The 288,358-nt window shown below is 40.6% G+C and overlaps 16 protein-coding genes across 23 annotated transcripts; 6 read left to right on the top strand and 10 right to left on the bottom strand.

Moving 5' to 3' along the window:
• Positions 1-32,605: 32,605 nt before the first annotated feature.
• On the bottom strand, positions 32,606-94,323 carry rhbdf1b (rhomboid 5 homolog 1b (Drosophila)). 3 transcript variants are annotated; one of them, XM_072666849.1, is made up of 20 exons: positions 92,432-93,438; positions 86,622-86,734; positions 61,196-61,344; positions 59,966-60,108; positions 57,875-57,988; positions 46,609-46,822; positions 46,134-46,340; positions 43,858-43,980; positions 42,845-43,008; positions 41,402-41,653; positions 41,209-41,320; positions 40,256-40,330; positions 39,861-40,022; positions 39,233-39,333; positions 39,073-39,136; positions 38,698-38,792; positions 37,956-38,031; positions 36,993-37,093; positions 36,693-36,846; positions 32,606-34,628 (listed from the first exon to the last, which is right to left on the bottom strand). In XM_072666849.1, exons 3-20 carry the CDS (start codon positions 61,313-61,315, stop codon positions 34,209-34,211), a joined length of 2,697 nt encoding a protein of 898 aa, XP_072522950.1. In that variant the 5' UTR covers positions 61,316-61,344; positions 86,622-86,734; positions 92,432-93,438; the 3' UTR covers positions 32,606-34,208. The 3 variants fall into 3 exon arrangements, with proteins under 3 accessions (XP_072522950.1, XP_072522949.1, XP_072522951.1); XM_072666848.1 differs by lacking the exons at positions 86,622-86,734; positions 92,432-93,438 and adding an exon at positions 94,087-94,323; XM_072666850.1 differs by lacking the exons at positions 57,875-57,988; positions 86,622-86,734; positions 92,432-93,438 and adding an exon at positions 94,087-94,323 and having other exon boundaries at positions 32,607-34,628.
• Positions 94,324-126,921: 32,598 nt separating this feature from the next.
• Positions 126,922-128,768, top strand: hbae4 (hemoglobin alpha embryonic-4). The gene is made up of 3 exons (XM_072667443.1): positions 126,922-127,363; positions 128,193-128,403; positions 128,490-128,768. The coding sequence occupies exons 1-3, from the start codon at positions 127,272-127,274 to the stop codon at positions 128,616-128,618; spliced, it is 432 nt and encodes a 143-aa protein (XP_072523544.1). The 5' UTR covers positions 126,922-127,271; the 3' UTR covers positions 128,619-128,768.
• A 927-nt stretch (positions 128,769-129,695) lies between these two features.
• Positions 129,696-131,169, bottom strand: LOC140544493 (hemoglobin subunit beta-2-like). Its single transcript, XM_072668069.1, has 3 exons — positions 130,967-131,169; positions 130,247-130,469; positions 129,696-130,040 (listed from the first exon to the last, which is right to left on the bottom strand). Exons 1-3 carry the CDS (start codon positions 131,056-131,058, stop codon positions 129,912-129,914), a joined length of 444 nt encoding a protein of 147 aa, XP_072524170.1. The 5' UTR covers positions 131,059-131,169; the 3' UTR covers positions 129,696-129,911.
• A 1,355-nt stretch (positions 131,170-132,524) lies between these two features.
• Positions 132,525-133,201, top strand: hbae5 (hemoglobin, alpha embryonic 5). The gene is made up of 3 exons (XM_072666637.1): positions 132,525-132,619; positions 132,716-132,923; positions 133,073-133,201. Exons 1-3 carry the CDS (start codon positions 132,525-132,527, stop codon positions 133,199-133,201), a joined length of 432 nt encoding a protein of 143 aa, XP_072522738.1.
• A 3,913-nt stretch (positions 133,202-137,114) lies between these two features.
• aqp8a.2 (aquaporin 8a, tandem duplicate 2) lies at positions 137,115-139,446 on the bottom strand. The gene is made up of 5 exons (XM_072667269.1): positions 139,193-139,446; positions 138,341-138,467; positions 137,965-138,179; positions 137,256-137,390; positions 137,115-137,157 (listed from the first exon to the last, which is right to left on the bottom strand). The coding sequence occupies exons 1-5, from the start codon at positions 139,444-139,446 to the stop codon at positions 137,115-137,117; spliced, it is 774 nt and encodes a 257-aa protein (XP_072523370.1).
• Positions 139,447-142,741: 3,295 nt separating this feature from the next.
• Positions 142,742-149,882, bottom strand: aqp8a.1 (aquaporin 8a, tandem duplicate 1). The gene is made up of 5 exons (XM_072666666.1): positions 147,495-149,882; positions 146,173-146,299; positions 145,043-145,257; positions 144,275-144,409; positions 142,742-144,033 (listed from the first exon to the last, which is right to left on the bottom strand). Exons 1-5 carry the CDS (start codon positions 147,755-147,757, stop codon positions 143,991-143,993), a joined length of 783 nt encoding a protein of 260 aa, XP_072522767.1. The 5' UTR covers positions 147,758-149,882; the 3' UTR covers positions 142,742-143,990.
• A 104-nt stretch (positions 149,883-149,986) lies between these two features.
• On the bottom strand, positions 149,987-164,843 carry lcmt1 (leucine carboxyl methyltransferase 1). Of its 2 annotated transcripts, XM_072666664.1 has the most exons (11): positions 164,446-164,843; positions 162,508-162,599; positions 162,231-162,352; positions 161,426-161,502; positions 159,679-159,740; positions 159,437-159,539; positions 156,227-156,347; positions 154,516-154,617; positions 153,943-154,034; positions 150,847-150,944; positions 149,987-150,147 (listed from the first exon to the last, which is right to left on the bottom strand). In XM_072666664.1, the coding sequence occupies exons 1-11, from the start codon at positions 164,529-164,531 to the stop codon at positions 150,125-150,127; spliced, it is 978 nt and encodes a 325-aa protein (XP_072522765.1). In that variant the 5' UTR covers positions 164,532-164,843; the 3' UTR covers positions 149,987-150,124. The 2 variants fall into 2 exon arrangements, with proteins under 2 accessions (XP_072522765.1, XP_072522766.1); XM_072666665.1 differs by lacking the exons at positions 149,987-150,147; positions 150,847-150,944 and adding an exon at positions 150,963-152,122.
• Positions 164,844-169,265: 4,422 nt separating this feature from the next.
• Positions 169,266-192,365, top strand: arhgap17a (Rho GTPase activating protein 17a). Of its 2 annotated transcripts, XM_072668183.1 has the most exons (20): positions 169,266-169,812; positions 176,629-176,668; positions 181,438-181,542; positions 181,674-181,750; positions 183,568-183,679; positions 183,817-183,893; positions 184,028-184,145; positions 185,519-185,587; positions 185,709-185,790; positions 186,442-186,569; positions 187,088-187,199; positions 187,295-187,376; positions 187,478-187,558; positions 187,635-187,748; positions 187,831-187,922; positions 188,041-188,197; positions 188,492-188,755; positions 189,300-189,427; positions 189,913-190,446; positions 191,125-192,365. In XM_072668183.1, the coding sequence occupies exons 1-20, from the start codon at positions 169,760-169,762 to the stop codon at positions 191,229-191,231; spliced, it is 2,532 nt and encodes an 843-aa protein (XP_072524284.1). In that variant the 5' UTR covers positions 169,266-169,759; the 3' UTR covers positions 191,232-192,365. The 2 variants fall into 2 exon arrangements, with proteins under 2 accessions (XP_072524284.1, XP_072524285.1); XM_072668184.1 differs by lacking the exon at positions 188,492-188,755.
• A 5,735-nt stretch (positions 192,366-198,100) lies between these two features.
• On the bottom strand, positions 198,101-239,530 carry grid2ipb (glutamate receptor, ionotropic, delta 2 (Grid2) interacting protein, b). The gene is given in 23 exon segments (XM_072668185.1): positions 198,101-199,451; positions 201,321-201,485; positions 202,520-202,638; positions 203,811-203,940; positions 204,077-204,163; positions 204,300-204,455; positions 204,565-204,761; positions 206,151-206,228; positions 206,595-206,682; positions 208,018-208,521; positions 208,523-208,786; positions 208,973-209,283; positions 210,185-210,323; positions 210,431-210,513; positions 211,001-211,126; positions 212,480-212,631; positions 214,543-214,836; positions 217,885-217,954; positions 219,680-219,765; positions 224,201-224,464; positions 234,711-234,865; positions 236,285-236,617; positions 239,285-239,530. Coding segments are annotated over 23 exon segments (4,119 nt in total). The 3' UTR covers positions 198,101-199,379.
• A 4,439-nt stretch (positions 239,531-243,969) lies between these two features.
• On the top strand, positions 243,970-249,891 carry zdhhc4 (zDHHC palmitoyltransferase 4). Of its 3 annotated transcripts, none has more exons than XM_072667378.1 (7): positions 243,970-244,009; positions 244,403-244,540; positions 245,821-245,894; positions 246,301-246,479; positions 247,328-247,453; positions 248,207-248,451; positions 249,452-249,891. In XM_072667378.1, the coding sequence occupies exons 2-7, from the start codon at positions 244,418-244,420 to the stop codon at positions 249,740-249,742; spliced, it is 1,038 nt and encodes a 345-aa protein (XP_072523479.1). In that variant the 5' UTR covers positions 243,970-244,009; positions 244,403-244,417; the 3' UTR covers positions 249,743-249,891. The 3 variants fall into 3 exon arrangements, with proteins under 3 accessions (XP_072523479.1, XP_072523477.1, XP_072523478.1); XM_072667376.1 differs by having other exon boundaries at positions 243,971-244,060; XM_072667377.1 differs by having other exon boundaries at positions 243,971-244,540.
• Positions 249,892-251,259: 1,368 nt separating this feature from the next.
• On the top strand, positions 251,260-254,471 carry pgp (phosphoglycolate phosphatase). The gene is made up of 2 exons (XM_072667379.1): positions 251,260-252,236; positions 253,058-254,471. The coding sequence occupies exons 1-2, from the start codon at positions 251,642-251,644 to the stop codon at positions 253,381-253,383; spliced, it is 921 nt and encodes a 306-aa protein (XP_072523480.1). The 5' UTR covers positions 251,260-251,641; the 3' UTR covers positions 253,384-254,471.
• A 449-nt stretch (positions 254,472-254,920) lies between these two features.
• bricd5 (BRICHOS domain containing 5) lies at positions 254,921-259,414 on the top strand. The gene is made up of 6 exons (XM_072667977.1): positions 254,921-254,974; positions 255,383-255,511; positions 255,652-255,804; positions 255,898-256,005; positions 257,179-257,326; positions 259,323-259,414. Exons 1-6 carry the CDS (start codon positions 254,921-254,923, stop codon positions 259,412-259,414), a joined length of 684 nt encoding a protein of 227 aa, XP_072524078.1.
• Positions 259,415-262,613: 3,199 nt separating this feature from the next.
• On the bottom strand, positions 262,614-267,481 carry mlst8 (MTOR associated protein, LST8 homolog (S. cerevisiae)). 2 transcript variants are annotated; one of them, XM_072667773.1, is made up of 9 exons: positions 267,345-267,481; positions 266,887-267,067; positions 266,066-266,117; positions 265,827-265,989; positions 265,653-265,728; positions 265,283-265,435; positions 265,037-265,161; positions 264,783-264,946; positions 262,614-263,309 (listed from the first exon to the last, which is right to left on the bottom strand). In XM_072667773.1, exons 2-9 carry the CDS (start codon positions 267,013-267,015, stop codon positions 263,191-263,193), a joined length of 981 nt encoding a protein of 326 aa, XP_072523874.1. In that variant the 5' UTR covers positions 267,016-267,067; positions 267,345-267,481; the 3' UTR covers positions 262,614-263,190. The 2 variants fall into 2 exon arrangements, with proteins under 2 accessions (XP_072523874.1, XP_072523875.1); XM_072667774.1 differs by having other exon boundaries at positions 266,887-267,057.
• Positions 267,482-267,533: 52 nt separating this feature from the next.
• meiob (meiosis specific with OB-fold) lies at positions 267,534-277,718 on the bottom strand. Its single transcript, XM_072667772.1, has 13 exons — positions 277,653-277,718; positions 272,012-272,069; positions 271,676-271,807; positions 271,500-271,572; positions 270,246-270,441; positions 270,058-270,158; positions 269,943-269,995; positions 269,758-269,853; positions 269,552-269,641; positions 269,139-269,283; positions 268,789-268,975; positions 268,410-268,496; positions 267,534-267,831 (listed from the first exon to the last, which is right to left on the bottom strand). The coding sequence occupies exons 1-13, from the start codon at positions 277,716-277,718 to the stop codon at positions 267,730-267,732; spliced, it is 1,386 nt and encodes a 461-aa protein (XP_072523873.1). The 3' UTR covers positions 267,534-267,729.
• A 1,448-nt stretch (positions 277,719-279,166) lies between these two features.
• msrb1b (methionine sulfoxide reductase B1b) lies at positions 279,167-282,341 on the bottom strand. Its single transcript, XM_072667306.1, has 4 exons — positions 282,221-282,341; positions 280,333-280,475; positions 280,061-280,175; positions 279,167-279,943 (listed from the first exon to the last, which is right to left on the bottom strand). The coding sequence occupies exons 1-4, from the start codon at positions 282,273-282,275 to the stop codon at positions 279,924-279,926; spliced, it is 333 nt and encodes a 110-aa protein (XP_072523407.1). The 5' UTR covers positions 282,276-282,341; the 3' UTR covers positions 279,167-279,923.
• Positions 282,342-283,942: 1,601 nt separating this feature from the next.
• On the bottom strand, positions 283,943-285,712 carry neurl2 (neuralized E3 ubiquitin protein ligase 2). The gene is made up of 2 exons (XM_072667305.1): positions 284,995-285,712; positions 283,943-284,058 (listed from the first exon to the last, which is right to left on the bottom strand). Exons 1-2 carry the CDS (start codon positions 285,710-285,712, stop codon positions 283,943-283,945), a joined length of 834 nt encoding a protein of 277 aa, XP_072523406.1.
• Positions 285,713-288,358: the final 2,646 nt, after the last annotated feature.

Here is a 288,358-nt window from a genome sequence, read left to right as displayed (position 1 = left end):
CAGATCTGGCAGCCACTAGCAGTAGCCAGTAGCTAGATCACACGACGATAAAGAGCTAATGTTAGCTAGGCATTTGAATGTGACTGTCATGTCTTGTTGGGTGGGAGGTTAGGTAGGTGGTAGGTGGTTTAGTGTAGATTGGCTTACGCTAGCTAGCCAGTTAGATACCTGCTCCTCTACCTGTTATACATACAATATTTTTATACGTTAAGCTAAAACGCTCTCGTTTTGAGGCAGACAAACAACAAACAGTTGAGGCTGGCTAACCAAAGTCACCCACTTGCTGCCATATCTATCCTGGCTAAACATGCTAACTTGGCACTAGCATTAGCCTGCTAAAAGAAAAGTAGGGAGGTCAAGGGCAGCAACACCACCACCGTCCCTTGGCCAATTTGCGCTAAAACATATTTAACAGAAAATGACAGATGCATCAACTATATGGACAAAAATATTGGGACACCTACACATTACACCTACCGGAGCTTTTATGACATCCCACTCTAAATCCATAGTCATTACTATGCTCTAACAGCAGGTTTGGAACCAGTTATTGAGTCAGCAGACACTTTTACTCACTATGCATTTCAGCACTCTGTTACCCCGGCTCTGTAACGTTACGTGGTCAGCCACTTTGTGGCACCAACTGACTCAGTGCAACGATGGCATCAGAACAGTGGGCTGACCACCCTGAGTCCAGACCTCAACATCATTGAATGTGTTTGGGATGGTGAAAAGCAGAAAACGCTTCTGAACTTTTGGTGGTTTGGAAAACTCTCTAAAAAGGAAATACTGAGGGAGTAAAGGGTGGATTCTCTTCACATATTATATGATATTATATACTATATGGACAAAAGTATTGGGACACATGTCTTAATCATTGAATCATTGTAATAACAGTATCAGGCTGCAATTCAGTGACCTCTTTGGAATGACCCATTCTTTCACTAATGTCTGTAAAGGCAGACTGCATTCACTTCTATTTTCTACACATATTTTCTTCTGTGCTTTTCTACACATGTAGCAACGGGACTGGATGAAACACAGAATTCAATGATTAATATGTGTGTCCCAATACTTTTGTCCATATAGTATATAATATCATATAATATGTGGAGAGAATCCACCCTTTACCCCCTCAGTATTTCCTTTTCAGAGAGTTTTCAAAACCACCAAAAGTTCAGAAGCATTTTCTACTTCTCACCATCCCAAACACATTCAGTGATGTTGAGGTGTGGACTCAGGGTGGTCAGCCCACTGTTCTGAGAAGACTGGCAGCTTCAGCAGTTTGATTTGATTAGATGTTCTTCTGGTTTTAAGCTGTCTATTGTTGAACAGCTCTCCGTCTCTGAGGATGGACAAAACACATGTGGATTTTTTAGATCTGAGCATGAGCTTGTATTTCATGGCCACTTTGACTGGAAATGAAACTATGCATGGCCTCTCGACCTTTTTTTATCTTGCGAAAATGAATTAAGATGGATCTGAAAAGTGGAAAGAAATAAAGAAGATTTTCATATTGAAAAGATCTGTATTTTTGTACATATTTGTGTGTGAGAACAGTTCATTCGTCTGTGTATCTATCTACACACCACAGCCTCTTCAGCTTGCTCCCCCCCACCACCTCCTTTCCCCTTTCTTCCCTCTTATTTGATTAGCCATGCTTTAGCTTCGTGTGGCCGCGCATTTAGTGCTTTGTGAAGGGCAATTCAACACCTCTCTTGAAGCCGGGCTCCATCTTCCCTCATTGGCTCTCTCTTTAATCAGCCAGAGCACGGTGCTCATCCCCCTGTCGAGTCTGCCCGTGCTCTGGTTGCCTTCGCCCACACCGTCTAGGCGAGAGAAACCTCATTAGCTTTAGCGCTCACGCTAAATCAGCAGGAGAATTAGCAGCATTGCATAAGCATGACTCCACTCGGGGGAAATGTGAGCCTAGCTTCTCCATTATTGATGACTGACCTGTGTAACACGTGGACGGCTGCTGTGGGAAGGATGAGGTGTTCCAAGGCTTGGGTGAACGTGGATGTGACACATTTACTTAGAAAAGTGCTTTATTTTCTCTCTGTTAATCTCAACACCAAGCGTGGCCTGTTTTGCTGCCATGCTGATATTTAGGCTAGCACATGCTGTACCGCTCAGCAGGCTGTGTGCTGTCTGAGGTTGCCAACTCCATCTGACAGCAATCCGCACTTGCCACTACATTCATCTGCTAGTTTTCAATGTATCTACAGAAATATCCAGAGCTGTTTTGGAACATTTGGGAGGCCTAAGCATTATTTTACTTGAGGTACACCTACAATACACTTATTTTAAATAGGGAAGAATAAAAAATTACTAGAGACGTTTAATAAATGCTAAGCTAAACACAATAAAACAATCCAGCTAAAGATCAGCTTTTGCTGGTGGCTGGATTTAGATGCTCTAAGCTGGTCTTTGATGGTCAAGGTGGTTGAAAAGCTGGACATCCAGGTGAAAGCATACCTGCATACCAAGGACCTGCATAGTGTATGTTTAAATTTGATGGGCTAGCTGGTCTACTAGCATGACCAACTTCACCAAGCCTTGGTCATGATGGTCATGTTGGTCATGATGGTTAACCTCCTTGGTCGTGCTGGTCAACCACCTTGGTCAGTGTTTTTTTCCAGCAGAGTATATACAGAGCTCTCTTATAGCAAGAAACAGCCCTGTAAATATCTCTTCTTGGGGGGCTTCTCTTAGCTTGTCCATTACTGTTTTCCTTTGTGACTCATCGAATTAGCTAACCTATGCAATTTGTCCAGCTCTTCTAGCAAGGCTTTTGACATCAGATACACTGGAACATTGCTGTGACGATTTGATTGGATTCAGTCGTTAAATTATTAGGGTCACTAATAATTTTATTCTATAAACCACTTGAGTATGAGTGGCAGCCTTATGCTGCGTTCAATTTATTTTGGAATCCAGATGTGGGAACTGGGAATGACATCATATGTCCCACTTTTTGGGGATTCCAGTTTCAAATTTCCTACTTGGACATCCAAGTTCTTCTGCTCCAGAGCATCCCACTCTATGTCAATGCTTATTATATGCTTTTATTATTGCTAACAGCAACACTGGGGCCCGGAGTCCCAGCCGAAATAGTCTCTCCTCACCACTTCACCAATCCGGCTTTAGTGTCATGATGTGATGGAGTGGATATGACTGAAGATATAGTGTAGTTTAGATAGCTAGCACTGGCCCACAATACATGAAATAACTAATCTTTGCTTAGGCCTAATTTTATTTTATATTTAACATAATATCTATAAGTTAATTGTTCCTAAGTTGCAAAGCCTGAAAGACAGTCACACAGACTGCTATATCAGTTGAATGGAATCCATAAAAATTCTAATATTGAATAATTATAATTTCAGGAGGCCTCAGCGAATTCTCCTGTCTCTGTAGGCCAATCCTCAATGTCTGCCAATCCTAGCAAAACTGTCAAACAGTACGCTGGCTTTGGGAGTCTCATGTGTTTCGGCGGCAGGGCAACTTGTTTTGACAGTTCTGTGCAAATGTACAGCAGTTCTACATGTTCTTTGAGGAGGTCTGTGAATTCCTCATTTCCATTCCTCTCCGGGGAGTGGGATTTGTTTTTTCTCTGTGCTGAATGGAAAGATGTCGTTCCTTTCAGAGCTGCGGCACACCAAGCACTCTCTGGAGGTCTCCCATTTTCGTGAGCATGGCAAAGCCCCAGGACTCGGAGGGAATTCTGAGGGGGCTCTGGGAAGCTTCGATTTGGGAGAAGAGTCATGCAATTTCAGCTCGCATTAGGAGGCCCACTGACATTCACATTCGACTCACAAAAAAACTGAGGCATGAACCTAATAAGATTCAGGGCTTGTAGAAATTGCAATGTCAGCTTGCTTCCTACTCTAAGCTAATTCTGCTCTATAAAGGCGAAGAGAAGGGACAAGGCTAACCGTGGAGAGAAATACTGGGAGAAATAGCTGTCCAGTCAAATATGTTAAAGGTCTAATATGATTATAATGTACATATCTACAACATATCAACACTTTGCTTTTAAGCTGTTTCTGAGTTTTACTGTTAGCATTGTTACTCCTCCTCATTGCCTTTGTAGTGCAAAAGGCTCTTAGCAAAATTAGACTGAAATAATGGCAGGGCTTTGTGAAGGGCTGAATCTTTGAGAGGTTGGAGGTTGGAGGTGGAGATATACCTGCTGATACCTGTGAGAGGGGAGGGGGAGCAACCATCACCACCAGGGCTTCATTAAAACTGATTGGGCCCGCGGGGACCACACCTGCTCTTGGCAGGTTGGGGAGTCAGCAGTGTGCACATGCGCAGTGCCTCCGTCTAAGTTAATGTCCTACAAATACTGAATCAGGAGGACACAAGTGCCATGGATTCTAAGAACAAACAGGTCTCTCTGGAGTTTGCACTAGTGTGTGACATGCAGTGATATTTCCCTAGCTGAGCGTGCTTCCTGTCCATAATCCACATGGTTATGCATGGGGAACAGGTTTTCCCCCAATGCTTCACTCAGCATCTGTGTATGTGTGTTGAGCGAGTCAGAAGCAAATCAAAACCCATGACTGCGCTGCAGCTTTCCAAGATACATTTGTCTCTGAAGACACACATTAGGCTGCGTGTGTTTGTGTGTTTCTGTGTGTGAGAGTGTAAGAGTGTGCACACTGCATGCAATTTTGTCACAACAGACCTCCACAAGAGCTGCTCTTGGGTGCAAACACATACACACCCATACATCTGTCAGAATGTGGGGGTCTTTGTTTGTTCTACGTGGTTCTTGGATTAATCCTCAGGTTCACACAACTCATTTACAACAGGGGTTCTCTAATGAACCATTGAAAGAATCTTTTTTTCCCTCCCCAGTTTAAGATAACCCATTACCCAACCCACTCGTTAGTACTCACCCCCTTCACTTGTAATGTTCCCAACACTGGGAGGATAAGGACTAACACATGCCTCCTCCACACGCTTCCGCCGATGCAACATCACTGGGCAATCAGTGCGTTCAGAGGAAAACCAGCTCTGATGCACTGACTAGCAGACGTCTGTGCCGGCCAGCATCACCCCGAAGTGATGTGGGGAGAAAGACAGCCAGCTACCCACCCGACGAGAGCAAGGCCAATTGCGCTCTATAGGGCTCCGGCTGCTGATGGCGGGCAGAATGACCTGGGATGTGACTCTTAATGAAATATCAGCTTGCACCTCCCTCATAACCCAAATTCTCGTGGATTCTGAGTGAATTCAACACTGGTGGTCTTGCACAGTCACAGTACCATGGTTACATACGTAACCAGCATTCTGCTTCTTTGTTCCTGATCACCAGGAATGGTGCAAACAGTGTTGAAAAGCCTTGTACAAAAGGTTAAACTGAGGGCAACTCTGGACATTTACCCAAAGTTGGAGACGATCCAGACAGGCATGCAGCACCTTACAGTCCATCTGTGCAAGAAAGTCTTCTTTTCTCAAACGGGGGAGATGCACCTCAACATTAACAGGGGAAACCATGGTCTCACTAGCCAATGGGGGCACCAAAAGCACCTGATGCTGTCGTTAAACTGTGAGTAGAGATGCCCAGGATAGTGGGAGGGCATACAAGAGGTGATTAGGCCAAATAGATCTTGATCTGTAGGCCAAAGAGATCTTGCCGTTTGTGTGGGTGAGCTGTTGTGTCTTCCAAATGCTTCCCATCTGCATCATCTGCATTACTTCTGGGTGTAGTCTTCTGCAATAATCTGACGATAGAAGAGTGTAATCCAACCCTGGAATGGCCGTAACCTTAGCAGTGGAATTGGGTTGCAGTGAATTGGGCCAGGAAAACCATAACTTTATGCAGCAGCAGTTGGTAAAACAATATGGGACTCACCAGCACACCTATGCAGTAGTAGCAGTTGGCATGTAAACAAGCTTTAGCCTTAACAGCTATCTAGAGTTAGTAGTGTCTGTTACGCAGCAGTCGGGGTGAAATAACTGCAGTGCATGGTTATGGAGGGCTGGTAGCGGCCATGTCGCCATAAAAAGAATGACCTGTAGCCTAATAGCTATTGAGTTTAAGTAGCATCTATGCCCCAACAGTTGGCATAAAATAACCATAGCACAGACGATTGTAGGGGAGCTAGTAGCACATATGTAGTTGCAGTAGCTGTGCAAATAAGCTGTAGTCTAATTACCATAAAGGGTTGGTAGCGCAGAGGGCTATGGAGGGATAGTAGCATCAGGGCAGTAGCAGTCAGTCAGTCAGCATGAGCTGGCTGACCAACTTAGCTCTTGACTAGCATAGGGTCAAGATGTTTTGTTTGAGTTTGTTTGTTTGATCAACCTCACAAAGCAAGACAACCAGCATGACCAAGATTGACCAAGCTAGTCGACCAGCTTGACCAGCAAGACAACTCTAGTCAACCGGCATGACCGGCATTACCAAGCATCACAGAGCATGACCAATGTCAAATACAACAGCATGGTCAAGAGCTTGTTAACCAGCTTGCTTACCAGTATTAGGTATATTTTCACATGAATGACCTGCTTTGTAACTGATTTTTCAGCCGGGCAGTTAGAACTGGTACCTATTATATAATGTACCTAGTGTAGAGTCGCGTGTACCTATGCCATACATACATATATTTATGTATAAATGTACACAACAATATGCAATAATAGCACCTCCCTTATGTATCATACATATGTAAATATCTGTATGTTTTGACCATTTTTATTATTTCATTTGTCATAAAATCTTGATTTGAAAGGTTTTTCTATATCAGCAGAGATATATTATATATATATCTATGTTTAGTAACACTGTATCCCATGTGTATCCCATATCCCATGTTATGTATATGAACCTATCTGTAAGTGTCTGCATGTACTAATAAAATGTCCAGTGTGTGTTTATTATATAATTTATGCAAATAATTTTATTTAATAATAAATAATATAATAATAATATACCATAATTTATACATATACAGTATATAAGAATTTTCGTAACCAAACAAAATACAAAGCACTTTCAACGTTCATTTATCTGTTTTTCCTACAAAGTGGGGACATTTTTAACCCTGAAAATGTAGGAAAACAAACACGCATCCACGAGCGAACAGTACAGTCAGTACAGTTGTAATGCAGGGCAGCACCTCTGACGAGCTGAAGCCTGCTAATTGGACACAGGAGGCCTGAGGTGGGTAATAGCTCTCTACTGAGAACAACACCGCACACACGGAGTCAGAGGTGTTGTATGAAGAAAAGTCTTTGTGTGTAGCCATGTGTTAAACATTTTACTGTTTATAATTAAATAGACAGTGTTTGACAACACGGTGCGCGCCGCAAGTGTACTCGAGGATATATAATGGCAGAATGAGGCTTCATCTGCAGCTTCATCTTTTCACTTTAGAATTGTAGGACATAAAGACACGACACAACCTGCTGCCTCTCTTTGCCCCATGTCCAGAAACTGACTTGCAAAGTAGACGTGTTGTTGGCTGTATTTTGTGGCTAATAGAATATAATAAATCTTTGTTGTAACGCTCCTCCAATCCACTAATAGAGTTTAACACGATTACCCAAATGAACTGTCGTCATTTTTATTCATCTAAGTATCCTCTTAATTAACACCGCCGAAGCCATGGTGGGGCGACGGAATGATCTGCCATTTCTCCAGGGCTCAGGCAGAACAGAATTCAGTGCCCCACTTTCTGTTTGTCTGGAGATGCTGCAGTGTCCCTCTGGGGCCGGAGGTTCTTTGGACAGGTGCTTAATGACCGGAGGAGAGGGAGAGGGATGGGGTGGGGGTGGGAGAAAGGGGGTTGGGGTGGTTGAGAGGAGCTGAGATACGGTGACTGGCTGTAATGATACTGGAGGTGTTGACAGTGAGGGAGGACAGGCCCTGTTGCTTCCTCCTACAGCTCTCTCCCTCACTGCACAGCTGAGCGGAAAACTCATTATGCCGCCCGTCTTGGTTGTCCCGCTCAGGCCAAGGAAGAATAATTAACTGCTTCGGCACTTAGTCCATTATATGGAATTTCAGGGCCGACAACAGGAACTGATAATTAACACTGCGACTAAAACCAGCACCCTAATGTTTTTCTTATTAGATGGATTGTGATAGAATGTGTTGGACAAAAGTATTGGGACAAAGGGTTTATCCTACTTTTGTTGGAGTAACTGTCGCTACTGTCCTCCTAGAAGACTTCCTACTAGATTGTGGAGGATCTGATTGCATTCAGCAAAAAGAACAGAGTGAGGTCAGGATGTTCACCACACCACCTCGTACCCCAACTCCCCACCATCATTCCAGAGAGCACAGTATCATGCTATGCTCCACAGCTCAGTCCTGGTGTTAGGCAGGGGGCCAGAAGGTTCATGTTCATCTGCTCCATTGAATCCTATTGGCAGGGACTAGATAAGCTGTGCACATCTGTGTCAGCAATGGGTGTCAGCAACTTACAGTAGATGAAGGCATTCATGTGTCATATGTTGGGTGTCCAGAAACATTTGGACATATACTGTATGTGCTGCATTTACCATACATGGTGGTGGATGTAGCTATGATACATGTACATGACTACCTTCCCCTTGTGTCCACATGCGTAACTCTTTGGCCTTTTTGTTGGCTGTTCCAGATTTTCACACCCTGAATTAATATTGAAATGACACTGAAATTTTAACTAACACTACTTCAGTCCTCTTTAAACCTTTTAGAAACCCTGTTACTGCAGTAAAATCTGGCGAGTGAGTCTTATGGTACACAAGGAAGACGTGAAGTTGTGAAGATTCACAAGAAGATGACCAAAAACATATTCTACTTGAACCTGCTGAATTTAATTTTAATATTCATGTTACATTTTCCTCATCCCTGATTAGGTTGTGCCCCACTCTTGGCTGCTCTCCCTCTGCGCACCATCAGACCCCTGCAACTTATCCAGAATGCAGCGGCACGGGTCGTCTTCAATGCTCCTAAATTCAGCCATGTCACTTCTCCGCTGCGTTCTCTCCACTGGCTTCCTGTAGCTGCTGCCCACATCAGATTCAAAACCCTGATGCTGGCCTACAAAGTCAAGAACAGACCAGCCCCTCCGTACTTGATGGCAATGGTCAAAAGCTGATCTGCACCAAGAGCCCTTCCAGCTTCAAGCTTCAAGTGTGGCTCGGCTCGACCCGCCATCCCTCAAAATCCGCGGAAGACAAGCATCCAGGCTCTTTTCTGTCCTGGCACCGAAGTGGTGGACCGAGCTTCCCCTGGGTGTCCGAACGGCCGAGTCGCTTGCTGTCTTTAAACGCAGACTGAAGACCCTCCTCTTCAGAGAGTACTTGGGCGAATAGCAGAGTACTATGGTCTCCTTATTGACTTGTGTTTAGTAGTGTCTAAACTTAGAGGTATCTTTGAATTTTAGCCTATTCAAACTAGCTGAGGTTATGAGAGTGTCTGCTAAATGATTTAAATGTAAATGTAAGACTTTTCCCATCTGTAGGTGGTGTATAGCTCGCCAGTATATTCTACACTCCAACACAAAGGCCAGAAATCCATAAACCCATTCCAGAAAATGCTGAGTGAAAAATGAGCAGAGAGGACAGCATTACAATCCCTTTAAGAGCTTTTGATTAGAGGCTGTCCAAATAGCTGTCTTTAGAACGGCACCACAGCGGTTGTTCCCCACTTTCACGCTGAAAAGGTGCATTAAAAATGTTTGTGACATTTGGAAGTATTTGAATGTCTGGGTGGAATAAAGCGAGATACGCAGAACAGCCATTGGCCGAGGGGCTCTTTTGTTGCTCTGTCATGAGGGTTTGTCCCTCTTGTTCCAGTGAAGCAGCTGGTGTAGAAAAAAAAGCCCTCCCGTTTCACCCTCTGATCATTCCAAGACTTTTGTAACTCCCATTTGAATTCACACACTTGCCAGTTCGGACCCAGCCGAGGAGAAAGTCCTGTTCTTCGTAATGAGCCGGGCTGACTCTGTGCCAAATAACAGCTACTCTCTTTCCCTTTAGTGCCAATTATGCAGAGGCTCAAAAGCACTAGGCCTTTTGGGAAGGAACAAATGATACAATGTATAGTTCACATGCCAACTATATCACATACGTAGGATCTAGTTTGGCCGTAGGTTAATGTGATCTGTGATGGTTGGCAAATGTACAAGCGTTTTGTCAATGGGGCAGAGTTAAAAAGAAAACCTCAGAGTGATCTGACGCTAAGCCTTTATGAAGTCCGACCTGCGCTAGAAGAGTAATTGCTCATTGAGTTTGCTGAAGTTGATGGATGAGTGGACTCCCGTGTGTCTGCGGTCAATGCCTCGTCTCTTGTCTACATGCACTCACATCATTGTCTTTGTGCGTTTGGACTGAGGTGGACAGTGGAATAGATGTGTGGGGAATTTTAACTCTGTCTGTTGTTTAGGAAGGCCGCCCCATTGGGATCTGTGACAGGCCTGGCCAGACTGCACTCTTTATTCCCACCAAAAAGGAGACTGCAGTCGCAGGACAGGCGTATGTTGGTCGCAGTGGCGTAGGTTCCATTTGAGGAGGAGGATCCATTGCTCACACCACTGGACCTGTCATTGTACTGATGTTTTATACTAAATATTACACAGTGAAACAACTTAAGTCCGGCCAACTTAAAAGGATAAATCAAACGATTTCAGAGAGTTTTTGGTTGAGTTAACTCAACTTAGTAGAGTTAGTCACAAGTGCTATTAACTCAAACACCCACCCGTGCCAATTGTTTACTGTTTATTTCCATCTGCAGGTTAGGATGTCCCCTATCAGATTCAGGGAGGCCTTCCTCCTCCTGGCCATGGAGGTCTGTGGTGTTGACAGGATTTGAACTGATGACCTCCTGTCTCTTGACAAGCAGACAGTTAGACAGCAGCGCCACTCCAGCGCTGTGAAACGATGTACATTTCTGTGTCCAAAAAAGAACAGAAAGATAAATTTACTGAGCACTGTGTTTTATGTAGTGTGCCCTCACAGCTACAGAGTGGCACAACAGTCTAACTGTTTGTTTATCAAGTGTGTGGAGATCGTAAGTTCAAATCCCAGCAAGGGCTCAGTGCTCCATTGTAAAAAGCCACCCAGTGTGGGGATATCATACGATGGGGGAGTTCTACCCTGTGGAAAGGAATAAACAGGAATAAACAGGAAGCAAACTGAGGGGGAGGGGCACAGACTACACATCTTATTCAAGCAATTTCAGCTGCAGCTGAGCACACAACTCAAAATGCATTGTTGACCAAACGTTCCAAAACGTGACCAAAAGGTCAGTTAGAAGAACCTTTGCTGGAACTATGTGCAGTTAAATAAAATTCTTACGGGGTACTGTGAGGGATGTGCTACATGAGGAATAAACGATCCTTCTGTATGCGGATGTTGCCGTCACAGCTTTCTAATCCTGTAATTGGTCATGTGATGTACAGAGTAATATTTAAGCTGGTAGGAAAACACAGAGTAATGCTGTGTAATCCGACTCATATTTGTGTAACATCCACAGTTTTTCAAGGATGGTTCTGTATCTCTCAGCTTGTCCAGAAATGCATGTAAGAGTGTTTTTCTTGAAAGATGTCTCAAATCTCGCGCTATGCCCAGGAGCAAGGAATAGCAATTCTCCCATAATTCTGCTTTAATACAGTTTGAGACAAGTGTGTGATGAGGTTTGCAGTTATAAACTTCCCTTAGCTTGTCAGCTTCAAAGCAAAGCTAAAAAAAAACCCCAATGAATTTCAGGCACCAGACATGTCTTCTTGGCTGATTGACTTCTTCTTGGCTGATTGACTGAATATGTAAATTTGGTTTCTTGCATGTCCTTATTTTAATTCATTTGAGATTCAGCTGGATTAACAAATAGAAGGTAGTTTTAGAATAGAGTATGATGCAGTGTTTGGTGGTTTGAGTGCTGCATTATTGATCACAGAGTTGTATGTTTAATACCAGCAGCCACTAAAGCTGCCACTGCTGGGCCCTTAAGCAAGGCCTTTAACCCTCACTGCCTCAGGGGTGCCATACCATAGCTAACCCTGCGCTCTGACCACAGCTTTTTAAGTCACGGTATGTCAAGAGACCAGTTCTACTGTTCTGTACAATACTGTATCTATGTATAGTGTCAACAAAGTGTTGAGATACAGAACACTTATAGTTGAAACAGCAGAAGAATCTATTGCACATTTTGGAATAACGATTGACCTCTTATTGACCTTACTGGAATAATATTTGTTGAGATCAATTTTGAAATATCTTACCTCATTACTTGGAGGGGAACGACACACTTAGCCCATAAATCACAATACCAGTTTCACAATGTGAAATTCTCATAATAATAATAATAATAATAATAATAATAATAACAGAATAATAATTGAGGAGAAAAGAGAAGTGATGACTGTGTGTAGTTGTTGCATAATAAGACCAGTGCTGGGAGTCAGGAGTGTGGAGCATGACATGGCCGTGCTGAAGTGGAGTGCTAATTGGTGATAGTTGTTTGCAATCTTTAGGGTTTAAACAGTGCAAATACAATGGATATGAAAATTAATAGAGAGCTTGTTGTCCTGAATGCACAAAGTTACTGGTTTAGCATTGCAGCACATTTCCAGAAAAAAACATAGATTTTCATTTAGATGAGGGCTGTCCAAAGTGTGGCCCACCTGTGAGGCACACCAGAATCTGACTTTACCCTGAACACATTTCTATACGTTTTATATGTGTCATATAAAAATATTCTTTTTGAATTTAAATTAAATCATTTGTAGTTTAGAATCAAAATATAGTGCAATGTTAGAAAAATACATTTTTATAAAACTTCCAAGTAAAAAAAGAGTTGTCCAAGGCTTCGTTTATTAATGCAATGGTTCTGTATGAAGAATGACAATGCAAAGAATCAACTGAAGGCTGAAATGGCACTGGGTTCTTCAGATTAGTTGATGTTTCTATATAAAGCCGAGATTCCACGATTGGTATGAGTCTAATAATGCTTTTTCAGTCCTATATAAAACCCTTTTTCTTAAAAATGTGCCTTTAAAGTATATTGTTTTGTCATCTCGGCCCACCATAGCACTTTGAAAAAAATGTATGCACCCCTAATCAATCCAATCAATCAAAAAACATTCAATCAAATTCAAAACTAAACTGCCCATGACTATATTCATTTGTTCAATGACCTTTAGTACCCATTAGTGTTCAAATGTAGATATTTTTTGACACTGGCTCAAGTACAGTGTACCCCTGGCTCTATACCTCCACTTTTAATTGAGCGAGACACAGTCACAGTACCCATACGTCCACTGAAGTAAAGCTACGACATACTTTTTTACACCCCTGGAAAACACTATAATGCCATGGCACAAGACTTTGTAACTATTTGTCTCTTGTCTTGTAGTGTTGGGCCGCCCAGTCCCTAATCCTTTTTTATGTGTATCCTGGCTCCTAGGACCTCCTTTAGCATCTCTTAGCATGACAAAGACAGCCTGCTGAGCTACCTCCCAAGGCTGAGCGAGGTCCACCGGCGGCCTCATTCACTGGCCCAGCTCCTGCTGCATTGTAAAGCTGTAGTTAAGAGTCTGGGCAGGCTGGAAAGAGTCTCGTCTTAAAGCGCAGACAATGCATGCCTGATTTACCATACAGTGGTGCGACGGATGGCACGCCTGTTACTTTTATGTGACAATTTACGTGACTTGTGGCGGCCTTTCAAAGCAGGACACTTATTGATGCATTACCTTTGAAAAAGATGCACAAGGACTCTCATCTAGGCACTGATGTGGCCAATGGCATATGACTTTGAGACCCTCAAAATCTTTCCAATGATTTTGGCCACTAGAAAGACGAAGCCTGTGTACCGGATGGCCACTTGCTTTGGAGCTATTTTTTAAACATAGAAAGACATTTTTTTTTATCATATTTTTATTTGCAATATTTATGAATAATTCTCTAATAATGCGGTTCAATTAAATATGCTATTAGATTAGCTATGGTTACATCAAGAGTCTATGACTGCAGTACCTAAACTGTATAATGGCAGCATGGGCTAGCTCTGGATGGACACCATCATAATTTCTACAATTCTCAATTTTCTACACAATATCTTAATTTTGGGCACCAATTTTCTAAGAAAATAGATTTCTAAAGCCACAGATGTTCATAAATGAAGTTATGTGTAATAATAAGAAATGACACAGGAACAAAGTCTTGAACACATGAAGAAAGAGCCATGGAAAGTCACAAAACCAGCTGAAATCTATCAATAATTAGAAAGCAGCTTTATAATTATCAACTGGTTGAGGTTGAGGTGTCTCATTACCAAGGTGCCACACAAGAACCATGATCTCATATCACATGATGGGTAAAACCAGTGAGCTCTCTCAAGACCCTCCTGTTGCAAGATACTTGTTGCATACTGATGGCATTGGTTTCAGAAGAATTTCTAAACTACTGAACATTCCAGTGAGCACTGTTGAGGCCTTAATCTGGAAGTGGAAAGAACATCTTTTCACCATAAACCAGCCACAACCAGATGCTCCAAGCAAGATTTCAGACAGAGGAGTGAAAAGAATTATCAGAAGAGTTGCCCAAGAGCCAAGGGCCACCTGTGGAGAGCTACAGAAAGACCTGGAATCAGCAGGTATAACTGTTTTAAAGAAAACATAAAAAAAAATAATATAGTATATTATATTATAATATATAGTAATGCACTTAACCACCATGACCTGCACGCCTGTTGAAGTGCGTTAAAAAAACAACACTTAGACAAGCCTGTGAAATACTGGGAGAATATAGTCTTGTCAGATAAGACCAAAATGTAACTTTTTGGATGTCATAATATTCACCGTGTTTGGAGGTCAAAAGACAAAAACATATTAAACGTATGATGCAATACACCAATGTTTAATAAAAACATTTTATTATCATAATAATAATATACAATATAATATAATATAGCTATAATAAACAGTTCTCACTCCAAGAATCTTCAAAGCAATTATTCATTCAATAAGTTTAATAACATGCAAAAATGGAATCTAGCTCATGCTGTGTATGTTAATGTTTGTATTTTAAATATTATACAGTGGCTTTTGCTTAGCAAACAAGAAACCTTTACCAACCATCAAGATTTTACAGTTGGAAGATTTTCCACATTCTGATTTCATACACTTTTTAATCATAATAAATTCATCTCCTAGGTGTAACATATTCTATTAAAATACATAAACTAGTAACTTGCCAATACATATTGCAATGACCAAATGAACCTTTTTTTTCATTTTGTTAATTTTACACTGACTACAGTTCAGATATTCAAAAGTAGACTGACTTTTGCTATTTCAAATGGAATAGGTGTGTAAACATTTCAGATTTAAATATCTGAAATAATGCTAAATAGTTATCTAATAGCTGAATATGCTAAAAAGATACAGCAACCAGAAAAGGTGTTGAGACTAATTATTTAATAGCAATAAAAACAGGCAACATGAACCTTTTACTTTGTTTCCAGCCCAGAAAACAATTCAGCTGAAAGTGAAGTATGTGCAAATATTACAACTTTCCCCATAAAAGTCAACTGTAATAGGCAGAGGGGCTAGTTGCTATGTTAAAAAGTCTGGTAAATTGATGCGAAACATAAGTAATTAAATACAGTTCTATAATGTTTGAACCACAGGAGCTTTCAGACATAAATTACAATATAACATAACATAAATACATAAAATATCTGCATTCTGCATTCACATGAATATGATTAAGCAAAATAGGATGTGTGGTAAATTAATTTTCCATCACTAAGTAGAACAGCAAACAGCAGCACCATAAACAGCACAGTATTTGTATGAAATCTATAGCACATTTCTGATGAATCTGTGGATTTAAAAAACTTTCACTCAGTTAGCTTTTCTGGAGTTGGGGAATATGGAACCTTCTCATTGTTTCCCTAGGAAGGTTTATTGGCTTCACTGTGTTAAAACTAACCCCACAGTGTGGAGGCTGTACTTTTTAATGGTGTTATATTACAGGTGCTAAGAGGCAGGTGAATATAATATCAGAGCAATTCTAATCCATAATACGATGCAATGCAATGTAATAATGTGTGCTTTGTACACTCTTGTATACTCAGTGGTAACGTTTATGGTACAAAAAAACATTCAGGGCGTATCTGGAGAAATATCTGTTGATGTTCCTACATGAACCCTACTTCTTTTACTAATGCTCAGTGTGTGAGTGTTTATTTACTGTAATCAGACGATAAAATGATCGAGGGTACGTTCTTCACAGCCCGCCGCTGCTGACAGGAATGCAGAAACCCCTGTAGGTCAAACTCCATGAGCTCAGTTCCATGCTGATGGGGCACCCATTGCAGACAAACACATGATTGCCCTGTGTAGAGAGGCACTCTCAACTGAAATCAGCAAAGCTGTAATTTCACTGGCAGGTCATTGAAAGTGCTCAGTCATGATTGGGTGAGAGCTGCTATAAGAGAAACACTCGGTTGGCCCGGGCCCTGGGAGGGCGCAGAAGGCATGTCCGAACTTGCCCTGATGAGATCATGCCAACGTCAAGCCTCCGACCTGAGGCGAGACTTTTCTAGATAGTCAAGGAAGACGATCAGGCTTAGGGCCTGCAGTGTACATAACGATGACTGACTAATGGCTTCTGCTAAAAATTCTACCAGTTTCTACAGAAATGCACCAAGAAGTGCAGTTCAGCCTTATTATCCATCTGTCCTCAATATCCATCTTCATTGACCACACTAGTTCTAATTTCATACTGACATACTGGTCATAGATTTCTCTCATACTGCCATTATCCTTCTGTGACAGCCTGCACTAGGCTACGCTGTGGTTACAATTTGCATATCATTTGCATAGTTCATTTATTCAGGTTTCTATAGATCATTTGATGGCTTTCTGTAGCTGCAGCCCGCATCAGATTCAAAATCTTGACGCTGGCCTACAAAGCCAAGAACGGACCAGCCCCTCCATACTTGATGGCAATGGTCAAAAGCCGATCTACACCAAGTAGCACCGAATCTGGCACCGAAGTAGTGGAACGAACTTCCCCTGTGTGTCCGAACAGCAGAGTCACTCGCTGTCTTCAAATACAGACTGAAGACCCACCTCTTCCGAGAATACTTGAGTGAAGTAATGTCTAAACTTAGAGGTATCTTTGAATTTTTTGCCTATTCAAACTAGCTGAGGTTTTTCTTGGGTAAATAGAAAAGCACTTTTTAAGTTGCTCTGGATAAGAGCGTCTGCTAAATGCCTTAAATGTAAATGTAAATGTAAATGATGCAACATCTAGCTCAGTCCAAATGTGTATACTAATCAGAGACCACCCTCCATTTATGTAGTGTTTCAGTATTCAGTTGGCCCACCCTTTTCCTTCATTACAGCTTCTATTCTGCAGAAATCTACAAGGGTATTTTAACCCCAATGTTCACCTACAGCACTTTGATTTGAGCAAATGTTCGTCTTTCATCTGTTTTCTTTTTGCAGTAAGAACTTCTTGATCAGCTCCCTATCATTTCAGACCCACAGAGTTGAGTCGTCTTCTCACAGTGAAAGGATAGACAGAGACATTTTTTCAGATCTGAAGGGAGCAAGAAACAAAAAAAACAATAATACTTGTTTACCAAATCAAGCTCTGAATGGGGTTGAGCACTCACTGGAAAAAACACAGCGCATCCAACAAGAACAAGAATCTTTTATACAGGAATAACAGGAATAATATCAATAGCACATAGAAAGCTCTACACACATTCTACACACTGATCTGCTTTACTACATGCAGCGTGAACATACACTTATTTAAACCAGCAAAAAAAATGAATGAGTTGATTTTCATTCCAGTGGAGGGCCATGTGGAAAGAGGCCATGTTCATACAAAGCAAATATTCAATCTTCAATCCTACTGGAAAAAATCTTTTTGTGAGCCACCATAGAGTTCAGACAGCAGAAATCTAACCTGAATCTAACCTGCCTAAATGTTACTTGCCATACAATCAGATTCCTATGAAGCCTAATACTGTGTTAACATGCTATTGTTGAAAAATAAAAAAAAACTTGTTTTCAGCGCTGAAATTGATGCAGTGACAATAATTTATGTGTTTGATGATAGATATTTTCCTTAATGATAAAACTGGTGTTTCTGGCATTCCAGCCATTCAACAGGTACACATGGACTTCAGCTGTGACCATTCAATGGCAATGGCTATGTTCACGCAGCAGGTAAAAGTGGCCCAAATCCAATCTTTTTAGTCAGATGTGACACAGATATATATGTGTGGTAGTGTGAACAGCAAAAAGCACACTGAATCTGGCATTTTCTGAGTTGGGCCATTTTTTATATATGGTATTGAAATTCATTATCCATATTTAATATGCAGCAAAGCCACTCTGCCCTGCTCTTTTGTGCATGTGCATCAGTTTGTGAGCATGAACTGTCCAGGAGAATGTCGGATATAGGTCAAAATAAGAGACGGAAGCTTGGGCTTCCTATCCCTGCAGTCATGGCAAAAGATGAGAATACTAAACTCTTGATGGAACATTTGGCTGATCACTTCATGATGTGTTTCCATTGAAAACACCAAGTCTACCTTCCTTATGCACTGTTAATGCAGCAGAGGTCTTGGGCACTGCGTGGTTCTTTAAAGGCAGGCCTTGTATGCCGTGAATGTAGTGGTGTGACCCTGGAGGAACGCTATTTGATTCTACTGTATCAAAAACGATAAAGACGACAGTAACATACTTCTTGATCTTGAGGCCCTCAGCTTTCAGGAAACAGAACAAAAGGTGCACAGTGAAGTGAACTGAAAAAGTGAAAATACAAAAAAGGATCTACAGAAGTGTTCTATACACTTGGCTCTAGCGCTACAAATGTCATCACACCTTCTTACTAAGTCCACCGTAGCTTTTCATTCTTAAGAAAACTCATACTCATACTCATAAATGACTCTATCAAGGTTGAAGGTTGTCTCCAAGAGATGATCGTCACTAAATCCTATTATGCCAAATTCATTTTTGCAGGTGTGTGGTGTACTGGGCCTTGGTGGATGCATCTGAGGACCCTGTGATTGAGTCCATTATGCTGTTGATGAGGCAGGAGTTGATAATGGCCTTTAATGAAATGTCTTACTGGAGAATCTGTCAAGACTGATCTGCTGCCAGACGCAGGGCTATACTAGGACAGGTTCATAGAGGGAAAATTTACTAGCACTCACATCACAAATAAAAGGCACACCCAATAAAAGAAATTAATGGTTGGCTAAATTGCAATTGGTTCAGTGTCTATATGGTAATTCTCAGCAGTAGCTGAGCCCCACTGATCCGCGTTTATTATCATTGGTGATTAGCTGTGATGAAGCTTTTCAGCATGTTACTTAATGAATATTCTTAATCTAAATGTAAATCAAAGACCACAATAAAGTGGTCTGTCACATGTATGGTAGATCTTGCCATTGTTATTGTGTAACATCACTACAAATATAGGCTACTATAATGCTTTAATCTAATCATCTTTACTTAGAACGCTGCATGGACAGAGATTAGCTCGGGACCAGTGCTGTCCTACTGTGAGGTACTGTCATTAACCTATTTGTTCTAATGAGGGCAAAATACATTTTCCATGCTTACCAATACAGGAAATCAATATCTATATATTATAGGTACCTGGTTTTATTCTTTTCTGTTGTTTACTGAGTAATAGTTGTAGGTTGTTATGTATTAGAAACTAATATTAAAAACTTAATTGTAACATTATTGTATATTTATATTATTAAGTCAAATAATATTGATTTATTGTTTATTTAACTTTGACTAAAATAGCTATGGTGTGAAGGAAGTAGCTGAACTGTCAGGTGTATGGAAGCATACGGTCATGCAGGTCTACCAGCAGTGACCACAAACTTGCTGTACACCTGAATGTGAGAGTGTGAGAGAGGAACAGTGTCCATCTGAGGTATGATCATGTGCCTCAAACCAATTTTATACACTTGTTACAGTTTCACCCATTAATTTCTAATGACTGGATGTTTTTGTCCGGGAACACAGAGGGTACACAAAAGGGTGTAAAGAAAACCTGAAAATTACCTCAATTAATTTGGTGTGTTTAGATGTCTGCTGTGGAAATACAACAATATAGTCTAGCAGTAGAATAAATACACCAGTAATTCATTGTGGTTTTGATTTTATTTGGTAGTGGTGTGTGTGTGTGTGTGTGTGGTGGTTGCTGATCAGTACATCCGTACAGTACAACGTGCTCACATTGTGTGTGTTTACATAAGCAATACTCAAGTACTGGAAGTCTTGTGATTATCATCCAGCTTGACCCTTTGGAACACAGTGAGCGCGATATCTCTGACAGCTTCACGTACCAATCCGCTCTATCATGACACTGAGCGGCACACGCTAACCTGAGATGCAGGCCGCACCTTGGTCCAGGGCAAGTCTACACTCGCCCTGTTTACTGATTAGACATGTTAATCGTGTGGGGGAACAATGGTCCATTCCTCAACACAATACCCTGCACGCTGTGAGACCACATCGGGGAGGTCTGCTCCTTAATAGCTACCTGGCTTTTCCTGTTGTTAAATTCAGCTCGTTTTTCATATCTATACCCACAATGCTGCGGAAGGATGAATGATGGAAGAAGCTGCCATTTGCTTTCAGTAGCAGTGCAGCAGAAAAAAAGGAGCAAAGAAAAATACAAGATAGCAAACTTTTGCTGGACCAGATCTAACCCACATCCACCACTTTATTCTGGCCCAGTGGCAGAATGGAATGATGGGCCAATTCTGGCCCAACGGACATCTGCCATTCTCTAGCCAAAGGTTTTCAAGAAAATAGCCAAAATAAGCCCAAGCTTCAGCCACCATTACCAGAACTAAGCCGGATCAGAACCGCTTGCCCATAAATGGCTCGGATAAAAAACAAACCTGTCATAAGGTACCTAAAGCTAGTCTATAGCATGTTTTAATTGAATAATTAATAATTTAGGCAAGAAATCTACATTATACTCTTAAAAATAAAAGGTTACAGACAAATGCCATAGAAGAACCACTCTTAGTTCTATAAAGAACACTGGGCCTCATTCATCAATATCTTTCCTGAGAAAAGTCCTATTGAAAGGTCTACATCAGATCCACGATTGTTCACAGCTGTGCTTTTATAATGATGGATAATTTTGGTCTCGTAAATTGGATAAATTCCAAACAAGAAATCATTGGTGAATGTCAGAATGAGTGAAAACTACATAATTGAGATTTCGTCTTAAGAACAATTGGTATATGAGACCCAATTTTTGTAATGGAGATGTGTGAGTGTAAATAACTTATTATGGGTCTAAAGAACCATCATCAACCTTAAGTAAGTTTCTACACCAATTAAAAGTCTTTACACTCATTTTTTATTCCTTATGGAACCATATATGCATGGTATCAATCCAAGAACACCTTGTAGCACCTTCATTTTATTGAATGTAGATCTGTCCAAAAGAGCTGCACATTCAAGAGAGAATGAACAGAACATACACATTTAGAGCAAATCACCAATGACTGATTGGTTTAGGGAATCTGATTCACCTTCCCACCACATGCAGCACATTGTTAAAATGCAAGTAATTAAAAGTATGGAAAACATGGAAACCCTCTGCTATTAAACTTACACTATGTAATTTACTAAATCATGTTGATGCTTCACTGACTTATAATAGAGAGAATAGATTCACTGTCATTGCTACTCTGGGCTCGGCCCACTGCTAACTGCACTATGTACCTCTGGTAAGGCAGGCATTTGCGAGCATTTGCGAGAACTGTGCAACATTTTGTAACCTGAGCCATATCTGTGTAAAATCCTGTAATATTACTTGTAATGCTTTGGAGTTAGTCCAACTTTAAACTTTCACTCCAACCCAGATAGTAGTAAGCTTTGGGACAATAACAGGCAGGAGAAAAACACAGCATTCCACTAGGCTTTTACTTGTAAGCTAATCTAGCCTCATTGCTCAAGTGTAGAACTAGAAAAAAAAATGTCAAACACAGATTTTTGAGCACAAGGACGTCTTACTCTGTACTGTTTACACCTGGTCACTTCATGTGACTAGTATCTGGATTGTATCCTGATTAGATTTTAGCCAAGTGTTTACAAATGCGTCTCCGGTTGTTCACACTGAAAGCTGATTGCTGTGTGGGATGGAATATACAAATTAACTGCTCTACAGTTTTTACTAATGTTTCGGCTGTACTGGTGTACTGGTGTTTCAGGGAGGTTGGCGTCTTGGAGAGAAGAATGTGTTTACGCTGCTATAACGTGGCTCAAATGTGTCTAAGACCGCCTCCTGAAGTGGTTTGAGTGACCACTTTGTACCTTTGTTTAAATGAGTCTTGGGTGCCTCTACACATTTAGTTTTATCTTTATCTTTTTATTTGGGCTTATCCAGATATAATACTGATACTCAAGATGCATGCAAGTGATCATGTGTAAATGGGATCTACGTACTGGAAATAGTCAGTGCATATGGGGTTATGGCCTGCTGGCGGGTCAAAAGTGTTATTACAACATTCTATTACCAAGGAATAACCCCACCAGTTTCTACAGAAGTCCCTGTAGTTACTGAAGAATACACATTAGTGTGTAATAAGTCTTTCTGCATTAAGGGGTTAAACATGCATTGCTAATATAATAATATATGCCATGTTGGGAGGAGGCTGTCCTTCATTAAGGGAGTGAATAATTAGATCCACACAACTAGAAACAGCTCTGTAGTATATATAAGCCATGCTAACCTCCCGTTCTGTGTTGAGGTCACTCTGGTCTCTGAAACCAGGCATTGTGTGGGCTTTTAAGGACCTCATTAAGCTCATGTCTAACAAGCAGGCGTGTGCAGAGCTGTAATTAGCGGATGGACGGCCGAAGCTGAGGGGGCTCCAGGGGCTGAGGAGCAGCACTGCTGGGCCAGACAGGGCAAAAGCAGCCTGAGGCCTGGAGCTGACAGCTGAGGAGTGCAGTGACAGAGCCGTGGGGGCAGAAAGTGGCCGTTAAACTCTCCAAAAAACAACCCAAGGAGAGGAATGACAGGGCTTTTAAAAACAATGGGTTAAAATTGTAGGCTTGGGAACTGGTTCGGGGAGTTTCTTACTTATCAGGACATCCGAGAGATCTGTTGTTGTTGAAAGAGGACTTAAAATTCATTCGAGTGCTGTATACACCAGCCATAATATTAGTACCACTGCCAGGTGAGGTGAAAAACACTGATTGTCTTCATCTATTGTGGCATCTGTCAAGATGGAAGTGGAGATCCCACTTGCAACTTACAGGACTTAAGGGATCTGCTGCTAAAGTATTGGTCCCAGAAACCACAGGACGCCTCTGGAACTTTGTCCAAAGGGTCAAAAATTACCTAAAGACATTCTACAACACAATGGTTAAAGAAATATTGCAACACTTTTTAACCTCATCTCTATCTGCTACATCTGTCATGGACGATCAGTTACCAAAAACAATGATGTTAATGTTTTTCTTTACTAAGAAAACTGTTTTAAACTTACAATAGAAGCCAGTGGATAGGTGCTAGCTGTTTTTTTCCAGACTTTCAAGAACCATATGGTGATCAACCATATGCTGCAGATATTAGCTTCAAAAAGACCTGTTTGTTAAAAGACTACATGCATTTTCTGAAGATGCAAACTTGTGAAACATCATCAGTTGCAGCCCAAGTCCCGTTCCACTCAAAAGCTCACATCTAGGCAAGTACAGTCCGAATTGGCATAGCCAAATATCCCAGAATGCATTACGCACCACCTTGAGTTTGTACTCGTGAGTCAAACTTGACAAGTCAGTACTACCAATTACATCAGTCCGAACTTGCCATACTTTGTATTGAGAAATCCCCACTGTTCTTAGGTCTATTTTGGCCATTATGCTGCTTCTTGATGAATTTAACTTCAAACTTTTTGAGGCATTAGCACCTCCTGCTGCATTAGCATGCTCACATGAGCATTTTAGGGTCATTTTAGAAATGCTGCTGGGGAGAAAACATAAAAATACCCAAAAATATCCCAAATAGGTGTAGACGGTAGCCTCAGAGATATGCTGTGCTCTTTATACTGCACAAACATATGTAAAAGGGGGCCATATAATTTATAATTTTTCCAAATATGAAAAAAGCAAGCTGCACATTTTGTAATTAAGTTTATATACAGAAGCCAACACATCGCAGTCTATTTTGGGCCAGCGCAGTTTAGGCACATCTATTAACACTGAAGTTATAAGGTGCATTTTAGCCCAAACTGCTTTTTTATTAAGGCACAATACAAGAAACCCAATCACAGCTCCTTTGCATATATAGTCTTAAAGGCACAGTATCAGGATTAGCCTGATGTATTTTAAGAGACCAAGTATGGATTGAAAATTGTCATGCAGAAATGAATAAAACTATTCAATTCAAAGGGAGAAACTTATGAGATTTGGTTGGTGTGATTTAGATTTCATAGTTGGTGTGGCGCAACAGATGATACCACTATCTGCTAGTGAGCTACCTCACCGCGTGGGAGACTTGGGTTTGATTCCCGGTCTGGGTGACTATGCTGCGCTACACCAATAAGAGTCCTTGGGCAAGACTCCTAACACTACATTGGCCCACCTCTGTAATACAAGTAACCTTGTAAGTCGCTCTGGATAAGAGCATCAGCTAAATGCCGTAAATGTAATGTAAATTAGATACAGTCCCTTTAAAGACAGTGAATACACAAGTAATGTGTTGTTGATTGTTAATTAACAATTCTTTTTTAAGAGTGTATCTGCCACAACCCATGTCACGAGTTGCAGTGATAAACAAGGCCTTTGAGGCCCTTTATCACGACACTGTCAAAAAGCAAAGAAAGATCATGAGTCCTAGTTAACCTGCTTGAAGTAACGGAGATTAATCCCGCTAATAGCCTGCATAATGCACTCATATTGGGGTCAGTGCACCACATTCATTGCGCTTTGACTAATGCCTATTGAAAAGTCGTCTATCAGATGCACTCTCCCCTTCAGTATGACAGGAAGGCAGTGCACAGGTGGCTGATAAGTCACATGTTGGGACTGGGGCTGCTCTCTCTCCACTCAGGCATGACTGTGGTGGCTGGAGCAGGTGCGCTGTGACACACACACACACACACACATACATGCGTACACCCCCACTCATTTACCTGGAAGGCCCGCGCCTGGTGCGGCTCTGGGGGAGCCTGCCGCCCCCGTCTGCGGGACAATGAGGAGAGACGGCCTGCCACTGACCACCTGCTGCGCAGCTGCCTGGGTCCAGTTTCAGGGTCAGCTTTCAGCAGCCACCCCCATCAGTACTGTCCCTCAGCATCAGTCTCTGTTCCACGGATGGGATGCAGAATGTGTAGTTTATCTTACTTATTCAGTTTTCGGAGTTCTGCAGTGGACAACTAGCACCCAGACTGAAGTGTAGATGGACTAACAGTAGTGGACGTCTTTAACTGTACATATTATATAAGCTTACATTACTGTATGTACAAACACTGTATGTACTGTAACTGCACACAGCTTCAGTATGTATATTTATGTATTTGTAATTTGTGCTATGTGTGTATGACTTGAGTACACTGAATTTTATTTGATTGCTGTGATATGAAATGATTGTGTGTGTGTGAACATCTCATGATGAATGGACCAATAGAAGTGTGGTAAATACATAAGCTGTAAAACTGCCAATTCCAAAACCCCCAAGCTGTTACATAACAGTCTTGAGGTTAAATGAAGGAGCTAATTTAAGAGAATATGGAAGCAAGGCGAGCAGCACCTGGTGAAGCAAGCATGTATCTTTCCTAGGCTAAAAGCTACAAGTTTGTTTAGCTAGCTAACTGCACACAGTGCCGTAACGACTATTGTCAAGACACTATCTGGAATAATTACAAAAAATAATTATAATGTTTTTATTAACAGTCTTAATAATAAAGCAAGTTATGCTGTGCTGTGCTATACCATACTGGTCCCTGTGAGCCATTGTGGTGATGTTAACCAGCTAAGAAAATAAGGATTCATCATTTTCTTCATAAGCTCACCATAAAAGGACAAACAGCTTGTTTCAAAATGAGGCAAAATAACCAACATGTCCATGTGAGGCCTGTATGGATTGCCCAGCTGACAACCTGAAAGTTGTGTCCTCGGGTTCCACTTTGGCCCCACATATGGATACCCACCAGGATCAGTGATGAGACCAGGAGGAGTAAAGCATGAACCCCATCTGGGTTGTACATTCCGAGCCGAGATCGGCCCCATGTGAGATTAACGATGGGGCAGATTTGGGAAGCTCAACTGGGTCCCAGTAATAAGGTTTCTACAAATCCACTCAGAACCCATGCCCACCTGGAACCCACCTAGCCCACATTCCACCCATGTTGGCTGGGAGGGTCGTAAGTGGGTGTGTAAAACTGCATCTGAGCATCTGCATCTGGTTGCTTACCCCAACTAAAGTCACATACTTATTATTTCTACTGCAAACATCAATTATAATACTTAATAAGTGCAATCTATGGCACCTTTAAGACACATTAAATTGAATTAAAACGTCTCTTATAAAGTTATCATTTCTCAGATATGATGACATGTACTTTATACACTATGATATTCATGTTTTAATGGTACACAACACATTGTAATGCCTTCATGTTTTTTGTGTATTGCATATTTGTACTGGAAGTGACTGACTCTGGTTCTTCAGAATGGCCCAAATCTTAGAGCTCCTATGAAGAGTTTAGGTTCTAGCTATAGCGAGCGTCTGAGAACAGTGATAAAAAATAATGGGGATTTACAGGTAGAAGGTAGAAGGTTGGGCTGCAATACTTTGGAGCATTGAGTTAGTGTGTTAACACATGTTGAGCTGCAATTATTATCTTAATAGCTTCAAGTAGTACAACAATAAGACATTATTTTGGCCAAAATAATGCAGGACAATCTTTTGTGATACCGCCATATCGCATATTGCAATTTCACAGCCCCATTCACAAAGACTTATCCAGAAGAAGGCTACAGCTTTCCAGCCTTAGCAGCAGGTCTGCATGGGTGTTTTAATTGAGTGCCCCACACACAGGAGAGCTCTGGTTAATCTTCATGCTTGGAAAGACAAAAATGTCCCCCCAGTGACCAAAGAGGTCAACTGTTAAACTCCTAACCTGTTTATAAGCAACAGCCATTATTTTTTAACCAATGCAAAAATGCTGAAAAGGGCTCCTTAGTAGCTTGTTTGCCTAAAAAAGAAAGGAGACGAGGATGCAAATGACAGAATAACGGTGAAGATTTTACAGCCATATAAATATATACAGTATAGAAAGGGAAACAGAGACAGCTGAGACAGTAAAAAGAAGAAAACAACCACAATAAATAACCAAACAAACAAAACAGTTCAAACAGTTCCAGTAGTTTTGGTGCTTGGACCCCTAAAAAGTATGTGTTATTACAATATGCGGGAATATACAAACAAAAATAACACTAAAGCAACATGTTGAAGCCAGCTGAAGGACTAAACATCAAATAATGCGAAGGGAAGTAAGAAAGTGAGCTTGCAAAATGAACAAACAAACAAACAAACAAAATAACAGGGTTTCAGTACCTTTGGTGCTTGGACCCCTAATGAGAATATGCCTTACTGCAACATGTGGGAATATTCAATGGTCAGAATAACACTATAGCAACATGTTAAATCCAGTTAAAGAAATGAATGTGAAGAGAAAGAGAAATAGGAGTAGCCAAACAAACAAAAAGGGTTTCTGTACATTTAGTGCTTGGGCCCCTAAATGGAATATACATTAATATGCATGTTGAAATATCCAAATAATAGATTAACAATATAGCAATATCTTAAAGCTGCTTTAATGCAGAAATGTGAGTGGAATGAAGATTGTGGGTCACACAAAAATATCAGAAATAAAGAGATGGGAAGCACGGAGATGCAGGCCAGCACTGTGTCTTGAAAGATGTAAAGCTTGGCTAATCAGTGAATGGCTGTTGTAGCTGGCCTGAAGTGGAGGGATTAGAGGAGCTGATTTGATGCTGATCAATGATTTGTGATATGGCCCTCTTACCCTAAAATTACCATCTCTATAGGGCAGCGTGTGGAGTGTGTGGGGGTTGGGGAAGAGACTAGGCTAATTTCCTCTGTAGTGCCGGGGTGGGTTTGATGTATAGAGGTGCAAAAAAAAAAGCTACTATGATTGCCCTGGCTGCCTCTCTCAGCTGTTCCTTTGTCCTTAAGCAGGAGAGAGAGAGAGAGAGGGAAGGAGACGATGGAGCAGTAGAGGCACAGAGAAAAGAGAAATACGAAGGAGGTAAAACAGAGGATGGGAAACAAAACGTGAAAAATGTTGCAATTTGTTGATTATGAGGGTTGCCTTAGTGTTTTACATTGTGCCCTGTCTGAGTTAGTTACTGATATGCAAATTATCCTGTAACCAATCGTAGAATGTTTTATTGTGAGCGGTTAGCATCCTGACCAATCACAGATATCAGCTGTAAGTATTATAGTGTAATCACCAAATTTTACAGAATTTCACCAAAAGTAAAAAGCAACAGAGTGGTTGGGTGTGAAATGCTCAGTTGAAGTGAAGCGGTATGACATGGTTATGAAGATTTGCCATGTTTACATTTATTTTTGGTGGAGAGATGCATAAAGGGTGTCCCTAAGGCAAAATAGTCCCCATATTAAAAAGTATTTTTCTGTAATTTAACACTAATTTACCAATTTACCATGATCTACCTTACATCTAAAATTTGGAAGATACATTATATGTTCACTAGTGGCTTTGTTCTTTTTTTCTCTATATATTTAGGACTGCCAATTAACCCACCTGTCTGTAACTACCTGTAGCACTAGCAATGCTCCAGACACTCCAAATGTAGGGATTTAACACGCAAACCAGCCACCGCCTATTTTTTAACTGCTGCCGATTTGGCACTAACGGGCAGCCAACATGTTCTGAGGAAAGTGTCGGGTCCCTAACTCCACCACATTAGCTAACAGGTGCTTGTGCCGGCTGACATCGCTGAAGAGGGATGAGGGAAGAGAGCGCCACTTGCCTATTCAGAGAGAGAACGGCCAGTTGTGCTCTCCCAGACTCTGGTTGCTGATAGCAAAGTCATACAAGTTAATAAAATGGTGTTTAAAAAAAAATATATACACCACTTAAAAAAGGTCAGTGGGTTCTTATTATCCATTATTTTACAGCAAAACAATTTATTTTAATGATTGAAAATTTGGTGGAGCGGACATTTTTTGGATCATATGATCCAGGTTTGAAGCTGAAATCATTAGAATTGGGTTTTATTTGTTTTATGGCTGCTTGTTTGATGTCAGTAATATGAATCAGACATATCCAAACTGTGTGAGAACAGTGATCTTCTACAGTGCCATATAAAAGTGTCTGCCTTTGCCTTTCTGAACTCCTAAATTGAGATACAACCATTTTAATGTAGTTCATTAGCATCGGTAATCAGTAACCAGTGTCAGTGCCTCAGTTAATGACCAGCCTTGATTTGGGCCAGCCCTGTGCAATAGGAATTTAACTTTGGGCCTTTAAAACAAAGTGAACTTGGCAGCTGACAGGTTGTCCAGTCAGGCACACACTATGCCACAGAAAACAGAGACTCCTAAAGACAAAGGATAAAGATAAAGGCTGTGGATGCCTATCAGCCTGGAAAAGGTTCCAAAGCCATTTCTAAGGCTTTAGGACTTCACTGAACAACAATCATTACATTTACATTTACATTTACGGCATTTAGCAGACGCTCTTATCCAGAGCGACTTACAAAAGTGCTTTGCAATTTACCCAAGCTGTTACATCAAGTACAGAGGGGCTGGTCCTTTCTTGGCTTTGTAGGCCAGCTTCAAGTTCGAATCTGATGCGGGCAGCTACAGGAAGCCAGAGCCATACAGCCATCAGAGCCATACTGTCTAGGTGAGGTTAGTTTGGAATAGTAATCTACCCAGTAAGGGAAAAGCCTTCCCCAAATCTCTCCAGAGCAAGGTGTAACATCATCCAGGACATGATATAGGCCCCAACAACAACCTTTCCTGCAAGAATGGGATCCATGGCAGAATAGCACAGTGGAACCATTGCTCACTCTCACTCGTCTCAGGTTTACAAGATAATAACTAGATGATCCTCCTGAGCTCTGGAACAAAGTGTTATGGACAGATGAATTCTATTTATCTATAAAAAACTAAAGCTACTTTTTCAAAGTAAGAACCTTAGGCCAGCTGTGAAGCATGGTGGTGGTAGTGTGATGGTTTGGGAAATAAATAAATTTTTGTCCAAATTCTGTGGCAGACTGTGCTGCAGAATTCTCAGCGTTGGTCATGTTTGCTGGAAGTTGGGCTCGGCAGTTAAATGCGTTACAAATCCTGAGCCACAACACTTTGCCATCAGCAGCCGCAGATAGAGAGAGCACAATTGGTTGCTGTCCCTCCGGATGGGTAGATGGTCCTGTCTCACCGTCTTATCACTATTAAGCAATGTTGGCCTGGTGTGGTCGAGCTGGGGATCTAAAGCTTTCCTCTGTGTGTGTCGGCTGCCCAGCGAAGTTGCCTCAGTAACAGTGTGAAAAGTGTCAGTGGCTGGCTTTTCATGTACTGGAGGAGATATGTGTTAAGTCTATACCCTCCTAGTGTCGGGAGCATTGCTAGTCCTAGGGGGGAGCTACAAAGGGGTGGGTTCTATTTTGGTCAGCCAATACAGCCCCCTGTATTGCAATAATCCCTTTGTATAATATGAGGAATGTTATGCTGTAAACCCTTAAAAGCCTATGGACCGCAGTAAGGCCAAAAAGTTTATTACACTGTACCCACTGTACCAAAGAAGTCCCTGTAGCATCTGTAGTCTATTTGAATTTAACACACAGTTCTAGAAAACTCTGGAAGTAGCTGCACTTCATTACTGTACTTAGTTTTGTAAAATGTGTGCTTTATTTGTACTCCAGTATTACTCAAAGTAAATACTTGGACTTTAATCATTTATTTTTTAATTTTTTAACTGATTCGTAGTCTCCATTCCTGCATTTGAAAAGGGATGTTGTGGCCTGGATGTTTATTTGGGGAAAAATAAATCCTAATATGGATCATCCACATCTAATCAAGTCTAGATTCATTTAATCAGACTTGAACTTTATTGAACTGCCACATATATATATATATATATATATATATATATATATATATATATATATATCTTTAAGGGCCCCCCTTTGAGAACCATGGTCCATCTTATTATTACTTGAATGTAAACCCACCTTTAGTTTACCCACCAGCCTATGTGCTCCATTCCAGTGGTCACGCTTCAGGTCAAGCTTCAGGTCAGGCTTCAGGTAGAGGAGGAAAAAAGAATGTGTGTGTGTGTGTCTGTGCTGCCTGTTCCTTTAAACAACCAACAAAAAAAAAGTCTGTATCGTGCAGCCGCAGACTGCAGCATCACAGAGGCATTGTTGTGAGCAGTGTGTGATCAGGAGAAGAGCACTCGAGCGACTTCAGCAGCCTGGAGCCCAACACACATTCATTTGCCTGCTCTTAATTACCATCTCAGCTAAACTAACACAGGCTCTGTTGTGTTGTGTTTGCTACATTTGGGATTGAGGAGGGAGGGGGGTGTAATTAACATAGCTCACAATAGAGAGGAGCTTTTTTTGTTGTTTTTTTTTTGGAGGAGGAGGTAGGGGAGAGACGGTGAGCCGTGAAGATGAAGCTCCATTAATGCACTGCTGCACTGATGCTCGCCAGATTACAGCAACATCCTTCAGCCTGCAGCAGACAGCTCGGCACACCCAAAACACTAACTTCCTCTACACACTCACACTGAATAAAGAACAACGCTCTCATCAGAGGGCTACATCCACACCTTCTCCTCACCTGCCAGTTCCCCACCTCAGACAGCTGAGTGATAACGCTGTCTGTCTGTTAGGAGAATGTTTCTGAGGGCACAATCACATGTAGAGCTCAGGCTGGATGAACAGTTACATGACGTTCTGTAGTTTAGTGGTGTTTGGTGATTTAATTCTGTGCTTGTTTAATAGTTTTGGACACTGTCTTATCCAGGCATCCATCCATCTTATCCGCTTATCTTGGTTTTGGTGAGTCCAGACTCTACCCCTCCATCCAATCATCTATGTTTACATCCAGCCATAATTCACTCCATCCACTCACTGTCCCACACAACCATCCATTCATTCAACTATACAGCCATGCTAAACATATCCACCCATAAAAGAACCCCTTTTGGTTAATCAAGGAACCATAGAACAGTTACCAGTTAATTAAAGTAGTGGTTCTCAAGTCCCAAAGCATCTTCTGCCGAATTACATTTATGACATTTCTCTTATCCAGAGTGACTTACCTATGAATCATGTTACACAGGTAGGTGAATGTAGCGTTAGCGGTCTTAAATAAGGACTCTGTTCTTGCCCAGCCAATGAATAGAACCCTAGTCTGCCACGGGAAAGGAGAACCACAGTCAATCCACACTTTTGCTCTATTTCAGACCCCAACACCCCTGAGGCCATTAAGAACACTGAATACCTGGTTCAGGTGTGGACTGGCCATTTTAAATGGACAGCTGCTTCAAAATAACCACTGCTGTCAAAAACACCCTTTATTTTTGAGAATGAAACTATAAATCTATAAATTTGTCGTTTTTCCTTTTTTTGACTTTTATATTGTGTGTATTTCCTTCTTCTCAGTCTCAAACAGAAAATCAGAGTAGGACACACTGGGCGTTCAGTTTACTCTCATTGTATTCTGTAGTACAAGTGAGCAGGCAGCTAAAACGCTACCATAACATTCACCACTTCAGCAGCAGTAAACATGTTATTACAGGTTAATAAGAAAAGTGCTCAGAGTTAATGCGACACGTATACGGCAGCAGTTGGTATTGATCAACAAGGCACCGGAGGCATTAAGTCACCTCTCCCCTCTGGGGAGGGCGTTTCTCTGAGCCTGTCCAATAAAGACGATTAGAACCCTTGATCTTCAGCAAGTGCATAACAGCTACAGACTGCAGTGGAACCACTGCAGCATGTCAGAGCTACTGATCTACTGTCAGTTCATTGGAGGAGTCTGTGAGCTGTTCCATAAGTCTCTGATAAGTCCTCTTCTGGCTTTCTGCTCCTCCAGCCCCAAAGCACACTGACCCAGCAAACACCAGTCAGGATGTTCTAGCATGTTTTATCCCATTCTGTTCTTCTCCAGCACACTGTTCTAGTACACTATTCTAGCATGTTCTAACATGTTCTCTCCATCTAAACTATTCTGATGTTCTTCTCCTTTTGCACAGGCCTAAGATGTTTTCACGCATTTACATTATTCTAGAATGTTCTTCCTCATTCAGAGTTTCCGCATGTTCTCCTCAGTAAGACTGTTCTGCAGAATGTTTCCCCATTCAACGTGTTCTAGAATGTTCTTTTCCTTCACTGTGTTCTAGAATGTTCTCCCTTTTAACTCTGTTTTAGAACATACTCCCCATCCTCACTGTTCAGTCAAACTGTTTCACAATGTTCCCCCATGTTCCACTCACTGTGTTCTAGACTGTCCTCTTTTTAAACACTGTTTTAGAACGTTCTCCTCCATCACACTGTTCCTCTCTGTTTTAATCTGTTCTACAGTTTTCCACCATTTGAAGTTGTTCTAGACTGTACTTCTCCATCACTGTGTTCTAGAATGGCTTCCTTTTTAACGCTGTTTTAGAATGTTCCTCCTTTCAGACCATTCTTCTTCATCACACCTGTTCTGTACTGTTCTCCTCCATTACACTGTTCCTCTCAATCTGTTCTACAATGTTCTACAATGTTCACTTTTCAAATACTCACACTGGGTCATTTGATACTAGAACAGAGCTTGTCTGGAGGTCTGGAGGTCCTAGAGGTCCACAAGGCCAACCTTAAAATGAATGAATTTGTTTAAGTGAACCAAAAGCTTAATTGGGCTTGACTTAATTAAAGTCCTTATTGTTTACTAATGATCTGATGACAGCTGCCATAGTTACGGTAACATTCGTACTCAAAGTATCTCAGCAGGTGCTAATATGATTAAGAGCGTGGAATTCTATTCTGCCTGTGTTTTGTGGATGGGGTTTGTGTCAGGTTCTGACAGGCTGAGGTTGGAATTGTCCCCTTGGGGTTGTTGGTCAGATCCAATTAAAGTTCTATGCTAGAACAGTCAACAGTACAATGCGGGTCAGTGTGTTACGGGCTTTCCGTAAGGCCTCAGTGGAGGTGAGCATTTAGGTCGTATTTCTCACAGAATTTGTCAGTCAAAGGGATGCAGGTGAGCAACTCGCACCACTCGCACTTAAGGGGGTACACGTAGAAGAGCACCACAAAGCCGGAGAAGATGCCCAGGAAGAGGGTGAGCGAGAGTAGGATCTGGCAGCGCTTGCGGTACATGTCCATGCGACCGAAGCTGATGTAGGGCAGGAAGGCGAAGGAGAGGAAGAAGCCCGAGATGAAGCCGCAGATGTGGGCGAAGTTGTCGATCCATGGCAGCAGGCCGAAGGCGAAGAGGAAGAGCACCACGCACAGCAGCTTGAAGAAGGCCCGCCACGGACGGGCCAGGATCTGCCAGCTTTGAAAGAGCTCCACAAACAGACACGCCAGGATGCCGAACTGAGAACCTGCTGGGCCCACCTAAGGTGAAAAACGTATTGAGTTAAGCATCTTGGATTTTTCTGTATGCTGCCCTTGTCCTTAGGGTCCCTGGTGGTGAACAGTTTCAGCTTTCATCTTTTTACAGGCTGAAATCATTTAAGGGGTTGTCTCTGCTGTTAAACATGGTGGTGGGTCATTTGTGTTGACCCCTTAAGACAACACAAGGGTTAAAGTAAAAACAAAAAATGCTTTCCTGTGTAACTGCTTAACGTTTCAAAACATATAATTTAATGCTTTTTTGAAATGGTGTGACCTCACAACCTTGAACATATTGAACATATTACTGCCCATTTCAAGCCAGCAGCAGTTTAGCAGCTCATTAAATTATAGAAGATATAAGATATAAGGAAATTTGTTACTGCAGCCCAATTTTTTGCTGTCTTAAGAAGTACACACTGTGCTGTTCCTGGCTGTCTGAAATTAAAAGTTCCACTGTAGCTGTTCTAAAGGATGAAATTTACTGTATTTCTGAAGTTTGTGAGCAGTTTAACATCTTATTCTGTGTATTTTGGCCTGGGCTGCTTTTTGAATGACACAAAATACAGGACAGAGCAGAGGGCATTTACATACAATGCATTCTAAAAGTCTTCAGACCCTTCCATTTGTTCAGATATTGTTATGTTGAGACCTTGTTCTAGCATTATACACTCAATACCCCATAATGAGAAAGTGAAAACTTCAGATCTTCACTTATTGTAAATCTACTGAAAAGGAAAAACCCTTTGCTATGACACGTGAAATTTCGGTCTGGTGGCCTCCCATTTCTATTGATTATCTTTGCTTGGAGTCCATCTGTGGTAAATTCAGCTGATATGAACATGGACATGATTTGGAAAAACACACACCTGTCTATATAAGGTCTCACCGCTGACAGTGCATATCAGAGCAAATAGAAGGCCATGAGAGGCCAAGAACTGCCTATAGAGCTCAGAGACAGCATTGTGTGGAGGTGTTGCATGGATCTGTTGAAGGCTACAGAAGGAATTATCTTAGAAAATTCAGCTGCACTGAAAGTCCCCAAGAGCACAGTGGCCTTCATAACTTTTAAATGGAGAAGGTTTGAAACAACCAGGACTCTTCCTAGAGCCGGCCTCCCCATCCAAACCAAAGTAATGGGGGAGAAAGGCCTTGGTAAGAGAGGTGACCAAGAATTCAATGGTCATTCTGGTTGAGCTTCAAATGTCCTGTGTGTAGATGGGAAAAACTTCCAGAAGGTCAACGATCACTGCAGCACTCCATCAACCTGGGCTGTATGGCAGAGTGGCCATATAGTAAAACACACTTGAAAGCACCTCAGGCTGTGAGACTCAAGATTCTCTGCTCTCGTGAAACCAAGATTGAACTTTTTGGACTCAATTCTAAGCTGTATGTCTGAAGGAAACCAGGCACTGGTCATCACCTTCTCAATACCATCCCTACAGCGAAGCCTGGTGGTGGCAGCTGGTCAGGGAGACTGGTCAGGGTTAAGGGAAAGCTGAATGAAGCAAAGTACAGATATATTCTTAATGAAAATCTGATCCAGAATGCTCGGGACCTCGGACTGGGCTGAAGGGTCACCTTCCAACAATACAATGACCTTAAGCACACAGCCAAGACAGAGCAGGAGTGGCTTATCGACAACTCTGTAAATGACCTCCTCCGGCCCAGCCAGAGTGCTGACTTGAACCCAATCGAACATCTCTGGAGAGACCAGAAAACGGCTGTCCACCAACGGCCCTCATCCAGCCTGACAGAGCTTGAGAGAATCTGTAGAGAAGAATGGCTGGGGTCTGAAGACTTTTCCGGTGCATTATATAGATTTGTCTCTTTAATTCTATGGTGTAGAGAGAGAAATAATTAATAATAATAATAATAATAATAATAATAATAATAATAATAATAAATAATAATTCTCCAAAAAAGTTTTTTGGAGAAGTGCTAAGTAAATGTCAAATATAGGCTCTTTTAAACTTAACTCCACTTATTATCCACTACTATAGCCCTATACCCTTCTAGACTACTATTAAAGCACCATAAGTTATAGGTTTATGAGAAACGCTGCACCTCAGCTCTGTAAGGAAGGAAGATGGCACTGGCCAAGTTGCCTGTGATGCCACTGAGGATGTAGATGATGGATATTCGCAGCCAGCCAGCTAGCTTCTCCAAATCCCTCAGGATGGTCATCTGGAAGCACACAGACACCAGGCAGTGCAGGATCCTGAGCAGAAACACAAGACAGGTAAAGCCTTGAATACGATTCTCTAGTCTTTTCTAGACTTCAGCTAAAATACAGATGATCTGAATGACATGTGGAAAAGTGCAGAGTGCCAACAGTGCTGGATTACGATCAAACCTTGCGCTTACCCAGCATGCAGGAAGAGAGAGAGCCACAGCCGATAGAACTGGTCTGGCACCTCTGGATTAAGAAAAGGCAGCAGGCCACACACATCATCCATGCAGTGAACCTGGAGGAAGGCATGTTACAGGGAGCTCTATTTACACATGAGTTTTGAGCGCCACCTAGTGGTGGTCTTCTATGTACAGTTTATTCTGTGAGCTGTGTGAGAAACCAACTAACCATCTCTAATAACCAACTCTATACTCCCTCTACTGGTTACATTTAGCAAGAGCTATATGAGACCTATAAGTACTGCGTACCATGGTATAAGACCCTATTATATTCTGTAACTGTAATAATGAAAGTAAACGGCAACCATCTCCCTGCAAGGCACACTAATACACACAGGGGTTCTTCAAGGGTTTTCTTTTTACATTAAACATAAATGGTTCTTTGCCTGATTCTGTGGATTGTATAGAAAACTTTTTATAGATGGTTTCCTTATAAAACCTTCCCAAAATGGCTTTATTTAGCAGGTTTCACCACTGCTGTGAATTCCTTTTTTGCAGTACCATGTAGAGGCCTTGTAGTGCTTAGACAGAGTTTCCCAGTTGATTATAGAGGTTTCCCAAAAGCATCTAGGCACCAAAAAGATTCTTAAATGGTCGAGCAAGCCTCACACTGAACACTATCTCTACTAACACTGTGATTGTTTGGGGAAACTGCTAACTAGTACTGCTAATGCTCATTTTATATTCAGCATATTCAAATATTACAGATGATTAGTTGGTGTTAAAAATAAATTAACATATATTAAATAAATACATACATAAATAATCACTATAATGTAAACGAAAGCATAACTCTGGTAATCATGCCACCACCTCACTCCTACCAACAAACAAAAGCAAGTGGGATCCTCAACCCCACTCATGAAGCAACAATGATGCAATGATGTTCCAGTGGAATAGAGAGGTATGTACATTCACCTGGGAACACAGTGTGGCCTCTTCATGGAAATAGCCATTCATAAAGTCACAGTACTCTCTGGATGTGATCTCACACCTGCACAATGAAAAAGTTAATAAGGGGGGGTAAAGTACAACACTTCTGTAACATATCGAAATATTTAATTCAACGTATGAAAGCTTTCACATGAGTATCCATAATAAAAGTTATTTTGCTTTTTACAATATTTTGTAATATTGTATTAAAGCAACAGTATGTAAAGTTTCTACATTAAAATAGCAGCTTCAAAATCAAGTTGTTGCAAAAGTGAATTCCACTCCTCATCTGTAGAGAAGCCAGGGAGCAAAAAGGGTAAATTCTCCAGAATGCTGATTTAAGGTGGCCTGTAAGGCTTACTACAACTTGTTCATCAAAATACCATTTTAAAAGGCCTGGAATTGAATACTTAAATATTTTCATAAACACATACCTTTTAACTTTTACTCAACTAGAAGTCAAAATATCAATACTTTACTAAGTTTAACAAATCAACAGATGGCATTTGACTTCTGATTTAAGCTTGAATGCCAAACCCAGCCCCTTGAAAAACAGAGGAAGACTGAAGAGCAGAAATGTAAAGGAGGGTAGAGATAGATTTTATGGAAGGAGGAGGAGCGTCAACTTTTTAGCTTTATCATATCATATCATCAGTACTTCTAGATTTACTCAGATACAAATACTACACTTTGTCTGTGTCTATAGATCTCTATGGATTACTCTCACCTTCCTTTGGTTCCGATGCAGCACGGCCTGCCTGTAATGACACAGTCTATGTGAGGCAGGTTTGTATGGTTTCCACTGCTGTACCTGGTGCATATCTGAAAACACACAGTCAACATTAGTGACCCTCACTGTGACTAAAGCAATAAGCCAGATGCTGCCAGGCACTACTAGAAATAGAAGACAGCCCTTATTACTTTTTATTACTTAGAGAAACCAGTGATGAAATATGCACAAATCTCTAATTTCTATGGATGAAATAAAGAAATAATCAAAAAGACCATACATGACCTTCAGTGATGATATTGTATATATATATATATATATAGTATATAGTTATGCTAAAATGTTTTGGTACTGTCACAAAGATACACTCACCGGCCACTTGGTGATGTCATCAGGCCACTCATGAGGCGAGATGGAGGCCGGCTCCAGACACGTCCTAAAATCACAGCAACACACGGCGATCTGTCACACGTCTGCAGCACAGTGCTGCTCAGTTAATGCTCAGTGTACAGTAAAGAGGAGGGCACCTTACCTGGGGTCTTGGTGACAAACTGAGCCATAATTGCGTAATTTACCATCAAGATAGGGAACACTTGGGTGCTGAGGCCACTTTACCCACAGAGCCAATGTACTCTGAGAGAGAGAGAGAGAGAGAGAGAGAGAGATGTATGGATATCCCTAAGTTGCACCCATTCTGACATAAATGTGCAAATGCACACACAGCTTGGCACAATGCCTAATGCCAGGCATAGGCTAAAGGAGTGGAAGGTGCTCCATTTAATACTTTTTGGAATGAGTTGGGGTGGTGATCATCCAGCATCCTGACCTTATTAACGCTCTTTTCGCTAAATGCAATCAAATCCTCACAGCAATATTCTAACCTCTAGTGAAAAGCCTTTCCTAGACAGTAGACAGTCACTCCAACAAAAGCAGGATAAACTCTGTTTTAATAACCTTGAATTTGGAAAAAACAATGCATGAGCAGGTGTCCCAATACTTTTGTCCATATAGTATATTCACTAGCTCTACTGTCCAGGGAAGACCTTCTTTTGTATTGATTCTATACTGTACATAGAAACATCCTTTTTTAGGTGTTCTTTTAAGGAGTGGGTCTTTTAAGAAGAAGTGAGATGTGTAGTGATGAAGTGAATGGCACTGACTGAACACTCTTCCTGAGAGGTCTGTACACAGCCTGACTGGTCGTTTCGGACGCAGCAGGCCGAGTTACGCTCCCTCTGTTTCTTCTCCTGCATCAGATCATGCACCTGTTGGTCCTGGCGCATGCAGGGCGAGAACTTCGCCCCCAGATGTATCAGCGCTTCCTACAGTACAGGACATGATGTAGTATTTCACCAAGTGTTTATTTAACCCAGTGTTAATAAGCAGGGCTCGGTTCCCAGAAGCATCCTAGCACCTAAGACCGATCTTAAATGGCCGAGCATGCTTCACACTGAGCCCTCTCTCTACCAGTTAAGATGATCCTAACACTAAGATGCTTTTGGGAAACTGGGCCAGAAAATTGTTTTCAACAATCTAGTCACAGGCAGTAACTTACAGAGTTTGGTCCAACCCAGAAGTTCTCCTGCTGCACAAACTTGACATTCTCATAAACACCTTTATTTCTTAAAACCTAGAATAGAAAAGAATTTGTTAGAAAGTTTAAGTATTATTTATGATATTACTAGGTGGTTGCTATTGTGCTGCTAGATGGTTGCTATGGTGTTATTATGACTTTCCAGGTGATTGATATCTGTTTAATATGTGCGGATCTTGCTGAATGGTTGACAGATGGCTGCTATAATGTTGCTAGGTGGTTGCTATGGTTTTGATATGACTTTCCAGGTGATTGATATTTGTTTAATAGGTGCAGGTCTTGCTGAACAGTTAATAGGTGGTTGCTTTGATGTTGCTAGGTGGTTGCAAAGTGGTTGCTATTGTGCTGCTAGATGGTTGCTATGGTGTTATTATGACTTGATAGGTGATTGATATCTGTTTAATATGTGCAGATCTTGCTGAATGGTTGATAGATGTCTGCTATAATGTTGCTAGGTGGTTGCTATGATATCCTAGATGGTTGCTAAGTGGTTGCCATAGTTTCATAGGTGTTTGAATTGGCTGAAATTGGTTGCTAGGTGGTTGCTATGGTGTTGGTAGGTGGTTGTATGGTATCCTAGATGGCTGCTAAGTAGTTGCTTTGGTATCCCAGGAGGTTCCAATGGTGTTGCTGTATGGTTAATCAGTTGTTACTATGGTGTTGCACAGATGACTGCTGTGGTGTTGCAATGTGGATGTTGAGTGGTTGCTATTGTGTTGCTTGTTGGATGCTTTGGTGTCACAGATGGCTGCAATAGTGTTGCAAAGAAGTTGCTATTGTGTTGCTATGGTGTTGCTAAGTGGTTGCTATTGTATATCAGGTGTTTGCAATGTTGTTTATCTGTGGTTGCTATTATTTAAAACAGGTATGAGGTTTTAACGACTGCAGTGGTTTAATCTTCAGGGTGAACTCACAGAATCTACAGTTTCGTGTTGGGAGAAGCCAACAGGCGCAATTCCATAGATGGAAACTGAGAGGATTGTGATGAGCAGGTGGACAAACGTGATCCAGTAAGTGAAGAAAGGCCTGCAGGATGAAGAAACACCTGTCATTAAGAGCGCAATGGCAATTCTCTACTGTAATATTAAAGATGTTGACAGGTTATACCTGTGGTCATTCATGTCCTCTATCTGCCTCTTCACGTAGCTGTCGATGCGTTTGCGGTAAGAGCGGTTGGTCAGCCTGCCCACTATCCCCAGGCCATACGGACGTTTATCTCGAGCAAAGAGCTTCTTGACAGGAACAGCGATACGCTGACCGCGGCGCTGACCACTCACACTCACCACCTCCTGCCGTAAACGCACCCTCGGCTGAATCAACGTGCCATCCCTGGCTTTCCTCCAGCCCCTCTCCAGAGGCCTGCAGAGAGAGAAAGAGAGAGAGAGACACACACACAACAGCTGTGATTCACACTTGAAAGCGTTCAGCGCTCGCTCGTCTTCAGCTGTGTTGTTGAGTTCTGAACATTTCCGAGTTCTACAGTTTACTTCAGGCTGGATCTGTGAGTGTCTGGATTTGCCGTTTGTTTGGATCTTTGTTGAGGACTGTCTTTGAAGTCGTGGCAATGAATAAATTTCAGTGACTTACACGTATACAAATAGCCAGACATGTGTCATTACACGTGTGTGTGTGCAGATGTCTGGAATCAATGTGCTCAGTAATATTAAATCAACCTGGTTGCACATACAGTACCAGTCAAAAGTTTGGACACACCTGCTTGAATGTGTGCTGACCATCATCTTAAAAACATTTGCTCCAAGCAAGCATGACCATATAAGAGTTCACTGTGGACACATGGGTAAGACTGTGGACATGTGTTTGCTTGAGGGTGGACATATGTCTCAACCCATGCTTCTACAGTATGTTAATGCATTAACATTAACGCTTAATCTCCTCCTTTCAGTTCAACCTACAATTTAGACTTTAAACCCCCTACCCCCAGCTGACCAGCCATGACATCCTAACAACGGTGGCCAGCTGTGTGCACCCCAGTGTCCTCTATATGGTCACCCTAGCATTTAGATGACCAGCACACAGATGTTGACCAGCACACATTCAACCACATGTGTCCAAACTTTTGACTGGTGTATATATTGGGAGGTAGGTATTGGGACACTTGCTCATTCTTTGCTTCTTCCAAAATTAAGAGTGTTAAAAAAAACAGCTGATCCTGCTTTTGTTGTAGTAACCTTAACTTCTACTGTCCAGGGAAGGCCTTGTACTTTTGGAGTAGCATAGCTGTGAGGATTTGATTGCGTTTAGCAACAAGAGCTTTAATGAGGTCAGTGTTTTGGACCACTGTCTTGTTGCATAACCCAATTAAGTGTCAGCTACAGTTCATGGACAGAAGAACATAAGACAATCTGCAAGTCTTCTCTGGTACAGAACACAATTCATGATTCCTTCAATAATAGCAAACTATGGAGACTATGCAAAACATCCTCACACCATCGCACTACCACCACCATGTGTCTGACTGTAGGTATGATGTCAGTGACGCTTACAAGTGACTTTTAAAGAGTGAGAGGGAGTTAAGTTAGTGAAGCTTACAGCATTAAGTGACTCCTCTCTAAGTCGGTCTTGTCCAGGGCACTGCCAGTCAGGTCCAACTCATCGGCTACTTTGTTTGTGTCGTTGACGCGGATGGCGGCTTCAGAGGGCGACTCAAACACTTCGTCTGCGTATGTGGACAGTTCCTCTTGAACCAGCCCATCCTAATCACACACACACAGGGCTTCATTACACTCAACAAAGAGTGACCAGACCAGACAATTCAGTGTTATAAGTGCTAATGTACAGTTAAATGCTTATTACGTTTACTGTCTTATGGTGTAAGACAGGGGTTTCCAACTCTGGATTACCCTCACTTTTCATATTTTGGTGTTCTGTGAGCTATAACACACCTGATTCAACTAATCAGCTCATTCAACACCCCTCATTAGTAAATATGGCCGGGGTACTCCAGGACCAAGACTGGAAGGGCTCAAAGAATTGTTTGAGGCAAACTGGTAAAATCTCACATGATAGAGCATACCAGCCAGACCAGAGGTGCACAATCATGGTCCTGTAGACACTGCAGGGCCAGGACTGAGCACCCCTGGCCTAATCTCTACTTCTAAAGGATTTACATTATTTTTCACATCATTTATGGAGTCTGGCAGATGATCTGATTCAATTTCATCAGTTACAGAGACAAGTGTAGTGTTCTAGAGTCTCTGTCTGGGTGGGGAACTATACTCCAAACTGTTGCATGGAAGAAAACAATGATACCAACTATATTACACTATTCATACTATCTAAACAGAGGTGGGATTTCCAAAGCACAAAGATGATTTCTTGATGCCTGAGCACTCTACTAGTTAAGATGAGCTTAACCCCAAGATGCCTTTGGTACACTGAACTCAATTGCTATGGGAGTTGGAACCAGTGGCAGATAATCTGTAATCAGACATATGTGAGAGCAGAAAAGCAGATGTGATTTTCCATAAAACAGCCAATAGAGGGCAGTGTTGGAAGAGGGAATTAAGAGGGATCAGTTGGTTAAGTGCTGCTGGCAGCCTCACCCTTGTGAAGAAGGAGGTGTCCTGCTCATCTAGGAAATCCCCCGTGTCCTCCTCTATGAAGCTGGCTGCTGCAAAGCTGCGTCTGTGCACTCGCCGCAACGTACCTTCTTTTAGTGGACGACCCTGAAAGCAGAAACAGTATTGACCATCTTCATCATCATTATCATCACCACCACCTTTGTCAACATCAACAAGTACTGGCTGTTCTTTAAAAGCAGGGAAACATGTTTAAGGACGATGCTGCACTCCTGTTGTCGCGGAGGCTGGATTATCTCTGTTCTGGAATATTCCAGCTGACTAACAGCTGAGCATTCCAGAGGAATTACTATGGCCATCTGTTATCATTACTCCAGGCCTGCTCATCTGGGCAGATGCACTCGGGTGAACTGCACCAAATTCAGGTCCGACAAGATGGGCCTACAGATCAACTTTTACATAACAGATTATGAAAGGGACAAAAACAAGAATGCAAAAGTGAGCCACCACACAGAAATCTGTGATAATCGGCCCAGTGCAGGCTTTACTCAACACAGTCTTGTCCTAGCGTGATCTGCGCCACTTTAAAAAGGACACAAGTCTCTTCAACAGCTGGACTAATTGTTTAAAGAAGGAACTTTATTTTCCAACCTTCAGAAGTGGGACACGAATGGACTTTATCTGTCTCGTATTTGGTCTAGTTGCTAGTGTCCTGCAAATCATCATACTCAGGTCCCATGTTTTTGCATCTCCTGGCGTCTATCAAGTCTGGAATGATTATTTCAAACAACCATGACCATGTCTTCTTTATATATTTTGGTGTTCTGTGAGCTATAACACTACTAATCAGCTCATTCAACACCCCTCATTATTAAATATGGCCATGGGTACTCCAGGACCAGGACTGGAAGGGAGCTGGCATTGAGGCTCAAAGAACTTTTTTGTCGAGGTCTCTTTGGTCTCCAGCAGAAGACTCTCATTGTTCCAACAATAAGCTGCAAACTGGTAAAATCTCACATGATGGAGCACACCAGCCAGACCAGAGGTGCACAATCATGGTCCTGTAGACACTGCAGAGTTAAGCTCTAATCCTTGATCTGTAATCTAACATGCTGGCTCCATTTGAGCCAACTGTGGCATGATCATGGTTGTTTGAGAATAATCATTCCAGACTTGATAGACGCCAGGAGATGCAAAAACATGGGACCTGAGTTACGATGATTTGCAAGACACTAGCAACTAGACCAAATACAAGACGGATCAAGTCCATTCGTGTCCCACTTCTGAAGGCTGGAAAAGAAAACGCCTTCTTTAAACAATTAGTCCAGCTGTTGAAGAGACTTGTGTCCTTTTTAAAGTGGTGCAGATCTATCGTTTTTCTATAGTTTATCTTAATTGTTTATAGTTTAAAATATCAGGCCTTGTGTTTATAAATTACCCAATATTGATCCAATTTCTTCCACTAGCAAGGACTCCCCCAACCACACAGCGATATCTGTGTTTACAGGGTGAAGACTAGCGCATGCTATAAAGCACAACTGCATCTTTCCCATTTGCTGTTTATGCAATGGGATTGGACATCTAAACATGCTTGGATGAGAACGTTAGGTACCTCTTCTGTTCTCTTTGAAAGCTAAAGGTGAGAGCTAGCATCACAACAACGGATGGCTGTGGCCAGGCCTGTCATGATAATCACCCTATCAACTTATCGGACAATATATGGACATGACCTCGATTATTTGTCTGACTTCAATAATGGACACTGTGTTTGCTTGCTTGTATTTTACCCAGTCACGCAGTTCTGTTCTCTGTTGGTGGTGAGCTGGAGTCACAGACTGCAGTGCAGTGCGTGTCAATGCATCATGGCGCCTCCATAAACACAGAGCAGACTGAGACAAGTAGTGGTGTGACAGATCACCACTCTGGAACTGTCCATTTCCTAGGATATTCACTGGCCAGATATTATTTGGGTGGTGGCTCATCCTCACCACAGCAAGGACACTGACATGGTAGCATGTTAGTGTGTCTGGCACTGGTACAAGTCAATCAAACACAACAGTGTCGCTTGGATTTTCCCACATATCAACGTAAGTGCTAGGCTAAAAGTAGCTCCCCACCCAAAAATATCTGGCCATCAAGTGGATACTGACCGCTGAGAAATATTAGAGGACTTACAGAAATTATACACTACAGACAGATCCATAATATCTTAAAATCAGTGTATTGCACTGTAATTATTGAGTGCAATTAATGTGCATTCATACATAATAAACACAAGCAAACAAAAAATGTAGTCCAACCTTGACCAGTGCGGTGGCTGCTCTGAAGCTCATCTTGGCGACGGACTCTCTCTTGCGTCGGCGCGGATGCCGGTTGAAGCCTGACCGGGAACTGGTGAAGGAGCACAGGGAAACAGCACCGGGGGTGATGGGAGTTTGAGGCCCACTGAAACCGTCAATTTCCTCCACGTTACGGAAGGCTCGACCCCGGGCCAGCGGGTCCACGATCTGCAGAGGACAATGACCTCAGTGTCAATAAATAAAACACCATAACCCCTGCAAAACCTCAGGGAGGCCACAATTCTGGTACAATCAGTGATGGATGATGGATGATAATCAATATCACCCAGGATTGCTGCAGGTCATACTGCCTATACATCAATGTTCTGAATATCAGTTTCGAAACACAGTAGTGAAGCTTGGAAGTCTGGAAACTAAAATGTCAGACACCATGTCATGTGTCATGGAGTAGTTAACTAAGAAACCTCCTTCAAACCTTCTGTATGCCATGCTGTGATGGGGGCAAGTATAGAGGCGGCGGGGTCTCTGTGCTGGTGATGGAGATGTTGTCCTGGCTAGGCAGGTCCATCTCGCGGATAACTTGAGGCTTTAGCTTGCCGTAGCGCTGGTTGCAATGGTGCAGGCTCTTCCTCTGCCATTTCTGTGTGGTGTCCGCATCCTTGCTGACCCCAAACCAGTCCGCCGTGCCCCTGCAGACAGAGCAAGATGATCAGCACACAGCCCAAATAGAAAAATACAGTGCAACAATGCAGTAGTTAGTTCTGACATAATGTAATGTGAAATTCAATGCAGCAGGGACTTTAGGAACCCTCCTGTGTAGATAACATCTACAGTCATATAAAAATATAACATATTAAACATATTTAAACATATAAACATTTGATCTTTACTTGATCATTATTGGGAGATGGAGCTTATATAAGCAAACACACAACAGAAGAAATTCAATTTAAAATGTCTTTAAAATGTAAAATGTAATAAATGGAAATGCAAATTTCTAGTGAGGAAAAAGTTAGAACACCCTATGCCCTAATAGCTGGTATTTCCCCCCTTTGCTGAAATAACCTCAGTTAGACGTTTTCTATAAGGATCTACCAGTCTCTGACATCAACTGGGAGAAAGTGTTTCCCACTCCTCCATGCAAGATTCTTTCAGCTGTGAGACTGATACAATGCTGTATAAAGGCAGAGACACACCCCTTCTTATTTATTTATTTAAATTGCCAGTCATTTAGTACAAGTTATTCATTTTTCAGTATCAGGAAAAAACAGAAAGCCTCAACAACCAAATATAATTTCAGATGTTTCAACATTTCGTGAACCTCTTTACCTTTATTCCAGTTTCTTTTTCAGGACTGAAAAAGAGCCTTTACAGTTTAATCATTTCATCATTTATTTAGTCCCAAACATGTGCAACAATGCTGGGGTCTGGGCTGGGCTCTGGGGTGAACAGCAGCAGCTTCAGCAGTTGAATAATTTGTACTAAGGTTCTTGATCAGTTCTACATCTTTTTAGACCCACAGATCTGAGTCGTATTCTTACAGTGGAGGGGAGGACAGAAATACCTGTGGATGTTCAGATCTGAAGTCTCCTGTCTCTCAAAGATGAAAGCTTTTTATGTTTCTCCTGAATTATCTTTCATCCTCATAAATGCAGAACTTGCACTTAACGGCTGTTTTGACTGGAAATGAAATAAATGAAAGTTGCTCTCTTTTGCACCGTGCTATATATACGCAAATAACAGTCATTTTTATATTTCAGCACAGTTGGCTTAATACAAATACATACACGTAATACATATACGGTGCTGGGCAATTCCATACTGAAGCCATTCTCAGCACAGCCGTAATAGTAACATGGTAGAGGCTTGGCAGTGTGGGTAGTGTGTTATCCCTTGGCTCTTAGGGCTTTAGGCCTACAGCAAAGTCCACCCTGCCTGCCACGCTTTTTCTGTTGTTCAAGTAATGAAGAACATCTGGTGGCTTAAGAGCACAAGGATTAAGCTCGGCCTTACAGCAACCACGGGATCCTCACTCTTACAGTGGACTGATAATTCTTTATTACAGTGATGACTAACCTGCAATTCTTCGTATGCATGTGTTTAATGTGTGTGTAAGTTGAGGACAGCGGGAGGCTGTAGGGAGTGTTTAGAAAAGGACGACACTCAGTAATAACAGGCCTAGATTGTGTATCATTACAGAGAAGGCCAGCTGGGGCCTTATAGGCCTGTGTACAGGAGTGCGGGTCAGGTTTATTGTTGTCTGCCCTATTTATAATTTCAGTTCATATAAATGCATTTATTTAGAAAACGTATAGAAAAAAACATTTTATTATGTTTTTTTCATTCATTTTTTATATATTCATAAGCAGAAATACGCATACTGCTCAAATTTGTTGGGTAATTCTGTCTAGGTGCTAAATAATTTTGCAAACCAGTAGTAAACCAGAAATGTACACTGAATTCACAGTATTTACAGATGCAAATCAGCTGCATCTTTATGAAACTGACTGCATTACCACAGTTCTAACAGAAAGACAGCAATTACACTGACCTTGAACCGATATGCAGTCGACATTTGAATCATGTACATTCAAAGCACCTTTCTGCCAGGGTGGCATCAACACATATAAAGCATGGCCTCTAACAGCTTCCACACAGCCAGAGTCCACACTCTTCAGGTCCTCACTCTCATACCTACACAACGTACGTGTCATAGCAAATTGTACAGGTGAGCAATATGATGATATTGTTTCATTTTCATGATAAATTACATCGCAGTATACTTGCACACACAATATACGTCTAGCACACAGACCGACTACATGTTTCAGTAGAAAGAGAGCAGAATTAGCGCTGGTTAATTGCATTAACAATATCACAGTGTGTGAAATACTGAATAAACATCATTGTGATCATGGGTTTTGATGGTCTTTATATGTAAGAAACACTAAATTGACCTGGCTTGTTACTCATTCATTAACTCACTCTGGTTAACAGACTAAAAATGATCCACAAGGGGGCGCTGTTAGTACTTGGATAGCTTCTGGTGCTTTGCATCAATGACACTGTGGGCACTTGTTAAAAGTGGCGCTAGGAGCACTTTAGCTGTCTGGGGTTAAGGACCTAAATGTTGTGATATATATATTATGCATTTGTGTTTAAGTATTATGATATTATATTTTTTGGCCACCTCCACATGCCCCACATGCGTCACAAAAAGATGTACTATTATGCTTCCCACAGTTTATCGGTATCAGGTGATTTTTAGCCAAAATATGCTTTTATATTTCTCTAATTTGCTAAAACAGACCTCTGTGTGAGGGCACTGCTAGTGAATGGGGGAGTTCAAGCGTGGCCTCGTGGAGGAAGCAGAGTAAACACCACTGACCGCATACCACTTTCCAGAGTACATCGCTCAGCCCAGTACAGTATCAGAACACAGCAGAGCTAACAAACACCACTAACCACACAAAACAGCAAACAGTGCAGACCACATTTAACCACGGCCAAAAGTACAGCAGCAACAGCTGGTAAGCTAAAGTGATGGAGTTTTCAGAGCTAGATAAGCGGCATTTTTCCGGTTGTGTTTCTGCACTGTGTTTCCACACCTCTCTCAGCTGGTGTTTTTTAGCTGTGGTTGATTCCAAAAAAGTAAAGTACATTTGACCTTGGGAGACAATGCAGAACAATACAGAGGCCCTGCATGATAATGCATTCCCAAGTTTCTCTGAAAGGAGTAATGTAGCATTCAGCCCTGGCCTTAATCGGGATTGACGATCTTCCGGTCATAATGTACTGAAAACCTACCATTGCCAGTCCCAATGTGACCTTTTTTCTGAGAGCACATAATTCATAACTCATAACTCATAACTCATAATTCATTTTATTTTTTGTTTTTCAATAATCCTGAGATCCTTATGATAATAATGCTAAATTATCACCAAGTAAAAACAGCTTAAAGAAACTAGCCAAACAATAAAAATAAACTTAACAGGGGCTCTAAGTGGACCAATACACTAAGACCCTGTCACCATTACCCAAGGATTGCTGGTTCAAATCCCGGATCATGCCGCTTGCCATTAGGCACAATTGGCCTCGCTCTCTCAGGGGTTGGTTGATGGCATTTCCTCCCCACATTACTCCCAGTGTGATATTGCTCAGCACAGGCGTCTTAGCTGTTGTCTCAGAACTGGGGACCCAATACAATCTGATATATTAATAGTGTGATGCTGGTCGACACAGGTGTCTGTTAGCTGTTATATCAGAGCTGGGAATCCGATACAATCCGATACTCCTAGTGTGATGTTGGTTGACACAGGCATCTGTTGGCTGTCATATTGGAGCTGGGGATCAGATACAATCCGATACTCATAGTGTAATGTTGGTCAAAACAGGCCTCTGTTAGCTGTTCTATCGGAGCTGGGAATTCAATACTCCTAGTGTGATGCAGGTCGACACAGTCGTCTGTTAGCTGTTATATCAGAGCTGGGAATCCGGTACTTCTACTGTGATGTTGGTCAACACAGGCGTCTGTTAGCTGTTGTATCGGAGCTAGGGATCGGATACAATCCGTTACTTCTAGTGTAATGTTGGTCGACACAGGTGTCTGTTAGCTGTTGTATCGGAGCTGGGGAGCCACACTGTCCTCTGAGCGCTCTGGCTACCTATTGATGCTGCATCAGTTTGAAAAGAGGCGGTGGCTGAGGAGGAGACATGGCATTTTCACTCTTGTAATGTTGAGGGCGTTGCTAGTGATCGTATGAGTTCACATGAATGAGGATTGGGTAACTGGTTTTCCAAATTGGGTAGAAAATTTTTATATGAATTACATATTAAAAGAAAAACCTAAATAACGACGAATTGTGTGTAGCCATTGAGAGATCTAAAAAACACACCATCTGTATGTACCTAAGTACTTAAAATATGCATTGTCATCACGCAACCTGCCCATTAATCACTGCTAACTGATCAGGAACTCAATTAAGACCTAGTTAAGACTACATCTACAGCCTGTAGTTTACCCAAAAGAGGCTTGGACCCGGATCTCTGTAAACCTTCATTGTCAAAAGCGCCATATAAATAAATCTGAATTGAACTGAATTTAATCTAACCATAAATTTAATAATAAATCTTACAATAAATGACAGAATAATAGAACAATAATTTCAGAATCACTCAGAGACTCTTTCAAGTTCTATAGAAACATTGAGCAAACCCAGCAAACCCACATCCTTAAGCTGTAATCCCATTAAGGCAGGTTACGGTTAGTGTTTACAGTAATAATCCTGCCTTGTTGGACAAACTTCCTGTGTCAGTTTGGTGGAGGGGGCCGCAGTTTCTACGTACCGGCGAGATCAAGTGAAAAGCAGACAAAAGAAAGGTGATTGAGCAAAGAGCGCCTGCCTCATTCCACCCAAATGACACACAGGGGGAAAAGTACACACAGCGGCAAAACAGAGAGTGTGCAGAGAGTTTCTCCATCCACCTACCTGTCCTCATCCCACGCCGCCGCAAAGGTCATGAACGAAGCTCAGAAACAACACGAGGATTCAGCTTTCAACACATTGCAGGCCTCCGTTCAGCCAGAAACACCACTAACACCCAGCAGCTCTCACACATCCTCTCAGTTATTCCTTATAGGTGAGTGATTCTCTGTGACTGCTTGATCACCAGCTGCCTCCACTCCTAGCCCTGTCCGTGTGTCTGTGTGTGTGTGTGTGTGTGTATGTGTGTGTAAACAGAGAAAGAAAGAGGCAGAGGGAGAGAAACAGCAGAAGAGGAAATGAGAAAGAGCAAGAGGGAGAAAGAGGGAGAGAATGAAAAACTGTTTGAGAGAGAGAGAGAGAGAGAGAGAGAGAGAGAGAGAGAAAGAAATATATAAAGAGAAAGAGCAAAAAAAAAAAGATGGGAGAAGGAGCAAGAAAGAGAGGAAGCAACCGAGAGAAATCCAAGAGCAAGAAAAAGAACAGAGAGAGGAAGAGAGAGAGAGAGAGAGAGAGAGAGAGAGACAAAGGGCATGAGAGGAAATAAAGAAATGAGAGAGAACAAGTAAAATAGAGAAGGAGAGAAAGAGAGAGAGAGAGAGAGAGAGAGAGAGAAGGAGAGAAAGAAGGCATGCCTCTGCATGTAGCCAGAAAAGAACAAACTTAAAGACTAGGCACTGTTCGTTTAAACACACACACACTGTACACACTGTACACACAGTACCGAAAACGCAATCTTTTTTTTCTTTTCAGTACAATAAAGCAGATAACCATGGAAACTACCATGTAAATACAGTGATATAATTTCACCTCTTTTCAGCAGATATTCTACAATACAGTCAACAAGGCCATCACCAAAAAAAGGAGATTCATTACACAGTGCTATGCATCCTCCTAAAATGACCTTCACATGGAATTTCAAGCAATACTTCTGCAGAACATCTCATTTACAGACATTTCTCTCTTCCTCGTGGCTTCCAACATGGCTTGCAACTTCTCACAGCTCTTTATCGATCTCTTGTTCCCCTTAAATAAACCTCAAGATGAATTACTGGACTACTGAAAAGATTTCACTGATTCAACGCTATGGAGCAGCAACACTGGCTTTCTGAAGGAGTGAGGAGCGCTCCCCATCTCCACTCAGCCCTTCTGGAGCTACACGGACGCGCTTCGAGGCTAATGTAGATAACAAGTTGTAAGTTTGTGTAATATTGTGTACGTTTGATTTTTTACCACTACTCCTTCAATATGAATCATAACCTGATCACTTCTTCAAAAACAGCCCTGTTATACCAACTCAATTATTACCAAAACTCAGACAACTGAAAAAACTGAAGACAAAGTATGTAATTTTTGTTCATTCATTCAATATATGCCTTTTCAGTCTGTATGGCCGTAGGCTGTGATATGAAGGCGGTGTTAAATTCTACAGCAGAGGACAACCACAGCACTGGTACTGTGGACTTGCCCAAGCCTGGGGCCTTTAAAGACTATCCAAACATCCTCCTCCACGTGTGCCTTTTCACAAAGACAGCTGAGGAATTCACCTACAAATACACTCTGCTGACACATCCAAAATACTGGACTTGGTGGAGATCTTTGTGCAAATGTTCACCATATCCTTCAACTGACTAAACAGCCAAGTGGCGCTTACATCCACTGATAAATAAGTTGTAATTTAATATGAATAATAATAATAATAAGTTGTAATAGAGTGAAATACTCTATTATCTAATGCTGATTAATAAGTTATTATTGCATGCACAGTGTTGTGTGAGGCTAAAAAAAGCTCAAATTACATTATTATTATTCAAAGCGACTTACAAGGCCATGCTGGAAAGCCAGTCGGTGCTAGCAGGAGGCTAGGCTAAAAGAAACCCTACCAGACCCTAATGCGATCCCCTTAGTTAGCACACTGTGTCGACTGGACACAGAGAGGACAGCAACACTATCTGCTAAGACTCTTGAATATTATAGTTCTTATTACTGTCGAAAAGTAGCTAGGCTAGCCAATCCTGTGCTAGGTAATGTGATTGTGAGCTAGCCCAGTGACTTAAACCAGCCAATAAAGGCAAAGCTCATTATTTTCAGCATGACAATTACCCTGTTTCATTCTGACATCAAATAACAGGGTTGTAAATATACTTGAAAGAACGCATCACAAAGTCATCTACTTTTACACCATAGATCATCAAACGACTCAAAAACACAATAAATGAATTCTTAATTCATAATGCATCATAAATTCATGCCTTGACATCACCATCAGAGATTTAGAAGCGGCAGTGCTTTTAGCATGAAGCCAAAAGAGCCGAAAATACTTTATATACCATAGATCCGCTGCTTATATTTGGAACCAGTGACAAACATGCTTAAAACTGTAGTTAATTACCACATCAGTCATAAATGTTATTGTTTATACAGCCAGAACCGCAAAGCGTGACTGGACTCGCAGATGGTCAGAGCACTGTGGGGCAGTTTACATTAATAAGGTTTGACTAATGTCCCACATCAGGGTTCAAGCCGGAGAACTGATTAAGCTAACAACCGGGTGTGTATCCCAGACTGAGGCACACAGACAGTCATGATAAGATCCTCCATGTTCTCCTCCTTTATTCCCTCCTAAGACCACAGCCAGGCCTTTGAAGCGAGGCAGACTGCATGCTCTGGGACCATTAGATGATTAGCCTAAAACACAGTGTGCAGAGGCAGAGGCAGGCTTTGATGCATTGCTTTGCTTCTGGAGGAGTTTCTTTCATGCCTGTGCAGGAGTAATGTGTTCTGACACTGTTTGGAAGTCAACAGAGGCCTGCGGTAGGGATCCAGCGGTTCTCCCACATGGTGCTAGGAGGGGTGTGCTTTTATTGGAAATGAAAATGTCACACATTCCTCACAAAACTTTGCCATGATGCATTCCAGTTTAGGTATTGGTACAGACCCTGCACACACATGAGCATTTGGCCTAATGCTAACCACGAACTAGAAACTCTCACATCTAAAGACAATTAGTCCATCCTCACAGAGGTCTTAGTCCCAGACTATGATTTTGCAGGGGTCACTATTTGCAAGACTGCATGATTTCTACTTCTTTTATTATTTTTATTTGATTTATTTTTAATTTATTTTATTATTTTTTTTAATTATTAATTTTACAAGGGACTCCACAGAGTCTCCTCACCAGAGATGATCCTGATGTTCTGCTTTGTGTCAGCCCCTCTGTATCGTGCCCTCCCCCAGGGCGATTCCAACCCGCTGCCCACAGGCTCACAGGAGGACTTTTATCGTGTTTATGTTCATACTTGATTCAAGCTCATCATGTCAAGTTTAGTTAATGTGTTGCACCTGAGGCTGGGGGTACTTAAGGAGCTCGGCTACAGGGCTCCTTGCCGAGAATTGGATGTAGGTGTCGTGACTCAGATCACGGTTTGTTTAGGCCAGTTTGGTTCACAGTTCAGGTCCACTAGCGGACCTTGCTTCTAGCGTTGAGTTTTGCAAGGCACCCTGGATTTATCCACGACTCTCGCTCCAGCTAGACGACCCTCTTTGACTTTGCATTTCCAGGTTTGGTCGGCCTAGACGTTTAGGGTTCAATGGCTGGTTCCCTAGCTCCCTCTCACCAGCTCTCTTAACTCAGCTCCCAGAGCCCCCCCGGTCTCAGGTGTGCTTTTGTGTTTGCCTGTTTTGGTTGTCGAGTTTATGTTGTTTTACAATTTAGTCCCTTTAGTTGCTGCATTGTTTGCTTCGTTTACCCTGTGTTGTACCCCTTTTTTGTTAATAAAAGTACTTGCATTGGATCCATCTCTGCGAGTGTTCGTCCCTTGGTGTCTGGCCTAACTAGCCATGACACTTTGCTGCTTCCTGTTTGGTGCTAGAGAGAGCTCATCTATCGGTTATTCACAATGTTCATGTCACAGTTAGCATGAGCCAGGACTACAAACTTGTGATAATATTAAAAATGTTTAATCGGTTGATGGAAGACGAGTAATCGAGATGACGGGACCGTGCTGCAACTCTAGCAAGACTCAAATGGTTGTTTTCTTTTATATTGAACATCGCATGAAAAGGCCGGAATAACGCTCATCTATTACTTTATTTTGGCAGTAGGGAGGTTGGATTGCCAGTAGAACCCAAAAACATATCTCTGTTAACAAAGGGTATCTGCACCAAATTAGGGGAGGAGTTAAGAAATGTAATTTAAATGGAGGCGCTCAAGACAGTTGGAAGGAAAAGACCCTGGATGGAGAGCCAGCCAAAGAGCAGGCTGTACACTTCAGTTAAGTCTTTGAATTTCTCAAGTAAATTAAGATAATATTTGAAACTGGGTTCCCCTCAGCTTACTAGCCAATGCGCTGTCTCCTCCCAAGCCAACATCATGCTTAATTTGCCAACTCTTTCCTTTAGCAACAATATTTAGCAACAGTGGGGCAGTGGTGGCTAGTGAGGCAGTGGTGGCTCAGTGGTTAGAGCGCCGGGCTATTGATAACAGGGTTGTGGGTTCGATACCCGGGCTTGACAAACTGCCACTGTTAGGCCCTTGAGCAAGGCCCTTTACCCTCTCTGCTCCCCGGCACTGGAGTTAACTGCCCACCGCTCTGGGTGTGTGTGTACTCACTGCCCCTAGTTCATGTGTGTGTTCACTACCCCAGATGGGTTAAATTATGGCTTATGGCTTATATTATCATAGTAATTAATTAGTCAAATGCTCTGATCATAAAAAGAAAATGTATGAAGGCCACAAGTCTGTAAAATCCCCGTCCAACCCTGACATACACACAGCGGAACTACGCACAGTGGCAGAGAAAGTTTCACAGGTACCTGGAGCAGCTTGTAGACAGAAGTGGAAAAGGTGATGAACAAAAAGAGGTTGGATAAAGCAAGAGGTCAAACCAAGGTTACTGCTTTTCTGTGGAACAGGGAATTCTCTGCTGTGTTTTGATTATGAGGGAATTCGTTTATCTGAATTATGTAGCCACAGTAGCCAGGCTACTTACATAGCTACTTTAGGTACAAGTCCAATGGTAATTATACACACACTAGTGGTAAGCTCTATTACACAACACCAGGTCCATCAACTTTGTGCAATTTACAAGTCAGAAAGTTTGTTACTTCCACCAAAACCCTTTTTTGGCAATAAAAGTGATTACCTTCAAACGCAGAAAGGCTTATTACACACTATGCTGGATTATTCAGTAACTACAGGGATTTCTGTAGTTAGGCTTCTAAACTGGTGGGGCTATTCTCTGGTAATAGAAGTTTGTAATAACACTTTCGGCCCACTGGTCTGTTTAAGGAGTTAATATAATAATGTCACTTCCTTGGAAATGTGTAAAAATGTCACACAAGGTTCAGTTTAAGATGTTTAATGTGATTTCACGTTCTGTATGTTGTAAATTCCGTACCGCTGGCTTCCTGATGTTCCCGTAATCGATTAATTAGAACATTCAGTTAGTTTAAGTTTAATTTATTTTTATCTCGTCTGTTTGAGCTGTTTGAGAATTTTCCATTCTTTCAGAGCTGCTACAGCCTTTTCTTGAAGACTCTAACATTAATGCTGCGTTCGACTTAGGAAATACTATTAGTACCACTTGTAAACTTCACTCGACCTGCCAATGAAATGGTGTTTACAAGTGGTATTTAGGTTTTGCAGCTCTTAGTTGATTCATATTCATTTGGTTGGATATTTTGCAATGTTTCTGGACTAGCGGCATCCTTTGGGAAATCCTATGGGTCTTCATGCTTAGTAGGTGGAACTTCCCCTAAACAAACTCAGTGAAGTAGTATGTACTAGTTAATCATCTTATAAATACAACTTTCAAATGACAAACATTATTACAAACATCCACTACCAAAGAATAGCCCCACCGAAATGTACAGAACTCCCTACAGTTACTGAATAATAAGCCTTAGTGTGTAAAAAGCCTTGCTGCATTAAGGGGTTAATGGTGGTGCACCATTCAGTGTGCTTGTGTTTGATTTGGGGTGCAACCTTTGTTCGTTATGTGTAAGTGAGCAATCTGAGGAAATTGGTCCTAAAAATGAGAGTAAATACACTCTTTTTCCTGGAGAAAGGAACGTTTACAGTGCAGGTTTTTGGTGTAGACAAACCCATTCTTTAAAAAATAACCTACAAACATAGCTTAGCTAGAAACATAGTTACTGTAACATTTCACACTCATAAATTTGAACCTAATACAGTATCTTAATATAGATTTCCCAAGTGGAAACCGTTGGAGGCCGTCTCTCAATGCTTGACAGTACCTGAGGACGATTTGGGGCAGAGACTGGCGCCTGGGCCCCTCCAGGCGGGACGAGCACTGGCCTTTAACCAGCACGGTACTCATCTGCTCAAAACGCACCCTCTTCCCTGTGGGGCTGAAACACGGCCCGGCAAGGGGAGGCAGGAGGAAGAGGAGATCGGAAAAGAAAGGAAGAGAGAGACAGAGAGGAAGAAGGAGCTTGGTTAGAACAGACCTTTAGAGTGAAGTCTGTTTACAGAAGTTAAAAGTTTACAGTGGAAATATGTGAGAGAGATGAGACAGCATGAAGAGGAGAGTTTAGTCCCGCAGAGAGAACCAGTGCTACAGCAGATGGGGACACACATGCAACTCTAATGGAAACAAGTGTGTAATTTAGTGTAGCCATATTTGCCAAAAAAAAAAAAAACTGTAGTTAGGTCTTCCAATTGAGGACTGGGACGGATCAAAGATTTTCCTTTTTTCATTGTCATTGTGAAGATTAAACTAATATCTCATAAACTCATCAAAAATCATCAAAAATCAAGACAAAATGATATGTGGGCTGCTGTTTCAGCAGAATGTACATGGAAATGCACAGATGGGTCTTTTGAAATACAAACACATACAATCCCTGCACTCCTGTTTGCTGGTGATGTTGACCTGTATGGCTTCTTAATGGAATTTCATGGATTTTTTGGATATGTGTTTATTTTGTTTTCATACATTTCATACTAGATTAAATAGGATAAACAGAAGACACAGAAAGAACCGGCAATGTCAGGAGCAGCTAAGTGCTTTTTCCAAAAGAGTAAAAACTTTTTTTTTGGTTAACGAGGTTAGAAGAAAACTTTGAGGTTAGGGTTAGTAAATAATCATATTATATAAAACTCACACTCATGTACACTCATGTAACATACAGAACTGTGCAAAGGTCCACCCTTCATTTCATTTATGCTGCGTTCGACTTGGAAATACTATTAGTACCACATGTAAACTTCACTTAAACAGCCAATGAAATGGTGTGGGGAATTGTGGGAAATTTGGGATTCTAGATATATTTTTACCTGTTTTCAAATTCAGTTTTTAATCAGTTTTTGCGACTCAGTACTTAGTTAATTAATATTTATTCGGGTTGATATTTTGTATTTGTGTGATATTGAGTGTTTGTGGACAACTCCTATTGGTATCCTACGGGTTTTCATGCTTTCAGGGTTCATCTTCCCCCAAACAAGCAGCAAAACGTTGAAGTAGTATTTACTAGTTAACCATCTTATAAATACAACTTTCCATTGAGTAAATAACTACAAGTAAGTAAATGTTTGGTAGTCCACTGTTCTACTGTGCAGCAAAGCTGTGATTTTGACCCAAGGAGGTGTTACTTATGATTGTGTTTTATGTTAACTGACAACAGGGACAGTGTTTACTGTGCTCTCAATTAAACACAATTGTGGACACAAATGTGTAATTTAGGCAACGGTGCAGACCCAAACATCTCTTCAGAAAAATGAATAACTTTATGGCAGATTCAACTGGAAACAAAAAAGGGTGGTCTCAAATTCAAAACCCTGATGCTGGAGAAAGCCAAGAACAGACCAGCCCCTCCGTACTTGATGGCAATGGTCAAAAGCCGATCTGCACCAAGAGCCCTTCGAGCTTCAAGTACGGATTTGCTTGACCCGCCATCCCTCAAAATCCACGTAAGATGAGCGTCCAGGCTTTTTTCAGTCCTGGCACCAAAGTGGTGGAACGAGCTTCCCCTGGGTGTCTGAACAGCCGAGTCGCTCACTGTCTATGCATTTAAACACAGACTGAACATCTACCTCTTCCAAGAGTACTTGGGCAAAGTTTAGTGTATGTTGAGTGTTGTCCATACTGACTTTTGTGTTTAATAGTATCTAGGCGTAGAGGTATCTTTTAGATCCTAGTCTATGCAAAACTAATTGCTAAAATGCTTTAAATGTAAATGTGAAATAGTGTGTGTACATTTCTATCCATCCATTCATACATTCATCTTCTTATGAGCTTCTTATGTATGTATATATATATATATATATATATATATATACATAAAATATGCCAGATTCATTATGCCAGTTTTTTTGTGCCTCCCTACCTTTTAATGGTCTGAGAGATGGATGGTTTGCGCAGTACTGAGGGTCTGCGGCAGGCGTTGGGGTCCACTGGTGGGCATCTGAGTTGGATGTTCTCAGTTGGAACACTTGCACTGCGCAGGTACAGGCTGTTACGTGCCCATGGCTGAAGAAGAAGAGAACAGAAAACGTACCGAACTCTTCACAACACACTAGAAGCTGTAAAGTACTGAGTACTACAGAGTAATAAAGGTGCTGGGCATGTGACTGCGTCACAGCCAGATTAGCAAGCGTGAACCTTTTTAATATCAAAGCAGATCATTTTAAAGGACACTTCTTAAACAACATTAAGGCACTTAACCACATACCTAATGCATCACTGTTTAAGCCCACAGCTCTGTAAGTGGGCTATAAATCTGAACTGACTTTACTGTACTTACATCAGCAGAGTTATATCAATTTCCTTCTAAGTGGCTGTAATATAGCAGGAGTTTGAAGTATATAAATAACTCATAGTCAGAGTTAGCCAGGCTAAGGTACGGCCTCCACACTGCGGGGTTAGTTTTAACTAAGCCTCCCAAAGTAAACGAGAGAAGTCTCTTATATGCAAATATACTGCTATGGTAAACATGAGAGATATGTCGGGCTGGCCACAGAAGACTTAGGACATTATATAGGACATCCAGAACCTGTCCCAGCGTGTTCTGAATCCAATATGGTTGTGATGTCCCAACCACAAACACATGTACCTAACCGTCTATTCAGCCTACAGCACTTTAGTTGCCCACTCATGCTAAAGTGATGCGGACAGAGTAGACGTGGTGTAGGAAATGAGTAAAGTTTGTGCTGTTCCTGGCTGAAGCAAAGCCATAAAACACAGTAGCCAATTGCGAGAGAGATCATTTACATATATCAGGTTTGAAGGCAGACAATTTTATAAGGGGAAAATGATCATGTAAAAATAAACTATGGCTGGTTTTGGTACATAAACCCACAGAAATGCTGAAAATGGATTTCTAATAAAAATGAAATATCATCGCTATTCAATGAAAAACATGTATCTCCAAAAATGGGCACTTTACAGGAGACGTATGTAAAATAAGTGTTTATTCCAAGTCATTTAGAGCATTTCTATTGGTCCATTCATCCAGAATTATTTACACAGTGTTCAGGGCAGCTACAGGGTTCAACCCATGGTTTTCATTGGAGAGCAGTGTAGAAAATAGCCACAATCTGGACTTGGTTTTCAGTACCTGCAGGAAATTGTTGTGCTCCTCCATCAGGGGGCCGTGTGTGGTAGGGATGTCGAGTTGGAGCCAGGGTGGCTTCTTTCTCTGCTGACCGCTGTTGCTCTCCCCGTCAACCTCAGCCATGCTGGACCCCCCCTCCCCGCTCCTACAGGCTGGAGGGAGAGAAAGAGAGAAAGTGAGAGAGATAAAGAGTGAGTGAGGAAAACATTTAAACACTGAACACACACACACACACACACACACACACACACACACACAAATATGGGTGAACATTCCACACAGCAGAGCGTTGCTTTATGTAAGACGCTAATCCTCATTTCCAGCTGGTGCTGCAGCATGAGTGGCAAAGTGCTGTCAAGGCCCTGTTCTAACAGCACACACACACACAGTCCACCAGGGCTCGATACAACAGGATGCCACATCACTGGTAAGTCAGAAATGTAAGACTATAGACTAAACGCTTTAAACCCTAAAGCTCTGTATGTAGGCCCATATTTCAATTCCCCACCATCAAACAGCACAAGTTACATAGTAGTTTCATAGCCGTTTATAAATCATTTACAACAGATACTGAAATATTTATAGTAAATGTTAAATCATTTATAGTAGGTGCTGAATCATTTATTGTAGATGCTGAATCATTTATAGTAAATGTTGAATCATTTATTGTAGATGCTGAATCATTTATAGTAAATGTTGAATTATTTACAGTAGGTACTGAATCATTTATAGTAGGTACTGAATCATTTATTGTAGATGTTGAAGTGTTTACTGCAGGTACTAAATCATTTACAACGGGCACCGAATCATTTACAGCAGGTGCTAAATCATTTATGGTAGATGCTGAATCAATTATAGTAAATGCTGAATTATTTACAGCAGCTCTTAATAATTTATAGTAGATGCTGAATCAATTTAAGTAGATGCTGAATTCATTATAGTAAATGTTGAATTATTTACAGCAGGTACTGAATCATTTATAGTAGATACTGAATCATTTATAGTAGACACTGAAACAAAAGGTACTGAATCATTCATAGTAGATACTGAAACAATTATATTAAATGTTGAATTATTTACAGCAGGTACTGAATCATTTACAGCAGGTACTGAATCGTTTACAGCATGTACTGAATCATTTATAGTAGATGCTGAAACAATTATAGTAAATGTTGAATTTTTTACAAGAGGTGCTGAATCATTTATAGCAGTTGCTGAATCATTTATAATAACAAAATAAGGAGGGCAAGGCAGGATTTCTTTGGCTGTTCCATTGGCAGGGAAACAGAGGAGCTTCAGACATGGCCCTCCTTCCAAAATCCAGCTACTTTATAACTTCACTTGTTTCTTTCTTGTATTCAGAAAGAAAAGATAGTTTTGTTTTCCTTCGTCTGGAAAGGGCTCATCAGCAGAGAGCACAACAAGACCACAAAAAGCTGCTCATTTTCTTCTCTCTCGTACGAATCATCTATCATTCTATGAATTACTGCTGTTTTCATTTCCACTCTGCAGTAATGAAGCGCATCCATCAAACTGCCTGGGCCTTAGAAATAGGCTAAATATCTGAACCACATTGTGGCCACACTGACACAAATACAGTCATATATTAAGGTTTTGGAAATCCTTAAATGAGCACACTGATACACATAAAATAACTAGTTATTGTATTAATAATAATGGTGTCACTCTATTAAAAAGTTTAATCATGTTAATCATAATATTTAGTGATTAATTATGATTAATCAGAAGTTTAAATACTAGATAGCACATTCTTGAGGTTTTTTTTCTTATAATATCTCAGTAGTTATGAGAACCTTAGCCTCGGCCACAAAGAAACTCGGACACAGAAGCTTTAATGGAGAACTTTATAAAGAGATAAATGGATGAATTAAGCAAGCTAGAAGAGGAGCCGCTGTGTGTAAGAGAGAGAGACAAAGGAGGTGTAAGAAAGTAAGAGTTAGTTATGAGATTTAATGCATATAATAATAATAATAATATGCAATCTTCCGTCTGAGCTCAACAGTAGCTGCGTTTACATCTCTAAATAAAACCGCAAAAATCGGGCCTATAAAAAGCGTGGCCAATGGGAGGACGTCTGAGCAATTAGTAATTTTAGTTAAAAACTAAATGAATGTGTTAAAGTAATTATTATTTAGCACTAATTATTATTATTTGTATTTAATCTACTAGTAGTAAAATAAACACTTACTGCCCAGACTAACAGTTTTTTTTATTATTACAGGTGCCTCAGGCCTGGACCAAACGTTTGTGCACCCCTAGTCAAATGACATGGTTTGTTGATTTATGGAGTGACAATAAGTTTTGGAAAATAAGACTTTTGCACATCTTAAAGCATACACTTACTGTATATTTACTCCATTTAACATACAAAAGCGTGCATGACACATTTTATGTGTTGTTTTATATATTTCCAACTTGTTAAATTCAGCAAATAAAAAGAAATTGTACCCAAAAATATTAAAACTGTCCTCAGTTTTGTAAGATTTGTTAACTTAGTTTGACTTAGAAAACTAACAAAACATGTCATTTTCATTCATTTTCTCAACAATTGAGGAGTGTTTCAGGAAATAATGGATGTTAAAATATAAAAATAATAACATGCCTTTAATAATAAGCTTAGGAATAGAGATCCCTCAATGTAAAAATACAATGTGCAATAACCCCCCCCCCCCCCCACACACACACACACACACACACACACACACACATGTGGAACTGCTATGAGTAATTTGCAATTACCTGTAAATAATCTGTAAATAATATTGTTCTTGTTTTTTTACTTCTATTATTTATATTGTGTATATAGTGGTTATTTATCTACGTTTTGGCATCTGAGTGTCTTGCCTTCCCTTTTCTGTTGTGACACTGAGAATTTCAACACCGTGGGACTAATAAAGGATTATCTTATCTTATCTTAATACATGTCAGTGTATTTATGTTCTTACGTTACACCTTTATTAGCAGGGATCATCTTTTAGCAATGAAAACAAACGGTTTCATTAAAACAAATTGATTCTTAAAAGGAGTCGAGAATCAGAAGCATCAAAACTTATAATAAATAATTTCATAAATAAATATTTAAATAATAAATAATATAACTAATAAATTGAATCCCACACTACGCAATCTCTGTCCCTGTGTTCCTAGGAATACTGCACATCTCCACTCTTCCACTAGATGGTGCTGATTCCCCTGACATTTCATCATCCTGCCCACTGTCCCCAGATTGAGAGGAGGAAACCTTGAGAGGAACCCATCCTCCTCTATGTATTAGCTGGTGTGTGTAAAAAGTCTGACATACAGCAACAAGGGCAGTGTTGCACCCCATAATCTAAGGTGGGACAATATATGGTTATTGTGATAAAAGCTACTCTGATAATGATTTCATAGGGGGCTGAAATATGCCAATGAACCATATCATAGCTGTTTTGAAGAAGGGTTTCTGTGAGGGTTATGATGAAAGAAGATATTCATGGGATTCAACAAATAGAAATCAATCTACCAACCAATAAACCTAGCAAGATTTAACAACATTACAACAAGGCAGAAAGCATAGAGATGGCATGCCGGTATTGATGGGTACTGGTGTTTGATCAATATCAGCAGAAAATATCACAAATTCTATAAAATCTTACCTAAAATATCACACACCCACTTTGAATGAATTCACACTGCAATGTTAGCTAGCTACAAAAGATGTAGGTAATATTAGCTAGGTCAAGGTCTAGCAAACTGTTGCTACAATTGCTGCTGAAATGCTCACCGGTTGGGATTAGCAAGGGGCAGTGGTGGCTCAGTGGTTAGGGTTGATAACAGGTTTCTGGGCTCGGTAAGCTGCCTCTGTTAGGCCCTTGAGTAAGGCCCTTAACCCTCCCTGTTGCCCACGGCTTAGGGCATGTGTGCTCACTGTCGCTGGGTGGGTTTGACCACTAGTGTGTGTTATGTGTGTTCACTGCACGAATGGGTCAAAGGTGGAGGCCAAATCCCATCTGTGTCCACAACAAATGGTGAATATGGTAGTCTAGTCTTGTCTTGTCAATCAGGACAAAATAATAACCAACAACTGGTTTTGTGAAACGGCAAACTTGAATGTCTCTCCACCATTGAAACACCAACCAGTGCTCTTTATTCTTGCCTAAGAACGTCCAATTTTTTGTTCTTCAGCTATTTTCCTCTCCTTCCTGAGTGGAGTTCAGCATGTAGCATGTAGCAGATATACAGTCTACTTTAAGCACTCTACTAGCCCACAGAAAGAAACACATAACCTAACGCCATTGTGGCATTTGTCCATACAACCTTTACGAAGGGTTTTATGGCCACGACGACCCCAAATAAGTTTGCCAGCCCAATGTAGGTTTGCCTTTTAATGGGTATCAATAAATTTGGGGTGGAACTTTTAAAGGAATGCTGATTTTTGCTGTTGGGTTCAAACGTCAAGAATCTGACTCCTCCTTTAATCCTTTATGCTCTGTGAGGATTACAAATCAGTAACTACATGCAAAGCAGTGCAAGCTAGCTAAGTTCTTCCTAAGTTATAACAATGGGGAAAAAGGCCAGGAACCATCAATGGGACCAAGGAGTGTAAGAGGTTAACATACTGTTAAGTTATGGCGCTACTGCATTATCCATATTGTGCAGTCCTACTCTCAACCAGGGCACGGAATGAGCTTTTATGAGACATGAATACTTGTTGACCCTAAGCCTGTAATGACTGGAACCTTCAGCTCCAAATATAGAAGCAGTTGGCTGACAAAGTCGAGACACACTTTCCCAATGGCACAATCTGTCCACAAATTTGTCTACTCTACCTCAGATGTTCACAAAAAGCAGTCGTGCATCTCGAAATATGAAGGACAACAGACTCGAGACACATTCACTACCCATCTGTCGGCATCATATTGAACAATTGAGCATTTCTCTGAATACCAGACACATGTAGTAATGGTTCTTACTCTGCCCAGGACGCCAAAAAATCTCTTATTTACATCGATGAAAGAGCGCAGTCACAGAGCAGTCAGTGACATATGAAGCATTATGGCCAGATGATGAGGAGAGAGTGGGTATTGACTGAAGCGCCACACACAGAGCTCCAGAATGATATGGAAATCTGCTGGCCACTCCAGGGATGGAAGCCCTTTGTTTGAACTGTATCTAATAGAGCTCTGGAGGGAGGATTTTACTCTAATCAAGCGGATAGACGCTGTCCAAATCAACGGCTCATTCTGACTTTCAAACGAGCGGTCTGCCTCAGAGAATACAGAGAAAAATGGCGCAGCATGTATCATTACTGGAGCCGCCATTGTCTTGTTTTTGGAATCAGTGGGTTCAAGAACCAAAAGGTCCAAGTGATCTAGCCAAGGTCAACAAGCTCTGCGCCATTCTGCACCAACTGCTTCACCAGTCACCGGGCTTCCTGACTACACTGAGCTATTTCCAGCCTTTTGGAGAATGGAACATGGCACCAGACACACGAACGGGTTGGGACAGCACAGATTATTGTCCCCAGAGAAGCTTTGCTTTGATGTAGAAGCGTGTTGTCAAAGAAACCCAAGAAGAAACCAATTCATTTCTTTCAGGAAGTAAAAACACAATCCTTGAACATAGTGTCCCATGGCAACAGTCCCACCACATCCTACTGCAAACCACAGCTTCTTCCCTTCCCCACACAGAAGCATTCAAATCAGTGGTTAAGGAATCTCAGGTTTAGAGCACAGCAGCAGACCTCTTCCTTCATTACTCTCATAAAGAATATCTGAAGTCAGCCTGAGAGTAACATTGACCCTTTGCATCATTGTAATTCATGTCTTTGGTCAAATTAAGCCCAACTCATCAATATTCTGTCAATTAAAAGGACAAACTCGTGAACTTGTAAGGATACTGATATGGGAATTTTAGGATGTAAATTTCTGCCAATGCTGAAATATTAACATTTATAAAATGTACTAGCATTGCAGCAAATGTTACGCTGTTACTCACACAACATCCCAAACTGCACATAAGTACAATAAACACAGATACCGTGGCTTCAAAACAGAGCAGTACTCATCAGAAGTGTTGGTAGGTAGGTAAGTAAATAGGTAGTGTACACTGTGTGGTTCGACTAATAGAATGGGGGACTATTTTACCTGGCAGAATGTTGATAGACAAACTAGTCATTTTCTTTATATTAAAATCTTTAATAATAAATGGCTATAACAAAGCTGAGGTATAGTCGCAATATTACACTCTAGGTTTGTACTATAACTTTATATGTCAGTTTGTCCAATTACTTTTGAATTGAGGGACAGTGTTAAAATGTCTGTAACTCCTAAGCACTTACTGCAGTATTTTAATTGAACCCCACTGAAGGTGAGGGTGGTGTACAGCAAAACTACAAAACTACAAAGATTGTGTCACTGTCCAAACACTTATGCATCTGACCGTAAATTACGCCACGCTATACTTGTCTGAGAACACTGACCAACTACAGTGTTACTGGAGTGCTAATAATTGCAATATTAAAAATGATATTAATTTAACAGAAGGATCTTTGTTTGCCTATAATGGAGCTAAAGTTAACATGGGGCCATATTTGTTCTGCCAATCTGCCTAGTTTTGACTATAGGACAATATAGTCAATATATAACAATATAAATTCTGTAGGTTCTGTAAATCTTACAATGTAAACAGTATCTACTACACAACACACAGGTCAATGGGTCTGCCTGCTCAGAGAACGCCACAAAGCTTTACAGTAAGTAAGTGATTAATCAGAACCGTCTCCATGTCTGCACATAAAAATGTGTACTTTCACACAAAAATCAGCTGTGTGCACCCTGATCCTGACCAGAAATGGCAGGGTCTGCCTGAGCACACACCACACTCCAGCTCCGCAACCAGCGTCCAACCATAATTTGGGACTATGGGAACTATTACTGAAATACCATCGCTTTCAGAAGAGCATAACATTTCCGAGAAATACACTTGCAGCTGGTATCTGAAAAGCAAACACACAATTAGGCCTACACCACGTTAAAGGTCTGCGGCAATGACACAAACAGCAATAAACAGGATCTTAGTATATTGAACTTCCACCTACGTAGAGCGCCTAACCTACCAAGGAGACAACATACTACTCTGAATTATGCATACCATCGCTGTGGGATCAAAACCTTCTCCATTTTTGCAGATTTTGACTTTTTTTGACATAATATAAATCTAGCAGTTTCTTTACATTATATCAGAACTGTGTAATGCATGGACCAATAGAAATGCTTCAAAATTACTTCCATTGAGGGTATTCCTACTCCTCTAAAGGTTCCATTTTAGAGAAGGTTTTTGCATGACAGCATGACATTAATATTCACAATATACATAATTTAAATACAAATGTCATAAAAACAAACAACCAAAAGTTAAAAAAAGTATAACGCAACAATAAATAATACACACATATTATAATAATAATATATACACATACACATAATTTTACTAGTTCGGCACGAAACCTACTGGCTTATACTCCGCCAATTAACACTGTGGAAACTACATCATCATACACTCAAATCTGGATACGTGGTTATGTCATCTCAAATTTTAAATAGACTCGCTTACTCGCTTCGCTAAATGTGACCTTCATTTCCTGCATCATTACCACAAAATTTTGCATGAAATGATGTTCTTTTTGGCTGCAATGAGCAAAGTGCATCAGACTTCCACAATGCATCAGGCTTGTTCACATGTGTTTTACAAAACGTTTGATGCTAAATTTTGTGTTAAAGACGCAGGAAATGAAGGTCATGTTTGATCATGGTCTTTCAAATCTTAAAATATTTGGAAAAAGAAGTGTGTAGAATTTGATTAACAGAACACCTCTCCAACTGTTAAGCACGGAGGTGGGTTTGGGGTTGTGATGCATCCAGTGAGAGCATTTCACTTGTAGAGGGAAGAATGAATTCAATTAAATATCAACACATTCTGAAAGCTGCACAACTGTCTGTTATACATTTCTCATTCGGCACAACATTTCATCACCACTGTTTTTTAAGAACCTCAACTTTAAATTTCTAAAGTCCTAAAGATTCTGAGTTATAAGAAATGTTGACTCATTTAAAGGCTTATTTCAAACCTCAACTTTTTAGTTTGGTTAAATCAGACTTTGGGTCGTTTTAACCCTTTGGGCAGGTGTGAATACAGTAATCGGCTGCAGACCAAAACAACCACACTGAGGCCCTTAGGAGTAGTTGGTCTTGGCCCGGTCCTTAACAAACTCTGGAGCAGTTTGTGGATGAGAATTTTATCTGACCTTGATCAGACCCAACTATCAGGTGTACTCTGTAAGTTTGAGCTAAACGGCTCCAATAGCCAGGTGTTAACCATCAAACGGCATCTCTGCTGTTGCTCCACATTAAACTTTATGTTAAATATGCACTAGTCCAGAACACAGGGCCAGTTCACAAACTGGTCCGACCAATATGCATAAAATAATGTTCTCACGTTTTTTGGGGATGCATTTGGTGCACTGGGATTTTTCCCTGTGTGGAAACAAACCAACTCTCCAGGTTTACAAACTCGACGGATTTGGACCAGAAACCCACGGTACGTGTGAAACCGCCTTAGCTAAAGTGAGTACCTTGTATTCTTAAACTGAACTGACTTTTATACTGTCCAGATATTTACACCCCAGAAACTACTGCTGAGCGGAAAGATTTATATCCCAGCCATTCAGAACTTAACCATACTGTAGCTGTTTTATACTGGCCAGGATGTTTATACAGCACTAAAAAGATTAACAGCCCAGTCATGTTCACAACAAAAGCAATACTTCCTCTCATATCTTGGCCCTATTAGTCTACTCTTGGCTTTTAGGCCCCTTCTGGAATACTGTGCTGAGGATTTGTAGCAGTGTAGAGGAAAAACAGCATAAAGGCTAATCACTCATGGTCCCTCTGTGTCCTTTAAAACATCTGTGTGCTCTGGTTAAGAACCTGGCTATAATCCCTCATTAGTCATAATGCAGACTTGACTTCTGTCACAACTTGTTAGCCTCCTTCCTGATGGAAGAAGCCTGTGTCGTGTTGAAATGCAAACACGGCCAGTGTTTTCACTGAGGCCAGATGTTGCAGCGAGAATTCGGGCCTGTCTGTTTGAACAGAGATTTAGAAGGGGCAGATGTCCGCATGGTTCTGGACAGTGATGGACGACCTCATTTGGCAAAGGCTTCCTTCCTGTGAGTGTGAACCTCTTGCTGAGTTCTTCCTCCGAGTCAGGGTGCTTTAGTTCAAACTCTCACTTCTGACCTCCTGACCTCCTGACCTCCTCAAAGTCAACCATGTGAACCATGATCAAGAGCAAGACTGTTAAAGTAGCTTTGTATATTTAAAGAAAAAAATTTCATGACACTTAATATGATAAAGGTTACTTTGTTTAGTAAGTTGCTATTAAAACATATAATTCTGTCAGAAATAATTCATAACTGCAGGACTTATGAATAGCAACTGAAGCATAGCAATTGAAGAATAGCTTATCAATTATCATTAATAGTTATATATTTGTTAAAGATTGATAAACATTGCTGTTACACAAAAACATTTATTTCCAATTTTCATGTTTTTACATAATGTGAATCTGGCACTTATTATTGACATTGTATCAAAACTGCATGATGTATGAACCATTAGAAATGACTTGGAATAAAAACATTTTGCATTGACTGAGATATTATTTAAATATCATCAACATCACAGAATTATCAATAATATCTTATATATGATTTTTTTGCAATTTGATACTCAACATAAAATGTGAATGTCACACAATGTAAAATATTCAGTGTTTAAATAAGTACATTGACATTGTAGAATAATACATCAACTTACATTACGCTATGAGCCCAAATAGCTAAATAAGTATTCACAAACTATTATTAATACCCAAAGTCCAAATATTTTAAAAATATAGATTTTTATATTTTTATGAATTTACATTTTATAATGTAGCAATTATATAACTATTCACAGTGAGTAACAAACTAAAATGCTTAAGTTGCTATGTGTTAACTTTTTTCTCATACATTTCTCAACATTTATCATACTGCACATCAGTTGAACAATGCCAAAAGTACCTTTTTTTTCCTCAGCTAACTTAAGGTAACTCTCACTCTGGTGTCATCACAATTTATACCAATTAGTTCTATTAATTCTATACTTTTTCTTTAATCCAGTTTTTGTTTAAAATGGGTGAAATGGAGAAGAAAAAATGTATAATAATTAATTTTCTTATTTTTATTTAGATGCAAAGAACCTCACTGACCTGGTTAGTAACTCACTTACTTTTTTATAAAGAAGATTCTCCACAAGGGGGTGCTATAATAGTCGATCAGCTTTGGTGCTTCGCATTAGTGACAGCGCGTGTCCTTGTTAAAAATCAACAATTGAGTTTTTTAGTTAATTATAACAGAGTCTAGGCCTCAGGGGGAATACTTTTAAATATGTGTCGTACAGCATTTCAAACTGGAAACTCGACATTAGATAGAGAATGAAGAAACACTGGAGTGGTCTTATGGTCTTATTTTGCCAACACAATGCCTCTTTTGTTAATTAATCATTATCTACTCACAAAACCGCTTAGTGATGTAATTTCTCACAATAAGCATATTATATTGTGATCTTGCCCACCGCTAGCCATGTGCACATGTGTGGACTTGGACTTGGAATTCTCTTCTCCCATGGAGTTCACAAAATTGATCTGTTCAAGCTTTGAGGCTCATCTCATCATTCTTTCCGTGGACAATAACCCATGACTGTCCCATGGTGTGCGCACACTGTCTGGCACTTCTTATACACAATGAGTACACATAGTTCTACAAACACACGCCCACACACACAGAGGCTGAACTGAGTCAAATTCATTCCATGAGGTGCTTGAGATACAACTGTTCCGGTCAGGACAGAGGAAATAAATCACCCGTATTATGTCGAAACAAACCTTACGAGAATCAGAATCAACTGACTGATTGTTTTCAGTGCAGGCATGAACTGATAGGGAAGTTCGAAACCAATGCCGCTCATCAGTAAGATGCACAGAAGCCGATGTGTTCTCTAACATGTTTGGTCACGCAGGCAGGTTTTGGTGCAGACAAAAACAACCAGCTGATCAACTACAAGGTGGACTGGATTTAGGTCCGGTAACCTGATCGAATAACTTTGTTTGTCAGATCTAAAGCTGGCAGTTTTTCTGCCATCTCTCTTTGAGAAACTATACAGTTCCAACGTGTAGCTAGCAAGTGCCATACACAGTCTCCTCATTTAGGAGATGAAACTTTGAGTCCTTTTGCATATCACTCAGATGTTCGTACCACTGTCTGAACTGTTTTTGAAGGTGCAGGCACCACACCTGATGAAGCAGAAGATGAACTAATAATTCTCTGGAAGTTTGTCTAAATCTTTGGGACACAGGTGATCCATCATCTTAGTTGGTTCAAGGCCAACAGCAGAGAAAACCATGATTGATCAAGTAAGTTGAAGAAGTTACTGCCTGTGAAAATTCGAGTGAATACAACCATGAAGCTTGTTTTTTTTTGTGCTATTTATTTAAAAGTCAATCAATTGACTGGAACAGAAAAGAACATGTGTACCTTTTCTTTAACATAAGTTGCCCTCAACAAATTCAAAATAAAAAATAAATCAAAATATCAAAAATGCAGCATATTATATTACAACAGTATCAATACAGCATCAGTATTAGAGATGAAAGGACAGATCAGCCATTTTCAGCAACCGAACGATAGTTTAGCCAATCCTGAGAGCTGGTCCAGATATTGCAAGTTGGCACAGGTCACGGGGCGCTGCAGTTCCTAATTCAACTGTGAGATGGCACCACAGACCTCACTCACAGTTGCAGAACCCCTCAAAGCCACTGCTGAAATCCACTTCAAGCGCTAAATGCCGCCTATCTGACTCAAATTCACATAACTAACGTGCCTCGTGGGGGAAGCAGAGTAACAACTTTTAACACCAGTAACCCAAGACCCCTCTCAAAAGTACATCACTCAGCCCAGTACAGTGAGTATCCACAGAGCAGGCCACCACTAACACCACTTGAGCTCCATGGTGTGGTTCTGGATGTACGACAACATACAGGCTCTTGCAGCTAAAGAGTTTTAATAACATTTCATCACAGCATTTTTATAATGACAGTGTGGTTGATACCATTAGATCATTACCAATATTAAGGATAAAATAATCAAAAGAAAGAAAATCTATGAAAAAATCAAAATATGCAAATAATAAGAAAGTTAAGATTACTATGCAAACACGGACTGGGACACTATCAGTCAATGGTCCAACACTGCAGACCCTCTGTGACCCTGTTTGACACGTGTCTATGTATCCAATCAGTCTACCCAATGCTTCTGCCCAAAAGCTGGTTAAGCAGTTGACTTCAGACGGCGTCCACATACAAATGAGCACCAGACATAAGCTGTGAAAGACGGTAGGAACCAGCTACAGACAGCTTGAATGACACATTTGGCTGCCCTTCAAGCTACTCTGGCTGCTGATGAAAAACTGATGCATGTGCCTCCAGGAACCAAGTGAGTGGGCACTGAAATAGATTTTCATCAGACCTGCTTGCTAGTCTAGGCACACTAGCCTCGGAGAGCGCTCCGTCCGCATGCTAGGAAATGCCTTACATACCTCCACATGGCCAGAGCCGTTCCACATCATTTCATCCACTTTCTTCCAGCATGCTGATAGTGGCACTGGGCACTACTCATTCTCCCAGCTGGCATGAGTGTACAAGGTCAAGCTGCTCTTACCAAGTTGTTCTGTACAGATCCTCTGCTGATAGAACACATTCATCTCACCACTTGAGCTTGACTGATGGGACCCATTTAAAGGAAGGCTAAACATTCAGATTGTGCAGCAATTGAGGAGAATGCTAGTAATCTACATTTGATGTTACAACTGATAGGTGTTTGATGATGCATGTCCACACTGAAAAAAATGTACTTTGAATGTACTTTGAATATGAAGTGGCAAGTGGTTGCAAATGAATAACATGTCAGAAAGTTCTAGAAAGTGTTGTATTTATGTAAAATATTTTATTACCTCAAATTCTCTTAAGCTCTGTATTTATTAATAATTATGTTATGAATCCTAATGTAGTAACTATTGTGAATTATTTGGTTCTGTTTGGTTTCACATATCCTGTGGTGTACCACAGGGTTCTATTTTAAGGCCTATAAAACTGATGTATTTTATGACAGCAATGTGGTTATGAAAAGTTAAGAAGTGTGGGGGTTAAAGTAGCATAATGCAATCATTCATATTTCCTGATCCTTTGCTCCCCCTACAGTCAGGAAGTGGATTTTGCACTTTGAGCCACCCTCTAAAGTACATGCTCTTCACGTGCAGTTCTGTAGAAGTTAAAAAATACAGGACCGTCACTCAAAGTGAAAAAGGATTGCAGGACTTTACATGAATATAATTTGGGTTTCACAGCGTTACGCAATTCACATAAGAATTCCTGCCTGCATCATCTAATGTGGTTGGTGTGGCGCAACGGATACCGCTACTACCTGTCAATGAGACCTGGTTTAATTCCTGGTCTAAATGACTATGCAGCTATATCTAGCGAATTTTCAGACACCTCTAGACCCCCGACTAGTGACAAATCTAGCAACTTTTTCTGATGTTATCGGTAAACTTCTGGAGACTCTGAGGTGAACACATATGTTCTTCAGTTACTGTCCTTAGCAGCAGGGGCTGCCGTGAGCCCCGTCCCACAACACTCCCAGTGCTCAGTCTCACAGTCAGAGCAGACCCACGTCCACACTGCAAATGAACTAAGCATGCCCAAAGCTGCAGCTGACCCCACTCCCTGTTTACAGAGCAAGATGTAAATATAAATGCGTCTTCAGAGAGACACAAACATACATCACTGCATTTAACTTCCACAGTCTCACTCACTCACCCCAATACTACAATAATGTAACTCTGCCAAAGTGTCTCTTTTAAGCTCACTTTGCCAGTCCCAAGCCCGGAATGATTAAATTTGATATGCTAACATTTAACAACACAGGACAAAACTGATTTATGTCATTTATGTAAACATGATTTATGTAATGTGGGTCTAGACAAAGTATTAAAGTTATTTTTGAGTAGTTTGTCTATTTCAAAGGCAAAAAAAGGAAGCAACAGAAGAAGTTAATTTATTCAGAGTTCATTTGTAGTTTAGACAATTATGCAAATTTGGACAGTTATGCAAATTAGGAGATGACATCATTTTGCGACTTCTAGCAATTTTAGGGCCGCCAATAGCTACTTTCCTTACTGAGCAGTTGGCAGTAAGAGTCCTTGGGCAAGAGGCCAAACGCTACATTGACCCACGGCTGTAATATTAGTAACCATGTAAGTTGCTCTGGATAATAATGTCAGCTACATAGTGCGGTCAGCGATGTGCCGAACCCGGACTAGCATAGAGGCACTATTCTCTGTATTACAAGTCAGTGGAGCATTAACATGATTTTAAGCTGTTATTTTACAGTAAAATTAATACACAATGTTGCTTTAGGTACCTTTATTGTCATTATATTTAATTATTTGTACAGCACAACAATATCATTCTTTTCCCATAGCCCAGCTCAGAAAACAGGTCAGAGCGCAGGGTCGGCCATGATACCCCACAATCGAGTAGGGTTAAGTGCCTTGCTCAAGGGCCCAACCGTGGCAGCTTAGTGGATGCGAGCATTGAACTCACAACTCTGTGATCAATAACTCGGCACTCTAACCACCAAACCACCACTGCCCCTGAAAACCACTTTGACAGCCACTTTTATTCAGGATTTTATTCAGGATTTACAGTTTACTGCGTCCTCAACTACCACCATATTACACTTCAAAGAAAGACAATGTGTATGTAGCCTATGATAATGGGGAATTCCATGATTTTCACAAATTAGGTATAATTCAGTTATTCAGATGCAAGTAAAGTTATTTAGGGTGACTAACTATAGTGTCTACAAAAATAAATCTAAGCATTTTATTTACTATCCAAATCACAGAATGAACCAGTGATTTTATAGGTAATGTTGATTTTGGTGAAAGTGTAGTAAATCTGGAAACAAAAAGTTTGTAAAAAATTGTAACACAATGTTTCAACTAAATTTGCAGAGTTCAAATATGGCAAGTGGTTTACAGTGGATAAAATATGTTACAGGAACACAAATCCTGCCAACTCAAGTGACATTTTGAGTTTTCTCCATCATTAGAACCCTGTAGCTGCCTTTTACACTGTATAAATAACTCTGGATGAATAGACCAATATAAATGCTCTAAGTTACTTAGACTAACCTCTTATTTTAAATTGATTTTCATTCGAAGTAAAAAAAAGTTTTACCTTTTCCTGTCAAGTCACTGTTTTGGAGATACATGTTTTTCAGTGAACAGCAATTAAAAACATGTTCTATATAAAATAGTTCAAATAGTTCAGTACATTGCGTCACATTTCACACTGGTAAATGGTTTGTCAGCCACTTTCATTCAAAGTGTTTATCTAAGCTGAATACTCCCAGTTCAAGGGCTTGTTGCCACATGATCATAATTTTATGGTGTAATTACACTGTTCCTAGGACTAAAGGTGCCACAGAGTGTTCTTTGAATGAAGCCACAGAATAACTACTTTTCGATCCCTAAGGAACCATGGCTTAAAGGGAGGTTTGTGAGTGTGAAGAACTTAAAGTTTTAAAGATCCCATACCAGTTTACGAGTTCCTGCCAGAACCTTTACATTCTGTAGAAATCACTAAGCAGTCATTTACAAAAAGAGTTCTACGAAGAAGCATAATTTTAAATGTAGCTCTGTGAGCCAAAAGTTGTGATATTGTGCAAAGAACCCTTTTGGCAACTTTTGGCAAATTTTCACTCAAAGTGCAGTAGGTCTTGAAGTTGTAAGATCTTGGCCATGTGTATGTGTGATAGCGGAAATACCCCTCAAACCATGTACTGTACAACAGCAGTATGTTCATGAGCATTAATACATAAACATGTACTAATTTAGCAAGACCAATAGCCTTGATAGCCTAAAATGACCAAACAGTCTCCTTCCAGTTCAACCTACAGCCTAGGCCTACTTGACTAGGCCATGACACCCAAACTACAGTGGACACCCATGTGTGCCCAGTGTCCTCTTTTTTAAACAACTTCCTGGTGACGACAACTATTTTTAAAGCAATTATCTGTTGATATAGATATGATTCCCATATCTTTGCTCATCCATTGTCCAAAGTTCACTGAGTCAACAGGCTGTGAGCAACTTTGAAAAACCCAAAGTGTTTTGAAGAGAGGCAAGAAAGTCCAGCCACACTGCAACACACACAGTCACTGAAAGGCCTTGCTGAAAACCTGCAGATCCATCTCCTGGCTTTCTGACAAATGTCTCATTGTCTCAAAGAAATCAGCCACTTCCCAGTTGGCCAGGGCTGAGAGGAGCTGCTGAGTCGCATGCCTAAAAACATGTGATCTCCATTTAAATACTTTCCGATGCGATGGCTGCCTGGAGCGCTCTGCGTTAAATAGGACTCGATGTGTGGCCTATCTGTATTGACTGCAGGCTGTTAGTGGCCCGGCGCTGCTTAATGCTGGAAATGTGAGCAAACTGCATTGGTTAAGTTACTCAGTCAGCTGAAAGAGCAAGCAAAGCCCCAGACACCCACATACGTTCAGGGCAATGAGATCATTTAAAAAATAATACGTGATTACTGTTGGAGCACTCTTAATTTAATGCACAGACTTTCCAAAGACAGTCGTAGCCTTCGCTGCCAGAAAGCAAAGTGAGGAGAATATATTTTCCTGCCAGCGAACTTCAAAGAGCAGACAGACCATCAGGAGACAGGCAGAGAGATCTGGTGGCTGTCTGTCGGCCATATTGAAACCCATGAGCTGGTGACAGAACGCTAAGGGCACTGGCTCCGAAAGGGAGGGAACCATCAGGCAGAGTTCCCAAGCCAGTCAAAGGAGAGACTACAGTTCCTTTACCATCAAATACTAACCCAAGTCACTAGACCCAGTTTTAAATGTAGCCAAATTAGGAATGGACTGATATGGGAATTGTGAACTGATACCTGTCACACAATATGCGGTATCTGTCAAGTACATCTACAGCTGCAGTCAGACATTTACGCACACTTATCATAGACATGAATGTATTGGGTAATCAGATTACCTATTATTGGGTAATCAATTCTTTTTTTGAACTGTTGTTAGAATGAATGTACAGTTCTGTAATATCAGAAGGGTCAAAAATACAAAGTCTTCTACTGGACTACTGGTCCACTTTTTTAATATTGTCATGCCATCTTAAAATATTACCAAGGTATATTGTATTATGTGTTCCTCGGTAGTATAGTTGATAGTATCCCTGGAAGACTGGGGTTCATTTCCCCAACGGCTAGGGGGTGTTGCTTTTAGGGAAGTCGTGGCCTTATGGTTAGAGAAGTGGGCTTGAGACCGGAATGCCGCCGGTTCGGACGCTACCTAGCTCAGCTACGCTGGTACAAATGCACATGAACAAATAAACTACTTTGGCCGTGTACTAGATAGACAGAACAGAAATTTGACACAACAGACGCATAAAGCTTAACTTGCCATGTACTGAGAGGCTGCCTTCCAAGAAAGAAGCCCCTGCTCCAAAAACGCCACCCGTCTCTCTTGAGGAAATTTGTATGGTCATGTTTGGAGGAATAAAGCCAAATAACACTGTACCCACTCAAAAGCATGTTGGCAGAAACATGCTCTGGGGCTCTGGGGTACATTGCACAAGTGAATGGAATAATGAAGAAAGGGGACTACCTCAGTATTCAATAATTTAGCATAACCTCAAACCATCTGTCTTTTTTGACCAGTTTTTACCAGATCTGCCTCCAACTTAGCCAAAGCTTCTGTAAAATGTGTGAAAGTAACGAGCCTCTAGTATTGCTCCCCTCTCCATGCCAATCCCAAGGCTAACATGGCTCTGCCATCTATTATAGTCTGAGCAACCTGGAGAGCTAAAGCTAAAGCTAAACCTGGCGAGCTAAAGCTTGAGCCACGACTTGGGGAGCACGCGGCTGCAGAACCTCTGTCGGATTTTGCTGCACATCCTGATAGAAAATATGTCTGTTTTATTTATTTATGATATTTAAACATTCCAGTTCTATGTCTGAATATTCTTAATAATCACCAATTGCTCTTTAAAAGTGTGTAATTGCATTATTATGCCATTATATTATCATTGACTATATCAGTGGCATAAAATAAAATGCCTTGTGTAATACTGTCTTAAAATGACAATATTATTATTACTATTGACAATATTGCTGTTTATTGTACTTATTTCTGGGACAATATAACATTTTAAAAAACTGTATCGTGACAGGCCTAGTGGCATCAGGATAGGCCTCCTGTTGTACCATTACTTTACATATGTACAGTATGCCCGGAAAGCTTATTTCATCCAAATAGTACTTCATGTAGTGGGCAAACGATTGGAGGGTACTGCACTTAAGCCCTTTTTAATATCGGGATGAACCTAGAACTGGATTATTAGGCCATCTTAACATCGAGGGAATGTTCAGGAATTGAGCACAGTTGATGGACCATATAAGAATGTGGCAGCCTTAGACTAGTCTCTAATCCCTACATAAGCCACACGGATCCATGTTTGCGTCAGTCTTTTAAACGGAGCAGCGTACAGCAATGCTAAAATGCATATCTGATATCCATGTAGCCAAACCGAAGCGCAAAAAATGACCTCTTGCAGTTGTGTGTTAGGCAGCAATCAATTATTCAAACGAGTCGCTCTAGTTGTTAGCAGCGGCTCTTCTGACATCCATTACGGTCCACCGCTGACAGTTCGCTTGGGTGACTCTGCCAAGTGCTTGACATTGTGATACGAGTGAGTGAATGCTGTCTGTGTCAACAGATTTTGGTCGTGAGCTAATCCTCTCCAGTAAGTCCATCACATCCAATTACCAGACCCCTGCGACAGCGCTCTCTTTTTTGCTGCAAAATCCCTGCTTCCGTCAACATGTAGCTGCTGGCAACAAACAGGCTTTGGTTCGCCTGGATTTGGACGGCCACAGATGATTTGCGCTGATGGAAATAATGTCTGTCACAGTGAGTTCGCAGCACAGGAAACAGGTTCCCGTCAGAAAAGAGCTGGCCGAGCTGTAAATTCTGTATCTCTCGAGCGGCAGATGGGCCGGGCCTGTGTCTCCACGAGGCTCTGTGGGTTCTGCTCAGGGTGGTTTGCGCTTTTGTCCGAGGAGGAGTTGCTTCCACAATGGAGCGCATTGTGAGTGCATCCTCTGTTGGCTCGCACTGTATGGAAATAAAACGTTGACTGTGCGCAGATGCAGCTTAGATGAGAGAGGAAAATGCTCATTGAAAAGAATTCATCGGAATGTGCAAATGAAGGCCTCTGGTAGATGAGTCCCAGCGCCAGTTCAAATGGGATGATCTACAGCCCCAGTTTGTTTCTTATTTGTCAAATAAAGCCTCATGTTAAAATAGCCTTACAGCATCCTTAAGCCTTTCACTCCTTTTTAAAAAGAAACTGATAAAGCAAAACATTAATTAATGAGCACTCATGCCATAAGCCCTTGGAAAAGCTAATGAAGTTAATCTAGCTCCTCATGGCCACCAGTGTAAGTGTGCAGAGTATGTCTTATGAATCTTCCCGAAGTCTAATAAATGTTGCTGTCTAATAAATCAATACTGGTGTCTGTTCATTGGTTGGTGCTGCTGCTTGCCTACCCCCTGGTCCAGGCTCTCCTACTGTGTAAATTCGCCAATATGTGCCACAATCCACATATTCCCTATGTTTTACCTTCCTTTCTGTTTTCTTTCAATCTCATTCCCATGTATTGAGATGCCCTGTTGCTACCGCTGTTCCCGCGTTGCTGTCTACAACATTCTACATACCGCATTGCTGTGCATATGACTGTTTAACCTGCATAGACATTCGTTTAACACTAAGCAGGTGTACTACACTCCCTTCTCATAATTCATGGCTTGCTGTCACATTGGTCATAGCTCTTCATTAACTTATCTTATTCTTGTTCTGTTATTTGTTCTGCTATCCAGTGTCAACCAAAGAAGGATGGCTTCCCCTTTTGAGAGAGTATTTCCTTGCCACTGTCCCCACAGGCTTATTTAAAAGAGGCTCAGGCCCAGAGTTCTTTAAAGCTGCATTGTAACAACAGTGAAAAGCATTATAGAAAAATTTTTATTCAATTTGAATTCAATTGATTATACCAAATATTATATGATTATCCAAACAATAATAAGAGCCCACCAGATGGTGCTCTGAGCACCGGGGTCAAACAAAGAATCAGAACTGGATTGGGATTAAAATAACCTATAATTGAATCATTAAAATATGCACAGATCTGCCCAGATTGGGACAGCCCTAATACCAACAATACTACTACTACTACTACTAATGATAATAATAATATGCTAATAATAGGCTGTTAGTGTTTTTACCTTTAATTGCATACAACCCATCATCCTACAGTACTTCCACTATGTAAATCATAACTGCCGAATGGCAGAAGTGTTGCTACTTTAGTGAGTTTTTGCAGGAATCTCCCTGTAAAACATCAGCAGTAGAGCACTCCTAGAAGACCAGCAGCTGATTCAGCTCCTGCCTCAATGGCCTGCCAGACCTGTCACAGCTAATGTTTTACTACAAGCTTTTCAACTTCAAGCTGTCAAACACCATCATGCCGCTAAAGCAGCTTACACAAGTGATTTTCCCTTCAGGTAAAGCTGATTCAGTAATACACAGAATGGCAGAAAGACAGTAATGCTGCATCATCACAGAGAGCACAAGGGTCATCTGCTTTCTTCATTGATATATATCTAATCAGTTGAAGTTAAAAAAAGAGGCAAAAGAGGCTTCAAAAATATATCAGTTCTACAATATTTATGAAAGGAAAAAAACTAGACCAGCTCCCCACTGCACAGCATGCATGCATGTGGATTTTTTGCCAACCCCTCTTCTTTGCAGATGGCATCTAGCTCTGAGATATTTTTGGGTCGTTTTGCTGCTCAGCTTGTTTATGGTCTATCCACATATTTTCTGTAAAGGGTCATTTCAAAAGCTTCAGTTTTGATGCATTCAGCTACTTTTAGTTGCACTTACTGTGCACATGCACTCACACAGCTTGTCTAGTCCCTGTAGAGAAGGGACATTGCCAATAGGATAGGACTCTCTGGAGCAGATACCTATAACATAAACCTATTGGCACCATGATTAGCCGAGGGCTAGAGGGATATATAAAGCCCCCCAGCACTGAACTGTGGAACAGTGGAACTGTGTTCTGTAGAATGATGGTTGGTGGATGGAAATCCGATACAATTTGGACAAGCTGGGGAGTTGGGGATGAGGTGGGGTGGTGATCATCCAACATCCTGACCTCACTAACTGTCTTGTTGCTGAATGGAATCAAATCCTCACAGCAATGCTTCAAAATCTAGTAGAAAGCCTTCCCTGGACAGTAGAGACAGTTACTCCAAAAATGCCAAAGCATGATACCTCTGTGACCCACAGTTGAAAAGGTGTTCTTTTAATGAACTGCAGTACCTTTTATTTCTCAACACGTCCCTTTTCTGATTGTGGCCAAAGAGTTCTAGTTTGGCTACATAGCACTACCTTCTCTAGTTGTCCTGTAGCATACACCTTTTGTGAAAAGGCAACAGGTAAAGTTTTATTCTTATGACTCTTATATTAAGAGTGGAATGGTGTACCACCCTCTTGACTCATTTAGGTGATCCTTCTCTAAGTACACCCTCACTATGCAAGCACAGCACAACAGAGCCACTGCCCCCACCACATACCCCCTGCTCCACTGTGGGGTTGAAACATTCAGGCTCCTACCTCTACGTTCTCTTAGGTTACATACACACAGCAGGTAAAGTGGCCCAAATCCAATTCACTTGCTGAATCTGGTCTTTTTTTATTGTTCACTGTCATATATGAGCAGACCTATATATATAACAGTCATCTGAACAGTTCATGCTCCTAAACAGGCATGTTATCCGGCCACGGCCTCTTCTTTGGTTCGCGTCTTTGACTTCTTTGCTTTTAGGCATTTAATTTTTCTCTGAAGCTGCAGCCATGTCCTCCTGTAAGCGCATTCATCAGACATGTAGAAATGTCTTAAAACTTGGAGCCGTTGCGATACGTGCCTTCTGATATTGTTTGATCAGACACATCGCTGTTACCTCTGTTATTTTGCTATCCCACAACTGAAAACCTCCCTCAATGTCGTCATCCATTTTCCCTTCTCCTCAGTGAATGTCGGCTGGATTGGTTGCATGAATTCCGTGCCTGCATATCAGCACATGGCTCTGTTTATGTTTGTTTCTTGTCTCCGCCCTAGCCCCGCCTTATCATTAACTGTTCCCACCTGTGTCTTCTTTGTAGCCCTGCCTTCTTTTTATCTTTCCCAGGTGTTCATGTTTGCACTTGTTCTCTTAAACCCCTATTTTTGCTCTGTTTATTGTCTAGCATTATTGATATTGTTGATGTTGGTTTGCTTTGCTGTGATAACTCGCACTTGCATCCTGCCTTAAGCCCCCATTCACACTGCTACACAGATAACACATCTGTGTGACGTATGACTAAAAAGATCGGATTTGGGCCACTTGTACTTGCTGTGTGAACACAGCCTTAGACTCTGTTTACACCTGGTCACTTCAGGATTATATCTGGCTGAGTGGGAACATACCCAATCCCTCAAACCATTTCAGGAGGTGGTCTGAGACTCATCACAGCCGCATGTTATTGCAGTGTAAGCACATCTCTCTAAGTCACATTTAATAACCAAAGCCCCTCCCAATACAACTAAAACACCAGTACTATCTGCTGCGCAACAAGTGAATTTTCAATATTCTGTCTCAGGCAGCAATCACATTTCAGTCTGACTAACCAGAGACGCATTTGACTACTTAGTCTACTAAGTAGACTTGACTACTAGCATAAAATCTATGGAATCCAAATACTAGTCACATGAAGTGACCAGGTGAAGCTTAGTGTGTTCTATACACATTCACATTTGCACACTTGTAGAGACAAGGTCAGTGTTTGGGAGGTCTTTGTAAAGCAGTGTGTCTGAGAACACTCTCAGAAGTGTGTTTGAGGGGTTTAAATCCAAACGTGTGTGTGAGTGTACATAAATATCTCACAGAGCATTAAGGTAGAAGAGTGGCAGCTGGGAAAAGTTCCACAAAAAGTATACAAAGCTGGCGGGATGATTTACAGCACAGTAAGAAGCAAGTCAAGGCTTGATTCTCCTTATTCACCCTCAGCTTCAGCAGAGAGAGAGCATACAACAGTATACTCACCCAGTAAAGAGAGAGCGAGAGCTATAAACAAAGGAAGAAGCAGAGAGAGGGAGAGAGGAGAGCATAAGAAAGCCGCCCTCTGTGAAAGTAGGAAATGTAGACGTTCTTCCAAGCTGGAGCCACATTGATCATCACCTCTCATTTTTATATCACCACTCGTGCTTTTATTTCCAGACTGACGTTCCTTTATAGTCACCTCGTTTTCCACCAGTGTTAATGACTCTCCTCTCTTTGGACTTTCACTTCTTACCCCTTCTAAAGGACCTCCAATACCACAACACACATTAAAAAGACTTTGGTTGTTTGTGAGCAGCTTTCAAGACGATGAAGTCATCCCCTATTTCAGCGAGCCTTCAGAGAGAGGCTCGGCGTGCTGAAGTGAAGGACAATGAAAGAAAGGGAGTGTTAAAAAAGCTGCCTACTGTATGACTGCGTGGCCTAGCAGGAAAAGGAACCCAAACTACACCTACATGGAGGAGTGAGTAATCACACGCGTTTCGCTACAGAAGAATTCGGAAGCGCTTGGGAATTCTCCTCTTGATCATAGATGCTTTACTTTACAAGGCCTGCTGGTTTATACAGTGCACACAGGTGGGATAGGTCTGGACTAGTCTGAATACACCCGCATGCTGCGAAAAACCAGACCTGATGCTCTTTTACTGAGCGTCTGAGCAAAGCTGCAAGGCCTGACTGCTTCCTCCTCGCTCCTCGGCTGCAGCGATGCTGCTTTCAAGTGCAAGTCCAGCAGTAGCTTTGACATGTTCTTGTGGTTTACGTGGGAAGTAAACAAAACACGGAGGTCAAAGCAGATGTTGTTCCTTATTAGCGAACAGTCAGCCGGCATCTAGTGGTTGTGACCTACTTTATGAGTGAACATTAGCAGGAATTATATTCGTACACTGTTATCTGAGTTACTTTAAGTTGTTGGACTTTTCAGGTCTTTCCTCAGATGTGATTAAAATGGTGCTGATGTCGCTGAGGTCACTTCAAACCCACGTCAACGATCCTGACTTTATTATGTGTTGCAGGATGTTTATACTGTGGTGCTTAAAATTTGTTAACCATTTAGATGTTTCTATATTTCCGCATTTTACCTAAAACTTCATCAGATTTTCACCCAAGTCCTAAAAGTAGATACAGAAAACCATATCAAATAATAATAGTTATTTTTGTAGGAAAATGATTCAATATTACAGATCTGTGTGTGGCAAAAGTATGTAAACCTTTAGACTTAGCAAGTCATTTGAGGGTGAAATTATAGTCTGGTGTTTTTTGGTGTAATCAATGGGGCGACAATCAAGTGGGAATGGGCACCGTGTTTGTTTCTTATTTAAACAACAGGGATCTATTAAAGTTTGATCTTCACAACACATGTGCATGGAAGTGTATCATAGCCCCAACAAACTTGTCATTAAAACGCATCCCCAGTTTGATCAGATGAGATACGATTTTACTCTCCCGCATTAAAAAGCACACCGGTGTGTATGTCATTTCTCATCAAAATTCTCCTGGAATTCTCCTGCTCCTGGAGACTGTGAACAGTTTAGAGGAACGGTATGGGTTCTACAACGCCGTGGAAAAATACATGCTTCTCGCATTCTCGTAGTGGCTCTTTCAGAAAATGCAATGACTACTTGGACTCACCAACCTGGAAATAAGCACTAGCGCACATTCAAACACACACCGATCAAAGAATGCACATTCCATTCACTCTTGTATTAAATGTGGACTAAATCTGTTTCTGACCACCGAATGTGATTTGAGTATTCCAATCAATATCCAATCACCATGCATCCTGGGGAGAAAACATTGTAAGGGATAGAAGGAGAAAAGAAAGAAAGAACAGAAAGAGAGAGACAAAGAACAGAAACAGAAAGACAGACATAGAGAGAAAGCAGAGAGAGAGAGATCGACAGCCCCATTTTTTTAAACATTGGTTCCAGGAAGCTCTGTAGTTTTATATGGAACACATAGTTTTATCAGATTGAGAGACATCAGTCTACGTCAAAGGATACGGGTTAAAATAATGCGCAAGCTTACCATAAATCCACAGAATGGATCACAGAATACACGCACACAACAGCCCCGTCTACACTCAGGCACAGCCAGCGGAGTGACGCGAAGGTCTCCGGATGTGCTGAGTTAACGTCAGGCTGGATGTGAGGTACGGTTTTTCAAAGCATGAAAAAAAAAGAAAAGTAGCTCTAAGAGGGATTTTCCTTCAGCATCGGAAAGCACAATAATCTCAAAGGTCATGTGTTTCCAAAACCCAATCCACAAAGGCTTTAAAAGGTGAAGAAACCAATGTTCTGAATGAGGTCGCTGTTTATATATGAACACATCTGACATCACTAGCTCATCAGCTAACTGAAACCATGCTCGTCACTTTCTAAGAACTAGGAGTAGTGATATGACATTTTGTTATTCTGATGAATTACATCACAAACGCTTTTCTCAGCATGTCATGGGTTTCGTCAGGACTTCAGTAACGCTGAGCAACTGTGGGTTTCATGAAGACATGTTTAGGCCTGTCATGGAAACCCTGAAAACATCACAACATTGGTGTAAAAGAACTCGATGTGTAATGGATTACAAAATCCACAGTTTCGATCTTGGATCAGCAAAAAACACCAGAGTGATGTCACTTCAAATGCTTGATGTATTATTATATCCATGTTTATCATTATGTCCATTAGACCTGTATAACACTACTGTATGACAGTTAGGCTTATACGACACTGTAATATGACAGTTAGGTTAGTATGACATTGTAATATGAAAGTTAGGCCTATATGACCCTGTAATATGACTGTTGGGCTAGTATGACATTGTAGTATGACAATAAAGCTTTTATGAGACTATAACATGACAGTTGTTTTATATGAAACTACAGTTAGGCTTATATATATCAAATTTATTCGTATAGTGCTTTTTACAACTGGCATTATCACAAAGCAGCTTTACAGAATCACTAATCAGTGAGAGCACACAAGATCAACAAGACATGAAAACCTAAGACCCCCAGTGAGCAAGCCAAAGACGACAGGGGCAAGAGAAAACTCCCTCAGAGCTAGAGGAAGAAACTTTGGGAAAAATCACTATAAATCACTTTAAATAACTGCATAAACGTAACCAACAAATAGCAGCAGATTCTGAATACAAATCACTGCACTAAGTATGGCAGTTTTTGGATAGTAGTTTTTAAGGATCTGTCACTACTAATGCATTATGTCTGCGATCACGTATATATACATGATAAAGGAAGCCAATTATAATGCAGCTAGTTTCTAATCAGGCTTAAGTAGTAACTCAGTGCTGGATTGTGGTAATGAACCACACTGGGTTGTTTTTACCGTAGTATTATAAGTGAATAAAACAACAAAATGCCACTGAAATTCTAAAAGCTCCCCTCTGTGGAGAACCGTCATTATTATTAGTATTGCTTGTCTGGTCCCTGTAGAGAGGTACTGCCAATAGAATAGGACTCTCTCATGCGTAAACATGAACCTACTTGCACCATGGCTAATCCTGACCTCACTAACGTTCTTGTTGCTGAATGCCATTAAGTCCTCACAGCAAAGCTCCAACATCTAGTAGATTGCCCTCCCTGGACAGTAGAGACAGTTACTGCATCAAAAGCATAATACATTCTTATTATATTTGTGATTTCAGAAGAAAGAATAAGAGAGCAGGTGTCACAATATTTTTGTCCATATAGTGTAACTTCAAATCAGCAGATAGACAGATGAAACTTTGGACACAGTTGGTTGTTCAACAGGACAGTGACCCCAAACAAACATCCAAGGTGGTTGTGGAGTGGATGAAGCAGGCTAATATTAATATTACAGGCCATCCCACAGTCCTGATCTCAACCCTTTTGGGTCTGTGCAAGAAAAAGAACTAATTTAATTGAACTCTACCTGTTCTGTCAACAAAGATGGCCAAATATCCATCCAGAATTCTGCCAGAAGCTTCTTGATGGCTACACAAAGGGCCTGATCAAGGTGTAACTTTCGAATGGACAAAACATTAGAAGTGCTGTATATATGTATGCATAATTACGACCCTATGTTGATTTCAGAAAGCTCCAAAAAATAAAAAAAACCTGTGACCCATTTCTTGTTTTTTTCTATGGAAATGTATATTTTCACCCATTTAACCCTAACTCAAAGTCTAACATTTCCCAGACATTCACGTCCATTTTGAGTGTGTGTTGTAACTTCCTACCACAACTGTAAATACTATGACTGTGGTCAGCTTCATACACTCCCACACTCCAAATAGAAAGGAACATTACACCTGTACTTGCCTGTACGTAACTGCTCTCTGGAAACCACTTCATGTCACTGGGCCCCAGCCATCAGTTACAGATTCACAAAAGAGCATCTATGTTTCAGGACCCACAGTTTAGTCACGTTGCCCTTTATGAACTGTTGCTTGAATCTTGAACCTGATGTGACCTGCATCACACTCATACTGGCAATATAACATTGTAATATACTGTAAATTAGGCTGTATTATATGTACTGTATAATACAACACTACATGTATATCATTTTACATTCTTAGCACAATAATGTATTGTATCACACAGCTAGTGTATTAGCCCAGGCCAAACGTCAAGGCATTTACATTACATTTACATTTAAGGCATTTAGCAGACGCTCTTACAAAGTGCTTTGCTATTTACTTAAGAAAAACCTTAGCTGGTTTGAATAGACTAAAAATTCAAAGATACCTCTAAGTTTAGACACTGCTAAACACAAGACAATAAGGTGACCATAGTACTCTACTATTCGCCCAAGTATTCTCTGAAGAGGAGGGTCTTCAGTTTGCGTTTGACGAGAGCGAGCGACTCTGCCGTTCGGACACCCAGGGGAAGCTCGTTCCACCACTTTGGTGCCAGGACAGAAAAAAACCTGGACGCTTGTCTTCCGTGGATTTTGAGAGATGGCGGGTCGAGACGAGCCACACTTGAAGCTCGAAGGGCTCTTGGTGCAGATCGGCTTTTGACCATTTCCATCAAATGCCATCAAGACAAGCATGCCACTAGTGTATTAGCTTGGCCTAGCTTCTGGACAAAACACACAGCTAGTTTAGCCCAGGCCAAACGTCAGGACAAGCATGTCGCTAGTGTTTTAGCTTGGGACAGCATGGGGCAGGAGTATTAGGGACTTGCACAGCTTTTGTTACAAATATTGCACTGTTTTAACACTGAATGCTGTAATAAACTGAAAGTGGAAATATGACTGCAGTAGCATGAAGCACATTTTAGAGACTTGTACAGGATGAACTGAATGAACTGAGTACCTAACATACAGAGCTTAATTATGAATTCTGTTATTTACACACCTATTTTCATATTTCATACATTTGTACACATGCATGTACCTCTTTTTATGATACCTATGCTTTACAATAATTGTTGTTTAGTAAGATGTCATGTTTGCATGCATATGTTACACGAGTATACAAATTCCTTGTAAGTGTAAGATATCTGCTGAAGTGAAATTATGACTAAACAACATGGACAAATTTCTATAACAGGAGGGGCGATGAGGCAGAGTGAAGAAGCTTTATTAGGGGCTTTCCAGTACTCACAGTCCTCAAGTCAGGCAGAGTTCAGGCTGACAGTCACAAACCACAATGGTGAATCCTTAATGTGACGTGGCTAAAGACTGGCCTGCATTATTTTGACCAAAATGATTTGTTTGTTGGATCAGTTGAATGCCTCAATTCTTCCCAGTGCCCAAAGGACTTTTGGGATTGGTTGGGATGCTCATGCTGAATTCAAGTGGTGTCAGAATCTGGGAAATAACATTTGTACCACTTTAATTGCACTGAAACAGCCAATTAGGTTGTATTTATACAAGGGAAACTCGTATTCTAGTATTCTAGATTATGTACAGGTTTATGAAATGGGATGTATTATCTTTGTGGTCTGAGAAAATAGTAAACTTTAATATGAACCCTACCGCTACATTTTTAATCATATTTTTTCATTATGACACTCCAACACTTTGGGTTCCTTTGGGATATGGAAAAGACCCAGTAAGTGACAAGGCCAAAATTCCAAGCATCGGAAGTTCTGCTGACAAGCAAGTTGTACTGGTTAACCCTTATAAATCCTTTAAGCTCTGTATATAAGCCACACTTCACTATTTTTATATTTTACATCAGTTTCGTAAGCCCTAAAATAGAACCCTGTGGTACTCCACAAAAATCTGGTAAGCGAAATGGCCATACAATAGTTTTTTCCTTTAGGATTAATAACTAAATCATTTATTTAAAGGGTTTAAAGGGTTACCCATCTGGTGTATATACACCCTTCCAATGAGCATTTGAACACAGCATCAGTATATACAATAAAACATTCAGTGAGCTGTGCAGTTGTCTGTGAGATCAGTATGGCAAACTATACATAACTTTACATTGTGTGGCTAATAAAACTGATCCTGATTCTTATCCAGCATTTTTTTCACGTTTAACATCCTGTGTGGGATGACACACTTTAACATTAGTCACTGCTTTATCTGATAGATCTTTTCCCTGTTATCCCAGTGCCTCTGTTTAATCATCACTGTAAACTTGTCCAACTTGTAGAATGGGTTCCTGCTTCAAGTCTTAGCACCTCAAGGGTCTCAAACCCAAGGGTTTCTTCCTCATCCAGAGTTTGTTCCCCATGCTCGTATAAAGTTTTCCCTGCCACGTCTTGCTCACTGGGGGACTTTTAGAAAGCACCAATTAAACAAATAGAACTGAACTGAATAATGTAACTTGTCACAATGACATAACGCCAGTGGTCTGTTATACGCTGTTCACAGACGTGTGACCATCCAATCTCCATCTGAGACAATGCTGCTGGTTAGCAGAACTAGAATAAATGATTTGAATACCCTACTTTCTGCTAGATGGAATCAATGACTGCATTATCTACAGTGTCTACACTCAAATAATTGATGCAGAAAATTGACTTGATTAAAACTTGTCCAGGTGAATAAAATTTATCACATCAACACTCTTCTTTTTCCTCAGGCAGAACTTCTCCCTGTTTATTAATAACTGGGCTGAAGAAATATACACCGATCAACCATAAAATAAAACCAATTGCCTAATATTGTTTAGTCCTGCCTCATGCCTAATATGTTTATTCCACCCCTTGCCAGGTGCCCCCGTCAGTGGTTTTAATGTTTTACGGCAGATGTTTATAGTGGTGTAACAATGCATCAAAAAGTGCAATATTGCAGAAATTCTGTCAAATATAATATTTAAGGCCACTTTGTTTGAATACCAACATTTGCAAACCATCAGCATCAACCCAAGAACTCGCTCCAGAAAGGTCCTGTGATGCACCACACTCCTCTCACTATCTCCCTGTGAGGCACCACTTCTCAGCTCCAGTCTCATTAGTAGATTATGCAATGATTATCATTTCTCTCAATTTAAAATATGTTTAAAATATTTTTAAAAAGAAAAAAGGACAAAAACCCTTTTAACTTTGAATGGATGTTAATGTAAAATATGTTGTGCTAAATTACACTGGAATGAATTGTTCAAAGCTGAGTTTGAATAATATGGTTTTGCTGTGAAATGTGTGAAAGTGCATTTTAGAGAAACTTACACATTACAGAGACTTTCCAGTGATTACAGTTTTTAGCAGAGTAAAATGGCTGCAAATGTGAGTATGAATATTTTACCCTGAACACCTGGAATGTTTCTCTCCACGAATGTATCTCTCATGTTAAAAAAAAAACACTTTGGGCATCTCAAAACTATCGTACAACAAAGTCTCAGACATCAAGCATTTGGTATTTGTATTGTAATGGTATTTGTGACCATTTATTTATTACCTTTCTTCAGACGTCTGATCCCGATCATCACCATTGTGAGCAGTTCTGACTTTGACTTTGAAGTCTGAATAGGGGTAAAAGAGGGCTACAGCCATGGGATCAGTTTCAACTGAAAGTCATGACATTATGGTTTCTGCATCCAAATATTCTACAAAATGTTAAATAGGGAGTCGTACAGCCTATGGCCGAACATAAATGGCTTTCTTTTAGCCATATGATACACTGCTTAGGGTAGAAGCTGTTATTACATGGCCTACACATTGCACTACACTAGCACTAGCAGCAATTTCAGATTCAGTCACAGGTTTTATCAGAGCAACATACAACACATGTGTAATACAGCCTGAATTAAGAAATAGTTTGGAGGGTAAGCTAGAAGAATGCATTAACAGCTTTAATAAGTAATCATTTTTAATATAATATAAATTTAATGTGTTAATAACTGGTGGCATAAATGCACTGTTAACATACCAACTGTAAACATGATGAAGTGCATGTCCTGAAGAACACACAGAATGGTGCTATTCATTCACTAGGGTAAAACTGTTGGTATGGTGTCCCAAGTGGTTGCTATGGCATTGCTTAGTAGTTGCTAAACAGGGTGATCTATTATTGCTAGGTGGTGGAGTTTTGCTAGGCAGTTTATATGGTAGCCCAGGAGGCTGCTATGGTGTCTCTGCTGGGTTCTAAAGTGTTGCCAAGTGGTTGCTGGGGTACCCCATGAGGTTGGTAGTGTGTTAATAGTGTACAGACATTTTTGCACCCCATTTATTTCGATATAATATCCAATATAACAGTAATAATATGTGGCTACACAGAAACTGATCAAAAAGCTGTATCCAAGCCCGTTTAATACTTTGAAAATGCAGGAGAAAATAAGAATAATGCAATAATGCAATATCATATAAATAACTCCACGTTTCTTTTTTTTTTTTTTTTTTTGCACCTTTAATGCTCTTTATTTGTTTCACTTAAGATATTGGGGAGAAATAAAATGAAGAATGTGGTACATATAATTATTATTTATAATTATTTTTTAGTATTAATGTATTATTTATACATTACTTATATGTTTATATCATTAATATTATTATATAAATTTTTATATTTATTTATTTTTTTAAATTCTATAACTCAGAAAATAAATATGTGCACATGAACATTTGTTCTCAGTCGTTTCTCAATATTTATTAGTTATCGCATGAATTTGATATTTATTAGTTATCATATGAATTTGATATTTATTAGTTATCACATGAATTTGATATTTATTAGTTATCATATGAATATGGTCATATACTGTCATATGAATGTGAGTCCAGCAGACAGACTAAAGGGAACCCTCTACTGGAGGTACAACACTGACGTCCCTCACTCTAATCTATCGTGCTGCAGATTAACCGCGCGGCCAGATTACAGATGAAGCAGCAGCAAACACACACACACACACACACACACACACACACACACTTACAACTCCAGATGTTGTGCAATGCCTACAAGGTCCCACTACTGCACCAAATGCTCAGGAGCAGGGTCTGCTGTGCAGCACAGCAGCTCAGACCTCTCTCCTGATGCTGCTGCAGCAGCAGCTCACTCAGACGCCGCCTCTGAACCCGCGGCTGTGGATGAACTGAGATGAGACTCTACCTTACCGGGGGTTCAGTCTCGGGGTCTGACTCCGTCCATTAACCGCTGTTTGGAGGGATGCTGATGTTCGCTCTGAGTGAAGGACGGTCACTTCATCACCACAGCCACGCGAGGCTCCTCTCAGATGGGCGCTCGTGCGCTTCCTGAATAACAGTGGAGTGCCGTCCCTTTCCCGGGAGAGATAGTCCAACTGGGAGCTGAGGAGCCTTTCTGCAGGCTGTGCAGAGTGTGTGGAGCGTGAAGTCTGAGTGTGTAGAGTAGAGAGTGTCTCAGTACACACACCCACACTACAGCTGAGCTCCGAGTGGGCGGAGCCTGGTCTAATGGACAGGAGCTACCAGCCAATGGCGGCTTCAATAGGCGTAAAGAAGAGAGCGCAGAGTAGCCCAGGCTTACTCCGTGTTAGCAAAGAACACTGTAGAATTAACTAACCCTAACCCCAACCTTAATCTTAACCCTAACCCTTACCCTAACCCTAACCCCAATCTTAACCCTTACCCTAACCCTAACCCCAACCCCAACCCCAGCCCTAACCCCAACCCTAACCCTAATCCTAATCCTAACCCTAACCCTAACCCTAACCCCAACCCCAGCCCTAACCCTGACCCCAACCCCAACACTAACCCTAACCCCAACTACAACCCCAACCCTAACCCTAACCCCAACCTAACCCCTACCCTTGCAATAACCCTAGCACTAACCTCTACACTTGCCATAACCCTAAACCCTACCCTTTTATAACCCTATCCCTAACCCTAACCCCAACCCTAACCCCACCCTAACCATTACCCTTACCCCAACCTCTACCCCAACCCTGGCAGCTGTACTTGACACAGGAAATAAATGCTGAATCTGTTTAAACAGGTCACTGGAATCACACTAATAAGCACATTAATAATATTTGTCCAGAAGTGTGTGGATTTCTGCTGAACCTTATAGATGAAGTTGACAATTCTGGAGATTGTTGACATGATTGTTGATATTTTACCTCAAAAAGCTTCTTCAATTCCTGGGGGGTTTAACTGTTTCTACAAAACTATGGCAATCAACAATGAGAGGAATGTAGGTTTGCAACACCACGGATACATAAGTAACGTTACTCAGCATAGCATTTGGAATTATGCATCAATCCAAATAATCCCACAATACTAGAAAACATGTTTGTGTTAAAACGAACAACACAGCAAGTAATGTTAGCTAGGTTCTGGGTTAGCAAACCTGAAAGTCATAAAAAAGCTGTCTCTGGAAAGCTAACCAGGGATTAGCTATCACACACACTGGCAAACTGTTCACAATCAGCCATAACATTAATACCACTGTGAGTTAAAGTGAAAAACATGGATGATCTTCATCCACAGTGTCCTCTGTCAAGGAGCGCCTTCCTCCGAGCATGCTGGCTGTTATTGTTGGTTATTGGCAGTAACAAATTGGGAGGGAAAAAATTGGGGAAAATAAAAAAAAAAAAAAAAATTTTTTTATTTTTTAGGGCATAAATGTTGGTGTTATTCTAGACAAAACAGCATGCTGCAGACATAAACGCTTGGGTGGCTAACCCCAACTCTAACCCTAACCCTGACCCCAACCCTAACCCCAACTCTAACCCTAACCCTGACCCAAGGGCTGAAAATGCTGGGTTGCATCATCAGATTAGTTTAATGTCCTTCAAATTAGCCAGAAGCTGGATTCGAAGACCACCTACCCTCAATAACACTCTCCTGAAATATGCCAGAATTAATGTGGCATGCTTTAAGTGGGAAACATTAAGAGATCTCCTGAGGCCGTTCAGAAGAACGCAGCAATAGGTCATTATAGCACATCCCTGTGCCTCATCCCAATGCTCTGTGTTTGTTCTGGATCAAGGAGCACCTCTGGAAAGCAGAATGTGACCCAGGTGGGTCCAGTCTTCAGACAGAATCAGCCAGCTGCTGGATCAGGTTGCCTCTGTGCGTTCACTTTTCAGCCATGCATTGAACCATAGAGTCAGCCTTTGATCTGAGTATCTGACCACTGGACTGCCACACCGCTTTGGTCCTGACTCGGCTTCATAAATCACTACAGAGGAATTCAGGTGGATTGTACACTCATCTGGCACAGGACTGTTCCTTATTTAACGATATTTATAGTGATAATCCAGTAAAACATCAAGTTTATACAGCTTTCCCTTTCACGAAAAGAGTAGTCAATCAGCCAGAGCTGGTCTGGTGCTTTTTTAGTTTTGTGCTGGAGCAGCTAGGCTAATATAGCTAATGAATTATAACTAAAAGCTAATGAATTATAGAAGCTTACCGATATACTAGCATTGTTGTGACACATGTCTGTGGCCTGTGGTCACTATAGCTATTCACTATAGGACTGTGATGACCATGATCACCAGAGGACTTTGTATGTGTGTGTGTTTGCCTTATGTACCTGAACACCTACCTGTAATAGATAAAGGTGCAAGTATTTGTCACTGTACTATATGCAACGAAATGTGTCCTCCGCATTTGACCCACCTGTGCTAGTCAACACACACACACGCTAGTGAACTGGGGCAGTGAGCACACACATACCCAGAGTGATGAGCAGCCAACTCTAGCAACCAGGGAGCAGAGAGGATGAAGGGCCTTGCTCAAGGGCCCAACATTGGCAGCTTGCTGAGCCCGGGCGAATCCACAACAAGCCTGGAGCTCAAACCGCTGAACCACCACTGCCCCAACTGTTGTCACCTGTTGTATGTTTTTCTAGTAGACTTAGCGAAAGAGAGGCAGAGCAGACATATGAGAGGGGTGATGTCTCTAACATAGGTCACAGAAAAAGAGTGAGACAGGCTAGTAAATGTGCGAATTGTATAAAACATATTACCGGTGATATTACATATTAAGGCTGTGTGATACGGGATTATGAATTTATTGACCCTTGTTTTTAATCCACTCTCATAGGACAGCAACACCCCTGCAGAGTGGAATGGTTCAGCTCAGGTGATGCAGTGGTGGGGCTAACCTTATAAGAAGTAAGGGAAAGGGTGTGTAGGGGGCTAGCTCAAGGATTCTCGCCTCAGACTGTGAGAAGACTGAGGAGAAGGAGTAGAGCTAAACTAGAGAGTATAGTCCTATGGCCTTGCGACCTAAGACTCCTTAAACTTACCTCTGCTGCCATTGAGTCAGGTCAACATTTTAACTTCTGTTTATTTCGTGTTTGTACGTTTTTTAATTCGTGTGTTTTCACCTTGTAAATGAATCACACCGCCTGCAAAGACTTGTCCCATCTTCAGCCTGAAACTGCATTGTACTTGCCCAGTGACTTTGTGTCTCCTCCAGGGGTTCAGCGAAGCATTGTGAGAGGGACAATAATACTTTTTGAATTAAAAAAAAACATTGGGTACAATATTAGGCACAGAACTACTCCATCCTCAGTAATGTCACAGCCATACGTGGCCTGGGAATCCCAGAGAGCATGTTTGGCCTCGCTCTCTCTGGGTGGAAAGCACAATTCTAGTCAGTTAACTAAGCTGACTGCCCATTATCATGCACATTGTTTTACAGTTTCTATGTAATAAATGAAAACTTTTGGCTTTTGAAAGGAAGTGAGTCTCATCACTGTTAAAGTATATGTTTTTTGATGAAATTTTGGCAGTTCTTCCATTTGAAACTGTGTAGGAACCTCCTAAAGTGCTTTGAGGAACCTTCACGAAAAGGCTGTTAGAAGACAAAAGTTCCTTGCAGGTTCCTCCATTGAAAAAAAAAACTTCTAAAAGTTCCTAAAGAAGACCCCGTCTGAAATTACAGACTATTTTAGAGGAAAGAGGAAATTGTGTACATTAGAATTTCCCTGAACTTTCCCTTTAATGGCACCATGGATCACTTGTCTTTTCACACAGAAGGAAAAGAGCACCCATTATGTGGTTGTTCTATAGTCAGAGTCACACTCATTGGCTCACATTTCAGTCTCTCAGACCTTTTTATGTGGTGAGATAATGAAATACATGAAAGCTTTCCGATGACAGATGATGAAGTGGCTCAAATAAAAAGGTCTCAGTGGCAGGTTTATTGGGGTCTTTGCTGGGGACTAGATTTCAGAGGATAACGAGAGTAGAAAATTCAGCCCCCTTTTAGCGCATTCAGTCCGGAGTTACATCACTGGCTTTCCAGAATATTCAACTTCAAGGAAACAGAGGACCAAGCACTGTTCTTTCACAGCAAAACCAATTCAGTCGCACTGGCACTGAGTAACCGTGGCAACCGAGACAAGATTTTGTGCCACTGACAATGAACTGAAGGAGAGAATGATGGCATAAATCTACAGAAAGAAAGGGACATTTGTCCACCACGAGGACACACACCACACCGATTCAGGAAACACTAATAATGGGCCAAAAAAAGGCAGAACTAAGGATAGAACACTCTTTTTTAAATCTTTCAGCAGTAAAAAAGGCAGTTCTTCAGATCCGTTTCTTTAAGAACGCGTTTAGAGGAATGAATTTAGTAGCATGTTTCCCAGCCTGTAGAGAATGTCCTTCTTTCAGGCACACGGCTGTGAGCTCAGCATGAGTTTTTTCACAGAAACAAAAATCAACAGATTTTTTTTTTACTGTACTGGCATGTGGTCACACCAGCATTCCTCCAGCAGGATGGACAAACTTCCGGCAGGGAATTTCCACTATTGAGTCCAGGGCGTCCCTCTACCACTGGCTCTCATCTTCGTCTCTCGAACTTGTATTTAGGTTAGAGGTCCTTCAACCAGGAGATGTTCTGGTGCAGAATAAGGAGCTGGCCATTTTGGAAAAATAGAAGGAAAAGATGCTTGAAACATAGTAAAATAGGGGGGATTTTAAGTCTTTAAACTCCAAAGGCCAATGCGTTGGTCCATGCTCCAGCTACCCACTCTTATTAGTTAGTTAGTTTCTTAGCAGTTACTGAATAGAAAGTCTTAAAATAAGGATGCAGTTCCAGGGGTCAGAGAAGCGCATGTATGTTTGGAAATTGTTAGAATGTTAATATGGAAGCACCTTTTGTAGCACCTTTATTTTTAAAACTTAAACCGTATTAACCCCTTACATCATAAAGCCCACTCTTCCTAACCTCCATAACTACACTACTGTCACATAAACAGTAATGTTATTGGCCCTAAAATTGAACCCTTGGGCACGCCACAGGACATGCTAAATCAAATTGTTACAAATGATCTGTTTGCACATGAATAATAACAACTGAATAATAACCCTAGGGTTTTAGGTGGGGTACTTATTCAGTTATTAGTTTTCTTATTTAATAACTACTATAAACAATTTTATAAAAAGTATTTTTGTAGTTATGAGAGTGAGAAACTGATGTGTACACTCAGCTGAAGATTTGAATTTTAATCATAGATTAAGGTTTAAATTTATTTGGTAATCCATTAAGTGATTTGACACAACCCAACTTTAAATTAGTCCTAGAATAATGAATAATGAATTAGCTGTGAAATCTGACTAATTTAATCCTTGTTAGTGCAGGGCAATGGGTTTAAAGGGTTTGGTTGTACATTTTTAGCTTGTTTTCAGTAAACAAGCATGATTTCTTTGCTGTAACAAAGTATAATAACTAATAGCATATTATCTAACAACAATTAGCATGCTCTGTTTAGATGATCCTTTTCTCAGCAAAAACTAAAGAAACTTTCAGAAGTTCCTTCTCAGGAATAATGATACACTAAGTGTATTTTATCCTGTTGTACAGCAGTATTTTTACTCCTGTTGCTTTTATATGGACTCATTTCCAGACAACCTCAGGCCTTAAGGCCAGTAGAGTCCAGTAAACTGTTCCAGTCTTCTCCTTAACACTGCAGTTTCCCCTTACCCAGTCTCTCTGAGTAGTGAGGTGAAGAGAGCTTTGATTTAACACACTGAAACCTGTTTGGACTGCACAAAAACATAACCAGACGAGCATGCTTGCTACAAAGAGAAAAGAGAAGGAAAAGATCTCAGGAAGACATTCATGATGAATCTATCCATGGGGGGGATTTAGTTCAAAGTGCTGATGTGGGGGATGCAAAAGGAAAGAGAGCAGTGTACAGATGACAGTGGCTCCCAGCGTATGGAAAGCATTACGCCCTGACCTGAGATTTAACCCCCTCCTGTTGATTAACAGCCTATGGGTGCTCCAATGCACCTATCATCAGGCTGCTTAAAAGGTATGGTTAAGGAATATGCGTTCGTTGCTTTTGCAGTGCAACACCACAGGAAACAGATAAGTATTTTGGTCCTTTATTTAAATAGGCTGATACTATATTAACCCCTTAACCCTAGAACACTAACGTTAAAATTAGTAACACCATCACTAACTTTGGGTATATTTTACCTGGTATAAAATTCCAGATAAAATACAGTTTTCATCCATTTATTTTAAAAGTACAACACTGTATGACAAGTTTTGGAACCCTTCTTTAATTTTACAACATACAACATCGCATAAAATAAAAAAAAGGTAGAATTATTGGAAAATCAGGTAATCCTTAACAGGCAATGTCCTAACAAAAAAAATTAATGCTGCTGGGAACTTGGTCTTTGGTCCCCCTATTCCTGGGACATGTGAGCCCTGTCTGGTAAAGGCACAGTCTTCCTGCATCACTGATAACTGTGGGACAGAGAGACAAAAAATGCCATTTTTTGAGAAGGGAAAAAAATGACCAAATTCTTTTGATTATATGAATTTTCTTGGAAAATACCATTAATTGATATTTATTCATTGCCATTATACTAATTAAGGATTATATGCAAATTCTGGAACAATTCTAACTTACCTTATGCCTTACATGCAGTCAGTACAGACAGGGTAGTAATGGCGAGGGCACACTGGTCGATGGCAGACATGACACCTGTGTTGTGTCTTCCTGTCCGAGCCTGTGGGGCAGTCAGCACACCTCACTAAGGGACCTCCGCTTTCTGCTGCCACTGGTCCAACCTCTCTAGCAGTAGTGCCAGGTGTAGGAATGTTGCACACAGTGCAGATGAGAATTCTGAGCTGACTGGACAGACTTAAAGAAGGTAGTCTCTGCTCTGCCCATGGCTTGATAAATGCCATTGCCAAAGCCTGCATATACTGCTCATTAGTGGGTCACTTCTCCTTAAGGCATTCTCCTTGTGAATTATCCATGAGTTTATCACACCAGCGTTCATCATGCCATATAGCACACACAGTGGCCACCTCTTGGTTTTTGTTTTTTTCACTTGTTAGCATGCCATAGTAAAAATGCCTGATACAGGATGACAGCTGTGGATGAAATGGGGCAGAGAACGTGGCCGGCCTGAATGTTGTTTCCCTTGAAAAGTGCAAAGAGCGCCTGATTTAAACACACAAACACTAACATCGGGTAAATTCCACCCATAAAATATGTTACTCTCTATCACTAACGCTGGGTAAAAATCACCCAAACGCATGCCTCTTAAAGAAACCACAGATGGGAGGAGGGAATACCATACCATTAATGACATCAGTGAGTGCCCTGAGGCTACCCAAAGTCCCATGCAACTCAAACAGCAGCAACACAATGAAAATCACATGACAAAAATTGTGTGGGTGAAAATCACCCGGCGTTAGCGTTCTAGGGTTAAACAGCCTATGTGTCATTACTAACTTCTATTACTAAAGAATAGCCCCACCAGTTTGTATAGAAGGCCTTGTAGTTTCTGCATTAAGGGGTTAATGTAATATACTTTCTATAGGAAAAGCAAACTACTCAGGCTACTCTGGGATCTCCTTTGACTCTGTTTACACCTGGTGCCAGATACCTCGGGACACCTTCAGACCATTCCTTTAATGGGACTTAAAGGAATGGTCTTGCAGACTTTAAAGCAGCATTATGCGAGAATTAGCATAATGCTGCTTTAAAGGATCTGCTGCTGTCTTGACGCCAGATACCTCAGGACACCTTCAGACCATTCCTTTAACGGGACTTAAAGAAATGGTCTTGCAGACTTTAAAGCAGCATTATGCGAGAATTAGCATAATGCTCCTTAAAGGGTCTGCTGCTATCTTGGTGCCAGATACCTCAGGACACCTTCAGACCATTCCTTTAATGGGACTTAAAGGAATAGTCTTGCAGACTTTAAAGCAGCATTATGCGAGAATTAGCATAATGCTGCTTCAAAGGATTTGCTGCTGTCTTGGTGGCAGATACCTCAGGACACCTTCAGACCATTCCTTTAAGTCCCATCTTGCAGACCTTAAAGCAGCATTATGCGAGAATTAGCATTTACCCACCTGAACTCTCCAAGCATTTCACTTACTGAAGACCAGTTTGGAGGCAAAATACCACCAAATCAGCAGGAAATAATAATAATAGCTGCATTGCAGGCTTGGCATAACATCACCAGTGAAAATCGTTAGCATCTGAATGAAAAATGAATGAATGATGGTGAATGATAAAGATTGAGAACCAAGTGCTAAACATTAAAAATAAAAACTTGTACAATTCATAATTTCTTAACAGCATTTGAATAGACCAGCTATCCTTTATATTGTGTCAAAATGTAAAGGTGATTGGCCAATAGAAATGGTCCAAAATGATTGAAATTGAATAAACTCTTTTTCCACTGACTTCCATTGAAAGTTAAGTCTGTATTTTCCTTCCCCTTTAAAGTTGCCATTTCAAACAGGATGTAAAATAAATATTTGTAGCTGCTACACTATGTTTTTTTTTCTGTGTTCAATCCAACAACAATGACATGATCACAAACACTTGTCAACTGTCAGTGTTTGCCATTGTGTTGTTTGGTATGAAGCAGCGTGACCCTACACCTGTCATCAGTATCAAAGTCAATATTGTAACGTTATAAAAATCTTACTTGTGATCTCAAAAATCATTCATTTAAAACATCTGCTTTTAATTCTTTACTTAGCTGTGTAATTTCCACTCCACACTGTGTTTACACATTACCACTGACTCATGACATCAGTCCCCGGGGCTACTTGAAATGTGCTTGTGACAGGAAGCTATTTTTTTCTCCTCTAAACAATACATTTGGATGTGAGGGGGAAATGTGGAACAATATGTGGAACACAGGAAGAGTGGGAGGATGTAATGATGAAACTTTTTTAGCCCACTTTAATCACCATGAATAGCTCAACATATTAATTAATCATAAAGATGCAAAAGTAAGACAAAAAACTGTTAAATAAAGACCTTTTTCTACAGTCAAGCACACAAACAGCACACACCTTAAACAGTACATACCCCAGTTACAAAATGGCAAAAAGCTAGCTGAGCACTGTATGCTGCTTAACTGTTACTTTTGGCTGCTGGGGAATGTCTTCAGAGGGCAATACTGGCAGGTTGGACTGTTCCCTTGGGACAGATTAGGCTAAAGACAGAAAGGAAACGATTAAATGTCAGTAGAGTTAGTGCATCTAAACCGCCCCCCCTACCTCTGTTAATCAGTAACAGTGAAAGGGCTTAGGGCGTCCAGGATGGAGCCTCATAAACTCCTTTTTTTCTCCGTAATTAACATTGAAATAACCATGCAATGCAATTTGTTCCAAGGTAGTTTGGAATCGACCTTCTAAAAACACCAAGACTCAGCAAGTAAGCATCTTTGTTTTGATGGAGTGTGGTTTTTATAAATACAGAAAAACAAGATCATTAATAAAGATAAATATATATAGCCTAGAGAGAGAGAGAGAGAGAGAGATAGTAAGTAGAAGAAACTGTGATGATTTACGTGTCATGATGAGTTTCTCTGAACCTCTCAGTTCTTTCAGATGCAACAGAACAGTGAGTCTGACTTGCCGCCACATGGCAGTCTGACCACAAAGCTGCAGACAGTCCACTGAAAAAAACCAACTGTTCCAAAGGCCCACCGCCCAGACTGTCACACACTGTTAGGCAAAAGGCCTGTGCATGTTAATGTCTCATTCTGCCATGGTGGCAGCTGTGCTTCTGACTGATTATGAAAGTACAAAAATATCATAAATTCAAATATATATAATAACATAATAACAAACATTCCAATTGATTTGCACTTTTTTTAGGGTTGAACTGTTTTGGCCATTTTATTAGAAATAGCTACCATATATTTATGCCAGTGCAATACACACTGCCTCTGTGGTGTCATCTCCATCTCAACACACCATTACTCCACCCATATCTCTGACAGAATTCAGTAAGCGCCTTACTTCTGTGTGGGCACCTTGCACCGGTGTGGGCAAAAAAACACTGAATTGACAAAAAGCTTACAGATAAGAAACTTGCTAAAACAACAGTTAACACTGGTAGTAAAGAGAGTAAAGTAATGTTTAGGGTAAACTGCCTGCAGAGCAATATATGCAATACAGGTGCTCTTATCTCCACTAACACAGGTAGTGACTGATAAACTCGGACAGTGAATATGCTTGACTTTTCTCACATTAGCAAATTGTTATGAGACAAAAGTGATGAGGTTTTGAAATTCATTGTCTCTGGCCACACGCCACTGCTACACCAAGACAAATCTACACAGTCATATCAGAATATTATAACCTCCCCTGGCTTGGATGACACTAGCGAGATGTCATGACATAGACTGTGTTAGGTAACAGAAGGAGTTTGTTATTCACTGGTCCACAGTGGTGCATCGATTTCTCTGTACCTCTTGCTGGAGTCATCGTTTCCCTCTGGCATCAGTGGCCTTTGGGGCACCACTGTTATGCCACTGGGAGGAATATCCCACAAAGGTAGCAGTTTCCAAGATGCTACCACCCTATATCCGGTACCCTATTTTCATGCCCTTTTGAACATCAGTCTAATCACGTCCTTTGCTTGTGATGATCGTTTTGCACACTGCTACAACTGACTGGTGTGCCCACTTCTGTGATGCCCAGGGGTTTATAATATTCTGATATAACTGTGACAGTGGGCGAAGGGTGGTAGCATCTTGTTAACCACTAACTTTGTGGGATGTTATAGAGCTGCTGTAGTGGCAAGAGGTACAGAACAAATCAACACACCACAGGATCAGTTAACCCCATAATGCAACACTTTTTATATGGTTAACCTCTATAATGAAAATCTTCCATTACTTAATACAGTTCATGCCACAACATCTCACTAGTGTCATCCAAGCCAAGGGTGGCTATTAGGTAGGTGGTCATAATATTCTGATACGTGTGTCTAATCTTGACTAATTCACCTTTAAAGGCAATGGCCATTCGTAAACCACAATGGTTAAGTGTCCAAATCTATTATTTCAGCATACCCAGTGTGTAAGAGTAAAATACATAACAAATACTGATCCATGTCACGCTGGTCGAATATTTGGCCTTTGATATCCATAACAAGTACTTTGATTGTTGAAATGAAAATGTGCAATTATGTTTTCCTGGAAATAAAACCTGGGTAAAGAGTACAGATCTTCCAAAATAATCCTTAAGTAACATTCACTTGAGTATTTTCCACTGCTACTCTTCAGTGTGAGCCTTCACTGGACCATTTGCTCATGTCTATCACAGAAGACAGTTAACTTTCCTGAAGACCAGGAGTGTAATGAGGATAATGGAGGGATGGCACAGGAGGACCCTCAATCTTCCCTCAAAGCTTTAAGGCAGTGGGGAGATAAGGAGCCATTACCCTGCTCTGAGTAGAGGATGTGTTTATCAGAGTTCAGCAGAGGCCTTAAAACCAGCGGCCTCAGAACAGCAGTAAGGGGCCTCTCAGAGCTCCAGCACTACTGAAAATACCCTGCCTTTAAACAACAGAGCAGAACTAAAGGCCAAGTGCACATTAGCCACTGAAGCAAAACTCATAGATAAAGCAGCTGTCATCTCTTGGATGGGACTCAGTGGGAAAAAGCTTTTGCAGCCATTGATGTTTTCAAAAGGACAAAGGTCAAAAAGTCAACTGCGCGTCTATAAATCTGTTGATGGAGCCTCTCTTACATTATTAGTTTACCCCTTACCTTGAATATAGCTGATCAGGTTGGCCAAGTCATAAGATTAAACATGTTGTTGTATTGCTATTAAGCCAATGCAGCTAAGAATAAATAAAAGAAGCTTAAATGGGAATTCTATTAAGTTCCCAGAAAAGTATGCCTAAAATAGACTTAAAGCCTGTTCTTGTGAAACTAACTTTCCCACAGAAAGTTACACAGAAACAGAAAGTTATGACACAAACCACAATCCAGATTTACCATTAATTCACCATGATCAGCATTTCACATTAAGATGTAATGAAACATGTATAGCTGTGATCAAAAAATACATATTATATCAAAAATACAATCACCATGTACATGAATGTCATGGCAAAATTGGGATTTAGTGATTTCTTGAACTATTCTTTTTTTGGGGTGATTTTGGGGTGAGTTTTCATTATTGGGGGTTTTCTGAAATTAACACAGGGTCAAAATGACACATACAGCACACATAATGTTTGGTTAAATTTTCATGAGCAAGTTGCACCATCATCAGATACTTTCAATAGCCATCAATAAGCTTCTATCAGAATTCTGGACGAATATTTGACTTCTTTTGTGGGAAGAATTGGTAGAGTTCTATTTATTATCCTCTGTCTGTACTGTGTTGTGTTGTCTGTCCGCACTTGTTTGTTTGTGTTGCACTTGTGTCTTGTATGCACTGTCTATGTTGCACCATGGTCCTGGAGGAACGTTGTTTCGTTTCACTGTGTACTCTGTATGTAGTTGAAATGACAATAAACCCACTTGACTTGACTTGACTTGACTTAAATGTTTTGGTTTCCTTGCACAGACCCGAAAGGGCCTTCATGACTTTGGGAAAGTGATTCCAAATGCTTACTATTTGACTTATCCATTCCAAAGCCACCTCTGATGTGTGTTTGGGGATTATGAGGTAATTCTGGCATAGCCCCAGAGCATGACCACCACCATGCTTAATAGTTGGTACAGTGTTCTTGGGGTTGGGGGACGGCTCACCTGTACTGCTCAGAACATACCCCTGGTCATTATGAGCAAAGGCTTGGACTTTGGCAAAGTGGCTACACCTCCTAATAATTTGTACTTACATACAGTTGTTTGAACTGATGAGCTGGGAATCAGCGCTTGTGTAATCTATAGATCCACTAAAGATGTATGCACTTTGTGCAAAACTGTGTGTATGTATATTTTTGACCCTGTATGGACAATGTAGACAACACATAATGCCTGTATGTGTTAATGTCAGGAAAAGTCAAAGATCCAGTGTACTAAATTTGATTTCTTTTGTCCCACTGTTCTAGAACTGTCTTCCTTATTTAAACTGTTCTAGAATGCCTGCCTGATTCACACTTTTCGAGAATGTCTGCCTGATTCACACTGTTCTAGAATGTCTGCCTGATTCACACTGTTCTAGAACTGTCTCCCTTATTTAAACTGTTCTAGAATGTCTGCCTGATTTACACTGTTCTAGAATGTCTGCTGATTCACACTGTTCTAGAATGTCTGCCTGATTATCACTGATCTAGAATGTCTGCCTGATTCACATTGTTCTAGAATGTCTGTCTGATTCACACTATTCGAGAATGTCTGCCTGATTCACACTGTTCTAGAATGTCTGCCTGATTCACACTGTTCTGGAATGTCTGCCTGATTCATGGTATTCTAGAATGTCTACCTGATTTATAGTATTCTAGAATGTCTGCCTGATTCACACTGTTCTATAATTGCCTACCTCTTTAAACTGTTCTAGAATGTCTGCCTGATTTACACTGTTCTAGAATTGCTGACTTCTTTAAACTGTTCTAGAATGTCTGCCTGATTCACACTGTTCTAGAATGTCTGCCTGATTATCACTGTTCTAGAATGTCTGCCTGATTGTCACTGTTCTAGAATGTCTACCTGATTCACACTGTTCTAGAATGTCTGCCTGATTATCACTGTTCTAGAATGTCTGCCTGATTGTCACTGTTCTAGAATGTCTACCTGATTCACACTGTTCTAGAATGTCTGCCTGATTCACATTATACTAGAATGTCTGCCTGATTATTACTGTTCTAGAATGTCTACCTGATTTACACTGTTCTAGAATTGCCTACCTCATTCATACTGTTCTAGAATGTCTGCCTGATTCACACTGTTCTAGAATGTCTGCCTCATTCACACTATTCTAGAATGTCTGCCTGATTCACTCTGTTCTAGAATGTCTACCTGATTCACACTGTTCTAGAATTGCCTACTTCTTTAAACTGTTCTAGAGTGTATGCCTGATTCACACTGTTCTAGAATGTCTGCCTGATTCACACTGTTCTAGAATGTCTGCCTGATTCACACTATTCTAGAATGTCTGCCTGATTCACACTGTTCTGGAATGTCTGCCTGATTCACACTATTCTAGAATGTCTGCCTGATTCACACTGTTCTAGAATGTCTGTCTGATTCACACTGTTCTAGAATTGCCTACCTCATTCATACTGTTCTAGAATGTCTGCCTGATTTACACTGTTCTAGAATGTCTACCTGATTATCACTGTTCTAGAATGTCTACCTGATTATCACTGTTCTAGAATGTGTCCCTCATTAAAACTGTTCTAGAATGTCTCCCTCATTAAAACTGTCCTAGAATTTCTGCCTCATTCTCACTGTTCTAGAATTGCCTTCTTCATTCACACTGTCCTATAATGTCTGCCTGATTCCCTCGATTCTAGAATTGTCTACTTCAATCACACTGTTCTAGAATTATCTTATTTATTCACAATGTTCTAGAATGTCTGCTTGATTCACATTGTTCTAGAATTATCACCTCATTCACGCTGTTTTAGAACTGTTTCCCTCATGGGTTGTTTTTTCTTCTATTAACAACAGATGTTGTCACTGAACAACCCAATCCAATATTATCATCAGATTCACCTCCATGATGACTGTATGCTAACTTGCCAACCACAACAGTAGGCTCACTGGTCATTTTGTCTATTTGTGGTGTAGACATTGTGACCCCTGGTTTCCATCACCACCACTGAAAAGGTCTTGGTGCGGTGAACCCCGGTCTCCTTCCTAACCACTTGCTACATGTAAATCCGTGAGCTCCCCCGGATTCCACTACCTTCTGAGCGGGACTTTTCACAGTTGGCCGCTCTACACCACAGTAGTACTCACCAAATCACTCTGAATGACTTTGTTTACATCTTAAACCCCAAATTAAGCAGAAATTGCACTGCATTCACTGTGAGCCTAAATCACAACATGCTTACCTCAAACCACATCAAGCTGACTTGCTGATGTGGGTTAAGACACACTGTCTAGAGAAATGACAAACATATGTCAATTGTGTCTATACGTTGGTCCACTTCTCAGACCCCAAGCATGTGTGGGCTGACGGACTTTGTTACGGATATTGGGAAATCTTATACCATGAATGAAAGGACAAATACAATACAAAAAAGACAGCCACTGAACTGAACATCAGAGTTCTCAAGGAAGTGACTGGGCCCCTTACATTGCTTTTTTTTACAAGCAATAACTCTCATTCTACAAGATGCTGATGGTTAGTGGGGCACGCTTAAATAAAGAAGACCTGACCTCTGGTCCTGTTAGTTGAACTGCCCTCTCTGCCCTCTCTGTCTTCCGGAGCTCTGGACAGAATGAGTGATGGTGCTGAAGTGCATGCTGGTCACGGCTCATTGGAGGAACATTAAGATTTCGCTTCAGTTCAGTTGGCAAACTGAATTTCACAGAGGTCCAACCACAACACAAATGAGACTATTTATGCAAGTACAATCAAATCTGATGACTACTTTCAGAAAAGCGTGTATTTTGTTCGACTTTCTGAACCAGTGTGTGCAGGAGGTCGTTACTCGATTTACTGACCTCATTATGTAAACAGTGTGATACAGAGCTGTGTTCTGAATATAGGTGCAACAAATTTATCATGGAGTTATTTAAATTCAAGCAGAATAAGCCATTTGGACATCTTGCAGTCCCATAGCAACATCACCTGCAAATTTTCACAGCAACTAACCAGATCAATACTTTCTCAGTTCTCAATACTTACCATGAAGATTTATTAGTGTCGCCTAGGATGTTATGGTGTCTGGGGATTAGTTTGTGCAAAACAATTTCTCACATTTGACATGATAAACTAGCCACAAAATTACCTTGCACATGGTTTTCAATGGCTTAATAAAGAATAAAATAAGTAATATAACAAATAACATGAAATCTAAAATAATAAAATCATAAAAAACTGTAATAAAAGCATAATGTTGGCATATGTCAGCTACACAGATCTGCTTGTATCTGCTAGTCCGATTAAATATGTCTACTTGTAGTGACTTCAGACAGGTAGGTGTTTGTAAATGTAGCCAACAGTTACGCTTGGTAACTGGTGGCTACATTTAGAAAACACCTACATGTAAAAAAATGTGTTTTTCTTTCAGCATATTCCTGCTTTCACAACTAAAAACAAGCCTCAGTAACTGAAGTCATGGAAATGAAGCGTTGGTGGATGAGATCAGGATAAAATAAACTAAACATGAGCCTTATTTGTATGAAATACCTCAGCGTGCAGTTCTGTGCTGAATCTAAACTTGTGTGTAGCGCCACCTGTAGTCCAGGAGCAGTGTCTTACCCACTTACAGAATGGAAGGACATGTCGAGACGTTTTTACTTGAACAGGTTTTATATGGGCCTTGAGCGGAACGTTTTTCTTTGCGGAAGTTTCTCTGCTCAAATACTGCCAGTTCCGGCTAGCATATGATAAGCTAGCAAGTACTTAAAAATGCTGAGAAAAAAAACACAGTTAGTGTGACACACTGCTACACTGTGTCTTTGAATTTATATATATATATATATAAATATATATATATTAATATTAGTTAGATTTTTTGAATATATATTCTTTAATAGAACCCCTTTCTCACAACTATGAAGATGTTTAATGAAAGCTGAATGTCAAGCTTATCAGCTGTTACACCAATACTGCAGCCATTATTCTGTATTGTTGTTATTGCAGACAACACAACTGGCTGTCCTGCTGTTTTCATCTATTTCAAGTATTTCCACATTGCAGATTTTTAACCTGCTTTATTAATGTTTGCAAACACATCTCACTGACATGGAGATTGCTTATTTACTGTAAGTCATCTGTATGACAGTGATGTTCAGTCAAAACAGCACAATGGTGTAAAATAGCCTTAATAACGAACTGGAATTGCACCAGGCTTAATATAGACAGATTCACTACAATATACCTGGGTCAGCTCTGATACTGAACTTTAGCATCAGATCACAGCATCCCTACTTACAGAAGTAGCTCAGCACACTGCTCTCCGTGATTGACCACCATCTTCACATTAGAGAATCCAATAAGTTCTGAATAATCTGTCACCATGTGTGCGGAGGTGCATGTGCTCAGAGGAGTGGATTTCAGCTGTGTGGACAGCACTGGCCTTGGCTCCCTATTCCTGGCCCTTTCATCTTCATCATCATTTCAGCAACGCATGTGTGGATCTGTATGGAATATCCTAGAATTCCAGGTTCCATGTGCTCTGTTTCAAACTTTAAGCAGATTTCACACAGTTCAGCCTGTTCTCTTTTATTAACACTGCTGTAGTCATTCACGCTGTTCTAGAATATTCTGTTAATCACACTGTTCTAGAATGTTCTCCCTCATTTACTGTTCTAGAATTATATGTCTTTCACACTGTTCTAAAATTGTCTGCCTTATTTACACTTTACACTTTTAGAATGTCTGCCTCATTCACAGTTCTAGAATGCTCTTCCTTATTCAATGTTCTAGAATGGTTATCACTTTCACAGTGTTCTAGAATTGTCTGCCTCATTTACACAGTTCTAGAATGTTTTCCCTCATTCACTGTTCTAGAATTGTATCTCTTTTGCACTGTTCTAGAATGTCTGCCTCATGCACACTTTTCCAGAATGTCTGCCTCATTTACACTGTTCTAGAATGCCTGCCTCATTTACACTATTCCAGAATGTCTGCCTCATTTACACTATTCCAGAATGTCTGCCTCATTTGCACTATTCCAGAATGTCTGCCTCATTTACACTGTTCTAGAATGTCTGCCTCATTTACACTATTCCAGAATGTCTGCCTCATTTACACTATTCTAGAATTTCTGCCTCATTTGCACTATTCCTGAATGTCTGCCTCATTTATACTATTCCAGAATGTCTGCCTCATTTACACTGTTCTAGAATGCCTGCCTTATTTACACTATTCCAGAATGTCTGCCTTATTTACACTATTCCAGAATGTCTGCCTCATTTACACTGTTCTAGAATGTCTGCCTCATTTACACTATTCCAGAATGTCTGCCTTATTTACACTATTCCAGAATGTCTGCCTCATTTACACTGTTCTAGAATGCCTGCCTCATTTACACTATTCCAGAATGTCTGCCTTATTTACACTATTCCAAAAATTTCTGCCTCATTTACACTGTTCTAGAATGTCTGCCTCATTTACACTATTCCAGAATGTCTGCCTCATTTGCACTATTCCAGAATGTCTGCCTCATTTACACTGTTCTAGAATGTCTGCCTCATTTATACTATTCCAGAATGTCTGCCTCATTTACACTGTTCTAGAATGTTCTCCCTCCTTTACACTGTTGTGTTTTTATGTGCATTTCACCAGCTGAGAGATACAGAACTGGCCTCTGAAGCGAAACAGTGGTCTGAGGTGGTTGAGTAATATTAAAGGATTTTACACAACTCAAGTTAGGCAGTGTTACACAGTGTTTTCTTGCCTGTTTTACCAAAGTTACACAGTCAAGTTTCTGCTGTGCTGAGCATGGAGTAGCGAATTGTCCCTATTACAGATAGGAAGAGCACCAATCTGATTCTGAAGCTGTTATTTTAAGGTAAAAATGCTACAAAACACTGCTTTAAATACAGATACAAAAGCAGACTTATTAACATTTATTATTAAAACTTAATAATAAGTCTTTTTACTTTTACTCAGCTTAAATGTTCAAACACAGATTTTCTTCTGCCATGAGCATTCCTCAAATAAACAGTAATTAGCTGGAATAACATCATTAGCTAAACAAAACGGAACCATGTGTATCATCAGCTTGTGTCTGTTTTACTGAGATGCAGTCCTCCCATTGACCCCCCCCCCCACACACACACACACACACACACACACACACACACTTTGTGCTGGATGTTCTCCATGATCTCAGCTCTAAGGCAGGCAGCTATGACAGGCATGGTGGGGATGCTGGCACTGTCCAGTTCTTCTGATGCCAAGAGTTAGCTACATTTGTTAAATTGTGTGCAGTGATGTGGGCATCAGACCAACTAATAAGTCTTTATCAGGATGCTTTTGTGAGAGGGATGTTTCAGCACTTGCCAGTGGACTAACAGCCCAATCAATCCAAGAGCTACTTAGAGGAGCTTTTATGCAAGGAAACCATTATCCTGGCAGACAGAATCGAATTAAAATGTCACAATTTCTCTTAATAATACCATGAGATGACAGGCTTCTGACGCTGTATGCCTTTAATGTCACTGTGTTCATGTTTATAGCACAAAACTAGGGTGCAAAGTCTTGGCGCTGGCATGTGTGGCAGATAGTTGTAGAACGTGTACATTATCAACAGGTTAGGTATAACTGCCTGTCACTGTCCTTAAAACTGCAGATATCTACATCTAAATCCTCCATAGCTGCTTTCTCCAGACCACTCTCCCTTGAGGTCAGCTTATAGTAGACCCCCACCTCTCTTCTGCAGACTCCTTACAGCAGCCTGTTGATGTCGAACACTCTGCAGCCTCTTCAAAGGCCTATGGCCGCCAGCAGAGGCCCAGTGCAGGAAGCAGTGCTGGCAGGGCTTCAGAGGAGCCGGGCGGCTGGCTGCTTCTCCCCACACCGTTCCCCCTGCTCCCTTCTGGTAGACCTGCTTCATGGGACAGGCAGCACGTGGACTGCTCCTCCTGATGACCCCACCAGTGCTGTAGTCTTGTCTCAAGCAGTGGAGGGAATACAGTAATTACCTGACCTGATCATGGTTAGGAAGACTAGCCTGGCTAGCACATGGAAATTGAACTGAAACACTAGCTATCTAAATATATACGTGTGATACAGTGGCGCAACGGATAACACCAGTTCCTGCCAGTGAGCCATATGGGAGACTAGGGTTGCTGCGCTATGTTGGCCCACCTATGTAATACGAGATTGTATGGAAGTCGCTCTGGCTAAAAGCGCAAGCTTGATGCCATAAACAGAAATGTGTGGATACACTGATTTGCTAGCCCAAACATACTTCCTCAAGCACACAGCAGTATAACTAAAAGACTACCTACATAAATAGCCTATAACTAAATGCTATACAGAGGTCTAGTCTGAAGTAGCTTCTGACACGATGTAAACAAGACTGTAACAGCAGTAACATTACTTAGCTATCTACATAACTGCAAATGAGCCACAAATGTTATATTATTTAGGGTGACCATACATCCTTTATTCCCAGATATGATTCTGGGAAGTGCTTCCAGTTTCTGGGAAATGCTTCCGGCCATATTTGACATTTATTTTAGCCTTTGTTTCAACAGCCGCTACTATCCCACCTTCTCCCCGCCACTATTGGTCAACATGTACCTCCAGCTACAAACTGCCTCCCACCACAGCCAATTGACTAGAGCCCAAAAATGTCTAAACATGAATAAACACAAATCTTATTCCAACATAAATTTTATTCATGTATTTATTTATTTTTTAACCTTAGCATGAAAACAACTTTGGGTAAAAGCTGATAAAACTATAACAGGTTATAAGTCTTGGTTAATGAGCAAATATTTATGTATTAATGTTCGTTAACATATTTGCATGAACATATTTGCCCCCCCCCCCTCCCCCCAGTTTCCTCTTTTTTGAAAACCTCTATCTATGGTCACCCTAATTTATGGTGTCATTTAGCTTCAAACATATGTCTGAATGCTTTATTAAATGTCTTTATGGGGCAAATTTTGCTAGACTATGAGATATAAGCTTTTTTGTAGAACTATTAAAGCAATCTCTCACAGAACATTGTGCATTTAAAATAAGTACATCATCACTGTCACAGAAAAATCTCATCAAATCTCCAAACTTTTACAGAAAAAGAAAAAAAAATATTATTAACCTTTAATGAATGTCAGTTTGAAGCAGTTCTATTGGTCAAATCTTCATGAAATTGAACAACAGCAAAAATGGAGATACAAGGTTTTTGCATGACTGCACCAAAATGAAAAGTTTAGTTTTTCTAGTGGGTATATGGATTACGTGAATATGCCATACACCTCTGGATCCACTGCACATGACCATGAAATGGTTTTCAGCACTAATGTACAGGGCTCTGAACCTGGTGTGAAGTTCAGAGGGAAGGCATAAAGAGCATGAAAGCTGTTGTAAATCATGACCATAGACCAATGGCCGATGGAGTGTAATAAAGGAGGAGGAACAGGAGCTCACCATATTCCCCTGGGCCTGAGATGCACAGTAGGTGAGGAGCACTGCTGATGTTAATATCTGAACAGCAGAGTAGCCAATAAATCTGCAGCATGTCCCAGACAGTGTTTCCCAATGACATACAGGACAAGGGAGCTCTTCCAGCGTCTGCTGACTCGTCTTATTTATTGCTTAGCTCATTCATCTTTATACTGGGCAGGAAAGATTGTATAGCATGTACAAATATGTTAAGCTGCATGACTTATCAGGCAAGCCCAGCTGTGCATCAAGTGTATAAATCACTGATGTTAAATTCTACAGACATTAATATGATACATACCAAAAATGAAACAAAAAAAAAAAAACCTACTAGAATAAAATAGACTAGAAATCTTCAGGTTTAAATGAAAAAAAAAAATCAGTTGGGACTAGTTGGACCAAACTAAACATGTAATCTATTCTATCTGCCTGTCAGAGTATTATTCACATTTATACCACAATTATTTCTAACCGTAAAAGCTGATGCAATATATGACCAAAAATATGTGGACAATATTCTTAACTTCACATATGTTTGCCCCACACTTTGCTAACAGGTGTATGAAATCAAGCACATAGCCATACAGTCTCTATAGTCATAGGATGTTACAAGTCAGTTCATGAAATGTATACCTTACTAAAGCTGCCCTAGACAACAGTAAGTGCTATTATTGTGGAATGGAGAGATGTATAAATAAAACCAACAACAGTTCAGCCACAAAGCGTCAAACTCAGTGGCCGTTGTGTGCTTAAAGGGGTAGTGAGTAAAAATCACCTAAGCTTCTGGGAAATTACCACTAGTGTCAAACTGCCTCTGGACGCAACATCAGCACAAGGAGGGTGCAGGAGCTTTAATGACATGCCTAAGATTGCGATCATATACTAAATGTCGCCAAATGGACTCTGGAGCAGTGGACCTGTGTATCTGCCAGTCTGAGGGATGAATGTAGGTTTGGCAGACACCAGGAGAACACTACTGGATTGTAGAGTGCCGAATGAGTTCCAACTGCAGAGTGCCCTTTCCAACAATCCAATCCTATCTAACAATCCAATCTTGTGGAAAGCCTTCCCAGACAAGCGTATTTATGGTCATGGTTTTGGGATGGGATGTCCAACAAGCTCAAATAGGTGTGTTGGTCAGGTTGCCATGTATCTGCTGACCACTGGCTGCTAGGTAGCAACACTGGAACTACATTTTTGGTTGGACAAATCCAAAAGACAAAGAACATACAGTATTTGCGATTAAATCACGGGGTGTAATAAATGTTTTATTGCTAGAAGCACTTTGGCAGTCGAGTTTTATTCGTGCTGAACTTCAGTGCACAACAGGATACTGGTTCACCCTCATGCTCCAACAAGCTGCCAGTGAAGTTCTTTATGTGTAGTCTACTACCCTTGTTCCTGCCTTGCAGGCTCTCACTGTTCTCAACTACGTGGAGGAAATCCAAAAAACCCTTCGCCTTGTGTGGCCTGATTACAATGCGAAGCCAAAACACAGGCTTTTACTGTGCTACTGTGTTCAGAGTGTGTCCCGGTCCAGCACAGCTACACACAGGAAGCTGAATTGCAAAAGTCACAGATTTTCTCTAGACTTTTAGATTTAGTCACGTTAGTTCTGATGCAACAGTGCTAATCTTGAGACCAAACACATCAGTGTTCTACAAATCACTCCTTAGCGAGGTTCTGTACAAACAATAAAGCTATGCATTGAGATGAGTTGACTCTAAAGTGTTCCTTTTTACTGTACTATATGAAGAATGCATTATTTTTGTCTATGTAATATCATCAAAGTAAGTTCTCTAAATGACTGTCTGAATGAACTGACAGAAGTTTAACCCCTTAATGCAGAAAGGCTAAGGTGTATTATTTGGTAACTACAGGGACTATTGGGTAACTGGTGGGGCTATTCTTTGGAAATAGAAGTTTGTAATAACTCATTCGGCCGGTGGCATATGCTTTTGCATGATTTCTGTACAAATCAAAGTAAAAATTGATGTTCCATTTCAGCACTCTTTCAGTGCATTAAACAATAGTGTGGCAACAAGTACACTGTAGTGCACTGTAGCATCTTTGAGATTAGTATGCCTGAGTCTGCTTATGTTTCACTAGGGGAAGCTGGGGTCTGGCTATGCATCACACCGGTCATAACAGCAGAAGGGAACTCTACTAAGTACTAAAGACGCTTGTCAAGAAGGGGTTGAATAATTCAGAGACTGCTGTCGCCTTTAACGGTGGTATTCTGTGTTGAATGTGGAGAAAGCACTTGTTCTGTTAGCTGTGTTGAGCTGTTAAAGAAATTGGCCTGGTTTGATTGGGTTATTGCAAACAGCTGAAAATTTGTATGTTTTTCTAATAAAGCTTATTTGCAATGGCGGTTGAATAATTTTGACTGCAGCTGTAATACCTCTAACATAAAGCAGTGTGAGATTCATGCTTGTGTTCTCAGCTCCCACTACTTGAGTGAAGAAGACAAAATTACACAGTTTTAAGCACTTATTTGGCCAACCTTAGGCCAAAACAGATTCAATCAGTGCCAAATAATAAAAAAAAAAAACATGAATCATATTTTCCTATTGAATTGAATGGAAAGTAAAAGCTGCAACTGAATATGACTGAGAAACTCTCCAAAGAAGACAGTGTCCATGAATGTCTTGGCTTGACTTACTTCTCAGCAATGTGACCCCACTCAGTGAGAACGTGACTGCTGCAGAGAACACATGTGAACTTTTGGAAAATCTAACCCACCCGCCCTTTATGAGACCATAACTTGAGACAGGGTTATTTCAACACTGTTAAGAGAGGTAGCTTCCTGTGTGAATGCACACTGCTGCATCTGTCAACTGCAACACCTCCTCTGCAACAACATGTGCAGGATGTCAACAGCTCACTCGAAAGGAGATGACTGTTGTTTCTTCTGCATGTTTACACTCTAAACCCTATGAATACCTTCAATGTTTGACTTCTCAAATATAAAATTCTTATTATAACTAAAGAATAGCCCCACCAGTTTGTACAGAAGTCCCTGTAGTTACTGATTTATTACCTGGCTATGTAATAAATAAGCTTTGCTGCATTAAGGGGTTCATATTTATACTGCCCCTTTAAAGGGCATGTGTTTATGCATGTGATCTATATAAAGAAGTGTCAATACATTAAGACATATGTTCTGTGCATGTGGGGGTATTATAACTGGGAGATGCGGTGGTGGATTAGCCAAGACAGGTTTGGCATATGACTTGGTGACTTGTTTCTTTGGTTTTGCACTGAAGCTACAGGGCTAATGAAGTTAATAACCTTCGGAAGCTTGTAGCTGCCAGTTGGCCAAAAACATTTCAGTTGGTCATTACCATTCATTTCTATTCTGACACTAAGGCAATATCACAGTTTTTGAGAACATACTTCCAACATGACCGTCGAACCCTTTGAAGCTTACAGCTGGCAGTTAGTCTTGTGCAAACTGCATGTCTACAGCATAACATGCCTGCCTCCAACTGCACTGAGTAGTTTATTATTCTCAAATAGACTTATTTATGTGGTTTCTGACACTGTACAGCCTATTCAAACTGGATTAGTTTTGCCTGGGGAGGAAGTGTACTCTCAGTGATTACCAGTGATATACGTGGTTTTAATCCAGTCTGAATTCTGCAATGTTTTTTAATAGTTGTTTTTACAAATCCTCTGTAATACAAGTGTGTATCTTCTACAACAGGCCAGGCAAGCTTGAAACAGCTTCACTGTCATTTAATAACAAAATCACTCCTTTTTGGCCACCAGAAAAGAAGACTAACTGCTAAAACACACAGTCGCACAGTCCATCTTACCTCTAAGTTTGACATAGGACTACTGTATTGTGATCTACAGGAATGCTGATAATAACCTAAATCGAATCCTAATTAGAATAGAGGTAATGACATCCGGTTATAAAAATAGACTGTCACGTTTCTAGAGAACAGTGCACAGATCACAGTAGTAGCAGCCATACTGAAGGCTACATTTTGGCTGTCCAGTTGACTAAAGTAATGTACTATCTTTATGTATTATTCATTTATTATTTGACAGAGCAGAGCCAGCAAAAAAGGTTAACCACTATAACAGAGCACAATCCGTAATCCTTAAAGTTCTTGTTAATGGCCTAATTAGAATGAAAGTGCAAATGTAGTATCTTAACCTTAACACAGAAAGGCTTATTATAAACTAAGGCATATTATATAGTAACTACAGGGACTTCTGTATAAACTGGTGGGCTGGCTATTCTTTGGTAAAAACAGTTTGTAATAACACTTTCAGTGGGCAGGTGAACCATTGACTGTTTAAGGGGTTAATGTAGGCTACCTTTTTGACCTTTTTGCTCACTTGAATTAGCTCACCCTACCTTCCCAATGCTATTTTAAGCTATGTTTGTTTGAACCTCTTTCATTTCAGTGGGAAAATGGAAAGAGCAAATGAAAAAATAAATAAAAATATACATTACAGTGTTATTAAGCCCTGTAAACTCCCTTTATAAGAGAGTTTGTAGTGTTTTAAAAGTACTCATAAACTAATGTAATCTCCTATCTTCCCTCAGCAGGCATGAATAATTTGGCTCTAGCTTGAGTCATATCCTCCATCTGTTCTGTTTATTATAACAGAGCAAACGTTGCTGCATGCGTTCTCTCACTGGCCGACCTGCAGGTACAGTGAGGGCACAGCTCCATGACGGAAGTGTGTTTTTTCTTGCATTAGACGCAGTACAGCTCTCTTCAACCGCCATCCTTCCTCACACACGCCTCTCACTGTAAATGAGATGCCAGATGTCATTCAGCTCTGGTCTTCAGAGCACAGCCTCCTGCAGCCCTGCTTTGTGCTCAGACCGTCAAACAAATTAAAACCACAAATATCAGAGATGACAGGACGTAGCCTTGAGAATACTTCACTGAAAGCTGAGGAGCAGCTGTGCTGAAAGATGCAAATTCAATAACGTGGAGGTGAAATTCCCAGTGTACTGACTAGGGCTGTAACTATTTATCTAAGGCATCAGATTTAAGGTGGTGAACCTTCCTAAATGGGGAGGACTCTCCTGTTTATATAGAGGCATGGGTTAAAATCTCACTTCTGACAGCTGATTTTCAGGTAATGCTGGTATTAATGAATTGACGGGCAGTTGGTGCAGTGTGGTGGGTAACATCATGGCCCTCCATGCATCAGATGGGTTCAATTCCCTGGCTGGGCTGTATTACTTCAGTAAGTTGTTGGGCAAAACTCCTGAGACTATATTCGTAAGTAACACTAAGTCACTCTGGATAAGAGTGTTTGCCAGATGCCTAAATGTAAGTGATGCGTCGATCTGAAGGTGGTAAATCAACGGCAGCGATTTTGGAATAAACAATTAAGGTGCTGCCAGTTTTAGTTCCAAAAATAACCTTTTAAATGTTTAAATAGGTCGAGCTATTTACCAATTTCAGGGTTGTAAGCACACTTACAGCTCCTTTACCAAATGAATCTTTAAGTAACCTAAAGCCTTTCACCTGTGTTAACTTTATTGTATCAATAATAGGAACATATAGAAAAAGTGTGCTAATTTTGGACTGAAATAAATGTCTATTTTCAAAATTAAAACTGACTAAATAAATTATTATAAATAAATAAATTTTTAATATTTTTTATTGACTATGTTCTAATACTGTTTGAACATTTCTGTGAAAAATCTGTGTATTTGTGTATTTGAACACCTAGCACAGAACTTTCAGTCTGAGCTATTTTAAGAGAACCACATGCATCTGTAAGAAATGCATTTTTACATTTTTACTCAGTTTGAACTGAGTAAATACTCAGTATTAGCATGGCCTAATGCATAGTAAACTGTAATCAATGTTATATGTAGTTCAACAAGTTCAAGTAAAACATAAAGTGCTTAGCAATGTCATGTGAGAGTCACCCTGAAGACTCATAGTTTTATCATCCCATTCACCTATTTTTATCTCCCTCTCTTGATGTCTTTGAGAGTATCATTTGGTAGTAACACGCAGGTAAACACCTCTTGGTGAGGGCTAGCCAGGTTAAAATACAGCTTAAACATGGTAGAGGTAGTTTCAACACAGTGTTACAATCCATGACAAAAGTCCATATTCCTTCATATAGATTCCAAACAGGCAAGGGATAATATACTGTCCTGACTGTGACACCCCCTTATTGTATTAGTTACTAATTTATGTCTGACATCTTTTTAAATGCCACTACAATCTTAAAAAATGCATCATGGACGAGTAGACAAGTCTATCTAGCTGTATGAAGCCTGTCTCGGGTTTAAGAAATAAAACAGCTCTATGGCTGCTGCGTTTCATGAGCATATTTGTGTACTGAAGAACACTTGTGGAGCCCGTTGTGGTCTGCATATAAATTCCCCCATAAAAGAAAAGAACAGGCTAATTTGGGGAACCAGATGTGGCAGTTGGTGGTATAATTAATAACTGCTCTGTGTGTGAGTGTGTGTGTGTGTGTGTGTGTGATCTGACAGATGAATAAGACCAAATGCAATGGAACACAAGCAAACATCTTGGTGTACTTGTTTTGTTATCAATTCTGTGTTTACTACATACAATAACATCTTACATGGACTATTATTACAGTAGCATGTGTGTGTTATTATGTGGTTGGCTCGACTATTCCTGTAACCTTAAAGAGCTGTACTGCCCCCTAGCGTTCCAACTGAATTAACATGCATGGATGCATTTTACAGTAATCTAGAGGATGGGTAAAAAAACACATGATAGTGTTTGGCTTTAACTTACTGTATTTGAAGGTTAATAATGCTGATTTTCATAGCTTCAGTTTCTCCATACTTTGTCAGGCTTTTGCTTTACAGTGGTTGGGATTATGTGGGCGGTGAGAAGCAGAAAATATGAATCTAAACCTTTGAAGTGTAGAAAAATCTGCAAAAACAGTAAGGGTGAGTCTCCTGAAATAACCGCAAGTTGTAATAAAGGTAGAGGTTGGACTCACTAAATGCTATAGATGTTCAGAAAGGCTTTATTAAGGCTTTATTATACTAATCTTTAATGTTATCTCTTGATCACAGCTTATTTTTCTTGTGATCTCAAGATAAAAAAAGTTGTTTTCTCATGATCACAGCTTATTTTTCTTGTGATCTCAAGAAGTAAAAATTGTTTTTTAATGATCACAGTTTATTTTTCTTGTGATCTCAAGAAGTAAAAAATTGTTTTTTAATGATCACAGCTTATTTTTCTTGTGATCTCAAGATAAAAACATTGAGGGGCTTCAGGCATGTTGCTCCTCTTAAAGTTATTTCATTACAATATTTAGTTTAGATATCTATCAGTTTCAGTTAAAGCAACACTATGTAGCATTTTCACCTTAAAATAACAGCTTCAAAGTCATGTTGATGCTCCATTTACATTTAAGGCATTTAGCAGATGCTCTTATCCAGAGCAACTTACAAAAGTGCTTCTCTATTTACTCAAGAAAAACCTCAGCTAAACAATTGCTTAGAAAGTTTAGACACTACTAAACATAAGTCAATAAGGAGACCACAATACTCTACTCTTCGCCCAAGTACTCTCGGAAGAGGAGGGTCTTCAGTATGCGTTTGAAGACAGTGAGCGAGTGTTCAGACACCAAGAAGAAGTTTGTTCCACCACTTCGGTGCCAGGATAGAAAAAAGCCTGGAAAAAAAGCCTCCACTGACAGTAAAAAAAAAGAGAGAATAGCCTCTCTATCATTGCTACTTCAGGCTGGCATGCTGCTAAATACACTATGTAACTTAGTATGTAACTTACACCTGTGTAACATTGTGTAACCCAAATCATATATTTGTAAAATCCTGTAATATGACTCTACCGCATCAGTCTGCAGTCCAAAAACACATTTGTAAAGTGTTTCCTTTTGGAGTGGCTTAAAGAGCAAATTACACTTCCCGACTGTAGGGGGAGCCTAGGAGCAAGAAATACCAATACCAATACCAATCATAATGCTGCTTTAAATGAACCTTTTCTCCACTGAAATTTAATGAGATAATGAGATAATATGATCCTGCAATGTTCAGAAACAGTCCTGCTTTAATGTACACTATAAAAAAAGCATCTTAGATTATATTTCATTGATAAACATAATTCCTAATAAGCAAATTTAGTTGTTTTAGGCTTTTTTATTGAATACCTTTATTGTAATTTCTGAAGCAGCTTGCTTTGTCTTGAAGCAAATCCTGGCCTTGTTTTATTGGACACAGTGAAGGTTATGCTCAGGTCAATGTGCCGCTACAGAGCAGCTAAAGCAGGATACTGAGCTGTTTCTGCCTTTTCACTTTTATTGTTTGTCTGTCAGCCTCATCAACTGTGTTTTCCAGTAAACATTTGGTTAGGAAGGTTTTTTTTCCTTCTGATTGAAGGCCATCTGATTTTTCCAGATGGTCTTGGGTCTTCTCTGATGGTCCTTGCAGCTTCCCAGTCTTTCTGCTTCTCTGGAAATTTCCATTGCATTAATAACAGGTACATCTGAAACTGTAAATACATATACAGTATATGCAGTGCATGTTTTTATCTACTGCGTCAGAGAATAATCTTCTGTCCAAACATGTAACAAGATTGCACAGTTTATCCCTTTTTTACATAAGCTGGGACTCAGTGAACTGGAGTCATTTTCTCTCTTAGTCCAGGAGGTGGCACATTTTTTCTCTCGCCACAACACTGGATGAAGAGTCAACAGAGAGGCGACACAATAAGAACGAAATATGTAAACATTCATATTATTATTCAGTTTTTGGAGTTTTTGGAAATCAGATGCATATTCGAGCATGTTTAGCACATTTTAAATGGTTTCACTGATGACTATCTTCACATAGCTGGAAGTAGTGGACACAAACCTGGTCTATACTTGAATCAGAAATCTCAATTAGAAGAAGTCCCCAGAGCTGGAGTGGACTTCCAGCCTGTCAGTATAAGTCAGACAGCTTCATAGTGAGGCCTCTAATCCTCACTCTCTCTGGCTGGGGGGCAAACCGAAAAGCAGATGATGAGGCAACTGTGCCACTCCTCCTAACCAAACCCTGTGGGCTTGGATGTCCAGTACAGTTCTAGGAACAACCTTATGAGGACATTTTACTAAAGGGCAGCATTTGTAAGGCTACAAGACACGTCCATAAGCATTTTAAGACAGCTCACATGAAGCTAAACCTTTTTTTCATCAAGCTTCAGTTGTCATAAAGGCGGTTTTATCAACAGTGTGTCTTGTTTGACCTCAGGAAGTTGTCTGAATACTGACTTGTGTTTTTTGAGTAAGACTTTCTTAATGTTTATAGACGTTTATGGCTGGACCCAGTTCTACCACTGTGGCACCATTGTGTTGCAAGCCTCTGGTATGGGGTGCAAATAGTGGTACTGCCTGTTGGATTTGCTCTTTCCACACCACCATACTGTCTGTAAGAGCAGCTCAGCACAAATAACTGCAATGTCTATATGAGCTGCTTAGTACAAATAACCATACTGTCTGTAAGAGCTGCTCAGCACAAATAACCATACTGTCTGTAAGAGCTGCTCAGCACAAATAACCATACTGTCTGTAAGAGCTGCTAAGCACAAATTAACATACTGTCTATAAAAGCAGCTCAGCACAAATTAACATACTGTCTGTAGGAGCTGCTCAGCACAAATAACCATACTGTCTGTAGGAGCTGCTTAGTACAAATAACAGGACTGTCTGTAAGAGAAGGTCAGCACAAATTACCATACTGTCTATAAAAGCAGCTCAGCACAAATAACCATACTGTCTGTAAGAGCAGCTCAGCACAAATAACTGCAATGTCTAAATGAGCTGCTTAGTACAAATAACTGTACTGTCTGTAAGAGAAGGTCAGCACAAATAACCATACTGTCTGTAAAAGCAGCTCAGCACAAATAACTATACTGTCTGTAGGAGCTGCTTAGTACAAATAACTGTACTGTCTGTAAGAGCAGCTCAGCACAAATTAACATACTGTCTGTAGGAGCTGCTCAGCACAAATGACCGTACTGTGTGTAGGAGCTGTTCAGCTCATAAAAATTGTTTGTATATGCTTTATAATATTATTAGATCTGATATGGGAAAACCCTGAAAGAATGGAAGTAAATAAAGAGCTTCTCCCACTTACTGTCAATGGCACACTTTGGAAGGCACGTGTTGGGGATCTTGTTTGGTGCTTGAGAACACTAGCCTATATCAAAGTGTTACCAACCTTAATTGGTGAAATGAAACAATATCATTCTGAAAAAGCTTTACAAAGGTTTTATTAATAAAGCTAATTCACCTACTGAATTAGCCTTATCTTCTAGTAGGGCTGAATGGTGGAAAAAGCAGTAAGTAGAGCTGATACAGTGGTAAAACGATTTTATTGACATATTTTGCCATTAGCATTTTGATATAAAAAAGCATTAAGATAGCCTGTTTCTAAGTGGAGCTCCAGCAATAGAAAATGTGACTGATGAGTTAAGGATGTAGTTCAAAACGGGCAGCTTCATACACAGTGAGTATTTTCCCTCATGGTGATTTTATAGCAGTGGCATGATGTGACCTTGCTGATGGATTGTGCTGAGTCATTAACAGTGAACGGTGACGCAGCAGAAGGGCTGAGTTAGGAGTGATTATTAGGTTCCCCACCCACTCCCTGCCCCACCACCAGCTTGAGCCACTGATAGGGGTGGCCCTCAGGCTTTATCAGTCTGCAGTAGGCTGGAGGCCTGTTATCCCACCCCTCTCCAAGAAAGACACATCCAGGACCTCACCAAGGAGACACTGCTGCTTGCTGCAATTTGGGTATAGCTTTAAAATCCGACTGGGCTGAGATGTTCAAAGTTATTATTGATTTTGCTACAGGACAAATATTGTTCCAATAGTGGGCAACCTTTAAAAAAGATATATTTTGGTTGCACACTAAAAAAATACATACATTAATTCTAAAATTCGGAAATGAATGTTTCATGTATGTGGTGCAGTAGCCATGGTGTATCCTATTAAAGCATGGAGCCAGTAAACTTATGTGGGATTTTGCTGTTGTCTCGCCTACCAAGATTAACTGAGTATAAATAGGTTAGTTCAATACATATTTTGGACCTAATACTTAGACTGCGCCATTTCGGAGCCCGGGATTATACTCAAATCTTTTGATGTATACTTTGCTTTCAGTCATTAACCTGTGACCTCACTAGTTAATACCACAGTATCACTGAATATATATATATATATGCTGATAGTTCACCAAAGGCAACTGTTGGTTATTTTATTATTTTATTATTAATCTTCCATATTTTGTCTGATGTAGTTTTGTACTTTTTAAAAATAGTCTTAAACATTAGTCACTGTAGTCTCATGTTCTCCTGTTGCAGGCCATCCACCTCAAGGTTGGACATGTTGACCAACTGACCTGTACTTTTTTTTTTTTAAATATGATTTTAAAAGGATACGAATGTGCAGATGTGTTATTAACACGTATGTGGCAAATATTTAATCCCACAGAATCCTAGTCTGCTGGTGTTTTTGTTTGTTAATTATTTTCCTATCAAATCTTAATTGGTCTGCTGACAGATTGTCGCGTGCAGGGTGTGAGGGGAGTGACGCAGTGCTGCTGTATTACGTGATGCAGGTCCGCTCAGCCTCAGTGTGACTGCGCTGGACACCGTAGCGCTCTGTCACTCTCTGACCTGACCTGCTCTTGCAGCCCCAGCTCAGGGCAAAATGACGGAATAGCACCACTGGACTGGTCGAGCTGCTCTCTGCGCTGGTATCTCCCTCAGTTTTTCTCAGTTCTCAGTTTTCAGAACTGCTGAGTTTGGAGGTGTTTATGGTCACAGGATGCCATAATGCTGTCACAGCGGGAGAGAGAGCTACTGATAGAGCTGTGGGACAGACTGACTCCTGTGGCTGAAGACATCGGCTCTGAGGCTCTTCTAAGGTATGGCTGTGATAGTGAACTTCTTAGAAACCCTGAGAAAAGTACTATTTTGGTGTAGTTTACTACTGGTGAACAGACTCTGCTTCACAGTACTATAATATACACTATGTCAAAATTGGGTAGGGACCTGCTTTTGCCCTCAAAAGAGCTTAAATTCTTCATGGTATGGATTTCACAAGATATTGGAAACATTCCTTGGAGATTCTGGTCCAATTTGACATGATTGAGTTATGCAATTCATGCAGATTTTTGAGCCCACGGATTCAAGAAGTTGGTATCAAATTCTGACCGTTTTTGTGTAACTCATCAGGCCAGTTCTGGTTAGCCTGTTCCCACTGCAGCCTCAGCTTTCTGTTCTTGGCTGACAGAAGTGGAACCTGATGTGGTCTTCTGCTGTGGTAGCCCACCCCAGCCTCAAGGTTGGACATGTTGATCATTCTGAGATGTTTTTCTGCTCACCACTATTCTACAGAATGGTTATCTGAGTCACTGTAGCCTTTCTGGCAGCTTAAACCTTGAAGCAGTATGGTCTTTTCTTTCATCAATAGGGCCTTTCTGTCTTTAATGTAATTTTTTTTATTACACCATTCTGAGTGATCCCTCTTCTGGCACCAATCATGCCATGCTCAAAATCTGTATGATTTTATAATGGTAGATGTGAACATTACCTGAAGCTGCTGTCTAGTATCTGCATCGATTTATGCATTGCACTGCTGCCACACCATTGGCTGATTCGATTATTGCATGAATGGCCTGGTGTACAGGTGTAAAGTGAATAAAGGTCTTTTTAAAGTCAAAGTCTATCTCTTTCTTGTTTTTTCATGTCCAGGATGTTTGCGACATTTCCTAAAACTAAGACGTATTTCGCACACCTGGACCTGAGCGCTCAATCTGAGCCCCTGCGCTCCATTGGGAAGAAGATAGTGGAGGCAATAGCTGAGGGCACCAGACACATCGGCACTGCCCAGTTCACCTCCAGCCTCAGCTATCTCAGCAGATTCCATGCCTATCAACTCCGAATACATCCAACCAACTTCAAGGTAAATTTTTATACAGCTGTTGCCCTCTTTTTTAAAAACTGACCCCACCTCCCTTACCACTCTGATTAACCCCTTTCTTTCCACAGCTTTTCAACCACTGTATGCTGGTGACATTAGCCTGTTATCTGGGGGAGGACTTCTCTCCTAAGGCTCACGCAGCCACAGACAAGTACCTGTCTGCCTACTCTGCGGTGCTGGCCGAGAAATTCAGATAAACACCCCCAAAAGACAACACACACACACTCCCCAGGATTCCCCATTTTACCCCCCAGCACAGAGGACAACCTTACCTTCGGTCAGCAACATAATTATTGATGTGATGTAAATAGTGTATTATTTTTTATAATTAAAACACTAAAATGACATTTGGGATTTGTGTTGTCTGATGATGCACTCACCAAACTTCCTTTAGTAGTAATGCATGACAATTAACTTGACATCTTATTAACATCTTCATATATCAGTTTTAATCAATTAACTCAACATCTTCATTAAAAAAAAACATGAATTAGGCCACCAGTCATCATACTCATCACACAGTTTTTTCACTATGTTTATTATTACATTTATGTACTGAATAACTGAAGGGTCTGTAACAGAAGATGTGATCAGTGCCTGTTTGGATGGTGGATATGGGACATATGGGGCACATGGGACCTGAGAAAATTGTTTCCAGTTATTTAATTGGACAACAATATTTGGTTCCGACATAAACTACTACTACTAATATAATAATAATAATATAATTGTATGTCTGTGTTCCTTCAACCCTTTCCAAAACTCTTCGCCAGAGTCCAGTACTGCAGTTATCATCCAGCACCTGGTTTCATTAATCATTAAGGTGAATCATGTCATCTGCTGCTGCTGGATTAAATAAATCTGGGAACATTTATGAGAAATCTGGAACCAAATTTGTTCCTCTGATATTTAAACAGGTTTCATTGCAAACGCGTTCATATGAATTTGAAAGCGGCGTTTAAAAAAAATAAATAAATAAATACAAATTAACTGATTTGTTTTCACATTTGTTACATTAATGCATTGCATTAATGTTGGATGGAAGGTATTCTAGTGCATAGTGCTCCTAAATTGAACACATTTCTACATTTAATATGCCAACGTTTGCACATAAAACATGTATTTATAGATTTTATATGTTTTATTTAAAGCATTGGATATTTTGACATTTCGACACAATGTAAAGAACATTTAAAAATTCAAATGATCTTTATTCCATATTTATTCCCAAATTACTTGAAATGTAAAAAAAAATACATTTACTTTTATTGAAAGTTTAGAAGTTTAGTCCTTCTTTACTCCTTTTACCGTTAAACCCACAGCGCAGCTCTTCTGGGTTCTACAGAACACTGCAGGAAATGTTTTGAGGTCTGAACTGATGAGAATATCGGCTTTACATTCAGAGTATCCATTTGTTACCACAAGAATTATTTAGATTTTGTAAACTGGTGAACCATTTATTTACACTGTACAAATGTGTGTCAAGGCGGTTAGTGGTACTGCTTGCTGAGAGCTGAGACCACCACTGAGAGGAACTTGTACCAGGCGGCCTGCATGGGTGGAGTGAAGCCGGCGCGCATCTTGGTGGCGATCACCACAGTAATACAGTCAGCCAGCAGCTGCAACAAGGACAAGTTAGTCAGTCTCAGTCTGTGTGAAACAGGCTTTATACAATTAAACACTCCACTATAACCTCTATAAAGAGCTTCCCCGTTGTTTTATGGGTGAGTACACAGTTGCACCCCACCTTAACCTGACCATGACTCTACATCTACACCTTATGAGGCTATTAAGGGTGTCTCCAGCTCTCTCCTGCTCTCCCCACCTTGAAGTTGTCCGGATCCACATGTAGTTTCTCGGAGTGCAGCTCGCTCAGCTCGGCGTAGCTGCTCTTGATGTTGTCCAAGTTCTTTAAGGCTGCATCCAGGCCGTGCAGCACCACCGCCCCGTGTCGGACCACCTCCGGATTGGCCATGATGGCATCCTCGTTATACAAGTTTCCGAAATGAGTAAAGTAGCGCTGAGTCCAGGGGTACACGATCAAGGCCCTGTGAACCAGCACAAAATACACTCCCAGTACACCCCTAAAGGCTGCTCCAACAACTCGTCTATTTTACAAACTCAGCTCAATGTTATTGTTGGTCTGGGTGTTACACAAGTATGCATGGCTGATTAACATAAAATGAATAACCTCATCTTTACCTTCTGATGAGGTGATTTGGACTTTAATTTTCTGAAATAGTGGTTTTAGCATAATTACAGTTTCATCCAGGCTGCATAGATAAACCTTCTAAACTGGACATTTAGGACATTTTGACTGCGTCCAAAAAATAGCATTTCAAAATAGCACACCACCAGTATTAGTAGGCCTATGGTCAATATACTATATCAATGTATAATATAGTACAGTAAGACTAATAGAAACTATTGAAAGCATTAGAAAACATTTGGAAACTAGTAAGAAGTTTGAGACAAAGCCACTGTTTCCGACTCAGGCTGGAGGTGCCGGCTCTCTACTGAGTAACACATCTGTTTGGGAACGTACCTGCATAGAGATTTAGGACCTACATCTTCATACTTAAGCCTACTGAAAACCTCCCGGATGAAGGCTCGCTCTTCTTCTGTCCACTCCACCATGGTTTTGTTTTAGATGACGTATGTATATGGTAGATGTCTGTGGGGGAGGTTTCGGGTGGTCTATTGTAGTATGTATGGAGCTGACAGTGTGGTCTACTGACTGTGTTTCGGGCCTGGGTATAGCTGGAGAGGGGGCGTGGTCACTCAATAGAGCAGCTTTCTTATTGGCAGTGTGATACTTTAAAAAGGAAATGGACTGTATACATACACATATACATCTAACAAATCCTGGAATTTAAAAAAATATATATGACCTGTAGTTTTATATTACTGCACTTTTGCTAAAAGTAAGAAGTCAGAACCGGCATCATGAACAACAACAACAACAACAACAACAACAACAAAAATATATATATATATACAACTCTCTATTATGTAGGACGAGCCTAAATGCAAACTAATACACAGTCTGACAGTGCGCTGTTTATCTCCCCCGCCCAGCCTCACACATACGCACAGCAGACTCTCACCCTCTATCTGCAGTCACACATTCCCCATCACGTGGTTTTGAGATTAAAAAATTTTGGTCCGCTCTGTAGAAATCATGAGGAGTAAGTAATGCGTTAATTAGGGCGTGGTTTAATCTCTTTTTTTATAAACCACTATTTCAGCCAATAAATGACATGCGTGATTCATAAATCTGTTACAAATCAAACCAGCCCGTTAGACTAGTGAAACCATGCAGCTACATATTTAAAACTAAAACAATTGAAAAAGTTTTTTTTATTAAATTAATACTAATTATCATTCCTTATATATTTTGTATAAATAAATAAATAGCTTTAGTTTGATGCTTTTGGTTGCTTTTGGTAGTTGGCTACAGATGTTATTAATATACAAAGGCATGTCAAATCTATTAAATGTCTTATTTTAAATAAAAAGGGGTATTTCGGGGATCTTTAGCAAAGGCAATGGTTCTATACAGAACCAAGACGACTCGAACAGCTCTGTAAATGGTTCTATCAAGATCCAAAAATAGGCTTTTAATTGACCATGGATACATATCAGAAATATATATATATCAGAAAAGTTATGGAATATGATTCTTACAACATCCCATGATCAAACCATTTGTGCAGACATTGTCCTATTTGAACTGATTGTGATGTCACCTTCAGCCTTTACTTTTATCTTGTATTTAAACGATGTATTAAGACTGAAGGCTAGGTTTCTTTTAAATGTTTGAATCCATGTGTAAACACAGTGTTTGCTTGTGTAATATATGCAGTATAAATTATGGACGTTGTGTATATTGTGTATGTGTGTAAATTCAAATTCAGAACATTTCTAATAACAGAATTAAAGAGGAAAAACAATCAGTGGCACAACGTCAAAGCTGGACGGTTCTCTGGCAGAGGTTCAATCTGGTACGTAATTGGGTTCCTATCTTGGGTGTGACTGCACAACTACAAACCCATAAAAGGAGAGCCATCATCGCCATCAGCAAGACAGCACATCCATCCAAAATGAGCCTCTCTGAAAAGGATAAAAGCATTGTCAAGAGCTTCTGGGGGAAGGTCGCCCCAAAGGCTGATCAAATCGGACACGATGCCCTGTTCAGGTAAGTCTGGCTTTGTTTAGATGATTCCATAAGGAGTTTATCATCATTCCTTCTAATCATAGTTTAACCATGTTCTCAACTTTTATTTTCTGGCAGGATGCTCTCGGTCTATCCTCAGACCAAGACCTACTTCTCCCACTGGTCAGACATGAGCGCTGGTTCTGCCCCCGTGAAGAACCACGGCAAGAAGATCATGGGAGGACTGGCCGAGGCTGTGGCCAAAATCGACGATCTCTTTGGAGGACTTCTCACCCTTAGCGAGCTACATGCCTTCCAACTGAGAGTGGACCCTGCCAACTTCAAGGTAACCTGAAGTTATGCGGGGTTGCATCACTAAATTATATTTTAGATATAACTTGCCTTATATAACTTATAAATAAGTATATAATTGAGTAGAAATATTAGAACAAGAACTCAGACGCTGCTTTCTGACCATCAATCCCAATCTAACAGATCCTGTCCCACAATATCCTCGTGGTGCTGGCCATTCATTACCCGGTTGATCTTACTCCCGAGGTCCACCTGGCCATTGAGAAGTTCCTCGCCAATGTGGCCCTGGCCATGTCTGATAAATATCGTTAACTGTTTCCACGCATTTTGGGCCTACCAGCCGCGCTTTGGCTTGATGTACTGAAATAAAGTGTGTACTCAGTCTGGAGAAACGTTTTTGTTGGTCGTTTTTCCTCACATGCAGAGCAGAAAAGTCCCCTGATAAAGATTTACAGTAATACATGATCTTACAGGAATTAATATACGTTACTATTACTATACTTGACTACAGCCTTTATTCTGCACGGCAACAGGAAAGTTATAGAGGCGAAAATATTAAAGATAGGCAGTAAACACTAAACATATATTTATGATAAATGAATAATAATTCAATTACAGTAATTGCACATTAAATGCTATGTTCAATTAAGAAAATCAACAGAAAATGCATGTTTGTTTACTCTAGAGTTTTTATGTACTCAAAATTAAATATGTTCATTTAAATTTGAATACATTTAGAAAGGCAGCTACTGCAGGGTAATTATTACAGTCATTATTACCGAGATGTAACATTGCTTGATTATTGAAATATACAGCCGTGTGTAAAAGCATGCATATTCATAAAACATATATTAACCGAAAAATATTTTTACTCAAAATAAGAAAAATCCATGTAATGCAGACAATCACTAAGTCGTTGTTAAGAAGTCTATTAAATTGGCCCATGTGGTTCAAAACAAGAACATAATAACCATGATCCATATGGTCAACATGGTAAAGCTATTCGTTTTCTAGGTTTTGCTTCCAGGCATTATATTATATTCTATTATATTCTATTATATTCTATTATATTATATTATATTATATTATATTATATTATATTACACAATGCAAAAAACACAATATAGCATTAGAGAAAATACAAATACACATACAAATGCCCGTACACATAATTACAGTGGTCAGTGGTTGTCAGTTCTGTATGTTATGCATATAAAAACATTAAAAGGGGTGTTTAAATTCCCGTCTGCCTTGTGCTGTACTGTCTGTCTGCACTTGTTCTGTGTTGCACTTGTGTTCTGTCTGCACTGTGCTGTATTGCACCATGGTCCTGGAGGAACGTTGTTTCGTTTCACTGTGTACTCTGTAAATAGTCGAAATAACAATAAAGCCTCTTGACTTGGAAAAAAGATCATAAAATAATGTATGTTTATTTTCTACAATAAAATAAAACAAGTACAAATAAAACGAATAACGTTTTCGTAGATCGGTGTACAGGTTCCAAGCCTGATATTATGTGACGTTATCAATAGAAACGAATATTTATTAATGGATGCCGAGACATTAACCCGTCAGCTGGAGTCTATCTTCTGTCTACGTGACTCTGAGAGAGCTGGACGTTCATCAGTAGCTGATATGAAGTCGTGAAGCCTGTCTCTCAAAAATCCTGAGAAAAACGCAGGAACGAACAACCTGCATAACACACTGACTTGGCACGAGTCCAGATTTAGCAGAGCCGATGTGTTTTCGTGTTTTAATGACTAAGTTCTAAAACCTAACACACGTCAGTTCAGTGTATTAAACAGACAATTAGTAAAAAAAAAAAAAGTAAATGTGCTCAACACAGGTGTAACGTGTATTTTTTTATTAGCCAACGTTATTAGTATTAGTTTTTATTATAAAAATACATTAAATTATCTTTAAAATGGAAACATAGGAAACTTGTTTATTAAAAGGATAGTTGTACACCCTCGGGTTATCAATTCATGTCATTCAATTCATTCATTACAAACTCAACAGCTAAAACATTAAATATATTATTTATTGTACCACCAATAAATGCACCAATATGATTGTATTGTCCATTTTTGGACTTTTGGCTTTAAATATCAACACTTTGGTACTTTTGCTTCGGCCAAAAAACAAAGCTTACACATTCTCCGATATAATTCATTATAATTAATTAAATAAGTATTTAAAATACGTCTGCATATTATTGATCAATTGATTATGGTATCCAACATTACCGTCATTAGCCTGTGATTTCTGTAAGGAATCTGTAAGGTAGCCTAACACTGGTTTATGTCGTACCCACGTATACAAAGATGATCAGGGGAGCAGGAAAGGAGAGAAGAGTGACATGTTAAAGATTTATTCAACATCATTACAATTTTTACTGTTCTACAAAAAGATAGAAATGTAGTAGTGTTAGCAAATCCCCCACCGGGGGTCTTTTTCTTTGAAAAACAAATTGTCCTTACCACAACATGTCAGCTTTTCGGGTTCACCATCAGTATCTTTTATACTGTTTAACCAATTTTAACTGTTTAGAAATTAAGGTAAAATACAAACTACACTTCCCACAATTAATCTAATGCAGAATACAAAACAAAGTAAAGGACGAAAAAGTAAGTGAGCTCATTGGACTGACCTGGAATTCCTCATTCTGTCATTTGGCAAACAAACCAAAATAATATAATATAAGCTCAGTTTTGGATATCATTAAGTCTCATTAAAACATCGTATTGACATGATCCACACAAAATTATGTTATTCACTAATTATATTTGTCAAAAGTTAAGAAGAAGTAAAAAAAAAAAAAAAGACCCACAGTCGCAAGCAGTTTGGGCACCACTGGTCAAAATGTTACTGTGAAAAGCTAAGACAGCAACATTTGACCAGCTTTTCAGATATTTACTTTATTTATATCTTTCACAGTTTAAAAAAAAAAAAGAAAAGAAAAGAAAAAGGACCCAATGCAACGTTTGGGCACCCTTTGTATTCAGTACTCAATTTACACCCCCTTTTGCAAGTATCTAAGCTTGTAAACACTTTTTAGTCTTCCTATTCTTGTTTGGGGGAATTTTTACCCATTCTCCCTCGCAAAAGGTTTCTAGTGCGTTTTAGAAATTGTTGGTCCATCTTACTGCACTGCACTTTTTTGAGGGATATTTACAGATATTCAGTGATGTTTAGGTCAGATGACTGTGAGGGCCATGGGAAACCTTCAGCTTGCACATTTTGATCATTATCCTGCTGTAGAAGCCCTACTCTTTTCATCCTTAGCCTTTTTTATAGCTGGTCTGATGTTTGCCTTAAAAAATTGCTGGTATTTAGTTGAATCCAGTTTCATCCATTTACAAGTGCAATGATCCCAGTGCCACTGGCTGTAGCACAAGCACAAAGCATAACCAATCCACTCCAATGTTTAACAGTTGGAGAGGTGTTCTTTTCATGAAACCTTGCACACTTTTTTTTCTTCAAACATAAATTTGCTTTTTACAGCTAAAAACCTCAATTCAGCCCACAGACCTTGATTCCAAAAACATCAGGCTTCGGACCCTGAATTTTCTGGTGAAGATGCAAGAACAGCTTTTATCTGATTACTCTCCCTTGTCTTGTCTCTTTTGACCTCAACTTTGCTGCTCCTTATAACTGCCACTTAAATTAAATTCTGTATTAGGAAAACAGCTACCTGAAAACACAGGCTATCTTCTTGTAGTCTTCTCTGGCTTTGTGGGCATGAATTAGTTTAATTGTCAAAGTACTAGACAGCTGCTTGAAGGAGCTCATGGCTGCTGATTGTTGAGGCAAGGTTTGAGGTGTTACAAGCTAACTGAGGTCTGAGATCTTGATAAAAGTTCTCTCAAATCTCTTGAGGTGCCCAAATGTTTGCATGACACTGTATGTGTTAAAATTGTCCACAATTGGCACATAACGTGTCACAGAACCCGTGGAAAAAAGGGGAATGGTTCATCTGTTTCCTCTCTATATAATTGTCTAATGGAAAAGTTAGTTTATTAAGTAAATGTGTTTGTTTGTTTGTTTTTGTCTGTTTGAGAAATGGCTGATAAGGAAAACGATCAATATGAGATTAAAGAGAATGCAGTACCTTGCTGTGATACTGACACCTATTGGTTAAACTTACTAGTGTACATGAAATCATAAAGAGGCTTACATTCACCTGGGTTATGTTAGCAATGAATTAGCAGCCATACTGTGTGAATTACTTCATTATTACTCGAATCTTCTCATCTCCCAGCAGAAGCCTGGAAGAAGACACATTTTGTCTTAACATGAATACATTTGAACAAGAAACACCTGCAATCTGTCACGTATGACAGTGTTGTTATGCAAACAGACTCACCTTACAAGAGCTGCAGCTACTAGACCTCCACTAATAGGGCCCACCCAATACACCCAGTGATACGTCCAGTATCCGGACATCACTGCTGGTCCTAATGCTCTCGCTGGGTTCAGACAGGTTCCTGACACATCGCCACTAAAGCACAGAAACATACTACATTTAGATTACATGTACAGTCTATGAACATAAGATAATGCACTTTTCGTTTACCAACTCACATGAGCCAGCCTCTCTAATACACGTCCACTACATGTCCACTAGTCTGTGGACACCAATCTTCCCATGTTAACCCAATGTTCCTTCTGAAGTCAAGGTTACTAATACTTTTTTCTCTGATCGTTTTTTTTCTCTGATCTTCTGTAAAGGCTCTCTCCAAGAAACCATTGTATGTAAATGGATGTTTCTTAAAAATGGATGGACTTCTTTTTCAAAGGAGATGTGAGGAACCTATTCAGGTTCTAGGAACCTCCACATAATGTCAAGGTTAAAGGATAAAGGACCTTTCAGAGCTCATGAATGGTTTCTCTAGAGCATTCCATTTCACTGGCAATGGAAGGAATAACCAAATAAACTGATACACTATCATGAACCTACTTCTAATTACCTCATTAAAACGCATTTCATAGGAAGCAGGGGCAGACACAGTCATTTCCAGTGTACAGTATAGTCATAAAATAAAATAAACACAATGAGTGTTTTTTTTACTTACCCTGCCAAGATATTGATGATTACAGTGCAGCCCACCATAAAAGGCACCAGTGGGCTCTTACTTTTCCCATTGACCGCCCCCAGCAGCACTACCATAGTCACCAGGCACGTCATGGCTATCTCAGCAAAGATGGCAGCTCCTAGTTGGTCGTCTGATTTCAAAATAGTAAAAGCTGCCCCGGTGGCGTTCAGGTAGTTTTTACCTGATGTCATGACCTGAAGACGATGTGATATTGAGGACAACCTGGTTCATTTGAATAATGCTAGCTTGACTACATCATAGCTTACTTTATTTGCACGGTCCGTATTCTGTATTCACATACATAGTGCAGTATTGCTTTGGGGAAATGCTGTAAGTTTATTAGGGTATTATCTACCTTTGACATAGCAGCACCAAGCACACCTCCAATAAGCTGGCTGATAAGGTAAAAGACGGCCATTGACAGCTGTATTCCTCCACACAGGAAGATGCCAATGGTGAAAGGAGGGTTGAAATGAGATCCGCTGCAGAAGAACCCAAAGAAATTAATATAACTCACAGAATAGATATAATACATTGCAAAAAGAGATTATTTCCAAACCTTAACTTTACTTTAGTTTAGTCTGGCCACATTTAAGAAAATAACCCATTGCTACATCTGTTGGAAACATGCCTACTCACCTCCTGCAACAGTGCTGTGGAGGTCTTTAGACCAAACCTTTTTGGTTTAAAGACTTCAAAATCCCCCTTTTTATGATGTTTCTTAAAGGTGGGAGGAGCATTAAACTTAAACTATAAGTGTAAGCTAAATCAGAAGGAAGCCACTTAACATTGGCCAGTGTTATTGCTAGAAAGCTGAATACCACTTGTGTATTAATGAGCTCCTACATCAGTGGATCGTATGGCATATTAACATAATGCATGTTGGGTATTGTAGTGAGACTAAAATCAAATTCTAGTTTTAGGCTGGACTGCCCATTTAAGGTCCTTTTGCATGTCCTTTGTAATAGTGGTGGCTTGGTAGACAGAATATTTGAACTTGCAGTCTGGGCCTTGTGCAAGTCACCAGAAACTCACCAAAGGTTCTATGTCAGTTAAGCATTTCTTATCAAACCATGCATCCAAGGACTTTTTAGGAACCATTACAAGAGTATTAAGAAGTTTTTGTAATGAGTCGAACTTGAAGTAGGAATTAAATGGTTAAATGGAATTAATAAAGCCTTGAAATATCAGAACCTGAGCTTTGTACCTGATCTCAGCCATACACGCCACCATCACAGCCACTGCAAGACCATGCACCAGTGCTGGCTGCAGTCTTCCCACTCCTTCCACATTCTCAATCACTGACACACAGCCAATGAAGACGAAAAACGTGGTCCCCACCAGCTCTGCAATGCACGGCTGAATCACTCTCTCAAACATGTTGGGAGGTCTGGTCGCTTTGTTGGCCTTTTCCTGTGAGCTTCTGTCCACCTTCTCCAGCTCGAATTTCTCTTCTTCCATCTTGCCTTATGTCTGTCTGCTTCACCTGCTTCAAGTCCAAGCAGCGACTGACTAGTTCATCTGTGCTGACATCCTCAAGTAGCCTCATTTATTACCAAAAGGTTGATAACATAACTATTCTTAGCACCTTGACCTCGATTGCAGGAGTCCAAGCTGGCATAACAATACACACAGCCCAGGTCACTAGCATGGATTGGTTTAAAGGTGGAGGCCAAATTCCATTTGTGTCCAACACAAATGGTGAATATGGTTGTCTTGTCATTTGCAGACCTAAGATCTAAGCGTCTAGGAGGGAAAGGCCATCTTCCTCCACTCTTATCTTATCTCACAGCATGTTTCTGATGGAAAGCGTGGCTGAAAGCACTATATACTACACTATACTAAACATATTAACCTAATGTTATCTGGCTACAGAAATAAGCAGGCCATCTGTTTGCATTCACATTAGACAGATATGAAAAGAATGGACCTCCTTTTATGTATTTCTAATTTCTAATACTGTCACCTAAAAATGCACCATTATCAATCTACATTATTTACTGGCCTCCTTTATTTGCCCATATCAGATTTCAAACCCTGATGCTGTCCTACAATGTCCAAAATGGACCAGCTACAAACCATCTTTGTAGCTAGGCATCAGATACTGTGTATCTTTGATTGGACAACAAAGTCCAGTCAGGTCCATAAGTATTCAGACAGTGACACAGTTTTTGTCATTTCACCTCCGTAGACCACGTCTATAAAAGATTTGCAATGAAGTGAGCACTGAAGTGTTGACTTTCAGCTTTAATGTTAAGGGTTTAAACAACAGTATGACAATATGGCATGCTATTTTTTACATGGTCCCTCCATTTTCACTCATACATATGATTTTGAGGCAAAATTATCAAAATTGTCTATAATAATGGACCTGCCTAGGTTTTAAGAATGTGTTCTAAACGACATAAATGTAAATACTGTTACCTCAGTAAAATCATAGAAAAAGAAAATATCAAAAATGAAATGATTAACTATTATGAAATGTTAAGGAATTTAAAGGGGCTGTTAGGGACTAAAAAGAAAACGCTTTCCCTTAAAATACACTATATTGCCAAAAGTATTCACTCACCCATCCAAATCATTGAATTCAGGTGTTCCAATCAATTCCATGATCACAGGTGTATAAAACTAAGCACCTAGGCATGCAGTCTGATTCTACAAGCATTTATGAAAGAATTGGTTGCTCTCAGGAGCTCAGTGAATTCCAGCGTAGTACAGTGATAGGATGTCACCTGTGCACCAAGTCCAGTTATGAAATTTCTCACTACTAAATATTCCACAGTCACCTGTCAGATGTATTATAACAAAGTGGAAGCCATTAGGAACGACACGTAACGACTGTAAATGACACGTAAATGACAAAGCGGGGTCAGCTCATGCTGAGGTGCATTATGCACAGAGGTCACCATATTTCTGCAGAGTGAATTGCTACAGACCTCCAAACTTCACGTGGCCTTCAGATTAGCTCAGGAACAGTGCATAGAGAGCTTTATGGAATAGGTTTCCATTGCCGAGCAGCTGCATCCAAGCCCTGCAGTGGTGCAAAGCACACTGCCACTGGACTCTAGAGCAGTGACAAATAACGCTTCACGCAGTACGATGCACGAGTCTGGGTTTGGTGGTTGCCAGACTGCATTGGGCCAAGTGTAAAGTTTGGTGGAGGGGGGATTATGGTGTGGGGTTGTTTTTCAGGAGTTGAGTATGACTCCTTAGTTCCAGTGAAAATAACTTTTAACGCTTCAGCATACCAAGAGATTATTTCAGTTTTAGAGAGATTTTTTCAGTTTCATGCTGCCAACTTTGTGGGAACAGTTTGGGAATGACCTCTTCCTGTTCCAACATGACTGCGCACCAGTGCACAAAGCAAGGTCCATAAAGACATTAATGAGCAAGTATGGTGTAGAAGAACTTGCACAGAGGCCTGCACAGACTCCTGACCTCAACCTGATAGAACACCTTTGGGATGAATTAGAGCGGTCCAACATCAACCTTACAAATGCGCTTCTGGAAGATTGGTCAAAAATTCCCATAAACACACTCCTAAACCTTGTGGAAAGCCTTCCCAGAGGAGCCAAAGCTGTTTTAGCTGCAAAGGGTGCAAAGGGTGGCCCGACATCATATTAAACCCTATGGATTAATTCAAATTCATATGTGTGCAAAGGTGAATGAATACTTTTGGTATTACAGTGTATATAACCAGAGTAGATATGAAGGGGATACCATATGGAAATTAAAAAAGAGAACCCATTTACATAAGTCCATAAGTATTCAGGCAGTGATGCAGTTTTTGTAATTTCACATTTGCAGACCACATGAAATGATTTGCAATGAGGCAAAAAAAGATGTGACTTTCAACTGTAATGCAAAGGGGTTTGACAACAACATGGCATGAAGCATTTAGCCATTTTTTACATGGACCCTCCATTTTTACATATACACATGAGTTTGAGGCAAAATCATCAAAATTGTGTCATTGTCCAAATACAAATGGACTTGATTTAATGGTAGAAGCGCATCCTAAATGTCATAAATGTAAATACTATTACCTCATATAAAATCATATAAAAGGAAAATATCAAAAATGTAATTATTAACCATTATGAAATGTTAAGGAATTTAAAAGACACGGAAGTGAAAAGGTTACTTTCCCTAATATATAAAAACAGAGTAGATGTGAAGGGTTTATCGTTTGAAAGTACTTTTTAACCCATTAACGACTTCAGTGCACACAACTGAGGAGTTGCTCAGTATCCTCTTGAAGGAACAGCTTGACTGACTTCATGCAGTCTTTGGCCTGTTCTAACAGAGACAAAATGTACAGTCAGTATTGTGTCCAAATAATCATTCAAAAAGGGCACGGCATGCAAATTCAATAACAAGCAGCAGGTTGCATAAGGAAATCAATCCATTCAGCATGTCTCAAGGGCAGATTGCACAAGGATTATAAAACACAGCCAGATTTTCCACCACAGGTTCCAGGCTGTGTATTGTCTTCGCTTATCTCTTTTATCTGGATCTGGCCGTGAGGTTTATCACCCCTCGCTGAGTTACTGTGTAGCTGCAATATGTCGCTTGATCTGCTGAATGTGAAGTAAGATAAAGGTTGCTGGATCTTGATCACAGTCATTAAAGAACTTGTTTGGTTGTTGAAGTAAATGCGATGTAGCTCCTTAAGTGTGAAGGTGTTATCTCTACAGACTTTCATATCACGCTGACCTTTGACTTGCTTCACACACACTCAAGCAATTCGTCTGAATTATTATTTAACAAAAGAATAAAACCTTTTATTCTGATACACAACCATCTGTTACAAAATACACATATGTAGATAAAATGAGAGAGATGGAGTTGTTTTTACAGCAGAACGGGAGAAACACAGAGTTTTACACACAGTTATTGTACGCTCGTTAATTTCTTACAGTCAGTTTTATGGAAAGAAAAAAGAAAATATTTGAAGAGAGAGATAGAGATTTCCATCAGGCTTAGATAAATGCACACTGCAGAAACTCAATATCGTAGCAAGTAAAGTAGTTGACAGAACTAATATAAACTAGCAGTAGACATAAACTAATATTTCTCATTATTAGATGCACTAGACTGTTGAACCTATGTCTAGACAGTTTTGAATAACCATATTGTTTGTTCTATATCTTTATTGCGAGTGTTTTGAATAACAGTATCGAGTGACGTTATTAACATCGCACTGATATGGACCCAGTGGGCCTATATGGCAATGTAATATTTCTCCTGTACATATTTCTTGATGCTGTATTCGATATATAAACATTTATAAAATGTCAAAATTCGGGAATAAATCCACCTGCTGGATTATGCCTGAGAACTACTGAACTACACTGTTTTAGTGCAGCAGTTCAGCATCACCTAAACATCCTGCTTTTCAGAAGTTCAATAGGAACACATAATCAATCATTTGTCTGAATGTGATTATTTTAAATCTGCTTCAAGGTTTGTAGGAAAGGATTGTTCATGTATTATCTAATAATTAGAATCCAATTCATAAAACAGAATTCAGTATTTCTATTCATTTATATTTCCAGATTCACGTTTGAAATAACAACAGCTGGGGGTCTAGCACAAAAAGGCAGGTTACAAAAGTAAAGTTGTAATCAGGTGCTGATTACAAATGACCTGAGTAATGAAATGTAACCAGTAACAAACTGCTGGAGTACTTAAAAATGTAATGCCATTTCTGTTTTAATGTATATATTTTAAAGGTTACATTCAAAATATACTTTAATTAATTAGAAATAAAAAAATTAAGATTAGATTAAGAAGTATTATAATTGAATCTTTATCTTTGTTCATGGATGAGGTGGTTTTACTATTTATTTATTTATTTATTTATTTATTTATTTTTGCTAGGTTTGAGATCATTTCACTTTTTCATTCCAATTCTTTGCAGTGTAAAGAGATTAGACTAGGGTTATGTAGTTAAATTTTTACATAGTAACACTCATAAACAATCTTCACGTATGGCAGTCTTGTCATTTTAATATGACACGGGTCTTCTTGTCTCCCATCAGTAACCTATGACAAAAAACAGAGAAATGTTTTAGATACAGTATACAAAGCAGTATAAGCCAGCAGGGTCAACATAATCTTTTCATTTTACAGTTGGATATTTGAAATTATTTAGACCCACATGAAAAATAATGAATGGCCAAACACGCATTGATCTTCATTACAAACAGATACCCCCAACAATGCTGAGGTAATTGGAAACCTGCAAGAATATCCACTCATCAGAAAAAAGATAAGTACACCATACCTTACAATGGTGACAGTCAGCAGAGCACCAGCCAAAGGTCCAACCCAGTACACCCAGTGATAGGCCCAGTGACCAGACACTACCGCTGGCCCGAATGCCCGAGCTGGATTCATACAGGCTCCAGAGATCATTCCCCTGTGGAAAAGATGATAGCGGTCAGTTTAGCATGTATTTGATTGTTCAGGGTTCATTTGAATAATCCCTAATGTCTCGCATTTGGTCACAATTCCAAGTCCACATTATTTTGCATATATTTGCATCAGTTATGAGGTTGTACCACATGTACAGCACTGGGTTTATTTGCTTCAAATGTTTACATTGTTTCCAATGTAAATGTGTTTATGTAATGCAATCTGCAAAAGTATGTAGACACCTGATTATCTAACATTTCCTATAACACCGGGGTATTGGAGAGTTTGCCAACCCTGTTACTAAGCATCTCAGTCTATTTGGCAATGTTTTTCTATGGAGAAAGGGCTTAAAGGGTTCACTCAAAGAAGTGTCTGGATACCTTTGAACATCTAAAGGAAGTTGTATTAATGTGGAGTAATCAAGTTAAGGCCGTGTACTACTTTTTCAGTGTGCAATTGATCCAGCATAACTGTCTTTTGTCAAGATCATGAGGACTTTACACTCCTTTATCACCCTTATCTGCATATTTTCCGACTTGCCAGATAATTACCAAACCCTTTGGCACATGTTCACCAAAACAGATAACACAAATTATCTAAAACTCTACTGCCCCCTTCTGGATTTAGTGTGTCTTACCCAGCTAGGATGTTGGCTGTCACTGTAAGGCCGATGCAGAATGGAGCCAGCGGGCTTTTAGTCCTCCCATTCACAGCACCCATACTGACCACCACAGTCAGAAAGAGGGTCATCATCATTTCGGCCACGGTGACCGGCCCAATCTCCCCGCTAGATTTGATTGCATTGAAAGCAGCTCCAGAAGCATTGTAAAATTCATCTGATGGGGAGATGGCCTATAAAACAGCAAGAACAGTCCAGTTTTACAAACATTTTATTTAAAAAAATGGCTACTGGTTAGACGGTGTACAACTAGGCAACTTAGGCTCTTTAAATTTGACATTTCTAATAGTTTTCGGTTTATTTGTCATGTACTAGAATGAGTGAATGAAATCTTGTGTTTCACTTCATCAGTGGCATTGCTTTGGATCCAACAGTTAGTTAATGGAAAGGGCACAGCAGTATTTCCTTGCTTTCTCACTTCCTAATCCGGCAGAATTTCCTGCAAGTTCTAGTGCCCTGCCTAGGCCATTATGAAAAGCACCAATCAGGGCTTGTCTAAGCCATATTTATGCTGTGTTTTAGGAGATTTCTATCTTTGATATGATCATGTTTAATTAAATTAAACAAATTTAATTTTGTCAACGTAAAAATATGTAAAAAAACATATTGGAGCATTTCTACGTGTAAAGGTCTGTGTACGACAGTAACAATAAGTCAGAAATGTGACTCCACTGTGAGTCTAAAAATGAAGGCAGCAAAATGCAACCAAGAATGTGTTGGGGCTGTAAGGGTTAACAGGTAATTATCCCTATGAGGCACGCCATTGAACTTGGTCAATTGTTACTGTTTTCCATTTTTTGCAAATGTATCTGTTAAGATAGCAATTAAAAACACTAGAGACTTTACTCTGAACGGCAGATGAAGCTTTTTCATTGCTCTAGCACAAAAGTGACTTTCCTGACAGTGCTAATTTACTGTGACTATCTGCAAGCTGAAATGAATATAGACAGAATTCAGATGCTACATCCTTCTGTTCAGTGAGATGTTTAGTTGCCAATGTTCAATTCTTAAAAAAGACAAGAAATAAATATCTTATTACATATTAATAAGCATTATCAGTGAGTGATAATACAAGAGTAACTGCTTACTTTGGCGAGGCCAGCCCCGATCATCCCACCAAACATCTGAGCAAGGATATATGGACCGAGCAGGACCAGCTCCATCCCCCCAAGCAGGTACACACACACAGACACGGCTGGGTTAAAGTGGCCCCCACTGAAGAAACAAGTGTTGGAGGTTAGTTAAACAAACAAAAAAAACCTCCATTATTATTAGTATTATAATTTGTCATTGTCACACAAAAATCTACAAAATGACAGCTTTCTAAGAGAGTCATTTTGGAGGATTTCTATTGGTCCATTCATCAAAAAATGTAAAGAACAACTGCCAGATTCAGTTGAAAAGACATACACACAAAATTTTCCATGACAGTGACAAATTATTACACTATTAATAGTAGTAGTATTGGTGAGAGAGAACTATGGCTGCCCTCCCTATGTGCCTGTATGTGCGTCCACAGTTCACTTTCTCACTCTAATTGCATAACAATTTTCTAGCAGTTACATATTGAATAAAAAGTCACAACATAAATTGTTAAAAACAACTTTCCTGATAATTAAACTGTTCATTCTGGTGTTCTAGATAGAGGTACAAGGCCAGATTTCTTCACAATGGCCAGGCATCTGAGAGTTTACTACCTTTAAAAGCTACCAGAAAGCTCTTCAACAAAGTGTCACACAGTTTTCAGATTTCCTACCGTTTTACCCTCATCATCATTACATAATAAACTCAAAAGACACTTGTAGCCTCACTGGTTATTCTGGACAGTAGATAAAATAGCTGCATTTGTGTTGCAGACACGACCTATGTTTTTCTACAATGAACTAGCTCTGAATTACTTTATTTAAATTATACATTTTTATTTTATGTATGAATGTACCTCAATGCATGAACAAATGCTCTTTAATATCTGGAAAAGCTTTTGTATGAACTTCTATAAAAGTTTTTCTAGAACTTATATATAATATAAACGTGACCACATCTGATGGACATTTTGGGCCATTTACCACAGGTATCTTCAAGTCCTATCACCCCTTAAACTTTGTATGTAAGCCCATAAATATTCTTCAGTACTCTTACAACTATATAACTTTCAGAATTAACATCAATTTCATAGGCCCCAAAATAGAACCCTGTGGAACTCCACAAGATGTACTACACCAAACGATTACCAAATAATTCACTATATAGTTTCTGCATTAGGATTAAGAGCTGAATAATGAACCCAGGGTTCATTACAACAATTTCATAACACTTACCAGATCATTAGCTACTCAAGAATAAGCTCTAGGCTCAAAGGGTTGACAGCTGAAATCATCAGGCTGGAAATCATAATTAGGGAGGTTCTGACCTGATCTCTCCAAACACTGCCACTGCGATGGCCAGTGCCAGTCCGTGTGCCAGGGCAGGCTGGATGGCACCACTTAAGCCAACGTTGCTAATGACTGAGACGCAGCCCACAAAGATGAAGAGAGTGGAGCCTAGCAGCTCGGCCAAGCATGGCTGCAGATAGCGCTCAAAGAAGCCCATAGGAGCGGCCTGCTCTCTCTGGTCCTGGGATGCCTCCGCACTGGCTATGGTGAAGAGTTCAGATTTGGATTCGGTGGTAGTCATGCTGTCTGGACCTCAGATGCACTGCCTCCCTGTGTGCGGCCCTGAGCTGATAAAGTGTTTAGTGGGTGGAGAGGGGAGGGGACGAGGGGAAGAGGGAGGACAAGGCATGCCCACTCTTCACCCCGCTGTTGCCCATTCAAAGACTGAAATGTACTGTACACCCAGTGGTGGAGGGATGATTGGGGGGGGGGGTGGATGATGAGCCTAAGATAGCTTATCTACAAGCCTGATAACAACTGAAATTGGGCCATAAAATGTGTAAAATAGAGCACATGTATCATCCACATGCAGTCCATATAGCAGCAATCTAGAAATATGATTCCTCACCTGTAAATAATTTCTGTGTATTAAAGAAAGTTCATCTCTATCAATGACACTTAAATTATGACTCAACTGGCATTTAAGTATTATCATAATACTAACTCTGGCTTTGGAGGACTGGACACCAATCTATCGGTAGGGCACCTGTGACAGCACACAGCTGCACAAGGTCGAGCAGAGTTAATATTTTCCCTGAAATACTCACGTACAAACACCAGAAAGAAGCTGTCAGGATGTCAGGGTCCATTTTCCACTGTGATTCCCTGTTGCAGCCAAAATCTGCTCTGCTGAACACACTTAAACATGCATTTAGACAGATATCAATAAGTACATACACAGCTGTAATAAACACAGCTGTCAATAAAATACAAAGCGCTTTTGCTTGCAGATCATCATTCATAAAAAATGAATACATTGATCTATTAAAGCAACATTAAGAAAACAAACAGAAATAAAAATGAGATGCCTCCAGTATGATGGATGGAGCTCTAGGTGAGTTTAAAGGGACTAGGAAAGCTGAAGAACCAGTTATAAGTTATAACATCAATAATATTCAAAATTTACTGTTTAATAATTATTAATTGTTTATTAATAATTATTGTTGGTAAAATGTGCATAAACTATATGGACACACACACACGTATATGTACATACACAGCCATATCAGAATAACATGACCTGCCCAGGTTTGCCATGAACTCTGCCCCTCATTTTATCAGCTCCACTTAGCATATATGAGAACTTGTAGTTCTATAACTACAGACTATAGTCCACCTGTTTCTCTGCATACTTTATTAGTCCCCTTTCACCCTGTTCTTCAATGGTCAGGACCCCACAGGACCACCACAGAGCAGGTATTATTTGGGTGGTGGGTCATTCTTAGAACTGCAGTGCAGTGACCCTGTCGTGCTGGTGGCGTGTTAGTAGTGTGTGTTGCACTGCTGGTACATGTGAATCAGACACAGCAGTGCTGCTGGAGTGTTTAAACACTGTTTCTACTCACTGTCCACTTTATTAGACACGCCAACCTAGCTGGTCCACTTTGTAGAAAAAGTAAAGTCAGAAACAGAAGGTCATCTGTTGATGCACAGACGTGTGTTGGTGATCCTCTAAGTCCTTCATCAGTGGTCCCACAGAACCCTGTTGGCTGGATATTTGTGGTTGGTGGACTGTTTTCAGTGACACTGAGGTGTTTAAACACTCCAGCAGCACTGCTGTGTCCGTTCCACTCGTACCAGCAGACTAGAGGATGACCAACACGAACCGTGCAGCAACAGATGAGCTTCTGTCTCTGACTTTACATCTGCAGGATGGACCAACTAAGGCGGAATACATATATTTCTGAAAACTGGTTGTTTACAAATACTGCTACAAATACATTATTAAGTCAATTTTAAAACAAGAAAACGTGCATACAGCTTTACAGGTGTTCACATTAGTAAATAATTAAATTAATGACGTGAAAAAACAGAGGAGCACGTAATCTTTAAATAACCGGCCATATAGTTTTATTACTGTATCTTATTACTCTTTAAACAAATTAGTGTCTCCTACCATGCGGTGCAAAGTGTACAGACAGCCAGCCAGTTTCTATTACTACTACTAGTTTTGACAGTGACTGAAAGCCTAGAAACTCACAATGAAGGAATCGCAGTAATTTTTACCAGTGAAACCGTTCAAGTTCAGTATGAAGATTTCAGAATTATTTTACCACACTCATTCCCCTTATACTGGCTCTCAGCTAATAATAAGACATGTCAGTTCAATATTTAATAAATGTAAAAAACTGACAACACACAAACAAAGTTTTCAATGATCATTCCATAATTTAACAGCAGGGCACGCACTGAAAATAGCTTGGTGATTCCAGTCTCGCGTGTGGAACACACTCACTGAGCACAAAGGGAATTTGAGGGAGACAGAAATACAGTGGTCTCATCTTTTATTGACGTCACACAGGGGAAGAAGTGAGTTAGAACGACTTCCGTTGATTCATGTTGACCTTGGCACAAAGAGGAAACTTCCCAAACCAAGTCCGCATCACACTCAAAAGCCAATTTGCGAAATGCCTGGAGAAAAGAAAAGAGGAGTCACTAAGACAGTTCTGGAGACATTCAAAACATCTCAACTGACATTTAAAGGTACACCAAGAATGAACACATACATGTGTTTAGAATGAATACGCTAAATGTCCAAATGTCTGTGGACACCCCTTCTAACAAATGCATTCAGCTACTTTAGGTTGCCCCCACTGCTGACACAGACGTGTATATGCACCAACACACACAGCTTGTGTGTGTGTGTTGAGCCCTGTAGAGAAACAATACCAATTAAATAGGACTCTCTGTGGCACATAAACATGAGCCTGTTGGCACCATGTCTAATGCCAAGCATGGGTTAGAGGGGTTGTGGAACTGTGGAGCAGTGGACCTCTATTCTCTGGAATGATGGTTGGTGCTCCATCCAATACTTTTGGGATGAGTTTGGGATGAGGTAGGGTGGTGATCATCCAACATCCTGACCTCACCAACGCTTTGTGAGCGTCCTCACAGCAATGCTCCAAAAGTTAGTAGAAAGCCTTCCCGGGAATGTTACTCAAAAGTTACTACAAAAGCAGGATAAATTCTTTTTAGTACCCTTGATTTCAGAAGAAGCGATAAATAAGCCGGTGTCCCAATACTTTTGTCCATATAGCGTATGAACGGCTACACAAATACTTAGTAACACAATCGCTGACTTTTGATGAAGGTAGGAAAAGTTAACCTTACCCAAACTGAGCGAATCCTTCACTGCCCAGCAGATACTGTAGTGCTGTAGAAGCTGGTGGAGCAGTTCCTTTTCATCTAAAAACTCCAGGCGTTCAATTCTGGAAAAGCAATGGCTCTTATGAAAAATAAAGGAATTGCTCAGGAAAAAAATTTAATTCATATGACTGACGTATCTGACGTGCGCCACTTTTCTTTTAGAGCAAGAGATGCTAGGCTAACGTTGCAAGCAAACACTGGGTTTAGGCGATCACCAAACACCTCTCATTTTAACAACTCAGCTTTGCCCAGAGTTTGCAAAGATTCTGGAAGTAGAAATGTTTTAAGATGAGAGAAAGATAAAGTTGTTAAAAAGTTATGACTGCAATTTTCAAAAGATATTGGTGGTGGCAGATATTGTTTTAATGAATTGTTTTTTTAGACTTGTTTACATGGCTTTTCGATTCGATTTTCAAATCCTTTTTATACATGTTGTCCTACTCCAAGCTCTATAGGCTTGAAAGCCAACTACCAATCAAGTAAATCAGGTGATGTGCATCTCTAATATGTAATGAGAAGGGGTGTGGTCTAATGACATCAACACCCTATATAAGGTGTGCTTAATTATTAGGCAACTTCTTTTCCTTTGGCAAAATGGGTCAGAAGAGAGATTTGACGGACTCTGAAAAGTCAGAAATTGTGAGATGTCTTGCAGAGGGATGCAACAGTCTTGAAATTGCCAAACTTTTGAAGTGTGATCACCGAACAATCAAGCGTTTCATGGCAAATAGCCAACAGGGAAATCAAGCGTGAAGCTGCCAAGATGCCATTTGCCACCAGTTTTGCTATATTTCAGAGCTGCAACGTTACTGGAGTATCAAAAAGCACAAGGTGTGCGATACTCAGGGACATGGCCAAGGTAAGGAAGGCTGAAAAACGACCACCTTTGAACAAGAAACATAAGATAAAACGTCAAGACTGGGCCAAGAAATATCTTAAGACTTATTTTTCTAAGGTTTTATGGACTGATGAAATGCGAGTGACTCTTGATGGGCCAGATGGATGGGCCCGAGGCTGGATCAGTAAAGCTCCACTCCGACTCAGACGCCATCAAGGTGGAGGTGGGGTACTGGTATGGGCTGGTATCATCAAAGATGAACTTGTGGGACCTTTTCGGGTTGAGGATGGAGTGAAGCTCAACTCCCAGACCTACTGCCAGTTTCTGGAAGACACCTTCTTCAAGCAGTGGTACAGATCTGAACCCCATAGAGAACCTGTGGTCCCTCAGGAAATGTGAGATCTACAGGGAGGGAAAACAGTACACCTCTCTGAACAGTGTCTGGGAGGCTGTGGTGTCTGCTGCACGCAATGTTGATCGTAAACAGATCAAGCAACAGACAGAATCTATGGATGGAAGGCTTTTGAGTGTCATCGTAAAGAAAGGTGGCTATATTGGTCACTGATTTGTTTTTGGTTTTGTTTTTGAATGTCAGAAATGTTTATTTCTACATTTTGTGTTGTTATATTGGTTTACCTGGTGAAAATAAACAAGTGAGATGGGTATATATTTGTTTTTTATTAAGTTGCCTAATAATTCTGCACAGTAATAGTTACCTGCACAAAAAGATATCCTCCTAAGATAGCCAAATCTAAAAAAAAAACACTCCAACTTCCAAAAATAATAAGCTTTGATATTTTTAGTCTTTTGGATTGATTGAGAACATAGTTGTCGTTCAATAATAAAAAGAATCCTCTCAAATACAACTTGCCTAATAATTCTGCACACACTGTAAAACATTTCTTCTTCCAGGATCTTAGCAAACACTTCTCCATAAATACATGCCAAAATTCTAATTTATTTGAAAACTGAATCATAAAGCTAAGTAAAAGTCATTAAAACAAATCTGCCATCACTAATATCTGTAGTAAATTAGTCATAATAATTTAAACACACAGGTTTTTCTATACAAAACAAATAACGGTAACAGTTTACGTACAACTGAATCCATTTACAGTTTAATAGATAATAAAGATGAAACGGTGCACATTATTCAGAATGTGTGTTAATATAGGAACAGAGTGCCTGAACATGTTTTTAAATACCCTTGACTTTAGATGCACTGAATGAGCAGGTGTCCCAACACTTCTGTCCATATAGCGTATGAACGACTACAAAATGATTTAGTAACACTCTCACTGACTTTTGACTCTCCCAAATTGAGCGAATCGTTCCCTGCCCAGAAGATACTGTAGTGTTATGCTCATATGTTAATGTTAATAGGTTAATGTTGAGCTCGACAATACACTCATTTTTAGGTTCTATACAAATCAATATTTTATAATTATTAATTAGATTGTGGAGAGTATTGATTATATTCCAGATTGGGTGGTGGAGCTATCCTAGCACAGAAAGGATATAAACATAGTAGAGGCATGGTAGTGTGTTAGTGTGTGCTCCACTGGTACTGATGTACCAGCATTGTTAGGGTGTTTAGCCAATTTAATAATTTAGTGTAATTCAAATATGTTTGTAGGGCTCTTTTTACAGTTCTTTAAGTTACAGTGCTCCACTTGTAAACAAGCCAAGCGGGACAGTGGCAGGGGAAACTTTCTAAGCCTCAAAAGATATACAGCTAATTTATAATGACATGTAGGAGGTGTACAATAGGAACATAAATCAGTGGTCTGTCTTGTACATCCACACATTTGCTAAATTGGCAGTTCTTTATTAATCCATCCACTTGGTACATTTTTCCTATTCAACGTATGTTGCTACCACCACCATGCTTAACAGTTGGTGCAGCGTTCTTAGGCCTCTGCCTCACCTGTACACCCTCCAAACTAACCTCGAGCAAGCTAAGCGGGACAGAGGCAAGGAAAACTTTACAGTAACATGTAGTAGGTGTACAGTAAGAGAGTACATGAGTGGTCAGATAGTACTTTTCTATTGATGGGTTAGAGGGGGGCTGATGAACTGTGCAGCAGCAGATCGGCCAATTTGCATATGTTTGTGGTTTCTGGCAAAATAGCAAATGTGTGCATGTTTATGAAAAATGAGAAAGTCTGTACTTCTGGAGTTGAGAAATCAGGGATCATTCATGGCTGTTACTTGTGGTGTACCTGCTTATGTCATCCTGAGGAAGCAGACTATAGATTGCCATCATGTCTAGTGCATTCACACTCTCCCATCCGGTCGACAGGAAGCGTTCCTTCTGTAAACGGATATCACGCCTTGTAACAATCAGTTCTTTCTAGCCCACTTTAAAACAAAAGCCTTACTTTTAGGTTAAGCCCGTAATAAAAATTCAATGAAAGCATTTAAAGAAAGTGAGGGCCATGACGTTATCAGTAGTTCCTTACAGGGCTGGTGCTGGTAAAGCTATCTTTAACCTTCAGGGATTTTCACTGAAACGGCTTGTGTGGGACTTGGTGAATTAGCAGCAGCTGCTGCACTACAACATTTAAGTTTCACAGCTTTGTTTGTCTGATTTCTGACTACCTTTTGTACACTGAGCCAGTAGTCAGTAATGTGATATACCAAATATTGTTGTACAAAATCCCCAAATTTATGGCTTTCATATCTAGGTTACATTAGTAATAATCAAACAGTGAGATACTTCATAGATTTTACATGGGGTAAAGGTGATCTAACAAAAGGTTAATGAAAAAATGGGGTAATGGGAGCGTCTTAACCTGAGAATCCAAAGACTGGCACACATCCACTCCAGACAGATTACACTGCCGTCTCTGCAGATTCTCAATCATAATCTGACCGAAGCGGTCAGCCATGTTCACCTGTAGAAGCAAAAAAGTGGGTCAAAACACAGTACACATACTTTTATAGCTCGAGGTTATGCTGAGGCAGTCCTTCTTCTTTATTAATCCATCCACTTGGTACACTGTACCTGAACCACGTACAGTATGTTGCTACCACCACCATGCTTAACAGTTAACAGTGCAGCGTTCTTGGGGTTAAACGCCTCACCTTTACTCCTCCAAGCATAACTCTGGTCACTGGAGCCAAACAACTCAATCCTTCTTTCATCTGACCATAAAACATGATCTCCTTCCATGTTCTTGGCAAAGCAGCCATTCCTCCTACATACTAACATACTGATGATTTTGGAATCTGCAGTTGTTTAGAACTGGCTCAGAGAGACCAAGAGATAAATCTATGATCATCCTTCTTTCCCTCTGTACTGTATGTGTTGGTCAATCCAATGAGTGCTGTCAAACAAACCCTTTTTATGTGGGCACAGGGATACTACCAGCATTAGCCAATTATGATCACTTCTGGGACGTTAAGAGGCCATCACAGCTGAGGAGACATTCTGGAACACAAGTCTAAATTCATGTATGTATAAATCTTAATCCTGTATGTATAATTTTAATCTGGGTTTAGACCTGTCACCTTTTTTTTGGATGACAGACTATCCCAGAAATAATTGTGATAAATAATATTGTTTTATTTCATGTTGCTCAATATTAATAACAATAATATTGGCACAGCATAACAATGTAATTATACCATTTTAAGAGAACTGAACTTTTAATAATGAGAATATTCAGACATAGGGAATAAAATATAAAAAATGTTAAATAAATAAATTAATTGGCTCCACTCACTCGTTCTGTTTAAAGCCAAAATGTTCCCACACCGAAGCTGTGGACTCCATTGAAACACCAGAATGATGTCACTTCAGATGAGTGGCCAGGCTCACGGCCATATAAAGATGGACTAATCGCCTTCTGTACTGTCAGTGGCTGCATAGTTTTACACATTTAACAGCAGCTTTGGCTGAGTTTAAGTGAGGGTTCCTGTTTGTTTCCCGATAGAGTACAAGCTACAGATATCTGTGTATTGCTTGAATAAACGAAAAGACTACAGCAGTAGTCCACACAGCTTATCTGTGGTTCACATGCTTGACAAACTGTATGTGTGTGTGTTTGGGGGGGGGGGGTCCGTTTGGGGACACCACCACCTGTCGCAGTCCGCTCGGTGTGTCTTATGGATACATTGGTCACTGTGCGCACTGCACCCTTTTCCTACACATCTGCTCACAGACTCAAGCTTGCCTCCAACAGAGAGTAGATGAGAGAACGTGACTGGCTAAAATATACACAAGTAAACACAATGGGAAATATTAAGGGCAGCAAAAACGATGGAGGCCTTGTCCATATATTTTATGATGTCAATAACGTGATTATTATGACAGTCCCTCAGAAAAAAACAAATAGTTTGAACTTGTGCACCAATTTTATGTTCTCTTATATTTACGCTGTTTATGGTCACTCATTCTGCCCCAGAAAAGCAACACCTCCAAGCAATCACTGAAAGCCCAATACTGCCATAACATAATATACAGATTCTACACCAGCCTTACTGTGCATACCTGCATCTCACCTGTTCGTAGTTGATGAACATTGCAGTGTGGAAGGTGTCTGCTGCCCAGTGCACCAGTTTGGATGACTGTTCAGGGGTCATGTACACCAGCACACATTCAGACATAAACAGCGTAGGTAACCTAAGTGGAGGGAACATAAAAACACCTCAAGGTAGACGATAGTTCAACGACATGCAGGAACTGAGCCAGCAGATGATAAGGCATCTTCAAGGCACTCATTACAGGATTAAAAAAAGTGCTATAGAAAACAAACAGCAATAAGTTCTGACCACAGATGGTGCGATAAAGTGGTAATAAATAGTTCTAAGGGTTAGAACTATGAAATGAATATGGCAGTTATATGTTTTTTAAAAATGGTGACAAGCGCTAAATGGTGCTTGCTAATAATTAATAATACAGTGTTCTACTGTATAGGAAGTCATGAGCTAGTGAAGCTTAGTCTCTTATTTCTTGTAAAACGTACAATGATGGGACAAGAAAGAAGAGTCTCAGTGACATAGACTGAAGCCAATCCCCTGAAACCACACTGAAGGCTAGAAGGTGGACCGGACCTCAAAGGAAGTTAAAATAAAAGCAATTGATGCAAGAGTCCTTGAAAACAAGGCCACCGATGTCGTAGACATGCTAAGTTTATAAACTTTTCCAAGACACATCAGTGGACATCAGAGAAGATGATCACTTCTTGACGCACACACAGACACTTTAATGACTCCCTGTTGCACCATTGTTGTCAAGGTCATCAGCGGGGGGATATTTAACTAAACAATAAACATGCAGAATTATATCAGGCAGATGTACACAACCAAGCCCAGAGTATTTATGGTGCCAAATCTTCCAAATTCATTGTTCGGAGTCAATTAAAATAACCATTCAAAACATGATTCAGTCACGCACAGCGGACCTTCAAGGGCTTAACACAGTCAATATACAGTGGTATGAAAAAGTGTGGGCACTCCTGATAATTTAAATGCAGTTGAAATGAAAGTGAAATGAAGTTTATAGGATTTACAGAAAGTGTGCAATAATTCATAATTCTTCTCAAAATTAGGCAGATGCATAAATTTGGGCACCCCAACAGAAAAATGACATCAATATTTAGTAGATCCTCCTTTTGCAGACATAACAGCCTCTAAACGCTTCCTATTGCTTCCAATGAGGGTCTGGATTAGGAAGGTATTTTGGACCGTTCTTCTTTTCAAAACATCTCCAGTTCAGTCAGGTTTGATGGTTTCCGAGCATGGACAGCCCCCATTAAATCACACCACAGATTTTTTAATAATATTCAGGTCTGAGGACTGAGGCCATTCCAGAACATTGTACTTGTTCCTCTGCATGAATGCCTTAGTAGATTTTGAGGAGTGTTTAGGGTCGTTGTCTTATTGAAGTCTTATCCAGCCCCGGCGCAACTTCAACTTTGTCAAGTTGAACATTGTTCTGAAGAATCTGCTGATATTGAATGGAATCCATGCGTCCCTCAACTTAAATAAGATTCCCAGTATCTGCACTGGCCACACAGCCCCACAGCATGAAGGAACAGCCACCAAATCTTACTGTGGGTAGCAAGTGTTTGTCCTGGAATGCTGTGTTCTTTTTCTGCCACCCATACCGCCCCTTGTTATGTCTGAATACAATACCTCAATTTTATTTTCATCGGTCCACAGCACCTTATTCCAAAATGAAGCTGGCTTGTAAAGCTGTGCTTTAGCATACCTCAAGCGACTCTGTTTGTGGCGTGCGTGTAGAAAAGGCTTCATCTGCATTACTCTCCCATACAGCCTCTCCTTGTGCAAAGTGCGCTGAATAGCTGAACGATGCATAGTGACACCATCTGCAGCAAGATGATGTTGTAGGTCTTTAGAGCTGGTCTGTGGGTTGACTATGACTGTTCTCACCATCCTTCTCTGCCTGAGAGTTTTCTTGGTTTGCCACTTCAGACCTTAACTAGAACTGTGCCTGTGGTCTTTCATTTCCTCACTATGTTCCTCACAATTAAAACTGACAGCTGAAATCTCTGAGATAGCTTTTTGTATCCTTCCCCTAAACCATGAAGTTGAACAATCTTTGTTTTCAGGTCCTTTGTGAGTTGTTTTGAGGCTCCCATGTTGCCACTTATCAGAGAAGATGCAAAGAATAACCTCCTTCTCATAATTGGACTCACCTGTGTATGTAGGTCAAGGGTCAATAATCTTACAAAACAAATTTTGTGTTCCAATAATTAATAAATAAAACGACAAGGGTGCCCAAATTTATGCACCTGCCTAATTTTGTTTACATAATTATTGCACACTTTGAAAATCCTATAAACCTCATTTCCTTTCTCAAATATCACTGTGTTCCTCTGCTATATGATATATTTAACTGAAGTGGCTGATCCGAACAGCCAATGATTTGTAAAGGAAAATCATCAAAATGATCAGGGGTGCCCAAACTTTTTCATACCACTGTATGAGTCACAATATCCTAGATCCTTCAAGTAACTAAGATATTATTTACATATAAATGTGTTTGTGTTTATTGGCTTTATAAAACATGAATCTTATACATTAATAAGTACAAATAAAATGTATACAGAAAGTGTTGATTTTACATCACTGTGTTCAGTGCTTAGTGAACTGGTGAAGGAGATCAACACATCCATGCCGTGCTGCCTGGGGGGCGTCAGGGAGAGACCAAGCTGGGAACCGAGCTTTATTCTTTAAACTAGCTCACAAGATCTCAACTAGAGCTGGCTGATATTTTATCTTAAAGAGCACTGACCAACTGCATGTTTCATTACACACCATGTAAATAATGCTGTTTAATCAGATGACGAAGATCAGATTTTGAATAGAAATCACTGCACTCAGTATGGGCAGTATCTGAATAGCAGCTTTTAAGAACCTGCTGCTACTGATGTTAAACTAATGCAATAAATATTGTGTATTGTAAAATTGTCTTTAAATATCATGATACTTTATTTTTTCCATATCGCTCAGCCCTGATCTCAACTACTTCCTTCAAATTGAGAAATTCTTGTTACTTTTTACTGTACTGATCTGGAGTTTAACAGCCAAGATTAATAATGTAATAACGTAATATATATATATATATATATATATATATATATATATATATATATATATATATATATAGTTACTATAAGTAAAACCTTGTACATTTTCATAATTGAAATCATTTAAATCTGGGGGAAATTACATTTCAAAACTTACTCTGTATTTATCTGGAATTTCCGTAGCTTATCCTCTAAACTTGAGATGTCTCTGAGATCAGCGCCAATGATGCAATATCTGTCTGAGTCCAAGCTGTGACCATCTGTCAAGGACACATAAACAATCACAAAAGCAGGTCTTTACACTAAAAATGGTATGACCCTGTATTGCTTCTTTATTATTATTATTATTATTATTATTATTATTATCATCATCATCATCATCATCATCATCATTATTACCTAATAGGAGAGAATCAGCTGAATGGGTCTCGATCAACGGCTTTGACAAAGGAGGTTTTGTTCTGTGAAAACGAAAAAGCTTTGTGAACTTCTCTAGTACATTAGGAAAGTGTCTACACAGAGCAAACTGCACATATAGACCTCTGCAGTTATGTGGCATGTGCATATTAGGAACTGCACAAATCTGCCAGAATATTTATTTGACTGAAATGTGTGGGATTCTTGAAATCTTGCTGCTGTGTACCATTATATAACAATACCAGCTACATACACTGTACTCTAGAACTGCTAAAGACACGTAACTAACCTCGGTTAACAAAGCTTTGCTTATCTGTATGGGGTATTTTGCTGAGGTTGCCAGTCCTATGATGTTAGTTCAATGTTAAAGTGACACTGGCAATTTTTGACAACCCCATTCACTTCTGTCATTCAGAAATCCAGCTTACACCAAGAGTACCCGATGTCTTCCGGCAGAACACCGACTACAGAATGGCCACATTATTAAACTTCACAATGCTCCGCTCAGCTTCGTCTACAACAGTGTCAGTCTGTAGGGATGCAGCTAGAGCAGAAACTACCGCCCTAGGAGTTGGAGTTAAAAGTGGAAAATCCTCAAGAAGCCCATAGGACGAGCATTTTGCTTGTTCTGACCAATCAAATCAGTGGAAAGGCAAGCCTTTAGTGATAAATAGAGGACAGAACACTCACAGTGTTTCAGTCACTGAGTACTGAGCTGTATGACTGCACAAACTGAAAACCTCATGGCAAAATAACATGCAGCTAGCTAGGTTAGACAACATCATCCACTTATCTTCTGATGCTAAAAAAGCTAAATGACAGTTAGAACTACTGTTGTTTGGTAACAGGGACGAGTATGAGCAGAAACAGCCTTCAAAAAGCTCAGTGTTAACCTCCAAGCTTTCGTAGAACAACACTGCTCAAATATAACTCAACTGTGATGCTTCCCAAAATGCCAAACAGCCATAATCTTTACTTGGCCTCTCTAAGGGAAACATTTTCTCAGTATCTTTACTAGTTGAGTTGTGAAGGATCAGAAGATGAGAAGATTTCAAGACATGAATATCTAATGGAGAAGTTTGCTGCAGTCCCAATAAGGAGCTACAATTCAATAATGCACTTGTCCCACTAGAAAAATCCACCAGGACAAAAGAACCCTCCACACAACTCCGAAAAAAGGTTACTGAAGAAAAAAAAAATTCCCCTGGAGTTCAGCTAAATCCATCATTAAGCCACCAGGAGACATATGACTATTCTAAAGAAGTTAAAAGCTTTAGCAGCTGCGATGGAAAGGACTCTGCATATGACAACTTGGAGAGGTTTTTATATATTGGTAATTGTGTCCTTATGGTGTATCTGTAGCCAGAAATACCGTCCAGTAACCAGTGACTGGACGTTCCAGTCACTACACTACAACTACACTACAATAATACATATACTAGACTACACCAGTTTTATTTCATTGACATTACATTGTAAAAATCTGTTTGCAGTTGTTTTGGGGTAACAGAGTCCTTTTGTTAAATAATAATAATACATAAAAAATAAGATTATAATTATAAATCAAATTATATTGACCCTGGCTCTGTACATTTTAACTAGCAGAACAGCACATGGTTAAACTGAGACTATGCCTCCCTCTACAGGCATCAGACTAACATGACACATCTTAATGAACCATAAAAAATTAAAACAATATATAAAAAAAGAAAGATGTTCTACACCTTACTTGATATGATGTATTTTCCTGGCAACAATCATGGGGAAGTCAACTTCAAAGTACTTCTTCGGCAAAGTGTTCTCAGTCTAACAATGAAAACAGGCAGGTTTCAGACCAAAAAATGCAGAGCTGGTCAGAGATCATTAAAAATATATATTATAACCTAGATAAGACGCATAAAATACATGAAATCATATTCAGAGCAAGTTACAACAAAGGCTAAAGTTGTCTGAAAATCTTTAGATAGTACATGTTTGATCAGACACCTGATAAGATATTTGTAGACATGACTCATCACTACAGCTCAATACTGGGCTTTCGAGACGTTCGAACAGAGCGTGGTGTTCTACTGGTTATGCTTTTCTACTGTTCGATGATGCTTGTGTGCAATTGAACACATACGTGGGAACAGGCACTCATTAAATTAGCTAGAAATAGTGGCTTTGACCTCGTTATTTGGCTCCCTACTCACACTTTAGGACACTAATGAGCCTCAGATATTTTCTAAGCAACATAAGCCTCTACCTGTCCAGTACTTTCTCCTTTTGTGGGGCAATGGTGGCTCAGCAGCTAGAGCACCGGGTTATTGATAACAGGGTTATGGGTTCGATAGATAGGCTCAGCAAGCTGCCACTGTTGGGCCCTTGAGCAAGGCTCTTCACCCACTCTGCTGCCCAGGCACCGCAGCAATGGCTGCCCACCACTCCGGGCATGTGTGCTCACTGTTACAGTGTGTGTGTGTGTGTGTTTGTGTGTGTGTTCACTGCACAGATGGGATAAAGGCAGATCTAACCAGATTTTGAGTTAAGCGTACCTTCAGTCTCCAGAAGGTGGTGTCCAGTCCTGCCCCAAGATTGACCACCTGGCAGTCACACTGTGTCTTCTTAAGGAAAGCATCCAGCAGGTGGTTCACTCCTTTTACACGGGCATAATAACCTAAAGCAGAATTCAGATCAGAGAAGCAAACACCACCCGATTCACGAGCTGAGCCACGAGATGAAACAAGGCTTCTTTTAACAGATGCAGAGGGAATTATTTGAAACGGATCTAAACAATGTCTGTAGTGTACAAACAGAATAAAGGTAGATTACCTCTGTTGATCTCTGGTGCCTTGCGTTCTCCTGTCTGCCGCACAAAATACTGTATGTATGGGTCTGTCCAGTAACTTTTGCTGGTGGCAAATCTACAAATAACAACAAAAAGAAGAACCATCAGTGCTTAGGATTTAGCAGATCTCCATTATACCATTATATACATATAACATTAGTGAGGCAAGTTAGTAACAACTGTCATAGTAAATATACAGGACAAATATACATTATTATTATATGATAAAGAACAGTATTATTACATATTATGACAATAAAGAAAGCTTATAATAATACAACCATTTAAAAACTCAAATAAAAGTCCAAAACAGCATATCTGTATTAGTAACTACTAATCGACTTAGTCTGCTAAAATCAATGACCAAATTAGCTGTCAATTAATTTAACCTTGATAATAAAGGTCACTAATAGTAGTAACATAAAATGTCTATAATTATTGTCTCACATTTGTCTCCATTGTTTCTTTTTTGCTGAGCCAAACAATTATGGGAAAACTGGTTAAGGAAAGCTGATTTGCTAAGGTTTTTAATTTTACTGCTGCTACTTTACACATTCTTGGATTAAAATGTTTAAAAGGTAAAAGGCAGAGTTTTATTTATCTTTTATATTAGCAGGAAAGTTCATTGGAAAATGTTCATTTCTATTTTCTGTCTTTATTGTTAGTTAGCAAATGTATAAAGCAACCACACACTACATTTAAAAGCTGATATAATAGAATAACTGCTGATATATTAGAATAACTGCTACTGAGAGTAAATTAAAATTCATTGCTGAAATAATAATCAATCACTATCACAATAGTTGGTTGTTGAAGCCCTAATTGACTCTCTCACTCAACGTTCTCTTATTTATTCTTTTTATGGAAATCACTAAAGATGAAAAAACATGAAAACCATGTTACAATGTCTTGCGTGAGACAATCTGGCTTTTGCACATATTTTAATTGTAAGGTTTCACAAATTGAGACTTTGGGTCGTACTTTTTGTCTTATAACAGTAGTGGAATTTTTTTATTTATTTTATAACCATCAATAAGAGGGTTTTTTTTTTCCCTGTGTATGAAAAAAATTACTGTTATATAGAACCACTGCCTTTACTAAAGAACCCCTTTTTGTGAGTCTGAGTAGACTTTAAATGCAGAGCAGAGCTCCACAAAGTAAAGCAAACGCTTCAAATTCAAGCTGGCAAAGAATTCAACATTTAATACTTTCAGTAGTTTATTTAAATAACCTACACTCTTAAAATTAAGCATTAAGTATATAGATCCCATAAATACAAGCATGACAACTTAACGAACCATCAGCATGCTTTAATGATGCCCACCCCCCTGCACAGGGTCCCACTACTGTCTACAGAGTCCAACGGCACTTATTCCTAAGACTGTGTCAGCAGGCCAACATTTGACATTTGACCTCATTTTAAAAGAGGAGACTGAAGTAAAAGCAGACATTTGAACATTGTGATAGTTGGTATCAGCATCGATACTGAAATCTAAATTCCACTATAAGCACAGGCCCAGTTTCTGGGGAGCAGGAGTGGGGAGCTCCAGTCCTGAGGGGCTGAATTCCTCCACAGTGTGTCAAATCTGCTGCTCAAACACACCTGATTCAACCCAGCAGTGAATGGCCGGGTTCAGCTGTGCGTTTGTTCAGGAAATCACCAGACTGTGCTGAAACCCAGCTCTGCAGTCGTAAAAAGATGAGAGACCTGCCCCCAGGACCCCAGCACCATCTTTTGACAACGCTGTAGCCACGCTGTGAGAAAGCAGACAGCGCGTGTGTTTGCTGGGTTAGAGTCTATCGAGCCTATGACCCTCAGCTCATGAGGGAAGATCTGTGTTTATGATCATATTCAGTCTCATCTCAATGCAGGGTGCTTTACTGGAGTGAAAGTAACGCTGGATCTCAGGTTCTCCGTCTACCTTTTGCACGTCGACGCATCGTCGCATGTCGCTCTGACCGCTTCATCAGCAGTGTCACTGTCAGTGAAGGGCGCCTGGGACGCCATGGGTGTAGATCTGCTGATTTGCTTCTTCACATCTGAAAACAACTGTCTATCTATCTCTCTCTCTCTCTCTCTCTCTGTGTGTGTGTGATCAAGAACTGAGCTAACGAGCTACGCACACACTCGTAACGCTGTCATGCTCCAGATCAGCGATCGCCTGCAAAAGTCCAAACAATGCAGTAAATAAAGCACATCGAGTTACAGGTTATTAGTGAAATAAACAACTATAGAAATGATCTGAACTGCTGGATATTTCACTCGATCTCCACTCTCTCGTCCATGTTACACTACCACCTCCGCCTCTTCCTCCTCCTCTTCTTCTGTAAATGCGTGTGTTCGGTGTCGTTGACAGCCTTCTCTGTCGCCACCTGCCGTACGTTTGCGTTATTGTAGGCATGCGTTAAGAAAATACAGGGCCCTTAGCATCCATGTCTCTTGTGTTTTACGTCTCCCCTGAGATTTCTTTGGCTTGGAAAACAACACAGAACTTTATATGACAATGTATTAGCCTGCCTTCATGTCTTTAACCAGGCGGTTTTGTTCCTGTGCCTTTAAAGCAACGCTTGCTAGTGCGGACCACGCCCTGAGATGGAACGGGAGGGCGGACTTGGCCTGAAGTCCAGCCCGGCTTTCCTGTGGACTGTGAGTGAAGCCGGGGGAAAGGAGAAGACTGGGTGGAGGTGGGTGCGACGTCTGTTCATCATGGGAGTATATAAGGGCCTCGAGGGCCAGGAGGAGCAGTTTGGGCATGGTCTTTCTCCCAAAGTGGGGTTCTGTCAGCGCCACTCTGCTACTGCTCTATGTAACTTTGGTGGAGCTACTATACCGTCTATACGAGTCCACATGCTTCTTTCCCTTTCATATGCCGGTTCAGAATCTCTCAGCTTGTCAACAAATGCACATGAACAGCTGCCCATTAGGGGGGCGCTCAAAGCATGATTTGTATTTATGACGGTTGTGTAAAAGTGAACTACATTTCTCAACTGTAGGAGGAGCACAAGAGCAAATAATATCAACTCTTGCATAATGCTGTCTTAAGGATGCCAAAGAATGTCAAATTGTCTTTATCTTGGCGAGCATGAACCTCCGACACCGTTGTCTGCCAGACTGCCAGAGGAGAGAATAACAGCTAACCTGACCCCATTGCAATATCTTTAGCTAAGAGCACAACGTGCCAACTGGACACAGAAAGAACAGCAACACTATCTAGTAAGATTTGGGAAGAATTACACAAAGTTCTTGTTACAGTGCTACAAGCTAATGTAGGCTGTGAGCCGTAAACCAGCATAAAGCAGAGCTTATCAGTTTTTTCCTATGATTCCACTTTGTGGCAAAAATAATAAACCACATCTAGGCTCCAAAATGTCACTTTAATGATGACTGCAGTCTCCGAATTATTCAACCCCTTCATGATAAGCATCTTTAGTGGTTAGTAGAGCAACCTTCTGCTGTGATGACCTGCTGCAAACATAATGCACAGCCAGACACCACTCCAGTTTACTAATATTCTTTAATACACCTTCAAATCCCACCAGAGATCCTCTATGGGGTTTAAGTCAGGTGACTGTGACGACCACTCCAGAATCTTCCAGGACTTCTTCTGAAACCAGGCCTCGTTGAATACTGAGGTATGCTTGGGATCATTGTCCTATTGGTAGGCCCCAAGCTTTGGCTCCCTCATTCATTTTCCTCACTAAAGGCAAGGATTTCCTGATATTTGATTGAATCCAGAAGAGGCAAAGCAGCACTGAGCCACCTTAGCATCGTTTTCTCAGCATATGCGTCTTTCTTTCTCCACCAGACATACCGCTGATCCATAAGCCATTTCATCACTCCACCCCAAACTATGGTTTTGAGCAGACTGGAGCCGACTGTTCTTGAGCTTTTGATTTAGTAGAGGTGTGCAGGCATGGAGACCTTCAGCGTTCAGGCTACACTTTAATGGACAAACTGACAACTCTGTGCCTGCTGCCCAAATGCTTGCAGCAGGTCTTTTGCAGTCACTCAAGGGTTTTTGACCATCTGCCTCCTCAGGAATCTGGTGGTAGTCAGTGATGGCTTCCTCCTTTTGCCATTGTTCCTTCAACTTTGAATTGTGAACTGCGCTTCCAGCGGGATCTCTAGGAACAGTCAGTGCTTTGCTCTCTGTTTGTATCCTTTTCCTTGTTTGTACAAGGCAGTGATCTCTTCTCTGAACTTTCTGGACAATTCTCTTGCCATATTTCTAACATGGTATTTGATGGGTTTTTATCTCAAGCACACCTGATGCTACTTATGAAGCCCAATGTGAAGCAAATGTGTGTCCTTATGATGGATAAATAGATACTTTATTGATCCCAAGGAAATTTAACAGCCAGTAGCAGTTACACAATACAGCACAGTAATACAAAACAATAATAAGGGTGATACAGTACAGAAAAGGGATTCTACTAATTAAAAGTGGTGTTTAGTGTTGAATGTGGAGAAAGCACTTGTTCTATTAGTTGTGTTGAGCTATTTAAATTGTTCTTGTTTGATTGATTTACTGCAAATAGCTGAAGGTTTGTACATTTTGCTAATAAACCTAATTGGGGCTAAACAATTTCAGTTGCAATAGGTAAATGCTCTATGTTCTGAATGGCTGCTCTGTATTGTGCCAACTTCAGAACTAACTGCTTTTGGACACTATGGGCTGGGGAGTAAATGCTGTTTTTAGAAAAGGTAAGTGTTCACACACTTAATCAAATTAGATGCACAGCATAATTAATTCACCATACTACCCTGATTGATCTACTGTGCTAATTGACTGAATACTTCAATGGTCATAAAAAGAAATAAAACTATACTTACAATTAGTTACATGTCTGCTTCATTTTCCTGAATATCCATACTTTTAAACATTAACATTAATTCCACTTAATAATTTAATTGTTTATGCTATACTATAGAGAAACTCTGGGGTATTTACAGTGGCGGAAATAGGAATCAAGGGCTGCCTGTCTACAAAACAAATAAAGCCATTTTATTCACTATCCTAAATAACCAGAGAACCTACACGCATCATTTCAGTTTTATATGTAATAATACAAAAGTATGTATTATATTATGTATTGTTGTTGTGTCGAAATAATTTTATAAAAAAAAAATATTCACCATGCACTAGGGATTTGATTTGGGCACTTCAAGGCTATGGCTTATTCACAATCATTGTTAGGAAAGGCTCCTCTAAACAGCTGCCCAGGGCTCTGGAAATGAATATAACTGGGACCCACAAAGCAGGAGAAGACTGTAGCTAGCAGTTTCATGAGCCTGTAATGTAAGTAATGTAAGAGTAATAGCAGTTAACAGGAACTGTGCAGGTCAAGTTGATGTCTAGGAGACAGAAGGAGCTTTGCTAGGAAGGCAAATCAAAACACCTGTTCGACTACAAAAGACCTTCAGGAAGATTTAGCAGACACTGGAGGTCTCACCACAACATCCAGCATCAGAAGTTTTCAACTAAACATCTAAACAAGCCTCATACATTCTGGAAACTGATGTGGACTCAAAGTTCAAATACAGTTTTGATCACAATGGGAAAAAAGGGTGCAGGTTTTCATGAAAAGAACGTCTCTCCAACTGTTAAGTGCGGGGTGAATTGATCTTGCTTTGGGCTTGTGTTGCAGCCAGTGACACAGGGAACATTTCACTGGGAGGTGACCTCGAGAGGCACAAGATGAAGGCATTGCCACTGGCCTCACAGTTCCCCGAACTAAACATCATAGAAAATCAGCGTCTAGGCCTTGAAAGAGCAGTTCATGCAAGGTTGGCCCAAGAATGTCACAGAACGAGAAGCTAAGTTCACAAGCTGAAATACTTGCCAGAGAAGGTGTTACTAAGTCCCGCAGGGTGCCCGAACCTTTGCTTCAGGCCCTTTTTTTTTTCTTTTCTTTTTTAAAGCGTAAGGTAAAAGAGAAATATTGCTTAACATATTACAGAAATCTTCCACCTTTCTGTCTTTTAGAGATCAGCTACTCGCTTAGCTATTCACAGTAACATAACCATTAAGCATGGCTGCCCAAACTTTTGCATACCCCCGTATAATATATGTCTTAGAACTCAGGCTCTGATTTTCTTCATAACTTATTTGATTGTATATTATATGATATATCAATCTTGTGGAGGCAGTACACTCCTTAACAGACGTCTGGCCCCATTCACCACCACTGTGTACAGTTCCAACCTTTGTAGCCAAGTTTCTCCAGAACATTGAGAGCCACTGAACCATGCAGATATTTTTGAGAAGTTGGTGGAGTTCCCCTTTTTCAGTACAAAAAAATAAAAAATAAATAAAATATAAAAAATAATAACACTAGAATATGGTTTATATGAATATACTTGAAAGAGGTGAACAGCAGTCTCCAGCCCTTTCACTAAGAGCCTAAGACGTAGCATGGCTGTAAGCTAATATGGAAAGTGCCTGGTAAACACACACACACACACACACACACACACACACACACACACATGAAATAAGCTATAAAATAAAGATCTACATAAGATAAAGATCTACAAAATGATCTATTTAATGATCTTTCAGAAAGCACAGCCTTAGGATGAAGTGTGCTGTGAAGGCTCTTATTTCTGAATGCATGACAGCGTGAATATGTGGGGCGTGAAAAGGCAGAAAGCTATACACCACCATCATCATCATCATCATCATCATCCTCCTTCTCCTCCTCCTCCTCCTCCTCCTCCTCCTCCTCAGCAGCAGCAGCGGTAGCAGCATTAGTAGTAGCAGCAGCAGCCGCAGCCGCAGCCGTAGTAGTAGTAGTAGTGGTAGTAGTGGTGGAGGTGGAGGTGGAGGAGTCAGTCAGTAACCAGCGAGTCATGAGGAGCGACTTCAACAGCTGATGTGTCAACTTTTCTCTCTCATTTTCCTCATTCGCACAAGACGGGACACGCATGTCGGCAGTGACAGTATTAGAAGGGACGACGGATGGTGTGGAAAGTGTAGGGCTGCTCACAAAAGCTGCCTTTCTCCTCTACATTAGACCGTTTTTTCCATTCGGGCTTCTCCCTCATCCTACCCCGCGCTGCTAGCTTAGCTCGCTTGCTAGCCAGCTAACGTTACTTGAGCGAGCTAATCATCTGCCGGCTAAATCACCAGCTCAACTTCAGGATGATTCAAAGGCTTTTCGGCGTATGACTTCTCGCCAAGGACTCTACTTTCAGTTTCCCGACACTCGGACTCGGTGGAGTACAGCACAAACATGAAGAAACAGTTTAATCGGATGAAACAACTCGCCAACCAAACAGTTGGCAGGCAAGTAGAGAAAGTGTCGGGCAGTCCGCGCTGCCGCCGCCGCCGCCGCCGCCGCCGCCGCTGCTGTTGTTGTTGTTGTGCTGGGTTGCCAAGGCGGTCGAGTCGATTAGCTAGCTCCTCACTTACTACCTGATTCAGTCAGACGGATCTCTTATGGTGGGCTCTGCTGGCTTCCCAAACACACACTCTTTTGTTTCAGCTAGCTAAATGTCTGACATGGCTTCAGCTTTTCTCCCGGTGTAGAAGAGAGACGCCAGTCTAAGCTCGGGTTATAGACTGCGAGGCCACACCGGTCCGGTCTGCGAATCGGTCGGTATATCATGTCAGGGTTAGCTAGCTATGCTACGTGTGGAGCTGGGCTGGCTAGCTAGTTTTTACACACTCTTGACTGGAGCTTCTCCTTAAAACAGTCATTACCAGCTTTATATGTGCTCTTAACGTCGGTGCAAACGTTTCAACCAGACCCAGCTACTCATTGGTTTGCAAAGAAAATGTGTGTGTGTGTGTGTGTGTGTGTGTGTGTGTGTGTCGGGGTTCTTTATTTAAAAATCCAAAAAGTGCTGTCAGATATGTCCCATCTCAAACTCTGTGGCCCTTTCCACCTCTTCTGCATTCCCCTTTGAGTCCAGAGGAGCTGATGTACTTGGTATGTGCTTGTTCATCGTTTCCAAACTCCTCTGCTGACAAGCCCACAGGCCTGCATTCTCTTCGTGCTATTTTTGTGCTTTATTGTGAATGGGGTGTGTAATTTCGTACAACAGTTGCTCAGCTATAGATGGGCTGCTCCTTATCCTTCTTTAAGCTGCCCATGTTGACAAGAGTTCAGAAGCCTGTCAGTCCCAGGCCGCTTATGGCTGCATAAAAGAAACATCTTGAAAGTAGTGGATCAGCCTCGCTCCGAGAAACACGCTGACTGACTGATTATTTTATTTGTAGTAATTGTGTTTGACAATTCCAGCCTAGCTCTGCTTTGCTGAATGTCTGATAATGTCCTATTCAGCGGTTTATCATCAAGAGGCTGAGCATCGCTGGCCAATTTACATGCACTGCGTTCACACACATGCGCACGCACACACACACACACACACACACACACACATGCATTTCATTTACCAAAGGAACTTTGTGTGAATGCCAAGCACTCTTTCTCACCGGTGTTCGTGTTTTTTAAGTATTTTTTTTTTGTTGTTGGGTAAAAGGACGTGCCTTTCTAACAGCAGATTCTTTACCACACAGCAAGCCCTGACCTTTAGCATCTGTGTCCTCATTTTCGCCGTGTTTTAAATGTCTGCAATCCGATCAGTCTCCAGAGGCCTGTTGCAAAGGCATTGTGATGATCGGCGTGACAAAGACTCAGAAACAATCTAATCAGGGCTAGGCTGGTCGTCTTGGTGGCGAAATTCTAGCTCAAATAATCCGATGCTCCCTGTTTCGAAAGGTGACAACACACACTGGTCATAATATTACCACAAAGGCCTCGCCGGGGAAGCATGCTTTACAAGACAGAAGCTGGCCTGCCTTTTTTGACTTGATCCTAAGAGTGTTGCTCCTTCAGGTAGAGAGAGGTAGAGCTGACTTTCTCACTACACTGGGGTGATGCATACGAAATATTTTTGCCCTTTTATTTTTCTACGTTATACAGCCTCCTAATATTGTGTGCTTTAAAGGCGTGCAGCTGTTGTACCTTCTGAGGGTACATTTACCTTTTTGTGTAGTTTGTTGAGCAAAAATGTACCAGCTTTTCTCAAGCAGTCGCGCTGTTTCGGACATGAGAATAGTCGTAGTTGTGTCATAGTTATTGTCAGTGCTCGCCAACACTGACCAACTACATGTTTCATTACAAAGAGAGCAGAATTAGGTCTGTTTAGCTGGATTACCTGTCATCTGTAATAATAGGTGATATATATTTTTAAAGGAGCCCAGCTGTTTTTCTGTATCCCTACTTTTATTACTTTTGACATCATTTAAATCGGACAGTTCTGTACTGTATTTAATTGTTACGATAAATAGAATAACAGAAATGATCCAGAATTACTTAAAGTACAATCTGTTTAAGGTTAAGAACGTTTTTTGGGGGGTTTTTTTCATCTCAGGTAGAGATGCCATTTTGGCGATACAAGGTTTTTGCTCACAGCAATGTAATATTGTGACATGTTGTGTACCCTGTAAATGGATTTTACCTTAATATCCCATACCGTACTGTCCACCATTATGTAGGGCTGGGTAGTATGAAGACATGCTATGATGATCTCAAGGAATTATGTCTCAATAATCTTTTGTGAGCATTGTAAGTACTTCCACAACAAATGCATGCAAAATATCTGACCCTAAATGTCGAGATTGTGAGTAGCTGTCAATGTTTTATTACATTTTCAGTTTATAGTTTAAAAGCTGTGATATTTATTGTGCATTGTGGAATTTCAGGTATCTGCTCTAGTGTGAAGAACTGTATTCTCATATGTGTTTATACAGGAAAATGTGGTTCTGTCTAAGCATACCAGCCAGAACCACCACATTTACTTCAAACACCTCTGTTACATGGTCAGCTGCAAGCGACAGATGTGTACATCTGGAATTCTCATGATTTTGTTGAATGTATTTTGCTAACAGTAAATCTTAAGGTTCTGATGCAGAAAGCAGATCCGAGTGTCGCGGCAGCGGAGGGTGGTGTGGGGAGGGGTAGGCCGGACACAAGCCTCAGCTGGTCCCATGGTTCCTGTGATTGTGATGAGGCAGTACACTCTGTTCGGCATGCAGCTCCTCAAAGGAAATCTCCCCTTATTCTTTTTTTAAACAGGAAGCTGTCCTGGGGACGTTTAATTTCTAAGAACGAAATCAAAGAATCGTCCCTTTTACCAATGAGAGATTTTTTTGAATGCATTTAGTATCTGCATGCTGGACTGAAACTGAAGCTTTTTGCAGTTGTATGCCTTTCGGAGGAAATGGAAAAAGTTGCTTATATATACACAACACATTGTTGTAGTATGAAAATGAACAAAAAGCCAACTGTTTTCAGCTTTTTTTGAGGCACCCAAATTAGGGGTTTGTCTGTAATTGAAGGACTTAGCGGACCAGCTGTTAGCTGTTGCTCCAGAACTGAAGGAGGTTACTAATTGGCAGATAATGGCTAAGGTTATCAGTGCCTTAAGTACAATACAGGCAGATGTTCCACCTATTTAAGTACAAAATCAATAAAGTTGATTTTCTGTGGACTCTCCACATCCATCAGTTCATTTGCAGTGGGCTATATAGGTCAAAGCATTCTACACATCGTGCTGCTCTCTCGCCTAACTGCAGAACATTACTTACATACAACTTTTTTTTTTTTCTCCACAAGTAACAGTTTCAGACATTATCTGTGCCCACCCATGCCCTGCTGGATGGATGCCCCCAAAGCAAAGCTCTGAGCTAAATGGCTTTGGCTATATTCTGGTGTTACACAGTCAACTAGCTGAGGATGCAAAACCATTGTTTGATTGCCACACAGGCTTTTTAGTGAACGAAGGGCTGCATTTGTTGCCGTGTTCTGCTCATTATCAGGTTCAGTCCTGCTAAAATGAAGAGCGATCTTTTGCTTTGAGTTGGATTTAACTGCAAGTGATACTCTACTGAATGTTAACGTTTCATTGTTCGATCCAACCGGTCTGTTAAGCCTTTCTAAACAGGATAAAGAGATTGCAAAATATGCATCTAAACTGTATTAGCAATACAGTAATTTTTTTATTTTTTTGATAGGTTTTGCACCTTTTCATATCCTGGGCTGCTTCCCTGATTATCAGTGATTATCTACAGTCTTCGCGATGGCTGAGCATGAGTCTATGGGTCAGATGCCCACTGTTGTAGCCAACCCTCAGATCCTGTAAATGTTTCCAAAGCACATGTGGCATGTGGGCCTTCTTGCCTCCCAGCCCCCAATGGCTCAGTGATGTGAAGGTCTTAGGGTTGTGATGCCACTTCAGAGCCTTTGTGTTCTTCTAATGCAGGCAGAGCTGGGCCAGCTTGGTTTTTTGGTTCGCTGTTCTGCTGGAAAAGTCCCAGTGTGCTCCAATCGCAGCTTCCGAACTGACGCCTGCAGAATTTCCTAGAGCGTTATTGGATAATCTGCTGCATTCATCTTGCCTTTAATCTTGACCAAATTTCCTGTGCAACTGGAGGGCTCGCACACCCCCAAAACAACAAGAGTTTCTCCTCATAAAGTTTGTTGACTCCTTTGTTGGCGTTTCTGTGAACTATTAAGCTCAAACTTTTGTGTTTCTTCAGGCTTCAAGTACCTCCCTGTTGGACAGGAGGCCTGCCTGAGGGTTTTTTCTATACATCTGGCATAATGGTGGCTGGTGGTTGTCTCTGAGATTTTTCTTGGTTGACCTGATCTTGGCTTGGGTTCCTTGGATTCATTCCTATTTCCACCATGATTTGTACTGTTTGGCATTTTCAAATTGTCGGATATCCTTGTTTTTAAGCTTTTCTTTATAGCGTTACTTCAGTTTCTGCAGTTTTCTTCCAGTATTTTTCAGTTTTTATAATTAGTAAAAAGAGGAAAATGAAGCCCTGACCAACAAAATGTTCACAAAGACTGTTTTTGTTAGCGTTATACGTGGAAGAATCTTTAAAAAGACAAGAGCTGCAAATTCTCATGCACAAAGTAGATTACTATCTTGACCTTCAGGGTGATTTGATTTCCGTGTGTGTGCAATATCCAGGCCCAGCATAAAAAGGGTGTGTAAACATAGGGTCCTTCATAAGAGCCATCTATTTGCAGACACATTTTGTCACACTTAACACAATAACAATTTAGATAAATGTCTACATTTTTTGTAGTGCCAACATGGTACAACTGCATATTTTGTAGACTAATATGCTATATTAAAAATATGGGTTGTCAGTTCAACCCTGCTGGAACAAGCCAATTTAACTGATTTTATTTACCTCAAATAAAAGCCTCAAACATGAAAACCACTACCAATGAACTTCTGGCCTGTTCCGCTTTTTACAGTGAGGCTAATTACACATGATATTTTAGTCTTGGTGTTTATATATAACCTTAAATGTTTTTCCCTGTGTAAAATGGGCCCCCCACCTATATTTGGGAGCAGGTCATACATGGGGATCGGATGTTCTTGTAGTTCTGCTCTACTGTACGTGTGACAACAGCTAGGCCCAGGCCTGACTCCAAAAGAAGTCTTTTGAATTCAGTCTGTATTTGGTTGCAGCCTTTCAGTCCCGTTCTTTTGCTCCTCTGTGTTAATTGAAAGCAGCTGTCCACCACTGTCACGAGGTTACTCTAGTGCAGTTTTGCCAACATGAGAGACTGTGCTGACTTTGTAGCCTGGCACACAGAGCGCTGCAGGATTGAGCCCAGTTGGTGTGACTGTTCATTTCACAAGCTGGTGTTCGCTAAGATAATTGTACTGCATTAGCTGGCCCATTAGCTGCTCCTGCTAATGCATTATTAGATTTCTGACTGCATTAGTAGTACTTTGCCTGATCCCTCCAGAATACAAGAGTCAAATACCTCTGAAGGGCTCCTTGATTAGTTTTTTTTTTTTGGTGTGTGTGTCCTAAGATAGTGCTAAGTTGAAATAATTAGGTTAGAGTATCACCAAAGAGTAGGTGAGGGAGTTCACCTACTTAAAGTATGCTGTTCGTCTTCAGTTTCAAAGGAGGTATGGACTAACTCTTTTGTCTGGAATCTGAGGATCACAGAGACAGCCAGCCATATTCTCACAGTGTTTGCCAGAACTGTTCAAGAATTTGAAAAAAATGTAAGTTTGGCTAGAGCTAGGCTTCCTGGCCATTTGTTTTCTTTAACTAATCCAGTGAAGGCCAAGGGCCTTCTACAGGGCGCTTAATCTTCTGACTACAGGCTGACTTTAACATAAAACATGGTGGAGAGTATGAGTTGCCATATATTTGACATAACATGTACGTTTGTATTTTGGGGGCTTGTTGTGTTCATGTATGTTTTAATAATTTCATAAATGAACTTTATTTATCAAAGCTTTCATTTTCAAACCAAGACAGTGGGTCTACCTGTCTGTCTATTATAGATTTTTGCACTACATGCTTGATGTTTTCAGTGTTTTATGAGAGGGGGTATACCTTGCTGTTACGTACGAGGTTGAGATAAGTCATAACTCGTTGGCAGTAAGCTAACCTGATTGACTGACTGATTTGTCTTGCAGCTTGCATCTTGTTTGGAAGGTGTTTGAAAAGCTGCTGTTATCCTCTCTGTGTATGGTTTGAGCTAATCTGTGCCATGGTCAAAGCCATCTATTAGTTTACTATTAATAGTGCCTAGCCATCTGTACATATCAGCAGTGCAAGGCCGATGGTGGAATGGCAAAATTTCCTGGGAAAGTGCAGAGCTACAGGTCTTATTTCAGGCAGCTGCTTGACGGGACGTTGTTGACCACTGTCTCGTACACTGCACTCAGTCCAGTTAAACAGGACTAATGATGCTGGTCAGTGTTATTTTAAGTACTGACAAGATCCACAGTACACACATTACCCTCCCTACTTTGGAGGGGTGTTGGGGCATTCTTACGCTAAACAATGTTGAATGTAAAACTGCCAGGATTTTATCTAGGTTATGTGGTTAATCCAGGACGCAGGTCTTTTGCATGTGGTTTGAGTAATATTTATTTTAGTGTCTGCAGTGTGAGCTGAATAGGTTAATAGAAAATGTATTTATGTAACTGTAGACACAGATTGTGAAGTTCTGTTGCACATTAATTATTATTTTTGGTTTATTATTATTATTATTATTATTATTATTAGTTTTATTCTTATTAAGCCTCTAATTCTTTTCTTTTGCAGAGCGGAGAAAACCGAAGTCCTCAGTGATGACCTGCTACAGGTAACTACTACCTCCTCTTGGTTTTATCACGTTTTTAGTTAATCTAAGACATTGCCTTTGGAAAACAGCCATATAGTTGTGAATTGTTGGATTATGCAACAGTAAAATTACACTTGTCATCAAATTACACGTACAAAAATGTACACTTATTTCTGTGGACCTTCTGTTTGGGGCTGTTCTGTTTGGGGCTTATCTGAAATTCACGATGTGTTGTTGAACAGGGGCTGAATTCATAAACGCTTTCTTAAGAAAACCACTTACAAAGAAGCTTAAAGTAAACAAGTTGATAATGTTCTTAAATGGAAAAAAGTTCTCAGACATTCTCCCAAAGTTATTTTCTTAAGAAGCTGTTTTTAGTTTTCACATGTAGCTTGTTTGCAACATAGCTTTTGTTTTGCATTTGGCAGCTTATCATAAACATTAACTTTTAATTTTCAATTATTTCATTATTAAATCAAAATGAAGGAAAACTGTTAGACTAAGCATTCAGATTTCAGTAAACTAGAACTAGAAGTGACAGTGGAGAAAATCCTCCTTGGAAAATGATGACATCCAAAAAGCCTTTCTCAGTACAGTTAAAACAATTTCCACATTTAATCTTGTTAAATTAGACTTTAAATCTTGGAATCCAGCTGCTTAAATGGGTCATTTTAGAGGGTTACTTTCTTAGAGTTTTGTGTTTTTAAATATCTATATTAATATATTTTTGTAAGTATGACTAAGAAAAAGCTATGAAAAAAAATCTTCAAGACATTTCTGTAAATCCGGACCCAGATCTGCATTTAGTTATCAGTATTTGGCTGGCGCTGTATTTGAATGTGCTGACCGACCCGTTGGTGAATCCTGCTTTGTAAAGGTTGTAATACATCTTTAGTCAAATGATGGGAAACCTGTAAGTCACAGTGTTGAAACAGGTGTAGTCACCGCTGCTAGGCAAATGCATTCCAAACAGGTTTTCGTCAGATAGGAGAGAATGACACACACTAGTGTGTGTGTGTGTGTGTGTGTGTGTGTGTGTGAGTGAGAATGAAGTGACAGGAAAATTACCTGTGATTCTGTAGACAGCTAGACAACCATTGCCCCACCCTGAACACACCATGTGTGATTCGCAGTCTTGTCTGTGTAGCCTGCAGCACAATGATGAGAAATAATGGTGAGATCATTGTGTAGGAAATTAGAGTTGGGAAGTGTGCTTGTTTCCTATTGTGTAAACTTCAAAGTGGGATTAAAGAAAGCGAGGATGAACTACACACAGCGTGGGTGTTTGATCAGGATACGAGCTCCATGTGACTGCACTATTGTACGTATTTTTGCCTCCAGGATTTTTTTACAGCTTCTTTTGGTTCAGGCATGTCCTGATCTATTTTGTCTGCGATCCTCTATCAAGTCACCCACAGATCATGGTGACATTCCCTGTGGCAGTCAAAATGGCTTGCCTCCCTGCTCCACCTGCTGCTCAGCGAGGAGCACAGTGGTGTCCAGTCACCCCACGTTCAGCTGTCTAGGCCAAAGCCTAGCTCAGCTCCCTCAGGGCTTCCATACGTCACTCACATTCATGGCTTCTGAAGTCTTGGCCGAGACTTTAGACTTTTCCATGCCACACCAATGCGTTCTTTTGTAACTTCAGTTGCGAGGTTGGGCGAGCTTTACAAAATGCAAATGTAATCAATGTTAAGACCGTAATAGTAACATTTACATTAATTTTCTGTGCAAATTACAAGTGAAAGCTGCCCAGTAGCTTGTGCCCATCAAGCTGCCCTTTTGTGTGGTGTGGGATTTTTTGGTTTGTTTGTTTGTTTATTTATTTTGTCTTGTCATTATAATTTTCCCCCCCTTTTCTCCCAATTTGCCAATGAACCCACCCTATCACTAGCAATGCTTCTGACATGAGCAGGGCAAGGACTTAACACTTCTGCTCCAATACATGCAAAGCCAGCCAGCACCTCTTTCTGAACTGTGACGCTGTAGCATCATCAGGCAGCTCGCATGCTCGGCCCCCCAGCTCCTTTGCACCAGCTAATAGACGTCTGTGTCTGCCACCATTGCTTAAGAGCGTGCCATCTACCTACACTGAGAAAGCTTAGCCAATTGTGCTCTCTCGGACTCTGGCCACTGATGGCAAAGCGACATGCCTCTGGATTTGAACTCGTGACCCCCAGGCTGTAGTGGTAAAATTAATTTTAAGTAGTGACGTTGTTTCCTGCAAGGAACTTGTGACCAACTTTAAAAAGGACCCGCTAGAGGGATTCTATCTCCTGGCTGAAGTTTGAGTGCTCTGGGAGACCCCAGGAAGAGCTGGTGGAACTAGCTGGAGACTGGGATGGCTGAGCTTCTGTAACTGCCCTATTGCTGCCATGACCCTGATGTGGATTAAGCAGTTAAGATGATGATGATGATGATGATTATGATGATGGATGATGTTTTTGACATCTCCCCTTAACCTACTTGTCGAATCTAGCAACTGTTGCTACGAAAGAGCACATTTGTGCTAGCATGCGTTAAGTCAGTTGTGTGTGGCTCACTAACACTGAAGGTGGGTGATCAGCGACATCAGATCTTATGATCTGAGCCTCCTCCCTTTCTGAATCAGGTCCACGTGTTTACGAATGATCCTTCTGTGTGCTTGTCTGGGCATGTTCACTGGTCACTTTAGTAGCAGCAAAGCAATGAGATTAGAGAGGGGTTTCCCTTTTCTGTGTAATGCTCATAAATGAGGTACTAAACCGATTCCATTACAGATGGAATGGGTGCAGCCCATTGTTTGGGCTTGTTTAGTCTGGTGCTGTTCTGCCAGTTTTCAGCGTGTGATGGAAACAGGGAAACATTTTGAAGACCTTTAACACCAGTTAATCCAAACAACCCCTGAACAGGATCTCCCCACACAGAAACACAGAACAGGCAACAGGCAGTGGATTCCCCTTGTTCCCGTGCCAGGTGGAGGGTCCCTCTCTGTTCCCATGTGGAGCTAGCCAAGGCAGGAGACGCCCAAGCGGAATGTATGTCTGACCCAGCTGTGAGGGGTTGGGAAGGTGGGGGTAGAGGGGCTGGAATGACGTAAAAGGGTGGGTGGGGTGGGAGGGGTTGGAGAGGGGGTGGTTAGGGGTGTGAAGAGGCAGTTATCTCCTCTTCCAGCCTGTGGAATTTCTGAACTCACTCTCTGTTTTTGGAACACAAGTGCAGCCCCCACCCCCTTTTCTCCGTCATCACCTTTTTTTGTTTGTTTGTTCAGTCATTCCTCTCTCTTCTGCCTCAACTGAGGTTCGATTCAGTGTTGTATTGGTGGTGGCATATTTAAAAGCTTACATAATGATTTATACTACAAAATAGAGGTGGTCCTTTTCCTAGATATGACATGTATCCTGATAATTAGATTTTTTTGTTTTTTTTGGGAGGGGGGGAGTTGAAAAGTTAACACACAACACTCAGCAAAAAGTAAATTTAACTGTAATGTGATTAGATGATTGATGTTTATATGATATAATATTTGATCACATGTTTAATAAACTGCTAAAGAGCAGAATATTACACAGAATTACTGTGCTAAAATGTGTTCTATATTTGTAACTTTATAGAACTAAATGTAATGGGCCAGTTTCCCAGACAGGAATTAAGCTTCTTGCTTTACTACACAGCATTGTGAAGGCAAATATTAAAAGGAAAATGTAGCTCAAGTCCAGGAGACCAGTCTTAAACTTCTCTTTTATGTAAACTCTGCCAGATTAAGTCCTAATTTCTACAGTTTATCTGCACCAGCCCAGAATTCCCCCATATGAGAGTATTTCTTGGTGAACGTGTAGACAACTAGGCCACATGGGAGCCTTTTTTAAACCAGCCTCTTTTAAATGAAACATTCAATTGGCCGTGTTTTATATCCGCAATACGCTCATAAAAATTTGCCATGATGTAATTTATGATTGCAATAATTCCATATTTGCACATCCGCACTGCCACTGCTGCTGCCACGTTCCCTTCTGATGTGTGATTAGCTCCAGTTTGGTGGTCAGCTGGAATAGTCCAGTTGTTTTTCGAGGGTAAAAGCCGGTCGGCTAGCGTTAGCCTTTAGTCCAGCACAGATCCCCATTTGCTTCTTTGACTTTTGCTAGGCTGCTTTTGAGCTCCCATTTTGCAGACACTGCCACAAGGAAGAAAAAAAACGCGGTCACGAGGCCTGGTTAACATGGGAACTTGTATTCTGATAATACTAATAATTCTGATAATTACCAGACAGTATTACTGTCTGGTAATTATGTGTTACAAATATGAAAAACAAGGTAAATAGTTTTTCTTTCTATTGCAATAAGATAATAAGATGAATGTCCGGTCTGAATGTCAGATGAATGTCGGAAATGACAGATATTTTACCATAAAAACACAATAGTTCACATGTGGCGTGTTTTAAAAATCTCCTTTGGACAGGTGTGATAAATCATGATAAAACATAACCCAACCTTTATGGCTCTGTATCAGCCCCTGTACCCTAAACCCAACCTTAAAGTCTGTGCGTGTTTGACAGCCAAATGTCAGGTCTTTCATAATACTCTTATTTCAGCTGGACTATAGAAAGCAAATGTGCACTTTAACACTGTATTTTTACTGTTCTTCTGCAGGATGCCCTTTTCACATCGTGAAGCCTTCTTAGGCTTGCCATAATGTTTCAAAGCCTCTTTTATTGTTGCTGCTACTACAAAGTCTAGCTGAGTATTGAGCACTCAGCTACGGTTTGATCTGGATTGTGGGTTGCTGTTGATGCCTTGTGCTTTTCTGTACAGATTGAGCGCCGTATGGAGCTGGTGCGAGTCGTTTCCCACAACACACACAAGAGACTGGTTACATGTCTGCAGGGACACATAGGCACAGATGCTGAGAAGAGACATGTAAGGGCCGCTTACACGTTATTAAGATTCAATGAATTTGTTATTTCTGTTATCACCAGATATTATCAGTAGAATTGAACATCTGTGTTAGTTCATACCTGTTTTTTTGAGTTTGTGTCTGTGCCTTGCAGAAAAAGCTACCGCTAACAGCTTTGTCACAGGCCATGCAAGACGGTGGGAGTCAACTAGGGGAAGAGTCTCTTATCGGGTAAATGTGGAATTGTTTTTCTTTTTTTTTCTTCCTTTTTTTTTTTTTTTTTTTACTATTTAACTCCAGATGTTTATGTTGTAGTACAAGTGCTAAGGCAAATCATTTTGAAACAGATTTACACAATTCTCAATTTACCCCAAAATGAAGTCTGTCAGCCAAAAAAATATTTGTCGTTCACTGTTTGCTTTTTTTTTTTTTTTTTTTTTTTTTTTTTTTTTTACTGCTTTGTTTTATACTGGAAATACGAGGCTAATGTAGCTAAAAAGAAATGGAAACATAAAGCTTACCAATTAGTGAACTGCATGTCTAAATAATAATAATAATAATAATAATGTTTAATTTCTATAGCGCACTTTAGCTCAAAACCACTTAAAAATGCTAATAGGCCACAAATAAAACACACACAGTTCCCAACTGGCTATGAGAAAACATTCCCAATCACAATGCAAAATGTCATGGCTCGCGGCTCAGTCAAACTCCACTATGTCAGTTAAAAAAACGTCCCGGCTCAGTCAACCTCCGCTGCCTGGGAAAAAAGGTCCCAACTCATGGTCCAGCCAAAACCCTGGTTTGCGGCCTTGCCAAATCAAACTCCGGCTCTCAGGTCAATCAACCTCTAAGTGTCCTGGTAGGCTTGATGATGGAAAAAACTGCTCAACTAGCATGGAAAGTTAGAAACTAACGCAAGCTCATGCAACAAGACAAAACAAACAAAAACCCTGAAGAGCAAGACAGTAGAAGCTAAACAGTAGAATCAGCCTTACTGAGGTCCGAGCATTTTCTTTATTTTTGCTTCCATTTTTGTAACCCATTGCAGCCTCAGGAAAGTGTGTGATTGATTGTTTAGGCCTGAAGTGTGCACAAATGCAATCTGTGCTAAAGACAGCAGTTTGTGTTAGCTTTGGAGTTCCAGTCCGAAAGTAAAGAAGCAAACTTCAGACACCAAACAGGCCTCAGGTCAGGCTGCTTACATACATTAAGAGTAATGAAATTGTGTACATTTGATTTTTGCCATAAAATATTAAATACTACATTATTTTCAGTCATAACGGTACACAGAAGTCATGGTTTGGTTCACACTGCGGTTTGGAAAAATACCCCCCACAACCCTAAAAAAAAAAAATTTATTATTTTTTTTTATAAATAAATTCTGAACACAGACGTGCAAGTTATAGTTTGTTGCCCCCTGAGGTAGTTATACAGCTTATAGTGTGCTAAGAAGTTAAATGTAAACCGTGAAAACACACTCTCTCGCATGAATGTCTGAAAATAAATGAATGAATGAATTAAAATACAAATAAATATAATAAAAGGTAATGGATCACAATTGGCTGCAAAACTGAAGAGCATATCTTGTGTTTATAAAAGTACAAAATACATAAAATAATTTTTAAAAATCTAAATAAGTAAGGAGTGTTTCAGTTTGTTCCTCTTGGGCTATATTTAGGCATTCTTAAGCTAAACCCTTCCGAAAGACAAAACACACCCTCGCTGATTTGAAAGAAGCGGGTGTGTCATTTGCACTCGCCATAGTCAGATGCCAATCAGCTTGAGTTAACTAATGTTAGTATGGCATGTTGCTAAATCGCTAAGGGCTTACAGCTTAAGGCCCCTTGGTGGAACCAGCACTTGTAAAATGTTGTTCTGCATACATTCGCTAATCCTTACAAACAGACTACTACATATTCTTCATACAGCATTGTACTCAACTGTAACACCAGTACTGCGAGAGTACATGATGAATACTGAATGCAAGTGGTCTTACCCAACATTTATTTCCCACACTCCATTGACTAGACAACCTGTTTTGGTAGGAAAATGATGGACTTGTGCGGAGAGGCAGAAAACCGACTGGCGTCTGAGCTGATGCAGCATGAGATGCAGATCGAGAAGGACATTTTAGACCCACTCAATCTCTTAGCTGAGGTAAGTACTAAAACCTTCCACAGTTCCACTTTACAACACACTTTAAGGAACAGTTTAATATTGCTGACCTCATCTGTGGTTGCTCAAGTATGAAAATCCAGTAATAATCATTGACTGTTATGCACATTGTCTCTCAGGTGGACATCCCTAACATACTGAAACAGAGGAGACAGCTGGCCAAGCTGGTGCTAGACTATGATTCTGCTCGAGCAAGGTCATTTTCCCCGCTTTTGTTCTAAGGGATGTCAAACGCTAGGGCCACTTTCCATTTATATCATGTCAGTAACTGTCCGCTGTATAGCAGTCATTCACAAAGCATTACGGTAACCCCTGTAATTTGTGCCTTAGGTGGTTGCAGGCGACCAAGTCTATAATCTCGGGAACAAACACGCAAGCACTGACAGCCAAGGCAGACTCTCTTAAAGAAGAGATGGATGAAGCAATGAACAAAATGGAGCTGTGCAAGGTACTCTCCCACAAACAGCCATGCCCTTTCTCTGTGTTTCCACAACAAAGCGATTCATCAGCACATTCTTACATTAATGGGACTTTTTTTTTGCTTGTTCTCTGCGTCACAGATATAAACTAGAACACTGCTTCTCTGCAGTCTTACACACCCAAACTGAAACAAGAATTTCTCTCCATTTTGTATCATGTTCCACCTGCCACATTCAAGTAAAGAAGTGATTGTTTTAGGATTGGGTTACACCAAATGCAGTATTCTACATAAGCCAAAGACCACGCCTCCTATATTACAAAGGACATGTTTTTTTAAACAGAAATCTGCTGAGAGAGAGAGAGAGAGAGAGAGAGAGAGAGAGAGAGAGAGAGAGAGAGAGAGAGAGAGAGAGAGAGAGAGAGAGAGAGAGAGAGAGAGAGAGAGAGAGAGAGAGAGAGAGAGAGAGAGAGAGAGAGAGAGAGAGAGAGAGAGAGAGAGAGAGAGAGAGAGATCAGTCTTTAATGATTCAGAACTGATTCTGATCTAAATAATCCCATGCACCTCAGTGATGAGGAGGTCTGGACAGTGGAGTGATCAATCCCTCTGTTCAGAGAACACCAATAGTTCCTTTATTTAATTTGCAGATGTTTTGTGCATTTCCTTTTCTCAGTAAAGGCTTCACAGGCTGAAGGGTAGATGTGGTAGATGTGTCTTCTCACAGTGAGATCTTAAAGAGAAATGGAATTTCATTTGCTCCTCGTAGGCAGCACTTAAAGATTAAAGGTTTAAGTGCTGTTTATCTGATTGGAGCAGTTTTAGTGGTCTACCAGCTCTTGTACGGTTGTCAGGGGTCACACTTGGTGTATATAAACCTTTCACTTGTTTTTTTTTTTTGTTTCTTTTGCTTTCCTTTTCTTGCTTCTGCAAAGACATGGTCTTACTGCTACTCAAATTAGTAATTTACATGTATTGGGTGTTTTGGTTTAGAAATTACATTAAAGAGTGACTCTGACTTTAGCACAGTACTGACAAATGTATGGTGTTATAAGCAACATCATTCTAAATTATTAAAAAAATATACAAAATGATGGTTTCTGACTGTGCAAAATTAAAGTGAATGGTCATGTGATTCATTTAAGGCATTGCATATCTGATCTTCAATTTAATTGAGTCTGAATTGATCCTAAAGTACTGTTCAGGTCAGTGCGAAAAGGCAGTATGACCTTATTCATTATCTAGAGAGATAATGGAAAACTAGGGGAAACTCTCTCTCTCTCTCTCTCTCACACATACACTCACACACTCACACACATATATGTGTGTGTGTGTGTGTGAAACTATTTCTTGATCATAGTTTTATTGTTAAAGTTAATGTTTGCCTTCTGCCTCTCTCTGTTCAGGATCAACTTTCTGCTGACATGTACAATTTCTTTTCAAAAGAAGGGGATTATGCCCGCTACTATGTAATGGTGAGAACGTTTTTGTGGTGTGTTTATTTCTTTTAAGCCACAGCCAGTGTCTGTTACTGTTTTTATTGCTCCTATTATTCAATTTCCAACGCTTCATATCCTTAATGTATTCTGTTTTCAGTTGTTGGAGGCCCAAGCAGATTACCACAGAAAGTCTCTCAGTGTGCTAGAAAGTGTGCTGCCGACCATTCAGACACAGCAAGGTGCGACACCTCCTCCACTGACCAGCGTCAGGTTTTATTCATCACATTGTTAAGGTGTTTTTTCAGTGACTGAACTGGCCCTCATAAAGAGCAAATGTCCACTGCCACACTGAACAAACAACAATACTATATTATTTTCACTGATATAATGTTATGATTGGGTAACTGTTGTTTACATATAAAGCCTTTCTCAACGTACCATAAATAATTGTTTTGAGGTCCGTCTGTGAGAACGAGTACATGCAGTGCGAGACAGACACGCTTGGTGTCCCAGCAATTGTACAATGAGTCACACTTCTCACATCTCACCCACCTGGTTCATCAACCCTGCTGTGAGCGTCAGCAAGAAAAAGGGGGGAAAATGTAAACTCATTGGTTCACACTCACTTTTTGCTCACATTACCAGTTACCTCCTGAATTTAAGCCAAGTACAAATATTATTAGAAAAAGACTGCGCTGCAGAAAAAAGAATAAGCTGCCAAAAACATAAGTGGGTGGACGTTAAGTTAAGAAATCTCAATCCTACTTTATTAATTTCCCTCTAAAACATGTATATTTTTAAGCCACAGTAAGACCTACTCATTTTTGTGCCCACTATATTTATAGATTTCTCATATAATCTCATCTGTATGTATCTGTATCTTTGAATAGACTCCTGGACAGAGAAGCCAGCGTTTGGAACCGGGCTGGATGAACACCTTAAGCGCAGTGGCAGAGAGATAGCACTGCCCATAGAGGCCTGTGTGATGATGCTGCTGGAGACAGGCATGAAGGAAGAGGTATGACAGACATGTTTTCGTAAACTAAAGAAAAGCTCCTATAGATGGTATGGAAAACATTTAGCAGCCCATTGTTCTACCATTACAAAAAACAACAACAGTGTGTCACATCCTTTACTAACTCATCATTAGATTTTTATGAAATAAAATCTAAGTGGGTTAGAATTTTAGACTGAATGCTCCAATGTGATGGTTGTTCTGTAAAAAGTATTCAACCCTCTTGGTCTTTGCTATGTCCTGTTTTCACAGTATTGTCCTTTTTAGGTTAAATACTGGTTAAGCCTTTTTTTAAGTTGAGTCACCTTCCGTAGGAATTACAGCCTTTTAGCCCACACAGTGTTCCCCATTCTTCTTTTGCAAAGCTGCTCAAGTTCTGACAGACTGAATAAACATGGATATAGATATGGGGAAGGTACTTTCTGGGTAGTGCAGTAAAGTCTCTTTGGTTTCAGCGCGCCCTAAGGTGTTTCTGCTCTATACGTTGTCTTGCTTCTCATTTACGTTTTCCTGCTCAACAGGGTCTTTTCCGAATAGCTGCTGGAGCCTCTAAACTGAAGAAGCTGAAAGCAGCACTAGACTGCTCCACCTCTCAGCTAGAGGAGTTCTACTCCGACCCCCATGCTGTTGCTGGTATGGAAACTGTGCTCTTCTTCAACCTCTAATTCTGGGGTGTGTGTATTATTTAAGCAAAGTGAAGCAAATCTTTCTTAAAACTGTGTTTCAAGGGGCTTTGAAGTCCTACCTAAGGGAACTACCGGAGCCTCTTATGACCTACCAGCTGTATGATGAGTGGATTCAGGCATCCAAGTAAGCCAGTTTACAATACTATTTATTTAAAAACATAATAAGCATTGTTTACCAAAGATCTATCATAAAATCTAATTTACTCATATATGCTCCTCCTTTAGTGTGTCGGACCCAGATAAACGGTTACAAGCATTGTGGTTGGTCTGTGATCAATTACCAAAGAACAACAAAGCCAACTTCAGGTGTGTTTACCTAAACATTTAAATTGCTGAAGTCAGATTTCCAGAGACTTCCCACTGATTGGTTCTGTTTCAAAAGGTATCTTGTGAAGTTCCTCGCCAAGCTTGCTCAAGACAGTGAGATTAACAAGATGAACCCCAGCAACATTGCCATTGTTTTAGGACCAAATCTGTTATGGGCAAAAACAGAGGGGTGAGAAATTTGATTTCAAGACTAAATGCAAGTGTAACGGACACTGTGAGCCTTTTCTAAGGTCTTATGCCTTTAACCACAGGAGCCTAGCAGAGATGGCTGCTGCTACTTCTGTTCATGTGGTCACTATTATTGAACCCATCATTCAACATGCAGACTGGTTCTTCCCTGAAGGTATGAACAGAAACATGGAAATCATCTTCTTTCCAAATAAGATCTGTAATAATCATGTTTAAAATCATTGCTGTACGCAATGAATGAGATGTCTGGTGTCTGTTTTGTCTCTATGCAGATGTGGAGTTCAATGTATCAGGCATGTTTTCAATGCCAACGCCCATGATGAACCATGTCAACCACCTGACTGTTCCTGACCATGACTCAGGCACCACAGAAAGAAAGAGACCCAATAGTATGGTGGGACCAGAGGCTGACTTAGCTAAACGAGACAGGTACGCTCACTGACAATGACCCACACTACAAATAAATTCATGATCCACATTATTATTTTTCTTGCTTCATAGTTGTGTGTCTCCTAATCCACTTTCATTAATCAAACCTAATTACGGACTTAATACACTGCTAAAACAGAAGTTTTATTCTGGTTTCTGCACTGCTGTTATAATTTGTGTGGTGATGGGATCTATGCAAATAGTGTAAAATACTTTTCCTGCACTGAGTGTGGTGGTGCTCTCTTTGTAGCGTCTTAGCACTGGTGGTGTCTTCACTGTCTCTTCTCTCTTTAGCTCTGCTAACAAATTAATGGACCACAATCCACGTAGAGGCAGTACACTAACTAGAAAGCAACACGCTTCGCCTGCCTTCCAGCCCCCTCTGCCCCCGGTGGAGGCTGCAGGCACTGCAGGAGGCCAGCCTGTTGCTGATCTCCTGCTGCAGCAGCCTACACCGGCAGGCCTGGGCATGGAGGCTTGCCAACCTAGCTTGGCGCTGGGGATGGCTGCCTTAGCAGCAGCACAGCAGCTTCTATCCCAACACACTGAGGACATCAGGTAAGAGCTGAGTATAGTTCTGCTCAGTAGGACCAGCAATGCAAATGAATCACTACTGTGTGAAAAACACCCCTCCTTTTTTTTTTTGCATGGACCGTACGTTCTGTTCTGTATTAATTTTGAACAAATGAACAGAAATGGGGGAAGATTGCAATTCAGCCTACATCTCTGGCTAGAGGCTCAATACAGCAGTGCCTATTGTGAGTGAACAAGTTTCATGTGGACCTCTGAACGCCTCTTCAGCTGAAAAGGAATGAGTTCTGGCTGACTCAGTCCTGCAGACTTTTTAAAGCACATTTGATGAATATTCTAACTATTAGAGAAATACATTAAGCTTTCATATATGTAATAAATCATTTCATTAATATATTCTTTATATATACTTTTTGTCTAATCTTAAGCATTTTGCATTGTTTTTGTATATTAAATATTTTAACAAAGTCTCCTACTATCAAAGTTACAACATGGGGAGGGGGTGTTATTATTGATGCATGACCTCATTTAAACAGATGTCCTGCAACAGTAGTTTTCATTTCTTTGGCAGTTCAAAGTCACGTGATTCAGCGTCCACACCTCCAGCTCAGAGAAACGGTAGTGGAGGCGCAGCACAGCTAAGTGTGGCACCCTCTGTGACCGGATCATCTGGGCCAAGCCCTCACACAGCACGGAGAGGTAAATGCACCACCTACCACACTTAAAGAAGTACTACAGGATTTTTTTTAAAAAACAATATCTGTCTGTCGCAACAGTATTGCGCCGTCCGTTACCACAGTTGTAGCTTGTTTTTCTGTACTTTCCAAACCCTTCCCTCCAGAAATAGGATCCCCACCCCATGTCTATTAAAGACCATGCAAAACTTGGTGTGTGCTCAGCTTTTGAGTATCATTAAATCAGATATTTGATTGTATAGAATAATATATAATATGGTCACTCCCACATTCACTGGCGACAGTTTTAGGTTTTTGAGACCGTGATGTACCGTATCACTTTCATGCTCAAACACCATCTGCTCAGCAACCTGATCAGTGTTATCAAATTGGGCATGATTACCTTGATTTGCATTTTTATATTATTTGATAGAAGAAATTAGCAATTCTTTAATGGTTGAATGAAAAGCCAACATTTCTAAATCGAAACTACAAATCTGCTTGTAATAGGTGCAAAGAAGCCAGCTCCTGCTCCACCTAAACCACCTTCAGGACAGCTAAGTGGCCAGACACCTCCACATCCTTCGCCTGGAACCTCTCAGTCCATTTCTCCATCTCCTAGACCTCTATCTAGTCCTTCTCCAACCAGTCTGAGCCCTACTCAATTAGCAGTTCTAACCGCCACAACGCCACGGCGCCACTCGAGCAACCAGCCTCCTATCCAGGCACCTAGTCATCCGCCCCCAGAGCCCCCTACCCAGGTCACGCCTCCTCTACAGCCCAAAGCTCTAGGGCAAATAGTAGGAGGAGAGCCAACAGAAGATCCCTCACCACCAAACACTCCCACTCCCCCAAACACGCCTCCACCGATGGTCATTTCTCCAGACAGCACCGGTGCTTCCTCCCAGTTTCACACTGGATCTCTGCCGCGACCTCGGCCTGTGCCTAAACCGCGCAACAGACCCACCGTTCCCCCTCCACCACAGCCTCAGAACGCAGGGAATGACACCAATGGCATCTGCAGCGCTGCTTACAAAATGATGGGTGAGACCTTCTATTGCCAAGTTGGTCAAATGCACACATTGTTTTATAGTCTTAAACAAACACATACCATATGTTGGTCCTTCATTTTTGAGTTTGATGGTTTAGCTGGTCTATAAGCATAAACAACCTGACCAAATTCAACAGGGGTTGAACAAATTTCAACTGGGGTGTGCCTGTGGAGAACCTTTAAAATGGTATATAACCTAAAAGGTTTGTCACTAATACAAACCTGGTTCTTTAAGGAACTAAAAGTGGTTAGTCTATGGCATGTTGTGCAGTCCTGGGAGCTATCAAAGCATGATCTTTCATTTAACCTGTTATTTCAAGCAAATATCTAAGTCCAGTAAGAGACAGTAAGTTGGTCCTCATGTTTGATTTTGGTATCCCAGCTTACTGAAAAATCCTGCTTTGTGAAATGCCCCAGGATTGTCTGTTGTGCTGTTATTCCTAATGGGCTAATTGTAATAGTTAATATTATTCTGAAAATTAACATTGCAGAAAGGCACAAATTCCTTGTTCATTTATATCATTTGTCCGACTCTACTTTTCTTTTTTTTGTAATTCCTTGTAAAGTTGGAATGGAAATGATGATCTTTTAATATTATTTTTTTTAAATATTAGCCATCTTAATGATCTGTAATTAATCTTTACAATAACAACACTAATGTGTTTGTGCAGATGCAGGGATGCCTTTTAAAGGATTTGGTCGAGACATTGCCACTGAGCACCAGCCAGTCACCCAGCTAAAGGATGCTGACCTGGACTCTGAAAGCACCATCCTGTAAAGAAGCCCAAAACGTATCCAAAACTCTGCTCTCGCTCGCTTACCAAAGTGCTTATCAACTTGGCCGCATTTTCCAAAAGATCTGAACAATCGGTCAGTGGCACAAGAGGAACTGTGACATGGATTCGTGACATGGCAGCAAACAGGTTTAAAGCTGTTTAATTTAATGATGAGAAGTGGTGAATTAGGTGATCAGATGAATTGTGTTCCAGAGGAGGGGGGGTGGGGTGGTTTGAGGTACTTGTTGGTGTGTCTTAAGTGGCCTTAGGGAAAAAGAACAAGTGAAGTACAAATGATATTGGACGAAAGTAGGCCTAAATAGAAACCATATACTGTGGCTTTAAGTGTAGCCTGTGACTGCTGGTTTCCAGTCAGCTAACATACTCCTAATTTTGTCTATGGAAACTGTCCTACATCTCAGTATGTCTATTTCCATCCACACATTCCCTAGGGCTTAACGAAATATTTCAACTGTGCTATTTCTTTTCCTTTGAAACAAAGCCTTATTATGCCTATTGTGATTAGTAGAATTACATGCAATATGTTACCTGCAGTATAGGGTAAACACAGGCCACAAGGTTAGTATTCTGCCTTCAACTGTTCATGTTTTTCCTTATCCAGGGGCATTAACATGATCTGCCCTTGATAATTTATTGCGCTGCTTCCACTTACCTGTGTAATTCAGCTTTCTGTGTAAGAAGTCTTGAATCATGCATTTAAAAGTCGACGTCATGCTGTTTATCAAACGTTTAAACTGACAAACAACAAACTGACAAAGAGCCGGACAGTCTGTGACTTGTTGGTCAAGTGGTAAACAACATAGTGTGAGCTTCACTAAATATTTTACTGTTCCCAAAAGATAAGATCTTGAATGGTAGCAAGTGACACAAAAAAAAACAACAAAAACAAACAATGACACTAAGGACAGTCTTCACAGCCTGTATATTCATTGGCCTTACCTTTACCTTGCTGCCTTACCTTTTTGGAAAAAGAATTGAAACTGTAAATGTTTGTGATGCATTTAAAGTTCAGAAGCTGTACCACAAAAACTTTTGAACTTAACAAATTTAGAAAAATAAAATGCTTGTTATTACTGCTTTAAAATGATTCAATAAAAGCACAGTGACAACGCCCATATGGTTTTTAATGGTGTGCTTCACTGACTCCTTGCTTTACTCTGTCCTTGGTGGATTCTAAAGATGTTCTTCATTACTCCCTCCACCAGTAGAGCGGACGAGGTGTTGGCCACACAAGTTCTAATAACGCAAACACTATGTTTTTAAAGACACAAATCAACCCAAAACTAAATCATTTACCAAATACTGTATGCTTACCTGAGTCCATGAGGAGGTTGACTGGTTTTGTATAGGCCTGAAGGAAGGTGGTGGGAGAGTGTAACACCTGGTTCTGGCAGAGATGTATGATGGTTTCTTCTTCCAGGGAAAGTGTCTGCTTCAGTGAGCCGTGCCCTTGACTTTCCACCTGTGGAATGACAAATCTTTGCTCCACTCCCAGAGTGCACCTGAATACAATTCTCTATGATTATTACGATTGGAACAATTTCAGTATGTATCAAAAAGCAAAATCTTCCAAGATCTTACAGATTAAAGTGGGCAGGGAGGGATTTCTATATATGAATTATTTCTAATATTACCCCATTTTCGACCCAATTTGGAAAGCCAAATACCAACCCCATCCTTACTCTTAGCAATGCCCCCAACACTAGGGGGGTGAAGATTAGCACATCAACTCTGACACACATGAAGTCAAAGACTGCCTTTTCTTGAACAGACCAGCATCACACTAGTGAAGTGATGTGGAGCGGAAGTGAAGTCAACCAACCCCTAAGAGAGGTCGATCCGGGATTCAAACAAACGATCCTCCGGATTATACTGGCAGTGCCTTAGTACACTGGACCACTTGGAGCCCCATTGCTAGAATTTGATTGCATTCAGCGATGAGTGTTAGTGAGGTTAGGATGTTGGATGATCACCAGCCCATCTCATCCCCAACTCCCCAGTCCATTTCTACTTGGGACTGGCTGGAGCAGCATCCATTATTCTAGAACACGGTTCCACTGCTTTACGGCTCAGTGCTGGGGGGCTTTATACCCTTCTAGCCCATGTCTGGCATTAGGCATGGTGCCAATAGGTTCATTTTTATCTGTACCAGAGAGTCCTATTCTATTGCCAGTACTTCTCTAGGAGGGACTAGATACGCTGTGCGTGTATTTACACATCTCATGTCAGCAATAGATGCAACTTAAGGTAGCTGAATGCATTCATTAGAAGGGGTGTCCAAACATTTGGACTAGGAATGTATGAGTTTGGTGGAGTATTCCGTTAACCTGTTTATAGTATAACATTACTGTATTGTTCTGTAAATAGGATGTTATTTACCTTCTGTTTTAGAAGAGATGCACACAGTTTGTAAATCAGTGCCAAGGTATCTGGGACCAGAAGCTCCACAGGCCGTATCTGAGGGGATGCATCTTTCAGGCTCAGAGGAAGGTTCAAGATCCTGTGTCCCCAGTAGGGAAACATTCGGTCCCGTATACAGTGAGAAACCACCAGTATCCTGGAGTCCTTCAAGAAAGAACTTTTACAAGACAAAGAGGCTTAAAGAACCTGCAGTCTATGTGTTCTTCTATTGTACTATATTTCCCTATTTGTTCAAATATAACATTTATTTGGGTTTATGTACCAAAAACTGCTGCTGTGTTTATATCCATTTACCAAATCTTTATCCTTTATTTTGAAGTATATTTTTCATGTATGGATGGGAGGGGGCGGGGGTGATTGGTGTGTTTTTTAACAGCATGTTGAACATCACACCCATATATGATTGGTGGGCTGATTTTAACACCATTTGCCTTCATTTGAAATTAGTTGTCCCTCTCCACGCATCTGGGAAAGCTTTCCACAAGACTGTGCAACATACATTTGCTTCCATCCAGCCACAGGAGCATTAGTCAGGCACTAATGCTACATTTACATTTATGGCATTTAGCTGACGCTCTTATCCAGAGCGACTTACAAGGTGACTCGTATTACACAGGTGGGCCAATGTAGTGTTAGGAGTCTTGCCCAGGGACTCTTATTGGTGTAGCGCAGCATACAGTCAACCAGACTGGGAATTGAACCCTGGTCTCCCACATGGTGTAATAGCTCACTGGCAGCTAGTGGTTTTATCTGTTGCGCCACACCAACCATGCTAAGTGAGAAGACCTGACTCAGTCGCTGTGCCAGTTCTTTGCAAAGATATTGAGTGGGGTTGAGGTCAGGGCTCTTTTCAACAGGTCAAGTCAGGTTTTTTCATACCAAACTCAGTAAACCAATTCGGGGGTTTGGGGGTAATGATTTCTTGTCATGTTTCCTGAAACAGGAAAACGCCTTCCGCAAAACTGGAATCCTACAGTTCACTAGACTGTCACTGTGTGCAACATTAAGATTTCTCTTCACTAAACTAAAGGTACCCAACCATGAGTAACAACCACAGGCTATTTTTCTTCCTCCACTTCTTCCTCTAGCTGCCACTTTGCATTTAGACAGGTAGTGTTATCCTTTCATCAGATTCGTCAAGCTGATTTGTCTGTCAGCGTGCCAGATGATGTAGAGTGCTTGTCATTACACGTGAATTTTTCCACTCCAACCGATGCTCGACACTGTGAATGAGGATGGTCAGCCATGAAATCCAAAACTATGAAGCTCCTAAATAACAATTCTTGTGCTGATGGTGCTTCTCTGTCCAATCTGTCCAACCTGGAGCTGAGGAAAGCCCATTTTTACCCACTATATACTTCTGCATTTGCTGGTCCCGTTCTGCTGGCTTGTGAGGTCCACCACTGCCTAAACTGATGAGCTGTTACTTCTTTTATACTGTACATTTCCACTTCACTAACAGCCAGAGTTGACTAACTCACCTAAAGCTTAGCAGAAACGTAATAAAAGTACTTTAGGCTAGTGAGGCGTTGCAATTGCCTTGGGCAAGACTCCTAACGATACGATACATTCGCCTGCCTGCGTAACTTCGTTTAAAAATGTAAATCGGTCTGGATAAGAGCATCAGCCAAATGCCATAAACAGAAATGTGGCCACACTGAAAGCTGTGGTTCTTTGCATGATTTAATGGCTGTGGCTAATTAGAAGGGGTGTCCACATATTTGTGAGTAGTTGAGAGATGTTTGTTTGAGGCCTACGGTAAGTCTTCAGTAAATGAAATGCATACAGGATCTTAGGTTCTCTTACACAGAGCCATTCTCCATGTCACTTAGATCTTTCAGTATCTGTGTGAGTACTTCAGATGAAGACTGTAAAGAGAAATTGGGAAAGAGGTTAAATAACATCTACATATCTCTACATATAGACCCGCTTATCACTTCCTCACTTTATATGAGTTTCTGACTGCCAAAATGTCTTGAAATGAGTAATTACACAATAATAAACCAATAGTTTTAATTGATCAAAAACTAGCTACACCTCATGAGAAACATACCTCCAACACATGGATAACACAGTTAGGGTACACCAACAGTATACCAGTCAGTAGGCTTCCCTGGAATTTTGAAAGGAACTGCTCGTAGTATTCTGGAGAAAATGGTCAAATATTAATATTATATATAATAGTTACATGTTACCACCTGTATAAACGCACACAACACGACAATATGCCTTCATTCAGTCTGATAAACGGCTAGCCAGCGAGCTAACCTGAGGTAAACCTAAACTTTGCTCTGGCTTACCGGTAACTTCGGCGTGCCTGTTCCTGCCTGCGTTTTCATTTATTGTCGCCACACAAACCAGTCTATGAATTATTTTTTTCTGTCGAGGGAAAATGAGATTATAATCATAATTAATAACGACCTGCAGGCCCAGACTCGCGTAGTGCTAAGTAGCTAGCAAGTCCTACTAGCATCTGACATAGCTTCGGTAGCTAGTGCTAGCTAGCTAGCTGACATTTTCTAACGGACACGGCCCTTAAATTCACCTTATCTGTTGTTTTTTCTTTCTCAACCTCAGCAAAAAGAGAATTTCTGTATGCACTGTAATATATATTCGCATGTCCAGCCAGAGCTGGCGATGGCTGGTTGTCGTTATTAGCCATGTTCTCGTCGTTTAGACGTGTAGTTAGCCTGTTAGCCTCACTAGCTAGTTTTCTGTGAGGTGTAAACAGCAGCTCCACTCCGTTACTCAGGAGTCCGTCTAATGATCCGGGCTGAACGATGCCTAGTCCCGACAGACAGCCATGCTTTGTAGACTTAAAAAGAGGTGAATAATTATGGTTTGCACAGTAAAAATTAAACAGTGCAGCAATATACAGTATTGTGCAAATGTTAGCTTCTTAACTGTGCAGTAGCTAGCTAGCACGAAGTGTTTATTTGTTCAGTAAAACACTTAATATTATAATAAATACAAATAGAATTAACACAAAAAAAAACTCCCCTCATGGGAGCCTTGTATACTTTATAGTCATCATCCAACACCTGGTGTGGTAAATCAGTGCTTAATGACGGTATATCAGGTGAGCTGGTGAAGGAATTGATCACATGCACGCTGTGCTGGCTGGACTGGGGCGTCCAGAAGAAACCTGGAACCAAGCTTTGTTCTTCAGACTAGCTCTCAAGATCTCACCTACTTTCTTCAGAATGAGAGGTTCTTGTTCAGTTTCACTGTATTTATGATTACCTGCATCTGTTCTAATCTGATCTGATGTTTTCACAAGCAAAATCACTCTCATTGCTGACAAAAACTAGTTAGACATTATGTCCTCGAGTGCCTAAAACGCCTGCACAGTACTGTATGTTTAAATACGATATATTTAAATAATAATAAATAAATAAATAAAATATATAGCGCAATCTATAATAACAACTCCTCAAGAAAGATTTTTGATGGTAGCTGGTTTCAGATGGGCCGAGTTGGTCTTGGTCTTTCATGGTCAAAGTGGTTGAAATGCTGGTCATGAAGACAACAACATAACATGTATACTGGTGGAGCTTAGCTAGCCGAGTGGCATAGACTATGCTTTCATTCATTCATTTGGTTTGGCTGGCCTACCAGCAATCTCAGCTGGTTGTCATGCTGGCCATGCTGGCTGACTAAGCTGGTCCATCTGAATCATCACATTAAAAAAAACAAAACAAACACACCCTGTGCTGCTCAACAAGACCATCTTTTTGCTTGGTGTGTACAACACATTTTGAGGCTTACTCCTCTTTTATTATTATTATTAATACAATTAAAATCTAACATTAGGCTATCGGGCAGAGAGGAGGATACTGCACAAACTGCTCTCCATCATTATGGACCAAAGGAGCAAGTTCAATGGCAGGTGGCTGTCACAGAGCTGCTCTACAGACAGACTCAGGAGATCCTTCGTTCCTAGAGCCATCAGGCTCTTCAACTCTTCCCAGTTGGACCGAAAGAGGGAGGAGGAAGGATTAGTATGTATTCAGTATTGGCATCTGTCTGCTTTGTTTCTTATTCTTTATAACTGCACTGACTTTTCATATTTTTTACATGTATTGTTTATTGTTATTGTTGGAATTGTTGTATTACTGTGCTGTATTGTGCAATTGCTGCTACTGGATGCTAAATTTCCTCAGAGACCAATAAAGTATCTATCTATCTTTTTGTCTCTGTATCGATCTAATGCCTTTGGGTGCACAGTATGTCCCAATTTTACACATTTGTTTGCTACAATCAGCCTCAAACACATTTTATTAATGACAATCGTTTACAGTTACTGGACAAAGAAATAATCAACATTTTTACACAAGTATCATTTCTCAAACTGAATGATGCTAGCTGATCATACCAGTCTCAGTAAGGTGCAGATCAGTGCAGAAAGGAATCAGGCGTTGACTTCTGATTGTCAATAGGTTCGTTTATTCAGGCAATATAAATTAGACAACAGAATAAAATGCAGCAATATGTGGCCCACAGAAATCCAAGCCGGAATAAAACTGCACGAGGAGAAAAATACTCTGCTACTCACACAAATAGTTCTTTCTAATACAACTAAATCAAGTAATAACAATTAAAGAAAACAAATGGAAGTAGGCCTACATTAGGAAATGACATTAATACTCTGCTAATGAAAATAAACACAGTGCTACATGCAAATTGTAGATTTTTTATATATATCTCTTAGAATACTGTCACTGGCTTGCAAAAGGAATGACTGACCAACATAACAAAAACATGGACCTGGTTTTTGACACAAGGATAGGCAATAAGTAAAACCATGCATTTGGATTTAATAAGTAGGCTACAGATAGACTGTTGTGAACACATGATGTCAGGCGGGAGGAACATTAATGATGCTATATCAAACAATATTTCAAATGAGACGTTTGAAATATTCCAGTCAGCTGAGCTGCATAATAATAATAATTATAATAATAATAATAATAATGTAACATGTAAACATGAGACAAACAGGATGTAAACACAGTGCCATTTCATAGAGACTAAAGTGGCTCTAATGCGTTGTTGTTTTTTTCCCCCCGTTCAACGTTTTTCAATGGTCACAGCAAGAGAAATCATAGATGACAGTCAGATTGGTAATACGTACTGCAGCTTCTCATGCACAGCGTCATCACAGATCAGCTGAACCACGCATAGGTTGACCCCAGAACTAATGTGGCAGTCACACACAATAAGAGTGTACTCCGGTCTTGAGGAAACAACAGTGACAACACTAACTCTGAGCATAAAGTTACATCTGACATGCTGATGATCGAACCCCGTCCATCATTGGGGTCTGCCCGCATGAGACTGGTACATTTTTTGGTCAGTTCAACATATTATATTGAACATCCGACCACATGTACATTCAGCTGTGGGGGGGGGGGAAACCTAAAGTGCTGACGTTTTCGTTACATTCTCTTTTGCCGCTGAAAAATCAAATATTTTTTTAAAATTCAGTATAATTCATATAAGCTTCTTTATATTTCTTTAAAACATCTCTTATTGTGATTAAACGGCTCTATAGAGTTGTAGAAAATATATATTCTTTATGTGGAAGGTAAACTCTGAATATATCTAGGTCACAAATTTGAAAAGAAAATTACGTCCCTTGCGTCCAATGATGTTCTCTGGAGGTCTTGGCACGTGGTTCTTGAGAGCAGAGTTTCTAAGGCATGTTCTCACCAGGCTAAAGGTGAAGCAATGCGAGGGCTCCTGGGGTTTTCTGTAGCCTGGGTCTCGTTCAGTGCTCTCTGCAAAACAGTTTGATGAAATTAGACACAGTGTTTATCTTCATCCATCACTTCAAACAGGTATTGTACTTCTGCTGCTCGATATGGACGAAACCATATTGCGTTCATGCTGCTACACATTGTGACTGTGAAATGCCTTGCAGTGTTTCCCACATGTCTGAAACAGACCTGAGGGGAGCACTATGGTGGGGTAGCTTTAGATGGAGCACTATGGTGGGGTAGCTTTAGATGGAGCACTATGGTGGGGTAGGTTTAGATGGAGCACTGTGGTGGGGTAGGTTTAGATGGAGCACTGCGGTGGGTTAAGTTAAGATGGAGCACTGCGGTGGGGTAGGTTTAGATGGAGCACTATGGTGTGGTAGGTTTAGATGGAGCACTACGATGGGGTAGGTTTAGATGGAGCACTGTGGTGGGGTAGGTTTAGATGGAGCACTATGGTGGGGTAGGTTTAGATGAAGCACTACAGTGGGGTAGGTTTAGATGGAGCACTGCGGTGGGTTAAGTTAAGATGGAGCACTGCGGTGGGGTAGGTTTAGATGGAGCACTATGGTGTGGTAGGTTTAGATGGAGCACTACGATGGGGTAGGTTTAGATGGAGCACTACGGTGGGGTAGCTTTAGATAGAGCACTACGGTGGGGTAGGTTTAGATGGAGCACTACGGTGGGGTAGCTTTAGATGGAGCACTACGGTGGGGTAGGTTTAGATAGAGCACTGCGGTGGGGTAGGTTTAGATGGGGCACTATGATGGGGTAGGTTTAGATGGAGCACTACGGTGGGGTAGGTTTAGATGGAGCACCATGCTGATGTAGGTTTGCAATATAAACTTTAAAATATAAACTTAAGACATGGCTTAAAGCAAACCAATGTTTTATTATAATTTGTTTATAGCTTTAGTCAGTAATCACTATCTCCAGGGACTACAGGTGACAATTAGCTTATTAGCCAACTCTGACACATTTACGTTGACATGGAAACTGAAATGTTGATTATTTGTGCATCGCAAATATATAAATTAAATAAATGAAACCATTGGTAATTATTTTTCCATCTTTTTAATTTAGTCAGCATGAAACTGTTGTCTGTTTCTGCTAATTGATTCATCTGAATCTGACTACAATGGCAGTTTTAGTCAATGGCAAACCTTATTAGCCATATTAGTCTATTGGCTGTAACTAACACTAGAAAATGAACTAGACAGCCGTGGTTACACTGTCCAACAGTACATTAGCTAACAGCTGCACTAACGCAGCAGTCAGGTGTGGAAGGTTTGAGCTTGAAGTCCAGGCATCAATTTCAGTTTCATACTGAATAAATCTTGAAGCTAAAGCAGGATCCTTAATCAGCAGCTTCCTATTAAAAAGTTCTGCTCTACCTTAAATGATATGTGCCTGTGGGGCGTCAGAGTGTACCGAGCATACTTAGTGCACTGTTTAAGGTGGAGCAGAAAATATGAAGAAGAAGCAGACAAATACGGAGTCAACCTCAGCCTGTGGATGTTCACCTTTTGTCACATTTCCTTCATCAGTAAGTTTAAATAAAAAATGTTTTAATATTGCCAGGCGGCAGATTTTCTAATTGTTGTTAATACTGGCGAAATTGGAAACATTTCTGTCATTAACTTTCTTTCTTAATGTGGGTGTGTTAAATAAATAAATAAATAAATAAATAAATGGATAAATGGATCATGAGCATACTGTCTTCTGTAATGACCAGTATCATGAAAGCCGATATTTTGATAATAACTAACAAACAACATATAGCGCATCCCCTAAATTGCCTAACGTGATCCAGTGTACAGAAAAATGCAGAGATGAAGAAGGATGACACCATTTCTTCTAGAGCTCTACAAACATCATGCATAGCCTCACCTCAAACTTAGATATGAACTCTGCAAAGATGCCAAAGAAGCCTTCGGTGGAGGTGGCCTTGCTGTCTTCTCCAAAGTACAAGGCTACCTTGCCAAACTCCTCCATGGCTCTCTGCTGCAGAGAGTCCAGAGACTGCACAGCCGGATGGGAGTTTTCCAGGAAGCTCTGATTTTAAGGTCAGGAGAGCAATACACACATATGCTGCTGTGTGGAATGGAGACCACTGCTAGACTAGTCTGCAGACAAGCCTGGATTTACACAAATGACTTGAAACACAACTGTAAATTGTTAGGTGGAGCCAAATGCATGAGGCTGCCCTTCTGATAAAAAAACATGAATTCCATGCTGGTCTAAGCTGGATAGTGCTGCTCTGGTGCTTGTGTGATGCTGGCTGATTAGCATACCAGTATTCAAAACACCACAAATACTGGTTTACACTGGTCTATTGTCGGAGTGGTGCTAGCTGACCAGCATATCCATGTTTAAAACACTACAAATGCTGTTTTCTGCTGGTGATCATTGTAAAGTAATGCACGTTCACATTTTCTCATCTTTTTTTCATCTTTAGTTTTTTAGAAAGCATGTTATGTCAAATTATGCATATCAGTGTGAGTATGTAGCAGTTGTATCAATATCTTTAATTTTTCATTTTGGGAACGTTACTTTAAACGTTTTCATAATGTTGGTGTTGAGAACAATGTGTGAGAAATGTTCTAATTAGATTGTGAAGCAAACACGTTTTTAGATCCTATCATTTCTGTAACGTTACAGACTAATCTTCCTGGAACCCCTAAACATTTTTGCTAAACGTTCTTATAATGTTCTCTTTTAGCTGGTATGTAACCCATTAATTAAGACGGAAGGCTGCCGCTCTCAATGACAGGATCAAGAGAGTCATGTCTCACCAGCAAAACTGGAATTCTATGGAAATCTAAACCATCTGACCCAAATGAAAGTGTTTACACAATTTACACAAATTACACAAGTATGTCAAGCAGCCAAGACTTGGTGCTTCTTTAGTTTTGCACTGATTTGGATTGAACTGTGAAAATTGTGACATTTTTCTTCTAATCATGAATCACAGCTTGAACATTTCTCCGTATGGCTTTATAAAGTCCACTTTACCTCCTACTGTCTCTGTTTAGATGCTGAACGTGAGCCTGGACTGAAAGCACTGAATGTGCTTTAAAAGAGGATACACTCATGACTACTGCGAAGCTATCCTCCGTTGTGGCTGGAATCTTCAGGCAGGCTGTCCTGATCTCCTTGATGGTGGAGTGGAGATCGCTGAGGTCTGCTGTAATGGTTCTCTGATTGACTGGATGCATAGAGAAAAAGTTAGCCAAGAGTTCAGCCATGTCAAATTTCTTTAACTTCAGTGAAAACCTAAAACTAGCTGCATGTGAATGTTATTGTGAATGTATTATGTGATTCAGACATATCTGTGGTAATATGGGTGTAGACGATGCCCAGTGAACACTTTGCCATTACTTAAATTACATACATAGCTTGCTTTATTATGGTTGAAAATAAAAATAAAAGTTGAAGACATGCTCCTGAAAATATGACAAACAGAATTGCCATTGCTGGGGCTCATTGATAAGGCTTACATTTTCTGTCTCCTGATAATGAAACTAACAATTATTTTACTCCTGGAAACCCCAAACTGTATTTTTGAACTGCTGTCCACACAACACTATATGTCTTACATTCTGTTATGTAAGCTTTGAATCTATATACAGTGAAGGAAATAAGTATTTGATCCCCCACTGATTTTGAAAGTTTGTACTCTGACAAATAATTAAACAGTCTATGTTTTTTTATGGTAGCTTCATTTTAACAGTGAGAGATGGAATATCAAAAAGAAAATCTAGAAAATTAAATAATATTTAAATAAAATAATTTGCATTTAGGGCCTGGTGGTGGAAGTATTATGTTTTGGGGGTGTTTTTCTTTTAAGGGCACAGGCCAACTTCACCGCAAAAATTAGCACAATAGTCTAATGGTATTCTGGCTACATTTACACCAGTGGCAAACTTACCTACGCACCTATTATGCTGAGGCCTTCAGTTTAGGGCACAAATGTGAAAAACCCACCTATTTCTGCTAGCCCTACAACAGGATTCTAGTAGTATTCATGAAATCATCATTTTAGACAAAACTGGCCCCATCCACTCTTAATCAAAATGTGACTGGCAGACTTCTCTTAGTTGCTATTATGTTGGTGGTTGATCTGACAGGTTAGGCCTTCATCTCTACTTGTAAAGCTTCAGCCTATGGGAAAGCATGTTCATCTCCATCTACCTGGATACATTTTTTATCCTTTTTTGTCTTTACAAATTCAGCCCTTTTTTGTTGACCAGAGCTTACTAATACAGTAAGATATACAGAGTCGATTTAACAGCGGTCATGTTCGTGATTCAGTGTTCATTCAACGGCCGTGTGTTCACTGGGTGATACAAGTAATGGTATAAAATAAAGCATGTTTACCTTTGGCAGCAAGTGGCACTGTTATAAGGTCTGCTGCAAAGCCCAGAAGTTCCGGAAAGTGTTGGCATAGTGATTTGGCTAAAATGTGAAGGAAGGTTGACTTCCCATCAACTGTTTTCGTTGTACTGAGCTGTGGAAAGACAATGGTTGATATCCACAAGTCATGTGTAACATTATTAAAATATCTACCACACATGCATTTTAATAAACAAAAATATATATATATTGTCGCCATAAACCATGGCTTATATTCAGAATTACTGTACCTCAGTAAGAAAGTTGATTTTAAATCCTGTAGTTTTATTTGTCTTGGGCTGACCATTATTAAGATAATTCCCCATTGCTAAAACAAACTGAAACAAAACATTAAGATTACATTTAAATAGAACTTACATTTGTACATATAGTGTATGTATATGATTAAATCCCACATTTCTATCTGCCTGTTTTCTGTGTGTTTTGTTGTTCTGGCCTGTAGAAGAGCTTTACCTCCAGGATCTTTGCCAGTTTCTTGCTGTTTTTGAGCTCTAAGGAGGCTTTGTAAATGCACTCATAGCCAGCTCTCATTTCTTCAGTCTTCTCCTGTAGGGTGGTCTTAAAAAGGAGGCTCCGTAATCTGGTTTTGTACTCAGGCACTAACAACATCTGACAGAAACATATGAAACAGTAAATGACTATAAACAACTACAAGCCTTCCACATTTCCTGTCTTTCACAGAAAGTATGTGTGGTGGAGATTGCCCTATCTGCTGCACCTGAAGGACGAACTGGTCGGGTTCACTGAGCTTGGAAGGGTCTTGGTCATAGTGCTGGAACTGTTTGACCTCCTCATCATCAGGAGCGTAGAGCAGCAGCTGTTTAATGTGCGATGGTTCCAGGCGCTCCGTGGTCATGGTCATAAGGGCCTGCCGCAACTCTGCTGGAGACAGCTTCAGGTGGGCTATGAGGATGGCTGGGGAGAGCAGGGGGGATGTTGTAAGCACACTTACCATCAACCCACAAAGCACTGCTGTTGCAAGAGAACGCTCGAAAGCAATTTTTTTTTAGGAAGGAGAGAATTTTCTCTCCGTCAGTGGGTTGAATTACAGTCGAACTAGACATGTTTGGTGTCTGACATCTAGTGTCTAGTTTTGCACATTGGGCTATTAGGCTAATGTTGCTAACAATTTAATGAAAGCTTAATCTCAGTAGTTAGCATTGTGCAATTTGCATGCCATGTAATAATCTCAAAAAACACTTCCTTCTGTGGTTTCTGTTGGCAGCCCTGGTAGCTAAAGGACCCTACCAGACCCTCTGGATCAGCTTTGTCCCACTGTAAAAAGACGTAGCTGCCCTGTTTTCCCTTCCTTTCTGTTTTCTCTCTCTCTCTTTCCCATGTACTGAGATGCCCTTTTCCAACTATCCCAGTACTGCCAGACCTGGCTCCCCACTACCCTGCTGCCCGCTGCGATGCTGTCCTGCTCTGGATCGTCACACTGGTTCATTCTTTTTACCTGCATGGACTTTCCCATTTCACTCCCATTTTCTCCATTTATGGCTTGATGTCTCATTAGCCACACCTCTTAATTGACTAATGTTTTTTTATCAGTTTTTATTCTTGTTGTTCTGGTCTTTGTTCTGCTATCTGGTGTCGACCAGAGGAGGACATGTGTCCTTAATGTGGTTTAAAGCAAGCATGTGACAATATAGGCATGCAGTTTGCACAATGCTAACTGGTGGTGTGTAAACTGCCATTACTTGGTAACTACCATTAGTTAACTATGGCATTCTAAACAAGCCTTAGGTAAGGAGAAAACAGTGTAAATGAAATGACTGCCAAACTGCTGCATTACTATCTGAGAAAGTTTTTAAATTAATATATTAATACATAACAAATATAAAGGTTTATCAGTTTTTAATCTACACCTTCAAAATGAAGGCGCTTCAAATGGATCTTAGATAAAGAACCATGTTTGTGAAGGGACATGTGAGTGTGAAAAACATTCTTTAACCCTTCAAAAGGGTTTTTTTTTTTTACACACCCCCACATCTTTTATCAAAAATGGTTCTTTATGGAATCGAAAGGAGTTGGTTCCTCTATGGAATCACAAAGAGCCATTTGAAGCAATAGCAATTTCAGCCATGTAATGTACTACAAATCGGCTGCTGTCGCCGAGAGCTAGTGTATCTGTGACTAAGCCCTTCGAAAGCATACCTCTCTCCATCTCACACATCACTGACTTACATAAGACACTCGCATAAGAACAGTGCAAACCCACAGGTATTTTCTATTGATTTTCTGACTCAGTCTAGGGCACAACCCGGACGATTCCTCTGGGAAGGAACCCCAGTTCATACTCACAAGCGTTGTAGGCCTTTTTATGAGAGAGAATCTCGACCACGTCTTTCTTTTTAAAGCTCTCGGGCAGAAAGGTGGGCTCTGGAAGAGAGACTGACACATTTAATTACTATGTAAGGATCAGTTCTCCTGGCACCAGCAGTGGAGACAATAAATGGAGGCTCGAGAGAATAAAGAAAGATTCTGAGGTGCCAGTGAATGAGGGGAGGATGATGGGAACGGAGAGACTGAAAGGACTCCAATGAGTGATGGTATACTCATCATGAGCTGTAAAAGCACAAACACAGACAACCCATGAGACATGTGCTTCAAGTACAAGTGAGCAGGTTACAAAACAGGAAAACCACCGTCACAACATGTAACCAAACAAAGAGGATTTGTTAAATGATGATGGCAGGGCTACAACATGGATGCCAGTATCAGGACATTAATGGAGGCAGAACTTACTGGAGCTCCTTTGCGTGCCGAAGTGCAGCTCCAGATCGAGGTATTTCACCATGTCACTCAGTTTACCGTAATCAGGGTCATCTCCAAGCTGGAAACAGATTAGATCAATCAATTTCCGATCCTAATGATTCTAATGATCCGATCCTTGGTTATGTTTTGGTCATGTTATGACTGATATACTACTAATCAGAAGTCTGAAATAACAGTTTTCAGTAACACAAAACAGGACAGGAAAAAGAAAACATCTGGTCAAAGCTGCTGATGTTCCTAAAAGCAACAGACTGACAGCCTCAAAGTCCAGATGCGTTTGGGATAATTTGGATGACGAGAAGCAGAAAAGGCTCCAAAAGGTTTTAAGACTGAACTTGGAAGGTGCAGCTGAAACTGACAGAAAATGAGTCTCCTGATAACAATAGAAGGTGTAATAAGGGCAAATGGTGGGCTCACTAAATACAGTGTTTTTTTTAACAATATTTTGGACTCTTTGGAAGAGAGGTTTGGAACGTCTTGTTCACCTACTTATTTTCCTTTGGACTTTCAACTTCCTTCTGCAATGGGAATGTCTAAAATCTAATCTTGTGAGCAACAACTGCTAGGAACTGTTACTTAATGGATGGTTTGACTAGATATTTAGGAAATGAAAGGTGGTCTTTGACTGAAAGTGAAAGTAACATGGAGCTAATTTCCAAAAACGTCATATGATTTGTAGGATAAATCACACAAGATGTGTCCAAAATGATGCAGTGCAGTAGATTTGATTGAAAAAGCTGTATAGCACTGGACGTTGATTATGCTGAATGTCCCATTTCAAAGTTGGTGATCAGCCCTTGAAGCAGATACCTCAGACCTTACAACATAAAAATAGATAATTACAGTATATTTATAACCTAACAACTGAAGTTAGAACTTTGATGATTAGATTATAATATTTCAGTCTATATTGTATAGTTATATAAACACTTTTTCTTTTACATATATATTGATATTTTTCATAACTAAATTGTACAATGAGCTGTTGCCTCCTCCGACACACGCACAACCAGCCACCACTGCTGCCGAGCCAGGTACCCAGCTCTGAAGCATCGGCTAACAGACACCAGCGCCGGCCACCAGAACACTGATATGATGTAAGAAGAGTGAGCAAGCCACCTACCCACCAGCAGAGAACAAGGCCAATTGTGCTCTCTTAGGCTCCGGCTGCTGATGGCAGGCAGCATAACCCATGATTCTAACCTGCAAACCAGCGCCTTGGTCTGCTGGACCACTAGAGCCCGAAATGAGCTGTTGTTAATTCAAGCTCTTTACGAGTATCTAAAAGTATCAACCTGATTCAGGTATCCAGTACTGATAGGTCATCTCGTTACTGAACAATATTATTATAAAATGATTGATTTGAAAAGTAGCGTCTATCATACTAACTAACCTGGCCCCAGATTGTGCCCTCAGAATTCTCGACCTGTTCCCAGCGCAGTCTCTTCACACTCATGTGGTTGGTGTCGGAAGCTTGAAGGCTGGCTTTGGGAAGCGGTGGGGGGTCACAGGGTGGGGGCAGTGGTGGTGGCGGTGGTGGGGGTGGTATCTTGTTGGAGAAGGTGCTCTCATAGACCTTATGTGGAGGCTGGGGGGAGTGGCTCTGGGCTTTGGGCTGGATTGGTGAGCTTCTAAGGGCAGAGCTTGGCTGGCTCTGGTAGATGGACTGGGCCTGGTGCCTCAGTGGGGGGCGGGGTGATGTGCGTAATGGCTGTGGTGACGTGTGTGTCTTGGACTGCAGGATGGGATGGGCTTTGGGCTGGTGCAGCTGGTGGGTGGGCTGAACAGCCACAGGCTGAGGAGAAGGCTGTCTGGGCTGTGGGTGCTGGAACCTGGTCTCTTCACGGGTAGGCAGCACCTTGTGCAGGGTCGGCCGGCTGGACAAAAAAAAACGGGGGTGGCGGTGGGGGAGGGGCAATGATTGGGTGGTTCTGGAAGGCAGGGGGTGGCTGGGGCAGGTGCTGTGGGGTGAGGCAGATAGGAGAGGGTGGGTCTGTGAACTGGAGGGGTGGGGGTGGAGGCGGGGGGCTCTGGGGAGGAGGGGGGATGTGGTCAGATCCAGAAGAGTAGGTCACAGAGGTTGAGTCGTCGCTGCTGTGATCTTCACTGCTGGCGCTGCTCAGCTGACGAGACATGTTCTCCTGGTCATCCTGGAAACTCATCTGGCAAAAGGACAACAGATGGGTTGCAGATGAGTGACAGGTGATTGACAACTACCCAGGTCACCATTCTCATTTCACATCAAACCACTTATTGAAAGGGAGGAAACTCAAGCAACCCACATTTTATTTTTTAGCCTTTTTTAAGCTAAAAAAATAACTAAAATAACTTCACACACACTCACACACCTCCTCATAGTCATTCTCTCCTCCAAGAAAATCATCCACAATGGTGACGCGGTGGCCAAGCTGTTCGCTCAGAGCATCTAAGAACTTGTCTGTGTCTCGGCTGCGGGGAGGCCTGGAGAAGGTGAACAGCTTCCTGCGACGGGACAAGGGGCTTGGGGCTTCATCCAGTTGCTGAGGGGAGGCAGGGGGGCTGTCTAAGCTGACATAGGGGTTTGAGTCCACGCTTCCTGGAGAAGGAACAGTCTGCTGGTAAAGCTCAGGGCTGGGGAAGGGCTCCTTCCAGGACAGAGATAGGCCTGATTTGCGGTTTCCTGTGAGAAACAACATGCTGAACTATTGGAGGATGAAGAACATTGGAAAATCCTACAAATGAAAAGGAGGCAAAGGGGATAAAACCAGCTACACGTAATGACTTAAAACATTCTATGTCAAGCAAGCGCATATGAGTTTAATTATGGAAGTAAACTTACTGGCAGTTACCTTTGCTTGCAGTATAATGTGGTATCAGAGTCATAAGCCCTGTTCAATCTGATTAAGGTTTACCTAAGGAGGTTCTGTAATTTAATTAATTACTGAGAAGTCATTTCAATCCAATATGTGTCTGCTACCAAGTAAAGCCGGCAGGATACTTCAATCGACAAGAGAACAGAAGTGAGTAGGTAAGAAGAACTGTATCCCTACCCCCTCATTAGTATTGCGCTGTACAGGGAAAGACTTTTTAGTGGCAAAAAGCGTGCTGCGGTAGACGTGCAGGGTCACACAACGAACAAATGTTCAGAACTGTTGCACTGTGTACTTCCAGACATGTTAACTGCCTTCCTGTTGGTTGCACCAAAGCCCAATGAAGATTTTTTAAAAGGAGGGTGCAAACCAGCAAGTGTTTAAATGATATAGAACACTAGCAATCAGAGCTGGATGTGATGACGCAGTGACTGTAATAAAGGTCTATTGCAGTCAGGGGGAGGTCTCAGAAACAAAAAGTTGGTAATTAGGACCATTAGGATCAGAACTTTCAGATCATTCAGGCCAATATTCATACTGTCAGCTTAACAGAAAAGACGAATCAGCCAGTAGAAACCCATACAAGTTTCAGAACCTCTTCAGGTGAGCCTAATCTAGCTTGAGCAAGGCTATGATCGCCCTGTAGGTTACCTTATCAAACAACACCAATCTGTTTGATTGCAGAGACTCCAGATAGAATTACGAGTGTACCTGTGTGTGTGAAGGAGCGAGTGAGTGCATGGCTCTCAGCGTGGCCCATGCTCTCGGTCCCCGGTGTAGAGTGACTCTGTAGAGGCTTGCTGTTCTTCCCCGCATATGTGTTCTCCAACTCTGTGTACACTCCTGATATCTACAGGTTTTTTTTGGGGGGGTGTGATTAGATGACAAATGGCATGACTGAGTAAAAGCAATGGTGAAAGTGTAAGAGGTGCTACACAAGTGCTGAATGGTACCCACATGTTTCAAATCAGGGGACTCTGGGAAGGAGGTCCCGTCCCCACACTGCCTTTCTCCTGGAGTTGGAGGCTCTGTGAAAGTTCCTAAGGTGGAGAAAGAGCACTGTCCAGCACATGGCAGCCCAAAGCAAGCTGACAATCTTCCCCTTCTCCCCAAAAAAGCAAATCCTTGCTGTCATGACAAAACCTTGTATCTCCAGACTGGTGACTTAACAGGAGAAGCAAGTAATTTCCAAAAAAATAGAGCCCAACAAATTGGAGTTACGAGGTTACTGATACAACAGCAGCGATATATGATCATGAGGGACCCATCAATAGCTGACTGGAGCTCCTTTTGATGGTTAGGCTGGTGGACTTATAAACAGACAGAGCAACACAAGCCTACGGCAGAAGTGTTATCCAGCCATAAACAACCAATCCAACATGGCTTGCATGGTTGTTTAAGGCTCTATAAGAGTGAAGGAATGGTTCATGACGGGCTGAGCAGGTACCAAAAACAGGAATTACAGCTAATTTGAACCTCAGCATTAGTATTACTATTGAACAGTTGCCACCTAATGTATGAAATTACCCATTCCTAGATGAGTGCCGATGATGCAGTCATCTGAGCTTCGCTCTCTCATGCTGTTTCTGTGGGATGTCCCAGTCACCCTCATGGAGCTGCTCCGTCTGTGATTTTCTGGCCCTAGTTCAGGTTCTGCTACAAAAGCACACACATAGCAAATGAGTATTGAACACAAAAACAGCGATGTGAAATAAGCAGTCAAATGCTGCTTTTGTAAGGTTGACAGATTTATGCATAAAGAGAGCATCAATCAGCACTCCGTAGGTCCTTCTCTGGCCTTGATGGCTGCCTCACAATGCAATATAATAAAACGGTCTAGATGAATTGCAACACTGCCTCAAGTTGCCAATGTGTTTGAAATCTAGTGAGTGTGTTGCCATGACATCACGAACTTCTGAACTTCTTCACTCTTCAACCCACTCCATAACTTGGTGAGAGGTGTACATTGTGTTGCTGGCATATCAAGTAATTTTGTGTGGTTTTCCAGCAAAATAAGGATAGATTCATCCCTTTAAAGACACCCAAAACATACCAAGACATACGTGCTTGTGTGTGAGAAATTCTTTTCGGATATCAGTATAATAAAGGGTCTAAATCTCCAACCTTATATTCAACTTTATTTTTTACGGATTGATTCAATGCAAATCAAAATAGCCATAAAAAACACACTAAGAACATGAATGTGGCTAAAGGAACTTTTACAAAGTCCCAATTTAATCTGTTTTGGACTCCTTGCCACAGGATTGAACTAGGTGAAGGAGTTCTTTGGTCTGAAACTTTTTGTCCACCAGACTGTCTGAAACGTCTGAATGCCTGAAGGTCCCATTACTGCAGGTGTTGCTGCACAGTAGAACAGTGCACTATCACTCCAGAGTCTGCTAAACCTTCCTGAATATCTTTTGCAGTCAAACAGGGATTTTGATTTTCCTTCCTAGCAATCCTACGAGCAGTTCTCTCTGCACTATGAACTGAGAAAGCTGCTACCTGTGTCTTCTTAAAGCCTTCGCCTGCTTTGTGGGCATCAATTATTTTAATTATCAGAGTTCTAGGCAGCTGCTCAGATGATCCCATAATTGCAGATGGATTGAGGAGTCTGAGTATTTATAAAGCTTTGAAATTTTCATCACCTAGCTTTTCCTAATGATTTCATAACAAGTCATAGCCCTAACAAGCTGATTAAGGTCTCTGAACTTGGTAAACATTATCTGAGAGCTCGAATCCATTGGTGTGCTTAAACTTTAGCATGGTGCTCCTTTCCTTTTTCATTCTTAGATTGTACAACACAAAAATAACTCACTAATCTTACAGAAAATGTTACAAAGAAGGTTTCATCTTTATGCCTCTTAGAAGTTTATCTCAAAAGTAAAATACTGACCATGGGTGCCCAGACCTTTGCATGCCACCGCATTCACACCTAATAACGAGCATTCGCCTAAACCCACACATACCGATTTCTGAACGGAAATGAGGCAGAAATCTGCACACCTGCTCCCTTGAAGCCCAGGAACCGGGAGATCTTGCTCTTGCAGCGCTCCTGCTCCTCATAAGTCAGAAGCTGGTAGATGAACTCCCAGATCAGCTGCTTGGCCGGGGTGTCCAGCACAGGAAACACATCCACAATGAGTGTGTCCACATTCCTGCGAGTCAGACAGGTGGGGAAGGCATTTCAGAGAAATTATTTGAGGGCACTCTATGTACACACTCCCACTGTAGCTGAGCTATTCTAAGAAATCCAAAAGAACCCACGCAGATTGATCCATATTGTCGCTGCGCATCTATTTGTGCCCGGAGCTGAAGCTATTTTTGAACGTTTTTGCACATTGCCTTCACAGCCGTGAAGCTAAAGACACGTTTCAGACCGAGGGAAACGCTTTGCATTGAGATGTGTGCTGAAGGCATGGTTAGTCTTAGTGAGTGTTAATTAGCTCTGCTTTCAGCATTTAATAACTGGTGTATATAGCTACTGTATGAAAAATCCTTAATTAGCGTTTCAGAAAGGTGCAAAAATGTGAGTTGTTTATAACTGTCAAAGGCCTGGATCACAAAAAATACTGAATACACTTAGTTGTTTCTGAGCTGTCAGTTATTTTCAGAGTAGTCAGTCCTATTTATTAACAAAACTATTACAATATTAACAAAGGCACATAAAGACAATCTTGATACAGCGAACCTAACCTAATAGGTAATACCACTGGCTGATATCATTTAGTTTAATTAAAAACAGTATTTTATTGACTAACAAAAAAAAGATAGTTTAGGCAATGAACTCTATGGTTTGATCTAGCTGATCAAATATCACCACTGTCAGAGCCCTGATATGTCCAGAGGATCGCTAGTTTGAAATCTGGTCATGCTGGTATCCATCGGCAGCTAAGGCCCCAGGAGAGCACAATTGGCCTTGCTCTCTCCAGAGTGGGTAGATGGCACTTTCTCCCCACTTCACTCCAGTGCCTGCTGGCCGATGCGTCAGAGCCGGGTACACAGCACTTTCCTGTGAGCGCGTTGCTTTGGCGGCAGTTCAGAAAAAGAGCCTGGATGCACATGTGTCAGGGGAGGCGTGTGTTGGTCTTCATCCTTTCAGTATCAGGGGCATTGCATGTGATGGTGGAGAATATGTATGAGTTGGGTAATTGGTGACCCAAATTGTGGAGAAAATGGGTAAAAGCAGAAATTAAAAAATTGCAACTTTACAGGATAAGGAAAAAACTTACTTGACTTTCAATGGAAGTTTGTATAAGCTAAGCTAATACAAACTCATTTTAAAGCATTTCTATTGGTTTATTTGTCATGAAATTTAGATTTAAAAAATTATGTTAGGAACAACTGCTGATTCGAATTATGTCAAAAAGTAAAAAGCATAAAAAAATTCATATGTACTATTTTCTCTTTATCAGATTGTTGTAAAAATATTATAAGATGATTTTTATAAGATAGATATTTTTACTTATTTTATCTTAGTCTTTAAAATAATTAGATATGAAAAATACATTATTCACCAATAGAAAACTAGAAGTACCAGAAATTAAATAACTACTAAGTACTAAATTCTAACAACAGGCTAAATTTAGAAACAGGTTAAATTATATTTCATTATTTTCTTTACATTAAATTTAATATAATGCCATTTTTTTTTGCAGTATAGCTTTTATTTGCTCTCTTCACATAATTTATTTTTCTATATTTCCCTAAAGAAAAATTATTTCCATTATTTTCCATGTTGTGATTTTAACCATGATGGTGTTTGTGTTTATATATTTTGCTGTAATAAATAGAAGCAAGCAGCTGCATTCACTGTAAACCCTGGAAAAGGACTCAAACATTAACATCAGTCTTCAGATTAGAGCTCTCTCTCCATTACAGCCGACGCCACTGATAAACCCATAGAACATTATTAACAGCCAAACAATGTATCGGCCGGACCCCGCAGATGTATATCCCTGTAGCCATATTCTTAAAATACCAGAGTGGAAGCAGTGTGTCTGTATGTGTGCAGCATTGCGTCAGGTGATACATGGGAACAGACAGCAGGAGAGCATGACTGCAGTAACCTGTGCTGGAAGAAGGTCTCCAGGGCTTTGCAGATGGTGTATCTCTCCTGCAGGGTGAGGAGGTGCTCGAGCTGCTGGCTGAAGGTGCGTCCATGCACACGGATGCTGGGGGGCAGGATCTCTGCGACCCACTGCAGGGAGCTCAGAGCGGGCGAGCGCGAGCGGGGCATTGGGGGGGTCTCCTCTGGCTCAGAATCCGATGAAGGGTACACTGCCGGACCCTCCTCTACGACCAGGGTTGGATTGGCGCCACTGCCTTGCAACATGGACACCACTTTCTCATGGGAGCAGTTCCTGAACATACACCAAGACATACAACATGACATTAGCAAATGATATCAAGCCTGTCTGCTGCCAAAAAACATTTTTTCATGTTTTTTCATAAATGTTTTTCTGTAATTCTGTTCAATTTGACTCTTCTCATGGGTTTTACATCCCTGCTCCTGCATGAGTGCCAATTCTGTCACTTTGCTGTTGTCATGGCCACAAAGCTAAAGATGGTGCCATCAGACTATTAGCATTGTTGACACAAGTTAACTCTGATCTGAAAATTACAGGCACAAACAGTTGGTGCTGGAAGCAAAGATGGGGCACAACTGAGCACATCCCACTGAAAATAATAGGCGCTAATGCTAAAGGTGCTGTGCTACTTTAATGGCTCCATCTGATCACCATGGATACCAGAAAACCTGAGCTTATTGGGCTTTCAGTGATTTCTTTGATTCTGTTCGTTTTCTCAGGCTGAATGAGTGACAACATACATTTATTATGGAAAATAAACAAGAATTTGGTGCACACCTTTCAATTTTTAAAAAATATTAAATTAGTGATACTGAAAGTTCCACTGTCATTCAACTTGCCAAGGCCAAGATCTCTTTACTTCCTGTTAGTGATCATGACTGATTACAGCTGGTGGCTTTTCAGCCGGTAGAACATTGTTCTAACTGTTAAGCGTGGTGGTGGTAGCATCATGCTCTGGGGCTCTGCGTTTTGCTGCCAGTAGAACTGGTACATTGCACATTGAACTGGATGGAATAATGAAGAAGGAGGACTTCCTCAGAATTATTTAGCATTAAAGCAACCACCAGCTAGACGGTTGAAACGTGGACATAATTGGGTGTTTCAGCACTCCAAGGTTGTTGTGGAGTGGATAAAGCAGGGTAACATTTCACTTCCTGTGCTTAAAAGTCAGGCCTGTGCCAAAAAAACAACTAACCTAATTGAATTCCACCAATTCAGTGCCAGGGTGAGCGGTCAAATATCCAGTCAAATAACCAGAATTCTGCCAGAAGCTTGTTGATGGCAACCGAAAGCATCTGGTCAAGGTGTAACTCGCTAAGGGAGATACCATGACATTCTGTCTAGTCATATTTCTATGATGAGTGTAACTTCCAAAGACAACTTTAGTTCAGAATTTGCATTATAGAATTTGTGTTATTTACTATTTCCTGTATTTTAAATGGTCGTACACAGAATTCAGCAGCTGCCTACTGGCTTCTGTTAGAAGTACTCAGCTCCATTCAGAGCCTACATTACTGCCTGAGAAAATCAACAGATCGGGGTGCAAAAAGATGTAAAGTCCAAGTCCGGGTTAAACTTCAAGATGTAACTGTTTATTTTCTGCATAGCCATCAGTGCACCACCCCTCCTTCCTGTTGCATAAAGCAAAGTAGCTCAGTATGAATTACTAAATGTTTACTCTCTAGGCCATTACTTCCCAAAGCCACCCAGCGCACAGCAGGCTGCCTAATTTAAATCTCTGTGGAAGTGTTATGGAAAACATGTGACAACCTTTAGTAACCTGTAGTAGGAAAACCTCATACAGTATGCCATACAGTATGCTCTGAAGATGTACTGAAGAAAGACAATGTATTATTGATTTAAAACACAGGCTCAGAATCAAACCTCATTGATTCCAGCTCTGAGATACTGCATACATTATTTCTGCTCCCACTGGTTGTTGCTCATACTTTCCAATCAGACTATTCTGCCCAGTCAAACAATAACTGTGAAGAGCACACCCTTGACACATTTGCTGTTTCCACGGGCAGCAGCGGAGTGTGTCAGAGTCTCATGAAATTTGTACTCTGTCACTGAAATATTCATTTTCTATGCACAGAACTATCACCCCAGCACTGACAGCAGCTCATTATCAGGCTTGGTCACCAGGCCACTGACTGGATGAGACTGAAACCACACACGGTAGTCAGACTTCAGCCTAAAACACATTTTATTTGATTGATTTATTTAAATACTGAAAGTTTTCAACATTATGTGAGCAGACCACACTAAATCATTTTATCTCTAAAGTGGCAACTATACAGGAGAAGGGAAAAAACCCTCTTTGCTTTCAATAAAAGCCAATGCAAAATATTTTTGGAGCCATTTCTATTTGTCCATTCCTCATGAAATTCAGATTCACATCATGTCAAAATGACCATAAATGAAGATACAAGGTTTTTGTATGACAGCAAAGATATCATACTACCGAACTGAAGAAAATACACCATGGCTGAGAAGCTTAAGTAGTTCCCACCTCCAGGCAGTTGCTAGGCTGTTGCTATGTGTATCACTATGGTGTAATCTATGGTTTTTCCTATGTGGTTGCTATGGCATCTATCTATCTATCTATCTGTCTGTCTTTATTTTTTGTCCGACTGTCTATCTATATTTCTGTCTGTCTGACTGACTGTCTGTCTGTCTTACTGTCTGTCTGACTATCTTTCTTTTCTGTCTGACTGTCTGTCTATACTTCTGTTTTTCTGTCTTTCTATCTATCTATTTTCTGTCTGTCTTTGTCTGTTTATCAATCTATCTGTCTGTCTGTCTTTCTTTTCTGTCTGACTGTCTGTATACTTCTGTCTGTCTGTCTTTCTATCTATCTATATTTATGTCTGTCTGACTATCTATCTATTTGTCTGTCTTTCTTTTCTGTCTGACTGTCTGTATACTTCTGTCTGTCTGTCTTTCTATCTATCTATTTTTCTGTCTGTCTGTTTATCTATCTGTCTGTCTGTCGGTGTGTCCATCTTTCTTTCGTTTACGTCTGATTGTCTATTTTTCTGTCTGTCTATCTATTTTTCTGTCTGTCTTTCTTTTTTGTCTGTCTGTCTATTTTTCTGTCTGTGTGTCTGTCTATTTTTCTGTCTGTGTCTGTGTGCATATTAATGCATATATGCTTTGTTTTAACAGTTAACCAACATAATCCCAGCTGTGATGTTATCCATGATAACATACAACCTTGAGTGTTCCACTGCTTACCTACTCGTGCTCTCTGCTGAAGTAGCGTCTCGCTGCAGCTCAAAACAAAAGAGACTAGAGGGAACACACTGAAGAGCTCACCTCATATCCAGGCCATTGAGAAACAGAATGCGATCTCCTGGTTTAAGACCACACTCCTCCGCAGGGCTATCTGGAGTGGGAAAGGATATAATGAGTAAAGCATCTATTCTGGCACAAACAGCGCACAGCATGCTGTCAGATATACACACAGTTAACCTGCTGCACCGGCCAGCGCACACATTACGGCTACAGTTCTAACAGAATTCAGAGGTCATTATCTTGCCTAATGCTGCTTTTTAGCCCTAGGTGAGCTGAATTAGTAATCTAAAAGCTGAGCAAACATTAAACTGTCTCATAGGGGTGGGCAATAAGACAAAAATATGACCACAATTAGTATATATTTATGATATTTAGAGAAAATAAATGAACCAGTAGTACCACATTTTAAAAATAAATACATTAGCCTGCTACAACAAAGCTAACGATCATAACTGGATCAGGCATAAAAAGCCAATACCCGATCTATTAGAAAAGCCTGGATCGGCTACACCAATCTCATGCCCAAATATCTCTCAACCTGCTTTTTTTAGTAAATAGACAAATAGACATGATTTTGACTTGAGAAAAATAAGCTTCTCTACAGAGCTGAATGCTGATGCAGCCATTTTGAGTAACCATAGTTGTTACACAACTGCCTTGTAATGCAGAGGATCCCGCATTAGAGACATTAAAAATGAGGAGGCCAGCCAAATGGTTGAAATATCAATGGGAGTTCTCTTAACATTGGCGTCTGTTTACCGATAAAGTTCCGCCCTTGAGGCAATCAGCTCGGTGGTTATGCAACAAGTGGTGGACACCCCTCTCTCAATGCGGAGATCTGCTGAAGCGCATTATCCAGAATAAGCCGAATACCAAATCATACCAAACTCTCAAACTACTCATGAGGTTTTTGTAAGACTTCATTGGTGATTTAGTACCGGTAATTTGACCTGCAGTTTCCAGTAATTTGCTCTCTCCCTATTCATAGAGACAGAAGCATGGTCTCATATGACTGGAAATAACTGCCCAGCGGCGTTGCAAAAATGGCTGGGGAGTTAACAGACTTGCCTAAGGACACACCGCATTTGTTGGGTTTGGCAGACTTTTGTTTACCACAGGAAAAGATAGAGGAAAATCTCATTAATTTCTCACACTGTCAATATATTGTCTATTGTCCCATGCTGTGTACCACCAATAGTAAAATATGACCCCCTTTCTAGTGTCATCTTTTCATAATCCCGTGAAGCCATTTACAAACAAATGAAGACAGCCAGTCTAGTGACCAAAAAAATCTTTCATCACGATACTGGACGCCTACCATATTTCCATAAGCAGCCCCACATGGCCCGGCTGAGTCAGTGCTAACTAGCCTCTGCCCAGGCCTGAAGTGGGCGAATATCGTCATACACACACTCACACACTTACCTCCCCCTCTCCAGCCCCACACAGACAATCGTCCACACTTCCATACACAATGTACCCAACACTGGCCATAGCAACACCACGATCCACTCCATCCTCTTTCACTATTGTTTCCAGATCCTCTAGGCTTTGGCCAGGATGGCTCACGTTTGAGAGTTAATAACATCACAGTGTGTTCATGAAAATACTGCCGACTGATTTTGTGTAGCTGGAAATAAACTTACACTTGGCTGACTTACATTATTTATGCCACAGATGGGCTAAAAAAACAAAATAATTTATTGATTTTATATTGAGCTTAATCCTGCCCAACTATTTACACACATCTGTGTGTTTACTTAATGTCTACAGCTGTCTGGCTCAAACCTCTGTAAGAACATAAGACTGTACATACCTGGAATGACAGAATCAACCCACACAGGGGCATGGCCTCTGAGAGTGAACCCAAAGCTCTTTTTGCCTCTGTACACACGGATGATCCTACAAGGAGAATAGATAAGCACTCATCAGCAGGACAAACATGGTGAAGATTCAATTTTCTCCCCAGTTTAGTTTCCTTCCACTAGCTAGAACTCCCCTATTACATGATGCAATGCTAGCACTGCTGGGAAGGTGAAAATAATAAAGCTCAACTGCAGGTTACTAAGCTTCTGTTGATGCAATGTCCTTGGACAGCTGAACACGCTTGGAGGAGAACACTATCTGACAGTTCTGTTACATCAGCTAACAGACACCCTAACCGGCTACAATCACACTGAGTGAAAGAACGCTGAAGTATGACCCCTGGTGTGATGTTGGTCAGCACAGGTCTCTGTTAGCTGTTGTATCAGAACTGAGGAGCTGTGTATATTTATTCATTTGCTATGGTTAGTTGAGACCGTTTTCAGATAATAAGCAAAACTGTGATCATTTTGTTTACTGATATTGTAACAAGACATTTTCATACCAAGGCTTGTTGCAGAGGTCATCTTCTTACCAGTCCTGAGGAGCTGTATTACGTAATGTCATGTTTAAGAATATAATGCTAAAATAAGATGTGTTTTACTGAACTTAGAGGATCTACTGGTCTATGAATTGTTTTGCTAAAATGTAATCTGATCTGTAAAATTCTGTCAATGAACTTCAAGGTAAAGGTCTGTGTGTGGCGTACGATGTAAGGATGTATGTGGAATGGATGTATGAAAATATATACGCACCTCCAAACGCAGTTACTATAAGGCAAACTGATTTGCAGTGGGATGCTCATATATATTTCCATTCAGATCTTGAGAAAATGATGAAGAGTGGACTCTAAACGCACAGATTCATTTACGGGTCGCTGCTTTCGCACCACGCAAAGCAATGAACAGAACGAAATGCATAGAAGGCATTGATCAAGCTCTGCAGCCCATTTAAGAGCAGATGATTCGTCTGCTTCTCACTGAGAACGTTTGACATTTCACAACATCAAAGAGCGTGCTGCTCAGTTGCTGTGGCAACTCCTCGAGAACACATCGGAGACGTTGAGTAAACAGCGAAGGGAAAAAAGCAGCACACTTGCCGAATACCCCCCTATAGTTTATGTAAGGCGGGCTACTCCAGCCAAATGTAGATTTATGGATTAGAATAGGGGGTGGAAGGCGATCAATGGGACGTGACATACACAGCAGACTCCAGTATGGAGATTACATAAGCAGCGAAGAACGGACACGGGAGCTCCTGAAGAGAACATTGCATAGAGAGCAAGCCTGAGATTGTCATGAGATCTTTTGTCTAAAATATGATGTAATACACACTTCTTGTAACAACAGTGGAACCCTTTTTGTCACTAGAACCACCCTTTTCTAAAGATGTTCTCAATCATAGAGGAGAACACTTTACTAAAGGGTTATATGACATCTACCTACTTAGCAAAAAGGATGTGTTGACAACGTGGTTTGCGTGGGGGGGGAGAGTCTGTTTGAGTTGTCATTGTTCTATATAGAACTGTTAGATTTACTAAGGGACAGTGTGTACATACGGTAAGCCTTCCATGACGACTAACACATACCTACATAAATATTTATCCATATAGAAGTATTCCAAATAATATCAGTTGCCATACAGGCTACATTTTAATGTTATGACAACTGACATTTGTTGGAATCAGCCTTCATAACTCTCTATAGAGGTTATGTCTGATCTATACAGCTATATGAAGGAAAACTGTATCTACATGTACAGTGACATGCAAAATGTGGTCAACCATAGTGACAATTTCTGTGACGTTACTCTGAATAGGAAAAGATGATCTGATATCCAATAGGTTAAGGGACGTTTCTTAAATATTTTAAGCAAAATTACCTATTTATTTCCATTGTTAAACACCCTTTCTAGCCAGCCAACAGTCTTTGCATTCTTGTTAAGAAGGTTTTTCATTCGTCCTTGCAAAGGGCTTCTAGTTCTGTGAGACATCAGATTTTACAGATTTTTTGAGATTGGAGGACTGTGAGGGCCAAGGCTTACTCCTCATTTTTTGAGATATATTTAGGATCATTATCCTACGGTCATCTTCATCTTTTTTACTCAAAGACTGACATTTCCTTCCAGAATGTGCTGGTATTTAAGTGAATTCAATCTTCCCTACTACCAGTGTAATGTTGCCTGTGCCACTGGCTGCAACACAAACCCAAATCATGATCAACTCACTGCCAACAGCCTAATAGTTTAACAGTTAGAGAGGTGTTCTTTCCATGAAATTCTGCTATGATATTCTTTTAACTTTTAAAAATGCATCAGACTTGTTTTGGTGTTCCTTCTGACTCTGAAGTTTGTGGTGAGGATGCAGGAATGGTTTTCTTTTCATGGCTCCTCTGTTCAGGTCATCGCCATCTACCCACCCTAGAGAAAGCAAGGCCACTTGTGCTCTCTTGAGACCCCGGCTGCCGATTTTGCATGCCACTGTATATCAGGATCTTGACTCTGAACCAAATATGACTTCATCTGGGGTATGTCTGTGTTTTATTCCCAGTAAAGGCCTAAAGTGATTTTATTTTGTCCAAAAACAACGAATATGTGCTTTCAAAAATCTATAAAAATGGAATCACTAGGACGTAATTACGGATAATGGACTCTGATAACACTGAATGACATTAAGCTATGCAACCTGGAGGTCAGTTATTCACACAGTATACAAACAGCAATTACAGGTGCCCCTCTTATTACAGAAGATTCTGCTGCGCTACAGCTCTGGCCGAGGCGTCGTTTAGCAGCTTCGTGGGCAGCATGTGATGTTTTGTAGAGTGGAGGGGTAATCTGTAATCTCCGCTTTAATTCCATGAGCTGTCACTTGCTATTTTATGAAGCTCTAAGATGATTATGTATGCTGTGCGGTAATACGCTCAGTGGGATGGCCCAACAGAGGTGAGCGCCACACGGAACATGATGTGGATCTGTTTTAGACACATTTATATGTGTGTGTGTCTCTGTGTGTGTGTGTGTGTGTGTGTGTATGTGTGTAAACAGTCCTGCTAATACTGAGCAACTGTAAAGCACTACTCTGAGGCTCATTCTAGATAGTGTGAAGTACTGAAACAGACATATGTCAACAGTGCTTCTCCCACCCACACACATGCACACCCACCTACTCATGACGCACATCCAATGTTCTACAGACTGTGAGGCAACAACATAGATGTTTTCATGGGAGAAGAACAGATTGCAGACCTTTAGCAGTATATGGTTTCATGCGCACTGAGCATTTTTTCAGTGCTGGTCCATTTCAGCAGAACAATGTGCAAGTACAGCACGACCTGCTCAGCACCACACATGGATTACTTATTCATAATTTATGTTCTTCAAGGTAATGTCTTAACTGTTATAACTCCTACCTACTGGGTATATGTATATCTCAGTATATATACACATCAGTAAGTAGGAGTTCTAAAGGATGCATATAGTACAGTATATACTGTAGGTATACATAGACTGCATATCTTACATTAGACTATTATGTACACAGTACACATTCACATATTTGGATGTATAATGATACTGGAATCCTATCATCAGTTAAAAAACAGGTTTGATTTTTGATGGTGTATTTATTGTTCTGCAGGAGAGCAGAATGGTTAGTGGAAGCTGGACCACTGTGTTCCTCTCTATTTGTCAATTTAAGTATTTGCCTCAGGATCGGCACTGGGAGATATGTACATGGTATGTATATATAAGTAATGTTTCTGTAAAGGTTAGTGTAAGTATGTGTGCATTATGTCCAAGAAAGTATCTCCAAAATTGGCAGCTTCACAAGAGAACGTTCCTACCTTTCAATGTATATTAAAAGATTATTAATAAAGGTAAAGCAATTTTGGACTACTGGTAAGTTCCAGGTATATATGTAAATATGTAGGTACATATCTTTATGTGAGGTACAGTGAGCGTATATATGTAAGGTATTTGGCAAATTGTGCATGTATATGTGTATTTATGTTCATGTATTAGATTAAGTTAGCTCTTTAAGCATGCGTGATATATTGTACATCATAATATTGATTTTGTAATTATGAGATCTCATAATTCTATGCAAATGAGCGCTCTAACTGTTCTGTGAGCACCCTGACCAATTAAGGACATTCCAGATGAAGGTTTCTGTAGGTGTTTTGATGAATCGAGCTACTCATTAAATCCAGAAAAAGTCAATTAGTTTGGTTAAAGCAGTGCAGACCAATTAACCATGCCTCATTTACCCAGCTCACATAATATACTGCAAGACATGTCAATGTGGAATTACCCAAATCACACAATATACTGCAAGACATGTCAATGTGGTAATATGGGGCAATTTACTTGCAATATTTTTATAATGTCATCTAGTTCTTACTACGAATGTGTGTATACACACACACACACACACACACATATACGGTATATATTAAGCATTTGATATATGGATATATACCTCTGGTTGGGTCCAGTAGGAGGGATGCTGGGGATGCCGGAGGTGCTCTTCCTCTGCCCGCGTTCCTGGTCCTCCCCGCAATCCCGGGGGACAGAACTGGCCCGTTTGGAGCTCTGCGCCCGCTCATGGTGGTCCTGGCTACGGCTGCGGCGCAGGCGTCCCTGGCCCGGGTCGTTCAGGCTCCTGCTCCGGCACATGCGGTTGATGAGGCTCTGGGAGATGGCCTCGTCAAAGCGCTGCCGGTGCTTCTTGGGGATGAAGATCCTGGCAAACATGGTAAGAGAAAGGCAGCAAAGAGGGAAACAGAGTGAATCAGCTGAAGAGAGCCATGAAGTTCAGCTTTGGGATCAGTTTCAGCTCGTCACTCTCCAAATCCGAAGGCTTCAGATCGCAACAGGTAGGAGAGAAGGAAACGCACAGATGTACAGAGAATCCTTTCCCTTCGATTAAGAAATCGGTGATACACAACAGTACAGAGTGTCCTTCAGAAACACGGCTGATGGCTGAGGCAACTGGTACAGGAAAAAGAGGAGAGAGATTCTCTGTATAACGACGTGAAAAATTCCAACGAGCACCAGCCTCTGTGTCTGCTGTCTTCTACTACAGCTATCACTGCAGAAGCTCCCAGTACAGATGCCAGCATAGAGCAATCGCAAAGGTGTGGGAGTATCTCTCTCACTTGCTCACGCTCTCCCTCTCTCTCTCTCTCTCTCTCTCTCTCTCTCTCTCTCTCTCACTCTCCCTCTCATGCTCTTTCTTTCTCCTCTTTATTCATATCTCAGTGGGAAGTGAGCCATATCTCAGAACCAACAGCTTCTTTAAAATTCCAAATTTCACTACTCCACATATTCTTATACATATCTACCATCTATAACCCATTGTAATCTTTCATCTATAGAATCTTACATAACACATCTACTAATCTATTGATATTTCTAGCATTATTATTATTGTATACGCAACATTAAGGAGCTTTACGCTGTGCAATATAAGGTCTTCAACTATAAACAATAGTGGAGCCCTTTTTGCAGCTATACAGAGGGATTTTTAAAAATGTTTCACATGGAACCGACTACCCTTTAACCAGGCAAACAACCATTAATCTGTCATGGTTCTATACAGAATTACCACTTTCATTTAAAAACCCTTTAAGAACCTGTTTTAGGTGTCTCTTTAAAACCCATGTTGGTGCTATACAGAACCCACTCTACTTCATAGAGAACAGCACTTATGTGCACACATATTTCCAACGAAATATGTTGAGAAATAAGGCAATTAATGAAAAAAGCCTGTTTCCAACTGTTAAGCAGGTTTATGTCTCTACCATGCTTTAGGGTTGTGTGGCAGCCAGTGATAGTGTTAGGTGGTATAACGGTAATACCGTACACCATAATACTATGAGACGGTCCAAGAGAAAAAAATGTGGAGCTGGGCAATATGACAATGCTTTTCTAAGCATATTGAATAACACTGATATACAGTGTAATTAGTGTTGTTTAACTGGACAAAGTGCAGCATATTTCTGAATGATCACTGTACTGTGTATGGGGGAGAATTTGAATAGTAGTTTTTGAGAATATGTCACTACTGATGTATTTTGTCTGCGATCATGTCTATTGTGATAAATATTGTGTATCATAAAAATGTGTTAAATATCGTGATATCATATTTTTACCATATCGCCCAGCCCTAATACCGCCCAACCCTGATTCTCTTTCCAAAAAGTCCCACTGCAGACACTGTAAACGAAGGCTGAAGAAGTGTTAATGGACTGCAATTAGTCCTAGCATGACCAACGTACTCCGTCTATAACTGCGATGGAACAACTTCCTGGGAGTAAAACAAATACAGACACGCTATTATGTGCTGAAGGCTGCTGTCACGATCCCAAGCTGCCTCCAGGTGCCCATTACATATGCCGGGTTGAGCTGAGTGACTTAAATGAGAGGTGCCCAGAGTCCTCATGCAATAATGGCAAGAGCTTTGTAAAAAAAAAAGCACAGTGAGAGATGATGAAGAGTTTAAAGCGCCTAGCGCAAACAGCACGCTACACTCACCCAGCATTCCTCCACAATCTATTATCAGCCTTTTGAATCACTCAATGAGTCATTCAATCACAGGCCTTTCACAAGAAATACTGTATTATAGCAAAACATGGATGAGTATAAAAAATTGCCAAAAGCTGTTTCACAGCAAATAGAAAGATGTTTATCAACATCAGTATGATATTAATTTTACACATATTTGTATTTTCATTAAATATGTGTTACTGGAAACATCCTGCCCTGATATCCTGGTAGTAGAGGCAGGAATATTCATCATATAGTCAACAAATCTACTTCTGATATTTAAAAGATAGCGCAAAGTTAAACTGATGGATACCATTAGACAGTAGCTAAGGAGGCAGGATGCAAATTCAGCCCAAGACAGAGATCCCACACCTAAGAAGAGAAGAGTGGTTAGATCCCTACTAGTAATTTGTACTATTGCGTTCCAATTGTGTATTACACACTATTACCATAAGGTATTTCTACGTCTTCCCCAGACAAATAAATGTTTAAGGTGGTAGTAACTTCAGGCCCCTGCAGATGGCATTGCGCAAGGATTGCTTCTAGAAGTCACCGCCAATCTCTGAAAGAGTAGTACGCAACAGGAATTTCCTGTAGACTGGGATTTCGGCCACTGCTGGTAGACCCGCATAACCATATGCTTCCATACACCGGCAAATTCAGCTACTTCCTTCACACTGTGCCCTTAGGCTACACCCAAATGCCAGCACTCCTTTTTGCCAATCATTAACAAATAGCAATTGGACTGCACCCACAGTTACCAGCATGCAAAAATGCAGGACCAAAGCTGTGTTCGAATCTCCTACATGTGAAAATCTGGATCACTATACAGAGCCCTACTATAGGGAACAGAATTCCACAAGGTGGTGAATGATTTTAGACACCTTGTTATATGTGTGAGCTCACTGCTGTGCAACAAAGCAAATCAAAACACTGACACTTAGCCCAGGGAGGGCAGTCACGAGGACAAGGCGGGGCCACACATTACACACTCAGAGAGAAAAGAGTTCATAGAAACGTGTTTTCCAAGCTCATGTTCATCAGATAAGAGCTGGCAATCACACTGCAGTTAATGAGCTGCACTGAATGATCAGACAGTAATTCCAAACTTTCTCGATCCAACAACTTCAGTACACAACTCCAGACACAAGTAATGTAACCAGTTAAGACAAGCTTTACAGAAAAGAGCAAGTCTTATTTTCATAGGGAGGAAACAGAAAGAATATGATGAGCAACAGAACTGAAACCCAGAACTGGACAACAGTTACAATAGTGACTCTCATTGATGTATCCAGTCTATGTAAGTTCTGAATAAGATCAGGTATGTAAAATACAGGGATGTACGGATATGGGAATTGTGGGCTGTACACAGTATTATTCATGTACAGGTTGATGTGGATACATATGAAAATGTAGATATTGGGACTAAATTCACCTGGATTATCAATACAGTGAAAGAGAATTTTTATGTCTGTAGGATTACACATACAACGAATTACAGCAGTCAAACAGTGGCTAGGCGTTCTGCTCTAATTAATATCAGTTTTTGAAATATCGTTCAAATCTATTTTTAGTTTTTATTCTGTTTGGTACAAAGATACAATAAAATATTGACGTATTCACCACCTCTAGTATGATGCTATGAAATGGTCACAAGAAAAAAAACATGGGTAATTTTTAATAATCTTATCCTTTAAATGCATTCCCCCTTGACCACTCTAGCCCACCTGGCAGCCCCTCAGAGCTCAAGCTATGTTCACCCAGCAGCCGACCCATGCTCACCCAGCAGACGACCCATGTCTACTTGGTAGCCCATCCATGCCCTCCCATGCCATCCCAGCATCTCACCAGTCAACTCACCTATTTCTATCCAGCAGTCGACCCATGCCTCCTTGGCAGCCCATCCATGCCCACCAAGCAACTCTGACAACCCATACCTACCCATGCCCACCTGGCAACCCACTCATGCCCCCCCGGCCCCCCGCACATGCCCACCCAGCAGTCCACCCATGCCCACCTAGCACCCTCTGGAGAGGAAGGAATGAAAGAGGGTTTTTGTGAAGAACACACACATACACATATTCCTATGCATAAATATAACCCCTACTGTTGGACTCCTACAGGTCCAACAGCGTGATACCAACATACAGTACATTTGGGTAACACAGAGAAACACAACTCCACAAACTCCATCCATTGTGCTGTCCACAAAACAGCAGCTCCTTAGAATCTAGCTTTAAGCAGTGGGTTCAGCCGCAGACTCCAACATTCTGGTTCTGATTCAGTCGTTATTCTGAAAGTCATAATGAACCAAAAGTTACTCACCCCAAGCAACTCATCTCTCTCTTCTAGGCTGCCATTAATTCTGAATCAAATGACAAGAAAAACGCAGCAGCTGTGTGTATATACATACGTATTACAGCACATGTACTGCTCAATTATAGCTCAGCACAGCAGCAGGCAATCAAACAGTCTCTGTGCTACCAGAAGCCATCAGCAGCAAACTGTCAAGAGAGCACAGCTAGTCCATAGTGACCTGTGGAAGCTTAGAGCTGCATAATGAGGAGAAAATCCAAGAGATTTACAAAGCGCATGAGAGAGAGAGAGAGAGAGAGAGAGAGAGAGAGAGAGAGAGAGAGAGAGAGAGAGAAGAGAGAGAGAGAGAGAAAGAGAGACTGTGCGTACGTGTGAAAGAGGCTGAAAGCGAGGACATGAGAGAGGATCCCTGCCTTGTTAGAAATAACAAAGGTTAATCAAGGCTTAAGAACGAATTGAATGGTTATTGTGTTTTAAATGGATTTAAAGAGATGAAATGATGTTCATTGATAGACTCATCTGGATGCTGTCAGACTGTGTTCAATACACTTAAAAGAGCAGTAAAATTGGCTAATTAGGGGCTTGATACCTTGATATTTTGGTAAATTGTAGTGCAATTAATGCTAGTACTTCTAATTAGCTGTTATCCACCATCTACAGCCCATTTAAAGGCTCAGACAGGAGCTGTTGCAGCTGGACGGGAAGGTGTTTTGCTGCTATAGCGAGGGAGACTTTCTAAAACAGCAAAGTAATCCTCTATTAAAGTAACTATGCACTTTAATTGTAAAGTAATCCCATGGCAGTGTTTGAGAAAGCCCTGATTGCCACTACAAGGGAGAAAACTGTAAGCTTTTAAAGCTACATTACAGCTGCTCTCCAGAAATCCATATTCCCTTTATGCATAAAAAACAGTGTAGACTTTAATAAATATCAGATCACAGCAGGCGCATATGATGAAAACGTTTGATGGAACCGGCAGTAACCGTACAGTAAAATTTAAACTGTGCTCATGTGTTTTTTTCTTCATGAGCGTGTTCCAGTCAATTTGGTAGAGAACTGTTTTGATGTAGAAGAGCGGTGCCGAGCTTCACAGTGTTCCTACCCTCTACCCTTGTATCTCCATTACTGATGTCTCTCATTTTTTGACATAATGTGGATCTGATAGCTGATTTACATTATGTCAAAATTCCAGTGATTGGACCAATAAAAATCCTCAAAAATGTATTGACTTCCATTGAAGGTTTAGAAACAAGACATGCTACTTTCTCACCATTTTAGTTGGTTTAGACATTTAACATTATTTAAAATCCCCCGCTGCTCTTTACATTGTGGTATGTGGCTCTGAGTGGCTCAGCCATCTATTCCACTGCCACTACAGCCCAGGGGTCACAAGTTCGAACCCTGGGCAATCGATGACAGCCCAATTGGCCTTTCCAGGTGGGTAGATGGTGCTCTCACCCCTCATCAGTCTTAAGCAATGTTGGCCAGCATCAGCGGCAGGTCGAAAAGAAGCGGCGGCTGGCTTTGCATGTATAGGGCATGTGCTGGTCCTCCCTAGTGTCGAGAGCATTAACAGTGCTAGGGGGAAGCTACGAACAGGTGGGTTGATTGTCAGGACCACACTGGGAGAAATAAGGGTAAAAATCAATTAATAAATTTGATATATATAAAAAAAGCACAGACAACCACACTGGCTTAAGGACCCACTGGGTGCTTAAATGGTTCAAAAATTTTGCATTGCTGAAAAACCTTTCAAAAATGGTTCCATAGAGCAGCAAAAAGGGTCCCAAATCAAAGACTCCTTTTTGCTGAGAGTGTGGTGTTCTCCTTAGTTCAAACCCCCATGATGTTTGGATCATATAAACATATTATAAACATATTAATGTATCAAGACAGATGACGATCTTCATTGTTTGAAGCTTTGCTAACTATATCTAGATGTACAGCGTAGTTCTTATAGCGACTATAAGAGATATACAACCTGACTGTTGTATATCTGACTCTAAAGTACAGAAGGTTCAGAAATGCAGTCAATTTTCACACTTTCATAGCAAACTTAGAGTGAGCAATTAATCACAATTACCTAAAGCAGAAAAATCTCATGCTCTGTACGAGCTATTTTTAAGTCGTTCTAACACCTCAGTGCCTCTGTGACTAGCTGATGCTGTCTGGGCCCGCAATGAGGAGCAGAGCCAAACACCACTTTCCATCATCATCTAAAAGAGAGTATTGGTATTGAGGGCTGGGTAGGATCCCAGTAGGCCATCACGAATCTGTATTATACTCAGAGAGGCTTAAAACGCTGACCTAGATATTGTTCAGTAGGTGAGAAATAGGAAGAGAAATCAAACTGAAGTCTCATAGTGTACCTAGTCCCTTTTTTTTACTACTCCACATATTATACATTGGTTTGCATAACTCAATCCCTGTTTCCTAAGCTATTAGCATTTACGCATTACCAGTAAAAGTACCACACAGCTATACGGAGACGCCTTGCGGGGTTCAAATGCGCCACAGCTAGACCTAACATGTGAATGCCAGGTCATTTTTGTCTTTTTCTTCTTCTTTATTTAACTTTCTTTACTGCGAGCTGTGAGCATCCTGACCGATCACAGATGTTCTTTGGGTGAATCCAATAAATATAAAATTATGGTCAAAATAACCATAATAATAAGTTACCAGTTCCCTGAGTGTTTTGAAGGGTGTCGCATGTTGTAGGCTTTAGTCAAAATACCAATACCACAGCACCCTTTTCACAGCCCTGTTCAGAACAGCTAGTTAGAGGATTTGTTTCCTCACTGCTCACCCCCCTTCTACCCATCAACCAATTACCATTACTACTCTCAACAAAAAAATATTTACTACTAAGTCTATTCTCATTTGTCCTGGTTTGCACTACCTAGCTAACATTTACTTCACCTTGAGTTCACATCTCTCTCTCTCCCTTTCTCTCTCTCTTTTCCTCTCTCTGTGCCACCCTCTACCACACACACACTATCTCTCTGTCTACCTGCTGACGTCTGCTGTAAATACACCTTTCTGTCCTTAGGTTTCCAGCTCCTCAAATCGTGAGTGATATAAACTCATCCATTTCTCTTCATTTTCTGCAGCCAAATGTTTTGGTGGTATTTTGCTCCATCTGACAGTTTTGAGCCCTGGCTGCTTTTTGAAACTCTGCCTTTGCAAAGGTAGTGGGTGGAGCTATTTAGAAATAAAGTTGCATTATATGTGTTTCATCATATTTCCCCTTTACCCCCCCCCCCCACACACACACACACCTTCAATTGCTACAATAGTAATTAGCCCCATTTGGGAACAATATCACAGTATTTATCACAAAAACATGATCTATCAGGTAGTTGCACATCTGTGTGCTGAGCATCAAACAGTGTTCTCCTCTGATTCAAGCCCTGTTCCAAATGGTGCAATTGCAGCACATTTGCACACGTACACAAGGACTGCAAAGCTGTAGCAGGTCACCTTTTCTCATTTTGCCAATCAATAGGATGAGGCCACACATGGATAAAGACTCAGCAGCAACCTCCTTCAACAAATTCCTAAAGGTAGCAGTGAAGACCAATCAGAGTTTAGAGGTTTGTTAATAGTTCTCAGGGCCAAAATGGCAAAGATTTCACTGGTCATTGAGCTGCATTATGCTTGGAATTCTAGTTGTTTCCCTGTTAAAACTCAACAATGAGCTCATTCTTCAAGACCAAGCACCCACTTCAAAACCTCTCAAGGTTTCTACCATTGATAAAAGTGTGGACATTGAGGATGACCAAAAGGCTTAGGGTACATTTTTTTAGGTTTGAAAGAAGTCATATATAATACAATCCAATTACAAATGGCATTCACTAGCTTTTACCAGCCAGACTGGTAGTGCTGTTCCTGATGCCAACTAAAGACTGCATAAATATTCTCTTGAAAAATGTCACCTAAATAATTGCGCTAGGTCTGCAAGGACATTCATGTGTGTATTGGAACACTGCAAACAACACTCCAAGTAGGGGTGTAAGAAAATATTGATATACTGAAACACTGTGTTTTTATGTTTTGCAATACTGAATTAATTCTCCAAAACACAGTATTGATTTTTAATGAATAATTTGCATGTAAAGATTGGTGTCAGACAGTGGTTCATTTTGTGTTGTGTTTAAACCCTGACCACTAGACGGCAGTGTTGTACTCTGTCTTCAGATTTCACTGTTCTGATTGTGTTAAAAAATTCCTTTACTTTTACTCAGATTTTGTGTATGTGATGGTGTGATTTTTATATTATGACAGTTGCAGTTTACTGCAATATCGTCTTGCTTACAGTATCGCAATATATTGAATCGTAACCCCTGTCTCACAAAGTGTTACCTGGTTCCTGCAAATACACAGCCCTAACAAATCCAAATCCGGTCCTAGTGATCTACTGACCTGGAGAGTTCAGATCCAACACACCTGGCTCTAATACTCAGTGCTTCTGAAGGCTTTCGTTACCAGGAGCAGGTGTGTTAGATTAGGGTTGGAACTAAGCCCTCCAACATGCTGGACCATCAGAACCGGACTGATTGGTCCTTTTTTGAGTGTGCTCACGCTCTGCACTGTACCTACACATGTCCAGCACTGTTCAAAAAAGTCCATCCTATCAGCTACCATCTACTTTAGGAGACTCGCTTTCAGTGTTTCTACAGAAATCTCCAATGTTTTAGAAGTTGGAGCATTTCCTGCTTCTCACCATCCAAGTCATCCCAAACATGTTCAATGATTTTGAGGCCTGGGTTTTTTTTCTGAAAACACCAGCAGCTTTTCAGCATGAATTTCTTGATCAGTTCCACATGCTTTCAGACCCACAGTGCTGAGTCATCTTCTCCTCTCTCATCCAAATGAAAGCTCTCTGTGCTGTTTCTATGAAGAGAGCATAGTTCTGGTGGCCTACCAGGTCTTGCACAGTTGCAAAGGTTCCAAATTTCTCTGTTCAAGTTTGGAAAATAGTGTTTTTTAATTATTTTACTTTCAATTTCTCCTTCTGCAAGTGAAATATCGTACATTAGATACTTGCACCTAACTCAACTGTAAATGAACCAAATTAACCAGGTGTGGTCTCTGATTTCTACACAGTGCTGTACACAGTATATATTACCCATCATGGCAAAACTTTGGGATTATCCCCCCGACTGCTGAGGGACCTTAAACTGCTGAGCACATGCTGAAGTCCGCATTCACTGACCTTCACCAGATTTCCCCCTAAAGCGGATTACACACTTAATGACAGAGACTGCTAGCTCAGATAACAAACTTCCTCAGAACTAACTCTTAGCTGTCTGTCCGTACATGCGAGAACAATCAAACGGTTGCTATATGGAGGAATGACCTGCTTAGGGTTTCTTATCTGTCAAATCAGTCCTATAATTCATTTTTTTATGGAGACTACAAATGGATTAATGGATGATTTGTAGCATTCTGGTCCTGGAGGAGCAATCTTTTTCAGAAGCTTTGCTGTACAGTTGGCAAGCTCACTATTTCACACTGAAATGGCAAATCATTCCAAGCTGAACTCAGTTGTGATGGGCCTGTTTGTTTTTCTGTGCATGCCAAGCAGACAGATTGTGCCGGGCGCAGGCCAGCACTTGATCAGTTATGGAATTCAGTGGCCAGTGCCACATCACACCACTGACCTAGTTGGCCTGTGGGTACAAATGTGCTAAGAGGGGAATTTCACTCATAAACGCATAACCTTACACACAGGAGAGCCAGTGGATTATCCCTGAGCACTGCAGTAACAGATGGAGGCCGACCTATCAACAGCTCTGTGCAGCCAGGCTGGCTAACACTAGGAAAATCCAGTAATCTATCCCCTACTACTTAGAAAACGGACACACAACAAATACTGTAGCAAATGAAGCCTGAACTGTTGAAGGTAAGTAATCATATACATGCTTAACCGCAAGCGCAAGGGCCACACTTAAATAATCGTACAGATACTGTATGGACAAGGAAAAGGGGTATATAAAAAACACGGCGGCCCTCTAGTGGTCATACAGCAATGCAGACACTGCAAACTCAAAGCATTTCAGGTCAGAGAGGCACCGAAATAGAGGTTAAAAACTAGCACACAGTAACAGATACTGGGTGTCTACCTGATGTTAGAAATTAGCTGCTGCTGCTCCTCAGTGGTCAGGATGTCCGGAAGGATGGAGGCCAGCCAGTCCACCTTCCGCTCTGCAGCGAACTGCTTCAGCACGGCAAACAGCTTCTCCTTCACCTCAGGTTCGTTCCCCAGAACCTCCTCAATCTAAAGAATGTCAGGAAACACAAATCAATCTCAACTCCAGGTTACAGGGCTTACAGTCAGACATAAGTTTGACCACGCTCGTAAAAATTAAGGTGCTATATGAGCGATGCTATAAATGTTGAAAGCTTCATAATTATAGAGAAGCTCCACTGACTTGTAATTGTGAGAATGGCATTTCTATTGTTGCCACTCCGGGCTTGGAACGCTGCTAACTGCACTATGTAACTCTGGGGAAAGGGGGCAGGACAACGCTCATGGAAACTGCTTAATCTCTCAGCTTGTCCAGAAATGCCTGTATAGCGTGTCCTCTGGTGGTGGCTCAAAGCGCATATTACACTTCCAGACTGTAGGGGGTGCCCAGGAGCAAAAAATAATATAATAATATAATAATAATGTTCTCCCCCATCACATGCAATGCTCCTGACACTGAGATTGCCTGACAATCGTGCTCTCTCAAGGCTCCGACTGCCGATAGCAGGCAGCATGACCAGAATTCGACCCAGTGAATCATAGTGGCAGCACCTTTCAGAACCAGTTTTGTAAAAGCGATGTGAGAGTGAAGAACCTTTAAGATAAGATAGTAAGATAAGATAAGATAGTCCTTTATTAGTCCCGCAGTGGGGAAAGTCATAAGCAACACTAAACTACCAAAGAAACTTAACTTAAAACTTCTAAATAGGAAAAAAGTTAGAAAAAGCTCAGAAGTGAGCAGGAGCTGCTGCAACAGGCTGCCACCTCCGCGGCGCCCTCTTGGAATGTTAATTGGTAAAGAGCCTTTACATTGACTTCCTTAAACCTTCACAAGGTCCATCTTACACATATCTCTTCTACAAAAATGGCTCTTTCTGGAACCAAAAATTTCCAGAAAGTTTCCTCAATGGCATCGCTCAAAAATATTTTGTAGCACCTTTATTTTTGACAGCTCACAAATAGCTGAGCATTGTATAAATGCAGTTTCTCTGTGCTCTGTATGTTCAAAAACTTTTGAAAAATAATTACATGAACTATACATGCTAATTGTACGTGAAAATATATATAGGGTAAATACAAAGTTCAGAATTAGGGGTGTTCTCAAAACTGGCCATTTGCACCAAAAAAGCCATCAGCCAATCTCAGAATTTCAGAATCAGCCATAAAACATTATGATTTGTAAATTCCTAGTTTCAACCTGTTCATGCCGTCAATTCATTACACTATTACACTAAAATCGAAATATGAAACTGTAGACTAGAGCTAATTTATTCGTGCTGGGGGCCCTAGCTAGCTAGTCGGTTCCACTATGAACTTAAATAACAAAGAAGCAAAATGGATAATTTATTTACTTGCTACACTGGTGAATAATTCAACTGATGAATAATTGAACTGGGACTGCTTTTCTTACCAAATGCTTAAACAACACAACCATTCCAGTGACCTCACCCTCTTGTTGAACTCCAAGGCCTTGTGCTTGCGGTCCAGTCTCGAGCCCTCATTGCCTTTCTGGCACTCCTCTATGCTGCCACTGCTGCGTTTCTGCCGACTGCCCATACACAGCACTCCCAGACGCAGCGTACGGCCCTGGGAGGCCTTTATCAGCGCAGCAGCCATCTCATGCTGCTTCACCGGGATTCCATTCACTTCCATAACGTAATCACCTGCCCTCAGACCACTGCGGCCTGCCGGGGAGCAGGCAGAGCAGTCCTCCACCAGAAGGGGGCAGTCTCCCACTATAGTAAAGCCGAAGCGACCATCAGGGCCCGGGGTGATATCCATCTGTAGGTCAGGAAAAGGTCAAGACTTCTTTTAGTCAAAGCTAGTCTTTCTTTTAGCATTTTTACCCTAGTACAGTCAGTTAAGACTTCACATACTTTCATATATAATAAACATGATTTAACACTTTCCCCAGATGCAATCAATCAGCCAGAAGGCTGGGGGGTTCTAGGCTAATTCTGCCAACATACACTGCACACAGGCCCTGTTTACATCTGGTCACTTCATGTGACTAACATCTGGATTGTATCCTGATAAGAGTTTAACCCCATAACACTCCAAGGCTTATTACACACTACAGTGTATTATTCAGTAACTACAGGGACTTCTGTACAAACTGGTGGGGCTATTCTCTGGTAACAGAAGTTTGGCACTGGCATTTTAAGGGGTTAAAGCTAGAATCTACAGAAAGCTACATTAACAAGTTTTACAAAGCGAGTTAATAAAATCGAGAGACCGTATTTGAACCTTTAGGCTAAATATGGAATGACGTTAACACATTTTGTCCAGTTTTGTACTAATACTCCACGATTACATTTTGAGGTAAAAATGGCTGTCTGACCTTTCAGCAATTTCATCTAAACAAGATAATTTTTGTGTTTATAATCTAAAGTGTGTAATACTACGTTTGAAACTAACTCAATTGATTGGTGCGAACTAAATGGAATTCTGGTTGTGTTTTGGGTGGGTTGAGAGGCATTTTGGCCCTTTATTTACAAAGATGAGAATGGTGACAGTCTAGTCCAGTGCTTGTTAGCATTTCCAGTCCTAAACTAAAAGCGAAAGGAGGAAAATAACGTGTGGCAAAAAGGTGACAAACCATGTTTATTTATCTTTTTACTGAACTATTGCTTTAAATGGCCCATTGTTACATTCCAGTCATGGTCCACTATGTGTGGTTTATGTACCAGAAACTACAATAGTCATTTTTACATGACTATTTCCGGCCTCCAACGTTGCATCAGGCAACCAACGCGCTCTGAGGAAAGCACAGGATACCCTTCAGTCAGCAGATGCTCATGCCAGCCAGCACCACATTGAAGTAATGTGGGGGAGGGGGAGAGAGAGAGAGAGAGAGAGAGAGAGAGAGAGAGAGAGAGAGACCAAGGCCAATCGTGCTCTCTCAGGCTCCGACTGCTCATGGAAGGCAGCATGGCCCAAATTTGACCCAGTGGCAGCACCTCTCACTCAAATAACTTCATAATATCTTCATGCCTTACAACTAAACAGGCTGTTTCTGTAACTGTGCCTTTACTATTGGCTGCTGTGCACTACACCTTATTCACAAAGCTTGTAACTTCAGCATGAACAAGTGGCGCTGAATGAACAGATCTATGTTATTGAACTGGTTTTAATGACATTAGGGAATAGCATTTAATTTGACAGATTTTGACATTTGTGTTACAAAAACTATAGTTTGATGTGATTCACCTTTTAGTCCATATTTAGTCTATTAGCCAGCCATTGACTTAGCTTAGCTTGTCTGGAGTTCGCTTTCCTTAGCTTGGAAATGAATCTACAAGGCTAAGGCAACAAGTAATGGAAGCACATGATGGCTAGCAAGCCCGCTGCTTGCTTTAAATTCTGTCCATCTGTTAAGTGATCTCAAACAGACCTGCATATGTGTTATAGCACTGTTGTAAAGACCTTTATCTAGGAAATGTAAAAGCGTACAGAGAAAAGTTTGACTTCCAGCTATGCAACCTATGTTTATCTGTTTTCACACATAACAGGGTTCCATTTACTTTCCAATACCAATACCAGATTTTCAAATATCTGCCAATACAGAGTACTAATACCAATACCAAATCTGACTTAAATACTGGATAGATGGCTATAAACTCTGATATTTATAGTTTTTCACTTTTTATAGGTTGTATTCTTTTTAATCTTATCCCATATCAGATCGAATAAACTTGAAAGAACAGTGTTTACTGGTTGAGGAACTGTACTTTTGAAAAGGTTGAGAGCAATGAAAAAATCTAAATTACCACAATGCAGAAACACGTGCAAGTAGGGAAGCATAATCTTGCTAACTTGTGTTCAAAATGTGAATTTAATTATAAAACAAAAATGTATAAAACAAAAAGTGCTTCTGCAGCAATTTTACATTCAAGCACACTCTGCATAAAAAGGTGTGTGAACGTTTGGTTTCACAACCAAAAAAAAAAAAAAAAAAGTTATTTTAATGTTGGTTTAATGGTAATACTGGCTTTTATGACTGGCTTTTACTGGTTGTTTAAATGTTTGGTTTCATAAAGTACATTCTAGAGCATCCGTGAGCTTCATGGTATCTGTGCTCTGCATTGCTGATACCGATACTGTGTGTGAGTGCCATTATTGGTGCCGATACAACACCACCGATACCAACACTATACCAACTACTGTTTATTATTACTTTATTATTTATTATTACTAACCCAACATTTGAGTCAAATGTGTGATAATCTAGGCTAGCAATTAGCCTTGTAGCTCCACTTCAAAGCAAAAGAACCAGACTTCCATGGCTTCCACCAAACCTGCCTTGGCTGATCGATGATTTTGTAATTTTACAGCAATAGTTAAGAAATTAAGGAAAAGACTAGAAGAAACGTAATGAATACAATGAGAAAGGAAGAAGTACAGACGGCCTGAGACACATGAGATGTGCCTCCTCTTAGGTCCTCTGACCTGCTGGATTCTGGAGACCACTCCAATGCTGGGTGGGATGTTCTTCTGCATCTGCGCCAGAGTGATTAGAGCCTGAGGTCCAAGAGCGGACACATCCTGCCCTTCAATCTCCAAAACCTGATCTCCAGGCTGCAGGCCTGACAGGTGGGCACTGCTGCCCTCCTCCACAGAAAGAATGTAGCTGGGTCCATTCCCCCCAAGCTGGAAGCCGAACTCCTCTGGCCAGCCCTGGTTAGATGTTGGCATGTTGAGGACTGGAACAGAGGAAGAGGAGAAGCTTAGCTTCCTTACTCTTTAATACATGTTTACCTGTGCGTTGAAGATATTTAGGTATGAAACCCAGTGAGTGACAATCATACTGCTTCAAACTGTAAGAATCCCAGAAGCCATGAATTTTTCCACTTTTCTGCACAAATAACAGTTAAGTTGTAAAAAGTGAGTCATTAAAGGTCTGAAATGCTCCAATCTTGAGAAACTTACTGAGTCACAGGGGTGAGGACATGAACCAGCAGTCTCCCTAGCTGAATGTTATTACATGTTATGAATACCCTATTTGCTTCCTTAGACACAGTTTCATGATAGTTTGGGGAACATTTTGGCAAAATTACGGATTTTTAAAACACATTCATGGTGGACAAAATTATTGGGACACATACAGAAGCCATCTATGACATCCTATTCTAATTCTAAATCCATTAGCAATAATATGGAGTTGGTCCCCGTGTGCAGCTCTAATAGCAGATTTGGAATACTGCAGTTATCGGGTCAGCAGAGCGCACTATGCTCCTCAACAAGCGGAATATCCAAAAGGGAGGAAATTTCCCTAACTGACCTGCTGCAACGGTGGCATCCTATTCCAGTACCAAGCTGGAATTCAGTGAGCTCTTTCGAACAATCCATTCCTTCACTAATGTGTGTAAAGGCAGACCACCTTGCTAGGTGCTGGATTTTATACACCTGTGGCAATGGGACTGAATGAAACACCTGAATTCAATGATTAAGAGGTGTGTCCTAATAATTTTGTCCACATAGTGTTTGTGCTAGCCATTTTAAGGATGAATAGTATCCAAAGAAAACAAATTAGTAACACTTTACTGCAGGGAACTATTTATAATGCTGTGCAACCTACATAACATCTACATAAGACTGTCATTACAACTGACATAAACCCACATAAGCTTATTTCAACAAGCATCAGTGGTCATATAGGGTGCTTTTGGTTGTCATTCGGAGCTTCTTTAACCCATAGAAGGTGTTATAACAACTGATGAATGTTGGAATAAGTCATTTGAAATGTTTATGTAGTCGTTACAATGCGTTACCAACCATTTTTAAATTTATTTATTATTTTACCATTGTCAACATTACACATACAAACCCAGATGGGGTCACTAGCAGGGGTAGGCAATATGACAATATTTTATGGAATCATGAATTTCGTCATCTTGATACACAAGATGCTTTTCTTCATATCAAAATATCAAAATCTTTTAATCAGGCAAAGGCCCTTTTAAGCAACCAAATGATTCTTTGAGTTGACATGGCTCTACACAGAACCATTCCCTGTAAGAACCATTCCCCCTGCGAAGAACCTATTTTTTAAGTGTGATCATTTAGGCCACAGATCTCATCCCATGCACCGTCACAACTGAAGCTTTGCCAAAATATTGATTAACCTATTGAACCCCAGATCCACATTCTCCCCATTATCTCTGCAGCTAGTCTAGTGTCTCTAGAGGACAGCTGGTCATTTGTGAAGCAGCCTTCCTAGGCAAAGTAATGGATCTGTGCTTTCTGTGTGAGGTTCAGTCTCTCATGCATGTGTCTCAGCTGACTCCTTACACCTTCTGCTGTCATTGACCTCATTGAGAACACACAACCCTGAAAACAAGGCATCTGAAAACACTGCGAGTGCTGTCGGAGTCATTATACAGCTTCCTCAGTCTCACCACACAATGGAAATACATTGCTGTGAGGCGCCTGCTTAAATATGTATGCAGGAGTGGCATCGATTCATGCTAAAAAAAAGCATTAATTTGGCTGCAGACATGTAACTAGGACCAAATCTATGAAAACCGTGATGCTGGGCATTTGGGGCAATCCGGAAAAAGCCTAATTCTCAATTTTAGAGGCTTTAACCAGAATTATGGAAGGTAATGCAAAAAAATAGCATTAAGAGCCATTAAGCTACATGCAAATCTCTGTGTGTTATTATGAGTGTTATTATGTGTGCTTGTACATGAACAAAGATGCACATTTTAGCTTACATGGAAATGGAAATTGCAGCTGACATGAACTTACAGAAATCTTTAGATGGATAGCGAGGCCCAGACTTCTGCTGGCGTAAAGAGTACCTCCCTTTCTTGTTCTGCAGGAATTTCTTCATTTTGTACAAAATTTCAACAAGTGCAAAAAGCTTTGGACGTCAGGAAGATATCCAGCTCACTTCTCCCACCCAGGTGTCTCCAGAACCCGTCCAACAGGACCGCCATTCGGCGCCTTCCTTCACGATGCCCCCATTATCAATGCCAAGCATGCACAGAGCACTGCCATTCAAAGAAGAAAGGTGCAGGAGGTGCCAGAGCTCTTCTGCTGCTCGCCGGGTTGACTCTGCATCCCTGGCTAGGTCCAGCCAGTCTTGCCTGCAGAGCTAACGCCGAGAAACTGGGACAGCGTAGCACAGATCCTTAATAATTCTCTCTCCAAAAAGGGTAAAGTGAGGCCCCATTTTTCTATAAATACCTTCCTCCCGTACTCTGCCAGCTAGCTCCCTCTCCAAGGGATGGAAAGTGGCCCAGTATCAGCATGGGGATCCAGCAGGACGATGGTGTCTAATTAGAACGTCTGTGTGAGGATCACAGTCACACTGCTTTGAACAGGAGCGCTGCAATTAAAGCCCATGCTCTCTGGATTAGGCAGATTAAAATGGTGCATCCCTAAGATCCCCCTGACGGCACAGCAGGAGCACATTCTGTCAGGAGTCCTGTGGAGAGACTTGGGAGGGCAGATTGATTTACTTCCAGAGAGTCCAGCTCTGGGCCGAGACGCACACATGGTTCCAGTGACCAGTGCCTCTTAGCAGGGCAGTGAATGAACGGTGCACTGACAGCACTGACATTACCTAGAGGGCCCAAAGGCCCAAAAGGCCAAAAGGCCAAACCTTCAGCTGCAAGCTAATATGAGAAAACCGCGCAACATCATCCCAGTGAAATGTCTCATTAGCAAAGACATGCAGATGGCCAAGTTATACGGGGCTGACTAGCTAAATTATTCAGTGGTAACGCTTCTATCTCCAAACAGACACTCTTCCTCAATCTATGTCTCATCTTACCAGTCCAAAAAGCTCTCGCACCATCAAGCACAGAAGCGGTGCCCTGTGCTCCTTGGCTTTGCATGCATTTAAAGCATTGTAGCATTTAGCTTAAGCTCAATAACACAGAATATATGATGTAAATGAATCACACACTATGAATCATCTTTATCTTACATTAGCTATCATTAGGGGCTTCCTGGACGTGTCCCCACAGTCCTTGTAGAGGGCAATATAATACAATACTGAATTAAAAAAATAAAATAAAATACAGGCAGAGGACAGACCCAGCAGCTGACACACACCCAGGTGGGATAGCTAAACACTCCAGTTACTTGTGTTACATCACATTTAGCCATAATAATGATGCCCAGTCACACACAGTGCTAACCAACACCAGGCTAGAACACTGTCCTGTCCTGCAGGCTGTGAGGTGCAGGTATAGATGCAGGTGAGGTTAGAGAGAGACACACACACACACACACTCTCTTACCTTTACTTTAATATCTGTGTCCGCAGTCTGACAGTGAGCTCTAGAAGGGTTTTTTTCTGGCTGGCCGTTCCTTAAGGCATGACCTGGGCTGTGCTGTAAGCAGTGGTGTAACTTGAGAAATGTTTGCAGCTCCAGCTTCAACTTCAGCCATGGCAACCTGAGCCTGTGCTGTGGATGCTGCTCCTGCAGGTCCAGCTAGAGCAGCTCTGATACGTAAATAAGGGGAAGCAGTGGAGCTGATCCTCAGGACCCCCAGAAACAGGGGGGCAGTCTGTGCAGCGCTTTACCTTGGGAATTCCGATCAAATAAACACATTGAACGAGTTAAATGAAGTTTATCTAAGTTTAATAAAGTTTACATAAAGGTTTACCTGCGTGAAACCATAAAGCCAATTGTTTAGCAATACCATTTTGGCAACATATGGCAGGAAATCTTCCAATTTTCCAAATAAAACAAAATGAAATAACATTTAACACAGAATGTTTAATTAAAAACAAAAAGTATGATTTTGCATGGCTAGTATCCATATACATGTTTTGAAAACATATAATAATTATTATTATTATTATAAATATATATTATATAAAAATAATATATGATCTAATATTTATATTATTATGCTTATTATATGTTCAACTTTTTTGTTAAAAATCTATTGTATGGCCGAAATAGCAAAATAAATAAAAAAAGATATGGGAAATTTTTAATTTGTTTATGAGATATATAACTAATATAAAACATTATTATCTTCTTATTTTTATTATTATATTCTTATTATCAATATTAATAATAAATGTAATCTCAACATGTATGTACTGGTGACTTTTATATTGGCGGCGTTCAGCCAAGGGCTTCCTGTTTATACCTGCTTCGTCACTGCGGGGAGAAGGCATGAGGAAACGGCGCTGCGGGAGGAGGGAAGGTTTGAGGATGATGATGATGATGATGATGATGATGTGCAGATGAAGAAGAGGTTGCACTTTCAGTCTGTCTAATGTTTAAACTAGAAGTGTTTAAAATGATGGGCTGAATTAGTCTGGGAGAGATGGGGTTATGGCGGTCCTGTCAGACAGGGTTGGCTGATGTTAGCGTTAGCTGCCTGCTCAGCTCTGTGTGCTCAGGTCATCAGCTCGTTCACGTGAATTCAGAGTGAATTAATGGGTTTGTGCAGGGTTATGTTGACTGAACTGCTATTCAGACCACTGACACTGACTTCAGTTAACTAGCTGACTAACTCTGAGTCCACACCCAAGCTTCAAGCTCCGGTTCCCGCTCTGGGTTCTTGACTGTCTCCCTCTGGCTTTTTCTTCAACAGCGCTTCGAGTCAGGAATGGACTTTCTGACTCTGTTCTCCATCTACGTGGTGGTCGTGCTGACCTGTATCGGGCTTGTGTGTAAATACTCCGGGCAGCAGCAGACTCCCTTTGGACGCCTGTTCAACACCTTCACGCAGGTAAAGCACTGGGGTGGCCGCCGGGTGGCGCTCTGCCTCTACAAATAATTAAGACCAGACCAGACAACCATATTCATACTCATTGTTTTGGACACAGATGAGGCAGTGAACACACCCGTGCTGTGAACACACACACACACACACACACACACACACACATGCATACTAGTGATCAATGAGCAGACATGCCCAGAGAGGTGGGCAGCCATCACTGCGGTGCCCGGGGAACGGGGAGGGTGCAGGGCCTTCTCAAGGGCCGAGCAGTGGCAGCTTGCCGAGCCCGGGTATTGAACCCACAACCCTGTCATCAATAGCCCGGTACGCTAATAAACGGACAGTCGTGAATGATTTATGATAGAAATTCAACAATGTTACTAAACCCTCCACCAGGGTTAGAAACTGAAAACTCCAACTCCAACAGACAGGCGTCTGTTCAGCCGTCCGATTACATTTAACGGCTACAACTTTTTTTTTATGTGTTAGACATGTGTTTTTCATGTCTTCTATTATTCTTCATATTCTATTATGCTTCATACAGCAAGAAAAAAGGAAAAAATGGAAATGAATCAGTCATATTCTTATATTTGCTTTTATTATATTGGCGTTGTCACAAAAAACCCTTGCATCTCCATTTTTGCTGTTTTGCAGTTCTTTACATTATCAGTTCTCACATAATGCTGTTTTAAAAGTTCACTATAAACCTGCAACAGAGGAAAAATATAGTTAGCTCAATATTGAGTTTTCCAGCCACCAAGATTTAGCAGATTTTGAAAATGCTGATGGCCTGTGACTGGAAACAACTGGCCCTATAGTCGGTCAGATCATGACACACAGCTTTTAAAGGTTGTTTTTCACTTTCTAAAATTCTGAATCTAAAGCCCGCCTGAAAAATGGCTCTTCGCTGATCTCCCCGTGCGTTATAGTGGATGCTGTCAGGGTGGCATGGAGATTTCATCCCTACATTTGGTGGACCACAAAAAGCTACTTATAGACGCCATTAAAAGGTGTTTAACTACATGAGTACAGTTCTGTCATTTAGGGAGCTCTCTAGTGGTGTGGCATGCACACAGCCCAAACATACAACAGCAAGAAACAGCTGAGTACATGGTATAGGCCCACTGTACTGCAGCTTTTCTTACTGAAATGAACCCCTTACAGATATAGGATCTGCCACATGGCATGCATAGTTTCACAGCAGTTCTCTGATAATTAAAGTAGTTACTTAATAATAGCTGAAAAAATTTTAAACTGAGTAATTTCTGAAAACTTATATATTGTAGGTTGCTTCACCCTGGATCCCACAATGCGTTCAGAACCTTTCCCACAGGACGCTGCACAGGCTGTTTCACCAGAGGTAAGAATCGCTTCGGAATCTAACGTTATCTGTTCAGTGATCTGAATTAGATATGTAATAATTAATACATGGTACATAATACGAGGTAGTAGTGCCTCGTGTTCAGCTTGAGAAATTCACAATCGAAATCACCGCAACTTCCCCAGCATGCGTTAGTATTGGCCAATCTTTGGGCACTTGCACCAACACTTGCTTCCGAACAGCTTGGGCTTTTGTGTCTTACAACATTCCTGGATGACCTCAGAAGAATGAACACATTTAATGTAAATCACCTGAATGCAGCGTTTCTCATGCCTAGTGTGTGTAATTTCCGTTCACAGTGTTGTTTATTGCACGTTAGTATTGAAGAGGAGTGCTGTTTTATTGATCGTATCAATGACAGGTGGTGTTTTCTCCTGTGTAACAGAAACAGCTTCTTCGTCTACCTGCACCTTATCCTGGAGGCTGCTGTGTATGCAGAATACTCCTATGAGGTCTTTGGGTTCTGCTTGGAAATGGACACTACGACGGTCAATGCGTCTGTTCCATATGTCCTCCTGGCACTAAAGTCCTACATCTTTTACCTGTGTTGTAGCAGAGATCCAGGTAAGTGGAAGACATCCTCCCTTCTGTTTCCTAGTAGAAAAACCACATAGAGTACTGCTGTACAGTGACATTGACAAACTGTCAATATGGTCATTTTCAGTTTTAATGGTATGAAAGCAGTGTATCTGAAATGTGGTGATTATTATATCTATGAGATAATGGCAAAAGTTTGTTTTCTGCTAAATTTAATGCTGCGTTAAGTTAAATTAAATGCTGTGTTATGTTAAATTAAGTTACTGGGCCCTTCAGACTGTTTTGATGTAACTAATCAGGACAAGAACAAAATTTTTTTTTAAATTACAGGACTAAAATGAAACAAACCCAATATAGTTTAATATTTATTTTAATATTTATTTTTAGATTAATGCTAGATTTTATAAGCTGCTTGAGCTTCTATGTTGCAGAGTGGGGGGGGGGGGGGGGTCACATGACTACACACACACAGTAGTATGTTTTAAGGGGACAGTACATAAACACACAGTGAGGAACATGATAACAGAATTATTAGAAGAAGAAGAAAAGGGGGCGAGATTACATTGATTAGAGGTTCTGAATGTCCGTTTTGATTAATTGGACAGCCTCAAGTGTAAACACACCAAAAAAATAAGGCATTTTATAAAACAACCAATAAAATAACTTCTACCAAAATAGCCTTCTACCACCTTCCAGTTAAAATAGGCACTTTTAGAAGGTGTTCACATATGCACCCTTCAGAAAACAGCTCAAAGTACATACATTGAATTAATGGTATATTTCTGGCATGTGTTTCTTGGGTTCCTTAACCTTCTTAATGCTAAATGTCAGCAGTTGGCGTTGGTATTCCTACTAAGGTTTGTTTCCTTTCTCAGGTACACTGACAAAGAAAAACCATGCAGCTCAGCTGAAAGTCTACCAGTATGATGAGCAGTTGTTTCAGGAGGGAACGGTGTGCCCAACATGCCAGTTTGTGAAACCTGCACGATCCAAACACTGTAGTAAGTAGAAGTTTATTAAAGCAGAGGTTCTCAAACCTTCTGCAACCAGGGAATGTAGTTCTCCATACATCCACAGATTATTTGTGAATACAGCCCAGTGGTCCAAATGTAAGGAAGAGCTCTTCTCCAGTGATGTGCTGCTTTTGGCATTTTCCAATCTGCTAAGCTACTGGACAGTGTGCCGATTTCTAAACGTTACTTCTGAAGATTGTTCTCATTATTGAGCTTGGCTGGCTTCGTGGACTTATTTGCTAGAACCTTCAGAGAGATTGTATATTAGTATATACAAGTATATATTTTTTTCCCATTTGTTACTAGCCCCTCACTTTTTCATACATGTTTTTGACCCATATTCTGTTCTTTACATCTGTAGCATATGGTCACATAGCTGCAACAGCAGTAATTGTGGTGATTTTCTATGTGTGTAGAAGAATTGTTGGTTTCTGGTGGGTTTTAACAGTCCCCTGATTGATCACACCACAAAGTTCAGAGCATGCAGGAGTAATTTTTTCGTTGGTTTGCTCTGCTGTTGGGAATTTGGACAGAACTCCATACATCCTCCTCCTGAGGCCTGTAGTGTTAGAGTGTAACGATAACAGTAGTTCTGAATACATGGTACAGTCAATGCTACCCAATGACTCGCTTAGGTCAGTGTTAATCGACAGCACAGCATAGCACAGTGCAGGTGCAGCAGAGAGCGATTAGGGACTAAATGCAGGAACATTCCTTTAAAACTCTGCATCTTGTGTTTAGGGGTCTGCAACCGGTGCGTCCAGAGGTTTGACCACCACTGCATCTGGGTGAACAACTGCATTGGTGCTCAGAACACCAGGTACTTCCTGCTGTACCTGCTGAGCGTCTGTGCCATGGCAGGCGATATGGCAGTGCTCACCGCGGACATGCTGTTTCATGTGACTCTGCGATCTGGCCTCATGCATGCACGCTACATCGATGAGCAAGGACGGCAGCAGCCTTCGGGACTGCTTTTCGTAGTACAGGTACGTCAACTCTGCCAATCACCGCAGTAATCTCTGACCTCACAACTGTTTGGTTAGTGTTCAGTCCAGTTCTTCAGTTTTCAGTGCATATGTTTTATGAAATGTAGACAGGCTTTTCTCCTTCTAAAAGAGCTTTGGGTATAAGGAACCAAAGCAGAGTAGAGGTAGGACAGCATAACTCATAACTACAGAACATGTATTCAATTCATAGACAAAAAGCTAACTCAGTATTTTGTAGTCCTATAGGTGCTGTACTGCCTATACTCTATTTTACATGTTTTTTGTTTTATAATTTAATTAATAAAATAACCTACAGAGCTGCATAGGATGACTAATGTTCAGTAGTGCTTTAGGTTTTATTTTAAAGCATGATGACTCTAAAAAGAACTGTTTAAATTATAAGTGGTTCTCTTTGCCTGGTTAAAATGTTATTTTCTTTTGTTTGGTTGGTTTTCTAAGGATGATTATATAAAATAATGATTCTGCATAGCAAAAAGGAAAAATGGTTCCACTATTATCACATGTCTAAGAACCCATTATAAAAGCACTCTAAAGAAACCATTTACATTTACGGCATTTAGCTGACGCTCTTATCCAGAGCGATCTTCTACTTTATTAAATAGTACAGTGACATTTGTGATGAGACCATATGGAACAAGCTCTGCTTTCTTCAAGAGTGGTTGTTGTGCAGATGCTGTAGCCTATTAGCACTTCAGCGAGATCCAGGTTCAACCATAGTTTCCATAATTTTGCTCTCAGCAGCTTTCGCTTAATGCCTTGAAAGTAATAGTAGTACATGCCACGCCATGAGTAGTAGTAGTAATGGCAGCAAGACTACCCCCCCCCTCCCCCCAGTTGTTTCATGCCTAATTGCTAGTACTGTAGGCCCTGGAAAACTAAAATCCTATACATGCTGTATGTGCATTACACATCTTGAGTTTGAATAATGCTACAATTTGCAGCTCTGACTGACACCAAGTTCTCCACATTCTCTCTACAGCACCTCTTCCTGACCTTCCCCAGGATAGTCTTCATGCTCGGCTTCCTGGTCTTTGTTTTTTTCCTCCTGGCGGGATATTCCATGTTTCACTGTTATCTGGCTCTGGTCAATCAGACCTCCAACGAATGGTTCAAACGGAAAGGACACAGCTGTCAGCATTGCCACCCTGACTCTGGACATCACTCCCACACCTCCTACAATCCAGTACAAGGTTTTTACCACAAGGGAATTCTCAGAAATCTCCGAGAAGTCTTTTGGCCTTCATGCCCAACTCGGAAGAAAGACAGTTAGGCTCTGTTAAACGTGGCGTCGCGCCACCCCTCCCCTAACTATATTTTTATATGCTATGTTTCGTGCTGGTTTGTTGGATGAGTAGTTTGGAATAAATGTTTTTGGGGTTTTTTTTTTTATCTAAAAAATATTAAACAAGTGCCTTGAAATCTGTCTGTGTTGACCACCCTGGTTTATCAAGAATGCTGTAGAGTTTTATTTATATATATATATATTAGAGATATAGATATATAGATATATAGATGTCAATGAACTACATTTACAGCATCACCTTAGAGCATGAATCAACTCTGCATCGCTCTCAGCAAAGTGACTGCTGCAAGCACGGATGCCGAGTTGTGCTGCTGTAGTGTATGCTTATAGATAAAGCTGCCTAAATATAATCACAGGTAGAATAATCTGAAGCCTCTAAAAACCTCAAAGCCTAAAAAAAGCCTTTTTTTTTTAAAAAAAAAGCATAAAAGCGCCATATGAGAAAGTTATCAGAAAGATGGGTGGGATGTTTGGATAGCCTAAATCACCATATCAGAGAATATAAAATAAGGTAAATTATTATTATTTATTTTATTTTTTTTATTATTATTATTATTTGGTTAGCAATTCACACTTTTTGAATGTTATGATTTGAGTAAGTCATAACTGTAAGCCAAGATTGTATAATCCTGCAGGTATCAATGAATTATTTAGGGCAACTCGACAGAAGATCAGCATTTACTCCAAAAATTGGAAACCTCTACCCTTCAAATAGCCTGGATCCATTTAGATATCTGCATTAATGAGACTATTAATGAAAAGCTAGGTATGAGTGTTTTTAATGTCAGAGCTGTGATACTGAGAAACACAGTAAATTGCTCCGAGCTCTCAAATGCCAGGATTTGGAACCACTGTATTAGTGGAATTACACTGTACCGTGTAATGCTCCCAATACCCTTTAAGAATGGACTTTGTGCTCTGTTACTTTTGGGGAAACTCAGCCTTGTCCTAAACCACAAAAACACAGATAATCTGTATTCATGATAGATGTGTGATTAAACTACCAAAAGCTCCTAAAATTATCCTTAATAGGAAAAATGTAACATTGTCATCATGCAAAAACTTTGTATTTATGTTTATATATGTTTTCATGTTTTTATTGAACACTGGCTCATTCATTTTCTTCTGAAATCAGGGGTATTACAAAAAGGTCTATCCTGCTTTTGTGGGAGTTACTGTCTCGGCTGTCCGGGAAAGGATTTCTCCTAGATTTTGAAGCATTGCTGAGAGGATTTGATTGCATTCAGCAAACAAGAGCGTCAGTAAGGTCAGGATGTTGGATGATCACCACCCCAGCTCATCCCCAACTCCCCAACTCATCCCAGATATACTGGATGGAGCACCAGCCATCATCCCAGAGGACACAGTCCCACTGCTCCACTGCTCTTATGGACCTGACTGTGCTGCTGTGCTGTTCCTGTATGTGAGAGATCTTGTTGTAAGATTTTATTTTAAATATATAATAATAAAAGAAGTAGTAGCAGTAGTAAGCCTGGACCAGGACTGTGCCATGACTCGTTTCTGTGGTCTCTGTGACTGTAGTACTGAGTGGTTCAGTAATGGCGGTGTGCTGCTTTGGCTTGTAGGGCGTGCTGGACGCAGCGCTGGTGTGATTTAGCTTCACTGTCTCTTTAAGCCGGTGCGGAAGTGAAGGGACGACTAATGCAATAAGGTCAAGTCGGGATGTGTCTCAGACTAGCGAATAAATAACTTCTACAAGAAGAGATCTCACTACTACTACTACTACTACTACTGCTGCTGCTCCTGCTACCGCCGCCCTGCCCCCCCGAGCTCTACCAACTTCAGCAGGACGTCTGATCTCGCTGTGTCTCTGTGAGGAAGGGCACAAACCACCGCTCTCCTCTAATGGCTGTGTCCAAGTGTAGCCGGCTGAGCGGCGCCCTGGTCAGGCAGCTGCTCGAGTCCGTGGACAGCGTGCTCTTCGACTGCGATGGTGTGATCTGGAGAGGGGACCAGGCCATCCCCGGAGCCCCCGAGGTCATCAACTCGCTGAAGAAAAGCGGCAAGAAGGTGTTCTTCATCACCAACAACAGCACCAAGACGCGCAGGATGTACGCGGACAAGCTGGCCAGGCTGGGCTTCGACGCCAGCGAGGAGGAGGTGTTCGGCACGGCCTACTGCTCGGCCGTCTACCTCCAGACCGTGTGCCGCCTCAGCGGCAAGGTCTACCTGATCGGCAGCCACGCCATGAGGCAGGAGCTGGAGGCGCTGGGCATCCAGCAGGTCGGTGTGGGTCCGGACCCGGTGTCCGGAGCTCAGAGCGAGTGGGCCAACGTCCCGCTGGACCCGGAGGTCAAAGCCGTGCTGGTGGGCTTCGACGAGCACTTCAGCTACATGAAGCTGAACAGGGCGCTGCAGTACCTCTGCGATCCGGGGTGCCAGTTTGTGGGCACCAACACGGACACTAGGCTGCCCCTGGAAGGGGGTAAAGCAGTGCCAGGTGAGACCCCCAGCCCATGTATGATATATATGGATTAATCTATTAAAAACTCATAGAATTCATTTGATATAACTTTCGAAACTTTATCTGATATTACAAAAGGGTAATCCTGCTTGTGCTGGAGTAGCTGTCTCTACTGTCCAGGGAAGAAGGCTTTCTACTAGATTTTTAAACATTGCTGAGAGGCTTTGATTGCATTCAGCATCAGCGAGGGCATCAGTGAGGTCAGGATGTTGGAGGATCGCCATGCCAACCCATCCCAGAAGTGCTGGATGGAGCACCGTCATTCCAGAGAACACAGCTCCACTGCTCTTTGGGCTTTATACCCTTCTAGCCCATACCTGGTATTAGGCATGGTGCCAATAGGTTCATGTTTATCTGCTCCAGATAGTCCTATTCTATTGGCAATACTTCTCTATCGAGACTAGACGAGCTGTGTGTGTGTGCGTGCGCATATAGTGCAATAAATGGATGAGTTGGACTGGTGTATGTGATTCAGAATTTCTCCTCCTACATCACTACCTGACCTCACTAGTGGTCTTGTAGCTGAATGCCACTGTAGTTAGATGCCCCCAGTACATTAGTAATAAGACATAAAAAACATATACATATATATTTTTATATAAGACATATAAAAATACTCTATCCGTTCTTGAGTATTTGCCCCAAAGCTCTTGTAGCACTTGCTCTAGCACTGCTGTTGGAGGCAAGTAAGCATGTTTACAACAGATCTAGTGATGGTCATACCCACCTCTGCCCCCCGCTGGAGTGAATTAACATAAACGAACAATGCCTTGACCTGAATACCTCTCATCCAATAGGAACCGGCTGCCTGCTGAGGGCCGTGGAGACGGCGGCGCAGCGTCAGGCCCAGGTGGTCGGGAAACCCAGCAGCTTCATGTTCGAATGCGTGGCCAACCAGTTTGGCTTGGACCCCAGCAAGTGTCTCATGGTTGGGGACAGACTGGACACGGACATAATGTTGGGCTCCAACTGCGGCCTGAAAACCCTGCTGACCCTGACCGGCGTGTCAACGGTGGCCGATGCAGAAGCTCACCAGAGGAGCGGCAGTCCGGAGCGCCAAAAAATGGTGCCTGACTATTATGTTGACAGCATAGCAGAGATTTTACCAGCCTTACAAGGATAAATAGCAGTATTTATCAGGGCTTTACAAGTGCGCGTGGTGAAGAGGTTGGACGGAGGTGAAGTTCACGGAACAAAGCAGATGTTTAATATCTTCTTCCAGAAGTTCGTGTAGATGAATTATGTTTATAATTACGAGTTGTTTGGTTTGTAATGTTGAGAAGAGGGATTTGTTTGATAGAAAACACAGAGGATTAATAAAAGGGACTGAGTGTTAATAGACTTCCATCCATCCCATCCATAGCATTTTCAGTGGAGTACTGTATGCTGCCTACATTTGAAGACACTGCTATACATTGTCACCAATAATATGCTCCATCAACTGGGTCTACCTCTGTCTTTGCATATTCCATATTCTTTGGAATAATGGCAATGTTTGATCATTGTACATTGTGCCAGGTACAGTGTTAGGGCATTGTGGTCATGTTTGTGAGCATAGTCTTTCTTCCCTTCCAGATTTCTCTCAATTATTGATATTGAGTTACACTATAACTCTATATGTATTTGACAAGAATTGGATGCAAAATTAACATATAATGCACTCGTATGTTCTCTTATGTACCTGAAACCTCAAGCACTGGAACAAACAAAGGCCTCCAACAGAGTTGATGGGTGAGGGCGAGGGCAGTGGGGGGGTGGTCACCAGTATAATCCTCAGAGGGCCAGCGTGACTTTCATCCCAATCCAGCCGAAGCATCTACGCTAGTTTAATTAAATGTTCTCAGCCCTGAAATGAGTGTTTAGTTAAATGAGTTGTGATTCTACTTGGTTGGAATGAAAAACCTGTAGCCCCAGACTGATGAGCCCTGGACTAGATGGTCTGTTGGTTGTTAATGGACTATATTATTGCCTATGTTAAGAGACTTTTAGAGTGATTTCTAGGCATGAGCAGTACCACACAATGTTAAACACATTTCTTAAGGTGCTCTTGTCAGGATTTTGTTACTGGCTGCAGTTTGGTTTCCATCATGTTCCCTTCACCAGTCACTGGAACTCCTTCAGAATGTGACGGTTTGAGTTTGACGCCTTGCCTTGAACAAAGTGTTCGTTAAATGGAGATCAAATAAACAAGCATATTTTCCCTTATTAAAACGCCTGAGTGATTGTGTCAAGAGATTTGAGTTATTACCTGTCATTATGCGCCGCTTCCATGATCATTACAGTGGCCAAAGTTAAAGTCACCTTGGGCAGTCGGCAGCTACAGGGCAACAGCAATGGATGGGTAAAATAACCGACTCTTTGCGATGACATGCCCTGTCCACAGAAAAAGAAAGTGGGGGAAAAAAGCCTGCCTCTCCTCTTTGTCCATTGTCCAGGGTGGGGTAGCAGCCAATGGGTTGGACTATCTGGTGTGGGACTGACTGACTGAGTGTGGAGAATGAGGGGGGGGGTGTTGGTGGTGGGGGGGGGGGAGTTGAAGAATGGCAGTGAGGAGCTGGGCAGGTATACAGCAGGCTCACTTGGTCAGTCCTGGTCATGAGCACAGCCTGATGCACAGCAGGGAGAGACCGAGACTGTGAGGCGAAGCAACTAGATGCAGAATGGTGAGGTGCTGGAAACGCTCAGAAACCAGTCTGGAGGACCCGCAATGCATGGTGAGATTCTGAGAAGATGCCTTTACAAATCAGTGTTCTGCCTAAATGAGACTGCTACAGTGTGGTTATTAGAGAATGCAGCAGAAGATATGCTGGTAATTGTTAGGAATGTTCTTAAATGGCTTAGACTTACGGTTCTATCCAAAAAGGAACCTCGGTTTGAACTTTAATGGGTGTTTATATGAAGGCTTCTCTAAGAAACCAATAGTAGTAGTTCTAGCATTTCTCCAAAGGACCATAGAACATGGAGAACCTGAATCTGTAAAACTGCTACAAGACTATGGCCTGCTCATTTGAAACCAAGTAGCTTCACACATTAAAAACATCTCAGCACTAAAGTAGAGGAGAGACTTCCAGCACAGAATGCTTCCTCATGTGACCCTTATGTTTTCCGTGGTCTCGTCTTAGCATTGTGGCCCCATAGGCTCCTCCAGGTTTCCTCACAAGGTGCTCTGGGGCAGCCTCACTGCTACTCTGCTCATCATTATCATTGCCCTTGTCGTCACTGGGAAGTTAGCTCTGCAGCCAGACACCCAGGTAAGAAATTAGGTATTCCCTTAGCATAAGATTAGCATTAGCATATTGCTCATAAGCTACTGAATTTCACTTCATCTTCCGAGTTTAAGATCAGAATTGTAAATTGAGATGCGGTCATTTCAACAACAAACCCCAAACAGTCTTCGTTGCAGGTTGTCCGAACCACAGTTCCTGACCGTCCGGCCTCCCTGATCAATCAGTCTGCGTTAGTGGACAAAAACAACAACATAGTGACGTATTATGTGACTTCTCAGACCAACCACACCTCGACAGTACTCTTTGACATGAAACATGTAAGACTTCCTTTTCACAGCTGTAGTACAATTTAAGACGTTGAGCAGGTTAGCAGCTTTCAAAGTCCTCACGGCCTCATTTCCCCCAATCAGGGGTTGATATGCTACAAGCCTGACGACCAGGAGACCTGCTTTCTTCGCCAAATGGAGACGTCCGACTATGAAAACATGTACGTCCTTCTCAATGAGACACAGCAACAGGTAACCACTTTTTTATTATTATATTTAACAGCAGTTGGTATAGGACCACACAGGATCTGATTGGCTGAAAGTATTCTGTCATATCGGATGACAGTAACAAAACCTGGCCATTTATAAAGAGGTTGTTAAAAAAATGTGTGAAACAGCAGTAGCTTTTAATAGGAAATAGCAAATAGCAGAAAGTCGCCACCACCATCAATTGGCTTTTCACAACTCCTACTTTGTGAAAGGTCAGAGCCTCCATAGCATTTTAGCTACGGAAATCCTGCAGTATATCAAGCCCACCCCGGCAAGGTCGGTGCCCTTATGCATCCGTGCTTAAATGCCGCTATGCTTTGCTAGCCGGCGGGTTGACTGACACTCGAACACAGCGCCACCCCAGTGCTCCTGAGCTGATTAGAGAGCTCTTTTGGCTGCGTTCTCCTCCGTGACTCCAGAAAGGGAGTAATGGACCGCACAGGTTCAGGCAAGCTTGGCCTAGCTGTTGTCTGAATTCCTTAGCACATCTGATCCGCCTTCCGTGGATCCCGTTACAGGATGGGACCACAGAGTGCACAATGGCCGCTCTGTTGGCTTTTTTCCTCTTATAAGTCACTACTGGGAAGAAAGCGGGCCCTTCCGTTAACAGGGTGGAGACCTGTGCTGGACACACTTCTCTCAGCGCTTAACAAGGTGTTTCTGTGGCGGGTTATGATCCACACAGAATGGCCGGGTTGATACAGTTCACTCCACGTGCATCCCTGTCCAGGTAGAGACCACTTAAAGCCTTGGAGGGATGTGAGATTTTTGCATCATTGCACTTCACTAAGGCCATTAGAAAATGTTGGGTAATTCAATCTGCTCACCAGAAGAGAAGCCTCATCCTATTCAATAGCCCCTTTTAGACCAAATATCTCTATTTTTGAGCACAATGAGCTACTGATAGCTATAAACTGCTTGTTACCATGCTCACCGGAGCATTACGCCACTATGTCTGATCTGATCTTTTGGCAGAGTGAATGCCGTAACAACAAATGCATCTTTTTGTGTTGGACGACAGCACCAAAGCCTGTGAAGATGCAATTACTATGCCTTCAAGAATTGCCAGCAAATGTATTTGTTTGACATCATGGAGCCGTAATTTTTGCTTGCGCTGATATGCATTAAGATACTGTGTGTGGTGTGTTATTACAGGTGAGTCAGGTCTGGCTGGTGGGAAACGAGACTCAAACTGAGTTTCTGGGCGTTCTGGCTGGTAGTCGTGTGGAAGCCTCAACACTCCAGGAGCCGCTGCAGGACCTCTGTCAGCAGGGACCTGTGTACTGGACCAGGAGAGCTGATGGTGAGATCCTCATTGCCACAGGCCTAGTTTCCACTGCTGAAGTCTTAAAGATCTCACTTACTGCCACCACTCACAGCTGATTTACACATATCCGCCACTAATATGTGGAAACACCAAAGTGCCAACAAGGGTTCTTTGCACGAGACCGTCAAAGAACCTCTTTTAGGTTGCTGAAAAAAATATTTTCAATGGACGGTTCTTTAGAGAACCATTTTTATGCAAGATGCGTGAGCCTTTTTAGAGTGTAGACCCTCTATACTCCTACAAATAAAGGTGCTTTAAATGGTTCTTTGAGCGATGCCCTACAAAGAACCATTTTTGTCAAAGAAATATGTGATTGTGAAGAACCTTTAAATTTGGTAAAGAACATTTAGGTCAAGCTAAGAATGGTCAGGCCTTTAAAATGTGCTACGTAACAGTTTAACTGTAATATCATAGAACAATGATCAAGTTTCGAGGCCTTGGATTAAAACAGTTAGAGCAATCCTGCCTTTTCATTATATGAAGATCTCTTAAACCTTTGAAAGGTTATTCACACACAACCAACATGGTTTAGGGCTTTAGGGAGCCGAAAGTGATTCTTCTAAGACAGCGCTTACAGAACCCTTTGTGGCACCTTTTATTTAAGGGGCGTACCTCCATTTCTATGAAGTTCTGAGAAGATCCACACTGGCTGAATGCTTTTACAGGGAAAGTGAAGAACTAAAACCATTGGACATTCAAAAATATTCATCAAAATGAGAAGAAAAGAGATGTTTACCATTTGAAGAAATGACGAGGGGTGTATTTTCAGCTTCATAGCTCCCACTTCTGAAACAAAACTAAGATCCTGTACAACATAGATCTGCCTTATGGAGAGTCCTGTTAGTCTGTTTTTTGTATTTCATCTATTAGTCTCACCCACAGTGAGTACTAAGCCTGAACCCATACTCAAGTAAAAGTAGTTCACTAAAATAAAAGGCTTCTATCCTAGCAGATAACTTGAGTAGGTTAAGCACGAGGCCCAAAACTCCTTAAGTACTGAGTTGCCTGTAGAATGGCTGAGGAACTTCAGTAAATTCATCCTATATCACCACAGGAACTGAAGTTTATTAAGAGCTGTTCCTTTCATTTGGGATAATTCTGGCTTAAATTCAAGCTAAAACATGAAAATGATGGTTAAGAGGAAAGAAAAGCAGCTTGGGAGCTGAACCAATTCCTTTCTCAATAAACATACAAGTAGAAGTATTATTATCTACTATTATCTTATATTGTTATCTACTTATATATGTTATTTAATAAAAATAACCTTTTAAGCAGCAGCATTGTGCGTAATTTGGACTTTTTTTGCTAATGGGCAAAAAAAAAATCACTTTTACACCACTGCAGTAAATACAAATCAGGCTTTGCGCTCCTACCCATGGAGAGCTGTACACATGCATTTGCTGACATGTGGAAGTGAAAGAATCATGTGGACTGAGATATAAGTAATAATACAGGAATTTACACAAATATAACTCAAAAATGACACAGTTGCACAGTGTTACACAGCTCTCGAGAAAGGTCTTGTGCAGCTCCACCAGAGTTCCATAGTGCAGGAGCAACGTTCTGGCCGGGATTGAGTGGCAATGACAGAGACACCGTTCTTCCTGTTACAGTCAGTGTACCATCAAAATCATTCTAAGGTAAAATCGCTACATACGGTTGCTTTAAGTACCTTAAGGTTGCTTTAAGTCAAGTAAATGTCACCTCAGGTCACTTTTGTTCTTTGTAAGAACTCACATATGGGAGCATTTGGAAGGTGTGTATTGCATAACCAGCCAAGTACATGAGCACATGGTGAGGAGGTCTTTAAAGAGCAAAGTGAGAAACCTAATCCAGCACCCCCCCTGTGACCTTTTCTGGAGTTACGGTGACTAACAGGAACGGGTCTTGGAGAGTGCGGCGGTTCCGCCATTGATCCCAGCACTCAAGAAATTCCACCAAACCGACCAGAGCCTCTCTCCTCTTCCTGCAGGTCCCAAAGAGAGACTGATTTACTTCTGCATCGACATCTGCTTCCCCAGCAACATCTGTGTGTCTGTGTGTTTCTACTACCTGCCAGAATGAGACCCCTGTCCTGAGATTGCAAGAATTGCAAGAACACAGCAGGAGAACATGCGGTGCCTCTTTCTCTCTCAGACCTTGTTTTGCGGGGAAGCATCTTTGTTGCCATCGCTGAGAGAAAGCAGAGAAGCTGCACAAAGACATTTTCCCTCTGCCAGGCAACCCTGTCACGTTATCTGCAAAGTCTTAATCATCAGCCTGTCCTGTGTAAAGTCCCTGACGTTTCAATATTATTCAACTCAAAGACTCGTTGCTGCTTGTATTTCTTGTAACCTGATGCAGATGAGTAACTGGAAGCACTGTTGGTCTACAATAAAGCACCATTATGTTTGAATGATTCCTTTCTCTGAGTGTGTGCATCCCTGCTGTAGGTCCGCTGTAGGCTCAACTAAGGCCTAATACTGACAGTTCGAGACAGATGTTCCTCTTTATTCTATTACATTCTTCATCAGAGGTTCTCATGTCCAGGCCTGGAGTCCCAGTTTAAACCAGTAACAGTTGAAACTATTCTCTGCTCAAACACACCTGATCTACTCGTCAGCTAACTAGCAAGGCCGTTCTCGAGCTAGGGCAGGTGTGCCCAGAGGAGCTGGAGATTCAGAACTGATCTAGAGGATGGTAGTGAACTTACTCCACTCTGAGTAAGCTCTACACCAGCATATATATGGTCTATTGTATGTAAATAAATATGCATAGAAGAACCACTTTTGCTTCCATGAAGAGCCATGTGTATGTAATGTAATAGAAGTGTGTGAGTGGGAAGAACCTTTAAAAGGCCAAGTGTGAGAATGACGACCACTTACTCATAGTAACATCCCCTGACTCATACTCATACTCTTCAATATAATCATTTTCTCTGAGTTGTGTGGAGGGTTCTTTTGTCTTTGTGGAGTATTTTTTGTAGACAGGAGTACTGATGAACCTGTGACTGGACCTTCCAAAACTGGTCTTTCATCACTGGTCTTGAGACACATTCACTGCACTCAGCTGATCTCCATTCCACTAATTGTGAGACTATAAGCACTAACTAAACTTTTTGATGATGTTCCTAATATAATAATACTAATTTTACTTAAAATTCCAGTCCATCCTAGTCCGTCTTCTACTCACTTAACTATTCACGGTAACAGAAATTCTGACCAGGAGTGCCCAAACTTTTGCATGCCACTGTACATCTTTAATACAACAACAACAAAAAAGAGAGTGTGCTGTGCTTGGACACAACTGGGTGATCCAACAGTCCAAGGACGCACATTCAAAGTGGTTGTGGAATGGATAAAGCAAGGCCTTTCCAAAGTCCTGATGTCCGCCCTATAGAAAAGGTTCACCTGTGCGTGCATTTTTTAGTATCACTGACAGAGACTGTAATGCTAATACTCTAACTCACTCTAATAAAACACCATTTTTGAGACATGAATGAGATGTAATTTCAGAAAACAGAGACAATCTGAACTAAATTCAATTTAACATCTGAAAGCATTATTCTCATAGATTTCGAGCACTTAGGGGTTTAAATGAACAAGTACTTCTTGTAAGATATTGTGACAATAAACACGTCCAAACCCTTTAACCCTTTAATAATTTTTAAATCATACCAACAGCTCTGCGAAACAACCTCACCAATTCTGGCTGGGCCACAAATACAATCTTTGGTGGGGTTAAAGACCTAAATTAAGTTTCCGTTGAGTTGAAATGCTATTTCTTTTTATGCATGTGAAAAGACAGCCTGCATGTAGCTTTGGAAGCAAAGCAGCTCATGTTTTTGTGGTCGAGTAAGCTAGTAAGCTAGTGGTCGAGTATGCTACTATTAGTGTGGTATCAAATCCCTGGTTTCCAACCTGTTTAGTTTTGATTGGCCAGATAGTTGGGGAACTCCGGTCCTGCAATGCTAGATTTCTGCAGTTTTTAGGTTTTCCTGCTCAAGCCCACCTGATTCATCTGACTCGTTATCTACTAGGTTTAGGAGATGTGTGTTAGAGCAGGGAAATCCAGTCCCTAGTTCCCCATCCCTGGACTACCACATCTAAGCCCTGCTAAGCTACGTGGCTTTTTTTTTAAACTGTGGCTCTAAATAGAAGCTCACTACAGTTTTTTTATCAAGCTGCAAAGAATTTCCTCGACGCCTTAAAATCTTGCTCCACCAGGCAACAGTTGCTATGCAAGAAAATATTTAGGGTGAAGTATGGAATGGTCAATTAAATGACACTTTATTACCATATAATAACATTAATAACTAAATATTTTAGAGTTTAAAGGCCTGAGTACATTGAACCAACAAACACTCAGATTTTGGGTTTTGAGAGTTAGTGTTTTGAACTTGACCAACCGAACCCATATAATGAAGGAGAACATTGTAGAACCTTGTGAATGGTATTAAGAGTCTACCAACAATCATCACTCATAAACCAACTAAACACTTTTTTGGGTTTGTGTGTTCTGGCCTTAAATGCAAAGATTTATTAGCGAAATGTACAAACTTTCAGCTGATTGCACTTAGACAAGACCAATGTAAACAGCCCTTTTGCTGCAAATGTGATGCAGGGCCAGACACCGATCTTGCTCATTCCTCATGGACAATGGTCTCCAGTTCACTGATATTCTTGGTTTGCCTGCTGTAGTCGGGTTCAGGTCATCAGGTGACTGAGACAGCAATTCCAGAATCATCCAGGACTTCTTCTGAAACCAGGCCTGTGCTTGGGATCACTATCCTTTTAAAAAAATCTGATGATGCCCAAACTTCAGCTTCCTCACAGAAGGCATGTTTTCTAGGATTTCCAAGGACTTCATAAACGTTCCTGATACTTGACAGAATCCATCTTGCTCTCCATACACTACAGGTTTCCTGTGCCAGAGGAAACAAAGCAGCCCCAGATCATCAGAGAAAGACTGCCATGCTTCCCTGTAGGTAGGGTGTTCTTATCGGCATATGCTTCATTTTACCACCACCAGACAGTGCTGATCCATAGGCCTGAAAGGTCTTCATTGCTTCATCGCTCTACAGAACTGAATCCCAAAAGCCTGGTTCTGGGCAGACTGGTTCAGTAAAAGTGTATGGCTTTGGAGACCTTCAGCGATTAGTATGTGCCTTACTGTGCCAACTGATTGTTTGATTGGTTTATAGCAAACAGCTGAAGGTTTGTAAAGGTTTGTACTAATAAACCTAACTTGCAATGGGGGTTGAATAATTTCAACTGCAACAGTATTAACCACCAATGGCCACATTTAATGCACTTCACTCATCGGCATTTATGCTAAATCAAAATCAGACACTTTTAGCTGCAAACCACTGTACATCTCAAATGAATCACTCAATGAATCTTTGTGACTGGTCCGATGAGTCAGTTATCACACGTACTGCACGGTGTAGCTCGACTTACAAACAGGACAGTACATTACAGTATCAGTCAAAATAACATTTATCATTTTTGTCATAACGTTGAAGCCCAGCATACAAAAGTACTGTAATTACGTCAGTGTTTTCCAACCCTGGTTCTGACCCACTGACATTTTAGTGTTCACCCTGCTGCCAACACTTCTAATCTAGCTAATCAGATCCTTAACATGCCCTTCCTGAGTTGAAGGTGGTGTATTAGAGCAGGGAACCACTAAAATGTCCAGGGTTGGGAACCACTGGTCTATGCAATGTCCATTTGGTGCTACAGAGACCCAGGCTGTCATACATGATATAATGAGTCAGTGATAGGTGAACTCTTCTATTAATCAGTCCTGATGTAACATAGCTACTTCAGGAGGTGGTAGCTACTATGGGAGGTACTGAATCAACCGAGCACACTGTCATTGAAGGCCAAACACACCACAGCCTTCTGATGGCCGCTGTACTCCCGCTTGATCTCCCCCGTCTCCACACACCACAGACGTGCCAGGTTATCGGAAGAGGCTGAAAATGAGCATAGAAAAAATACATTACGGAACAAGAATTAGAGAAAAGAAAAAACTGATAAAAAAATATTTTGTTACGTTTCCATTATTATTCCAGTATATAGCATTTATACCCTTAAAATAACAGCTCCAAAATCATGCTGATGCTCCACCGAATGAACTTGTGAGAACTGCATAACCCTTATTAGTATAAAGTCCTGTTATATTAATCTACCTTCATCAGTCCACATGCTTCTTCTACTTTCAGTCACAGTTCTGTATCCAGAAATACACGTGTAAAGCGCGTCCTTTAGTGGTCTTAAAAGGCCTAAACTTTAGTACACTAAAAATGAAGATCAAATTTTGCAGAATGTAGCCAAATATCAAATATCTGAATGAGCTTACACTGGCCTAGTCTTGCTACCAGATGTTCTGGGGTAGATACCTGACTCACTAGGGTAAAAACTTTACTCTCCATATGAATACAGTGATATCTGGTTGGGTGTGATGACTCCCATCTGTCAGATTTGCAGCATAACAAAAAAAGGGATACAGAGACTTATGGTGACTGATGAGGCATATAAGGTCATGTAGCCCAAGGCTACCAGTCCCAGATGTATGTACACTGCATAGACACAAGTACTGGGACAGCTGTCCATTCATTGTTTCTTAAGGAATCAAGGATATTTAAAAAAAAAAAAAAAAAGAGTTTATCCTGCTTTTGTTGGAATAACTATCTGTTATTTGGAGCTTTGCTGCAAGGATTTGATTGCATTCAGTGAGTGTTAGTGAGATCAGGATGTTGAATGACCAGCCCACCTCATCCCCAACTCTCAATCTCATCCCAAAAGTATTAGATGAAGCACTAACCATCATTCCAGAGAACACAGTTCCACTGCTCCACAGCTTAAAGCTCAAAGCTAGGGGGCCTTATAATCCTCTAGTCCATGCCTGGCATTGGGCATGGTGCCAATAGGTTCATGTTTGTCTGCTTCAGAGAGTCCTATTCTATCGTCAATGCTTCTGTACATGCTGTACTTCTGTACAAGCTGTGTGTGTGTGCATTTGCATCTGTGTCAGCAGTAAAGAACCTGCTTATCTAACCTTTAGGCCACAGCTGCCCTCTTCTTTACTACAGAGAGTCAATGCCATAGATGCCATTAGGCAAACTCAGAGGAAAGCCGTAACAACACTGTTATTGTTTTGGAAAATATTCTTTCAGCACACGTCAGACTCACGCCTCTGTCTGGCTGCTATGACTGTAGCCTTTGTTTAAGAAAGGTTGTCAAGCACATGCCTTAGAGAAAATTCAGGCAAACCGGCACACAGTTGGCCATCTCCACTTCCTAAAATGCATGTTTGAGTGAGACGCACTTTGAGTTATTCCATGCCTCACATGGCACATAAATGGCCCATTTAGCTCAATAAGGCCTAATAAGGCCTGTATGCCAGTTGTGTACATAACATGAATGTATGTATACCACACTCTCACCTGTGACAATGTACTGCGAGTCTCCAGAGAAGGCACAGTCCCACATCCAGCCACGAGACGTCTCTCCAGGGTTGTTGCTTTTAATGCTCAGCTCCGTCATCAGCGAGAAGTTGGAGGTCCTCCAGATCTTACAAGTCTGATCAGCAGAGCAGGTGGCCAGCAATCTACAGCAGTGTTAGAACCTGTTATAACAACTGAACTGGCCCATCTGTATAAGTATTAGAGAACATAACTAGAACTGATGCTGTACTTACGTGGAGTCAGGACTAAATTTACAGCGCAAAGAATAACGCTTGTGAGCAGGGATTTTGGTCTTGGGAATAAGCTGAGTCACCTCGTCACCAATTCCTCCTGCCAAATTCCACACGTAGCAGTTGCCCTGTGTGAGGAAACAAAGCAGACGTTCAATTGAAACCTTGGCTTTTAAAACCAAACCACTGGACATACAGGATGAGATTGCTCAAACTGTGAGTCTGAGAATGTAGGATATGGATACTGACTGAACTATTGACAGCAGCCATGTAGCTAGCATCAGGATCTATGTGCACGGAGTTGACAGACACCTCCGGCTCTGGGATGAGCTGCTCGTTGTGGTCCGTTTTAAGATCCCAGATGTGGATCACACCACTTTGGTCCCCAACAAACAATTCAGCCTGTAAAAAACAAAGAATACAAATATAAATACATTAAATATATATATATATATATATATATATATATATATATATATATATATACATATACATATACATATATATATATATATATATATATATATATATATATATATAACTACCAGACCATCACAAGCCAGCAAATGTGCCATCAGAGTCAGTTATGTCATTAACACGAGGTGTATTAAACACTTACTTGGTTGGGATGCAGACACACGCAGTTAATAGGTGCATTGACCTGGAAGATCCTTTGACACTGGAGATTTCTTGACCTGAGTCAGGAACACAGCGGGGTCAGATTATATCAAAAGCGCATTTTTCAAAAATTAAAATAACCCTTAGGCTGAAAACAGCAGCAGCTCTGTATCACCTGAGATCCCAAATACGTGCCATGCAGTCCTCTCCGCCAGTGTACATCCATCTCCCGTCCTCGTGAAAGCCGACCGATGTAATGTTTTTGCTAACACCATCATAATTAATTACTGGGTTTGGATTGTTAGAATTTAGATCATACATGCGTATGTGCTGATACCCTGAAAGCAGAAAAATCCCAGTGAAAATATGTACCTCATAACTTTAGTTACCTAATTTACATATTTGGTAACTCACCAGCTGCTGCAATCATGCTCCTGTCTGGTGTTACCTCTAGTGAATTCACCTGCTGATGTTGGAGTCAAGGTCAATATGAACTGGAAACCACAATGCTATCCTCCCTGTGTCCTCTCAGTGCGGTGTGAGAAACTTTTAGCCTTCCTCATCTTCACTCGGGTTAGGATTTAGCTTTCTCATGCGGCGCTTTGCCTTCTGATGTGCATTTAGCTCCAGTGTGGTAGAGGTGGTCCAGTTTTTTTTAAGGGAGCGTCATAGCTTTGGTTTTCTAAAGGGCTGGGTTTACGTACACAGGTTGGGGGCATAAATAAAAGAAGCCCTAAACGGATAAATCTAAAGTCTTGTGTGTTACAGATTAGGTTTTGAATTTGTTTAACTGGCTCATTTTACAGCTTTGTTTTTTTTTGGATATGCAGGTTTTTACCAAACTAGCTCACAAGATATATGTATACTGACATGTTTTAATCTAATATGAACTTTTATAAGCAAAGTTGCACACTCCACTGTATACATGCAAACATCCAGACTGGGTGCCAAAATCTGTAATGAGTAAAACATCTAGAAGCTAGAAACCTTCTAGACTCGAACTTACAGAGCCTACAGTACCTTCATCTGCAGTCTATTAATTATTATAGAATGAAATGACCGGAATGATGATGATGATGATGATGATGGCAGCTGCTCCAACTTATTTTACTAGCTAATGTTATATAGTGAATAAGCTCAGAGCAAATGATCACATCTGACAGTTCAATCACATTCAATGCATCAGCTTAGTCGACTTCAACATGCAGTCTCTGACAGCCAGACTGAAAGGATACGGAGTCCTGATGCTGGACGGTCCTGGTGCAGATCCCGCTGTGGGCCTGCCAGAACCGGACCGTGTGATCATATCCAGCGGTGGCAAGGATCACCGGATCACTCCCGACCGTGCCTTGGTTTACATTCATTATCAGTCAGGCAGTCTGAGCAGTGTGGACCCCAGTCCTGACCTGCGGACAGCTGCTTATATTAAAGACCACCCATGGCAGGACTGCTGGATCTCCGTACACCAGCACAATGCCTTTACCACAGTGATGTAGCTAGAGGTTGTTTGACACTAGAGACATTTAAAATAGTGTTTTGCTTGGGAGAGGAGATTACAGCAATCAGAGCAGAGTCTCTTAGCTAATTAAATAACTAACGTAGAAACCAGTTAGCAACAAAAAGCGTTGGAAAGGTTTCTACCGAGAAATTAACGAGTGCTTATCAAAGATCAATCCAAGAAAGTCTTTCTTACCTGTCAGCAGATCACGACCAACCAAGAGTTCAATAAAGTAATAAAGTGATAATTAATAAACAACCCGCTAAATCCACATTATTTACATGACCGACCAGCAGATGACCTCGCTAAACACATTCCCCCTTGAAACACGAGGAACGCTCAATGGTTCCGGGTAGAGCAAGGAGGGAAGAGAAATACCTTCAAGATATTAGATTTATTCATGAAGTAAACCGTGAAATAAACACATTTCATAAATACAAAAACACAAAAATACAACGCTTAAATAATAATAAATCAAATTTAGCCACTACGTATTATACTATATTATACTACCAAAACAACACAACTGTTTGGTTTCATTTCCTTTGTCTCATATCAGTCAGGTTCCCATCATTCAAGCTCAGATGATCAGGGCTGACATGCTTTGCTTCACTTCCACTGGATCAGCAAGGGTACAGGAGAGGATATTTGCCCTTATGCCGTTTTTTTTCAATGGAAAAACCTGATATATTTAACACAAAAAAACAATGTTTAGAAAAGAAAAACAGCATTAAAAGTAGAAGCTAAAAATCTAGTCTTGATATGAAATGATTAGCACATTCCTATAAGAACAACTTTATTATTATTATTATTTGTGAACTAAAGAATGCATCTTAAGTCTGTAAAATGCTCAGGATTTCGCATTTTACAGTCGCCACGAATTCTTCGCATAACTTTAAACACGTCTCCTTAGCCTCACCTTCTCACCACTATAACTGCTGGTAAGAAGGCGGAGAAAGGGAGACAGAAAAGGAGACAGACATGGCGAGTTACTGCAGCCCAAAATGTGGGGCAGTCGAGTGACTGAGTTTAATATATGATAGATGCTCATCTTAAGAGAAGAGCTTTAATTAAAACAGCTCAATTTAAAGACTGGCAGTGAACTGTTGGGTCTGAATAAAGTTTCAACATTGGATACAGTATTAGTATAAACAAAATAAACATAAATTGGTATGGTATTATCTCTAATTTTTATCCACAGTTTAATTGACTTTAAGTAACATTTATGACTGAGTAATTACATTTTTTAAAATGATATACCTTCAGATAAATTTTGCATCTCTCCAGTAGAAACCTCCACTTCATGGCCATCCGCTGAAGCTCGGTGTGACACAAAAACTCCTCTGACTGAAATAAAAATAAAGTTTGCTTTGTAAATGGATCCATGTTCAAAAAAGATTACAAAATAAATTCACTGTGGACCTCATACATCTATCAGCTCTTTGGATGAAATTTAAAGCATGACATGCTTTGTTAATTTTGGGATATGGGATAAATATGGGATAACAATTCATAGCTAACCAGTTTATTCATATTACCATAAATGTGTATTAAATAGGTTAATAAAGAAATGTATAATAATAAATCATAAATAATAAAGGTTTGATTAAATAAGATGATTTGCTTGGTGTGTACTCACAGTGCATCCCAGCGTTTTCTCAGCAGCTGTGCCCATCAGAGTGCAGGCCTTCAGCGTTCCAGTGTGATCGCTGATATCCACCAGCAGATTGAAGTCTACAGAGACTTCCAGTGATCGCCCTTGACTAGGACAGGCCACATTGCCGCAGGCCCCAACTTCCTCACTGACTTGGAACTTGCATTTGGTGCTAAAACATAAAGGTAGAGGAGTCAGTAGTTGATTTCTGTGGTGGACATAGTTGTCAAAAAACAGACCCCAACTTCCTCACTGACTTGGAACTTGCATTTGGTGCTAAAACATAAAGGTAAATAAGTCTTTCTGTGGTGGACTGTCAAGCATTTCATACTCACCACCTGCTGCAAATGACTCTGGAAATGGAGGAATCTAGTCCTAGAGTTGTAATGAATGCATAGATCACCCCATGGAAGACATCAGAACTTTCTTGAGCTTTGGTTTTAATTTGTTGCACTGTCAGTACATCACTAATAGATTCCACTGAGAAGTAAAATGGAACGACACAGATTTAATATTAGGGATCATGCTCCTATTATTTAAAAACAATATACACATAGTGTCACTGTCTGTCGCACAAAAACCTTTCATCTCCACTTTTGCTGTTCTTCACTTTTTGACATTTCTTGAATCTGGCAGCTCTTCCTTACTATATTACAAAATTACTACATTATGAATGGACTGACTGAATTACACTGACATTTTGTGGGTTTTGTGTGACAGCAATGATAAGTAACGCCCTAAAACATACAAGGAACATTATCACTCTCTTGCTCATCTAGTCCTCCACTTTCAGATATTTCTCTTGCGTAATTAAACAGCTGGTTGGCTTCAGTCGTATCTGAAAAAGAAAAAGAATTTCAGGCCGAATCTCACAGTGACGAGCATGTCCACTGGATAACAATGGTATTTTAACAGGAGAAGTTCAAAAGAAAGGGAGTACAGCAGCACTCTTACCAGGATTGATGGTGATGATTGTTTTTGAGGTGGCTGTTGCCACCATGCTGTTGCGAAATCCATCAAAGCTGATGCGAGCGTCCGCAATGAAGAGCACTAATTGTAAAAGCAAAGTATGGATCTCTTAACCTGAACTCAATGAAATGCATTTGAAAACATTGGTTATCTTTGGTGAATTACCATACCTGTCTCTCGTGGTGTCAGTGCCTGCATTAGCTGAATTGTCTCTCGATCCCAGCTATGAAAGAAACCATTAGTACGAAGTGCAAAACAGTACAAAAACATTTACTCTAGACATACCATACGAGAGGGAAGGACGCCAAAGTTTCATCAAACAGCTTAATCTCGAGTCTCTGCCCATTTCGTCCAGCTGAAGTAGTGAAGAACTTCTGCTCTCCAACCTCCAAGAAATAAATTAATGCCTGATATATGAGACATCTTCAAAAATGATTTTGCCAGATAATAACTCCGCTTTGTGAGTTTCCTACCGATCGCACAGCAGCGAGAATGTTAATGAAATTCCCATTTAGGCTTTGCCCATTTGCAGTAATGTCTCCCAGTGAGTAGAAGTCCCTTGAGTCCTTCACTGGTATGTGGAAAAGAGACAGAAGCTTGGTCTCTGCTTCTAAATCTGAACACATCCTTATGACTGAATGGGTTTCTGTCACCAGCAACCTGTAGAAACTGTGCACAAATCAACAGCCTTTGAATAGTTTTAACATATAATGTTTGTTAAAGCTTTCTTTTGAACATTTGGTTTCCCTTTGTTTTCACTGGTGTGGAACCACTGTGAGCACAGGGACAATTAAATCTAAAAGTTATTATATGGTAGCTGTTATATTTTCATTTAAAACATTCAGAAAAGATAAGTGGCTCTAAGTGGCTCAACAATCTAATGTAGGCCAGCACTGGTGCGATGGAGCTGGGGACCTGGCGCTTTTCTCAGAGCATGTTGGCTACTTGGCAATTTGAAAAGAGGTGGTGGCTGGCTTTGTATGTATTGGAGTAGACATGTGTTAAGTCCTTACCCCCGTAGTGTCAGGAGCATTGCTAGTGTTAGGGGAAGCTACTAACAGGTGGGTTAACTGGCAGTACCAAACTGGGAGAAAAAGTGAAAGAAATTGACAAACAAATGTATATATACATATATATAAGTTGCACCTATTGCTGACACAGATGTGCAAATGCACACACACAGCTTGTCTAGTCCTTGTAGAAAAGTACTGCCAAAAGAATAGGACTCTCTAGAACAGATAAATATGAACCTCTTGGCACCATGCCTAATGCAGCACTGAGCTGTAAAGCAGTAGAACTGTGTTCTCTGGAATGGTGGTGCTCCATCCAATATTTCTGGGGTTGAGGATGAGGGGGTGTAGTGACTATTCAACATCCCGAAGTCACTAATGCTCTAGTAGCTGAATGCAATAAAATCCTCACAACAATGCTCCAAAATCTAGTAGAAAACCTTCCCCGGACAGTAAAGAAAGTATTCCAACAAAAGCAAGATAAACTTTTAAAACCCTTGATATATAAAAAAAACAAAAAAACAAAAAAAACAACAACAATGAATGAGCAGGTGTCCCAATACTTTTGTCCATATGGTGTACATAAATTGGGACTATAAATACATGGAATCCCATTACAAAGAAATGTAACATGCTTTGTATCCCTTATGCATATTACATTTCAAATATCATAAAGTATTGTTTTAAAGATCCATTACATCTTGTTGCCTATTTTACCTCAAGGTTGAAGGACAGAATCTGTCTTCTTTCTCAGGATCTTTGGTGACAACAAGCGGATTTTCAATGACAACTGAAAAGCAAATGATAAGAGCTAAGTTCTAGTTACACGGTTGTCTATCAATATGCTGCAACACACAACTGAACTATGAAAGTTATTATAAGCTATGTCTCACCACAATCTCCAATTCTGATCCGGCTGCAGAGTCCTTGAACATAGTCCTCTTTGCCCCATGAAGACACATTAATGGAATGGTCTGGGGAGTCTTTAATAGTGAAGCTGAAAGTGAATCGTTCAGACCCAACATCTGGAATTGGAAGAGCAACTTTAGTGATAAGCTATAGTGACAAATGCAGACCCATAAAGTTCAAATGATTCAGGAGAAGTATTCATCCTGAACTTTCAAACTTTACGGGCTTAGTGCTAAAACTGCAGTGATGGAAACAGTGTAGGAAACATGAAACAAAGTCATGAATGAATGAACTCATTTAACGGTTCTGAGCCCGCTTACTTCTTCGGTCAGGAAATCCTCTCGTATCAGTCTTTGCAATGATAATTCCAAGCACATTCTGAAAGTAAGAACATTGGTTTTAATCATGAGCTGCAAGAAAACCTTTATGTATACTTTACAAGACACATTTGTATGTATGCACATTTGTATTATGCATCATAATTAATATATGCACATTGTTCTGCATATTTAAAGTGGGTGTTAACTAGTTATATTTACTCAGCTACTATTACTTCTACTCAAGTGGGCTTATAAGGGAAAAGCAGTCTCCCTCACTTCCTCCAGATTTAGGTAATTCATTTTTAGTGTTTAACCCATTGAAGCCCACAGACAACTGTTGCAATTGTTTACAAATTTCACAAATGAAAGTGTTTAACTGTAACCAGTAATATATGATAGAATACAATGGAACTAATGTCTACCAATGAGGTTTTAGACTAACAAACTTTATCCACCGAAATGCACCACGGTGCGCCACAGGTCATTCCTACCTGTGGCCATCAAACTCTAAAACTCCTCCCTTAATGTGTGACATTATGGTTCATCTGTGAAATACTCAAATGATACTGTGTATTTGTGCAATAATTTCAGAGGTGCAATATTTGAATGCTTTATACAGTGTGTGCAGAATTATTAGGCAAGTTGTATTTGAGAGGATTCTTTTTATTATTGAACGACAACTATGTTCTCAATCAACCCAAAAGACTCAAATATCAAAGCTTAATATTTTTGGAAGTTGGAGTGGTTTTTTTTTTAGATTTGGCTATCTAAGAGGATATCTGTTTGTGCAGGTAACTATTACTGTGCAGAATTATTAGGCAACTTAATAAAAAACAAATATATACCCATCTCACTTGTATATTTTCACCAGGTAAACCAATATAACAACACAAAATGTAGAAATAAACATTTCTGACATTCAAAAACAAAACCACAAACAAATCAGTGACCAATATAGCCACCTTTCTTTACGATGACACTCAAAAGCCTTCCATCCATAGATTCTGTCAGTTGCTTGATCTGTTTACGATCAACATTGCGTGCAGCAGACACCACAGCCTCCCAGACACTGTTCAGAGCGGTGTACTGTTTTCCCTCCCTGTAGATCTCACATTTCATGAGGGACCACAGGTTCACACACAAGTTCAAGGTATCGCACACCTTGTGCTTTTTGATACTCCAGTAATGTTGCAGCTCTGAAATATGGCAAAACTGGTGGCAAATGGCATCTTTCCTCAATTCATGGGCAGTTCTTTTGCGGCTTTTTTTTCCCAACACGTTTCTTGCGACCCTGTTGGCTATTTGCCATCAAACGATTGATTTTTCAGTGATCACGCTTCAAAAGTTTGGTGATTTCAAGACTGCTGCATCCCTCTGCAAGACATCTCACAATTTTTGACTTTTCAGAGTCCGTCAAATCTCTCTTCTGACCCATTTTGCCAAAGGAAAGGAAGTTGCCTAATAATTAAGCACACCTTATATAGGGTGTTGATGTCATTAGACCACACCCCTTCTCATTACAGAGATGCACATCACCTGATTTACTTGATTGGTAGTTGGCTTTCAAGCCTATAGAGCTTGGAGTAGGACAACATGTATAAAAAGGATGAGTTGATTAAAATACTCATTTGCCTAATAATTCTGCACACAGTGTACAGCATGTTCTATATTTATGATCACGGTTACTATCACTTTGTCACTTTATTATATTCACATCATTTATAAACATATATATATTTAATTCATTCTCTTTTTGTTTCAATTTTTTATAGAGTGTTTATTTATAGAGTGTTTATTCTTACACAAACAGTTGCAACTGTAACAACTGCAATTTCCCTCCTGGGATCAAAAAAGTATTTCTGATTCTGATTTATTTTAATACACTGAGAATTTCCCCACTCTGGGACTAATAAAGGACTACCCCCTTTCTACTCATATTTAATAAATGTTTTAATACTGGAGACATTTTCTGATAGGTGATTTAGGCTTTTATCTAATATCATACCTACTGTTTAATACTGGGGGCATTTTCTGATAGGTGATTTAGGCTATCATCTAATATCATACCTAATGTTTAATACTGGGGCATTTTCTGATAGGTGATTTAGGCTATCATCTAATATCATACCTACTGTTTAATACTGGGGCATTTTCTGATAGGTGATTTAGGCTATCACCTAATATCATACCTACTGTTTAATACTGAGGGCATTTTCTGATAGGTGATTCAGGCTTTTATCTAATATCATATCTACTGTTTAATACTGGGGGCATTTTCTGATAGGTGATTTAGGCTTTTATCTAATATCATATCTACTGTTTAATACTGGGGGCATTTTCTGATAGGTGATTTAGGCTTTTATCTAATATCATACCTACTGTTTAATACTGGGGGCATTTTCTGATAGGTGATTTAGGCTTTTATCTAATATCATACCTACTGTTTAATACTGGGGGCATTTTCTGATAGGTGATTTAGGCTATCATCTAATATCATACCTACTGTTTAATACTGGGGGCATTTTCTCATAGGTGATTTAGGCTATCATCTAATATCATACCTACTGTTTAATACTGGGGGCATTTTCTGATAGGTGATTTAGGCTATCATCTAATATCATACCTACTGTTTAATACTGGGGGCATTTTCTCATAGGTGATTTAGGCTATCATCTAATATCATACCTACTGTTTAATACTGGGGGCATTTTCTGATAGGTGATTTAGGCTATCATCTAATATCATACCTACTGTTTAATACTGGGGCATTTTCTCATAGGTGATTTAGGCTATCATCTAATATCATACCTACTGTTTAATACTGGGGGCATTTTCTGATAGGTGATTTAGGCTATCATCTAATATCATACCTACTGTTTAATACTGGGGGCATTTTCTCATAGGTGATTTAGGCTTTTATCTAATATCATACCTACTGTTTAATACTGGGGCATTTTCTGATAGGTGATTTAGGCTTTTATCTAATATCATACCTACTGTTTAATACTGGGGCATTTTCTGATAGGTGATTTAGGCTTTTATCTAATATCATACCTACTGTTTAATACTGGGGCATTTCTGATAGGTGATTTAGGCTTTTATCTAATATCATACCTACTGTTTAATACTGGGGGCATTTTCTCATAGGTGATTTAGGCTATCATCTAATATCATACCTACTGTTTAATACTGGGGGCATTTTCTCATAGGTGATTTAGGCTATCATCTAATATCATACCTACTGTTTAATACTGGGGGCATTTTCTGATAGGTGATTTAGGCTATCATCTAATATCATACCTACTGTTTAATACTGGGGCATTTTCTGATAGGTGATTTAGGCTTTTATCTAATATCATATCTACTGTTTAATACTGGGGGCATTTTCTGATAGGTGATTTAGGCTATCATCTAATATCATACCTACTGTTTAATACTGGGGCATTTTCTCATAGGTGATTTAGGCTATCATCTAATATCATACCTACTGTTTAATACTGGGGCATTTTCTGATAGGTGATTTAGGCTATTATCTAATATCATACCTACTGTTTAATACTGGGGCATTTCTGATAGGTGATTTAGGCTTTTATCTAATATCATATCTACTGTTTAATACTGGGGCATTTTCTGATAGGTGATTTAGGCTATCATCTAATATCATACCTAATGTTTAATACTGGGGCATTTTCTGATAGGTGATTTAGGCTATCACCTAATATCATATCTACTGTTTAATACTGGGGGCATTTTCTGATAGGTGATTTAGGCTTTTATCTAATATCATACCTACTGTTTAATACTGGGGACATTTTCTGATAGGTGATTTAGGCTATCATCTAATATCATACCTACTGTTTAATACTGGGGCATTTTCTGATAGGTGATTTAGGCTTTTATCTAATATCATACCTAATGTTTAATACTGGGGGCATTTTCTGATAGGTGATTTAGGCTTTTATCTAATATCATACCTAATGTTTAATACTGGGACATTTTCTGATAGGTGATTTAGGCTTTTATCTAATATCATATCTACTGTTTAATACTGGGGCATTTTCTGATAGGTGATTTAGGCTATCACCTAATATCATACCTACTGTTTAATACTGGGGCATTTTCTGATAGGTGATTTAGGCTTTTATCTAATATCATATCTACTGTTTAATACTGGGGCATTTTCTGATAGGTGATTTAGGCTTTTATCTAATATCATACCTACTGTTTAATACTGGGGGCATTTTCTGATAGGTGATTTAGGCTATTACCTAATATCATACCTACTGTTTAATACTGGGGCATTTTCTGATAGGTGATTTAGGCTTTTATCTAATATCATACCTACTGTTTAATACTGGGGCATTTTCTGATAGGTGATTTAGGCTTTTATCTAATATCATACCTACTGTTTAATACTGGGGGCATTTTCTGATAGGTGATTTAGGCTTTTATCTAATATCATACCTACTGTTTAATACTGGGGGCATTTTCTGATAGGTGATTTAGGCTTTTATCTAATATCATACCTAATGTTTAATACTGGGGGCATTTTCTGATAGGTGATTTAGGCTTTTATCTAATATCATACCTACTGTTTAATACTGGGGGCATTTTCTGATAGGTGATTTAGGCTTTTATCTAATATCATACCTACTGTTTAATACTGGGAGCATTTTCTGATAGGTGATTTAGGCTTTTATCTAATATCATACCTACTGTTTAATACTGGGGCATTTTCTGATAGGTGATTTAGGCTATCATCTAATATCATACCTACTGTTTAATACTGGGGGCATTTTCTGATAGGTGATTCAGGCTTTTATCTAATATCATATCTACTGTTTAATACTGGGGGCATTTTCTGATAGGTGATTTAGGCTTTTATCTAATATCATACCTAATGTTTAATACTGGGGGCATTTTCTGATAGGTGATTTAGGCTTTTATCTAATATCATACCTACTGTTTAATACTGGGGGCATTTTCTGATAGGTGATTTAGGCTATCATCTAATATCATACCTACTGTTTAATACTGGGGGCATTTTCTGATAGGTGATTTAGGCTATCACCTAATATCATACCTACTGTTTAATACTGGGGGCATTTTCTGATAGGTGATTTAGGCTTTTATCTAATATCATACCTAATGTTTAATACTGGGGGCATTTTCTCATAGGTGATTTAGGCTTTTATCTAATATCATACCTACTGTTTAATACTGGGGGCATTTTCTGATAGGTGATTTAGGCTATCATCTAATATCATACCTACTGTTTAATACTGGGGGCATTTTCTGATAGGTGATTTAGGCTATCACCTAATATCATACCTACTGTTTAATACTGGGGGCATTTTCTGATAGGTGATTTAGGCTTTTATCTAATATCATATCTAATGTTTAATACTGGGGGCATTTTCTGATAGGTGATTCAGGCTTTTATCTAATATCATACCTACTGTTTAATACTGGGGGCATTTTCTCATAGGTGATTTAGGCTTTTATCTAATATCATACCTACTGTTTAATACTGGGGGCATTGCTGACATCCCTTCGTTTGCTGAACGGCTGTAAAGTAACTGTGGAGGCTAGCTTAGCCAAGTTAGCTTGCTAGCAATGTTGGCTGTGTGTTGGGTCTCACCGGGTGTGAGGTACTGGGGCTCAAATCAGATATGGGAACACAGTTCGGTAGACGAACACACGCCATCTTTCGACCTGAAACAACAAGTAAAAAAAACACTCGTGAAATGAATAAGAACTTTTAAGCTAATATTGGGCCCAGAGTGATGGTCCTGTTAGCCAGTTTGCTAGCGCTAGCTATCTAATGAGAATGAGCTACAGCCCTGTTTACAGCAGTGGAGACGGCTTATGTTCGGTACCTTCAGCTAAGTTATATCTTACCAAACATCATTTTAAAAAGCTGCCACACATAAATGTTAAAGTGTGTAGAGGCTAGTTCAGTAGTTATTAGTCTACAGCTGAAAACCACACACTTCAGTGACTAAGAGAAGCTAACGGAGTGAGCCTCTGGTGGAGGATTGGCCTCAGAGCCCTCAGGACTCTCCTCACCTTGAAGGCTTATGGTGCTACATCAGTTTGCATAGTATACAATAGTAATAATTTTGGACATAATGAGGTTTGTCAACAACTGTCAAATCATTGATATATTATTAAAAACATTTTTATTTTTGTAATAAAGAATAATTAATCAGTTTAGTAATTAATATGATAATTACTTATTAATATATAAGTTTAATCAGAATATAGGACTGATATGACTTGTTTAAAGCTGTAAAAAAAGGAAACTCATGAAGAGGTTGCTCAATTATGGGACAAAACCATGAATACACACACACACACACACACACGCAAAACACTGAGCACTTTATTAGGAACACCGTCTTCAGTTCTTCATGGCATGGATTCCACAAGATGTTTAAAACACTAGATTTTGGTCCACGTTGACATGATTGCTTCACACACAGATTTTTCTTTTTGGACTTTCATACTGCAGTTCATCTATTCTACCACATCCCACAGCTGATCTACAGGATTCAGATCCTGAGACTGGGAAAGCCATTATCAGCCATTACTTTTTCTTTTTCTTTGTGACTTGGAAGTAGCCATATGCACATGATCAGCAACAATGTTCAAATAGTCTGTGGCATTAAAGTGCTGATTGATTGGTATTAACAGGCCCAAAGCTTGCCAAGACTACCAGCCTGGACTGTTGGCACAAAACAGATTGACTCTGACCTTTGATCTGTGTTCCTCAGCAGAAATCGATAGCAGTAATCGAGATTCAGCAGACCAGGCTACATTTTTCTGGTCTTCTTCTGTCCAGCGTTGGGGAGTCCGCTTCAGCCCGTTGTTCACCGCTGCAGCCTCAGGTTTCTGTTCTTGGCTGACAGAAGTGGAACCCAGCGTGGGCCTCTGCTGCTGTTGTAGCCCATCCGCCTCAAGGTTCTATGTGTTTGGATTCTGAAATGCTTTTCTGTTCACCTCACAGTTGTACAGAGTTATAAATAATATAAATAGTCATATATAGCACACATTGCAGGGTTTCACACTCTCCCTTACATGAAGTCAGGTGTGGCGGCTTCTTTTGACACGTTCATGAGGCAGCACTTGAAAAAGAAACACTGATGACCCAAGTGATAGTCATAGTTCTTTTATTCATTTAGGAGAAGCAACATCTGGCAAGTGGTTTATGTACCTCAGTGGAGCCTGAAATCACAGTTTTAGGTGGGCCTGAAGCACCAGTGTAGACATCGTAGCATGATCCCTCACAATTCGTGTAGTATCCATGATTTTTTTTTAGGAGCAATATGGATTCAAATAGGACTAGGAACATATAATTATTTCAGTGCAATTGACTGTAGTGCTGTATTACTGCATAGATTGAGCAAATGTTTGGTTCAGCAAATATGAAAATTACACCACACTCCAAAGAATTAAAAGTTAAGTAAACATACAGGGATGTTTCCCCAGACAGGGATTAGCCTGGCACTCTAAGGAAAGAAAAACAAGACTAACATGGTTTCCTTGCATTTGGTTCTCGGAGATGACAAGTTCTGTGCAGAAAGCTTTAAATGGACTTAAATGGATTGAAAATGTTGTGAAGTTCAGGACTAAGATTAATCCCTGTCTGAGAAACAGAAACAGAAAAACAACAACCAAAAAAAAATAATAATAAATTAGAAAGAGTTTAGATGTTATTACTACTTGAGAATTTCCACTTGTAGCAAATCATTTTTGTTACAGTGGTCTTAAAACAGGATGGTCATAAACATCTGTACACAGGACCTTCCATCTGGCTTTTTCCTGTACACTTCATCAGCTGAGCATCCCTTTTTGTGCGATCAACAGTAGCTATAGCAAATCATGCTAGAGCAAAGAGCCAAGCCTCACATTATTGTTTGTCAACTTTATCTGTAAAAGACATTCAAGCATTTCATGACAATGTGAACACACATTTATACAGTATCACCGCTAACTCAGTGTGCTTACACTTAATGTAGTAATGTAAATGACTGGTGTCTAATTTACCTTTTGGGACAAACTTCAGTGAGTGGCTGAAAATTCAGAAGCGTGATAATCCTTCCTCTGGGCCGTCATTCAGAAACTCATGACCTAGTCCGTTGCCACACTTGCCACACAGAACCTGCACATAAAGCCAAACATAAGTACTGATGAACTACACCATCTCAAGATCTTAATGATCTGTGTACAGTAGTAGTAAATAAATGTGACTTTGGCTTTATAATAATAATAATAATAATAATATGTACTGATAACTCCATATTCTATATTTAGTGTACCTTATAGGCTGTGAGAGTTTCCATCATTTTGGTTACACTGTCTTCACGGATGGTCTCAGTGAAGGCAGGCCAGGGAGAGGAATGGTCATATTTGGACCTGCTTGAAAACAGTGGATGTCCACACTGGGAGCAAGCGTATATTCCTGCAGATGACAAAATGGGAAATCTTTACAGTACGCACAGGCCAGGCAAAACATCTTGGAGAATTAACCAATTTAATTCTGTCTGGGAAATGTTAGTAAAAAAACTAACAGCAACTGCACAAAAGTCAGAAACCACCATTCATTTATTTAATTTCCAGTCTACATGGCCACTAAGTAAAAGTTTATAATAAGTAAATAATCCATTTGCATAAGGAAGAAGAAAGACAAAGACAGAAAAGAGGAAATGGGACCCCTAGAATCTGTACATGATCTGATATACTAGACCTAAATAAAAAAAAAAATAATACAATTCTGTTTCTGTTTATGCTTCCACTGGGAGAAGATGACTCAGCACGGTGGATCAGAAAGTACCTGGCGCTGATCAAGAAGTTGGTGTGGTTGGTGTGGCACAACAGATAGCACCACTTCCTGCTGCTGTGTTACAACACTATGTGCGAGACCAGGGTTCGATTCCCTGCTGCACTACACCAATAAGAGTCCTTGGGCCAGACTCCTAACACTACATTGGCCCACCTCTGTAATACGACTAACCTTGTAAGTCGCTCTGGATAAGAGCATCAGCTAAATGCCATAAAATGTGAATGTAAATGTAATAAGAAAAGAAAACAGATCAAGCAATGGACAATGGATAGGACATCCCACAGTCTAGAGGTAATCATGACTGAATATGTTTGGGATGAGTTGGATGGTGATGAGTGATGGCTTCTGAGGCTGAACTTTGAGGTGTGGAAAAACCTCCCTGCAGATTTCTGCAGAAACACACTTCTGAAAGTACGTTTTCTGAAAAGAATGGAAGCAGTAATAAAGGTAAAGAGTGAACCGACTGAATACTGAAACATCTGATATTTGAGTTAGTTGTTGATGCTTCTGAATAATTTTCTGTTAATTATCTAAACGGTTTATTTAATTGAAACAGAAAATTGAAGAGCTTGTACTTAATGAGCATTTTGATTGGAAATTGGTCTTGGATTTCTGCACAGTTCTGTATTATCATGCTGTTTTTTTGTTTTGTTTTTTGTCACTAATGTGACCTGTTTAAATCTACAGAATCAAAAGTAGCATCAGTGGATTAATCAGACCCAGATACACAGATACAAATAAACCAACACTAATAACTGAACTGATAAACAGTAATCCAAACTGGGACACAATGCTGATATAACGATGCACATTGTTGACATTGTGTCTCTGTGTAGATTAACGGGATAGCTACCTGCAGTAGAGCTCTATGAAAGCAAGGAACTGGGAGCTAGGATTAGCAACAGCAAGTGTACCACTAGTCTCCTGTGAGTATTATTTAGCTAAAGTTAAACAGAGTTTCTGTGGCTCATAATAAACTTCATATAAAACGACCTATATCTACGTTAAAGCCCAGTTAAACTTTGGTTAAGGGTCTTCGCTATAAATCCAGGACAACAACATTTGTATGACAACTGTGATGGATTCAATGGGTTAAATGGGTGAATCTTATTACAGGAAAACGTTCAAGACAAAATAGCTACTAAACTGCACCATAAAAATCTTAAAAAAGAAAAAAAATCAAGAAAAGAAACGAAGCTTTTCTGCACTTTACAATTTTGAAATTAGATACATAAAGTTTGCTGCCAGGCTAGCTTAGCTACCTAGCTAACCCCCTTACATCATATAGCTACGCAAGCCAGCTTACGTCATCGTTACCAGAGCAACGTCAAGCGGGGGAAACACACATTCAGTCCTTTACATACCCGGTTTAAAGTGGTCTTTATACACCTCCTTCCCGAAAAACGAACAAAAAGACATGTCGTACTGAAAGACCCCCTGTGCGCTGCTCAGGACCTCAGCTCAGTGGGAATGGATCCAGGCGGACAATAATATTCCGGTCACGTGATCGTGACGCCGCTTCACAGGGCGAGACTATTGCCAAAAGAGACTAAGGGCCAGCAGGGGGCAGCGTGTCCACACGGGACTCACAGGATTTGACTGTTCTCATTTTCCTGAAGTATTCAGACACTTAGGGCCCTATCTTACACCCAGCCAACAGTCTTTATATTTTCACGCCCTCCGCCTGCGCCGTTTAAATAGCAGCGGTACTTGTGGTGGTCTCGACATGAGGTGTGTTCAGGTACATGTCTGGCGTGTTGCTATCTTGGCTATGGAAAACACGGGCGCGCCACTGACTGAAAACAGCCTAGCAAGCAGTCAACAGTCAGCAGCTAGACGTTCATCAACACAGGCGCGCACCCAACGCGCGCACCCAACGCGCGTACACCCCCGCTAGGCCCCATAGAAATAGCAATCAGCAAGTCAGAGCGCGCCTGTCTCTTAAAGGGAATGGAAAGTGACAGGCTGATCGGTTTATTGCACCTTACGCCCAAAACACACACATGATTAATTAAGAGACTTAGTACATAACTTTAACATCTTTTTTAGCCCGTTGTTACCAAAGCGCCCTAAATCAAGCTGTTGACTGTTGACGGCTCGACTAATGATCGCTAAAATAGGGCCCTTCATTAGTAATAGGGTGAGTTCATTAGTAATTCAGTTCATTTAGGGAGCACCCATTGCGTCCACTGGCGTTCAATTAAGCACACACTTTGTACGATCTCCATAGAAACGCCTTGCCAGCAGAATAGGGCACTCTGTAGCAGCCAGGCATGAGCAAAGGGCCACCATGCCCAGTGCCAACCATAGGCTAGAAGCATTTCTCATCCTCTTTAGCCAGTGTTGACATAATTCTTGACCAACAGAAATGCTCTAAAATGACTTGGAATAAAATGATTTTACATTGACTTCCATTGAAAGTTTAGAAGGGTTTTTGCTTCTCCTGTAAAAGTTGCTATTTTGGAGATACATGTTTTTCATTTGACAGCGACAATATATACAGCCCCTAGCACTGGGCTGTGAGGCAGTGGAACTGTGTCCTGGACCGATGAGTGATAGAGCTCCATCCAGTACATTTGGGATATGTTGGAAGTGATCCTCCAACATCAGGACCTGAATCCACTAATGGTTCTGTGGCAGCAATGAATGCAACCAACTCTTTGCAGCAGTGGGCTTAAAAATTGTCCCTAAAAGAGTAGAGGGGGGCAGACTACCTGAAATGAAATGAAATGTTGTCTACATATGGTCCTATCAAAATCACTAAACGGCTAACATGTATTTTATTAAAAGACAAGTGTATAATACAGACATTTACAGTAGGTACAGTATGTCTCACAATGCTATATCTCAGTGGGCTATGATTACAGAGTTTAGCTTACAGAAGAAATGCATACAGTAAGACTTATTTACCACAGTGTTAAATCATTAAAGCTCCTGTTTCATTATTTGCCATTATATTACGTATTGTAACAAATGTTAATGGCAGATGTGATGATCCATCCGTGTTGCTGGAGAGTTAGTCATCTGTAAAAATGCTCTGCACACAGGACCTTCTGTCTTTGGGCCTGTTCATGATCACCACTCTGTTACTCAAATTTACAGTAGTTCTTTAGGATTTCTGGAAGCTCCAACCAGTCCAGAGCCATTCTGTGGACAATATGCTTCTGAATAGTCTTTCGGCAGAGTGTCTGCAGCGAGGAAACTACAACAGAAGTGGAAGAAACAGAAGAAAAAGGTTCAATTATGTTAGAAATCATATGTACATGTACTGTATCTGTATATTTTGATATTGGAGTGGGCAGTATTTATGCAGATTTGTATCACAGTGTATCAGTAATCTCAGTAGCCCAAAATATGTTGTTGTTGGTATTATTATCAAGCCATATTTCACGAGCATTTCTATAAAATGCACACAAGGGGCAAATTTGCGTAGACAATGATTGGGCTTGTAACGTAATGAGGCAGATGATACAGGTTATAGAAGAGTACGAGAAGAGCCCCACTGATGACATCCCACATAACAAAAACCTAGACATAGTAAGATGTGGGAACAAGATAATTAAGTTGTGGCCACAACTTAGTAAGATAATTAATTTGAGGCCATGGCTTAGTGAGGTGTGAGAACAAGGTAATTAAGTCATGACCATCACTTAGTAAGGTGTGGAAACAAGATCCTAAGTCAGGCCACAATTTAATGATCTTATTCTGAGGTTGTGTGGTAGACTGTAGCCTTATGAATCCTATCCTTTATTTAGTCATTTATTGTCTTATGTTCTTCCTCCTGGTCAGGTCAGCGATAAGTCCGGAGCATACCCGGAATCACTGGGTTCAGGTCAGGAATACCTCCTGGACAGGTAACCAGACTATTGTAGGGTAGAACACACACCTATTTACCCACAACCTCACACCTATGAGCGGTTTAACACAGCCAGTTCTCTTATCATGTGTTTTTTGGGAGGCAGGAAGATCAAACCCATAGCCCCAGGCCACTGGAGCCTTGTGGCACACACACTACATGCTGCTTCACTGTGCTGCCTTGAGGCCTGTTCTGTTTTGCCTACATTTCTTTTGTTTGAGTTTAATTTATTTATAAAATATCCCCAATATTCCAGTATCCTCATTTCAGTTTGGGACTTACAGCCATATTCCACCTGGACAATTCTGACACATTTAGTGGCAGCAAATACATCTACCACAGCGTAGAGAGGCTGATTGGTGGGGATTCCTTTAGCAGAGGCACCCATGTCTTCACCATTGATGACAATATGCATATCAGCAAAGCCTTGCCCTTTCTGCACGTAGACTACTCCAATGCGACTGCGTCGTGCGGTCGGAGGCAAAGCATTGGTCTTGTACAGATCATCCAGGATGTGACTAAACCGCCCGGGTCGACTCCGTCCCACCAGCTTTTCCTTGGGTATGCTTATGTTCTCTATATACAGATGGGTGTCTGTGAAGAAACTTTTAGGTCTGTTGCTTTCCTCATTTCTCCCATCTGCTGCCTGCCCTGCTTCTCCTTGAACCTCGTCTTCAATGACCTTATTGTGGTTCCTGGTGATAGCGAACACCCAGCTTTCTCCCTGGTCCACTAGGTCAGGCAGGGAGTACTCAGGAACAATCTCCAGAGTTTGAGGGTCACGTGCGGTCAGGCCGATCCTGAGGTGGCCACACCAGCCCAGTTCCTTGTCCTCAATCTCCACCAGGAAGATCTCTCCAGGGCTCAGCGGATGCTTACTGAAGCAGATTCCATTGGCAAAGCTTTCCACTCGAGTGGCCTTGGTTCTAGAAAGGTCCAGTTGCACATTGGTTCCATGAACTGGGTGGAACTGCATGAACTGGCCCAAAACCGCAGCCATTTTCAAAAATTCCAATCTTTAAAAAATGTTACTTCACCATAAAAAGAGCATAAAACGTCAGAGACACGTCCTTTACACTTCTCTAACGTCTAAAGCCATCTTTAAATCCATTTTGTCCTGGTGGCAGGCATATCCTTCCTCCACGAACTCCAACACACTGTAGCTTGGAGAAGTTTCTAGTTCCAGAGTTGTGGCTATTTTTGAACCCACTGCATGTGTCACTGGTTGTTCAAAACAGATGGCAAGGTATGCAGAGCAGATAGGGATAACCCCCTCAAATAGGAATACCCCCTTTCCAGCAGCTGAGCGCCACCTACTGGCATGAGCTTGAATGCACAGCTCTGAGAAGAGCTTTTTCACTTTTTGCATTTTTACAGCTTTCTAAACTTTTGCACAATATTGCATATCCACATATTCAGCCTAAAGCAGATTAGCCCCACCCATTCACAATGACATCATAAGGAGTGTTTCAGTCTGGACTGTTCTCTAAACCACAATATATCAGAGTTCATTTACATACAACTGTCTTAAAGGCACAGCAACAACTGCAGCCTGTTGAATTCTAAGGCAGTAGAAGTGGGCTGTGGCCTTGCAGTGGTGCTGATAGGGCATTGTTAACCATTTATTTTTTGTTACACTGTTTAGGCATTTCACCAAACATCAGTTTATGCTAAATATTACAAATATTACTGTGGTAATTATTTGTGAAAAGGAAACTTTATATTTAGGTCAGGCTTTTCTCTTAAATTGATAAGGATTCATCCATCATTGATAAAAATAAAGAAGCTTATTATGGTGCGTGAAGTGAAATTTTGTGATATATTTGATTGGATTTTGAATTACTGCGTTTTTCTGTGGACTATGAAATCTTTGGGTGGTCGGTTGTGTGAGCCACAAGTAGCAAATGGTTAGGTGCCATGTTCTATAACAGAGGTTCAAAGATTGGAAAGTGTAATAAACTGAAAAAGTCTAAAAAGAGCTAAAATTGAACCCTTTAACCCTTCAGAATTGGCCGTCTCACCAAGGAGAGTGAAAATCAAGCCCTTATAAACCCCTGGAAAAGCCTGTGGACCACTGCCAGGCTGAAAGTGTTATAACAAACTTCCCAAATTACCCAAAACAGCCTCACCAGTTTGTACAGATGTCCCTGTAGTTCCTGAGTAATAACTCTTAGTCTGTAATAAGCCCTGGAGTGTTTAAAGGGGTTAAAGCAAAATAGCCCTAACATGCTATCCCCAGTTTGACGTTTTGTGACTGACTTCTGTAAACATTAATACGGGATAAAGCACTGTTGTAAATCCAGAATAAAAGAAGTTATGCAGTGGTGGAACAATGTTCCAGCGAAATCTGTGAGCATAGTGCTGTTAGAGTAAGCACAGATAATATAGGTTATGCTGATGCCTTTGAACAGAGTGTATATGTGAGCGTGTGAGTGTGTCTTTGTAATAACCCTGTGTTCTTCTTCCCCTGTAGCACCCAAAATACATCCTTCTGTCTATTATGTGTTCAGAGATGAGCCCTCTGTTCTGCACTGTAATGTGGGTTCCACTCTATAAAGCCTTATCTGGGCCAGAACAGCTCTTGTTTGCCCTACCTTCCTATCTGGCACAGTTTGAAAGGGTAATACATTCACAAAGCCTTTTAGGAGGCAGCTGCTGCATAGAATGGCTGCTGTTACTTTCAGTAATGCCTTGCCCAGCCCAGCCCAGCATCGTCCCTGTCTTTGTCTATGTTCCATGGAACATGTTTACGTTCCCCATGTGCTCCTGTTGGTACTTCATTGTTTATGTTTTGCTTCACTGTCTCCGCCCTTGACCCGCCTCATTATTAGTTTTCCCACCTGTGTGTTATTGTTAGCCCTCAATCAATTCATCAAATCAAATTTATTTGTATAGGGTTTTTTACAATGGGTGTTGTCACAAAGCAGCTTTACACAATCAGTAATTAGTAAAAAGACAAGAAATCAACAACATAAAAAGATGTGAAAACCTAAGACCCCCGGTGGGCAAACCAAAAGTGACAGTGGCAAGGAAAAACTCCCTCAGGGCTGGAGAAAGAAACCTTGGGAGGACCCAAGCCTCACAAGGGGGACCCGACCCATCCTCCTCTGTTCAGAACTATTTATAAATTATTGATAAAAGTCACAGAACCACCAAGAATGTTGTACTGGTCAGGTGTGCAACATAATCATAATATCATAATATAATAATCATGGTGTAGTATAACTTAATACAGTCATGGCAGTAATGGTCAGAGTAATGAGAGAAATGATGGCTAATAGTGGTGATATTAATAGTGGTAGATAGTTAAGAGCCATTTAGGTTTTAACATGGTCATTAGGCAGGTAGAACGGTGTGCAGCTGGTGTGGCATGGTTGATGGGAGAGACTGGTGGTCAGATTGGTGGGTGGCAGCTGGTCTGACGCAGGTAGAGAGGACCCCACCAGTCAGTCTTCCAGCAGGTCGGGCTGGATGAGTGGATGAGCCATAACTTATCAGAGTTTGTCCCAGCTGCTCCCATGTTACCTGTTCAGGATAAACAGTATACCCCTGGATTTGGCCTTGGTTTTTGTTGTGAAGTGGATTTTTCTGTAATTCTGTTCTGCTACTGAATGCTCCTGTTCATATTCCTTCATGCTATCATGAA

The sequence above is a fragment of the Salminus brasiliensis genome, chromosome 22 (genome assembly GCF_030463535.1).
Source record: "Salminus brasiliensis chromosome 22, fSalBra1.hap2, whole genome shotgun sequence".
In the NCBI taxonomy this organism is placed as follows: domain Eukaryota; kingdom Metazoa; phylum Chordata; class Actinopteri; order Characiformes; family Bryconidae; genus Salminus; species Salminus brasiliensis.
The sequence above is the reverse complement of the archived record's forward strand: the minus strand, read 5'-3'. Positions and strand labels throughout refer to the sequence as shown.

What these genes read in the sequence shown, in the direction of transcription:
- rhbdf1b (XM_072666848.1), bottom strand. Translation starts at nt 61,315, where the DNA reads ATGGCTGAGGTTGACGGGGAGAGCAACAGCGGTCAGCAGAGAAAGAAG. An exon ending in CTGCCCCAAATCGTCCTCAG is followed by an intron (nt 46,823 to 57,874) that starts GTACTGTCAAGC and finishes CTCTGTCTGCAG; the next exon opens with GGGCACGGCGGACTGGTTTG. An exon ending in ATGACATCACCAAGTGGCCG is followed by an intron (nt 38,793 to 39,072) that starts GTGAGTGTATCT and finishes GTGTGTTTTCAG; the next exon opens with ATATGCACCAGGTACAGCAG.
- hbae4 (XM_072667443.1), top strand. Translation starts at nt 127,272, where the DNA reads ATGCTGTCACAGCGGGAGAGAGAGCTACTGATAGAGCTGTGGGACAGA. An exon ending in GGCTCTGAGGCTCTTCTAAG is followed by an intron (nt 127,364 to 128,192) that starts GTATGGCTGTGA and finishes TTTCATGTCCAG; the next exon opens with GATGTTTGCGACATTTCCTA. An exon ending in TACATCCAACCAACTTCAAG is followed by an intron (nt 128,404 to 128,489) that starts GTAAATTTTTAT and finishes TTCTTTCCACAG; the next exon opens with CTTTTCAACCACTGTATGCT.
- LOC140544493 (XM_072668069.1), bottom strand. Translation starts at nt 131,058, where the DNA reads ATGGTGGAGTGGACAGAAGAAGAGCGAGCCTTCATCCGGGAGGTTTTC. An exon ending in GGTCCTAAATCTCTATGCAG is followed by an intron (nt 130,470 to 130,966) that starts GTACGTTCCCAA and finishes GCTGGTTCACAG; the next exon opens with GGCCTTGATCGTGTACCCCT. An exon ending in TGGATCCGGACAACTTCAAG is followed by an intron (nt 130,041 to 130,246) that starts GTGGGGAGAGCA and finishes TCCTTGTTGCAG; the next exon opens with CTGCTGGCTGACTGTATTAC.
- hbae5 (XM_072666637.1), top strand. Translation starts at nt 132,525, where the DNA reads ATGAGCCTCTCTGAAAAGGATAAAAGCATTGTCAAGAGCTTCTGGGGG. An exon ending in GGACACGATGCCCTGTTCAG is followed by an intron (nt 132,620 to 132,715) that starts GTAAGTCTGGCT and finishes ATTTTCTGGCAG; the next exon opens with GATGCTCTCGGTCTATCCTC. An exon ending in TGGACCCTGCCAACTTCAAG is followed by an intron (nt 132,924 to 133,072) that starts GTAACCTGAAGT and finishes CCAATCTAACAG; the next exon opens with ATCCTGTCCCACAATATCCT.
- aqp8a.2 (XM_072667269.1), bottom strand. Translation starts at nt 139,446, where the DNA reads ATGGAAGAAGAGAAATTCGAGCTGGAGAAGGTGGACAGAAGCTCACAG. An exon ending in GCGTGTATGGCTGAGATCAG is followed by an intron (nt 138,468 to 139,192) that starts GTACAAAGCTCA and finishes GTTCTTCTGCAG; the next exon opens with CGGATCTCATTTCAACCCTC. An exon ending in ATCATCAATATCTTGGCAGG is followed by an intron (nt 137,391 to 137,964) that starts GTAAGTAAAAAA and finishes TCTGTGCTTTAG; the next exon opens with TGGCGATGTGTCAGGAACCT.
- aqp8a.1 (XM_072666666.1), bottom strand. Translation starts at nt 147,757, where the DNA reads ATGACTACCACCGAATCCAAATCTGAACTCTTCACCATAGCCAGTGCG. An exon ending in GCAGTGTTTGGAGAGATCAG is followed by an intron (nt 146,300 to 147,494) that starts GTCAGAACCTCC and finishes TTGTTTCTTCAG; the next exon opens with TGGGGGCCACTTTAACCCAG. An exon ending in TCGGGGCTGGCCTCGCCAAA is followed by an intron (nt 145,258 to 146,172) that starts GTAAGCAGTTAC and finishes GCTGTTTTATAG; the next exon opens with GCCATCTCCCCATCAGATGA.
- lcmt1 (XM_072666664.1), bottom strand. Translation starts at nt 164,531, where the DNA reads ATGGCGTCCCAGGCGCCCTTCACTGACAGTGACACTGCTGATGAAGCG. An exon ending in AGCTGATTCTCTCCTATTAG is followed by an intron (nt 159,540 to 159,678) that starts GTAATAATGATG and finishes TGTCCTTGACAG; the next exon opens with ATGGTCACAGCTTGGACTCA. An exon ending in GAAGGATTCGCTCAGTTTGG is followed by an intron (nt 150,148 to 150,846) that starts GTAAGGTTAACT and finishes TCTTTTCTCCAG; the next exon opens with GCATTTCGCAAATTGGCTTT.
- arhgap17a (XM_072668183.1), top strand. Translation starts at nt 169,760, where the DNA reads ATGAAGAAACAGTTTAATCGGATGAAACAACTCGCCAACCAAACAGTT. An exon ending in ACAAAATGGAGCTGTGCAAG is followed by an intron (nt 184,146 to 185,518) that starts GTACTCTCCCAC and finishes CTCTCTGTTCAG; the next exon opens with GATCAACTTTCTGCTGACAT. An exon ending in GACTTAGCTAAACGAGACAG is followed by an intron (nt 188,198 to 188,491) that starts GTACGCTCACTG and finishes TTCTCTCTTTAG; the next exon opens with CTCTGCTAACAAATTAATGG.
- zdhhc4 (XM_072667378.1), top strand. Translation starts at nt 244,418, where the DNA reads ATGGACTTTCTGACTCTGTTCTCCATCTACGTGGTGGTCGTGCTGACC. An exon ending in TGCACGATCCAAACACTGTA is followed by an intron (nt 247,454 to 248,206) that starts GTAAGTAGAAGT and finishes TCTTGTGTTTAG; the next exon opens with GGGTCTGCAACCGGTGCGTC. An exon ending in GACTGCTTTTCGTAGTACAG is followed by an intron (nt 248,452 to 249,451) that starts GTACGTCAACTC and finishes TTCTCTCTACAG; the next exon opens with CACCTCTTCCTGACCTTCCC.
- pgp (XM_072667379.1), top strand. Translation starts at nt 251,642, where the DNA reads ATGGCTGTGTCCAAGTGTAGCCGGCTGAGCGGCGCCCTGGTCAGGCAG. An exon ending in AGGGGGTAAAGCAGTGCCAG is followed by an intron (nt 252,237 to 253,057) that starts GTGAGACCCCCA and finishes CTCATCCAATAG; the next exon opens with GAACCGGCTGCCTGCTGAGG.
- bricd5 (XM_072667977.1), top strand. Translation starts at nt 254,921, where the DNA reads ATGGTGAGGTGCTGGAAACGCTCAGAAACCAGTCTGGAGGACCCGCAA. An exon ending in TACTCTTTGACATGAAACAT is followed by an intron (nt 255,805 to 255,897) that starts GTAAGACTTCCT and finishes TCCCCCAATCAG; the next exon opens with GGGTTGATATGCTACAAGCC. An exon ending in TCAATGAGACACAGCAACAG is followed by an intron (nt 256,006 to 257,178) that starts GTAACCACTTTT and finishes GTGTTATTACAG; the next exon opens with GTGAGTCAGGTCTGGCTGGT.
- mlst8 (XM_072667773.1), bottom strand. Translation starts at nt 267,015, where the DNA reads ATGAATGTAAACCAAGGCACGGTCGGGAGTGATCCGGTGATCCTTGCC. An exon ending in GAGCATGATTGCAGCAGCTG is followed by an intron (nt 265,990 to 266,065) that starts GTGAGTTACCAA and finishes TTCTGCTTTCAG; the next exon opens with GGTATCAGCACATACGCATG. An exon ending in AAATTTAGTCCTGACTCCAC is followed by an intron (nt 264,947 to 265,036) that starts GTAAGTACAGCA and finishes ACACTGCTGTAG; the next exon opens with ATTGCTGGCCACCTGCTCTG.
- meiob (XM_072667772.1), bottom strand. Translation starts at nt 277,718, where the DNA reads ATGGCGTGTGTTCGTCTACCGAACTGTGTTCCCATATCTGATTTGAGC. An exon ending in AGGATTTCCTGACCGAAGAA is followed by an intron (nt 271,808 to 272,011) that starts GTAAGCGGGCTC and finishes TTCCAATTCCAG; the next exon opens with ATGTTGGGTCTGAACGATTC. An exon ending in AGAGTCATTTGCAGCAGGTG is followed by an intron (nt 268,976 to 269,138) that starts GTGAGTATGAAA and finishes TTTATGTTTTAG; the next exon opens with CACCAAATGCAAGTTCCAAG.
- neurl2 (XM_072667305.1), bottom strand. Translation starts at nt 285,712, where the DNA reads ATGGCTGCGGTTTTGGGCCAGTTCATGCAGTTCCACCCAGTTCATGGA. An exon ending in TGTCCAGGTGGAATATGGCT is followed by an intron (nt 284,059 to 284,994) that starts GTAAGTCCCAAA and finishes CTTCTGTTGTAG; the next exon opens with TTTCCTCGCTGCAGACACTC.